General features: G+C 32.0%; 19 protein-coding genes and 2 pseudogenes across 24 annotated transcripts; 12 read left to right on the forward strand and 9 right to left on the reverse strand.

Moving 5' to 3' along the window:
• Nucleotides 1–44,638: 44,638 nt before the first annotated feature.
• On the reverse strand, nucleotides 44,639–45,157 carry LOC131852672 (uncharacterized). Its single transcript, XM_059203385.1, has one exon. The coding sequence runs from the start codon at nucleotides 45,155–45,157 to the stop codon at nucleotides 44,639–44,641; it is 519 nt and encodes a 172-aa protein (XP_059059368.1).
• A 362-nt stretch (nucleotides 45,158–45,519) lies between these two features.
• LOC131852723 (uncharacterized) lies at nucleotides 45,520–47,326 on the forward strand. The gene has a single exon (XM_059203450.1). The coding sequence runs from the start codon at nucleotides 45,647–45,649 to the stop codon at nucleotides 47,324–47,326; it is 1,680 nt and encodes a 559-aa protein (XP_059059433.1). The 5' UTR covers nucleotides 45,520–45,646.
• Nucleotides 47,327–47,614: 288 nt separating this feature from the next.
• Nucleotides 47,615–49,930, forward strand: LOC131852724 (uncharacterized protein K02A2.6-like). Its single transcript, XM_059203451.1, has one exon. The coding sequence runs from the start codon at nucleotides 47,615–47,617 to the stop codon at nucleotides 49,928–49,930; it is 2,316 nt and encodes a 771-aa protein (XP_059059434.1).
• A 10,064-nt stretch (nucleotides 49,931–59,994) lies between these two features.
• LOC131852715 (ATP-dependent RNA helicase DHX33-like) lies at nucleotides 59,995–74,767 on the reverse strand. The gene is made up of 12 exons (XM_059203441.1): nucleotides 74,393–74,767; nucleotides 73,650–73,859; nucleotides 72,936–73,158; nucleotides 72,322–72,506; nucleotides 71,187–71,262; nucleotides 70,904–71,091; nucleotides 68,577–68,750; nucleotides 65,306–65,430; nucleotides 64,885–65,009; nucleotides 64,137–64,301; nucleotides 63,613–63,741; nucleotides 59,995–63,198 (listed from the first exon to the last, which is right to left on the reverse strand). The coding sequence occupies exons 1-12, from the start codon at nucleotides 74,620–74,622 to the stop codon at nucleotides 62,929–62,931; spliced, it is 2,100 nt and encodes a 699-aa protein (XP_059059424.1). The 5' UTR covers nucleotides 74,623–74,767; the 3' UTR covers nucleotides 59,995–62,928.
• Nucleotides 74,768–75,406: 639 nt separating this feature from the next.
• On the forward strand, nucleotides 75,407–79,998 carry LOC131852716 (FAD-dependent oxidoreductase domain-containing protein 1-like). The gene is made up of 6 exons (XM_059203442.1): nucleotides 75,407–75,986; nucleotides 76,327–76,630; nucleotides 77,422–77,758; nucleotides 78,667–78,901; nucleotides 79,161–79,275; nucleotides 79,629–79,998. Exons 1-6 carry the CDS (start codon nucleotides 75,714–75,716, stop codon nucleotides 79,766–79,768), a joined length of 1,404 nt encoding a protein of 467 aa, XP_059059425.1. The 5' UTR covers nucleotides 75,407–75,713; the 3' UTR covers nucleotides 79,769–79,998.
• Nucleotides 79,999–80,029: 31 nt separating this feature from the next.
• On the reverse strand, nucleotides 80,030–82,820 carry LOC131852714 (calcium load-activated calcium channel). The gene is made up of 5 exons (XM_059203440.1): nucleotides 82,591–82,820; nucleotides 82,246–82,323; nucleotides 81,578–81,752; nucleotides 81,146–81,286; nucleotides 80,030–80,161 (listed from the first exon to the last, which is right to left on the reverse strand). The coding sequence occupies exons 1-5, from the start codon at nucleotides 82,649–82,651 to the stop codon at nucleotides 80,065–80,067; spliced, it is 552 nt and encodes a 183-aa protein (XP_059059423.1). The 5' UTR covers nucleotides 82,652–82,820; the 3' UTR covers nucleotides 80,030–80,064.
• Nucleotides 82,821–84,603: 1,783 nt separating this feature from the next.
• Nucleotides 84,604–104,924, forward strand: LOC131852600 (serine/threonine-protein phosphatase 1 regulatory subunit 10). The gene is made up of 5 exons (XM_059203285.1): nucleotides 84,604–85,061; nucleotides 90,100–90,197; nucleotides 90,802–91,076; nucleotides 91,559–92,728; nucleotides 103,290–104,924. The coding sequence occupies exons 1-5, from the start codon at nucleotides 85,059–85,061 to the stop codon at nucleotides 104,735–104,737; spliced, it is 2,994 nt and encodes a 997-aa protein (XP_059059268.1). The 5' UTR covers nucleotides 84,604–85,058; the 3' UTR covers nucleotides 104,738–104,924.
• A 2,334-nt stretch (nucleotides 104,925–107,258) lies between these two features.
• Nucleotides 107,259–113,697, forward strand: LOC131852648 (glycerophosphocholine phosphodiesterase GPCPD1-like). Its single transcript, XM_059203348.1, has 7 exons — nucleotides 107,259–108,362; nucleotides 108,573–108,798; nucleotides 110,485–110,694; nucleotides 111,179–111,301; nucleotides 111,427–111,561; nucleotides 112,355–112,501; nucleotides 113,018–113,697. Exons 1-7 carry the CDS (start codon nucleotides 107,299–107,301, stop codon nucleotides 113,396–113,398), a joined length of 2,286 nt encoding a protein of 761 aa, XP_059059331.1. The 5' UTR covers nucleotides 107,259–107,298; the 3' UTR covers nucleotides 113,399–113,697.
• A 7,008-nt stretch (nucleotides 113,698–120,705) lies between these two features.
• LOC131852589 (uncharacterized) lies at nucleotides 120,706–124,863 on the reverse strand. Of its 3 annotated transcripts, XM_059203269.1 has the most exons (5): nucleotides 124,378–124,863; nucleotides 124,104–124,219; nucleotides 123,030–123,542; nucleotides 121,132–121,390; nucleotides 120,956–121,044 (listed from the first exon to the last, which is right to left on the reverse strand). In XM_059203269.1, the coding sequence occupies exons 1-4, from the start codon at nucleotides 124,718–124,720 to the stop codon at nucleotides 121,151–121,153; spliced, it is 1,212 nt and encodes a 403-aa protein (XP_059059252.1). In that variant the 5' UTR covers nucleotides 124,721–124,863; the 3' UTR covers nucleotides 120,956–121,044; nucleotides 121,132–121,150. The 3 variants fall into 3 exon arrangements, with proteins under 3 accessions (XP_059059253.1, XP_059059250.1, XP_059059252.1); XM_059203270.1 differs by lacking the exon at nucleotides 121,132–121,390 and having other exon boundaries at nucleotides 120,706–121,044; XM_059203267.1 differs by having other exon boundaries at nucleotides 120,951–121,390.
• A 4,157-nt stretch (nucleotides 124,864–129,020) lies between these two features.
• On the forward strand, nucleotides 129,021–132,947 carry LOC131852677 (suppressor APC domain-containing protein 2-like). Its single transcript, XM_059203389.1, has 3 exons — nucleotides 129,021–130,338; nucleotides 131,084–131,290; nucleotides 132,430–132,947. Exons 1-3 carry the CDS (start codon nucleotides 129,376–129,378, stop codon nucleotides 132,541–132,543), a joined length of 1,284 nt encoding a protein of 427 aa, XP_059059372.1. The 5' UTR covers nucleotides 129,021–129,375; the 3' UTR covers nucleotides 132,544–132,947.
• On the reverse strand, nucleotides 132,943–134,350 carry LOC131852678 (small ribosomal subunit protein mS40-like). Its single transcript, XM_059203391.1, has 2 exons — nucleotides 133,935–134,350; nucleotides 132,943–133,095 (listed from the first exon to the last, which is right to left on the reverse strand). Exons 1-2 carry the CDS (start codon nucleotides 134,340–134,342, stop codon nucleotides 132,943–132,945), a joined length of 561 nt encoding a protein of 186 aa, XP_059059374.1. The 5' UTR covers nucleotides 134,343–134,350.
• Nucleotides 134,351–135,074: 724 nt separating this feature from the next.
• LOC131852614 (centrosomin-like) lies at nucleotides 135,075–158,871 on the forward strand. 3 transcript variants are annotated; one of them, XM_059203306.1, is made up of 12 exons: nucleotides 135,075–135,271; nucleotides 151,378–151,430; nucleotides 152,257–152,396; nucleotides 152,479–152,598; nucleotides 152,778–152,861; nucleotides 153,423–153,487; nucleotides 153,589–153,625; nucleotides 153,711–153,818; nucleotides 154,386–154,531; nucleotides 154,653–154,724; nucleotides 157,154–158,232; nucleotides 158,318–158,871. In XM_059203306.1, the coding sequence occupies exons 1-12, from the start codon at nucleotides 135,240–135,242 to the stop codon at nucleotides 158,509–158,511; spliced, it is 2,130 nt and encodes a 709-aa protein (XP_059059289.1). In that variant the 5' UTR covers nucleotides 135,075–135,239; the 3' UTR covers nucleotides 158,512–158,871. The 3 variants fall into 3 exon arrangements, with proteins under 3 accessions (XP_059059289.1, XP_059059288.1, XP_059059290.1); XM_059203305.1 differs by lacking the exon at nucleotides 135,075–135,271 and adding an exon at nucleotides 140,511–140,663; XM_059203307.1 differs by lacking the exon at nucleotides 135,075–135,271 and adding an exon at nucleotides 150,998–151,033.
• Nucleotides 158,872–160,191: 1,320 nt separating this feature from the next.
• LOC131852725 (uncharacterized protein C18orf63-like) lies at nucleotides 160,192–167,873 on the forward strand. Its single transcript, XM_059203452.1, has 8 exons — nucleotides 160,192–160,322; nucleotides 160,450–160,588; nucleotides 161,045–161,222; nucleotides 161,570–161,669; nucleotides 162,036–162,132; nucleotides 162,559–162,696; nucleotides 167,075–167,188; nucleotides 167,784–167,873. Exons 1-8 carry the CDS (start codon nucleotides 160,192–160,194, stop codon nucleotides 167,871–167,873), a joined length of 987 nt encoding a protein of 328 aa, XP_059059435.1.
• A 1,697-nt stretch (nucleotides 167,874–169,570) lies between these two features.
• Nucleotides 169,571–171,917, reverse strand: LOC131852654 (uncharacterized). The gene is made up of 4 exons (XM_059203355.1): nucleotides 171,624–171,917; nucleotides 171,359–171,556; nucleotides 170,427–170,557; nucleotides 169,571–169,758 (listed from the first exon to the last, which is right to left on the reverse strand). Exons 1-4 carry the CDS (start codon nucleotides 171,820–171,822, stop codon nucleotides 169,609–169,611), a joined length of 678 nt encoding a protein of 225 aa, XP_059059338.1. The 5' UTR covers nucleotides 171,823–171,917; the 3' UTR covers nucleotides 169,571–169,608.
• A 10,196-nt stretch (nucleotides 171,918–182,113) lies between these two features.
• On the forward strand, nucleotides 182,114–183,519 carry LOC131852726 (uncharacterized). Its single transcript, XM_059203453.1, has 3 exons — nucleotides 182,114–182,478; nucleotides 182,592–182,777; nucleotides 183,292–183,519. The coding sequence occupies exons 1-3, from the start codon at nucleotides 182,293–182,295 to the stop codon at nucleotides 183,517–183,519; spliced, it is 600 nt and encodes a 199-aa protein (XP_059059436.1). The 5' UTR covers nucleotides 182,114–182,292.
• Nucleotides 183,520–184,108: 589 nt separating this feature from the next.
• LOC131852690 (putative nuclease HARBI1) lies at nucleotides 184,109–185,848 on the reverse strand (annotated as a pseudogene).
• A 2,543-nt stretch (nucleotides 185,849–188,391) lies between these two features.
• On the reverse strand, nucleotides 188,392–188,967 carry LOC131852727 (uncharacterized). Its single transcript, XM_059203454.1, has one exon. It carries the CDS (start codon nucleotides 188,965–188,967, stop codon nucleotides 188,392–188,394), a length of 576 nt encoding a protein of 191 aa, XP_059059437.1.
• Nucleotides 188,968–195,367: 6,400 nt separating this feature from the next.
• LOC131852636 (U2 small nuclear ribonucleoprotein auxiliary factor 35 kDa subunit-related protein 2-like) lies at nucleotides 195,368–202,129 on the forward strand. Its single transcript, XM_059203331.1, has 8 exons — nucleotides 195,368–195,553; nucleotides 195,824–195,900; nucleotides 196,308–196,525; nucleotides 196,713–196,976; nucleotides 197,151–197,327; nucleotides 199,253–199,418; nucleotides 199,715–199,832; nucleotides 201,858–202,129. The coding sequence occupies exons 1-8, from the start codon at nucleotides 195,522–195,524 to the stop codon at nucleotides 202,045–202,047; spliced, it is 1,242 nt and encodes a 413-aa protein (XP_059059314.1). The 5' UTR covers nucleotides 195,368–195,521; the 3' UTR covers nucleotides 202,048–202,129.
• Nucleotides 202,130–205,944: 3,815 nt separating this feature from the next.
• Nucleotides 205,945–209,921, forward strand: LOC131852676 (transcription termination factor, mitochondrial-like). 2 transcript variants are annotated; one of them, XM_059203388.1, is made up of 6 exons: nucleotides 205,945–206,593; nucleotides 206,670–206,848; nucleotides 207,605–207,701; nucleotides 208,022–208,175; nucleotides 208,755–208,896; nucleotides 209,608–209,921. In XM_059203388.1, the coding sequence occupies exons 1-6, from the start codon at nucleotides 206,413–206,415 to the stop codon at nucleotides 209,836–209,838; spliced, it is 984 nt and encodes a 327-aa protein (XP_059059371.1). In that variant the 5' UTR covers nucleotides 205,945–206,412; the 3' UTR covers nucleotides 209,839–209,921. The 2 variants fall into 2 exon arrangements, with proteins under 2 accessions (XP_059059371.1, XP_059059370.1); XM_059203387.1 differs by having other exon boundaries at nucleotides 206,086–206,593; nucleotides 208,755–208,905.
• Nucleotides 209,922–210,327: 406 nt separating this feature from the next.
• Nucleotides 210,328–212,024, reverse strand: LOC131852675 (dnaJ homolog subfamily A member 2-like). The gene is made up of 2 exons (XM_059203386.1): nucleotides 211,900–212,024; nucleotides 210,328–211,756 (listed from the first exon to the last, which is right to left on the reverse strand). The coding sequence occupies exons 1-2, from the start codon at nucleotides 211,966–211,968 to the stop codon at nucleotides 210,614–210,616; spliced, it is 1,212 nt and encodes a 403-aa protein (XP_059059369.1). The 5' UTR covers nucleotides 211,969–212,024; the 3' UTR covers nucleotides 210,328–210,613.
• A 3,250-nt stretch (nucleotides 212,025–215,274) lies between these two features.
• On the forward strand, nucleotides 215,275–216,542 carry LOC131852729 (putative nuclease HARBI1; annotated as a pseudogene).
• The last annotated feature ends 12,405 nt before the right edge of the window (nucleotides 216,543–228,947 follow it).

Here is a 228,947-nt window from a genome sequence, read left to right on the forward strand (position 1 = left end):
ACATCTTATAAAGCAAGCTTATTGGCGGCCAAAATACATAATTCAGAGGTATCCACGGAATACTTTGCACATAGTCTGGTTAGGTAAAGAAGTTTTTAAATTCCAAGTAAAACAAATAGATTTATAAGTATTTTATTTGACAAGATCCTTTGACGAGATTTACTTTTCATTCAAATAAGTCTTCAATTGACAAATTAGAAATATAAATAGAATTTTTTTCTTTTTCTTTTTATGAGGTTTGGAATTCTACTGTTTTCTAGAAACGAACTTCTTCCCATTCCATGGATTAACCATGCTGATGCAGAATCCATCGTGTCGTAGAGAGTGAAACTCTGAGCAGTTACCAAGACTTGTGAACCGGGTATATGTATAGCCGCTTTGATTTAGCTACGCATTGTAGTATAGAATTTACTGCAGTTGTAGACAGGTGATGGAAATACAAAAAAATGTAATATTTGAAAGAATTTGTCCTACAGGTATGAAACTAATATGCTAAATCCTCCTCCAAGCCTCCAAGCTCCTAATTGGACAAATTATTTACTATTTAAACATAATAACGTGTTTCAAAATTCGTTTTTGTATTAAAAAGGTTGTATACTAGAAACTCATGTCTAAAAAGGACATATCAACAACTGAATTGAACGTTTCCGAACAGTTTTATTTATGTAACTTCGCATCTGCTGTTGAGTAGAACGTTGTATAATATAGGTACATCTTGAAATTAGAAATGTAAAATAATTAATCTTTTTAAAAAAGATCACACACTAAATCGATACCTATTATTTGTATATTTATTTATACATTGCGGATTTAAAAAAAAAAATTATCGTAATCGTTACTTATATAAAAAACATGATCCTAAACCATTAATTTAAAAAGTCAATGAATAAATATTCTCATACTAATTTAATTAATATTAAACAATATATTTTTAAGGATCTGTCGTTACGTATGTTATAGAAAACTTAATAAACAAATAAATCTGTCAAATGTAATTTTATCCACTAAACGGGTATAGGTATTGATAAATATATATATTATAAGATAAGTTAATAAGTACTTGATTACCACTTATCCAGTAATAACATCAAAAGTAGATGAAATGAAAACTATTATTCCTCACAAAAACCGTTGAGTCAAAAATATTCCATGCACTTTGATGCATGCATGAACTTATAAAAGAAATCTACTTTACTCTCTATAATTATTACTTTTTAATACGAAAACTTAAAAAATGCGGTATTTTTTTCGACATAGATAATTAATTAATTTAAACCAGTCTACCGTATATGCTTTAAAATATTATTTTTTATAGAATTTGTAATAAAAAAATAAACTGTGCTGACAAATTGGTATTGTTTTCAGTAAATCCGTGGCACCTGTAGGCTAATCGAAATTCACATTAATGCAAAAATAATGACGAACAAAAGAAATACGAGTGTCATGGGAGAAATTTTTCATACGAATAAACACAGCACCTGTTACCTGCTGAATTCGGAATGTGAGGAACAGAGTACCACTTGTCATTTAATTTAGGCATAACTCGTGAAGTGTTGAATCATGTGAAGATATGCGACTAAAGTAAACAAATATTACCAGGGTTTTGCTTAAATAATTAAAAGGTTATTGTAGCGAAAAATAAGTACTGTGTTAAAATAAATAATTTCTGTATAATGTAAAATTATTGAATGAATTGACATTGTATGCCTCACAGAACATTGTTTAAAACAGTCCAACATGTTATTTCAGTTACCAAATTATGAAATATGGAGTACATTTACACGGCAAATTTCAATTAAAGGGGTTTCAATTATTTTATTAAAAAATAACATTAAAGGGAAAGAACGTAAAGATATTGTAGCACTTTCAAATGAATGAATTATCATGTATAGAACTAGAGAAACACAGAATTATATATGTGTATAGGTCTCCTAACTCAGACTATGAAAAATTTGAGTCTATTTTTATTACTTAATCTAGAACATTACGGAATTAGGGAAAAGTCCTCAGAACTCATTGGATCTTATCTGCGCGATAGAATTCAAGTAGTAGACATTAAAGGAAGCAAGTCTAAGGTGTCATATATAAAAATGGGTGTACCCCAGGTTTCTGTCCTTGGCCCATTTCTTTTTCTTGTTTACATAAACGACTTACCATACCAGTTTCAAAACATATTTGACATAGTATTGTTTGCACATCACTTATTTTCAAAGTGAAAAGAAATACAAAGGATTTTAGTGCTATAAGTAATGCTCTTGAGGATGTTCTTAACTGGTTTACATCAAATAATCTAGCGCTTAATTCAATGAAAAGAAAATATGTTAAATTCTCTTTACCAAATGTAAAACAAGTAAGTAAGTAAGTGACAAATGTTAGTTTGAATAATCATGTTTTAGACTTTGTTGATGAGACTTCTTTTCTTGGTATTTTAATAGATAATAAATTGCAGTAGGGACCACATATATTCACACTGGCCAATAGACTTAGCTCGGCTGCTTTTGCTATCAAGAAAGTTAGACAGTTAACTGATACTGCAACAGCGAAACTAGTGTATTTTAGTTACTTCCATAGTATAATGTCGTATGGTATTATATTGTGGGGAAGGGCGGCTGATGTAGAATCAATTTCTATATTACAAAAAAGAGAATCAGAATTCAACCCATTCAAATATTCTAATGAAATTTTAACACATAATAGGTACAAAGTATTTATGTTTATAAATAATATCGATATAAAGTTAATTTTTCCGTTTACATTTTCATGAAAATGAAATATTTCTACTATATAAATTGAAAGGGATATTAATTATAGAAGATTTTACAATTACATATGGATATTTCTAAATTATTAAAATTTATATCAGACTGCAGAAATACTTTATTTATCAACTGATTTTAAACACACACACGATTGAATTATTACACGATATAAAATAAATTGTTTAGTAACCAAATTCTATTTAACATCCTATTCTATTAATATTAATCCAATATTCATGAATATACCTGCTTATGCCCGCATTAGTGGCTTTATTACACTAGCCTGATGCTTATAAATCACTATATAATTGCTAAACTAGGTAATAACATTGAAAGTAAAACCACTGCCATAAAATACTTGAACTTACTCGTATTTAAGATCTTACATACGTATTATGTTAGTTCGTAGTATTATGTTATTTGAGGTAGTATGTATTAGTAAGTACGTTTCCTACAAAATTCGTAATAAAATATTGCGTATAACATTATATTCTCTATTGTTTTACTTAAGAATAATTATTATTGTTGTTATTAAAAATTGCCGTTTCGTACTTTCCAAACAAATTTTTAATTAAAGGTTATAAAGTTATATTTTTTGTACGAGTTTTATTGGATTTTTAATTACCAGAGTTCCCAAAAGTTAAATCGTAACATTGTTTTAACATACTTTTTGTGTAGAGCTATTCTATAATGTTTTCCCGATTTTATCAATGAGGCCCTGAAATAACTAAAAACTCATTATGTGGCAGGTGTTTGGGCCAACGGGCAATAAAACAACTTTTATTGGTTTTCCTTTTACTGCTTTCTTATTCTATTTCTTCGGTCTTAAAATGATTTGGTTACGTATGCGTTCTATGTTTAGTGGCTCATAAAAAATATATTGATGATTAATTATATTCTTTATTTTCCAATAATATATAGAAAAGATTACAAATATTTTGAATGATCTCAAGACTACTTCTCGTTTTATTTACTTCGCAGTTATTAATTTAATATTTACCTATATATTTTTATTGAATGTTATACTGTATACTACGACTACTGTCCGATAGAGAATAATAATTTTATAAATAACAATAAAAATCTTAAAACATTAATAATAATATGATTAGTGATTAGTCACTGTAAATAAAAATTTAAAGCAATCTTTGTAACTTGTTTAGTTCGAAAACATTTTCATTTTGAAGTTTCTTTTAGATCGTTTTTGACAACGTCTGAATAAACTTTTAACAAAGATCTCTTGCTACAAAGTAGATTCAATAGATTCACGGCTTAATGGATGACAAAAGCCGCATTAGGCCTCGGCAAATCAATAAACAGCATTCGATATTAGCAGCCAGCTCCTGCGCGGCTCTGTTTCATACGCATCAGCAGCTTTATTTCATAACTGAAAAATATTTTTTATTAACTGGAATGGCAAACAAGCTGATTTTCTACGTAATGCCCATTCTGCCTCTTAGACATTGGCATTATACCTTAAATATAAACTAATCTGCATTTTTTTCTGTTGGAGTTCCAAAAAGTTTTTAAGAAACTATTGATAGAAATAATACGAATTTATATCTGATTCGTAAGAGTTAACGTGTCGTAGCTACATAATGAATAATTTTAATTTCACTGTCCTTCCAACTAAACATAGTTTACAAAGCAAGCTATTTGTAAATTAGGTTCCCTGGGTTAAATACACTTTTTGAAACCAAATTTACAATGACTACTATCGCTTACTTACTTATTACTACCTAAAATAATAAAATGTAATGTATGTAATTTGTTCTTTCTATTATAATGTTGGTTCGGCCAACTACGAGTAGAGATATGTAGTGAAAGAAATGTCCAAAATGTTCTAATTTTGAGATCTATTATAATTATCGTAGTTATAGCTCTTATGACATTATTTAGAATACATTTATAACTTAAAACATGTAAAATATAAAAACTATCAATTTATTCGTATTGTAAGATTTACAATATCATCATCTATTTGACGACCTCGGTGGTCAAGCGCACCGCTTTACATCCGCTATTCGCGGGTTCGATTCCTCACATGGCACAAACATTTGTATTCATGAGTATAATTGTTTGTATCGGTCTGGGTGTTTTCTATGTAATATATGTATGTATTAACGAAAAAAAAATTATCTGTGTACTTGTATCACTTATCTAGTACCCGTACCGTACAGTACCCGTAACATAAGCTTAACTTGGGACTAGATGGCGCTGTGTGAATTGTCCTGAGATTATTATTATTTTTATTAACTATGGAAGCCCTAAGATATACATTAGTAGAGAATTACTACTATTATTAATACTATATTTCTAGCAAAATATACTTATTTATGACATTTTTTTTATTATCAATATATGTATTTTTATCTACCAATTCATTTATATATTCTTAACACATACATTCTTGCAAAATCAACTTCATAAATATTGTCCATCCTTCTTCTACAACGTCATATTTATTATCAAAAGTCACTGTAAGTAACCACATCAAAACCTTTATCATTCCACCCTTTTCTTATAACAGTACAAATATTGTTATTAAAGTAGCCACATTGGAAACAGAGGCTGAGCCGTAGTATCGCAGGTAAGTGCTCCTCGAGCGATATGTGACGCGTCCTTGGGCAACTCTATTTGTGGTCAAATACACGCCCCGCAAATACTACGGGATTGAAGCGACATCCTCCTAAAAAAAATATATCCAAGATTATTGGCGATTAATTTTTGACCAGGATATTTTAAGTTTTTTTCTCTAACGAGATACTTTCCACAGTTTATGTATTGCAATCTAGTGTATGTAAGTATGTAATAATAAGCAATAGTATTTTGCTATGACCAAAAAATATATGTGTTTTAGTTATACTCATGAATACAAAAGTTTGTATCGTGTGAGAATTCGAACCCGTGATCAACTGGAGTAAAGCGGTGTGCTAAACCGCTAGACTACCGAGGCCGTTAAAGAATAGGGTTAAAATGAGAACTTTAGATATTTAGTCAAGAGAAGAAGATAAGGTTCAGGTTCATGCAGATGTTGCTACGGGAATTCTTTAACATTTAATTAATGTGAAACTACATGTTCATAAAATCGAATTTTGGCATGTACGATTATATTATTTATATATACATGTAAACTAATTTTGTTAGGGTCGGCACCGTTATTGATCTCTTGATAGTTGGAATATGTATACGTATATAAATTCAGTTATCGAGGTTTTTAATTAAGTTTAGGAAGGTTTATTGGATAGCTTACCAACTTAATTATAAATTGCCAATAGTTAAATGTATATAAAAAATATTTTTCGTATTATATCATCTAATTACACTTACCAATGCATTTAACATAATATTTGTTGTCATATTCATAAATCTTTCTATCTATAATTTACAATATACTGAACAACTAATTGTTGTCATCCTGTTTATCTGAAATTTTGCAATATATATATATATATATGTAGGTTCGGTACTATGTAATAGCGCAGTACCCTCTAAGTTGTACTAATTTGAATTGTTTTGATGATTAGATGACTTACAAATATTAATTACGGACTGAACCTGAAGTCATGTCATAAAAAAGGCAATACAAAGCTAGCTTGTAAAAATATTTTCAAATAATGATGTAATCTGTTTATAGAAGATACAAAAGAATACAAAAAGCATTCTTTTAAACTGAGTCAATCATTAAAAGAAACAATGTGATACATCCGTAAAAAAACAGCTCACTTGGACAATAAAGAAAATGTTTTCACTACGGCAATGTTTGTAAGCAACATATGAAAATATGTAAACGAGTTAGACGCGAAAGGGTCCATGGAATGCTGTTCATCCGGACGAACGAGTGCCACACCACGTATAAATATTTTCAAAACACATCAACAATTAGAGTGACAAAAAAATAATGCCAATCATTGTTTGTAACTCCAAGAAGCATTATCTTCCACCTATATTCATTTTATAGAAGCATATTTTTTATCCATATTATCTAAATGTAAAGATATATAAGACTGATGAATCTGTATACTTTTGTCGTCTCTTATTGTGCATTACGAGAAATATGGTAAATATGATATATAATATATACATCTATATTCTAAAACATAAATAGTTAATTCTAAAATTTCTTTTTATTAGTAAATAATAATACAAACCAACGAAATTTCATTAAAACATTTTAGCTTCAACGCGAAAAGTATGTATCGTCAGGCAACTTGAAAACAATTCAGAATGATATCGATCACATAGCAACCAGAATACCGAATCTAATCTAACTTGGATTAGTAATAACATATTCCAATAAACATAATTTATTTAAATATTTTATATTTACATATAACACCCATTAAATTATAACTAATGGAATAAATGAAAGCACGCAAGTTACTCTTAGACGTATTTCTACACCGCTATAATCATTTCTCCTTCTGGCTCCTAATTCATCCGCCTGAAAGACAATGAAAGGAATAATTTAGTCATGAATATTAATAAACTAGGATTTGCACTCACGCTTTTATTGCGTATTAATATAACTATCTATATAGAACTTTTACATAATACTGAAATTAAGATTTCGAATACCGAAATAATTAAAATCTCTTTTCTTCTATTTGATGGTTTAGCACACTATCTTACTTTCTGATGACTGCAAGTTGGAACCTTATGTAACAGAGTAACAAACAAAATTACACATATACGATACTAACAATGATTACCTTTTTTGGCTTCAAATATTAGAATAGAATAGAATAGACATCATTTATTCAAATAAACTTACATTGAAGCACTTTTGAATAGTCATCACATTTTGTTAATCTACCACTCATTCGGATAGCTGTCTCATCACAAGAAGAATGAGCAAGAAACTTGCCTGTTGCTCTTTTAAATTATTTTGTTCTTACTTTACATTTTCTAGTTCAAGTGTGTAAATACAAACTACCAATTAGCACTAATAGAAAAAATATTAAATATACAACCAACTCGTTAAACAATTAATAAGAGGAAATTAGTCATAGTGATTAGAGCAGACAAGCAGCACCCGTTCACGAGTATGACGTATGAACCAGCCATCACTATGCTCGACCATATTTTAGGGAGCCCTATGCCCCGGCCCACCACGCCGCCACAAGTCTGGACATTTTAATGAGCATGACTATTCAAGACACTAGTCCACGTCATAGCTACTTACAATTAAATAAAATACATCTCGTATTATCCTTATATTTACCAAAATATAAACTGTAAACTAATAGTAATTAAAAACTATGATTATGTATCTTTCTTTCATAATGATTTCGTATTTATTCGTTTTATTAAGCTTATTTATTTATACTTTATTATACTTAATTTGTTAATAACAAGAAAATTAGATAACCAATTGGCGAGCTTAACACAGTAAGACAATCTCATTTTTATTACCCTTTTATGAATATATTTTTATTAAACCTATTCTTATTATTATTATTTAGGAGAGTCAGACAGTGGTATACTATTTACAAATGTTTAGTAATTGGTGTGCCTAACAGGCTCACCTAATGGTAAGTGGCAACCGTCGCCTTTGAAAGTGGTAGCAACTACGAACATCGCGTAATCGTGTGACGGCTTAATACCCCTCATACGTTGCCATTCCGCCGACTTTGTCTTATTTGTTAACTAGCTGTATCCGCATGCATCCGATGTCCACGTAGAATAGTGACCTTGACCCTTGAGTATCATATTTATATATATTTAATCAACAGCCTAAGAAGTAAATTTCAAGTTTCTAGCTATAATATAAAAAAATGACGTTACTTTCATACAACTTTTCATCTCCCCTTTCAAACTCTTACAACTCAAATGTCGCATTTAAAAGTACCCTATGTCCTTTCTCGGAGTCTAGACTATCTGCGTACCAAATTTTATTTAGATTGGTTTTGTAGTTTTGGCGTGAAAGCGAGACAGACTGATTCAAATTTGCTTTATTCTTCAATGTTAGTAGAATCCATAAATTATTCCTTCATTCTCATTATAAACGTACATCGCTTTCGTGTGAAAAATTCTAATAATTTGTTTACAGCAACAAAATTCTATCTACGTAAGCTTTTCCGTGATGTAAAGGTTTAACACTTGAGTTCAAATTGCTACGATTAACTTTAAAAGGCTTTGTTAAATTATGTAATGCTTTGATTTATACGCATATTCTTAATGTATACATATACTATATACATTTATATGTGTAAAGAAATCTTATATAGAAGAACATACATTGATTGTTATATATGAACACTGGTACGCTATTTTAAAATATATAACAAACTTATCTTTTCCAAAACTTTTCAGTATTAACTTAGAACTATTTAAGAAAATTACATTGACATAATGTATGTTACAATAATAATTACAGTTTACTATTTCACAACCATAAATATTAACAAAATTGTTAAACACACCGGACAAGCAATGTGAGACAAGGTTTTTTTTTTTTAATACAAGTAACTTAATTTGTTGGGAAACGTTCAGACTTTTTATTACTATAGTTTATTATAATAGACCAGAGTCCAGTGTACTAACTATAGGTTACTATAAATTATTGCAGTACATATAGTCATTTTAACTATAAAGTAAAGAGAGATATAACAATAGTATTCTTAAATATAAGATAAGTTTTTATACTTATTGTAACGACCAAAGTTTAATTTATTAAAACTACTACTCTAAATCTTAGTATAAATTACCAACCTGTCTTTCGCCACTTTCAATTTTCGACTTTGTGCTTTTCTGTTTAAAGATAAAGTGAAATGTACAATGGTTTAGCAATGTACAAAGTAAACTAGAGTCTGAATTGCCAGCGTAGCGGTGAGTCGTAGCAAATGTTTACCGTCAACAGTGTCTACGAGGGGCTACGTTACGGAACGCTACGCTGTTACGGGCTACGGCCGGCCCGCAGCTCTGCAGATACGGAAAGTAAACGCAATTATTTGCAGCTTTAAGGCTTAAAATCCCTGGCAAATAATTCAATTATACCAATTTAATTCATTGTGATGATTCGTTTATCTTTCACAGATTTATGAACGGTAAATTTTGAGCTAGTTTTATTTCACGCCCATTCTTATATTGTTATGTTTAATATTTATATCATTTGTGATTCCATTTTCTAAATTAAATTAACATAAAAAACATAGAGTGAGAATGTCAAGAACAATTCCAAATATACCTATTTTTGTAAAAATGAAGTACTCATATATATTTAAAGTAAAAATTAATGAGGAATGAGGTAAACAGATAGGCTTTTAATAAATTCGTCGGATTGGTATCGTTTTTCCTAAGCTTTTTCTGAAGATATAGTTTCTCAGTTAAAGTGTAATTTATTCAATATATATTCTACCCCACAATAATTAAATAGTATTATCTTTACATATACTAGTACATTTTTATATTAATTTATCAGAAATAACATTAGCCTAATTATATTGTAATCTTTTGTAATTTGTTGCAGTAATTTTTATAGGAATTCCTAGTACAATTTACTATTTACTACACTACTTTTTACTATTCTTGCCTACTAATACATATTTTATGTCAATAATTACATCTATAAGCAAGATTTACTTTTTGTGTCTAATTCCTTTTCATTTGCATATAATATTAAAGACTTAAACAAATTTAGTTATAAATGAACGACCAGCGGAAACTTTTAAAATCTAATTTTACAGGAAATTCGCTCGTCTATATTCACGTATCCTATGCATCAAGTATTTACATAAATATCGTTACTTTTATGATATAAATTTATAAATAACTAGCTTCTGTCCGTGATATCGTTTACTTAAACTGGGTTGAAAAGTTTATATCCTCTCTGTCCAAACTCTTCGTATATGTCAGATTAATTAATATAAACAATAAAACTGTTTGACTGGATATTTATATAGTTTCGTAAAATATTTTATCATGGAGATTATGCTCGCGAATTCAGTAGTAGTATGAAAGTTTGATCACCCTACGATGTTCATACATATTATATATGCATGCATTTTATATATATTCAATACCAGCTTACCCGCGCAACTTCATTTGCATTACACTTACTTGACATTTACCATTATATTTGGCTCAATTTGCATAATATGTATGTGTATCTTATGGCCTGTATTATTAGGGTTTATAAAACTAAATATATTATTTACTAAAGCCATTCAGTTTTTCTTTTTGTTTAAAAGTAACAAATATCCATCCATTCATACTCACAAACTTTCATCTTCATAATATCAGTAAGATGTTATTACTACATATTATATTAAACTTCCTGACTGGATGAAGTGGCCTTTCGGTATAAAAACCTCGGTAATTAATAATTCATATTGGCTAATATTAACATATTTATATATACTAAAGGTATAAAGAAGCGTGCGAGAAATATTAGTAAACTCCTTCCTTGCTACGTTGGATATGCTCAACGAATGTGTCCAAGTTGTGCAATATGTCGGCCACAAATACTACGATAAATCGTTACTATCAAACTATGTATATCTGCATCTCGAACTGCATCGATAAATTGTAACATATTTATTAAGGCTACCACAACCAATACGGATCCAACAGTCATTATAAGGAATAATAGGTATTAGATAACAGTTAACCGTTTGTAATACATTAGAAAGTAGAACTCAGTAGAAAATGAAGCTGCTAGCAGATATTACTTTGTAATTAATTACACAACTTTAATCGAGTTTTATACAAACTAAACGAACCGCTGAATTCAAGAGAAAAGTTAATGAGATCATTCCGTTGCATGTTGGACTAACAGTTTACCGCTTTTCCATTTAATCTATTGCAGTCAGTAATGACATAAGAGTTTCATAGTTTACAACGTGATTGTAGCGAAAGGATATATTCTTTTAAGACATAGCCATGTATATCTTAAATTATTTACAATAATTATTAAAATTCTCGAGTAATCTAGGTGCTGAGGTTTAATACCAAATACTATAATATTTCTATTTGGTAATCAAAGCCCACAAAATAACTATATTAATACTGGAAGTGTTATTTATATTTTAACACAGTTTGTGTTATTACCATGAATAAGTTATAACAGGAATATTAAGTCTGAATATGGACTACAAACGTGTGAGCCAGAGTCCTACATGTGATGAAATAATAAAATAAGTTTTATAGTCTTTCTTCGTTGCTATAAATCTTCACAATGTGAACACACAGATGTGAACTGCGATAGTGTAGACATAATAGTCATCTGCAGCATATAAATTGGGGATACTTTCGCTGCCAGCAACGGTAATGGAGTTGGTCATTACCACTGATATATATACAAATGCTATTACCCCACTGAAAGTTATACTCGTATATACCTTCCGAATCCAGCTACTGTTGTCAGGATTTTTATCTAATTCGATCTAAGCATTCATTGTCCATTAGCTACTAAAAAAAGTCAAGTCAAAATTATTTAGCCAAGGTAGACTAAAAACTCGTGTGCCTGGGTCAGTCACACCTATTTCTGCCACCAAGCAGATTGCTTTATTAGCTGTGAGATAAGGCAGTGAATATAGGACAAAACACATGACATCTTAGTCTTGTTGGTCCACCAATATGACAACGTATGACGGTATCCGAACATCATAGGATAGCATGTTGTCAGTAGTCCTTTTCGTGTATATAGGCAATGGACTATAGAAATTCTTAGATCTACATCAGATATGGACGCTACTGTTGCCCCTCCAGCTGTGACATATCAACGTTCAGGTATTATGTATCCAAACTTAGAAAGCGGTATAATATATGAAGTTAAATCACCAATGCTCTTCACCGACGGCGAATTTCACTCACTTCAAATTTATCGGCAATATAAAAAATATAGAATATTACCATTATGTCAACAATTACACTGTTGTAGATCGTAATATATGGAATTGGTATATGGAAGTGGTTATGATGATAATTATGATATTATTTACATTATCGTTTAATCAGTACTTTTACAAATATAATAATTATAAATTATATGACTGAATTAATTTGGAATTTAAATGTAAAGTTACTGATTGATTTAGTTACTATTCGAATCAAAGCATCCGTACATTTAATTAAGTGAAGCAGTGACAAAATTTATGTTGTAATCTGAGATCTCATCTCGTTTTACATTAATTGGACGTCGTTTGCAAGGTTTAATGATAACTTGTAAAGTGTTAAAAACAATCTGTTCATTAAAAGGAAATCATTATTACTTATAAACTCGCTTGTATATTGTATTTATATAAGTTTTTTAAGTAGAGATGTATGTAAAACTGAAAATCCTATTTTCTGGCAAATTTATAGTGTTTTAAACTTTTAGTGGTTACTTTTTACATTAGTAAATAAAATTATATTGTAAAATTGTGACAAACTTGAAATTCAGTGTTTTAAAGTACGTAAACCGCATGGGTTTATGCAGCAAATAAATCATTCAGTCCGATAAATAAAGTTTATCTGGATGGTACCTTTGGGAGTGGGATTTATGTAGCTTTGTGAAGCTTATCACAAACTCTACATACCACTGTATTACGTTCTTTCAAAAATACGATATACGTATATATACATATAGAAGCTTTCATTTTTGTTAGAGATATGTATTCCCTATAGTTAAATTAATGATACTTTGGGATATCAATGTCTGCGAATAAAGAAGTATTGTATCAATATCTTATTTACATCTACTTTTAATCTTTGCGACTTATTAAAATACAAAGAAAATATAAAGTTATTCATTATCAATAGCACTTTGCAGCCCACTCCAGCACAAATTTAATATCTTCTGATCTTCTGAATACATACAGGTGAAGGAGTACAAAATAAAATAATTATATTTTAAATATCTTCTGTCAATATATTCAGGTGAAGGAGTAAAAAATAAAATAATCATACTTTTAAATTCGCGTTATACTTTATGTCCTTAATTGCACATTTTTTTATTTTTATTGTCGAATTTGTTTTCTTTAGCTGGTCAATGGCCTCCACCTCCACTTACACCTCTAAACCTCTTTATCCTGAGCTTAATTAAGTATGTCCATATATTTCCGCAAAGTGGTCCAACCCGCTGACTCTACTATGACATCGTTTCCTATTGCTTAGTGTGTAATAGGTGACAAGTTTGCTCCAATTTTGCAGACACATTCTTCCGAGCTAACTTCTAAAATTCAATTCTTGAATATTAACTGTCGCCTAATACAATAATATTAAAGACATCACGTTATCATGTTACCTCCGAGATACCATCCTTAAAGACCTCATCCTTGAGACCATCCTCCATTTCTGAGGACTAAATATGTCATGCCGCTTATACTATAATATCACACCTTATCTCACCCTAAACTGAAACACATCTTCCAAGCAAGCTGCTCGACAGCTGTTATAGGTGAGACATACTATATTCTATCAAAGACCATGTTTGAGTACCGTATGTACGGGCAAAATATGGATTATGTACTATAAATACGCTTAGGAAACGCGGCGATCTCCTTTCATCTTTTCCATCAAATACTAAGAACTTTTCTATGCATTTTTAATTCGCTTATATATTACATATAACAATTTCGTGCAAATATTGAAAGTCAAGAAGTACATTATATATCAATGCCATATTCACCATTTCATTTTGATTGATGCGCTTTTGATAATAAAACAATTGTATATGTGAAATAATAAAACATGCTTTTTTTCAACCATATAATTCAACATTTTTCCTGAACGCGTCGTTAGCTTTCTTTCCGGTATTCACCCCTCTTTCTTATAAAGATAGCAGATCATATGAAAGATATATACATATGTTTTAATATGAACAGAAGTGTATAAATATTCTGTCCATCATCATTATGTATAGTATAAAACAAATCGTTGTCGTTGTCTGTACCTATCTTTCAACCACTTTTGTGTGTTTTCTTATTAGATAGAGTGATTCAAGAGGAATGTTTATATATATAATATATGTACACCCGTGCGAAATCGAGGCAAGTAGCTAGTAATATTGATAAAAGTTTAAATCTGATAAAGAAGAACATGTCGCAAATAATTGCGACATATTAAATCCTATATGACATCTTAAATATCTTATATGACATTCACAATATAATATCATATATCCTATTTGTTCCTCTTTCACATAAAAAGTTGAACTCCCAACGGATTTTAATGAAACTACAATTATGGTCGTATGTATACATCAGAACAACACATAAGCTATATAAGTTATAAAAAAATATTGTGTAAATTACAATAAAATAAAATAATAAGTATCAAGAAAGTCGAGATTGTTTTTATTGGAAAGTTATATTGGCGAGCGCCGCATAAACTATTATTAGGCTTTTAACTTAAAACAGTTAAAGCCACCATAATAATACTGAACACAATACAATCTTCTTTTAACAACATTTCATACACTTGAAATTACAAAAAATCTTAAATTGACAAGTTAATCTGTGCCTACATCTATACGCCTTCGATTTAAACTTGAATCCTATTCAAAAATATATATTAATTTTATGAAAGATCCAGCAGCACTTTCGTCATGTTATTGCATTAAATATTGTGAAATATGAGCCACAAGTAACAAGCTATAGGCGAACTGGCGCCATGTTGACAATTAATTGGAGATTGCAAACACCCTACAGCTGAACATTATCACATTTCCAATAATCACGTTACGCTGTAGGTGTCCCTAGGGTATGTTAGACGATTTAAATGCATAATCATATTACCGGGTAGGACGCCATTTTGCTACCTGTTGTATGGCTGTTTTATGAACGCATTTTATATGTTTATTATTTTCTGTATTACCTACTAGCGTCTACTTTAGCTACGAGTATAATTACTGTAAGTCTTTTCTATATGTACATTATTTTTATGATAGTCTATGTAAGAGTAGGTTCACATTATATAGTAAAGACCAGAGGGACCGTGCTGACAACGCTGTTAGAGTGGAGCGTTGGTTCCTATGCCCAACCCTCTTTGAAAATACAATGATTATCATTTTATAGCTATGTACGGGCATTTAATGAACTTACTATATTTTCGTCAGTGAGTATGGCATATATATAATATAATATCTCAGAACAATTCCATCCATCTAAATACATAGAAAACACCCAGACTGACACAAACACATAATTGTTTGTATCAGTCTGGGTGTTTTCTACCATGAATATAAATGTTTGTACCTTGTGAGGAATCGAACTAGCGAACATCGTAATTAAGGCTGTGTGTGAATCCGCTACACCACCGAGACCGTTAAAAATAATACAACAAAGCACTACTCTTTACGGAACTGCCTTTTTTGTATCAAATATGCACGCAGACATCACTATTGCCTCGGCAGTGAACGAAGTATCCCTCAATTTTCTAAATGAGTAAACCTCGCCTTAGGCCGTTTCGTAGTTCGACATGCCTACAAAAGCGTTTCGTGAGGCCACACTTTAACTAACTGTTTACAATAAATGTTCGTAGCCCATCGATCTCATCAATTAATTAGCAGTTTTTTTTAGTGTAGTATGTACAAATATACATGATACGAAGATTTTTTATAGAAATTTATTATAAGTTGGAGCTAAGGCAATAATAATAGGAAGCCTTGACATTAACTTGAGCGATCTACACTGAAACTAAACCTATATATAATATAAATAAATTATAGTAATACTATAGAACATTTACATATAAAATATTACATGCAAATGTTCATATGTACATATAGATATTTTAAGAGGAACAGAAACAATAGTATTTCGTAGGATATAATATTTATATTATTTGGGAATCGAAACCGCATCAGGGAGATATTCTAAATAAATGTATGTACATAACATACGTTATTTATTATTTCGCCATTACATCCTTCAAAGCCTACCTTAACAAATTATATACCTATCTAATAATCCAGAATGATGTCTGACATTTGAATCAACTACGAAAGCGTACCTAATTAAAATAAAGAATAAATATCCAAAAATACCAAATTTTACTACTTCTAAATATTATTAAACTAATTAACTAACTATTAATAAATTAGAATGATATATTAACCATAAATACGATGATTAACCTAATAATTAACTGAGTACTGGGCTATAAACTTAAATACAGAGATTAGGTATTTTCATATGAGAAAATGTCCTTTTACTCTATTTCAATAAACCAAATGATTATATACTCAAAATCGATTTCGTATATTTATATTTTCTTATTTGTATCTTGTATTATTACAAGCCAAAAAAGAAATACGTCTCTATAGGCGCGAGACAAGTCGATTTGGTTGCTCGCAAGTGTAGTTTACAGGAATTTTATTTGCTTCAATACATCCCTTTTAGATCGCAAGAGAGGTTGGGCTAATGGAAATAACATCAAGATAAAACTGATGTCTCTCAGATGTCTATAAGCGGATATATGCAGATGTAAAGAACTTTTCGCGAATAAACTCTACCGTCTTATCTATAACATTTCATATAAATATATTCGACGTGAGAACACTATATTGAGTTGTTATCTTGTTCACTCGACAGTGAATAGAAAAGATCTTACAGATAACTTCCTTTGTTCCGGGTTATTAAATTTCATTATGAACTTACCTTCTTCAAACTCTGAATTGTTCGAATATCCATAAAATACGTAAATGGGATCTTAATTGCGAATCAAATTATATCTGGTAGAAGATGCATAGATATTTGTAGATGTATTACTAATATTTTTAATTCAATTTCGATTTTACATTATCTTTATTTATCATTAGAAGTTGACGGTCATAACTGTTTTTATTAGATATTAATTATAATCTTGAAGTAACTTTATTATACCTATTACTGGTTAACTTTTCGTAGTCAAATTACTAAAGACATATTTTTCTTGTGGATTATAATGGAATGTTGCACCCGCCTGCCCTAACGGTTTACGCTGGCAGTGCACAAGTGGAGGATGATAAGATGAACATGAGATCAGGTCAGTTAACCCATCGTGCCAATTTATCACGATCGTTTCCAGGAGGAACCACGTGGAGGTCAACCTGATATGGCACATTGATAGCAATGGGGTTATTAGTCCACATTACTAACAATCCCTTCCCCTCACTAAAGACATTTTGAAGTTCTAAGGTAAATATAATTTATATTTGTAACTTAATTACCTTGCAAAATTAGATAGAAACTTAATTAAGTGTTGATGTCAGGACAAATCCTATATTTATTTCAAAAATATGGATAAATGTTTAAGCTAATATATATTTTTGAATTCTACAAATTCCGCACAACGCATTATTACCTAATATTTTATAAATTAATGGAGTTTAACATCGCTTTAGACACTACTACCGCAAATGTTGCAGTTAGAGAACAAAATAAGTGGTTAATAGTTTGATTTCTCACAACTGAGGTAAGTGTGTTCGCACTGTGTAATTTAAGATGTAGGTATTTTTCAATATTCCTTCTATCTCTATTCAGACACCTTGCATCTCCCTTCACCTAAACGCAATAGCAATATTTTCAATTGAAATTTTGCTGTAAATATTTACATTCCGTTCAACTCGACATTACAGTAAATATAGAGGTATTCGTTGTTCTAAAAATTAATAATGTCTAAAGTCCGACGCATTTTTTCAAATTTTGTCATGAATTACTCATTGGATTGCCAATGATTAGTTTCCAATAATTAGGCAATCCAATATGTCTTTTTTTATGGCGAGTTTAACAGTAACGTGTAATTATAACCAAATTTGTAAAAGTATATAGTACTAGTAAAAGTATCTAAAATCTTTAGCAATGAAAATAAATAGCAATTATGACAATATAAAAATAATTTTGATCTCTATGATACATACCTGTTACATGTATACAAGAAAAGATACGTAGCTTTAAAATATGTAGTGTATTACTTTCAAATAAATCTCCATATTTTTCTTGTCGTCAATTTATCTTACTCACATTAGATGTCAACGTGGCTTTCTGTTAGGTAAATGCGTCATATGACTAATGTTGTAGCGTGTACCCACAAATAATCACATAGTAATTTCATAAATCCTTAACCGAAAATGTGTGTATGGAGTCGGCAACAAAAAACAGGATGAGCGACTTCCTCGCGGCAATGAAATAACGTGAAGAACGGAAGACGCATAACCCGGAATCAATCCATTCTGATATTTTCCCATTTGCTGCCATCGGCTGCGACGGAAGATGATAAAATGAGAATATTATTTGATCAATCATTGAGATACCGCATGGACCTTTAACGATTAGGAGGACATAATTACGGTGAGCCTCATGTATCTAATCTGATGCATTGATTGTTACTAAGTACATATGTATGTTATCTATAGTAAACCAAATTTAAAAGTAAAATGTGGCTCTCTGATTAAATAGATATTAGCCAGATTGCACAATTTTTGTAAACCAAAGAGAAAAGAATAAAAAGAAATGCAATTTAATTTATTATTTTTTCCTCCGCCTATCGATAATTGTACATACAATACATGCATATCTAGTATTGCCCTACTCGATTTTATTGTTTAATATCATCATGTTATATCATTTTTTTAACAGGTACAAAATAATATTATAATGAAATGATACTTAAGCTTTTAAATATTTATTTACAACTGTATGTAATTTCTATATAAATAACTAAGAAACAGCTGCGGACTCAGTCGTTCCAAGGGCGGAATATTTTGATAAAATATTCGAGAAGCGATCAAAAGGCGCGGAGCATCGGGAGCAGGCTCGGTCATTACGAGCAAATGAAGTCTATGCCTCGCAAATGATGCGATGCCCGCCCGATTATAGCCGGATACGCGGATGCGGGGCGGTACGCATGACACACCCGGCTGATTCGTTATGAAATTGCGAAGGGCACATATTTGCACAGGACTAAATTCCACGCTATTTGTCCTTGAATACCGTTCACATGACATTCGAATTCTTCACTTCTTCATATTCCAAGGGTTATTGGTACTGAGTAAATCGAAGCTTATAGGTACTTACCTAGGTATATATTCTATTAGTAGTAGGATCTTATTCTAAAATGACGATATTTACGAGTACGTGTAAAAATAATTTGTAATTTGGCTTAACAGCTTTTAGCCTGGCAACAGACATCTAGTGGTTAGACACGTTGTCTCACCGTCCAATGTTCGCAAATTCAATTTTCGTAGAAAACCTATAGTCACCATTATAAGCAGCCGGCTTTTATACCAAGACATTTATTGTAACTTATCTTTTTTTCAGCTTTGTAATGGAAGTTTTCCTAAAAAGCTTGCGATTGTTACGTTACCACAGGGACATAAAGATTTAGTTTCCTAAACTAAATTTGCGATGTACAACTTTACAAAATAATAATTAAGAACTAATAGCACTGTACCCATCTATGATACGGACAATGAAAGAAACCCAGTTTAATTAGACCTATTCCGTTTCTAATTAAAAGCCGATAGTTCATCATCAACGTTAGCGTAGCGATACATACCTACTATGAAGCTGCGATATCTACATCTGCTGAGTGATCGTTACATTTTGAACTTTATTTCAAATGCACTAGGTGTACGTTGTGGACACACAATTGCGGGCAATGGCGAACATTCATACAAACTGGCTTGCGATACTACCTATAACAATTCGTATCACGTAGAGACTATATGAGACACCGTAGTTCCACCGCAAATGAAGACGTGCCGTACGTCGATGGAACATCACTGTTTCTATTTCAGGATATTTACCGATAAGGCTAGATGGAATTGTTCATTAGTTTCCTGTTTATCTTCTCCCGTTATATTAACGAATAATACCTGACTACTCCGTATAGTACTTAAATTAATGTTATACTTTTTAATTAGATAAAATTAGTTATGATTTACTCGTACATAATCAGAGTGTCGGATTCCATAACAAGCAAAGCATGTATTTTAAATACAAGTAACTTTACGAAATAGTAATTATAATTAATTTTTTGAATAGAATAGAATAACTAAATATGCAAATTTGGGTTTCATTATAATTTTTAATTAATTACTTTTGTATAATATTTACACTTACACTTAGCACACGCCGCGAATATGTTTTATTAACAAATAATATAAATGAACAATTGTAGGAATTGAACCAAACAAACAAAATTATGAGTTATAAAAATGACAATAAAATTACAATTTAATGTTATTAATTTCATTTAGAACCTAAACTTTAATTGTAAAATTTCTTTTGCGTTGCGATGAGTTGCCTTTCTGGAGATGTAAGATGTTACTGTCCTTATCCGTTAATTTTATTGCCTAATCCATACAACCGAAACGTAAGATGTTTTCGAAGCGAGCTATGTGGCGGCATAAATTGATTACGCAGCCACGCAAAAGTCTAACATTTTATTATATAAATTGTTATTTAAATAACAATTTATATAATAAAATGGTGGTGTAAAATTAGCATATTACAAAAATGACTTAAAACACAAAGAAATTCATTCCTTTGTATTGAAGGCTATTCAAGTACAAAGTTATTATCTAAGGATTCGCCTACGCGAAATTCGTTATCTCTCGATACCAAGGTAATCTCTAAATCTTATCGGAGTTTCTAATAAGACATCTTGATCATAAAAATTTCAAATATTCATACATGTGGTATAACAGATTCTATTTTTTTATTTTATATTCACAAATTAAAATTTGTAAAGTTTCAATTTCAATTCTGTGAATAGCAAATACTAATGATAATATAGAATATAGTAAGTACCTATTTAGTCAAATAGTACATTTAGTCAAATGGTAACTAGGAATAAACATACGTATTGTTTAATTATTTTTTAATACTATCAATTTACTAATTACATCACTAAATACACTTTTCATTTTTTGTGTAATCCTAGTTTGATTTTCAACCAGAATCAGCTATGTCGTAGGTATATCGCAGGTTTATATTTTATTATTGCAAAATTGTAAAATATATAAATTTTAAGTTGCTGTTATATTCACAGCTTAACTGATATTGAATTTATGTATTGTTACATAAGTCTATTGACCCATAACCGTTTTACCGAATTACCAAATTCAAATGCATCCGATTTCTACTGCTACCACATTGCCTAACAATTGAGATCATAACGTTGTAAATGTGAAATTATTATCGGGGTGTTTGTGGGCAATAAATACCTATCTAATGCAGTGTACATTTAGTTACTGATTAAGCCATTAAATACTCGTAAGAAATGCAGATGGCTTAAGAAGTAGAACTAGACAGGGGTATGGGAATCATAAACTAAGTTTAAGCTCAGACTGATCAATTCTCAAAACACCTTCTTAAATCGTACATTCTTGACTTGTATTTTTAAACGCTAGGATAAGATTGTGTATGTGATATTCTTACAGTTTGTCCCTATCTGGTATTCTTGGCTACGTGACATTTCACAATGGTATGTGATAGATTTAAAAAGACCAGAATATTGGGTTGCTGATCGCCTCGTGGACTTTTAAATTTGGACTAACTAAACCTTAAACACAAAATTTGGACTGAACCTGATAGCACCTAAGTCTTGTTGACCATATAATTAAACAAGTTCTAATTATGAATAGAAGTATATTACTTTTAATTAACTCCTTCTTCAACCAATTTTTTATTTTTCCAATTTCAAATTCAAAAATCATTTATTCATGTAGGACCTTTTAGCCGCTTATGAACGTCAAAGTTTTTTTTTCCTACCTTCCTAGTTTAGTATATATACATCCAATTGAGAAGAACTGGCAAAAAACTTAATGGAATAGGTACTTTTTTTTGTCTAATATGTCTATGACTAATATTAAATGAAAATCCCGTGCATGAACAACTATTGCCACGCACGCTCGTCATTCAAGTAATCGTTTAGTGAGTCTAGTGAGAATCAGCTTCACTCAGTAAATATGATTTAACAGATGTTTTGAATTTATTTAAGGGTAATTCCAGTATCCTTTGGTATCTTTGGTATACCTTTTCCCATAAAAGACCTATTGACTTTTCTAAACGATACTTGGGGGCAGCAAGTTTATCTGTAAATCTAGTATTATTAATATTATAAATATTTCTGTTTTTGGGAATAAGTGAAATTTTTTGTGAACATATAGAATATTGCCCAAATAAACAGTACATTTGAATCTAACAAGGGAGGAGATCTAAGCCGCTGTGTTTTGGACTAATTTGTTTTTCTTCTTAATTTCTAATACCAAAACTTTCTGGTAATGGAAACAGCGAAAAAAAACAAATCTAAGTTGCAGTCAGAAATGTATATACATATATAAATTGACACAAAGATGACGCGACGGGCATATTCATGTAGATGTATATTAGGACTACTACCAATACCTGTAGTATTTATGAAAATTTATAATTTAGGCATTATATGTATAAACCTACCAGCGATGTCTTGTATAGAAATAAATTACGACGATTTATAGGTAAGCAATCGACCACAAATAGTATGAGTATTCCGGCGGAAAAGGTAGTCGGATGCCACATAAAGGGTTTGAGAGCGTGCTACAGTCTGTGTTTCATGCTAATTTACCACTACTTCGTGGTTTCGTCTTTAGTAGTATGATATTATAAAATATCAGTACAATATATTTACCATTTATTTTACATTTATCATTTTAGGTACATATTGATATCAGACACTTTATTTTCTATTGAACGCGAGCTCAAAATATTACATTTTTTACCACAACGTACGTGCCATCTACTAGTTTAAAATTTAAGAAGTTGCAAACTAAATAATATTCAAACTAAAAAGATTTACACAATATGTAGGCATACATATTTTCCATAGAGACATAATTATATCCCACCAGAATATTATTTACGGGTATTTTCATTCGTTGAAATATAATAGGCAAATTTTTAAAGTATTGAGAGTAACATTCACCAGAATAGTAATGTTAGCCACAAACGCTACAATCCAACTATAACCATGAATTGTAACGTATTTGTACGGAAAACCGTACAGTTTTTTCCTAGACACGTTGTTATTTACAGTTATGGTGAGAAATTTACAATGTGATAGTAGTAATAATTTATCGTAACATATAGACTATGCCAGCATAATAGTTAACAATGCATGCCTACTGAGGAGGGAGGGTACATTGATAATGCCGACGATCCACGTGGTTCCTCTGTAAACCATCACGGTTAATTCCTAGTTAATTTGTCACGATGGGCTATCTGCCCTGATATCATATCTACTTATTTTATCATCCTTCACTGGTGATCCGCCAGCCAGGTAGTTGAACGATTCAATTTTATCATCCAATAGAAGTAAATACTATTCCATGTGGAATTACCGCTACAACATTATTTTTTCGCGGTCATAAAATGCGATACTTTTTTTTTTTAAATGATATTTGCGAAAGACCAAAATCAACGAGAATGTACATACTCGAGGGTACAACATCTAGTAAGCATAATATTCGGGACGCGGAGGGTTCTCCATATCGCAGTATCGATAAGATATTTCGCGAGCGCCTGAGGCTGATTTGTGGGGTGCTAAGCGAAAAGGATCTGACGTATCTGCATGTTAACGTTCCCACACTCGTTGCTTTATACTTTCCAAAAGACAAATACTGTTAGTTATACTACTTACATTATTTTTTTTTTATTCACAATGAATTTATTTACCTCTAATGATTTTGCTACAACTTATCAATTTTATTAAAGTTTTTTTTATGATCACCAAGAAATATGTTCGATATATTATGTGTCAAGTGTTACAAAGGTTACAGGAAATGAAGAGCATTTAGAATTAGAAAAATCTTGTTTGATAATTTACAGTTGAGGTCACTATATCAATCGATGTACATCAATACCTTCCCTTCATTAAAATAATTGTACACATGTTCAAAATTCTTAAAAACTACAGTTCAGATCTAAATAAAACTAATAGACCATCTTCTCTTCTTGAAATCAGAAAACATTTCCTTTATCCGTTCTATCTTTTTTCTGACTGTAATTTATAATGTAATTAGATAAGGATATTGATTAATTTTTAATGGTTCTCTAGTGATTTAATCATGTCATATATGTATATATATATATAGAGAATTCTAACAAACGATTAAAGATTCTCATTTATTACCGTTAGTCAAAACTGTTTCGAAATTTCAATATGATTGCGAAATTAAAAATAACTATTTTATGTATATGTGTAATACTGCAATTCCCGGGATGATTTGCAAATATCTGCAAGTCGTGCCGAAATTAAAGGTGTGGGGAGAATCGCCAGTGACATAGGTCCGACAGCTGCGGAAACATTTTTGTCATTCCTCTCCTTTGCATTAGTCTCCCTGCCATGTCCAGTAGTCGCGACAGAAATAATCATTCCACATACGATCCGGAACGTTCCTTATTCATGAAATATTGTACCTACAATATACTTTTTTATAGAATACGTTCATCTGTACAAAAATATTCCCCTTTTTTCATATTACATTATAGTCGCTGTTTTCTCTGTCATTTTGAGAATTTCTTTCGAAAGATTTTTACATCTAATCCATTCTTTATACCATCACGACTGTTATCCCAGATAAGATACCCAGATGTATAGTCAAGTATCGATGTTGTGGTACACCACAACTCGTATACGCGACATTCTATTTCCGTACTTGAATACAGTCCTATTTTAGCTAATGTGATCCTTAAAAATATTACAATTTTACAATTTTATTACTATAGTATTTGTATTGTATTTTTCTTGACTATTCACATTTCATTGATAATAACATCATCTGCAATATATCAGCCCGGAAAACATCCACTACTGAACAAAGGATATTTATGTCGAAATCACTAATATGTTCTGCGATTTTGCGAGTTCTAGCAAAAACAAATATTTCTATTGCCTAGATATAAAATTTATCTAAGTTGTCAATATTTCGTCATAATATATTTTACTTTGAAGTGATAATCTATTGGTTCATCGACTTTTTCAAAGCTTTATTCAAACACGAGAACACTCAACACGCCCTCTGTTTTCCGTTCTTTGCAAATATTTGAAATACCGGAAGAAACCTATTCCAGAAATCTGAAGAGAGAACCCATCCAAACTTATTTAGAGGAAAATGTACCGTAATACAGTTAGTACAAGAAAATAGTAATAATTGAAAAATTTAACGAACTTCGCTTGTGTTGTCCGACTATAACTTTATAATAGTTCATTATATATATATATATATATATATATATATATATATATATATATATGTGTATTCTATACGAGTTTAAAATTTATCAAATGTAGGATAATTGTTACTCTATCTAAAGTTAACGATATCGAGTAGCGATAAATTTACTAAGTTTTATACAAGACAACAATTGCACTTTAGTACAATTTTCTACCAATAGATTGGAAAATAATTCCTAGATTCTTATTAGATTGTACCTAACACTGTTGTAAATATATTACGTATTCTGTGTAAGTTACCATACCAAAATAGACTAATGAAGCTATATTTCTATTTACACATAAAAATCAAAATCAAAAAGTCTACATTAAATACTTATTTCCTCCGTTGTATAGAAATTTACATATTACGGCAAGGAACTTTATGATTTTTATGTTAGTTAATTTTACATTTCATAGGCTAAAAGGTTTCTTCGCCTCTCTGTTCTTACGAGTCCATCAATATACTCACATTTTCCCAGTTTCCATCACCTCATCACTTATTCATGAAAATGCATATATCATCTCATATCGACTCTTGCGAGTACCGACTGTCTGTTAAAAAAGAACATTCATTATTCAAGAGGAATACGATATCTTAGTTTTAATATTTTCAGATCACACTTACATACAAATATATATTTTATAATGTCTTTTCTATTAATTTATCATAAAAGAATTAGAAGATTTATTAACTTTCAATTACTGCCAATCATATTTACAAATAATGTTCTTTCAAAAAACAATTAGCGATACCGTAATTATAAAGATAGTTTTACTCTTTTAGCACGTCGTGCCACCTTATTTGCAATGATTGTGATTTCGATTTCGTACAATACAAGTATTTTTTGTGTCAAATAAGTTGTGTCAAATAATTTTATAATCCAATTAGCAATTATATCAAACATGTATATAGTTTATAACTATTTAATAATTACTTTATTACTTATTTACATAACTTAATTTATTGTAAAACTAAGAACCTAAAATTGTAAAAATAATAACTAAAATATTTGTATTGATAAGTATTATTGTTTGTATTAGTCTGGGTGTTTTCAAGTATATTATTCATTAAAACATCTAAATTTGTACAAAAAGGTAAATAATTCCAACAGTTATTGGGGTCTCTAGATATTATTTTGCATAGAGTTTAATATTATTATTATTATTAATCTTAAAGCGAACGAATTTATCTGAAAATAGACATTAAATATGTCTATGTTCAGATGAAAAGTCGCTTTGACGATTGAAATAAAATAATTACAAAATGCAAGCTATGCACAAATACTGTCTACAGAAGAGTTTCAACTACACATATAGTAGTGTATATATGCACTACTTTCGTTACCCTGGTAAACAATACGTATTTGGTAAGAAGCTATCTCAGCATATGATGCCAAAGAATAAAACGTTGTCTGCTAACCGTACCCAAGGGTAATCTCGGTTTGTTTTGGCGACATCGGCAATATCAAACCCAGATGTGGTTGGATGTACAACATCCTTTACAAATCCCAAAGAATACATGGTATATGTTTATCTAATGCAATTAGAAAATCTCTATTTGTAAATAATTCCGTATTATTCAGTATTATATTATTATTCTTCTAACCAAAATACAACGAAAAACCAAATAAACCAATTACCACAAAGTAAGAGGAAGTTAGTGACGCCACACTATATACCCATCTCTCAGTAAATTAGAATAAACGATATCGGTAAAATAAATAATATGCGAGAAATATTTTTTTAAATCAGTTTATAAAGTTTTGTATTTAAAGCAGCAAATACATTTTGATAGATTTATTATGTCGTATACAACATTTTCATAGTATATATTTATTTCCCGAGAAACCCTATTAATCACAATTTTTATTCGCTTCAGTAGAATTTCCTTTTAAAAGTGAATGCTAGCAGAAAAATACATATATTATTAGTGTCATTGGTTTATTGCAAATTAAATACATCGAGATGAAACTGGGGGGAATTAATAAAGGGGGGAATTAAGGGGTGTAAAAATAATTAATTATTCGAAATTTTTACACACAATCATTTATTTCTTTTATTTTTTCATCCAATAACCAGGTTATAATATATCATAATAACCAGGTTATATCATATCAATAACCATTAATAACCTTAAAGACAAGATTTCTCACAGACCACGAGGATTATTTAATCAATCGATTGTCATGCAAACAAAAAGATCGATTAATAATTGATATTTTTATGCTCATAGGGATATCACATTCCTAGGGATGTGCATAATGACGTCAACATTATCTTCGCATTTCCACTCGTATTCGCTGGACGCGGTGCGGTGTCATGTTATCTACTAAAGGAACTACTCGATCTTGTTGTGATACAATCTTGTTGTAAATGTTATAATAACACTACTTTCTACGAAACATGTAAAATTTAGACTTAATTATATATATAATACGATATTCAACACATAATTTTGACTTCTATAATTTGTAATACTAGACATAATATCTAAAAAAATTAGTAGGTACTCTGTTTTTTAATCTCGGAGACTCGGAGAGAAAATTTGACATTTACGTATTTTTTTTACATTCGTACCCAATATTTTATATTCTGTCTTTGAATTAAATAATATAAACATATATCAATTGGTTTCCGTACAAATAGTAATGATTAGGGTATTAAAAACGAACAATATTATATTTAAAAAATCAATTTAGTAAAAATTACACTGTATTTATTAATGCCTAAATTTTATTAATTTTGTGTTGATGCGTTTAAAAAAAAACTCACTCTTTATTTCTAAGGAACCTATATAAATCGATAATTCCCGTCAATTTCCGATAATGCCAGAACGCTATTTGATAATCGCAAAAAGCTGAAAACATTGGTAACATCAAATTAGTGTCGGAGATAAAAAAAACGACTACAGTGATCTAAGACTAACTTTATAGAGCTATTCGTCCGGGAGACGCGTATCAAAGTGATTGTTGAATATCCAATATATTCACCAAAATAACAAAACCATATCGATTTTCATACTTTGGTTTTCTGAAAAATATATAGTACTTAACATTGTTATTAACCACGTTAGAACAGTCTATCTTGATTTATTAAACAAATGGAATAGAAAGTGAATTGAGTATATAAATATATTTAACACATAATAAACCGAAAGTAAGTATCTATAAACTTTTATGTGGTCATAAAAGTAGGCACGCAGGCAGAGACGTCGTCTTGGATGTCATTGTGCCTCGGTTCAAATGGTCTAGTAAATTACTGCTCTCTAATATTAACCGCACCTTGATGCGGGAAAGTAGAATTGACGACGCAACGACAAGTAACTAAAACTGAAAAGACATGATTTTTCTTAGACCTTTTTACTTATTATATCTGTAGCTAATAGTCTCATTAAACAAACTTGACTTTCTTAAAAGAGGTGTAGGTAATTTACACCAAAATATCAGATATTCTGTTTTAAGAATTGAATATAAGCTACGGAAATTTGTATGAGTTCACTCCATAGCACATTTGCAAACCTTGATTTTGTACATTTATAAACCAAGTTTGAGCAATTCAACTTAACACCAGAGGAATATATCGCACTGATATCAACGATTTTTTTATCCTTATTTATGTATACCATTGAATAGCAATTATTCTTTAATCGTGAACAAAAACGAGAGATGTTTTTCAATTCGTAATTTTGTAATTTTTCCCAAGCCTCGGGCATCAGGGGACCGATTAAAAAAAAATCAACAAAAAAGGCCGTTTTCGTTAAGATCAAAGTCAATGCCTAATGACGGAATTCATGGGAAACCTTTATAACTCAATTTTTGTATATAATATAATATATAGCAGTTATTTAATTTTCTAACAGTATCAAGAGTATAGAATGATATAACGATAATCAACACAGCTCATCGTCACAGCCCAATGTCGTCATAACAACCCATTAGGTATAGTTCCATTGCTCGGATTTAACCTTCTTCTAATCTAACATATTTTTTGATAATATATTTAGCATACAAATCTATTACAGTATTCAAGCACTATTTTTAATCCATTTAACATGTTCGCTACCGTAATTTTAATTTCATTTTGATTACATAAGCTGCAATGAAATTAAATTTTATTAAAGAAACTTCAAATAATAACAATCGTTAACTTTAAAATATTTTTATTTCTAATAACCATAGCACGGTACTACGATATTATTTACGCACAAAGCGTATTTTGTCAGTAGCAGTAGCATATAGATGCTTATAAACTGTATTATTATTATACAGAAATACATATTTTCAGTAGTAAATAAGTAATAAATGAATGCAAATAATATGTATATTGTTATTCTATAGGTGATGATGATGATTTGAAAAAGTAATAATATTACCTCATTGATAAATATATAATGATATAAAAAATATAAAAAACATTCAGTACTACTTCTACTCGTAAATCGCAGCGAAAAATATGTGCTTAACTATTCGCCAACTATGAATAAGGTATACTAATAACAGGCACTACAAATCATCGTAATATCCTAATATCCAAGAGAAAAAGAACATAATTCGTAGCTGTATTGAATAAAAAAATAGATATAAGTACACCACCCTCGGGTCCGCTGCCGGCAAATAGTAATGTTATGTTCCTATGGAGTTTCAGAACACCAGCTTCAGGATAACATTCGATCCAATATCTTTCCACTACATAAAAGAGTATCGGGAGAGTGCTAAATCTTTACGTCACCATTTATTACGGGAATGTCTGCTACGGAACTACACATTGATACATAGATTCGAATAGGGAGATAATACAGAACCATTATAGTTTCCGAAGTGCCGATATCTAATTAGTATAGATACCTATTATTAATAGACAATGAAATACCAGATTTTTACTTTCGGTTTATTTAAGGATAGATATTGATGTTTCTCAAATATATATCAATAAGTATATACAAATCTTCATCACAAAGAGGTCAATCACCATAACAAACACATTATTCGTCGTATAAAGCCAAGTTATATTAAATATAATCATAATTTAGTTGAACAATTTAGTAGTTTCGATCCAAAATAATTTGTAAATATTGAAGTGATACCCATTCGGTGATGTCAATGTTACGAAAAATATAAAATGTAAATAGATATATTTGCTACTACTCCTTTAATACATATATATTTACCAAGATTATGCAGAATCGACTACTGTTACCTACTGCCCCGTTTCCACTAATATAGAGATATAAATATAAAGTTTATTTAAACGAAAATTTAACGGAAAACATTAAATTGGTAAGCTTTTTTTGACGCCTGATTTTAGTTAGTGAAATATTTTGCACTTACGGAACAGACCCAACTACCGAACAGTCGAATAGTAGGTACTCATACATATTTTGAATAAACATAACTTTTGACTTTTATTAACATCCCAGCAATAACTAGAATATAAACTGAAGTTTTTCAAATAGCTAAACAGCCAGATTTAAAAAATATCCTATCAATAAAGAACTACAGTATAATTACAAATTTAAATGTATATTAACAAAAATATATATGGAAATATCATTAAGCACCTTTCTCTTTTCAATACTCTTTTTAAACGACGACGGTTTCCGGGAATTGCATTTTTTGACCCTGACATCCGAATCTGAATCTGAATTCTCTGAAGTGATGTAGTCAGGTCAGCCAATAATTATTAATTCGCATTTTTATTACTGGATATATTATTTATTTATTCAAATCAGGTACTACGCACTACTAATGAAATATAATACTTTGTCCGCGGCTCTAGTGATCAGTTAAGCCAGGATTTTGCAGGTCATTATAAATTAACAAATTAGGTTTTACATGTATTCTGTATTTTTATAAATTTCGAAAGTTTATGTTATTTTAATTCACTGGTAACTGTAGGTTTCTCATACTTTTTAATGGTTTTGCAATATTTTAACGTACTTCTTAACTCCATAATTGCTCGAGCGCTGCTTGATAGGAAATTTTGAGAAGATGTTTAATACAAGCTAAAAGTTTGAAAGTAGTATAATTATGTAAACCTACCCTGTAGGTTATAGGCAGTATCTTCACGTTGAATTTAAAACTTATAACTAGGCTATATTCATGATTCATTTATGTAACAATACTATTTTTAATATAGGTAATTTGAATGTACTAACGCCTACGGGAGTCCAGCTATATTAACTTTTGTCAAGTTACAGTAGGGACATTAAAATTCCATTGGTATTATTCTAATAGGTACGTAAAACATATGATTATGTTCTATTAAATACTACTTCTAATATACTCGCTTACTGACTGTTGGTGAAGATACAGTTTCGGTTTATTTTAACCTCAAGCAGGCAGATCGAATTACTATCTAAAGTCCCTTTTTGTCTTTCGTTTCCATTTTGCCGAGAGACCCTATCAGCTATCTGTATCTACATGCATATATCCATTTAGTTGTTTAGATACTATTCTTTTAACACATCTGTAATTTTTTTACCTTAAAAAACAGCATACTGTTTACATAATTTTTTAGTCATTATTAGTTAAATTAATATTGTAAATTTAATAATAATATACAATGAATCAATTTAGTTTAATGAACTGTAAAATAATAAGTAAGTATTTGAGAGTTACTACCATATAAAAAGTAGGTTGAAATAAAATCACAATAGCCAATTTAGACAAGTAATAGTAGCCGACGTAAGAAATATATATCGCTTTTTATACTTGATTATATGTATGTATTATAGGTATAAAAGTCGTAAAGATAAGACATAAATGTTTGGCCTCGATTTGAAAATATTAATAACATAAAAACAAGATATTTCATCACAAACTTCCTCGTAAAAATTGTCGTAAACAATAAACTTGGTAGTCTTAGATGGAAAAAAATTCAAACGTTAAACTACATCTAGTAATGTCTTATTGACCCTTTACAAGTAAATTTTAGATGTTTAGAAAAATACATTCAAATCCATGATTACATCTATGTATTAAATTACTTAATTCGTAATAATACATATACGATACATTTATAATAAATTTATTTACTAATTGTAAATTGGCCCTCTATATTTAACTTCTGTAATTAAACAAGTAACTAAATAGCAGTACAAGACGTATTTAATTATAACTGTACTAGCTGACCCCGCAACATTGTTGTGCTATATACAATAAAATCGCTATTAAAAAATAAGGGTTAGTGATAGAAGAATGAAAAATTTGGGGTTGTATTTGTATTTTTAATGCCACATTACAAAAAAATAAAATATCTTTATAATAAAAAAAATAACAATGTTAGGTGAACAACGCTTATCATTTAGGGGTATGAAAAATAGATAATAGCCGATTCTCGGACCTACTAAATATGTATATAAAATTCAATAAAAAACTGTTAAGACGTTTACGAGGAGTGTGGTAACTACATAACATTGTGACACGAGAATATTATATATATAAGATATATAATCTGTAGGTATTGTATATAATTATTAAAATACTATTTTTATTGTAGTTAGTAAAATATATATACGTGATGTCACCTACTTATTATGTGTTTAACCAATTCGTATATCTATCTTAATATAAATAATTCTTCTATACCTGCGTTTTTCACGTAACCTCTCCCAAACGCCTGGACCCATTTGATAGAAACATAGTGTGTATATTTCAATGGATTCCTGGATGGTTTGAAAAAACAATTGGACTAAGTGTATGTTGGTTGTGTTACTTTACTGGGCAGTACGACGTCTGCTAGGGCCGCTAATATTTACATATATACCTATATCTGACAACTAAAATAAATCACACGAGTCATTCAAAGATTATTGTAGAAATAAACTATAAATATATATTTTTTATGTTACTTTATTTATTTAGTTAGTTATTTTTTATTTTAGTATATATGTGTACCTTTAGTATGTGAATGTGTGTATGTATTTTGTATTCGTATATTTTTTAAATGGATGGTAATGGTATGGTTCACCCGCCTGCGCTACCGGTTTACGCTGGCGGGGCAGCAGTGGTTGATAGTAGATAAGGTCAGGTTAATTAGCCCATCGTGATAAATTCACCAGGAATTTATCACGGTGCCTTCCAGGGGAACCGCGTGGAGGTCAACCTGACATAGTACATTGCTAGCAATGTGGTCATCAGTGCACATTACTAACAATTCCTTTACCCTCTGTATTCGTATAAATTCTACTGCCGTTTCTGTAGTGTGCCACCTACCTTTTCTTTACTCCAAGCTTCGATCTCCCAAGCTTTTTGTTTAGCACGTTTATGTAAAGTTTTCTTTTATGTGCGGAATAAAGAGTGACAATTTAATAAAAAATATATATGTAGAATATATTATATTATTAACTAAGTACCAAATTACAATATATGAAATACCAAAATTCAAACTTACTGGATATTTAAGAATATAATTTGTATTGCATATAGTAGAATCCAACTATCTGGTATACGTAGACGTAAACTACTTGCTGTCTAAGTATTCACATTAATTACCGGCAACACCGCTTGCGTTGACGACTTAATATAATGGTATCATAAGATATCTGGCAAGGGAACGATTACGGTCTGGCGCTTCATTATCAATGGTAATGTCATTCAACAAATCGACACCCGCGAGACCAGTGCTCATCAAGATAAGAATTCTGACTGAATAACCAACTCTATAAGTATACGCAGCCACCGACACAAATCCCAAGATATGCATTAGTCATAAACTTGGAGAAATTGATTTCCACTCCGCCGAGAAGTACACAAAATGTTAACATACAACAAAAAAAAATGATATTATGAACCCTAAAAAATAAACAAAAAACCCGAAAACAAGAAACAGTATAATAAAATTAATTAGTCTCTGTGCAATCACACGCCTTTATGTTATTATATTTTCTATTTTTGAAACCATCAAAATAGAAAGTACGTACTAATTATAAAAAAATACTATTTTTTATTGATTTTTTAATAATACAGGTAACATTGAATAGCTATTAGATTGCATTGATATGTAGATACGTATACATTAGGTTTTTTTCATTTCAAAGAAAATAAGAATATCATTAATAATATTATTATTGGTAGTTTAGGAATTCTAGGATATGCTGTTTTCCTTTTTCTGCTGTAAGGGATGACTGAATCGATTTAAATTCCTTGGACTATGAAGGTAAGACTCATTATTCAACACACAGACACTGAAGGCAGTCAGCACATAGGTGTTTATCTTCTTATGAGACAAAACTCTTGATGTTCCCCAGGTGGCACCCAACGAGACAACTTTGAAACGTACATCTAACCTATAACTAAGGCATAATAACTACATATCCTCATAGATTTATAATTATTTCAATTATACACAAAAATAGCATTCAAACACAATTAGACATAGATTGAAACTATTTTTCATTAATCAAACTAACTAATGGACAACGGAAAGGATTAAAATGTTCTGTACCTAGTCCAAGATGCGAAAGACGTCCATTTCTCGGCTATAAATTAAAAATACCATCTGTTCCCCTTCACTGAATTCACTTTTAATTATTTTATGGAAAGATTCATCTCGTCCGGAAAGAGACAAAGTCCTTAAATAATCTAAACGGCGTTCGGTTGGGTCCGTGTCATATTTCTTATATTATTCCATCTTACACTTCCTCCTCTGAATATCCGGAAGTTTAAGTAAGAATTTTTGGTTATCTATACTAGATGTGTGTACTCCGTAGCTTTATCTACATGTATTAATACAAAACCAATCTAGTGTGTCAATGTGTAAATATCTAATGGTCACTAAATTTTCTTATCTAATTATATACTTAATTTAGGATTTTATTTCATTAAGTGTTGCAAAATAAATCGAAAATTGTAATGATAACGTGATCCAAGATGTATGGTATGATTTATTGATATTTTTATTCCAACTAAGCTCTTCTATCTACAATAGAAATATTACCAAAACAAAAATAAATGTACACGTAATACAATTATAACAATATATAATTTAGTTACGTAAAATCAAACTTTTCCTTTTAAGTTAGGAAACTATATAAGTGAACACAATATGATATTAGAATATTATTTTAGCTTAATATATTTAATAAATTCTTATTTTAATAAGAATGTTATGAACATTAAGAATATGTGATTCACTCAAGCGAAGATATTCAGTAATATTATGCCTATATGCAAGTATTTTATTGTAGCAGTACAAAAATGCAGAGTATCAAATGCAAGGCAACAATCCCTGATGGCCACGCGCCAACTGGCGATAGCGGTTGCATTCGGCCGAATTACGTACAATGCTCTCAACTCAATTCAATGGAGGCATGAACACACTTTGCTCTCTAGCACTTGAACGTCATAAAAAATGACTAAAAATATTATAATGTATATTTTTCAGTTTTTATTATGTTACTAGGTATCAAATATAAAAGATCAAAGTGTTCAACCAGATCACCAATTTGGAATTCGTCTAAAATACAAATAAACAGAGGGGCACACACCATCCAGCAAGCAATGGGTAAGTAAAAATATAGTTCAGCTTCTTTTCTTGATGTACAGCAATCTTTCGACCGAGTTTGGCACAAGGGCCGGCAACAACTCTTCGTTAATGCTTATGAGGTCCTATCTAGAACAGGATATTTCAAGTTCAATACGAGTGTGTTCCTCAGGGTTCCATGTTAGGTACTATTTTATAAACCATACATACTGCAGATCCACCTACCTTGGTAAATGTGCTGACTGCAATATATGCAATTGACATAGCTATATTTGCCTACTACCCACAAAGAACTGGAATTGGCTTTAGCAAGATGCTAGAACACCTAAACTAAGTACGGTTATGGCTGAAAAAATAGGGAAATAGAGTTTAAGTATCACATTATGTACTTTTATTATAAAATCCGGACACAGCCCACCATTTACACCTAACGGTTATACTCTGCGTCATACCAACATAGTTAAATACTTGGGTATGGATATTGATACACAACTTTTCTGGAGCGATCGCTTTAAGGCATAAGAAGAGCAAACAAATAAAAAACTACGAGACGTACACTAACTAATAGGCAGAAATTGAGCTCTAGCTCTAGCTTGGAAAATAGAATTTTTGTATTCAAATCCATCCATCCATTATATTTAACGCCGTAACATATGATATAGAGCTTCGGCAAGTTATTTCAATACTGAAATAATACAACGCTACCAACATAACGTGCTAGCTATAACCAATACAACTGAGTTCATTAAAAACATGCAGGTACATGATTATGTAGAAATCCTAACACTACACGGGAAAAAAAATGATTCAGTAAGGCTTCCATGCAAACACTTAAAAAAGTATATGTATACGTAAGGAGGAAGACCTCACTGGCTGTGTGTAAACTGAAAGCGACAGATAACGAAAGCAAACAAATCTGATAAAAGCTGATCGCAGATAGACAACGAAAATAAAATTAAATAATAATTAAGTATTCAAAATCTATATAATAAAACCCGCGATTTTTTTTTTTTCGTAAAATAGTGACCTTAACCAAATAATAAAATATATGTATTAATAATCTAACCCAATAAAAAAGTTTCATCGTTCTAAAAAATGAAAATTTCACATATGGCTGAGTCCTGTAGAAGGTAGGTACTAATACTTTCTCAACAGCCTTTTAAATATATAAGTTTATCAAGTTCTAGCTTTAAAAATGTCAATACTTGATACCATATTTCACCTTTTGAAATTACAACCCATTTTCGTTAATTATATTTAATCAATACGCAAAAAATAAGATTCAAGCTTCAACCTTTAAAAATGACGATACTTCTATATAACCTCCTCTTTCAATCTCTTATAACCCTTTTTCGGAATAAAAAGTAACCTATGTCCTTTCTCAGGATCTAGATTTTAAACATCATTTAAATCAGTACAGTAATTTTGGCATTTAAGTGAGACAGACAGACAGAGTTACTTTCACTATCGTAATATTAGTAAGGTATTTATTAAACTGACCAACTGACAAAAAACAATGAAAAAAGTTTTCGTTCTTTCAAATATGACGAATTTCCATAAAAACTATTATCTGCTATTTTCCTTGAATGTTGACATTTTTACAAATTTAAATGTCATATTTATTTATATTTAATGATAGTTCTAAAAATTTCTTTAACTTATTTTGGATGCCCTAATTGGTCGTCCAGCGTTGTTGAATAACATAATAAAAATTTGTTAAATCAAAATAAGCGGCGCGTGTGATATTCTAAATTGCAAACATCCCTCACTTGCGCTGAACAATACTTTGAGTTTCACTGGCCAGAAGGGAGAAACGCGTATTGGACCTGAATCGCCAGATGGAAGTAGATGTTGATATTCTTAATAGTTTTTAATGGATGACAACTTTCATTCTTAATATTATATGTTGTTTTTAATCTTCAAAAATATTAATAATATGTGATTACGATCTTGTCCAAATTTACAGGGTCATCAATATATGTAAACGCAGGATTATATTTATGTATTTATAAAATAATATTGCAAAACGATTATACATTTTTTCATAAGGAGAAACAAAAAAAAAAATAATCAGTTGCTCGCGCAACTTTTATTTCAAATGTCTTATACAAAAATGACATATTTATTTTTATTTATTCATATGATTATACAATATTGGTGTAATTCAGAAATTAAAAATTTTTTTAGACTTAATACCACAGTTATAAAGTAGATCAAAATTTCGGAATTTTGGAGGTGGGAGCTCTTTTTTTACTATGTGTGTATTAAACCGCATAAAGATAACCTTGTATTTCCATTTTCAGCTGAAATTTTATATTTATACTTAAAATATGTGTTAATAAATGATAAAAAACTATTTGCGTCTAAATTTCATTTAAATCGGTTGTAGTTTTGGAAAAAAAAATCCTAGAAAGACAGAAAACAGACAGACAGACAGACAGAGTTACTTAAGTATTCAAAATCTATATAATATTACTACTTTAAAATTTTTCTTAATTAATAAATTTTTAAATTCTTTATCGCACAAGGTTTGTGTAACGCTTTATTTTGCAGCTTACAGTTACTGTTGTTCTGTTATTTTTATTTCAGAGAAAATTTCAGTGAAACACTTTTAGAGCTTTTATCATTGTATACGAGAGAATTACAAATTCATACAATTAAAACTGTAATTTCGATTTACTATCAAAAATATATTAATGTAAGTATAATAAATACCCACACCTATTAACTATAAGCATCATAATGCTTTTAATACACTTTCGATTGACGGAACATCTCGAGCTAGTTACACGAGGAGGCATGTATTTTCTCGCATTGTTCTAGGAACAATTTCCTGATATGAAACCCTTTGTTATAGTGTGATGCAAGCAGCTGGCTTGCCGCCAGTTCTCCTACATGTTTCATATTTCACTGTATCAGTACGAGTTACTAATAGCTATATGGCTTTCCTTATAATTTTACATTTGCAATAGTTGGTGCTTATTTCTTTATTATGTTAACCGTATCACATTGATTTAAATTTATAGTCTACATACGCTCAAGTTAATAGGTAGATTATGAAACCTTAATACCTATTCCATATAATAAATTCGTATTTATCTTACTATAATGAAATCAAATATTCTAACCGAATTATGCATAAATCGAGTATTACATTTCCCACACTAGTGTATTTAAATAAAATTAATACAATTTAACAATTTTCCTACCAATCTGTTTTTCTCCTAATGCAGACTACCCACTGTGATATTACCAATTAATATCTCCAAAGAGGTGTGCTATAATAATTTTGGTATCTATAAAATATGTCCGGCATTCTTTTATATCTGTACATAATACGATAGATTATAATTTAGTTTATAGCAGAAAAAATATTTATTTATAAATTTTATTCTTATTGATATTTTTATTCTTAAATTACAAAACAATACCATCTCATTCAAAGTCAATAATTACAATACCAAGGTCTCTATTAAACCCAATATAACTATACATCTTGATTAATATATTCATTTTCGTTTTCTTTTTGTATTTTGTATTCATGCGTCTTAATTTATGTAATTATTATTTTCTTTCTGTGAGAGGAACAATAAATAGATATTCATTCATTGAAATATATTTTATTAAAAAATATTTCTTTCAGCATCTTATCAAATTATTTATCTAGAACTACTTTTATTAAATTTCGTTAATGGTTGTAAGACCTTACAGCCACTTTAATACTCGCCACCAGAGCAGTGTCATCCGCAAAGCTGCCTAACTTACATTCAGGAACAAGTCGGAAGATCCGCTGTATACATTACGCACAATAGAGAATCTTAGTAGGAGGTAATAAGTGTGTGACATATTATTCTTGATTTTGTACAGGAGTCGCTCATGGCATTCCCGTGATACGCTTGTTGTACGTCAATTCGTCACGTCATTCGATTTATTGATTTACTTAAAATTAATTTGTGTAATATATGTTTAGAATCCTATTCCAATAAATTAATGTAAGATATATAACCAATTGTGAAAAATACTTGAATTTAATATGATTATACCTAAGTATTTATATAATATAGTTAAGTTGGCGTGATATGCAAATCTAGTATTATGATGTGGGTATTTGCATGGATATGCGTATTCTATTCAATAGTTTTACCATATCTAAAATTCAATTGCTATACACACTTCATTTAATCAAGCTATTTTCAATATTATTTCTAGTGTTAGGTATAAAGTGCTAGTTCTCAACCCAATGAATTTCAAGAAACATATAATATATACTTTTTTTACACAATTTATTGTTTATTAAAAAATATATAATAACTATGACTATTACTGAAATGAAATATTTATTTAAATTAATATTTACCCAACTAAATAGTAGCAGACTTATTATAGAAGCATTTTCTGCATTCGCAATATTTCTTTAATCAGAAATTTGCTATATAACTATAGATTAAACGGGTCATTGATCCTAACTACCCCTATACGTAACACTATCAGAGCGCACCATCTCAGCTTCATGCCTTATCATTTACGTAATTATTTCTAACAGCAAGCGATTAGCCGCCGAGACTGGCAATTAAAACTATCTGTACTTTGTTACGCCATAAGGTTTAAGTACCTAAACCACTAGGAATTATATACAACTTAGGTACATAACTTACATACTTTACTAAGTCTTAAGACTTAAAATTCTTTCTTCTGTTGAAATATATGTTATAATTATGATAGTATAATTAGCTCGTAACATAATTATAAGTAGATATAATTAGAACATATATTTCAAGAGAAATATATGTAATAATTTAATTTTATTTATCTACTTTATAATTAATAGTACATTTACGGGATCAACACCAATTTTCTTTATACTATCAAAGAATAATAGTAAAATATAATCATAGACACAAAAATCTAGGTATAAAATTTAAATAAATATATCCTATACAATAATATAACAGTATTTACATAATTTTGACATTATAATTTTATTATTTTGCTGAAAATACTAAGCTCAAATATTTTTATAAAGTATAATATTATACCACAAGAACGTAAAAAAGGAGTAGGTCTGTAATAATTAAATCTATTATATTATCTTCCGAATAAACAATATAGATAAATAAATCATCAATAAATTTCAATATTTGAATAAGAATCGATGGCGTATACTTAATCAAGTATATCTTATACTTGATTAAGTATTATTAAATAATTACTTATTATAAATGTAACTTTGTCTGTCTGTCTGTCTGTCTGTCTGTCTGTCTCGCTTTCACGCCAAAACTACTGAACCAGCAAATAAAGACATAGGCTACTTTTTAGATAATAGAAATACATTATGCGGTTTAATACACACACCATGCGGTATTAAAAATTTTTAATTCAATATTGTACTAGATATGCGACATAAATAAACATATAGATAGAAGTTGCGCAAAGAATGATGGTCTCTTATGAATTTAAATGTATAATCGTTTGCTCTGCAATATTATATAATACATAAATATAATCCTGGTAGACTATAACAACCCTGCTCTGGAAATCTAATCACATATAAAATTTAAATAAATATATCCGTTCCATCTATACAATAATATAACAGTATTTACATAATTTTGACATTATAATTTTTATTATTTTGCTGAAAATACTATTTTTAGCTCAAATATAAATTTTATAAAAAAAGTAAAATAATATAGTTTTTATACCATACAAGAACGTGAAAATTCGCTTTTTTGTCAGTTGGTCTGTAATAATTAAATCTATTATATTATCTTCCGAATAAACAATATAGATAAATAAATCATCAATAAATTTCAATATTTGAATAAGAATCGTATTGATTAAATATAATTAACGTATACTTGACATCATTAGTACCTACCTTCACAGGACTCAGCCATATGTGAAATTTTCATTTTTATAGAACGATGAAACTTTTTTATTGGGTTAGATTATTAATACATATATTTTATTATTTGGTTAAGGTCACTATTTTAACATAACTATCTGTTACGTACTGAATGACTAACAAATTATCAATAAAACTGTCGGTAAAGAAAATACTATATCTGCTGCGAATATAACTATAAAGCTATTGTTTGTTACGAGAGTAGTTTCCACGCCTCAGATAAGAACAAAAAGTCTTGAGAACACTGCTCTGCAGGTTAATATTTATTGTTTGGAGGCACGAAAGCGCAATTCACACAACAGCTTCCGTAGTCCTACTCGTATAAAGGCACGATACGATGCCTGCCTTATATTAAGCAGTGTAGAGTTAATGATCTAAAAGCAACATGAGTGTAGGCTGTCTTTTGTTTTAAAACATATGCTAAAAAATTGCAATAAATTATCATACACGTCAATAATAACAGAGTCTAATAGATTTCCACTGGTTACATTGGTCTATATTTATTACAGAAAATTTAAGATAGTATTTTATAAGTAACCCTTAATATGATTTGATTGTAGGTGAGGGTATTTATAGTGCCGATAGGAGCAAACCGGAGGGTGGGGAAGCATGGGCGAGGCGAGGAGACAATCTCTGCGATGGCTCATTCACTGCTGCAACGAGCCGAGTAGAGAATTGAATTGGAAGCAAATGTGCCGTACGGATACTGGCGTCGAATATAAACTGAACCACTCCCAAGTAAGCACCCCGAAACCTCTCTGATCAAATTACGAGGGAAATAAAGAAAGCCTCTGAAATAAATTTTACATACGTTGAATGTTTTTTAAACAGACTAATATTCAAACTTTTAAGTATTTACCTCTTAAAGCAGTTTTAGAATTATTTTGTAGGTAGTAAAGCAGTTTCATTTGAAGATAGACGCAAGGGTAGACGTGACTGTGACAAGAGCCGTAAGCGTGTACAAGACAGGTACGTAATGAGAGGAGGGTGACGTAGTGAGACTGTCATTCCGACCCGTCCCTATGCCAACTCATATATCAGTTATTTTCCTATAATTTCTTGCCTACATCTTCTAATGTAGAAACTTGTATTTAATAAACTGTATTTATATTATAGAATATGAGTAATAATAAATGCGATTATATTATATATAAAACATTAAAATAGTTTACGTTGTTAAACTCAATAAGAAAAAGTAAATTTATTTTTTTATATTTTAAGGAAGGTCCTTAAAATATTGAATAAAATAATAATTGTCTTCATAAATTTTATTATTAACATAACTTACATTTATTAATTCATTGAAAATATCTATAACATTTTATATTTCGCTATTGTTGTTTTTAACCTTATGCAGTATTAACATCAGTATCGTCCCGGCTCTCCCCTTACCTCCGTTCACGCAAACATTTGTAAGTGACTGGCGATGGCAGCAATGTGATAATACAAGCTGGGGTTGCGTGTTCTGCGAGAAAGCTCCTATGGCTGCTTCATTTCCTGGCGTGCGTCGTGGCTCGGCCTCAATTTCCTCTTCGTTTATATGCCGTTTATAGCTTCTTCAGTGACCGAAGTCATCTAGTAAAACTTTTACTTAGATCCACTGAGCAAATAATTAACTGTGAATTATTCGAATGCAGTGTTTAGTTTTAAATTTAAATATAATTTTTCACGTCATCGCTGATTAATTTTAAATCATGGAATCTCGTCAAGCTTTTAGCCATTGACAATGTATCCAAGCGCCGTTCATTCAGATGAATAACCTCACATAACTTCTTAGAGAGTGAACTGACTGAAGTTTTTATTACCAAAAATAAAGAGTTCATAAAGTTGACTCCAAATGAATTCAAAGTCTAAAAATAAAAAAATAAACTACTAATCTGAAAAAAGTTTAATTTTGTTGGTAATAGAGCTGTAGTAGTATGATAGATATTCAAAGCAGACTCTTGATTATTATTTTGGGTGTGGTTAGGTTGGCGTGTTGATATACAGAAGGAGTGATATTAATAAAAGATTGAATATATGACGGTGTACATAATATCAGAATTAAAAATAAGAAATAATAATTAATTTAACAACTTATTTAAATCAGTAATTTGCAAGCGAATGAATTTGACATTTTAACAATATACTTTTTATTAAAATGTGTTTGTGTTATATGACTAGTTAATGCAAGAAGGTTGGTAGCCTACATTACTCCCCCCTCGAGACCTGGTTAAGGGTGATAAAAATCTGGAAAATGTACACGACGTCCAAAACGAGTCCTACGATTTGTAGTAATATTGGATTCCTGATTGTTACATTCATGTTGGTCACTGAGAATAAAAGCGGGTTAAAGCCTATCGATAGACACAGTATCTTCTTTACCCTTTACAAGCAATTTAAAAATTTTATCACCTCTATGTGTTACAAGATATGGACCTGTATATGCTGGCTGAAGAGAACTACGCAAAGCGTCTTCTCGGAGGAAAACGTAATTGGTAGTGGCTAAATCATTAAAAATAAATATTTTGTCACTTCTGTGACGTGAAGCAGCAATGAGTTTAATTTTCTCTGCAAATGTACATAAACGTGCAAGAAAATCTGTTACATCGGTCGATCCTTCTGAAGAACGATCGAAAAATTCACCAGGCAGTCTTATCGGCTCTCCATAAATAAGATCTGCTGGAGAAGCTTGTAAGTCTTCCTTAAAAGAACTTCGAATACCTAATAGTACCCACGGAAGTGATTCCGTCCAAGAACTTTTTGCATGGCACATCATTGAAGTTTTAAGTTGCCTGTGAAATCGTTCAACAAGACCATTACAAGCTGGATTGTAGACTGTAGTTCGTTTGTGGTGAAAACCGGTCATCTTAGACAAATGTTCGAACATTGCCGACTCAAATTGACGACCACGGTCTATAACAATTTCTTCAGGACATTGGTTGTCCTGAAGAAATTGTTACAGGCCGTGGTCGTCTAGAAATCCATCTAGAAAGTAACGTCTTAACGACAGTTTCTGCGGTAATATCCATTATAGGTATTGCTTTTGGCCATCTTGTAAATCGGTCAACAGCAGTGAGGCAGCACCGATAACCTTGAGTTGAAGACATAGGACCAATAATGTCAATGTGCACTATTTTAAATCATGCTCGAGGTAAATCGTACGTGCCTAATGGAGTGGATACATGACGACTTACTTTAGCACGTTGGTAAGCTATACATGACTGTAATGTAGGTAATTGTGATTCCTTTTTGTAACTAAATATGTAGGTAGATATTTGTGTGACGCTCTCATTAAAATAAGATATCACTGGTTACGGACGTGTTTCATTTATTACATTGGCGACGAGGATTTTTAATGCAAAAAACGGAAGAATATATAGTTAAATTGGAAGTTTGTGACGAAACACGCGTGGAATACTGTGTGCACATAATGTCGATCGGAAAAATTGTAGATTTTGACATTCAGACGGGCAACTGGACGGCTTACGTGGAGCGGTTAGAAATGTATTTTCTAGCAAATAATATAAAAGACAATGTGAAATTACCAACATTAATATCTGTAATGGGGGATAGTGCATATGAATTGTTATCGACACTTGCAAATCCAAAAAAACCATCGGAATTAACATATATCGAAGCAGTGGAGCTATTGCGTCATCACCTCCAACCGAAGCCATCACCGTTGGCAGAACGGTACAAGTTTAGACAGCGGCGACAAACAGACAACGAATCCATCAGTGATTATGTAGCAGTTTTAAAGAAGTTGTGTAAAAATTGTGATTTTGGCAGCACACTGGAGGATAATATAAGAGACCAATTGGTATGTGGTATTCGAAGTGACGTCATCAGACAACGGTTGTTTGCAGAGGAAAAATTAATTACCTACGAAAAAGCGGTGACGTTGGCAGGCTCGTTAGAAGCGGCGGAACGGGATGCGTCCCTTGTCGATTCAGGCAAATACTCATCAGAATTAACCAATAATGCAGTCGACGGGACCAGCGGGCTGCATACCATGGGATCATTCATAAGCCAGCGCGGCGGTAATAGGACACGACCGGCGACAGCAAACGCAAGGCCAGGGGGCGGCATGGTGCCCCGTATTATTGATATTTGCGGGTCATGCGGAGGACGAGATCACTTAGCAAATAACTGCAAATTTATCAGTTATGTCTGCAGTAAGTGCGGTACGACAGGCCATTTGCGTCGAGTCTGTCCCATGGAGAGGCTAACGTCTGGAAGTGGCGGAAGGGAACACCGACAACGTCAGCAACGCGGAATTACAAGAGATCGGCGTGGTTCACGATATAACAATATCGGCGCAGGTGGCGTGCGAAATACGAATTTTATTGGAAATGCCGGATCAATCGACAGCGACGAGATAGCAGATGAAGACAGCCTAGAGGAGGAGCCAGTAATGCAGATGTCGTTATCGCAATACAAACCGGTGAGCATTTATTTAACTGCAGATAATAGGGACTTATTTATGGAAATTGATACGGGTTCCGCACTTTCGTGTATAAGTAAAGAAACATATAATTGTAATTTTGGTCACCTACCATTACTAAAATGTCAAGTAATATTAACATTTTACGACGGAACTAAAGTCTGTCCTTTAGGGTATTGTGAGGTACAAGTGAAATATAAAGGTTGCTCAAAAATATTAGATTTATATGTAATGAATAATGGTACTACGACTCTGGTGGGCCGACAGTGGTTGGCAGAGTTAAATATAGAAATACCAAAGTTCAGTTCCCATACGGTACATGTACCAAAATTATTTTATTTGAATACGCCGACCGCTGTAAATAAATTATTTTCCAGCTACGCTGAGCTGTTCGACGGTGCGGTAGGCCGCTATACTGGCGGCGCGGCGCGGCTGCACGTGCGCGAGGGCGCCGCGCCCGTGTTCTGCCGCGCGCGCCCCCTGCCGTATGCGTTGCGCGAGCGCGTCGACGCGGAGCTCGATGCCATGCTGCGCGGCGGCGCGGCGGCGTCATCGAACCGGTCGACTCCTCGGACTGGGCCACGCCGTTAGTTGTTGTCAATAAGTCGGACGGAGCCATACGAATATGTGCCGATTATAAGGTAACTCTGAATCGCGTCTTATCTGTCGACAAGTATCCGTTACCGAAAATAGATGATCTGTTTTCAAATTTGGGTGGTAGCAAATATTTTAGCAAAATTGACCTATCCCAAGCGTATATTCAAATCGAGTTAGATGATACAAAAAAATACACGGTAATAAACACACATAGGGGGCTGTTTGTTTATGATAGATTTAGTTTATGGCCTTTCCTCTAGCCCGGGAATATTTCAACGTATTATGGCAAACCTATTCAAGGATATACCGGGTGTCGTAACTTTCCTGGATGATGTGTTGATAGCTACTCGAGAGGACTCAATAGAAAGGCACCTATTAACATTGCATAAAGTATTAAGTAGGTTAAAAGAGCACGGATTAAAATTAAAAAAAGAAAAGTGCTCATTTTTTGTCAACAAAGTTAAATATTTGGGATATATAATTGATAAAGACGGTATACATGCAGATCCGGACGAGGTGACCCCTATATTAAATATGGCTATCCCGAGGGATATATCGGAATTGAGATCGTTTATAGGTATGGTTAATTTTTACAGCCGTTTCATTAAGAATTTAAGTATGGACTTACATCCACTTTATTATTTGTTAAAAAAAGATATTTTATGGGAGTGGGGTAAACGGCAACAGTACGCATTCGATAAAGTAAAACGTAGACTGAGCGAAACGGCTGCGCTGTGTCACTACGAGCCGGAGGCCGCGCTCATAGTGACCTGCGACGCGAGCGCGCGTGGGCTGGGCGCGGTACTGGCGCAGCGCACTGCCGACGGCGAGCGGCCGGTCATGTTTGCGTCGCGGGCGCTCACGCCAGCCGAGCTAAACTATAGTCAGATTCAGAAAGAAGCCTTGGCCATAGTGTTCGCTGTTAAGAAATTTCATCAATATCTGTATGGTCGCCCGTTTAAATTGCGAACCGATCACAAGCCATTAGTTACTATTTTTGGACCACAGCACGGTATACCCAGCATGACTGCGAGCAGATTACAACGATGGGCGCTCATACTAACCGCTTATGATTTTGATATTGAATATGTCCGTTCTAGTGAAAATGTGGCTGATGCCTTGTCTAGAATGATAATGACCTACAAGGAAATCGGCTCAGGAGACGGGCAGGAGTGTCCAGAACAAACTTATCTACATTTCGCATCTGAGGCACTGTTGCTTGATTATAATCAATTAAAAATTGAGACGGCAAGAGACTCGACACTGAGCAGAGTCTTAAGTTACTTAAAAGACGGCTGGCCGTCTGAGGTTGAAATAAAAGAATTGAAACCCTTTTTTAATAGACGTCACGAACTTTATGAGGAACTGGGTTGTATAATGTGGGGCCACAGGGTTGTGATTCCAAAAGCGTGTACAGAAAGAGTTTTAAACGAATTGCACGATGCTCATATGGGCATAAATAAAAGTAAGCAGTTAGCTCGCAGCTATGTGTGGTGGCCCGGCGTGGACGAGGCCGTGGAGGCGGTATGCCGCGCCTGCGAGGTGTGCGCGAGCGTGGCTGATGCGCCAGAGCGGCATACACCACGCTCTTGGCCTTGGCCAGAGCGACCTTGGACTCGATTACATTTGGATTTTTTAGGCCCGCTAGAGGGAGCTACTTACCTTGTTACGGTCGATTCTTACTCTAAGTGGATAGAAATATCAAAAGTTTCCTCTACCTCAGCGAACTGTGTTATAGGCATATTAAGAACAATGTGGGCACGTTTTGGGATTCCAAAAAAAATCGTTAGCGACAATGGGCCCCCTTTTTCGAGTGCGGAATTTGCTTCATTTCTAAAGTATAATGGCGTAGAACATGTATTCTCATCACCTTACCATCCGGCATCGAATGGGGCGGCTGAGAATGCGGTGCGAATTTGTAAGAGGGTTATTAAGAAGGCAAACATACAACGCTTAGACGTCATTACCGCACTCAATAGATACTTGTTAATTTACCGTAATACTGAACATTGCACAACAGGGGAAAGTCCAGCTAAACTTCTCCAGGGGCGTTCATTGCGTACACGGCTCGATGTGTTGAAACCGGAGCGGGGTGAACGCGTACGCCGCGAGCAACTGAGGCAAGAAAGTGCCGCGGGAGGCACTATACGTAGCTTCGAACCGGGATCGTGTATATGGTATAGAAATTATAAGAAGGGAACGGCTATTTGGTTGAAGGGAAAAATAGATAAAAGATTGGGACAAACAGATTATAATATCATTACCACCGATAATTCAATTATTCATAGACACGTCGACCAGATAAGATCGCGGTCGGTTACCTTAACGGATACTAGTAGTACGTCTAAAGGAGATGCGAAGCGATCATACTTAATATACCCGGGAGATATAGTGGCGACAGCTGACGGCGAGGTAACTAGCTCCGACCGGAGCCCGCGGCATGAGCTCGGGGCGCGGGCGGGCGGCGGCGCGGACGCGGCGACCTCGCCGCAGGCGGGTCCGGCGCTGGCGTCGGACCCCTCCGTTTCGGAGATACCCAGTCGCAGGCCGCACCGTAACCGTACACCGACTCGCAGATATGGCATTGAATTCGATTAGTTATGTTTATGTCTGTTGAAGTAAATATTAAATATAAAGGTTATTTATAAGCATTACCTATAAATACATGATGTATCTTTTTGGTAAGTGTCATTATGTAAGTTGTGTACTTATGTAGATGTTATAGTATATAAGTCTAGTATGTAGTATTAAATATTGGTGGAGATGTAATGTAGGTAATTGTGATTCCTTTTTGTAACTAAATATGTAGTAGTTTGTGTGACGCTCTCATTAAAATAAGATATCACTGGTTACGGACGTGTAGCCCACAATCTGCAGTCTTTTCTGATGCCAGGCCAAAGAAAACGCTAAGCTATCAATTTAGCTGACGCGTTAGGACCAGGATGGCTCAGGGAATGCAGACTGTTAAAGATTTCTCTTCGAAAGGTCTTGAGTACGAACGGCCTAGGAGTTGCTGTACTGATGTCACAGTACAAGGAAACCCAACTTCCAAGTAACTCTCGTTTTTCAAGACACAAAGAATTAGGATTAACTAAAAATGAGATAATTCGGAATCGGTATCCTGTACTTGTGCTACAGCCACTAAACTGCTGGGTGATTGTAGCTCTTCAACACGAGATAATTTATCAGCTACCACATTATTCTTGTCCGATATATGACGGATATCAGTGGTAAACTGAGAAATATAATCAAAATGTCTATACTGCCTAAGCAAGCAGTTAACTTTCCGTTCATGAAAAGCAAAACTGATCGGTTTATGGTCAGTATAAATTGTAAAATGTCTAGCCTCAAGCATATGATGAAAATATTTTATTGCTTCATAAATTGCTAACAGCTCTCGATCATATGGTGAGTATTTTTGTTGAGATGGACTGAGTTTTTGAGAGAAGAATGCTAAAGGCTCCCAAACGCCATTTCTAAGTTGTTGTAATACTGCACCTATAGCTGTATCTGAAGCATCAGTTACTAACGCGAGATTACTTTCGCACTCAGGATGGGCTAAAAGTGTAGCATTGGAAAGGCTTTCTTTACAAGATTCAAAAGCTTTCAGAGAATCTCCAGTTAAGTTTATAGGAGTAGAACCTTTAACTGAACCTGTTAAAAGAGAATTGAGGGGTGCCTAAGTTTGAGCAGTATGTAAGAAACGCCTATAAAAGTTTATCATGCCCAAAACCGTCTAAGCTGCCTGACATCTTTTGGTGGAGGAAAGTCCTTAATAGCCTTCACCTTAGTGTCAAGTGGCTTTGTACCCTTCTCAGAAATTCGATAACCTAAAAACGTTACTTCTCATGCACCGAAAATAGATTTAGCTGTATTTATTACTATACTGTACTCTCTCATTTTAGTAAAAATTGTACGTAAATGTTGTTCATGCAAGTCCCCTAGTCACCTCTTCAACAAATCTTTGAAAAGATTTACCTACGTTACGCAATCCAAAGGTCATATGCGGAAATTCGTATAAACCAAAAGGAGTTGTAATAGCTGTCTTCGGTATGTTCTCGATATTGACAGGTATCTGTCTGTCTTGTAATAGTAGAAAACACTTTACAGCCAGAGATTGAATGAGTAAAATCATGAATGTGTCTAATCGAATACCTATCAGGAATCAACAATTAAATTATAAAATGATAAAAAATCTACACCTATAATACACTTACATCAGCAACTACAAATCGCCATGGAAATTGCCTACGTAGGCCGAGTAAAATTAATGAAAATTGGTAGATGTTTGAACAGACGTCTTTTTTTGCAGAGCGCAGTGACAGAAGTAGTATAAAATAAAAATTATATAAAGAACATCATATTTTGAATATGGATAAAAAGAATACAAAAATTGCCAGTGACTCTCATTGTAGATCTAACAGTCCGAAGTCCAGATACAAATGTGCATAGCCGTAGGTATCGATGACGCTTCCGTTGGCGGCACGCAGTTGATAATTGGTCTTGGCGCGACGTTCTCGTAGCAGTGATCGAGGAAAGACACAGAAATCGCTTCCGGTATCAACGAGAAACTGAGTCTTTGTATTCCGATCCGTAACGAAAAAGCGACTACTGGAAATTAAGCAATCGCTTGTCGCCACTGTCGACTGCCTTGTTAGTTTTCCTGACTATAGTCGCATGGTTTTACGCACTTGTACGCTTTGCTACCAAATTTATGATAATACCAACATACGGGAAACTTTTTATAATCGGTATGGGACCTTGATGACGATCGGCTACGTTGTGAATGTGAATTCCTAGACCTAGAGCGCTGACGACGATCCAATTGCATAGTGAGTGACTACACTTGTTTACGCAACTCTGCTATTTCATTCGCCATATTACTAGAACTAGGGCCTGCATCATCACAACTCATGACAGCAACTTGGGGTGAACATGGAGCGAGATCCATGATTCTATCAGCTAGATCCGCTAATACATGTAAATCAGCCGTAGGTTGTGCTATAAGGATGGTCTGAATACGTGCAGGAAGAGGGCTGGTCCAAATCGTTTGAAGAAACTCATCCAGTACCCAAGGTCCAGGTAAACTTTGCAAATATCTTAGAAACTGCGAGGGCTTACGATCTCCCAGCATTAATAATTGTTTCACCTTTTTATCCTTTGATGCAGTGAGACGCTTAACTAATTCTAATTTGAGCTTGTCATACTTTCCCTCTACAGACGGATTGATAATTACCTCTTTAGAAAATTGTTGGTCGAGTTGACCTATTACGTAATTAAATTTGATTAATTCATTGGTAATTTTTGAAATAGCGAATTTATCTTCCACCTTAGCAAACCATATTTCCGGCTCTTCGGGCCAAAAGTGCTTTTATTGCTACTTTAAAATTTTCAGATGACATACCGTCTCGTACTGTAGATGTAGTGCTGCTCTCTGTCATACATATTTTATCTTCTAAATTTTCCAAATAAAAATGTTCAATAGGGTTACCAGTGTGGTTACAATACCTTAAGTATCTATCACATTAATGTTCTTCCGTCTTGGTTCTCAACGCTCCATGCATCCTCTCCACTCATCTCATAAAGGCTGCGAATTATACTTATTCTGCACTAAAATAGGTATACTATAGATCGACCTGCTATTGCTATGTTGACTTAAGAATTTATTTTGAAACACCGTTTTCAAGGGCGTATTCTTTAATGCCCAGTTACACGCGTACTTTTAATTAGAGTTAAAGGTTTAACACCAGATTTAATGTAGTAATGAAGTGACTAATCAAAATAAATTCAGAACCTAAATTATTTTAAAACAAAAACTTTTTATTAAAATGTGTTTGTGTTATATGGCTAGATAATGCAAGGAGGTTGGTAGCCTACAAGGGTTATATTTGCTTATTGAATAAGTTAAGTCACAGATATGTAAATAGTGGATACAGGGTTACTTTGAAATATATTTCCAATCTATGAAGTAGAAAATTAATTTGGTGGGTCGGATCCACTACCCTACAATCAAATAGACGAGGGCAAGCTTCGATAGCCGCTTCATTTGTCATCCCCGTGAGCGAACACTGTTTACGCTTCCAATCTCGGCGGATTCACAATTTTAATATTAGCTGATTAAATTGAATAACTTTTATGGGATATCGAATTAAACCTACAATATTTTATCTACATTTGATATTGCTCAAACTGCAGGTCTCTTTACTTAATTCAATTCTACCTCTATTATTACCTATATATATATATACTAGTTGTCCCGGCAAACGTTGTTTAGCCTTAAAATAAAAAAAAATTAGGGGTGGACTACCCCTAAAATTTAGGGGGATGAAAAATAGATGGTGGCCGATTCTCAGACCGATTTTGTGAGCGTATTAAGTAAATACGGGACGAAAACTGTTATTTTATATATAAGATATATATTCTTCTATGATATTCATGCCACATCTACCATTTTATTGTTTTTTCTCTACCTAAAGATTGTTTAAAAAGGAAGATTGCTTGCTTGCGATAAGACCGCCTTTTGTACATCTATATCTCTTTTCTGTATAATTCTTGTGTAAAATGCTTATAAAGAGTTTATAAACAAAATAAATATTAATAAATTACTAATAATTAATAATAAATTACTAATTACTTTAATTATTATCAGGAAACTTACTAATTTATTCATAGTGGATTAGTTAAGTCAAGAAGATTCTATTTCAAATAAAGTAACACCTATCTAACCCAATAACGTGAGCACTTTAAATTGTTCGTTATATTCAAACGATACATTCGTTTACACATATTAATTTAGTTTATTGTCGTAATCATGTCATAGATGTTAAATTCTTTAAAAGCCCCATGGAATATAAAATTATAATAATAATAATAATAATAAAAACTCTTTATTGTGTACACATAAAATAATGAGAAAATACAGTAAATAGTAAAAAATAACAAAAGGCGGTCATCGCTAAATGCAATCTCTTACTGACAACCTAGAAGAGAGGACTTTTGAACATAGAATAGGGTAGGTGGCACACATAAGACACTATTTATTATACTACTAGATATACATACTTACATTAGGGATAAATATATAAACCTACATATATACATACATATATACTACATATTGGAAGAAATGAGAAAAATAAAATAAAATAAAAAAAATGTACTATGAAGAGAGATAATGAGAACTTAGTCTATTTTTAAATGATGCATGTGTTTGAGCTGATCGAATGGAGAGTGGTAGAGAGTTCCAGAGGCGAATGGCTTGGACAGTGAAGGAGTTGGAATAATATGTGGAGGAGTGGCGGATCGTCAAACATAGGCTTTGGTACTAATTTAATATAGAACTTGGAGGGGTTGGAAAAGAATTGATATGAAAATTCCTTGGGAAGCCACTTTGACTGCGAAAATTGGATACTTACGGAGACCAAAAATGAATCGTATGCACATATTTTGGATCGCTCAACATTTTTGCTCTTCATATTAGCAGGAATCCGCATAATCTAGGATTGGAAGTAATAGGGTGTGTGCGAGCGCAGTCTTGGTGTCAACTGGCAGGAAGTACCGTAACCTGTTAATGCTTCCGATAGCACCAAACATTTTCCGACTCAGCTGTGATATTTGATGCGACCAGGACAACGTCAAAATGAATCCCAATATTTTTTATCTACAGTATTCTATATATATATATATTTAGATAAATAATATGGACTTCCCGATAATCATGCACTGTGTTTTTTTTGGATTTAGGCCATATATATAGATATATGCGAGGTCAAGATTTATAAGCAAAAGCAGCATGCGAGTAAATTTGTAGGTCATCTGCATATAGGTGGTAGGATGAACGAAGAAATAGAAAAAAATGAAAACGCCCGCAGTCGTTGTGCACCAGGATGGATATCATCGATACGAATACGCTGCCGACGCCCATACAGGTAAGTTCGAAACCAATTTTCAATCACCGTTGGAGATATGTTAAGAGAACGTAGCAAACTGAGTAGATGTCGAAATCTACGGTATTGAATGCATTACTAAAATCCAATAGCGTTAGTAGTGTCAGCTGCGATTTATCCATACCAAGTCGAATGTCATCGGTGATCTTGATTAGAGCAGTAGTCGTGCTATACGCTCACAAAATTAGAAGATTATTTGTGAGGAAATTGTAAATTTGTTCATGGACAAGCCTTTCTAGGACTTTAGAGAAGTATGGGGACGAAAAACTGAATTATATGATCTTTCGAGGAAGTTTATATATAAGATATATATTCTTCTATGATATTCATGAACAATCACATCTACATTATCATTTTATTGTATTTTTCTTCTACCTAAAGATATATGTTTAAAAAGAAAGATGTGCTTGTCTTGCGTTAATAAGTCAATATCACATTTAGCCTTTTGTACATCTATATCTCTTTTCTGTATAATTCTTGTGTAAAATGCTTATAAAGAGTTTATAAACAAAATAAATATTAATAAATTACTAATAATTAATAATAAATTACTAATTACTTTAATTATTATCCGCGACAAATCGTTACGCAACTAATTTATACCAAAACTACGCCGCATTATAACTTTGTGTTTAGGTTAAGTCGGATTTTGTAGGAAAGATAAATGAGATTGTTCGCATCTGCAGGACATGACCATGCCTAGTTACAATTAAGGGAGGAGACAAACATAAGATCTAAAAGAGAAGGATTGCAGTTTATCTGTGAAGGAAGAATAAGGTTACATGAATTAGCAAGACACAAGGCGGTTGGCCCGGTGGTCGTTTTTCAGTAAACGTATTAAAATCGCCCATAAGCACTTTAAATTGTTCGTTATATTCAAACGATACATTCGTTTACACATATTAATTTAGTTTATTGTCGTAATCATGTCATAGATGTTAAATTCTTTAAAAGCCCCATGGAATATAAAATTATTCGTGCTTAATGTTAACAGTTTATTCATACAGTTTCCATCGTTGTCATTTCGGAGCAAATAAGCTTTTTGCGAGCATTTCATCTAGCTGCGACCCATTTCTCGCATCATTGCCCAAAGATCTCGTATACAAATACTCTGGAGATTTGATTAGTCTGCATTATTTTACGCGTCGAGCGCACTTCCGACAAGAAATTGTGATGAGATTACACTACGTGTGAGTTATTGGATAATGAACTTAATTAATGTATGACTTTTTTTTAGGGAAAGGCAAAAGGACTCAGCTCATACAGCCATTAATACATGACAATTTGAAGTGTTATTTTGATGAACTTTGACAAATGCCTCAAACTGTCAAACCTCCAACTCCTGACGTCTGAAATCCGGTAATCAGTCTCATAGTAGGTGATAGCTGAAGCTGAGCAAATATATGAATATGACCACAGAACAGATAAGTAATTTATTTAGATATGTATTTATGTGTGGAATCCATCAATTGCAATGCAATAAAATTTGTTACGTATTCACAATTAAATTGGAGTATAGGTACTATGAGTACTAATATGACATACCTATTTAACTACACATCTACGCCAGCATTTTACCTGGGAAATGGAAAGCTTTTAGCTTGTAAACGAATTTCTATACTATTCGGAGCAGGTCCGTTGAGCCGAACGAGACGCATCACGCGACGAAAGATTTGAAGTAGGTACCTATCTTATAAGCACGTTATAAATAAGGGTAGGTACACACAGTGTATAATATTCGAAGAATTATTTGTATCAACTGTAGCCATTTATTTTTGCTGTTATATATTTTTAAATTTGTATTAGTTTAAAAAAGATATTTATGTATATTACATAGATTCTAACACAGCGATAGTTTCTTTAGTTCACTCTATAACTCTTGATTAGGTCACTCGATGCAGTTTATATATCTCAGCTAAGCGTCCAATGTAAAAGCTTCGGAGTAGTTAGTCCTCCGCACCAAATATTTTAATAAACTGCCTATTTAAACTGTAATGTATGGTGAAATGGAAATCTAAATCCGATATACTTAATTTTGTATTCTTCATATAGAATCAATTTATATTATTACGGGACAATTACTAGATATTATATAGAAAGGTACTTATTATTTAGCCTATGTTATAACAAATACCTAACACCAAAACCAATTTCCTCATTGTTGATCGTGATTAAAAACAGGCCGATCCTTTCAGTTTATTGCTACTATTTATTGTTAGGCAACGTGGATAATGTTGATGCGATACACATAATGAGGTCCTCGCCGAATGGCAGCCTTTCCCCCGGGACTTCGGACCCTTTCGAAAGATCGCCTCTCAGGAAATATCCATACGTTCGTACTCAATTTACTCTTAGAAACCTTTTATATATATTTTCTTCTTATACGCACGAGTATCAATATCAATACAAATACCTACGTGGTCCATACACATGTCCCGTCTTCAGAGAACTTAATAATATAGAGACTAACACCTCCGAACACAAGCCGTGAATGTATAAAATAAACTATTTCCTAAATATTCAAATAGAACATAAATACAACTCGGCCTCATTATGAATTCTGTAAATTGATGACGTATCAAAAGCATGCAGTTTATTATCAAGAAAGTTGGGCAATTAGCGATAAAAACACAAAAAGCAGATGAGAGCGAACGTTATTGACGGCGTCATCCATTTCAAAGTCCCATTAACCGCAGCGAGCGAAGCCGGCCAGCTTCGAATAGGTAGATACCTACATCCGCCCCAACTTTACGGAGTGCCCACTTATTACAATTTACCTGTCTACGCAGTTACGTGCATATATAGGAAGGATACGAACGAAAACGTATCTTTTGCAAGTTTCTTTGGTTCTTCATGTTCTCACTGTTAAAACGATTGGTTATTTTAAATAGATCGGAAAAATAAAGTTTTACTTCTATTTATGAACCATTTAATAAATGTCATCCTACGATGTGTAGTGTGTATCTCCGATTGTCAAAAGCAAGGAGAATATAATGTACCAACAATAGGATATAATTAGGTACATACTTAATATCTTCTATTATCTTCACTATCTTTGTCTGATGAGAAAAAAATAAGGCACATACGTTACATCAAGTAAAAACACTATGCGTAGTCAAACTGCAATCATAATCAAGGCTAAGATGCACTATAAAAAAATCTAACTATTTTAATGTTGATTTACGTAGCTGGCCTTTACAGCTTCACGATAGGTACTTACCTACAATTGTTTTATTAACCCAATTAGGATAAAGTGAGTATGGCACATACGAGAAAGTATCATAGTTTTTTGTATATGTCACATGTCTATTGTTAAAAGAAAAACTGATCCTAAAAACTATTTAAATAATGAAATAGTCAAACATCAGATTAATAAAGTAACAATGTCACTGTAAAAAAGTTTATTTTAATCTTATTACTTAATAAGAATAAAAAAAACTTTCACGTTCATAGATTTATATTTTACCGTCGTATAGTTTATTTACTTAATGAGAGCTACCTACATATTATAAAACTAAGACATTTTAAGTTAGAATGATATTAATATTTCTGCAGTTCAAGTACAATCCTCATACAGATTAACCTAAAATTTATTTTCAGTCTTTAGAAGTTTCAAAGACGTGAAAAATTTCGGTATGATTCTATTACCGGAATATTTCATAAATCGATGGCGACAAAATATAAATAAATGAAGAGCGTAATTCATAATAACTAAAAATCTATACCTACTCATGTATTACATATACGTAGATTTGTTTTTTATCTATCTCAAGGTATTCAAAATCGCACTTTTTAAAAACATCTGAACATGGGAATGTCGTAAGATCCAAACGTAAACGACATCATTTCAAGGTCTATGTGAATGTCATAAATTCTAATGAATTATTTCGCAAAATTTGCATAATTATCGAATTAACATTGTTCCGAGCTTCCAGCAGTAATCACTTTAATGAGAGAAGTGTCATCGCCTCTCACTTTGGAGCCCATTTTTAAAGACTATGAATGATCATTAGACTTAATTATAATTAAATTTCATTATACGCCAGCCGCATTGCATAATTTACGAAAACTGGAGAATGAGACGTAACGTAGAAATTTTGACCAAGAACCTCGAGCATAGTGATCCTATAATGAAAAAAGTATGTACCTACCTACTTACTTATCCACCCATACAGGTTAAACCTCAAATGTCATTCGTCATCCTTAAAATGGATTGCATTAATAGATAGAATATCAAACCATAGATTTTTACCATTACTACTGCCAGTTTCCTTAAATGTGATTGAAATTTCTGTCTGACTACTAAAAATACAGTAGATTAGGATTAAATAGTAATTTCATTTTAGACATTTTTACATTTGTAGCAACATAATGTAATCAGAGCTACCAATGCATTGCAATCTCGCATCAGTTGCTTGTTGGCATTGTAAACAACGTTGTAACATTTTTTTAATTACGAGTTCATTGTATTCGTGTTTTTATTATTGTCAATTTTTATTGTTTATTAACTAACAGAAAATAATAAAAATGTAAGAAATCTTATGGAATGAATTTTCACTGACTAATTCACTGGATACTGAGGTATTCAGTGAATAAATATATTTCCAAAAAGTTAAATATCATCTTATAAATAATTTTAACAAATCATACTGTAATCGCATCTACACAATATTTTATTGTTATTTAAATTAAATAAAACACAAATTTTAACTGGCAATGTACACAAGATATATTTCATCAACAATAAACTGTAAAAATACTTAATACCTTTAAGTTAGATTAACACAACTATATTACCTTATTTCATGTATATTATTAACTTTAATTATATTAGATACCTATAACTATTTATACAATAATGTTAGCACCATGGTACAATTACTGAATGCTAATTATTATTAAAATAGCGTTTTTTTTTTTTATTTAAATTGGATTTTAACAACAATTCTACAATGTTTACTTGTAATTAAATTAAAAATTTATACATAAAGAGTATATCATACCTAATAAGTACCTACATGTGTAAAAATATGAAATAATATTGTTAAAATCAAATTTAAGTGTATTGTAAAAAAATATAGGTATTAATGTAATTTTTATTTACTACAGTTCATTCAATCATTCCTTTATTTTAGTTTTGTATATTAACAATTCCGTAATATTATTTTGAATCGAGCTCTTTCGAGAATGTCTACCGTTTAATATCTTGGTAATCCAAATAGGATTCGATGCTGGTCATAAACTCCTAATCACATTTCGGCGTAAAATCTTTATAATCATCTTTTTAACCGACTTTTGATGTCACAAGCATCAAATATGGCATCATAACACGGCAATGCGGTGTTTATGTATTAAACAGCTAAAGGTTAAAAGCAATATATAAATATAAATTCTGTACGTTATTTTCGCTAGAACTCAAAAACTTCTCCGATTTGACTAATGGATAGCTTTCGTGGTAGTCTCTTCAGACAAGTTACAAAACTGACTTTAATTCCTTGTTTGGATTACTTTTAATAGACGGCTCTTGTGAAGGTAGAAATATCGTAAAACTATCGAACGTGTATAAAGACATTCTGTTTACCTAAAGGAAATTTAAAACTTATCCAAACAAGAATGCGGCCTGAAGCAAAGCAGACCGATATTGAAAAGATGATACTAAACATATTAAAGGAAATATTGCTATTGCAAACATTAGCTTAGCCCTGAATGCGACTCTAATTGGGATTCCATGAACCTCATATTTTATTTTAATCATAAAGACAACCCATAAGTGCTAACAAAGCACTTTCAATGTGATCAATAATTAAGAATGTTAATTCATGAAATAAAAACAGATGAAACAAATAAAAGTATATAAAGTACTTACAAACTACCACAAAATTTTTTTTATTAAAAATGTTATAGGTCTGTCTGTTTGTTCTTCCTAATCCTTGAAACGGCTGGACTGGTAATGACCGGACTTCATTCGCAGTGATATATTTCTAATGTTATAAGGAGTCGCTTAGACATATTTTAGAATTACAATAATTCTAAAATACGTATTTATTAAAAATAAGTTACAATCCACGAGGATGAAATCGCAGGTAACAACTAATAATAGCATAAATATACAAATATATTTATCAACATTGATACACTTAAAGAATTTACACATTTCACTTCTTAATCTAATAATATTATTATATTAGGTTAACAAAATATTGTATTTTGACATTATGATCAAAGTTAGACTACTGGTGTAATATTAAAAAAACAATTACAAATAGATTAAATGATAATTATCTAACCAAAGGGTTAAATTACTTATTTAAACTTACCTTAATTAATCAAAGTATCAGACGACAAATAACGTATCTGGTTCTTAATAAACATATATAGTATAATTCGACAAATATACAAACAAACATAGTCTGCAAACTTTTAACACGCCTCCATTTGCTTGTGAAGCTTATAACCATCTTGAAAGCTCGTGAATAATAAATGGGCCACTGATGAATGTAAACGAACAGAGTACAATTACAACGTTAGCATTCCTCCATTAGAGATAGTACTATATATAACATTTAAGATGCTTTTAACTTTTTAACAAAATTGCTAAGAAATCACTTTAAGGAAAACAATAAAGTCGGTAACAACTGTGGGCGTGCCTCCCCTACAAGTAATAAACCATTAAGGGCATTAAGCAATCTACGTACCTACCGGCTCTCGATAAGGCGATCGTGGATAAATGAGCTCCATCACCAGAGTGATAATGAGAAAAGTATTTACCGATTTTCTTAAAGATGAAAATTTTAACATATTATATTTATATATGTGGAGTTTCGAAGCATAATATTCTGTAATATGGAACATGTACAGCTTTTATTTCTATTCTTTTTTTACCGTTCATAATAATTAATACTTTCTGTTGAAAATCGATTTGTCTAGTTACCTATCTATAAATTATACCATATTTTGAACGAAATTAAAATTTCATCCGATAACGTTTTTGAGTAATGCTTTCTGTTTTTATAAAAAAAATCTTACGTGCTCTTTTATGCAATATATTACAATCAGCTGTAAACACTAAATATAGGGATTTATCAGGTTGCTTTTATTTAAAAATAAAAACAGCCAGCTGTTTATACAAAAAATCATTTTGAGTTTAACACATACAAAATATTATTATTTAAATATTTTGTAACACCAAAATCTATATAAAATATGACTATACCATTACTAATATTTGTTATTAAGCAAAATATTTTGCAATACATAGATAGTAACGCTCTGATAATAACAACAACAAAAACGTTTTGAGTATATTTATATGCCACAAGTGTTTAGAACAAAAACAAAAAGGAACAATTGAATTCCTACAAATAGGAACAAGATAAAGTTTACTACATTGTTTAATTATTTGTATGTTTGAAAAAGTAGTCAGCATAATTATTTAGTCTACTAAATCTTAACTATTAAAAATATGCAATAATTTTAGGCGGAACCTATTCGTCAACATTATGCCATTAAAAATTTGTCCATTCAGAGGTAGACAAGTAAAACATGTGCTTAGAGAACTATATCACATAATATTCAGACAATGAGGATGTTCGACATAAGATGCGATACTATTTTATAGTATACTGTTATACATATTCGATTAAATTAAGGTCACCGATTGGCACGACAGCGGCGAGCATACTCGGGTGCGACCTGATACAACCACTGCGGCTGTATAGCGGAGACAGTGAGGAGGTAGGTGCGACGCGTGTGTAGCAACTCGGAGTAGAGCAGTGCGGGAGGCGACGGCCGCACCGTGTGCAGGACGCTGGACGGGTGCAGGCCGGCCGCGCCGCCCGCGCCCGTCACGTACCGCGACCCCGCACCGCCCCGCGACCACGCGCAGTTAGTGAACAAACCGCTCAGTAAGCATTTCAACACCTGAAATTACAAGTAATCCCTAATCCATTGTACCGACGAGTAATGTGGTAATCCTGAGAGTAAAATTATTTTTTTTCACAAGTTTCACTTATGTCTTTGTCCTTACTACATAAATGAGGGAAATGGGATGGGCGCATTGCTACCAATATACCTATGTCAGGTTAACCTCCGTTTGGTTCCCTTGGTAACCATCGTGAAAAGTTCCTGATGAATTTATCACGATCGGCCTACTGACCTGACCTTTCACGACTTTGTTAAGATGAGCATTCCTTGCGATGCCAACGTAATAACATATAATATGTTGACAACATATTATATGTAATTCAATTATTAGGTCAGGTAGGTATATAGGTCAATTATTATAATGTTGTCTTTGTCATTTTATAAATAGGATATTGTATAACATCACCGTACCTGGTCAGTAGATGGTCCACAGCTGGACAAAGATAAATTTAGCCGTTGACAAACGGAAAGTAGCTGTTGTCGTACTTCACACGCGTACGAGAGATTTTTATGGTTTAGGTAGTTTTCTTTACACCATTGCTAAAATAAATATCGGATACGTTAGTTATGACTTTTGTCAATACATTTCCACACAACAATTATGTATATTTATTTTAATTACAGATATTTATTTTCACAAAATATGATTAACTTAGTACAGAAAATTACAAATATGAATATTTCGATTTAAATAAATATTTCGTGGCTGATAACTGTCTACTAAGTTAACTTATAAAATCTGGGTCTGAAGACAAATAATTTAATAGTACATTGCACTAGCTGTGATCGCGAGTAAATTAATAGTGAACAGCGATTTTAATGGCAGTAACTTAATAGCTTCTTCAACCTAGACGCCGAGTGAAATATAATCTGTGTCTCCCATTAAATAATTCACGTTAAGAATTGACAAACAATTTTATAATGATTATAAGAACCTTTTTCAGTGGTGCTTTGCAAAAAGCTTTATATACGTTCAGAAGAGTGAGATGGTCTCCTAATGGTGATACAAATTTCTGTTTGACCTTAAATGCTTCTTCTCTTTTATGCATTGGCGTGTAAAATACATTTTCGCTTGACAATACTGCTACCAAACTTAAGGCCTGAAAAGAAAAGTTATCCATTACCTATAATATTATATCTCCAGTAAAATATTATTAAATAAAATTAAAGTAACCATATATACTAATCGACAATAGATAACAAAGTCGAATACAATAAAAACTAGTAAGTAATTATTGTAAGTAAATAGTTATTCTTATGAGTGTCATTATTATTCTTATGAGTCATTTTGTTTATGGAAGCAGGATTAAAATTTTATTGACCTTTACACCATAAGTCATAGAAATTCAAATTAATTTTCCTTGCATACATGCATTGACAGCAAGTGATATTTCTGATAAGTCTGAAATTGTTCCTGGGATATGTGAGTAAATCGGGTTTTGACGGGTGTAGTAGCGTGTGCATATGACGAACATGTTAAAACTACATGCAAATATTATACATATTAAAGCTTTCGGACGAAATTCTAAAAATGTATCCATTTCTGTTGGTTGGTTTAAGTGGTTGAACTAAGCAGAGAAAAAGACAGATGAAACAAGGATTTTGGTTTATACTGTTTACTACATTATTACGTGTAAAGTATGGCTATAAAATGTGTAGCATTTATAATTAATAAATTCTTACCTCCTCTAAGCAATTGTATTCAGGTGCAGTCAACAAAACTTTAGCATACTTAGGATCTATAGGAAACGAAGATATCTTTTTGCCAAGCGCCGTCAATTTAGGATTTACGTCGTTATCAATAGCGCCTGAAATGTATCGTTAAAATTATAAACATGTGCTATAAAATTAATTAATTACTATAGGTCAACGGAATGGCAAACCACCAAACAACACGTGACATTCCTATTCCAGAGGAATGTGTTATTTCTCTGTATTGTACTATATTTCGAGCTTCACAGAAAGAATAAATGAAACAGTTTGCCCAGACTAATTTGAAGATATATATATATATCCCTCTCAACAAAAAAGTAGACACTGTCACACACGCGGGCGACAGCTAAAAAAACTATATTTTGTGTTGCAGTTAGAAATTTTGCCTTACCTAATTCTTTTAATAATATTAAAGAAGATTTGACAGAATCCGGTGGAGGTGGCTCAATGAGTGGAAAATTGTTTGGTTCTAAACCAGCTGCTATCAATAATAGTATGGTTGGTGCTAAAGGACATCTGTAATTGACAAAAAAAATATTATTATAACTATATAGTGTTACTATCATTGAAGCGTAAAATACAGTCTATGAAAAAACTTAATACAACATGTACATTTATTTGACGGCCTCGGTGTCCTAGCGGTTTGCGGTAGCGACACAGCTCTTTCGGTTCAATTCCTCGCTCTGTACAAACATTTGTATTATAATTATTTGTATTGATCTGGGTGTTTTCTATATATATTATATAGGTATTACAATAAAAAAATGTTTATAAGTATTTCTATGAGTTGTCTAGTACTTACAGTGACTCATAAAAATGCCCCAATGTTTGACCATTTCGCATTCCATCACCTGTTATGACATGAGGATACAATCAATAAACCTGAACTAATAGTATGTGCTAGCCTTGCTTCTTGGCTTTCGAATAAGCCGCCAATGATCAATTACTATTGGCTGGCTATGAACCTATGCCACTGCAAATCATGAAAACTATTCGGGCATTTTTGACCATTTTGAACAATCTCGCGACATGTGTGATGTTCCGTTTAATCTACCTACCGGCTGAAAATATAAACACTCTTATAGCTACTTAGAAATTCATCTGCTTCCTCCCTCTCTCCTCCACTACTTTTCTTTGTGAGATATGATCAAACGGTAAAAATGCCCCAAAGCGTTTTTAACCTTGTAATCATTGTAATGTCATGACTAGTTTAGCAATAATCATGCAACTTGTATTGTTTAATAGCACATTGGGAGCACTATTACATACTAATGTATCAGCTGTGCGTCTATTGAATTCATTAAGTATGACCACTTTTTGTATCGAGATACACATCATTGGGGCATTTGTGTGAGTAACTTTTGTGAGTCACTGTATAACACAAGATCGCTTGTTGTTGGTAGTAGATGACATTGGGTGCATTGTACTTAGTTGTTATCATATCAATACTAGATGAAAACCCGGCTTCGCTCTGGTAGATATTTCTGTAGTCATCGGCTCTCAAAGAATATTAAAGGTAACCAAGGAGATTCGTAAATCTTCGTTCATTGTCTTTAATAAATGCTATAGTAAATAATAAGTGCAAAAGTATTTATACAAATAGTTTTTATTTTAAATCAACATTCAAAATAAATTAACAAAACATATAACTTTTAAGGTTTATTCTCTGTTAACCTCTTTGTTTTAAGCCCTCACTACTTTGCCAGATATTTAAAAGCAATTGCTTCATCCAAACATCCTTCCCATTGTTGATCGTCATTTTCATTCTTTTTTTTATTTATCCGCGCGATTCTCTGGGATTTGGCGAGTTCCTAGTTTTGTCGCTCCTTCAGTACGACGACGTGGTCCACCACCGTCCTTTTCCCCTTCTTCCTCTTTTTTCTATCCATTTCCTCTTCCATTCAACCTTCCCTCTCGCCCCGCGTTAGCCATTTGCTATGCTCCCACTCTGGGGTCAAGCCCCCATAAACATGCGGGGCTCGGAGCCACAGGGACACCAAGTACTTAGCTTAGTAATTAATTTGTAAGTGCCATACTTGGTTATAGTTTGTTTTTTAATCCGGGAGACTAAATTGACAGGTTTAAATGTCAAATTTTCAAATAATGTTACCTCCTCGGCTGTATGGGCGCAGTTCCCTTTGCCTTTCCGATTAAGGATAAACAGAACCAAAAAAAAATTACCACCTGTAGCGGGGTAGCCATACCAATTTGTTTAATCGGAAACTTTTATTCTAACAAATTAGTTTTAAAGTTTAATATGACGTTTCCATAACAGAATTTTATAATTTACGTACATATACTAATTTTTCCACTACTGTCTTTGAATACAGAATAAAAATATATTTTTGTCGTTTCCGTACAAATAGTAATTTTTACAATATTAATCTACAAACTAACATTGTTTTTCTAACAATCAGTTAAATAATATATGACACTATTAAAAGGTAATTTGTTTTATAAAAAAGGCAGACTAACTGCCTTTTTTATTATTTTAGTGAAAAATAACAAAACCTATTTTGATACAACAACCATATATTTATTAATACCTACTTATACTTTATTAATTTTGTGTTAATGCTTTTTAAATAAACACCGACGCATTATTTCCATTAACCTATAAAAATGGGTAAATACATTAATTTCCAATAGTGCCACAACCTTATTTAAAAAATGCAAATACCTGGGCATTATGTGTGTAATAATAAAACGTGAAGAAATTGTGATTGTTATTAAGTTTTTTTTATAAGTTCATCAGAACAGCGAAACAACATTTTACATTTATTATTAATTGACATGGGACATTGACTTTAATTTTTGTAATTTATATTGTAAAACTTTAAGTTGGGCTAAAAAGGACTTGTATCCAGAGCCGTGAAACTAATTAATAAAAAAAAATATCGTCAAATTTGTCTCGCAATTGGCCAATTTAAAGAAAACACACATAACTGTGTACTCTTTTATCATAAAAAAGTGTAAAAAAATATATTTTCGCGAAACGTCAACGACACATGTCGTATGTCACAGTTCTTTGTGATGGATCTTTGGCACGAACGCACGCGTAGTGTTGATTGTTTGTTAGCTAGTGAAAAGATGACGACTGCAGTTTGTTTGTCAGTGTCATTAGAATTTAACGAAATACTCCATAATCCGAATTTTGCGGATATATGTTGTCGACTCGAAATCAATATTTTTTTTTATGTTTTGTTATTGACATAAGGTTTCGTTCGAGTCTACCGTACCCCTTGACGGAATTATTAATATAGATTATAAGCACTGTATAATGTAATTAAAATACATATATTTGTTTATGATAGGTATATAGTGTTCCCATCAACCCCGGTTAAAACAATTATGAGTGATGAATTATTTATACTTAGTAATTTGCCAGGACCTCTTTACCAGGATTTACCCTCAACCAGATTAATAACTATTGGTCTCATCGCCTTCTTTCACTTGAAAAGTTTGTTTCACGTTTTCGCTGTATAGGTTAATAGATTTAAAATCGTTTTAATTTGTAAAATAATAGCGTGAAATGTTTATTCTCTTTACAGGTCGATTGTCTAAAATTCATATATTATTGGTGACGTGTTGTTATAGTTACATAAAATAATTGCTTGTAATAAATTTCAACTGTTTTGAAACTAAAATAATTGAGTATAGACCTGGAGATCTCCGGCGTCGTGTGCAGCGGGCGCGAGGCGAAGTCAGCTGCGGTGTAGAGGCGGTAGGCGGCGCCGGCGGCCGTGCGGCCCGCGCGGCCCGCACGCTGCCACCCGCCCGCCTGCGAGCACGCGCCCACGCGCAGCCGCTCCGCGCCCGACCACCCGCACCACGTCCTGACACACCGACACACTACACCATCGAGACTCGCGCATGGCCGCGTGCTCGCAGGCGGCCGTGCGGCCCGCGCGGCCCGCACGCTGCCACCCGCCCGCCTGCGAGCACGCGCCCACGCGCAGCCGCTCCGCGCCCGACCACCCGCACCACGTCCTGACACACCGACACACTACACCATCGAGACTCGCGCCTGGCCGCGTGCTCGCAGGCGGCCGTGCGGCCCGCGCGGCCCGCACGCTGCCACCCGCCCGCCTGCGAGCACGCGCCCACGCGCAGCCGCTCCGCGCCCGACCACCCGCACCACGTCCTGACACACCGACACACTACACCATCGAGACTCGCGCATGGCCGCGTGCTCGCAGGCGGCCGTGCGGCCCGCGCGGCCCGCACGCTGCCACCCGCCCGCCTGCGACCACCCGCACCACGTCCTGACACACCGACACACTACACCATCGCGACTCGCGCAGGGCCGCGTGCTCGCAGGCGGCCGTGCGGCCCGCGCGGCCCGCACGCTGCCACCCGCCCGCCTGCGAGCACGCGCCCACGCGCAGCCGCTCCGCGCCCGACCACCCGCACCACGTCCTGACACACCGACACACTACACCATCGAGACTCGCGCATGGCCGCGTGCTCGCAGGCGGCCGTGCGGCCCGCGCGGCCCGCACGCTGCCACCCGCCCGCCTGCGAGCACGCGCCCACGCGCAGCCGCTCCGCGCCCGACCACCCGCACCACGTCCTGACACACCGACACACTACACCATCGAGACTCGCGCATGGCCGCGTGCTCGCAGGCGGCCGTGCGGCCCGCGCGGCCCGCACGCTGCCACCCGCCCGCCTGCGAGCACGCGCCCACGCGCAGCCGCTCCGCGCCCGACCACCCGCACCACGTCCTGACACACCGACACACTACACCATCGAGACTCGCGCATGGCCGCGTGCTCGCAGGCGGCCGTGCGGCCCGCGCGGCCCGCACGCTGCCACCCGCCCGCCTGCGAGCACGCGCCCACGCGCAGCCGCTCCGCGCCCGACCACCCGCACCACGTCCTGACACACCGACACACTACACCATCGAGACTCGCGCATGGCCGCGTGCTCGCAGGCGGCCGTGCGGCCCGCGCGGCCCGCACGCTGCCACCCGCCCGCCTGCGAGCACGCGCCCACGCGCAGCCGCTCCGCGCCCGACCACCCGCACCACGTCCTGACACACCGACACACTACACCATCGAGACTCGCGCATGGCCGCGTGCTCGCAGGCGGCCGTGCGGCCCGCGCGGCCCGCACGCTGCCACCCGCCCGCCTGCGACCACCCGCACCACGTCCTGACACACCGACACACTACACCATCGCGCCTCGCGTACCACCACCGCACCTTGACAATTCCATCATATCTTTCTCCTTTTTTGTGCAACCCTCGCCTATATACCTAAACACAGCAACATCGCGTTATCTGATGATACAAGTAATTATCATTTTCGACTAAGAAATCTCAGGCTTCAACCGACAGATTAGATAGCACGCTGTTTAGTAGCAGAATTAAGTAACTCCCACTCAATGTTGTACGGTATTAGTGTGCACGTCCGTCCTCCACACAAATACCGCACAACATCGCGCCCAGCGCCCCACGACCGTCAATCATATCACCTTTGTACTGTGGCAACTGTTGCCTATATAGATGAATAGCACAGCAGACATCACGTTACCTGGTGATGCCCTTAGTATATTACTATTCTCGAGGACTGAAAAATCTCAAGCATCAACCGAAATGCAGCTTAGCACGTTGTTTAGCAGTAATTAAATATTCAGTACAGGTATAGTCAGAAAGGATATATTAAATTGCAAGGATTTGAAAGTATACATTGTAACGAATAATTTACAATGTACTGTACTCCATTACTCCTAATACAATAATACAGTTTTGTCAATTAACTACATTTCTTAGACTTTGGTAACTAGGTACCTTAACCGTACAAAAACATACACGATTTTTTTTTAAATCATTTCATAATGAGATTGTCAATCATTAGTCACCTCAAGAACAATATTATTCTTAAAAAGCGTTTCGTTTAGATAATCATTCACGTTGCACGGGTCAGCTAGTACCTACATAAATGTAAACAATGGTATTCTAATAATATCAAAAGATCAAGAATACCTTTCTTTGACAACGCCCGTATCAATGACGCACTTAATAGTTGGAATGGTGACAGATGCCTCGGCTATGTTAGTCGCTAAGACAATTTTCCGCATGCCCGGTGGAGTATCCTTCCATACTTGTAACTGTTTCTGGGCTGGAAGACCAGCATACAATGGACACACCCTAATAGGTGGCCCAGGTGCTTCCTGTAATTCAAAATATAAAATATATGTAGCGGTAACGGTAGCGAACATGTAGCGGTATATTTATAAAAATAGGTCATTAAAAAATATTTACTTACTTTAGCAATTTGCTTAATATTATACATGACAGTCTCAATTTCTTCTTGGCCAGTTAAAAATACAAGGAAGTCATGGCTGGAACATTATTATAATCTTAAAAAAAAGTAAATATATTATCATAGATATAAATAACATGTATCTATTTTCATTGATTACTTGAACTCAATTCCGAGCACAGCGCTCCTAAGGAGTGACAGACACTCTAGTAATAGTGTAAAGTATTACATATAACAGAGTAGTGAAGTTCTAGTTATGTAGTAACTAAAGAAAGATTGCAAATAAACATGCACAGAATTGACCAATTATTATGATTATTTATAAAACTATTCATTATCTTAATTTAAAATTTTGAATATTTTAAACACAATAGTAAATGAAATAAAATATTGCTTATTATTTTTTCTGTTCTTTAAGATTGGAAATATGTGTATATATATATATATGTTAAAAAAATTAAGTAAGTAATTCATTAAGTAAATTATTTTCCCTTTCAGTTTAAACATGGATCTACACAGAAAAGTTAATAACAAATTCTTGTCTTGTCAACATGCGATGGAAAGATGTATTTTGAACCTTAAAAGAACACAAAAAACCAGAAATACAGACATCCGAAAGAAGACCAAATTGACAGATGCTCTCCAGTTCAGTTTGAAACAAAAATGTAACTTGGTGCGATACAAAGACAGGAGACGGACTAATGTAATGACAAAATGGTTGGGTACAACAGGCAAAAGAAAAGTAGGACAGCAGTAAAAAAGATGGGCAGATGACACAAAAAACATAGCAGGAATAGACTGGATGCAAACTGCCATGGATAGAGAGAGATGGCAGAAGATGCAGGAGGCTTTTACCCGAGGGGTCTACATAATAAGAAAAAAATATAGTAAATAAACCAAAAAATAAATAACAATAATAAGTATAATGTTTGAAAAATATTATGTGGATTTTAAAGCTATAATAATAATAATAAAACAGTTTAAAGGCATATGTAACTATTACAGAAACAGTAAAATTAATGTTTATAGCCAGTATTCAGAGTCGAATATAAGAACCTATAATAAGAAGATCCTTTAATAATTTAAATAACTTATAATGAAAGTAACAATATGCTGTAAATTATATAACTGCACATACTTAGGCGGTGTTGTGGCATGGAGTTGAAATATTGTACAAACTGCAGCATATTGATAATCTTCTTGTTTCAATTTTGAATGATAAATAGTTACAGGATATGTCCTGCCTTCTAAATATATAACTGGACAATTATCATAGTATTGTCTGAATGTATCTACATCCATTGTGGCTGACATTATGATTACCTAAAAATAAATTACAGTGATAGTATCAAAGACATGATCTATATTTATATAATTAGTCTGAAAGTGCATATCACCCTCAAATCCAATTCAGTAAAATGAAGAACTTTACCATTGAATATAACAACTTCTAAATTAAAAAGCTGTAGTTACAATATTAACATAAGGGAAATATACTTAATAACAATATACAGTATACAAATGTAGAAAAATCCTATTACAATTTTAGCATAATATGATTATTTTTGACAGTTCTTAAATAAAATCTAAATCATAGACTAAAATATCAATACAACATATCAATGAAGCAAATATAGACACTGCTTAAAAATAGATCAATAATTTAGATCTTATTGTAGATAATCATTGTATTGTAGGCATAGGGCAAGATAAAGAACTGATGCCAAATTTAGTTTTGTCACTTAAACATACCTTTAGTGGATTTGATTTATTCCCATTTCTTTCTTTTTGTGCTAATTTAACTATACCAAATAGAACATCTGTACTAACAGTACGCTCATGAGCTTCATCAAGTATCACTATGGAATATCTTCGTAACAATGGATCTAGTATGGCTTCTCTAAGCAACATACCATCTGTCATGTACTTAACCTTAGTTTTTGTACTAGTAACATCCTCAAACCTTACACAGTACCTGAAAAAAATATTTATTTAATAAAATATTCTTAAATGTGCGTTTTGTGACCCAGGTACCTTGGCATCTAACTATTATACTAATATTATAAATGTGTATGTGTATGAGTATAGATGGATGGTTGTTACATTTTCATGCAACAAACTTCTAAATGGATTTTAATGAGAGCATCAGAATAACACATAATAGGCTATAAATTTCATATGTAAAACTATGCCAGCAGTTTTACATACATAAAATTATACAATACTATGGATGCAAGATTGTGAAATGAACTATAATCCTATACTTATAAGAATTATGGTGTGATGCCTCCATATACTGCACTTTCACTGATTTATCTCACTCTTCAAACTAAAACTCAGCAAGCTCTTTAACAATAAAAAATAGGTGAAACAAAGGTACACAGGGTTATTTTGTATTATGCCTACCTTGGTCATATAATTATAAAATACATCATTTTAAATATCTAAAACAAACAGTAGACTTACCCAACTATAGCACCTATTTCAGTGTTCATCTCAGATGCAACACGAAGAGCTATTGTGATAGCTGCTACCCTTCGTGGTTGGGTTACTGCTATAATTCCATTACCCTCAAGCCTGTGTTCATGTAGCAATTGAGGAATCTGGGTTGTTTTACCACTACCTGTTTCACCAATCAAAATCATTGTTTGGTGTTTCTTTATCTCCTCTATTAATCTGTAATTTTATGTGAAAACATAAAATTGTTTAAAATAAAAAGAAAGTGCTATATGATATATAATTTCTATAGAAATTAAAAATATGTTTTAATCCAAAAACATGTGTATATTGATGATGAGGAAAACATATTTTTTAGAATTTCTATACAGTCTGTTCAGAATGGATCTATTAAATATAGTTCAAGGTCTTCACTCATTAGTATATATAGATGTTCTAAAAATATTGTTAGTCAAATTATGAGTAGTAATGAGGACTTAATTATGTAACCATATTAGGAAGAGCTCCATATGGTCATCTCTAAAAACCATCATTGTTAATTCCTGGTGAATTATATATATATACCCATCCTATCCTCCTTCGCTAGTGCCTTGCCTGTGTACGTGTATTAGCCCCAAATTGCGATTTGTACTCAAATATTTATATCTACTAAGAAAAGTTTAAGAAACAACAAGTAGTTATTAGTATATAAAACGTGGATTAAAACATTATTACAAAAAAGGCATGTAATGAACTCTCTATTTAATACTAACCTGCCACGGACAGAATAAACAGGTAAGTTTCTTCTTGCTTCTTGTAAATTCTCGGTAGGGATTGTCTTTGGTAAGGTTTTTGCAATTTGCACATTAACTTTACCCTTTTCAACCACATGTGAATTTTCTCTAAACAGTTTCAACTTTTTGACTGATAGGTTATCAACAATAGTAGCTTTCCTTTTGAGTCCATTATCGCCTCCAATAATTGTTGTATACTTAGAATCCATGGCAAATATATTTATACATTAATATAGACTAATCACTATAATTAATAGGTTAATAAAAATAATTATTTTTATTGTGGTTTTAACTTCAGTATTTACAGTTTTTATAAAAGTACTCTGTGTTTGTGTCCCGTCGCAGAACAATAACAGAAGCAATAGAAATCGCAATGCGACAGCAACAAACGCAATATGATTATGACACTTATGAGAAGTTAGAATTTATGTATAAATACTTAGAGATAGTTCGTAATTTCGAAAGTTTATACTAATTAGGTATGTTGTTGTTTTTAGGTACTTGTATTAGTTTTTATTTATAGACGCGTTATAATGTGATACAGTGCAACCAACCAACAAAATTACTTGTACGAGAATTCTTTCGTCTTTGGGACGTTCTACAAAGACTATCATATGAGATTTAAATGTGTGGGAATAATTTGTTTCGAACGAAGTATAATTTTGGGTACATAATGGACTTGCATACTGAATAAATTCTGTTATAATATTTATCTATGAATAGAAATATTAAGAATCTTACTGTAAAAAGTGATGACGATCTAACAAAACTGTTCCTAAGTGACAATCTTCGAATACATTTACTCGATCTTTTTTGACATATTAGTAACTTCATAATCACAATATTGCTGAAATAGCTGCTATTTGAATTTGGATTCTTCATTCTAATATAGGTCTCCTTCTTGGGCACGAACAACATGACAGAGGTCATCCCAGACTGTCAATGTGCCATATTGACAACTGACAGAGAAAAGACGAATGTATGATGCATTAATGAAAAGATTTGGCGATATCGCCTTGAAGAATTTTTGAATTTCATGGAAATACTACTGAAGATTAGGCTGTATGGTCTCGTACCTTTGCCTATCCACTTGTGGATAAAATATACCACTACTACTACTGTATATATGAGTTTGAGTTGAGTCTGTTTCTATTATTCAATTATCATGAAATGTGCTTAAAATACAAAATCAATATATTGTTATCTGTTTTGTAAATACTCCTTATTAAAGACTTATTCTGCACTAAAATATTATAAAAACTACCTATACAAAGAGTTAGCGAAATTAAGAAATTTCGTCATGATATTTATGAAACTTTTCAGTCATATTGTAAATAAAAATATATCTAACCTCCGGCACTACAGAAAAGATAATCCTTTTGTCAAAACATGGAAAGTAATTGCGAAGGATGCGCCTGAGTTTCTGGGTATTAATAAAAAAAAGCCTGTTTATCCTGAACATGTAGACATTGTTATTATTGGAGGTGGTTTCATTGGGTCGGCAACAGCGTATTGGTTAAAAAGAAGAGCCGCAGATGGATTATCTATAGTTGTATTAGAAAAAGATATTACTGTAAGTATATTAGTCCGTGGTCAAATTACGATATCTAGTTTTTTTTTAATGCAATGATGCAATCACCTCGATGGATATTTTTTTTTATGATAATGGAATGGTGCATCCAAAAAAAAAACGGTTTACACGGTGGGGGGTGAGGGACGATAAGATGAGCATGAGCTCTGATCAGTTAGCCCATGTGCTTTAAAGTATAATTATTTAAGTTTTAATTGATTAGACATGAGTGTCCACTTGAAACTTATTTATTCTACATGTTGAATTTTTCATTAATTTCTTTGACCTATCATCAGTAAGTCTGACATTTGCATAATTTTTCAACATATGCCTTTTATTTCAGTATAAAAATATACAAAACAATATTTCACTTGGAACACTTACTCAACATTTTTCTTTGCCTGAAAATGTTTTTTTATCTCAGTATGGTACAGAATTTATAAGGAAAGCTAAAGAAAATTTAGGTGATGATGTGGATGTTCAATATAATCCAAGTGGATATTTGGTGTTAGCTAGTGAAAAATATGCTGATAAGTTAGAAACAACTGTGACTATACAAAAAGAATATGGTCTTAAAAATGAATTACTGACACCAGATGAAATTAATTCAAGATACCCATGGATTAACACCAAAGATGTACAACTTGGTAAGATGGTTAATTATATGTTTTTCTAGTAAAAAAGAAAAGAAACAAACAGAACTTAATGGACAAAACATTACAGTGGAAATTTCAGAATTACTGTGGTAATATTAATTGCCTCTCTAATGTTTTGCCATTTTTGTGAAAAACATGTCAAATGCCCTTTACTATTGTTTCATGTGCGTTAAGGGATTGCATTTACAAATCTACTTAATGATGCTTTAGTACAATTTTGAAATAATTTTTCTGCAGTACTAAAAATTATATGTATCTATAATAATAATCTAGGCAATTCACACCACCATTTAGGTAAGTTTAACAGAGCTGCATTAGACAACTGATAGAAATATGTAAATACATACATTTTTTCTATATATTTAATACATCATGTATAGTGTGACAATCTAAAATAATGAAATGGTGCACACATCTGCTCTAGTGGTATACTATGGCAGGGCACCAGTGGAGGATGATAAAATGTTCAACCTACCATATGAGGTTAGGTCAATTAGCCCACCATGACAAATTCACCTGGAATTAGCCACCATGGTTTACAGGGGAACCATGTGGAAGTGAACCTGACATGGTACATAGATAAACTAAGGTGGAGCATTAAAAATGCTAATAAACATCCCATGATTAATGGACTGCGCTTAAGGTTGTGTGATGTGTGATAAACAGCTTGGTCATGTGAACAATGGATCACTATCATTTGATTATCCAATAAAATATGTAGTCTTAAGAGTTTATTTTACATTGTTTGTGTACATTTAAAAACATGAACTATTTTGTTTCAGGGTGTATAGGATTAGAATCAGAAGGTGTAGTTAATTCTTGGGCATTATTGAAAGGCCTTGTACAAAAAGCACAACAACTTGGAACTATTTATGTAAATGCTGAAGTAGTGGGATTTGAAATGGAAAAACAACGTGATGTTTTGATGGAAGGTGTGTCTCCTGGTACATATGAAAAAATAAACAAAGTTGTATATAGAACACCTGATAATGAAGAATATGCTATCAAGTTTGCTGCTTGTATATTGGCAGCTGGGCATGAGTCAGGAGAAATAGCAAAATTGGCCAAAGTGGGACAAAGTGAAGGACTTCTTTCTATACCTTTACCCATAGAATCAAGGTGCAATATTGTAACATGACCATTACACTACTAAAATTCTTGAATTAAGCATCCTCGAAAATGAATTTATTAACATTTATCATCATTAAATTTTATTAGTACTTGGTCTTAATAAAACCAAGTGATGAATCATATTACTCTATCTCATAGTTTTTGTATTGTCATGTAATATTAAAATTTAGTAGATAGGCTATTTTATTTTATGTGTGCAATATATACAACTGAATGGGCTTTCTCCGTGCACATCACCTCAAATTCATATATATTCATTTAAATTTTGTTTGTGTGTATTTTTGTATAAGCATTATGCTATACTAGAGTACTTATCGATTTGTCTCTTCATAGACTTTATAAATGTTTTCAGGATACCAAGTAGCTTGCTTTGTAGGTTTGATTTGAAGCATGTGATATGGCAATGAACAACAGATGTCATGTGTTATGTGTATGGATCACATACCTTAGTCCTCATGAATGGCAATACATGAAGGCCATGGGCATCACATGACAAGGTGATATGTATATAAGCGACAGTTGTTAAATTAGGCTTCCCGCCAATGGCAGACAGTATGCCAGTTTCATAGAAAAGGGTGCAAATCGCAAGTTATTGTATACCGTCATATTACAGATCATCACAAATAATCGTAGTTAAAGTATTAGTTCATATTATAAGTAAAACTTGATCAATATTTAAATACTATATGTAAAAAAGTAAACAATATAATTGTTCACTCCCAGAGGGACAGCAGAGGAGATGGCTACGACGAACATGAGGTTAGAGAACCCATCGTAGCATCGTGAATTAACCCCAATAGTTTCTGACGTTGTGAAGTTGAGCCATCATGTACCATGTCGGGTCGATTATTATTATTATAAGCTGCTTAATAATATATTATTTTTATTTTTTATAGACAATATGAGATATATTCTATAGAAAATGAAGCTAAGAAAACTGGACTTAATACTCCCATTGTAATGGATACTAGTGGTTTGTGGTTAAGGAGAAATTGTTTGGAAGACAACTTGTTGTGTGGATTAGTTCCGTTAATTAGAGACGACAGCAAAACATTATCTAAAGAAGATTATTACAAAAATATTATAGAGCCAACATTGATCAACAGATTCCCAAACACGACTGGAGCCCAGGTACACTTGGCCATTCATAAATATGAATACCAGTAATGATATATCAGGGGATATTTAATTATTAATTAATTTGCACACAATGAATTTCTTTGTTTATACCCAACGTCGAAAAAAATAATTTACGCTTTTATAATTTTTGTTTGCCTATGCGTTTGTACACGCTAATATAAGTTACGGCTTAACCGACTTGAATTAATGAAACTTTCATTGAGTATTGTAGCAAAGTCGTTTTTGTTTAATTCAATTCGAATTATTATAGGTACTAAAAATTTCTAGTGAATTACAAGACTGCAACACATACGATGATACTGGTATTTTGGGCCCTCATCCATATCACAACAATTTGTACATAGCAGCAGGATTTGGCAAGTATGGTAAGTATATGTAATCCAGCTGGATGCGTAATTGCGCGTACACACAGTAATAAAACAAAACTCATGCTAACTGATTTGAGGATTTCCTTTTGAATATAATTTTATGTAATTGGTATAATACTGCTATTTTTGCTATTCCAAGAACTGAGATATATATTATGATAAATTTAGACCTCTTAAGGCTTTCGAAACACACACGATATTTGATTCTTTAAAACATTGACGTAATAACTCGTTTGAACTCATACCATAAATAGATTTCAACTTTGTACAAAGTAGACCTTGGTATTTCAGTAATGCTTGTTTTCATGGACTAAGATTAAATAATTTATTTACAATAATCTTTCTTTCAGGTTTACACCATGCTCCAGGAATCGGTAGAGCTATTTCAGAATTAATAATTGATAGTCACTATTCTACAATAGATCTAACAAGATTGGGATTTGATAGGCTACTTATTAATGAGCCATTAGTAGAATTTAATATATATTAATTTAGGTAACTAAGATACATGTTTTGTATACAAAGTATGGGTTGTTTTAAAGAATTTGATGTGTAACAACAACTCAGGAAAAAAATACAATTCCATGTAATGCTGAAAAATGTTAACTTAAAGGAATATAATTTAAATTATGATCCTTTAAGTTAACTTTTTTTTAAAATTAGGGATAATATTATAAATTTGGTTATTCAATAAACCAGTACTAGTGAATGTAAATAATACAATGGTTAAATTACAATATTTAATTATTTGAAATAAATTATTCTATAATTTACATTATGCAATTATTACTTGAACTGTGCTGGTGGCGGTACAAACAGTGCACCTCCTTGTTTAGATGCGGCACGAGAAGGCGCAAATCCTAAAAGCTTTTGAATGTTTTGTCTGCAAGAAAAAATACATGTTAGAAACAAAATATAGTTACAATAACAAAAGATAATATTTTTTATCTTTATGTGAAATTCCTCACTAGGTACAATTTCTTCAATGATCTACATACATCTACAGGGTAGCATATAATAACTTATAGTGGAGATGAGTACATTTCTTTAACTTTTAGGATTCCAAACTAAAAAGATAAAATGGATATCCTTGAGATGTGGAAAAGTAAAAAGATAAAATGGGGTATCAGTATTTAACAAACAACCTTTTTTAATTTTCGAAAACTAATATTAAAGCCTAATAAACAAACCAAAGCTGATTTCTTAAGTTGGCCCAAGGCAAAAATAAATGTATGTCTAAGTGTCCTATTATGACTAGGATGATGCACGGGAATTAATTTTAAAATTAATTATGAAAGATCATGTCAGCACAATGTAGATGTGATAAACACCGTATTTGGGACATTTATATCTATATAATAAAAAAAAACTGTTTATGTAATTATATTAGCAAACTAGCTAATAGCCAACCTGATGGTCAGCAGTAACTGTCGCCTAAATATATACATAAACAGCATCATGAACATCACAATCATGTGACATTCATTATACCACTGATATATTGATATGCATCATAGAGTAGACTAAGCTTCTCATCACTTACAGTTCACTAGTAAATATTCAAGGCATTTGTATTGTAACACTATGAAACAATTTATTGAGAGAACACAACCTGTTAACCGGGAATTTCTTTTTTAATTACGCAGCATATAACGGGCATTGCCCCTTACTAATATGTGTTAGTATGTCAGCACAATATAATTTAATGTATATATTTTTTGTATGGAATATTCCACCCTCTCCAGGTTTCAGGGTGTTGCAGAAATTTTAAAAATCTAGGTATACATATGTCCTACATGTACACAAAAGTATGATGTTTCACATATTTAGACATCCCGCTCGGTTAACAGGTTAACATAATTCTTACCTTATACTCATTGTGCACAGAATGTATAAGAATATGAAGGAACAATCTGTATAGTCATCTCCTGATAAGTTCCTGTGGCTTAAACCCTGAATCCAAGAAATTGGATAGAATGGAAGCTTAGCTACAACTCTACCATCAAATCTGAAAAATAACTTTTATAATTAAACATTGTAAGTGTTAGTGTGTTCATTTAAATAGTATTTTAAACATGTTATTACATATTTAATTATTAATAATCCTAAGTATAAATACCTTAAATTACTATTTGTATGGAAATATTAAGTACTAACAATAATTTAATTAATGATTTTCATCCCAATTTAGGTAAGGTCTGACTAATTTGGGAAAGTATAGGCGCCTCTATTTGTGGGTATATAGTGTGGCAGTTTTTATACATAATATTAAGTTAATTGAGAAGAGTGTCTTACTTACATACTATTGAACATGCTAAGTAAAGCTGTAAAGGCAAAACCAATAGCAAACATTGATTTCATCTTGACCAAGGACAGATCCCTATTATTATTCTTTAATCTTTCCTCCTCTCTTTCAATTTTCTTCTTATGTTGTTTGTCCAAAGAATCACCATGAGCTTCTTTTCGTTTCTCCACTGAAAATAATTTGAAAGACAAACATTTTGCAGCTACTGTGTGTGTTTAGTACACCGCTATACTCCCTATGGTTGCAACTATTACAATCATATTATGGTAATAGTTGCATCATTTCTCTTTATTATGTATTTACAAATGCAAATGCAACTGACTGTAACTTCAATTTATATCAAATCTTGTATTTAAATATTTAACTGCTTTCTGTACATATAATACACCTTTTTAGTATCCACACTTTCAGTTCCCAAGATTGAACAGGTCTGACCATGATTGAAGATTACAGATAACACAAAGTAAGTTCCAATGTAGTAATTAATCAAAAACTATAAGTAATCCATTTATGAAGTAGAAATAAATTGTCAATTGTCTAGTACCCATAACACAAGCTCTTGATTAGTTTAGGACTAGATAGTGCTGTGTGAAATATCCCGTTATACTATTATTATTATACTGATCAAAACCAAAAATAAACAAAATAATATCAGAACATACATTTCTTACTCTGTCTCTCTACTTCAACTTTTAGTTTTTGAAATTTTTCTGTTCTATAAACTAGTATCCAAGTGAGACCTGTAACACAATAATTATTTTAATTAAATCCATCAAATATGATAAATGTTAATTGGCTGATAGCAAATATACAAGGAATAAAAAAAAAATCAAACAAGTAAAATCCATTAGTTATGCAGAGTTTTATAGTTGCAATTATGATAAATATAAGAGCCATGCCCAATTTCTTTTCAATCAAAAACAATTTATCTGATCATAAACCACAGTTACTCGAATTATGTCTGTAAATAGCGTTACCGTCTATAAATATATTTTATAAACAATTACCTTCTCCTAAAAATGCCGTGCAAATAGATATAAAAACGATTAATAAAGAATCACTCCACATTATTAATTTTGTTTTATAAATTAAAATTCTCAAACGAAATCCTCATATAAAAATTACAATTACTTAATAAAGTAAGTACACTTCTCGTACTCTGAATAAAATCAAATTAAGGAGGTTGATTTCATTGGAGTTGATAGATATTCTTTTTTTTAACACGAAGAGTAAATGTCAAGTTTTCAATTAATGTTACCAGCTGCAATGTCTGTAATGGTGTAGTTCAGTACCGATATGTTGAATCGTAACTTTTAATTTTTGATAGTTAGTTTCATAGCGTTCTCGGAATGTATCACTTAGCATTTCAATTATTCTAAAAAACGCCATTTCTTTCATAGAAAACAGGTATAACTTACAGTTGTAGTGATGACCCTAAATTTAATATTTATATCATATCAATTTTCTTTTACGCGCTTTAATAAAATACCTACAGATTATACACATTCAATCAGTGTAATAAAACTTTTATAAGAAACGATAATTAACATTAATTTTAGGTATCATCATTGAAGACAAACTAAATAGAGAATAAATATTGGATCGAAGATAAACCTTTCCTCGAAGCTCTAAAAATAAAAATAAACACCAATTTACACTAAAAACAGAAATTAAACACTTGATTCAATGCAACGAAAAGACCTATTTAACTTATTTTTTTTTTCTTTATTAATAGATTCTATGTTGTTATTTTATTACATTTACGTATCCATTTGATGTCACACCTTCAGTGTTTTTTGAAAGAATTATATAAAAACCGGACTTGTAATTAATCTATGCCCACAACTAGGGCATATAATAGAGCGTGCAAGTTCAATTAATCGCAAAAAAGTATTAGACCCTAACCAATATTAAAGAAAAGTTTAGAAAGGAACTAATTGAGTCTACCGGTACTTTGGGCCAAAATAAATGTAATGCAACGCTATGAATGATTTCAAATTCTCTATGCTCAGATGAAATCATTTCCTTTTCCGTCCTGACGAAATCATCTCATTCGTTCAATTTACCCCATCAACTGCAAGATTCTCCTATAATTTGGAGAAAAATTTACCTATTTTTAATAGGAGGAACTGAATTTTCATGTACATATTTATAAATAAGAAATGTGTTATTATAATTACATTATTGTAAATACTAGTTACTATAATTACTAATTGCTGCATGTTATTAAGTAATTATTATTTTTAGTATTAAGAACACAAACTATGTGGACATTTAAAAAATACTTCCCTAACTCTGAACTTCAACTAAACCTTGTGGGTATTATTCAGTGTATGCCTCTTCTTTTGAGATTGCGCTGTTTGTGGGAGCTGATAAAAATAATTTTAAGATCTGTTATAATTAGGTTCGATATAACGGCGTGCGGGGTTGACATGTTTAGCGGCTATGTTGGGGCCGCTAAATTGGTGACGACGACGTGATTGAGGGTGCGTTGTACGATGTTGGGGAAGTATTTATACTATGTAGTATATATTACAAAATTACCATCCATTTAGATAATAAAACAAAATCAAACCTTGTACTTTGATCACAGTTTTATTACTGAAGTTCTAATAGACTATAAAAGTTTATTTTACTTTTGCATTTTACAAATAACTACTCGTCACTGTTTTAATTTGCACAATTACAATTACGGTAAAATTTATTTTTACTAAATTTATTGTAATTCAATTCGATTTTTGTGAATAGAATTCGATGTCATTGTAATTATTATTACGTAATCGAAACTGATTATTTATTGCTTCCTTTGGGTCTATTGGTTATTTTGGTGGTCCAGTCTAATTTAGTAGGAGAGGCATTTGTGGTGTAATGGGCATGATGTCTTTTGTAATATACGTGGACAAAAATATTGAAATAATTTAGGGGAAAAACTTTCTAAAGCTGGCAACTTTGAAATGTAAATTTTTTCTAGAATATCACTATCATTCGTTTCATTCGTTTCCTTTCATTCTGCAGCCACATTCTTCGTTGTACGGCTGTGTTCTTGAATTGAACGGCGTAGCTGTCCCTGGCCTGGAATTCTGCCAACTCATTGATTTGCTAAGTGTAATAATTATTGAAATATACATCGCAAAACCTAAGTCTAAAATCCACGTCTCTGTCAGAATTACACTATTATAGTAAAAGTAAACAATTTCCAAATTGAATTAACACTTATTATTAAGTGTATATATATTACCCATATATGTAGTATATATACACATTTAGTTTTAATCGTGATATAAGACGATTATATTTTTTTATATTGTGTAAAGTAATCTATCTGAACTGATATAACTTATAACTAATAGTGATTGTAGACGTGCTTGTAACCAAGTACGACGCATTATGTACCGCCATGTTGCGTCGCAATAGGGTGTGGCGTTTCTTTGTGCAGTTTTCTATCGTGTCATATGTCGCAACTTTATGAATAAAAATGGTAAGTTTTTCAGTATTGATTATTGTAATGATTTAATTTTTATGTTGTATGTATAATACATTAGGAAATTATTTCGCATAGTATTCCTATCATATCGTGTACGAATCCTTGGAGGGAATATATAAAACATTAAAACGAAAAAGAAACACGGAAATTAAAACTTCTACCACGATCATAAAATAGATACATATGACACATCGAACTAGCGGATGTAATAGACATGGACTTTGTACTCGCCGCCATTTTATAGAGCGAACACATGACGTACAGTGTTAATCCGTGTCATACAAAAAAAATTCTTGTCACTCATCAATCGGTCACCATACCATTTCTAAATGTATATGAATTAATGATAAAATATCTATGTAAATCTATAGACATTTTATCATTAATTCCTTATTAAGTTTTTATATATTGCTAGGGATTTATTTTCTGTATGAAAATATATTCTTTTTAACAAAATATTTTACTTAAAATATTCGCCCATAGTGGCGGGAGGGGGAGGGGTAGGGATGACTGCTTTACTCTATGAGGTCACCTCGTGGTGTTATTTGTTTCATTATGCGTGTTTTTTTAGGCCGTGAATGCTTGGTATATAATTGATCGGCCACTCGGGCGTACAAAAAATCCAAGAAAAGTAACAGTTTATCATTTTTTCTTTTATTTTTAGGATTCTGGACTTTAAAAATTCATAGTGTATTTCGTTGTAATTTTAAAATTGCAATAATATACATACTAATAGTTTTGGCAATAATTTTTCATCATACAATACAATAAAATATTAAACCAAATACTCTTTGATACTATATAATCATACGATCTTGTATCCTGTTGCAATATGTAAGTAATTACATCTTGTAATGTAATCGAGGTCTGAAAATTATTTTTTGCTTGCGCGATGTAATATATCAATGGTTCCTTATCTATTGATATATTACATCACACGTTAAGGGGGGACAAAGTGTGACATTGTAGGTGTAGGAGGAGTGACAAAGTACGTGTGACCCTTTCCACCTTCCTATGCTGTTAGACTTGTGAGTAATTTATTTTTACTTACATCACATTTTAATTTTAGATATAAAACACGATTTTTTTTCTTTTATTATGTGACAGGGGTTAAAAATGACTGAAATTGGTGTGACTTAATTTGTGGAGGACTCCTAATCTAATCAACGGCTAAACGGATTTGAATGCTTTCACTGTTTTCACTGAAGTGTTTCACCAAAGTTCCCGTAACATATTCCAAAATGTTTTAAAACATATGACCTTTAAATACTATTTGTTGAAAGTCGCGGGCACGAGCAAGTTCCAATGAAATTACTATTAATAACAATAAACCAGGACAATTTAAAAATCGCCTTCTAGTCCCAAGCTAAGCAGATTTTCTTACGCGTACGCAGATAAAATAAAATACATTCATTAATAGCTTTCGGTCTCAAGCACGTCATAATTTTTTTTATCAAAATAACTACTGTCTAGATTGGACAGCTAACTATACAATGAATCAAAATTCTTGACTAGATTTTTTTATAATGTACATAGAAAACACCCAGATGGATATAAACAATCATACTTCTCAATACAAATGTTTGCATCTTGCGACTACTCGAACCTACGAACGTAAAGTACGTAGGAAGTCGAGCAGTGTGGAACCGCTAGACCACCAAGGGCCTCAAATTGAAACTGAATGGACAGAAATAATTAGTTTGAACTTACATATTAATCTTATAATAATTTTAAACTTTAATTGTAGTTAAATATTATAAAGTTTATGAATTTTGACTGTATGTATGTGAAGGCTAATCTTCAGAACTAACATTTCTTTTATGAATCGTTCGGTTTAACCACGTTTGATTATTTGAAGAGTTCACCACGCAAAGACAAATTGTCTTTACCTTCTTTTTAGGTCGTTTATTTTCGTTGTACTACATAACACTACCAAAATCTCGTTCGAAAGTCACGTAAAGAGTTCACGCTCGCTACGTCACTACAACGTTTTTCTGTTTTTATTAATATATCGTTTCACAATAATTGGATGACGATTATTATATAATAATTTCATAGTGTGAACCTGTTTTCCTGGTTGAAGTTAATCCATTTTAATATAAATATTTCGTGTCACGTTATTTGTTTACGATACAACTGAACCGATTTTACTGAAATTTTATACGTATACTCGGTAGCTCAGAGAATAGAAAATTATCCAAGGTTATGATTATAACAAAAAAAAAATATATATAATATAATAATTGATTTATTTGGTATGGGCCACCTACCAGAAAAATCATAACTTTTAGAAATATTATTTTTATTCGGCATTAAAAATACATACAAACCTAAATTTTCACTCTTCTACCTTAAACCCCTATTTTAATAGCCATATTAGTTAATTTGACAAACTAAAGTTTGCCGTGTCTGCTAGTACTCTTAAAGTCGTATTAAAGATGCGTTCCTCTACTAAAATTTAAGGACTGGACTATATGATCATTCAATACCCCAAACAATGGTAAGTAAGGTCAAAAATTAGAAGTCAATTATCATATTTTTTTTTTCATAATTAGATTACCATATAGAAAATATTTTTGAAATTTTCAATCCTAAGCCAGCAAAGGCCTTAGATCTATACTTAAAAAATTGGACTATTATCAAAATATATAAAGAAATATTTCGTGTTTTATAAATTAAGAAATTAATTTGTTATTTTCTTAGAATATTATGATTTAATTTCACTTTTCGATAATAAACAACGAAATTTTATAATTCTACACCCAAGGTATTTATGAAATAACGACATTTAGATCTTTACTTCCTTAAATTGTACATCATTTGGAAACCAGGATAAATGTGTTGAAATTCCACCTCTGAAGGAATAAGATACGTTATAAATTTGATTTATTTTTAAATTGAAATCCATAAAATCAAATCGGGGTAGCAAACTACAATAGGAAAAACAGTATTTTATCCCTTTATGAATTATTATATTGTTGTTGGCCCCAGTTTCACCAGTAGAAAAATAAGAACCTCTCGACGGCGTTTAGAAATACGACCATGCCCCGTCAGTTGGAGTGCATCGTAAATTCATTAAAAAATTATGCACTGTCTGTAAAATATGTAACTAAGCAGTGCCCGCGCCTTTGTGTTATAGTAACTTTGACCAATTAATGAAAAATATTTAACAATTTAATAAAAAAAAAAACAAAGTTTTCATAGCATATACGACTATTTTCTATACAAACTTTAAATCTCTATTTTATTTTAACCCCTTACAACAGTTTTATCGCATTAAAAAGTAGTCTGTATGTACTTTCTCGTTGTCTAGACTTTATGTATCAAATTTCATTTAAATTGGTCCAGCAGTTTTGGCGTGAAAGGAAGACGGACACACAGAGCATCTTTCGCATTTGTAATATTACTAAAAATTAGTACAGATAATACAAAACCGTCGCGGCGCTTATTTAATTAACAATTACTAATACTACCTTAATAGAATAAAACAAATTATTCTCCATTTATTGATTGCCTGATTTAAATTTTCGTTATAAAATATATTAAATTTTCTCCGATATTGTATCCTCAATGTAGAAACCTTAGAGAAAATGGCTTGTGTATCAGTACATAAGCCATTTTCTCTCAGTCAACCATAGGGCAAACAGAGATTTTACATTCCGTTCGTCTATTACAAGGCCATATTTAATAATAATTTAAACGGTCCGGTCCTATCAGTTGAAGTGGGTTAATATATATAGAAGGCGTTTATATATACTAGTATATTTTTTTATTTTTATTGATAAAAACATACATGAATTTACAGAAAAAATTAAAGACACTTAGATATCCTACACAAATAGACTACATTCAATTACTTAAACCAAAAAGTCCTAATACCATTAATGTGTCGAGTTTATTTCTTGAATATTTATCAATTTATATAAATAATATATATGTAATAAAAAATAATAACCTATTTACTTATTTGTTAGAGACTATGTAAGGAATTATCATAAATTTTGTACCACTCAGTGTAAATGAAAGGTATTATTATTTAGTAAAGTTATTATTTATTTATCTATTATATGTGTATGTATTATGTTGTGACTACCAATAGCGGGGAACGGAGAAAGAAAACATACTGGTACATTGGCATTAACAACAGGAGTGTCAGTACAGCAACATCGGTTCAAAAGAAAAAATATCAATTTTACTCACATTTAATTATTATTTCGTAGCTGTGCTCGCGGTTTCACTTTCATTAAATTTTAATAAAAGCTATATTACTGTAAAGTTTCATCAAAATCCGTTCTGAAGTGTTTGCGTGAAAGAGTATCAAATATCCATACCTACAAACTTTCGCGTTTATAATATCTTATATGTATATCGTGTCACAATGTTAGTTACCATACTCCTCCGAAACGAAACGAGATAACGACTTGAGCGATATTTATAAAATTTTATATACATATTCAGTAGGTCTGAGAATCGGCAACAATCTATTTTTCATACCCTTAAGTGATAAGGGTTGACCCTAACATTTTTTTATAAAGTGGTATTTAATAATACATACAACCCTAAATTTTCATCCTACCACCAGTCCCTATTTTTTAATAGCGATTTTAGTACTTAAATTTATATGGCAAAACAACGTTTGCCGAAACAGCTAGTTAGTTTTATAATATTATTAAGATATTCCTAACAGACCAAATTATTTGTTCTGTTAGAAATATAAATAATAAAAAAATAATTTTATATTATATAGACCCCCATATAAACTAACCTTTTACCTATCGATTGGTAATATTATGAATAAAGTTACTATATTTACATCACAATTAAAAATATTCATTCATTTAAATCTGTTTGTCATAATAATAAAAGTGCCGCAGGTCGACGGTTTATTTTAAAATTTATAGACTCAAAAGTAGTGAGATTGCAGCTGAAAGTTAGTATTAAAATGTTCAATGATGGTGATGTTTGTGATCTCATCATATATAAATAAATATATAATTACAAAACATTAACTTTCCTTTTTTTTTTGTTTCAGCCACGCATTGATCCAATTAAATTGCTGGAATGCCTCAGTATACTTCTTTCACCCACTGGTGGAATCAAAAGCAGAGGTGAAGTTGAGAGACTAGCAAAGTAAGATTTCAATGTAACCATAATAATGTTAATTGTTTAAATTATTTTATATTCATTCTCTTAATTTCTAATTAGGTATTGTTGTGACTATTTTTCAATGACATTACATCAACATCTTGAAGTGAATAATAGAGTATTCAGTGGTATGCAAATAAGAAGAGGGTATGGGCAATATAGAATGAAGTTTGCGCATTTGCGCAATTCAACTAACACCAAATAACTGTTTTATGATCGAAATGCCTGATTTAAACACCGATAACAAACCAAATCAATTGGAGAGAAAAGCGGTAGACTCACTCCTTCACGTTAAATTCGAATATATATAGTGAAAGTGAAATGTGGATATACCAAGTGTTAGATTTACCATACGTCGACAGTTAAATTGCCTGTAACTACCCCCACTTTGGATAATACTCATCATATATTATTATAACATTTTCCGCAATATATAACTACTATTTAAATGTTTTGTATTACTACTAAACGAACATCCACTGCATTGTAGAGGCTAGAACATTTTACTACAATGCAGCGGACATTCGCCGTACTGGAAAGGTAACTTGTTTTCAAAAATTACTTATATTTTATGTATTTTTTTTTACAGCTTGATGACCAAATTCTCTAAGAAGTTGGTATCAAAATGTATATACATACAAATTTTAAAATGTACTGATATTGAAATACTACGTATGTTCATGGGCTCTGGTGGTTGGCTGTTAGTACACATGTGGTTAACCGAAGGCATAGTAGCTAAAAATTGGCCACTTGTTAGAGAATTACTGGAACTGTTATTATTATGCCCAGTAGACATAGAGCGGTTGAAAACTAATAATTGCCCAAAACTAGTAAAGGAGTTGTCAAAGGATGGTAATCATTTTGGTAAGTTATGTTTCAATTATATATATGTTTTATTACAATGTACACAATACAATGTTAATACCAAATTAAATTTTCTTTGAATATAAGAACAAACAGAAGAGGAAAACATTATTATAGAAGTCGTTATGTTAACTTTAATTTGTTACGACTGTTTTGATATATTTCTAGCTTTAGCTGTTTTATCTCAATAATATTTATTTATATTTGACTGGAATGTTGAATAGGCTATTGGCATTGGCCCACGTGATGATAGGTGGTAACCGCCGCCTATATCTATACAATATGCAGCATCAACGACATCGTCATCAGTATGACTTAAAGTGTCAGGCCTCCATACCATGTATTTTACTAATAGCTCAACATACTTTTGTCTATTAATATGTTATATATTATTTGCTACAAAATATATCATTCAAATTAGTTTCGCCCACGTCTTGGTTTTTCATAATACTATATAATTTGAATAATTATTTCCGTTTTAGCTATTAGAGCCCTCGCTTCTAAATTGGTTGAACAGTGGCTCAAAACTGTGAAGGGAGAACAAGTAGAACCTATTTTACTGTCCGACATTGCTAAAATTATATCTGAATCGGAATTTGCAAATAACTCTGTTTCTATAAAAAATGAGGATAATTCCGAAATTAAGATTAAAGCTATATCCGACGCTGAAAATACCGTACTTCCAGCAGATAATGAAATACTTATAGCTGCCAAATCTGATGTAACCACGAATACTAATGCAATTAAAAGAGAGAAAGATATTAAAAATAAAGACGAAGAAGCGGAAGATCAAAATTTACCCGTTTTAAAGATTTCTTTAAAAGAAGGCAAGCAAGTTATATCACAGGTGGATGATGCTGGGAGTAGACTATCTGATGGATCCTCCGATACAGAAAAATCAAAAGACAAAAGTAAAACTAGAAGTAAAGAAAGATCTTCTAGCAGAAGCAGCAGCAGTAGTTCTAAATCTAATTCATCAAAACATTCTAGTAAATCGCGTTCATCGTCGAGTGATAAACATAAGAGTAGTAGTAATCATAAAAGCAGTAGTTCAAGCAGGCATAGTAGTAAAGATAGATCGAAGGACAAGGAAAAAGACAAACATAAAAATTCCTCTCATAGTTCGAAATCTAAAAGTGATAGTATTGGTAAGAAAACTAATGATAAATCTAGTTCTTCTGTTAAGTCTAAAGATGACAAGAACGGTAAAATAGTACTCAATAGCGATATAAACAAGGTGAAACTTGAAAAGGAAAAAGAGGTACCAAAATTATCTACGGAAAAGACTGAAGACAAACCTTTATCTCCATCTATACAAAAATTAGGAAAAATACCAAAATTGAGTGATGTAAAAAAGGAAAAACCATCAATATCAATTGAAGTTAGAAAACCAGATGACCCTAAACCTAAAACAGTAAAAACTTTTCATTCCAAATTTAGGAGACATGGATTGGAAGAAGAGGTTAAACCTCCTCCATCACGCGCAGCCCTATTAAATAAAAAGGTCACACCTGTTCTACCACCCACAATACAAATACCTAAAAGACCATCACCTGTACATAATGAAAATCCACCAGAAAAGAAGCCTAAGACTGTCGAAACAATTGAATCGAAACCTGGTTCTATAAAACTAATACCTCCTAAACCAAAACGTAAGTATAATTTAATCAGATTTGTGCTTGATTTTTTATTAATATATTTAATTTTTACAGGTATCTATGCCAGTTGTGCCTTTCTGTATTCTATGGCATCCAGTTAAAGCTATAGTTTACGTTGCAATTTCAATTTTGGTAAGTCTAAAATGTATAACATAACGGTTCAAAAGTGTCTATCACCTGTAAAGTATTTCTTGCAAATAAATGCTGAATACATTCAATACAAATCTTTCGTTCAATACTGACCTGAATCTGTTCAAAGACTGAAGCATGAGGTGATGACAGTACTGGCGCACCTTCTGCGGATTCATCTAAGGACGCACACTCACAACAGGGCTGTTGGAATCTACCGGCGCTCCAGATGTGGACCTTCGTCATTCATGACGGGAGATCCGAAGTAAAAAATATAAAGCCTTACAATAATCACAATAATTGTTGCCATAGGAGAAAATATATCTTCTCTAGGTGCTCATTTATATATATATGGTAACTGCATTTTTATTTATAAAATGAAAACATGAGTTCTTATCTTAACTAGTTTCGATTTCAAGAATTCCAATAATAATATTGTGTAGCTTTCTCACTCCAAACGGTAAAAAATTAAAATAGAGAACTGTCCAGACGTGTATGTAAATAATAATATACATTTAGGCCTAATATGAATCAATAAATAATTATTATAGGCTTAACAATTAGACATAGTTTATGTGTCCATGAAGGTCTTTAAGTGACATGTATGTTGATAAAATAAAACAATGCTTAATTATTTGAAATCGCACAGTAACTTATCCAAAAATATGCTATCTAGATTTAGTCAGTAATTTTCTCCGTGACCCATAATATTAAGTAGTGCTAGTTGCGAAATTAAAAAAATTCAATCAAATCATTCCAACAGAACCGTCTAAATGAAAAGCTTAATAGAATGGTTTATATAAATGCTTTAATGAATATAGCTAAACCAACTTAGTTACATACTTGTAACTAAATATTTTGTATTTCGCGACCAGAACATAATTAAGTATAAATTTTCAAGTTCTACTATAAAGGTTCGACTCGCATTATTTGTACCATATCAAGAAAACTAAGGGTAAAGGGTAACTAGTGTGATACTTCTAAATACGACAATACATTATTCTTTATCATATCGGTCTGCCAGTTCAAATTAAATTCCCTTACTGTCAGGTACGTGCTAGGAATGTGTCTTATGGTTTGATCATACTTCATTATTTGGAACAAATAATTTATAGAAAACTGAATTACCAAGCTCGTCACCTTTGTGTTTGTGTATATGCAATTACGAGTACTTCTGTGTGCGATGTAATTTAGGATTGATCACGCAATATTCTGTACGGTCCAGACCATGCATGGCACACCACAGTTATTGTGAATTTTGCATATCAGAAGTAGCACTGTCTGATTATCTTGACTATAATAATCCAGAATTCCTGCTTCAAGACAGAAATAAGCATGGTAAGTATTATTCTTTCCCAATTGCACCCAGACACTGATCACGCGAAAGTAAAAACGAGAATTATTTTGAACGTAAAAGATTTTCGGCTGCAAGTTTCGTAGCATTGCGATTGGAACGTATTTGTACAGACAGCCGTATTGCATATTTAGTAAATGATTTTGCTCTTTAAATCTTATTAGAATCAAGAATGATTTACATTAAATTTTGATTCGCTAAAATTGAAAGGTTAAATAAGTTTAAATTAATTACTATTCTTGTTACAATTTTTTTGTAAATCAGTAATTCGTTGTTATTCCTAATGAAATTTGTAGAAAATATGTAATGAATAATTCAATGAACCCAATGGCGTACTGTTTTAAAATTTGTCAATGAACTTGATCCCTCTAATATATGAAGTCGCTTAGAAAGACTCGGTTATTTACGTGGATCGAAGCCTAGACATGGGTATAAATATATATAAATTATGCACTACAATTTCACACGTGTGTAAGCATAGCAATTAAATAAAATTCTCTAACAGTTTAGAAACTGAGAACTAAATTCTTCCACAGGTCAAAGTTGCAAATAACTGTCGTTTTGTGTAATTTCCAAAATTATTTACTAAATATGCTAAGTATTGCAGTATAAATATTGAATCTATCCAATAGTTGTTGCATGTTCACAATTTAAAAGATTTTGTTAAAACTGGAAACTTTTAAAAAAAGAAGTTCCTAATAATAATGCTGTGATCATACCTTTAGATACTGTGCACTATTTATATGAATACTTCTATATACAAAATTTATTGCCATGACATGCTCGAATACGGTCTTTGTTACTATTTAGATTAAAAATGTTTAATTAAAAATATTTACATACATTATACATTTTGTCTATATACAAAATTTATTGCCATGACATGCTCGAATACGGTCTTTGTTATTCTGGTGTCTTATAAGCAGTAGCAATTGTTCAGATTAAAAACGTGCGGTTTAATTAAAAATATTTACATACATTATACATTTTGTCTATTACGAAAAACTGAAAAATACTTATCCGATTTTGAAAAGTCACGTATAGAATTAACGAATAACATAGACTGTATGTTCTATATTCTCTGCACCGTAGAATGCCGGTAGTATGTGATGGTAAGGGACATTACCCATGACCGAATCGTGAACTTAAGTCCTTTTAATGCTTAGTTTTTTAGAAGTTAGATTTAAAGATATAGAAGTCATTTGTAAAATATATTAGGTAAGAAATACTAATATACACTAATTATCTAAACCTCTATAATTAATAACAGTAGTTTACACTACTGTAAAGATCTGTATGAAAGTCTGTTTGTTTTCATTTCATGAGTCTTATTACAATGTTAATAAGTACTACATGGCGCTTCAGAATCGACTCGCATGTAGTTCGATTAAGAGTTTGATCAGTTTGTGTAGTAGAATATTGGCTAACAAATCGTAGTGGTTTATAAAATACTATCGAACACTCATATAACCTCATAATTTTCTATTTTTTCTTGTGAAAGACGTATAAAAGATAAAGAATTATTTTGTTATCGTATTGATAGCAATTATCACACTACCTAAAACATTGTATTCTACATCAAAGTATACCTTATATTTATGTGACACATATATGAATTGCTATACTGACTACTAAGTGGGATCAATATTAAAGTTAGCATAACTAACCCAGAAACAGCTAGAGGTATCTCGCAGGCCTACCGTATTAATATACATATATTTTCTAACAATTAGAAGGACAAGATTATACGACTAGGGCATCTAGTACAAGACTAAGTAGCTTTTACGGGTCATTCATAAATTACATTACTCATTGAGGGGGAAGGAGATCGTCAGTGTAACAAGGGGCGGGAGCTATCTAAGATGTAGTGACGTCACGTTGTAAAATTATATATATATATATATATATACACCTATATCATAAGTATTAAAATATTAATTGAACTACCTATTAAAGAAACCCCCAATATATTTCCGTATCTATATAAACATAACGTTTAAATTATTTCGGCCAGTTTACACTACTAAAAATGTAGTCGCCTCATATTACACTGGAACCTGGTTTATCAGTATATATGTGTCGTCATACTAGAGGGGAGTCTTACATTGACCAGCTGTGACAATGTCATGGCAGGAGTTAATGAATCGTGAAATTCTAGTGACGTAATTTATGGATGGTGCCTTATTATGCACAATTGATAATAAATATACTCTAAACTAATAACTAACAATTTCTTGAGCTAAAATATATAATGGAGATTTTTTTTGTTTGTACATGCAATTCCATTTTTAATTGTAAAAGTAAAAAGGAATTTAGCGATTTATATTTTTTTCTCGGTTTGCCATTTTGAATCTTTTATGATTCTTTTTTCTATTCAGAAATTAAAACTTGAGCCACATAAATGGCTTAAGTTATGAAAGGCATGAAATTAAATAGATATATTAAATAAAAATGCTGCGTTTCGCTTAGGTTTTTATGAGATACCTGTTTCTCGATTACTTTTAATAACAGTAACCTATTCGTATACTTTCCGGAAATTTCTTGAGGCAATCTATTTTCATGTCAAATTTCATTAAGATCACCCGTTTATTTGTGAACGTTTCGTAAAAGGTTACAAATAGCTGAGATCGCCGCATTTATTATATTAGTAGGAATGTTTAATATATCCATACGTACTGTTGTCTTATTCCCAATAACGGCATGCAAAGATAAATTCATAAAATATTTTTCTAGTTTTCATATGTTGACTATCGTTACTACTACCCGTTAAATATATATTTTTTTATTTATGATACATAGCTGTGTCTTATGACTTCCAGAAGAAACATATTCAAGTGTTGTTTTAGAATTTAAAATTAGATAAGATATTCAAAATTTTATTCAGATAGTCATCATATTTTTTATCGACCCTATATCTGATAAAAATCGAGATTTCGGTTACAATAATCCTTGTTTCAAAAACGTATATTATTGGGTGGCGGTTCATATTAATTATGTTGTTATATGTAAGGAACTGGTATAGCAAATTTTATACCCTACTCATAATTTTCTTAGTAGAGAAAATATAGCAATACATTTTCATATACATCTATTTATGCATGTATATAATATGTAATATTAAATCGTATTGTCATATGCACAAGGAAGCAATATTTTTGCGACCAAACTAATGCTTCAATTACTACGGAATAATATAGCTTTATAAATTTCTGATAATTTGTCATTCATACCAATGCCATATTGCTACAAGAATAACTATTATTTAACAATATTTTAATTTATAAAACTGTTATATATGTACACAATGAGTTGTTAATTTTTATATTCATTTTTCACCTATTCCTTTTATTACCAATCACTAGATATTATTTATTTAGGTATCTTGGAAACATAATGATTTCCGATAACCCGCGTCCATTGTGGCATGTAATATGACTAAATGGATAAACTTAAAGATTAATGAATTTGCGTCAATATTTTTTCATAAATTTCATCCAAATCTGTCTTACTGCAATCTCGCAAATACGTGCATTAACTGGAAATCCAGTTTTAGAGGAAATTTTTTGGATCTGTATTGACGAGACAGTTTTAATCGGCCATTGGTATAATGGTACAAAATGTGGGTCGGTCCTGTTTAGTATAGTAGAACCACAGTGTGAACATATGAGTAAATTATTAATTGAATCTGGTACAATACTTAGGTTACCGTGTTGTTACATCACATTTGCAAAGTTCTGAGGTTTGATATACCGACAAGAACACGAAGATATGTCTTACGTTTCGATGACTAAGCGGGGGTGTATCTTTGTAGGATTTGTATACTACGGAGACAAATTAAAGAAATACTATTTTATAATCGATCCGGTAATAAAAATAGTTTTGTCCTGCATAAACTCAGAAATTACTTAACTATTTTTAATGAAATTCACTCATGGTGTATGAACTGTCCAACTTATTACGATAAGGATTAGACTAACTTAGTTTTATATCTCGCGGTATCTATCTATGAAAGTTTCTAAACCATTTTATTGCTAACAGTAACTGTCGCTGTCTGTGTGACCGAGGTATCTTTTTCAATTGCGATAAATAGTCTAGTTTCGTAACGATTAATCATACAGTGACTGCACCATAACGTAGTACCTAAATCTACAGGATTTCATTTATAAGTTTCCATTGCGATGTGTATCGACACAAATTAGCGGAAAACTATCGCTATAGATAGTCCTGTTATCACATATAAATTCTTCAAGTGTTGGTACTAAAAGCAAAGTTAATTATTAAATGTATTTTATAGGCACTTACTGAAATTTATATTTTGGTGAAAAAGGTAGTAAAAAATAAACACCATTCCATGATGTAAATTTATAATTATTAGTGTCGAAATTGGCTCTTTATTTGTTGCAAGTTAAATTGCATTTGGTCACTGTAATTGATTCGTCATAAAAAATAGATTAACGTTAGTAATTGATTGAAATAACACATAGACTAACCTTCTATACTTTTTAATTTTTTTATAATAATTAGTTTAAAGGGACGAAAGTATAACAAATAATTTAGATTTATTTATATATATATATATATATATATAACTTCTGTGCACGTAATATAAAGGTAAAAAAAAACATGGCGGACTTAACACCTTGTATCTTTTACTACTAGTGAATCTTTTTAACTCATTCTTATATTAACTGAGATAGCAAATTAATCGTGACTGCGACGTCTAAATAACGCGTGTCGGAACTCTGTTCTAATAATTACATAGGTAGAAATTGGTACTTTCATTGCGATTGAATGTCGCAACTGATGTGAACCTTTTGTTTCTTTCATATGACTTAAATATGTACCTACTTAAAATGTTTATAATACCGCAAGGTTACTAGTTGATTACCGTGATCTGCTTTATCTCGCACGTGGCATCTTTAGATCCCATGGGCGTTAATGAAAGCCCTTTGTAGTGCGTAGGTAAGTAGCTACCTAGAACCGAGTATCATTCTATGATATTCACATTTTTTGTAACTTTTCGCTATTGTTTCGTAGTAGGTAGGCTATAGCTAAATAGTAATACTTAGCTCCAACCTGCGGCTAATACAAAGGGTCACATAAAATAAAAAAAAGCAATTACACCGAAATGTACATTGCATTCCGAAATTTAAATTTAATCAGGTTTTTAAGTTACTTAATTGACAAAGTAAGGTCGGATCGTATAAACTGTCTATGCCGGGTAAATAAAATAGTTTGAATTATCATTGTTAATTTTAAATGATTCGTAGTGAACCACCAAGTATGTTTTCGTTTTATTTTAATTAATGAATTACACAATTGATGTTAATCATAGCACCGCGTCTTAATGTTTCTCCTTTAATAACTCGTTCCGTAAATATAAATATCGTGAGTTCCGTACTTACGCAACTAGTTGACGTCAAAACAAAAACAAATATCTAGTCATAAAATACGTACTATGTTATTAAACAGCGCTTTCACTGATGGAAGTATTTTATATCTTTCCTAAATTTCAAGTTATGATTACGGACATTTTTATCGAAATCGGCTTGAGAAGCCACAAAGAAATTGCGTCATAGCTATAAATACGACGGCCTCAATGGTCTAGTGGTTAAACACACCGACCGATTTACTTCCGATGGTCGCGGGTTCGATTCCTCGCATGGTGCATCTTCACCACCAACCGGACCGATACAATCACATTTGTATTGTATCGGTCTTGGTGATTTCTATATGTATGCATTTACAAAAAAAATGTATATCTAAGTATTTATATCAGTTGCCTAGTACCCATAACACAAGCTATGCTTACCGTGGGACTGGATGGCGCTGTGTTAATTGTCTAAGGAAAAATAAATAAAAACTAAAAATAATATATATACATAACAGACGGACGTAAAAAAATTCATTGTTATTAGTTTCTGTGGTTGTATTTGTTCAAATTAATTATATTAATTATCATGACTGTAGGTATCCAGTAGATACCTATGGCTAATTAGTAATCGGAAGTGTAGTGTAGTAGAATTTTATTAAAATACTTACTATAAAAATATTTATTGTGACTACAATGTTAAGCACAAGTATGTCGTTGTCGTGGAACTGGGTAATAGAAAATTGTTCACAATGAAAAATAATTTATATATAGATTTATGAAATTATTTCAATACGCATAATTTTTCGGACTAGAATCCTTCCCCTTCACGCAGATGATATTTTAAATTTGATATATAAGTACATACTTATACGCAGTAGTATAGTAGGCATCTATTTGTATACTACTTACCGGAAATAGAAAGAGAAAGGTTTCAAGTAAAATTGTATAAATTAATGATTTTACCGAGGTAAATAGAAACGTATATATGTTTCTTACTTAGTCACAGTCAGTACCTAACATTTAGTGATATTTGAAACAACATATCAATAGCGGATATTGCTTCTTAATTTTATTGTGAGAAAAAAATACGTCACATTATATACGTTGCGTTCATAGTATACATCTACCTAGTAGCTAAGTTGGATATAATTTGGTACAGGTTAATGTATATTTTTTGTAGTAATTTTTGTGTAAATTAATGATTTTACCGAGGTAAATAGAAACGTATATATGTTTCTTACTTAGTCACAGTTAGTACCTAACAGTTAGTGATATTTAAACAACATATCAATAGCGGATATTGCTTTTTAATTTTATTGTAAGAAAAAAAATACGTCACATTATATACGTTACGTTCATAGTATATATCTACATAGTAGCTAAGTTGGATATAATTTGGTACAGGTTAATGTATATTTTTTGTAGTAATTTTCCAGAAATAACAATAATCTCAATATATATTCACACAGGTCATCTAATCTGAAACGACAGTACAAGTTCTATGAAGAATAGAAGTATTCGGTACATTATTTTTTACATCTACATTATATACAAACATCCATACCCTTATAATGCAATTTTAGATTATGTTAGGATCGAACCCACGACCTTCGGAACGTGAAGTAGTGTACTAAGCAACTACACCACCACCGTGATCGTATGGAAAAGTGCAAAATGTGTTTTAATTACACTATACTACCTAAATGTACAAATATAGTGTGAATATGTATATACTTACACTTATAATTTATTATTATTACAGGATTTATTTTGTTAATGTTAATGAAACGTTGTTTTTCTGGCTAACTTTTTGAGAAATATACGGGTCCTTTCCGTCTGATGTATGTGTAGGCAATTATGGGCAATCATATTGGATCTATTCTAAGAAAAATATTTCTATTAATTCTAAATACACAAGGTAGGTCGTAAAGAATATATACAAAGTCAACAGCCAAGTGATAGCATTCATGACACAAATTTCCTTAAAAACGAAAATTGAAAATATTTTTTAATATCTTCATACAAACAATCCATTCACATAATGAGTTAAGTTAAAAAACTATATTTTTAGAATTACACTTTATTTAACGTTACTCAGTTTCATGAGTACTCTACTACTGGCGTGAGATACGAACGAAATATACCCTTTTCCTGTATGACTAGCTTGTACTTAAATAAATTACTGTGTAAAGAAAATAACCAGTTTAGATACAATATTTACTTTAATATGATGTACTCTTACTCATATTTTATTTGTTGTCTTAGCCAATAATTGCAAAGTTCAACACATTGATTCAAGTTTATCACAACGATATATGCTTAGTCAATAGTTTCTGTTGAAATTATCATTATAATTATAGAGGAGTTACGACATTTTTTATCACGTTGGATATGTAATGCTATAATGTAAAGTGAACGCTATTTGATAATTGTTTATTAAAATCTTGACAAGAAAATTTTATATACGTCATTTTTTTCCACCGCTTATTAAATAAAAAATATTTTATGATAAATAGAAAATAAAATTCTTAATTGTACATTTATCAGAACAGAAAAAGATAAGTATTTTACTCATTTAAGGTAACTTTGGTACAGCCACGGGCAGCCTCTTGCCCTAGTCAAATCCCGAATGAGTGAGCGCGCGCGGTCGAACTACTCCCGAATTGAACAGTTTTTCATACAAATTTATTATCTTAATATATTTTTGCCTTTATAAGAGGTCGTAATGGTGAGACAGTTATTTAAAAAAAAAACTATAATTAGTTATAAAAAGTAAGGTATGGAATTCCTAATATGCATATAGTTTGATAATACTAGGTAGGTACCTATTTCTACCTATACACGAGAACATGTCAAACTCAGTAGATACACAGCATAGAGAAATAAGTTTTCTGTAAAAATATCGGACTTCTTAACTAATCTTTTTCATATTCATATGCACTGTTGAACTTTGCCGCGTCTCACTAAAAATAGAGAAATAGCTTCATCTAATTCACGTAGCCAATGTTTATTTATATGGTAAATGTTTAACTTCAATTTAAATAAAATATATATAAGTTTTCTAATAGTATGTGCCTACTAAATCTTCCGTTTAGGTATATTTGAAAACAACTTAACGGAGATAGGAACACAGATGCAACTTCCACTACTTATTAGAATTACGTTGTAAACTAAGTTCTTACGAATATATCTTTCTTCTTAATTGATGAATTTGAGGTGAATAAATATAATAAGTTAACTTTTTAATTAACAAGATTCTTACAAGTATGTACATTACTTACTATATTATATTTTCAACCACCCTAAGTTTGAGTCCGACTTGTAAATTTTAGGTAATTTTATTTTATATCAGTATATTTATTCCGACTTTCCATCATATTCTTGATTAAAACGTTAGACAGGCATGCAAGATGATGCATAATAATTTGTAATTTACTTAAACTTTTTAAATATAAATAGTGAAGCGAAAGCCGTTAGAATTATCACTACTAAGGGACGTTATTTTATTCGGTCTTACAGCTAGAGATATAATTTTATACCAATTAGTATTACTTAGCAATTTCATATAACCGTTATGTTATGCACTTTAGATTTCATTGGTACCTATATTTTTTCAGTCTATAATTATTTAATTATGTAGGTACTTATTATTTGTATGTAACAAATTTGTATTATATTATTTCATTTGTTTGTTACAGCAATGATGTTACTAGAAAGTGACATGTTCATGGATGCACTAAATGCTTCAGCAACAAACAAAAAGGAACCCAAAAAAAGGAAAAGACGCACAAGTGGATCCAAAGACGGAAATGCTGCTAGTGATGGATCTCCGCCTCATACTCCCACGTCGATAACCAGTCCGAATAGTGATGGTAAATCTGTACCGCCTCGGTTTTATCAAGATACTTTAGATACGGAAGAAACTAAAGAAAAATCTGATCATAATGAAAATAATGAAAGTGACGATATCGTGACGAAAAATGAAAAGGAAGACGAAGAAATGGATACTTCAGAACCTCATACTATGATAATTAATGGGTTAAAGGGTGTTTTATGCTATCATAAAAGAAAAGGCCCTAAGAAAAGCATTAAATGGAAACCCGATTCTGAATTGGAGGAAATTCAATATTTTGAACTCGATGAAACAGAAAGAGTTAATGTAACCAAACCTTTCACAGACATGAAATACTTGGAAAGAATTCACGAAAGAGAAGCTTTCCAAAAAGGCAGAAATCTTAGTAATGATGATGTAATGGAAGAAAAAACTATTTGGAGGCCACTAATCCCTATTGATACTGAGGGACAAATTCAAGTAGAATATGGCAAAAATAGCAAGGAGAAAGATATTCAAGCCATTCGGCAAAAAGGAACACTACAGCCACTTTATTTCCATAAATCAATGATTCCCGATTCTCCATTTGAACCAGAACCTGAAACTCACCCCTATTCTGAACCTACAATAATTCCTTTAGAAGATGTAACTGGTAATCAAGATAATGTGAGTGACTTTCGTAACATGCCATGGCCTGAGCCAAAAGGTAATGTTCCTCCAGCATCAACGACCACAACCGTCCAGTCTATGTTCCCAACAAATATGGGCCAATTTCCCGCTAATTTTCCAAATGGACAATTTCCTGTTCCTGGATTTCAAGGACCCAACCTGGGACCAGGTGAGTGGCCAAATGGGATTCCGCCTCATAATATGTTACCACCAATGCCAACGTCACTGCCTCCTGTAATGCCGCCTGCAAATCTACCGCCTGGTATGATAATTCCTCCTGAAAATATGATGATGGGACCTGAAATGTTCGGTGGCCCTAATCCAATGTTTCCTGTTCCACCTGATCAATTTAATATTCAACAGAATATGTTTCCAGTCGATTTTAACATGCCAGGACCACAAGGTCCTCCCGGTCCAGATGGATTTTCGAGTCCCGGAAATTTCAGGGGCGCGATGCGTGGACGTGTTTCGGGTGGACACTGGCGCGGGAAAAATTCAGGAAATTGGGAAGGTCCACAAAGAGGTCGTGGGGCCCACTCCAGAGGAGGACGAAAAGCTGTTTGTATATACTTTCAAAGAAAAGGTTCCTGTCGCCAAGGCGACAACTGTACATTCTTACACCCCGGTGTCAATTGTCCGTTTTAATGACGTTTATTTGGCAACTTAAAATATGCTTGCAGTTTTGTACGTTTATCATATTTTTTAAGGATTTATGCTTTAAAAGTTAATAATTATTGTTTAGAGTTAGATACTCAAAAGACTGTTAAATGTAAATAAATTTATAAAAATGTAAATATTGTACAAAATATATGTAAAAAAGAAACAAAAGTGGTTAAATATAAAAATATGAATTCAGTTTTGTTTTACTCCTTGGTTTTCTGTTCGGTTTTAACTCGAAAGTCGTATTTTCAATAAATTATTTGTTTTATTATTAAATGTAATTATTTTATTATATATTATTCTTCTATACTGCTGGAACGTTTTGAATACATTTGGATGTATATTCAATGGTTTCCTGGATTGTTTGAAAATATAATTGAACCAGGTTGTTATCCCGGAATGGGGTAGACAGGCAATTGTCTACGTCGTGGTAAGCGCCATACTTGGCATGACCACATTTCATTTCGTGGCAAAGAAACAGCCGAAAGTTTGTTATTGTTGTTTTCTTCACTGGGGAATCAACCTGTAATATGAATTGATAAACTAGGTTCTTTTTGATGTCAATCAGATAACAGATTTGAACTCGCGTAAGTTGGGATAGGTAATAAACCTCTAAGCCACGTCGAAAGACGCAAGTTTAGGTACATTCAATGAAAACTTAATAGATTATAAATTAAGTATGCACCATTCCACAATCATCCATTAAAAGTACATGTTCTACTTAGTTTAAGACTAATTGGCGTAATGTGTTATACTACGCCAAGTATATATATATGTATATATAGCAGTATATTATGTATTAGTACCTATAGTTAAGTACCGTCAATTCCCCTAAATTCGCCTTTGTTACTATGATGTATATATACGCTTGGCATAACATCAAGTCATAATTAAAAAAAACATTGTTATTTAAAATAAAAAAAAGTACTTAACGGGAATAATTCTATGGTAAATAAAATATATAATATAAAGGTTTTTACCTTTTTCGTCGTTTCGTTTAGGTTGCACGAGTTGGATGGAGTAAAGTTGGTACTACCTTCATTTACTTTTAGTTAAAACTATTAAATAATGTTTTTCCTTCCTTTGTGTATATTTTTTGGTATTTGTAGAATTCCATTGTGTTAAATTTAAGGGTAACATCTTTACAAACTTTGAATATCATATTTATTAGTATTTAATGAACAGTCTCAAAAATCACTCAAATCAGTCTAGCTTCAAAAATCATCATTCTCATCATCATCATTTTTATCCCCCTTGTAACCCCTTCCAACCCTTATTTCTCGTTAAAAAGTAGCTTATGTCCTTTCTCAGGATCTAGACTATCTGTGTACCAAATTTCAATCAGTTCAGTAGTTTTGACGTCAAAGCGAGTCAGACAAAGTTACTTTCGCTTTTATAATATTAGGAAGTAAGGATATATAAAGGGTGTCTTGTAATGAATGGATAACCTTAAAACGTCCTATAGTTCAACTTATGGCTGTCCTAAAAAAATACGAAACAAAATATATCATAAGTAGTACCTTTGTTATCTTTATTTTAAACAAAGTAAAATTTTTAGTAACTTACTGTTAATCTTATTTTAGTGTCCCGATCACTATGACCAGTAATGAATTCATTCTATTGGTTTTTTGTTGTTTTATTATTATACTCTAAATGTGCTGATAGAAAGTGAATAGTATGACTAGCTATTGCAGTTTTTTTAAATACGCAAACTAATTTTTAAAAAATATACGATACCTGTATATTACGCTGTACGACATATATAAAGGACAAATCAAATTTTAAGATGTGCCATTGCTATACTTCATAGGTACGATTGAAATAAAAAAGTTCATTCATCATATATATAAATTACACTTTTCGAACAACAAAACTAGTTAATAGGATATTTCTTCACACAATAATAGCAGCCTAACTATATTATTTTACAGTATCCTATTATTTTAATCTTTTAAACATCAAAATGAAATATACTTAAATAGCTTTGTTATGTTTTTTTTTCAATAACAAATATATAATAATATACTACCTAATACCTTTGCTGACTCTGTTTATATATTGCCAATCAGTTGTTGCAATAAGTCTCAATGAACTTTTATTCAATTATAGTACCTACCACTCGAATCAGAATAATATTTATTTAATTAACAAGATATATTGTATAACATATGATACATTTAATAAAAAGTTTTTTCTGAAATAATAAAAGACACTCTATAAAAATATTTTTTGTTTTCTTTTAATAACTTAACACAACAACTCGAGTTGGAGCTGTTGAAAAGGTGTTACCCTTTTCTCCAACTCGAGTTAATAAGAATTCAAATAGTATTAACTCGAATTTAGCACAAATCGAGTTAGTGACTCTATCAAAGTCTTTGCCAAAAGGAAAAAAAAACTATTAAAACTGTCAAAAACAAAAACGCTGTAAAATCTTCAAAAATAGTGCGATGTCCTTAATTTGTTCCATTTTCACCTCTTTGGAGTATTATATTCCTTGATCGGTGGTAAACAAAGAATACTTTATAGGTGGTGAATGAAAGCAAGTTATGCAACGCTGGTTTTACCTAGAGGAACATAAAAAACAAAAAATAATCCCTTCAAAAAAAATGTCTCTGCAACAATCCTTCAAAGTTCGTGAAGTTACATTACGAGATTGGATTTTTTCTGTTTCTGCTCCTGATGTAAGACCCGGAGAGAAAGTGTTTCTAACAGGAAGCACTGTTGAGCTTGGTGAATGGGATTTTAATAAGTTGGTATCTTTGGAGCAACTGTCAGCATCTGACTTATGGACTAAAACTATAAAAATACCCAATATTGGTGATGTGTTATATCGCTATGTCATATGTGTGATCACTGAGGAGAACACAGTAAATATACGATATTGGGAAACAAACATTCATCCTCGTCTCATTAAAGAGTCAGCATTGCATCCAGGTGAGGATAAATTTGGTGAATATGATGATAAACGTAACATTAGTACAGGTTGGCTTACAACTCAAACATTGGTTCAATTTAAATTTGCTAACAACCCATTGAAGTTGAAGAGTCGGTTAAATACAAGATTAATGAATATTAAAGTCACTCCAGTAAAGTTGTCTTTTGGAATGGAATCACATTTGGATGACTCATCACTGAGCACAGATACAATGGATGTTGAAGTACCAGCTGGTGTGTTTGTTGAAGTGTCTACATTAGGTAATGATACCTCAGTGTGCCGTCTGAAGGTCCAAGAGCAGTTTGGAAGAGAATACAGGCCTAATGACATATTACTTGTTAATGTTACAACTCCTAATCATTTGGGTCTTGCATATCTGGTAGATTTCTATTCATATAGTAGTCGGGCATCTACTGAAGACCCGCCTTGTCATATAGGATACACTTACATCCTACCAAATATGTTTAAATTGTCTGAAGGGACACTAGAATTACCTGTGACATGCAATGTTAAGCATAGGCCATTGGGTACTGTCAATTTTGATTATCTGATTATTCACCCACTTCCTGAGAAGTTGTGTGATCTCCAGGTATCATTTGCTAAACACTGGGACCCAACATGGACCGGCTTAGAGGTGGGACACCGTGGTCTTGGAGCCAGCTTCAAAACAAAAGAGTAAGTGCTTAATTTAGTGACCTAAGCATATATCTAGGTATATTTATATTAAGTATAATTTGTATAAGTATTATAATGTGTATATTAGTATGGTAGTAAAAAATAATATTAAAGAAATTTTAATTATGATTACTTTGTGGACAGATTTTTAGATATATGCTTTCGCTTTTGCCTTGTACTTTCCTTGGGATAAATTGTAATCATTTTCAGAGGAAATTCTATTCGTGAAAATACAATAGCATCACTTAAAAAAGCAGCTGCCAGTGGTGCAGATTTGCTTGAATTTGATGTTCAACTGAGCAAAGATATGATACCAGTAATATATCATGATTACCATGTATGTATTTCTATGAAAAGAAAGAAGGAGGTAGAACATACTGAAATGTTAGAATTACCAGTGAAGGACTTGACCTTGGAACACCTACAGAAACTGAAGGTATATGACTGGTTAAAAATTATTAAGTCCACAAGGCAAAGAATTAAATTTTAACAAAGTATCATTATGAAGCTTTATTATATTTTTTAATCCATTATGATTATCCTGATATAGTATTATCAGCTTGTATAGTTTGATATGTGATTGTGATATTCATGGAGTACTTTTTAATTTTCAATGTTACAGAATCATAATGTTGTTGAAATTTATTTGTTGTGGTAACTGTATGTACTTATATATTTATTCTTTCATATGACCATACAAAAGCTCAAATGAGATTATTCTAATTCTTTTTCAGTCCCTGGTAACCACCCACAACACACTAGTAGTGAAATCATAATTCCAGCATCACCACCAAAAATTAATTCCAGTCCTTTAAGAATAGAACATAATATATTTTACTCTGAAAATACAAGTTATATATAATTACTGCTTCACTATACATATGTATAAAATCCAATAAATCCTCATAGGTCTATAGGGATAGCGACCCTACATAAGCTATTAATGAATCTTAAGAGGAATGCATTGTTTTGTATGTTAATGAAACGGTAAACAATTTGATACCCACCTGATGGTATATAGTACCCATCACTTATATTTATTAATATAATAGTACTACAAATATCACATTACCATGTGATATCTGTGATATAACTCATGTGAAGGTGCCATTTCACATGCCTAAGATGTCATCTTAACTTGTAATTACACTGCAGTTTAGAAAACAAACTGCATGGTGGCGGAAATTGGCATGACTGAGTTACATATGCAGAATTTTATAGTCTACATCAGTCTATTTCTGTGCCTTGCATTGTGTAATCTCCATATTTGTATTGGATACATATCATATGGTTGTAGTCAACTGTTTATACTCACTTGTAATCACATAACAAACATAGAAATATGTAATGAAATTAAATTAAATGAATTAATTTATTTGCGAAATATTGGTACAGTATTATAATTAATATGATGTTACATGAAATTGATTGATCAGCAATATTTACCATACAGACATGCAAATTACGTGAAGGTGTTTGTGTTACTTAAATATTCTTGGACACTGTAAAAATTACCAAGTGGCAGCCAATTCTTTAGTTTGCGTTTGAATAACGTATGAGACCACAGTTCTTTAATCTCTCTTGGAAGATTGTTTTACACTTTGATTGCCATACAGTATACATTTCTCTTATGTAAGTCTAATCGACACATTGGTGTGTATAGTCTATCATTAGGTCTCGTTAATCACAGTGTTGTGTCTATAAATTTCTTAAAATAGTCAGGATGTTCCCTTAAAAATATACAAATGTCTTTAATATACATACATGGCAATGGAAGGATGTTTAATTTTTTAAAAAGAGATCGACAACTTTCTCTTTCTCTGGCATCACACACCGCTCTTATACATACATCGTGCAAAAGAAATCTTTTGCACGATAAATGCCCTAGTAGCATCTACAGAGTTTCCCCATATTATTAATCCATAGGATGGCTTGGAAGAAACATATCCATGATATGCGTTCAATGCAGCCTGTTTGGAAACTGATAAACGCAGTTTTCTTATTGCATGTACGTCAACGTTGCCATGTAACTGGCCAGAATAAATATTTTTTTAACATCATAGCCTTAGTAAGTAAAGTGTGGATATATTTTGATTAATAGATTTTAATGCATTATTTATAGGTCTATCATTTAGTAGAAGGCCGTAACCATGAAATTCTTTTTTTTGATGAAGATCTAGAAGAACATCAGCCATTTCCTACCTTGGAAGATGTTTTGAGGAATATTGATTTACATGTAGGATTCAATATAGAACTGAAATGGACTATGGAAATGGGCGATGGTACTTTTGAGTTGAATAATCCATTTGATATGAACACTTATGTGGATAAGGTAATGTATACTTCATTTCTTCTAATCTAAAGTTATTTGACTGGGAGGTCAGATAGCTTCAAATTATTATGCTCAAAATTGAAACTGCTGATATTAGTAACTTCATCCCGGATTCAATTTGCTAATATCTTTCATTTTAACATTTTCATTAAAAAATCTGATTATATATAAGGATTATTTGACATAAGAGACTCACGATAATTTGCGTATTTAGGAGCCTTCACGCACATTTTTTAACTTTTAAATTATTTTATAATTTGTGTTTGGAATAAGTGTAATCGTAATAAAATTAATTGACATTCACAGTTCCATGACAAAAGCCTAACTAAAAAATCTTACCCTGTTAAGGGTAATCCATATATTACGACAAAGGTTAAAGAGTGATGCATAAATGAAATCTACTGTTATTTGAAATTTAGTTTTAACATTTGTGCCATGTAACTGGGTCCTATTAGCATTAAGTAATTTTAATTATTTTCTGTAGATTCTAGAAGTTGTGTTGAAACATGCAGGAGAACGACGTATTGTATTTTCTGGCTTTAATCCAGATATTTGCACTATGGTACGGCAGAAACAGAACAAATATCCAGTGATGTTTTTAACTATTGTAAGTATAATGACGATTTATGTATTTTAAATATATTTCATTAGATCATGCAAGCATATAATATTAGTTTACAGATATCTGTGCACATAATTTTAAACCAAAAAGTAATGAGTATTCTTTTTTAGGGTATTACCAATAAATACCCTGCGTACCGGGATCCCAGATGTTTGTCTATACCAGCTGCTGTACAGCATGCGGTTAGTTCTGATATATTGGGTGTTGTGGTACACACAGAAGATCTTTTACGAGATCCGACTCAGGTAATTAAACAATTTTCTTCTAATTATATTTGTAGTTCCCCGATAGCCAAAATGTTAAATAATATATTGGTAGAAATTTTACATTACTACACATTATATAGAACAAGACTGCAACCTCTGGCTTCTAATTATGGATATATTCGTTCACTGATTATTAACAACCATCGCCTGAAATTTATATTTCAGGTCGTTCGATGGTGCGAGTGATTACCAAATTCAAATTATAACTTCCGCTGTTTACTATATTTTACAAAGGATAATGTAATTGTGAAAAAATATTTATCATGTTTAATAAATTATGGTCAGCAATCCTGACATCACGCTCTTCTTATCTTCTTCCACTGGTGTCCCGCTAGCATAAAACGATAGCATAATTTCATTGTCACCCATTTAAAAAATTGATAGAATTACTTGAATATACCTATAATATATATTTTGTGAATTGACATTGGACTCGGACCAATACAATCAATTATATTCAGGAATACAAATCTTTGTACCGAGCGAGAAACCAGGAGGACCATCGGAAGTAAGGTGTGTTAAAAAGACTGACCATTGACGCCGTCTCAGCAATGGCCTCTAAGTAAATGTCTGCTTACTGAGTATATTACGAAGCAGCTTGCTCTTAAGCAATGTATAAGTATGGGCTTCACATATGGACGATGTTATATTAATGTTAAAGCGGCGGTTTTATACTTATCATTAGGTGGACCTTCAGTTTGATTGCCATTTTAGTTACATAAAAATATTTACTACTTCAAAACATATTTAAAATATATTATATCATTTTCAGGTGAAACTAGCTACTGATGCGGGTTTAGTTATATTCTGCTGGGGCGATGATAATAATGATAAAAACACAATTAAACGGCTTAAGGAAATGGGGCTACATGCTGTGATATATGATAAACTTGATCAATACACTACGAAAGAAATTAAGGTAAATATATTAGACGTTGAAATTAAATGCTTTACCAAACGATTTAGTTTTAGAAAATGGTGTTATAGTCGTATATATACGACTATATAACACCATTTTCTAAAATTAAGATAGAAACATAATATTATTATAAGGAAAATAAATTTAATTGCAAAAATTGCAGATTATATACTGATCTAATCTATATTTTTTAAGTACCATTATTCTTATAATTTTTTTATGGAAATTTATACTTTATATTACTTCTCGAGAAGGTTATAAAGTAATGGACGTTGCTGTAATACTTAATTTTAATCTAGTCCTATGATACAATTTTCAACTCCATTTTGTAATATTAATTCGTAATTTTGTTCAGATAATTATTTGCCATTTAATAATATCTGAATATAACAAATAACGCGCTCGTGCGCATTTTATCTTATATGAAATGGTTTTTAATACATAATATAATTAATGATACCTCGCGGTGTAATATAATAAATTACGGATGATGATTATAACTCTGGCGGTGAACAGGAGAGCATATTTCTGGTGGAGGCACGTGATTCGCAGCGCGAGCTTATGCGGCTGGCCGCATTAGACGTACTACCTACTACAGAGAGCTCGACTACGGTTCACACTCTCCCCGAGTCGACGAATCGACCTTTTCTTGATCTCTCGCTACGCAACAAAATACAGGAGGGCTCCACTGCCACATCGCTCGAGTCACTGGCCTCCTCTGTTAACCCTAGAAGTGAGGGTATAGATAAAAATTTGAAACGTAACAGAAATTTAGTTACAAATACTGATAAAGATTATCAAGTGAAGGAGCAGCGAAACTATTTTCGTGACTTATTTACGGCAGGCGATAACAGCAAAGAATTGCCCAAAAAATCTCGTCAAAATAATAAAGAATAGATTTTATCACTAGTTGTATAACCCGTAATAGAACCAACGCAATCGCATAATTCATCCATATTATATATTCAAGTTATTTATGCTATTTTAGAAATTAAATTTTGTAATAAATTAGCAATCTATTTTCTTTGTTCGGCGTATGGTAAAAATATTTTATCTGCATTATTACTTATTTATACTTCATTGTCTGGATAAGTATATGGCAGTGAAAGTAACTGGGTACAGAGACATCATCATGACAACCTCGCCTTAATATAACTTATCCAGACGTAAGTTGCTTGGCGGAAAATATAGAATATTTAATAATAAAATTTATTTCTAACTACTGGTTATGGTACGGTAATACACCGAATTTATATTAGAAAATAACACAGTAAATTTACAAAACAAACGTCACATAAACCAAACAGTTCAAAAACTATTCTGTTCTTTGACGTTTTAATAATAACGCGTAGACTGTTAAAAGTAGCTGATTTGCGAATTTCGGCGATTGTGTCGATTCATATACGTATTGTATAGCTTAGTGTGAAATTATCTTGCTCAATTATGTTTATGTTTAACGTTTTATTTTTTATGTAGTAAAAATATCTTAAACACTTACCTGCGTACAGTACCTACCTGCTAATTATAATTTTACAGTATTATTCTCAAGGATTCGAACCTATTAAAAGCTCTTTACAGTGTTAATTGTTGATTTACATAGTGCATATAAAAATAATTATTTATTTATAACCGCATTATAATGTTATTATTTATAACTGCTGAATGGTTTTGACACATATTTTTTATAAATTGGTTCACTATGAAATTGTATTTAAAACAAAAAAATATTATTCGTATGTAATTTTTCTACATGCACAAGGGTCATTTTATTTTGTAGTGTACACAGATGGCATTTTCTTTTATTAAAGCTGTAGTAAAGTAATCAGATTGATGTTCACCTATTGAAATTCTTCATTTTTACTAAACTGTGCCTATTAATTTCTCACCATAAGAATAATTACAATGAGTTTCTTAAGTAAATATAAAAACAAGGACTCTCTATATAAAAACTTCTATCTCTTATTTCACTTTCCTTGAAGTTCTATTTTAGTGGCAATCATTACGTATTATTATTGTTGTAGTCTTATCCAATTGGTTTATTGGTAAAAGCATAACAAACAGTTACTATTGAACCCTATTAATAAAAATGCGGAAGTTTGTAAGAATAGATGGCTATTTGTAACAGATTAACACAAAAACTAAAGCTTTATAAGCTCACTAATGAGATTTTATATATTACATACTAGCTGCTCCCGCGACTTCGTCCGAGTGGAATATAACTTTAATTTTCTAAAATAAAAATAGCGTAAGTTACTCCTTATTACATCAGCTATTTCAGAGATTAGCCGGAACAAACAGACAGACAGACAAAAATTGTTAAACAAATTATTTTGGTGTATATACCGTATTTATATTCGTATGCATGTTGTAAAAAACGGTTATTTTAATATTACAAACAGACACTCCAATTTTATATGTATAGATAAGACTGTAAAATATGTATATAGGTACTGTACACGCCTAAGGTTGCTACTCACTTGAGGAACCATGAGAAACAGTAATAACTATATATTTAACGGTAGAGTTTTCAATTATATCATATTTCATATTGAAAAATTTAAAAATAAAAAAATCATTCCAATATTTAAAATTATTAATGATCTTAAATTTTTTCTAATGTTATATAATGTATAGATTTTTATAGCTCAGATTATTCTGAATTACAAAAATATGTTCAATGTTTTTAGCTATTTATTGTCTAAGTACATATTATACATTTGGGGTCGATCAATAAATAATTATATTGGTCATTGTAAAAGTCGTTCCTATAAATATTTCAATCATGTAAAATAATTGTCTGAACACTAAGTTCAAAAACTATAGTTTTTCTTCTAGTGAAGGTACATCTAAATCAAAGTATATTCTAGAATTCTAGTCACCTTAGCACCCAATTATGAACATACTCAAAATTAAACATGGATATTATACGTAATGTAAAATGTTTTAAAATTTAACTAGTTCCTATTGATTGTTTCAAATAATAACTACAGTATTTTTGGATAGATGTGTCTAATTCTTCGCGAGAACAAATTGTTACATTATTTTTTTTATTATTTGTGCCAATTTGGTACTTTACAAAAAATATTCAAATTTTCTAAATAAGTTATAATTATTTAGCATGAATTACCTGTATCTGTACCTAACTATAACCTGATTATTTCTGTTAAGAGATAGTAACATAACATTAAATAAATTTCAGTATTTTATGCAGTGATATAATAAAATTATATTTATTTTTGAGAATATTTAGTCTGTGATATTTAAATGTATAATAAATACCATACGACATATATAGATTTTTAAATTGTATACATATAATTTGATATCATAAATTTTATATAATCCACATTTTATTTTCTACAATAAAATATCATAGATAATCAGAGTTTTATTAAGAGCATTCTTACCTTTGTTTATGTTAACCAATCATATTTAGTGGGTAAATATGTACATACTCAAAATATGTAGTACCATTTCATCAAAATTTTTATACGTCAGGATTTGTCTAGCAGAGTTGAGCATAAGACCCACTTAGTCCTAGTTTAGTCACAACCAATCTACAAAAAATTGCAATTGATTTAGATTTTTTTAAAATATAATGTGAAAAATGAAATTGTCATTTTAGGGCAGATTTCTTAAATTGCTGTGGTAGTCAACATGTTAATCTGTTTCCTCAGGTGTATTGTACTAAGTCTAAAATCACTTATTAACTGATACAGTTGAATAGATTCAGTGTCCTAATGCTCGTAGTAATTTGACTTATTTTCTGTCTGGGTAAGTATTTAAATATTATTTAAACATTTTAACATGTCTGTACATCAAGGACCTACCAGGAACTTCACTCGAGGTTTGTATTAATAAAGAATAATTATTTGTATTATATTTTATATAAAACCGTGGCAGATAGGAGCCAATTTATAATATTTTTTTATTATTTCGTATATATGTTAGTAAGGTATTTATATATATAGGATATTTATATATACTTGGATTTTGTTATGCCTTTGTCAAAAGTTAAATAATGAAACATTTTAAATGTTACGCTGCCTAGTGATGGATGAAGATTGGTGTAAACGGGAGACAACAATATTTAGCATATTGGTAAACTAAGCTCTGGCGCTTTCTTTAGCTTAGCATAGATTTACATATTATGTCACGCCTCTATCTCTCTTTGGGGTGCCTGCCTAACTATGACATGTTAGCACATATATGTATTAGATCAGTGTTTTTCAATTAGTGGTACGCGTACCTCCAGGGGTACATGAAGTTGCACCAAGGGGTACGTGCCGGCTATCAGTAAAAGAAACATATACACACTCACAAACTTTCACATTTATAATATTAGTGTGATTGCTACAATAAGGGGTACGCAAGGTTTGACGTCCTTTTTGAAGTGGTACGCAGCAAAAACTAAATGGAAATCACTGTATTAGATAATGCAAAGTAATATCGTCTTAATTAAAATATCGTATCATGTCTCAATCGTTTTGAACATTAAGCAGTCTACTTGTAAAACCAGAGCGCGGGTTCCTAGGGGGAGTGCTAGTAATAAGGTTTCATTATCTCTAACCACAATCAATGTCAAAGACATTGCACCGTTAAGCACACTTTATTTTTTTTTTCACACCTGCACTTCGGCTCTGAATTTGCTTAAAACTGCACTTTGTAAAACGAATGGAGTATAACAATATCTGTTTTATAACTATAAGTGGGGAAGTGTCCTGTAAAACATTAAATAATAAATTACAAATTAAAATATAAGTATAATATGTATATTCAACAAAACTTACATAATAGAAAGAATGTAAGACATTAAATATTACTTACAGAACTATTAAGTACACAATTGATTACTTAGGGACGGAATGTATTTTATATAATCACAATACTGGAATTTCTATCAGTTTTATTTTACTTTACATTACCTAGGTATGTTTAATTTTGTTGTACAGGTGAATTATTATAGTAATAAATTAATAATTATACTCAGCGCGCTATAACGTAATGCGGTGAAAGCTGATATTTTGGCACTCTCTGGTATAATTGTATTTATTCAAATTTTTAAACTTAAAATACAATATTAGAATTAGTATTTCATTTTACATATATATATATATATATATATATTTTAATTATCTGCGTATACTTTGTATCCATGTATATATTTGATCCGCACCATGCTCGAACGCGTAAAGTATAGTTACCCTGATATGTCGCAGACGCGCAAAATAAATAGCTACATCGTGTCAAGTGTTACAAATGGTCTCATAAATTGTAATTTTTATTACCTGTCAGTCCAATATACTTATATAGTACGTATATTATGTACTAATTAAAAAATCATATCGAAAATATGTATTTAATATTTTCAATAAAGAAGATGAATAGTTTTTTTTTGTTTTATAAATTATTTCCTTTACATACTAATTACATTTCATAAACTAATTACTTATACAAGCTTCTACCAACAGAAGGAGATTCTCAATTTGAGACATCTATGTTATGTTATATCTTTGCCAAAACTGGATGATTTATTATCATTATTTTGCAATTGTAGTTTAAGTTAGTCTCACATCAGTTTTTTTCTGAAAAATTATAAAACAGCTAGTATACTATATATATATATATATATATATATATATTTTAGACTTCTTTCGGTAAATAAATTATATACATCATTTATTTATAAATTGTGAATCTTAAACTGCAATTCTCTAATGGTTTACTATAATTTAAGAAGACAATTTGTTTAAATCGTAATAGAATTCATATAATGTAATATTACCAGCTGACAAAAAAATAATTACTAAAACACGGAATCTCCTTTTTATATTATTATTATATTCTGTTAAAATTTATATAATTTATGACCTTTGGTTTATCATTAAAATATTTAAAAATAATAAAAAATATAAAGATTTATAATATGAATAATAAATATTTATAACCAAATATTTCTTTCTGACTAGTTATCTAATAGTGTGATTTAAGAATTGGAATAGGTAATGTACATTAGAAATTCCGTACATGTAAGTTATCCACAACCATTCATGGAACGTACTGTAGATGAAATTATACCTAATCGAATGACAACTATACCCTACATAATTATGTACACGAAATCACTGCATGCAAGTATCATTTCCATTTCATTAAAATCTTATAAATTTCTGTATACCAGCTATTGCATATTATTACGTATTTACAGGTATTACATAATCTTTTATGAAAATCATAAAATTAATGAAATTGATAATTTTTTTTTATCTGGAGTAATAAAGCGTGTAAATAGAATTAATATATTAAACATTAAGAAGGGCGTTAAAATATGTAAACATATATATAATTACGTCTTTTTTCGCTTATTTTACTTTCGCTTTACGATTTTATATCAACTCCAAATGCAACGTCGCAATCATTTGGTACAATGTGGTTAATTTGCACTAAATACTTTAAAACTATTCAAGATATGTCCTGCTATATACCTGACAATTGATGTTGAATAATTTTTAATAATGATATCATATTTTTTTAACATCACGAGTTTACCTTGATGGACAGAGAACATATTTTTTGTATTTGGTCAGGCATATTACATACTGTTCTTTACATCAAATTAAAATTTATTTCAACCTTAGGTTGTGTTACATTGTTAAGGGATTATAACTGTGAAAATACATTCTTCAAACATTTGGGCATACTTGAGACACCTGCACTAGTATAGAATTATACTGTATCTTAGGTGTCACGCCTTCCCAGAGTGCATTATTATAATAAAAGAAATTAAAAAATATGATATTAAAATGTATATAAACAAATCATAATCTATGTAACCAATACAATAACAAGATCACAACATTTGAAAAGTTTACGACGGAATTAGGGCAGTTTTTTATATTAAATACAATAGTAATCAATAGGCAGTTAAAGTGGTTTAGTTACATCGTGCATCATATAGTTGTACCCGAAACTACACGTGTTGTTTCTAGAATTTGCTTATTTATTCAATTTTGTTTTTGTTTGTAAACAGATTTTAATAAAATAAGTCTTAAATGTTACAGTTTGCAATGCTTCAATGAAAACCATGCCATGTTTAAGATTATCGTGCACAAATGCACTGACAAATAGATAACACTTTTGAAACTATTTTTCCTAAGTTATATAAGTACGTGTACATTTTTTAAATATGTAAGGTAAAGACTCATTTACATTACATTTTATTATATGTGTACATGAATATACCTTATATTAAATATTATTCACATAAGTGTCTATACATAGAAGTATTAACTAATGATATTGCTTGTTTTGGCAACGAGTGCTTAACCATGCGTGTATATAATAATTTTAATATATTATTACTCTTATTAAAGTAGTTATATGAACTTAGAAGATTAAATATAGTTTAAAGTGATTAATAACATAAGTACAACTATAATAATTAATTATTGCTGTAGAAGATTATATTCCTATAGATTCAATCAGCAACACTGGCTAGATAACGCCTCATAAACAAAATTAATACTTAAATATGGCATCGTCCAATAATATTAAAACAATACGACCTAATTATACAAAACAAGAAGATTTAGAACGGCAATACTTTCTATGTTACAAAAAATCTTAATTGCAAATGATACAGCAAAGTTCTATTTATTTGCCGACCGAAACTAACTTTTTTTTGTATTGTTTAATTAATGGTTCTTTATTGACAATGAAATCTTGTTCATTATAGATCTATCTACGTAATTGGTTTTAAGCCATTACAACTCTACATCTAATGTAGACATCGTCTATATTTGTAATAATATCGGCCGGAAATTGCATCTAAACTAGTTGAACACTAATAATATACACCCACTGGTAATTCATTAATCACTATGGCGTATTTGATGCTTTGAGTTCCCATCTAGTTGTATTGCTGATCGAAGCTGTATGGCCATATTTCACATAAATTGATTAGCATTGATAGCATTAGAAAAATTATACAATAAATGGAAACATAGTTTAGTGCATTGAACGGGGTACAGAGATGTGTTTATAACTCTATTATAAAATAAAATAGAAAGTATAATTACAGTAATAATTGTTAGAATGTGCATTCTATATTTTAATACTATTTATTATATAAAATAAAATAGAAAGTATAATTACAGTAACATATTAGAGTACTTATACCCAATTAATACGTCAATATAGCCATACATATAACCATCGTTAACTAGTTAATACTATATATATATATATATATATATATATAAATATAAGGAAAGTATACAATACAAAATGGACGGACTTGAAATAGAATATCCTCAACTCAATGAAAGGCATTAATACAATTGCATATTTTGATTGGGTAATGTAAAAAATTTTGAAATACCCGCAGGTGGTTTAGTTTGCAGGTGCTCTTCTATAAATTGACAAGGGCAGACATACTTCTCTCCATGACGCCCAGGTGCTGTAACACTAAGATTCAGTCTGTTTTTTAAAGCATATTTCCCCCACCGACTTACATACCGCAAATATAGAAGTGCACCTCTCTCCTGAAAAAATAATCACCATCAATTATCTAAATTTAAAGTGCAGCAAATAGGATTTATTTGTCCATATAACAAAAATGTCAAACTTGCCAAACGTTAAGCAGTTTGTTCAATCGAGACCACGGCGTCTTAACCAATCGTTGCAGAGTGGACAACAAGCACGTGTATCTCTCGGTTCTTTGTTCCGCAAAATTTCTTCAACATACTGACAAGCGCAGAGCGCTTGTGGCAAATGACGTGGCGCTGCGGGGTTACCGCCATCCTCGTCTAAAGTCCAGTCGAGACGGCGTCGTAGGAAGTCTTTGCCCCACCGCTGCAGATACCGGAGGTACACTTGCTCTGCCATACCCTGCACATTCATATGCCTTTTGCTTACCCATTATAGCTACCAATGCCCTATAGACCATTACAACATCATATTATTCGACAGATAGATGACATGCATGACCCATATTACCAGAATTGCAAACTACAATATAAAAAGTAAAAGAAATGAGGTAATGTTATTTAAAGGTGTTATCTTTGTTCTAAATTGAATAATATTAATATACTAATTAGCTTGCAGGAGCTTCTTTAAAAAAATATATTTTTATGAATTGTTTATTATCTATATCAAATTAATAATGTGATAAATTAAGAACACAATAATTAAACATTTAATCAATTTCCATGGCACATTTCCTTTAAATCTTATTAATAATAAATTATTTAAATTTAGAAGCATACAATAATCACCAGAAATGTTAAATCATCAGTGTGCTATGAGTTAAAGGAGTTTCAAGCAATCCCTATTCAATTAATATCATGAAAAAGTATATTGAATTTAGGATATACTTTCTTAAACTACTTATGCAATTAAAAATGTTCTTTCACCACTTTTAGCATGGATTTTCAGGTTAAGTGGCTATGTTGTATATTTGATAAGAGGGCATCTACGGGCACAGTTAGTGTTATTGTTAATATAGGTCATATCAGTATGTATATAAAACTGTATTTAATGTAATTTTTTCATTAGACTAAAAATATTATAAAGAATATAACAAAATTAGTACAGATATGATTTTATGTACCTGTTTCTTTGGTTCCAATAGATAAAATTCTAAATACTTTAGTTTTTTTTTAAATTGTATGTTATCAGCAAGTGTCAATGGGCTGTATTAGCTGGGATTTTTCTTATATAATATTGAAATAAACATTAAAATTAATAAATATGTGAGAAAAGGAAGTGACATGACATGATATGAGGCAAAATATCTGTCCTCTGGAATGGCAAAGTTTGAGTGTCATCATAAGACCCACATATATACACTGATATTATAGTGCTGGTCATTTATATATATTTATATGACCACTTACCACCAGGTTGGTCATCAGCTTGTATTCCATTTCAGTTACATAAAAAAAAAACAAGCCAAATAGCAATATAGTATTAATGATGCTCAATTATACATGGTTTGTTGAAGAAAAAGTATGTACACAGATTTTCATTACATTTTAATGATAACACAATAATAATTTATTCAGTTTTTATGTTTACTAAATATGGGTCTGGAAAATAATTAGTAATTAGAAATTTGTTAGTATATGGAAGGTATAAGATAAACATGATAAAGATATATTTACCTTGTCCATTAATCCCGTCACCATATCATTATACCATGACACAAAGCATATTAGAATTAGTAATAGTAGTAATTTTTACATGTAACCCATAACAAGAATGAGTACTTAGAATACGAGAATATGCTAGCACAAGAATGTTAAGGATATGGCTTTTTAACAAATAGATTTTTAAACATTATGATGAACTAATAAGAGTTCATACAGTTTAGTGTACCCCCAAATCAACAACAATTGCTTTTTAAAAAATAATATCTGCTGCTCTGCTAGTCCAAAATTATAATGTATAGATAGCTTATAAAGATGTATATCCATTTATTTAATAACATTATACTGGAACACAAAATGTGTCATAAAATATATCATACCTGTTTTCGTGATAGCCTAGTTGATTGACTTCCTTGAATTACAATGTCATTGGTTGATACATCTAGTCTTTGTTCCCAACCTTGCATTATAGATTTTCCTTCTTCACTGTCAATGAACTGCTGTATGTGGGAAATGCAAGGTCCCGAATCAAAATATATAAAACATAAGTTGACTTTATGACATGATATCTTCCCTCTGTCATCTAAAGCCAATACCAATTTGTGTTTATTGAGCAATTTATTCACACTTGCCAAGCACTGTTCGAGTCCTTTTGATAGTTTTAATTTTATCCACATACATAAAAAGATTGCAGCAGCATTGAGTATAAGCCATAGGATTCCAAGTGAGAACAAAAAGAGTCCTGTTAAACCAGAAAACAATAGAGCTAGTAATACAAGAAATGCAAGGCTTATCCAACATACTAGAACTCTCTTGTAACAAATATTGTAGAGTGTAAAACGTGCATCATTTACAAGTAGTTCCATTGCATGAACATATTCTTCAACAGTGAGCTGTAACAAACATTGAAGTTTTATTATTATAACAAATTATACTATAAAAAAGACAAGAAATACTTTCCATGTTTTTTATTTTTACCTTAAATTTTGTAAGTAATACTGTTCTCAAAAGATAAACCAAGATTTATGAAGTAGATTGTAGACAGTTTCCTAATCTATAACATACTACTACTATATTATTGAAAATTATATTAAACTAGCTTTTGCCCGTGGCTTCACTCGCGTTAATTTATCCCCTTAGGGGTGGAATTTATCAAAATCCTTTCTTAGGGGATGCCTACGTCATAGTAGATTTATGCATGCAAAGTCTCAGCTCGATCGGTTTAAAATTGACAAAGTTTCATACAAACTTTCATCCCCTTGGGGGTAGAATTAATCAAAATCCTTAATTAAATATCTTAGCGGATGCCTAGATCATAACATCTACCTGCATGCCAAATTTCAGCCCAATACGTCTAGTGGTTTGGGATGTGCCTTGATAGATCACTATGTCAGTCACCTTTGAGTTATATATATATAGATTATATATTGGGTTCCTACATTTGGAAAACTTACAGTAAGTCCTTGTGCCATTAGCTCTTCTGGCACTAGTTCTGGTCGAAAATGTGCTGCAGTTACCCATGGCCATTTGGTGTTAACAGGCAATAATGTCACTATTATTTCACCATTTGCTGAAATTATTAAAAACATAATATATTATAACAAATATTAGCAATCTTCTAAAATCCATATTTGAATATATACTATTAAATCTTGTAATTGATAAAGCAAACAAGCCCATTTTAATACAGCAACACTATTTTTATCCAAGTAATTATGAAGTACTCACAAAATCCTTGACGTACGTTGACAAATTCTACATTCTTGTTTAGAGTACTGTGAGTCACAGGGTCCGTATTTCGATCTCCGCGTTCGAGATTTACATGCACCGTCTCAGTTTTTAATACGGCTGCTGGTTCTGTTCTGGCTGGTAGAGGTGAGAACTCTGATGTACTTGCCACTGAAGTAGCTGCCACTCCAGTAATTACCTTGGTTTCTAAAGGGATATTTAGGTTTGTTTGTCCACTATCGTCATCAAACTTAACCCATTCTTTTCTTGACGAGTCTTGATTAGCACCACCATTTGAAGGATTGATTTCTAGATGTTTATTATTTAATTCGACATCACTCATTGTACAAAAATAATAAAAATAATTTAGACTGTTTACTACTATCAAAACTTATTTAAAAGTCATCAAAACGATTCATGACATTAATACTGGTCTATCTGTACGAATGAGTAGGAAATAGTAGAATGGACCTAACTAACAGACAGCTCTGGCTGGATTGACTTGGCTGATCAAAGCAGTGTTGCCAATTTTTGGAAAAAATATGCCCCAAATAGTTCTTAAACAATTACAAAAGATTAAAAAATGTGTGTATTGTGGTATTTTTTATGTAATTGGAATGACAAACGGCTGACGGCCCCCTGATGATGGTAAGCGGTAACTGTTGTCTACAACATACACACAAACAACTCTAGGAACATCACGTTATCATCATAGTGAACATCAGGCATAATGAGTGTCAACCACTAGAAAAAGAACATAATTTTCCAAAAATCATAATTGTGTAATTGACATGTATCTTACAAAACTTTTTATTATGGCGCTGAAATATTCTAAAATAATAATCAGTTTTACTTTAACTGTATTAAATAGAAATAGATACTATACAATAAATATTCCACAAGTACCTGTACCTACATTTTTTATGCTTATGAAGGTAATTATCAGTATCCAACATTTTATTATAAAATATTATCAGTAATTCTTTGATGACTTTTATGTATTTCTAATCATTTAAAAAATATATCTGATGCTATTTTATTCGTTTAATATATATATATATATATATATATATATATATATATATATATATATATAATCCTTGTACAATTTTTAAAAAGTTCTGTTAATGTGCCTACAATAATTTATTATTTCTGTATGGTCTCTTTGTTTACATTTTTGGTCTCAAATTCTATATCTGCCCGTGTCCTCCGTGCAGCCAGTAGACAATATAATTATTTTTAACAGATTACATCTTGCTTTCTCTTTAAATTTTTCACTAAACTCAACTAATTTTAGGCAGTTAAAGAATTAATACATTTGCACGTTTTGAAAAAATATTTCCCTAATAAGAATTGTGTTAGTTACTACTGCAATCAATGTATAAATGTTTCGATTCGCCGATATATTATTTCATATATTTGATGGCCACGTTAGTGTAGCAGTTATACACACCGCCTAACTCCCAATGGTCCCGAGTTGACACTTCGCACGGTACGAACGTTTGTATTCATGAGTATGATTGTTTCAATCGACCTGCGTATTTTCTGTGTATTTTGTATATATTTACTGTATGGCGTATATATAAAGGCGTGATACTAATGTATCACGCCTTCATATCAGTTGTCTAGTACCCGTAACAAGCTCTACTTGGTTTGGGACTATATGACGCTGTGTGAATTGTCTTGCGATATTATATGCTCTTCGCTGCGCCAAAACATTGCGTGTTATTATATTTAATGATGAATATTTAAAAATTCATCACCCGCGTAGCGTATATATTTAAAATTGCAATAAACAATTTTGTTTGACAAGTATACCATCATGAATAATTTAGGTAACAATACTTGGGAGAGTTCTGTTACTTCTGTTTAATTTTCCTCCATAGTTGGGAAGATTCTTCCAAACAGGCATCATTAGTCATAATCGATATAAAAATTCATGAATAAATTCATAAATTCGATATAAACTTTGATTTATTGAGAATATATCACTCACAAAAGATATAAGAATTTCCTCCTCAACTCAAATATCATCACCGGCATTCACCGGTACCACAAGACGTCAGTATCTATTCTAAGGACCTCGGTGGTCTAGCGGTTTAGCCAACACTTTGATAGTCGTGGGTTCGACTCCCACATTTGTATTCAACATTTCTATCGGTTTCGGTGTTTGTAGGTGAATGAAGATTTTGTACTTTGGGCTTTATCTGGATTATTATATTATCTCGTTAGCCATGGTATCTTGCGATGATCCTGGAACTGAAGCGGCTGATAGTTGCGGTGTGGCTGGAGCGATATCCTGGATGCGGTCTGCCAGGTCTGAAAGTATCTTCAGTGACGCTGTGGGTTGAGCAGTTATCACCGGAGTGAGTAGATGGTTCGGTAGCTAGTGTTTTTCCAAAGACATGATGTTCATATATATCAGTAAAATTGTGTTTTATATGTAATTTTGTTCTTTAAAAATATGAATTATATATCCTTACGGTTCTGTCCAAGAGCGGGGTCACCAGTTATGGGCTTTATCTGAATTGTATTTATGTATATTTAACTAAAATTATAAAGCAAACGTTTATCTAATTTAATTTTATATGAGACAAGAAAGTGACATATTTAAGTTGCGCGCGCAGCCTCGCTTGCGTGCTGCCTATACAATATATTTATGTACGTATACAGCCATACTTGCTTTAAAAAATATATTTAAGTATTTCTATATGTTGTCTACACACGCTCTGTTTAACCAAACACAGTTTAGTTTGGGACTAGATGGAACTGTGTGACTTGTCCTGGGTTTTTATTATTAGATTTATTATTGTCTGATAAACCTATCTACTTTTTTGTAAGAAACTATGTTTGACTGCAATCGAAGCGGATAATAAATTTAAAAATAATATCAATTATGTCAATATTACGTAGTATATTATATAGTAATGGGTCTGACTGTTTTTTAATTCATTTTAATGAAACTAACGGAATACATTGAATCAATGAAAATCCTCAGTTACTGCAATCTATGGTTTTGAAAGAGACTAGTTACCATTACTAACAAATCCCATGTAGCTCTCCTAGATACCATTAACCTCGTGGTGAATCATGTTCGGCGAGTCTGACTGACTTTATGCTCATTCTATCATCTTCAACTAGTGCCCAGCCAGCCTGTACCGTTAGTGTAGGTTTACACACCATATCATTATCAGCCGCTAAAAAGCCCTTCTCCATCTTTTTCTATTTGTTTTATTTTCACACCTGAACATATACTAGTTAAAGACATGAAAGAAGGTAGTATGTAGGTATATATGGTGTATGTAGCCTGATGAAATTACTATACCTCAATAAAAACAGAAGTTGCGGGCAACAGCTAATATACCTACTCATATATAGGTAGGTATGATAGTATCGGATGCCGCATTATACACATAAAAAATATAGTAGGTATGTATATATATATATATTTATTTATATTTTATAATTATTGCATATAATAATATTGGTATGAAAAGTATTTGAAACTACAATATGCATAGTCAGAGGTAATAGTATAACTACCACTTCATTAGTTTAAAAAAATGTAGTAAAATTTAAAAGCATAGTAGAGATTTTTTAGACTGTTTTTTAAATAGTTAATGATGGAACAGATCTCTCGCTGCGTTAACGGTTTACGCTGGGGGAGAGGTGTGGAGAGAAGGTAAGATGAGTTTTTTTTTTTTTTTTTGGGGATGATAATGGAATGGTGCACTCGCCTGCGCTAACGGTTTACGCTGGCGGGGCACCAGTGGAGGATGATAAGATGAGCATGAGGTCAGGTCAGTTAGCCCATCGTGACAAATTCACCAGGAATTTATCACGATGGTTTCCAGGGGGAACCGCGTGGAGGTCGACCTGACATGATACATTGCTAGCAATGGGGTTATCAATCCACATTACTAACAATCCCCTTCCCCCCAGGTAAGATGAGTATGAGTTCACGTTAGGTAGCCCATCATCATTATTGTATCACCATGAATTTATAATGATGGTTTCCAGAGGGGACTGTTCCAGGGTAGACGGCATACTTACTTGTAGGTGGCTACATCACCAGTAATGGGGCAAATAAAGAAGTAAGATTTATTATTTTTTACGTTTATGATAAACATAAAAATGTACTTACAAATGTATTGGTTTAAAAAATACTTTGTTCTAAAGAAATGAACATTATCAGAGATTAAAGTTACAGCTAGTATAAGTTTCAACTAAGTATAATTAATTTTAAAAATCTTAATATTCAGTAAACTAATTACTACAATACTCTTTGATTTTAAGGTGTTTTTCTTTACAAGTTTCACCTAAGTCGTATCTAAATTTTGCGGTTGCAGAAAATATGAAAAGCAGTTTTGGAATGTATATACTTGTATGTATATGAACCAGTGCTTACCTTCATATATTGCATATCATATATGGTCATATAAATATAATTAGTTGACTTAAAAGTCTCCTTCTTAACATTAGTTGAAAATATAAATTAATTTAGTATGTAAAAACAATAAAAATTAGAGGCCGCTGATATGGTGATCTGCGGCTAGACGGCCACTTCTACCTGCTCAGAGCCTGAAATGTTGTTTGACCGGTTCTCTTGCTCGCACTCGTATGCGCTATACTTGCAAATTCACTCCCACCCGGCGGGTCGGCTCGCCTACTGCCATCACACCATACGTACCGTTCAACAAACGGTCACATTTTTATTCGTATACATACACATACTGTGATAGTGGATTGTGGTCAGTTAACAAAACGACCGTTGGTGTTGGTGTGTTGTGTATAATATAAAGGTTCATATAGTAACAGACAATTCAACAATGGTTGTATAATTTACAATACGATTATTATAATAAGTGACTGACCTAACTAAAAATTTACAACCTTGAATATACTATCTAAACCTAGTCATTGATGGGTGTCCAATCGTAGTGTTTATTATGTTGTGTAGGTTGTACCTAACGCATTCAGGAAAATTGCACAATCAATATGACCCAAGTAAACCCAAGGAATGTAGATTCTTTACCCAAGCAGTTTATATCCGCAATGAGAACATTATTCAATATTATGGATGACAAACATACTGGGTATGTAAAACTTACAGATATAGAAAACCGTTGGCGTGACGACCGAACCAAAGGTTTACCCCGTGGCGTCATAGAAAGCCTTCAAAAGGTCGCCTCCCACGATGGTTTACTAACTTTTGAACGATTCTGTACAGGTCTAAAAATATGCCTTCTTCGTAACCAAGTTGAAAATGTCTCAAATACTACGGACCGAATAAATGACAACGTAGAAACTACGACTATCCATGCACAAGCACACCGACCACCTTCAGCGCCTTTACTGGATGTAAACGATGTTCAAAACAGAGATAGAAACTGGAATGTTATGAAGTCTGAAAATTCGGCGCAACAACGAACTATCAGTATGCCACAACTAATAGAACGAACAGATTTAGCAACAGAGGAATCACTACATCACACCTCAATTATTAATATACCTAAACACGAGCAATCTAGACCTTACGGACCACCCAAACCTCCAAGATTAGAAAAAAAATCTTTAGAAAGGCAAGAAAGTTCTAGACCTAATTATAAATCCGAAGAAACGGTCTTTGATAACGAAGAGATAAGTGACACAAAACTTAATTTTGAAGACATAACTCGAGTTTTAGAAGAACAGAGTAGAGGTCTTGGAGATGGACGGTCAGCGAATGAAACACAGTCACAAACTGTTCGTCGTACATCTCGTCGACGTGAGCCTCGGCGGCATACTTTACATAATGGAGTTGACTATAATCTTTTGAAGAGAATGAAACAAATAGAACAAGAAAAGGATGTTCTGTTACAAGGTTTAACAGCTGTAGAGGAAGCACGGGAATGGTACCTAAAACAATTAGGAGAAGTTCAAGAAAAAATGCGATATGCAGGAAGGATGGGCGTTTATGTGGTAAGTCAAAACTTTTTTTAAATTACATATCGCCAGTTTGGATTAGGTGGTTGAGTGCACTGAAAGGGTGATTACTTATGAGGTACTCAGTTTGCGACACTGCGACGTTTCGTATTTATCATAGTGTAAACGATTAGATTTATAGAAAAACAACACCGAATGAGTATGTTTATAATGTATAACTTGTTATGTTCGGAAATTTAATGAAATGAATACTACATATCTACTCATTAAATATCCGTACATAGTCATAAAAATACAAATGTAAAGTGAACATAAGTATTAAAAATACTTGTCTGTGCCTATAATAGATAAGCAGTTGTTACTCGCTATTATTATGTCCGTGTTCCAGCTTCTTATTTTTAGCACGTAAATAGATTTCTTATGCCGTAGGTAAGTTATTTACAAGATTTTCTGAATATCTTGATATTTTCTAAAATTTATTTCTAAAGTGTATACCTACATACTATCCATGGATATTATTAGAAATATAAAAAGAATTTTAATGATTTATAATTATATCGTAAAAATAAATAAGAACAAAAATATATATTGAACATAATTATAAGAATGATTAATTTCTCCAAAGAATTTAAGGAACTTTCTTGAAGTGTAGACTTTATTCTACAGTTAAGCAGTACAAAACAAAAATATATATATTATATGTTAAAAATGTTAAATATATATATTTATTTATTTATTTATTTACATATATAGGTGTTATATGTACAAATTCTCTGTATAGGAGCCTTGGAGTGAAGCCCACCAGGAACGTTTAGAATTATTGCGAGCTCGTGTGTTAGAGCTCAATCGTCAACTTGGAACTTTGGCGGCTGGATGGAGAAATGGACATATTCTACATATGAACTTGGCCTTACCGGTGTCACAGGTGTCAACATCTACTGCCCCTAATGCTTCTGTATTGCAGTCACAAAATCGTATGCTAGCTGAGGTCTGTCACACAAAATAATAAATATTGTGATTCAGGATAATTCATACAGCGCCATCTACTCCCACTAAGCAGTACCTACTATGGGTACTAAATAACTGATAGAAATATTTTTTGTTCAGGATCAATACTAATAATTACATTATTCATTAATACAAATGTTTGTACTTGTATAATATTCTAGAATAGAATCTGCGACCATCGGAGGTAGCTGAGGTACATTATGAGTTGCTGTACTAAACCAGTAATACTGATTTCGGCTTAAACATCTCTAATTCACATCTCTTACATAATACAAATTTAATAGAATAGAATTGTAATTGCATGATAGTTATTTACCATAAATAAACTATTTACGTACACTAGACGGTCGCAATAAGCCATATGTATATATCGTCTGACCTTGTATAAATAGAAAATAAACGACGCTATCACTTTAGACAGGACGCTATCATTCTATTTTCATTTCTTGATTCGTTTTTGATTGAAATTGAACTAACTATCGCTGTTGTATGTGTGCTAGACATAAAGAGTATAGTTAAATTTATTTATTCGTTTTATTACTATGTGTAGTAAATTTTTTTAGTTATTACAAAGTCTCTCCATGTTCACCTTCAGTGTGGGGCTGGGCAGACATCTACTACGGAACCCATTTACGATCAGACGACATGTATGCTTTTTGGACATATTTGTATGAAATATAAAATATAAATAACAGGACATTTACAAACTATAACTGTTATTTTACTAACTGGAGATAGAGTGAAATAAAATTATAGGCATCCCACATGTAAACCCAGGGCAGAGGCATTCTAAATATTTGAAATTTATACACAGGAGGCTTTTATATAACATAATTAAGCATTAAGTAAATATTTTCCATCAATTTGGAGGACATCTGCCCTCGCCTTGTTATTTATTATAGCTCATATCTATACATACTATATGTATAATAATTAATAAATAACTTGGCGAAGGCGGGCATAAACGAAAACAGCTATCTATTACCTGTACTGGGTGTGTTCATACGATTGTATTGAAATTGAATTATTCCAGACAGATCATTAATTAATTGCAACATTTCCTTGTTAAATTGATGTAAAAATATTATAACGAGTTTCCAATAATAAATTTTGTTTCAGGAGGTAAATCGAAAAAACGAAAGAATATCAGTTCTAGAAAGAGAAAAATCAGCACTCATCAGGGAATTGTTAGTTCAAAGAAATAGAACAAAATTAATGGACACTTTCACATAATGTGAGCTTGGTATACTGCAAGACCAGACTTTAGAAATCTAGTATTATTATAACCTACTAGAGGACCTGGTAGTGCCTGGAAAGCAATGCCTACCATGTGCAATTTTGTTTTCAAACCAATCAGGATATCATTGAAATATACACACAAAATTTTATGCAACTCAATCCAGTAATTTAGGAGTTAGGTGCAAAACACATCTCCTCTCATCCTAAATATGTAAATTAAAATAGTGACTTATAGTGATATACTAGTCTTAAAGTGTATATAATAATGTTCAACTTTGTGTGCCATAAAAAATTAGGCTTCCTAATGATAATTAATAAACATTGTGCAATGAAAGAAGTAACAACTTTTGGAAAGTATATTTTATTCAACTACAATAATTATATTTTATATTACTAACTATTTGCTGTTTTATTGTACAAAGAATAATCATATTTCCTGAATGGAACATCATATGTAAGGAGTCCTTGGTCCCATGCCCTTTCAATAGCTACAAGTAATTCTTTATGCTTCTTTTGACAAAGACCAGTTTTGTAGGCATCCAGTATCTATAAATAAAAAAATATTTAAACTATTTATTATGTTATTGCTATAACACATTGTTATGGATATATGCTAAATATAGATTGTTAGTCATTTCAACTAATAATTCCATTGCTCCATCCAGAAGCACCATGGATCATAATAAATTCCTAGCGATTTTGTCATAATGGGATGAAATGAGCTGACATGTGTGTGTGAGAAAATATAAATTAGGCTATTTATGTATCTCATAAATAATCATAAACATCCTAAGGTCTGCCACCTCATTATATGCCTCTGTATTTGTCATATTGATTATCAAGTATAATTAGGTAAAATAAATAGACCAGATTTCAAATATTTAAATATATGAACATATTATATGTTCTACTACATCTTAAATTCTATATAAAGTTACAATGACAAACAGTGATTATTTATATTGACTTTTCTAAAGTAAATTTACTAATTACTCCATCCAGACATTTATAAGCGGCCAACAGTCTTATTACATAAATAAACATAAGATAAGCAATTTTTTATTTACTACTCCTCAAATAGAATGCAGCCTCACAAACAAAATTGTAAGAAACTTACATGTTGCCTTTAAATAATTATTACATTTTTAATCTTTTTCCTGAAAATATAATACCAAATAGTATAAATAATAAAACATTATAATTAATATTTATGCTCAGCACAACCTGGCATTGTGACTTTGTCCTGTAAGTATGATGTGGAGTACAGAATATTTACTAAAACAGTTCATTATCCACTAACAGCGCTAAAATATCAACTGTATCATGCTACTTGGTTTAAATATAATTCTAATCTTCAGACACACAAGTAAATAAACTAATAGTACCTGGCCAGTGTATTCAGATATAAACTGCTCCAATAGTTTTGTATTCCTATGATCCAGCACTAAGTATTCATCCCTACAAATAGGACAAGGGTTTCCTGTAGATATCACACCGTTTCTGACACATGACCGTCTGGTCTTCCTCGGTGCAAATACGCCTTTATGGTTTCGTCGATATAACGTCCAAACTGGGCTGTCTCCGTAAGTTTGTTTGTACGCATTACTTTTTAAATATCTCATACTTGTTTCTAATGGGATAGTCTTGGTCCTATCTTTTGTTGGATCTACAGGTTGTTCTTCATTAGGATTATCAATTTGATCAGTGAAAAATCGCACACTCGTTCTGACATCTAACATAACAATTCTTTGTACTAATGAGCGTATGTTACTATAGACTGCCATTGTAGACATGGTACAAAGATTTAGACAAGATTTAATATTAATAAACTGAACCTAATATGAACTAAATGACTTCATTCAAATTATGTGAAAAAACAAATAGGTTACCTTTTAGAAAGATAAAAGTACGTACAACGAGAAAAATTTCTTTGGTGTTTATTGTCTGTTGGTTAAATTGTATTAATTTTAATTTGATATATTTAAAAAATAAAACTAATAGATGAGTTTTAAATAAGTATCTATAGATATATTATTTTTACCAGAGACCAGACAGACTTTTTTTTATTATGGATATTTTTTAAAATAGACAGATCATTGATTTTTATTCTTTTCGTAGACCAAATTGACAGCAGTAAATGTCATATTTTCAAATAGTATTACCAGTTGTAGTAAAGTAGTGCTTACAAAGTAATGCTTTGAATTGAATATCACAAAAATACATTTATATGATTTTCGTACATATCTTTAGAGTATCTAAATATTTTAAATAGGTATATTTTTATGAAATATGACAAACGAAAATCATTTGTTATATAAAAAAGGAAGTTAGCCTTTTTTAGTGAAATATATGTCAATGAAAAAATCTGGATACAATATACTATTTTTTTTCATAAGTTGGGTCATATTATCAAAATATTTTTAGAACTTCAAATTCTTGGAAATATTTTATGTATAATATTAGTACACATTGTTCAGTTATTAAGGTTGGCAACACCACGACAGTTATTCTTGAATCTAGTTAGTTTATGGCATTTTATGGTGCTTTTGTGGTTTTATCCGTTACTTGAATTCTCTTATTAAAATTTTGAATTTATGTCATCTACAAAGCTAAATATTATATTTTTATTTGTTGTTTTACATATTCTCCAAATATCGATTTGATTCTGTGTTTCTGTACTACTTCAAAACATGTCCGAGTTGATGGCAGATGCTGTGTGTGTGTGAGTATTTAAAAATTTTAAATTATATATATAGAGTACTTTGAGTAGTTATTTTAAATAACCACCCTTTAAAATATAAAAAATATTTATTTAAAAAATAATTTAGATCTGCTTTTTCGATTATAAAGAATAATTTTATATCTTTATAATCGAAAAAGCAGATCTAGAATTCTAATTCTATATTTTAAGATAGTCTAAGCTGTTGTCCGTGAGTTCAACATTTAATGATAACTGCTGTATGTATGTGTATATTATGTATAATAATAGCTGTTATGTTTTGAGTCGGTCCTTGCAAACTATTATTAATTTGTTATGGATGTGTGTAAAACTTTAAGAAATGTTGGTACATGGGATTTACACATATAGAGCTGGGAAATATAGTCTTTTATTTTTTTATTATTTAATAGCATTACACATTTATTCCATTTTACAGTAGGTATATAATTATAATTTATTAAATGCATCTGTCAACTCAGATAGCTTAATGAAAGGTATTAATAACAAAAATATCTGAGGACAATTCACAATCTGGTCCCCAAGCTAAGCAGAGCTAATGCAAGCCCATACTAAAATTGCTGTGTATGTAGTGAAGTACATAACCAATATACACACTTTATTTTATCTATTGGTAATTTAACTAATTGGTGGCGTCTTTCAAAATGAAGAAGAAAAATAACTTAATCTAAACAAAACAGTAGTGAAATAATTTTAACCATAGTATAAATTCAGTGCAGTGATGCTGGTCACTTGATTGTCTAAGTTACTAGTAATTTTTTCTATGTTGTTGAGTGCTATCAAACCCACAGAATGATATGTCTGAAACTATAATACAAAAACTGATATTTTCACACTACACTTATATGGGTACAGACATACAGATAATAGAATATATAGACATACAGATAATAGAATATAATAACATGGTATGGCTGGTTCATCTGACACCTCAGCTCTATTTAGGGTTCACAATAATTTTGGGTTGAAATTAAAAACAATAATTGACATTGACAACTTAAGAAAGTGGCAGGACAATTTAATTACACAACTATGAAAAGAGAAAAGTTCAACAGACCTTGAATCAAGATTCCATAAACTATGTAGGTGCACAGCTAAGTAGACCTGGTTTGGGAACCAGTAAGAAAAGGGAAGGCACAGACTAAGTAAAATCCATTCTATAATGCAAAGAAAATGACTGCTATATATAAATGCATGCAATTTAGCATTGTGTGGTTAAGCGTAGGTGATTTCTGCATTCCATTAACTCTGAGTGTCTAAAGTGTCTACCTTGCTATATGATTAGTCTCCTGCCTTATTACACTTTGATATGAATGTCTTCCAAATGACAGACCAGAACTACTTAACAAGATGGGGAAAACCTTCAAAAAAAAGTTTTTATACTTGTGGAGAGGCAATATGTAAAGCAAAACACTTATAAGTTGGATGTAAGTTGCTCCTTGATTGAGGATGTCGCCATGACAGAATACTTTTGCTCATATGTGATGAGGTAAGTTTCTCCATAGTTGTAGCCAAAATTGGATTGAAATGAAGCACAAACGAAAGATAAATATATTTTTAAGGGCCACATCTAAATAGTAAATATGACATGATTTTATCATGCTATATTTGATCTAGGTAACAAACAAATACATATACCGAGTAGGTATATAATTATCTAACACCTTATGAATAGATTAAAAAAATGTATCAACTGACAGTTATGTATGAACCAAAGAAATGAACCCAAAATAAAGAAAACAGACTGACTAAAAACTCAGCATTTATTCTTTGCAAATGACCATGATAACACAGATACAGAATACAGATTCATGTTAAAATTAAATTGGGGAGTATATACCACAAGCATATGCTACTGGATTTTTATCGAAAATAAATAACTGATCAGGATACCATACCATAATCCTAACACCCACAAGCAACACTTCATACTGATGATAGATAGTGACGAGTATCCAAAGCGGCTTAATCAGGTTCATATTAAATGTGATTTGATTGGGGAGAGTGATACGAGTAATATAAGCGCAGCGAATATAAGATAAACGCTCCTTTTTTAACCCTTCGCCCGTGTCACAAATTTCGGGATCTCTTTCTCTCCTTGCCCCATGATGAATTCAGCACCCACAGTGGTGGCGATGGTCACAAGTTTCTCTATTATGTGTTCTTAGCATGTTATTTTAGTCCTATAATTGTTTCTTTAAAAGTTTTCCTTGACTAATGTATAATTAAATTACAGATGTATTTTTCTGTTTTCTAAATCACGATCACAAGAAAACGTTGCAAAACCGCTGCCTTGTTGCTGTTTTCCGTAAATAGCTTTGTGAAGCTTCAAGTTCACAGCCATAAAAGAGGAACCCATATAGAAAGGGTACAAGTTTGTTCACCTGTCCATATACATGTCCTTAAAATAGACGCGGACGAAGTCGCGGGAATAGCTAGTATTATATAAAAGTCATATTCCATCGATATAGATTGAGAATATATTTAGCTACTACAAATAGAAATTAAAATTAATCAACTAAATGTAAAAGATTCGATCTTTCTGATTAAAAAATATTAAATAATTATAATTTATAAAATCATGTATTTATTTATACATGATTTTATCAATTATAATACCTAACACATCTTTATGTATTACAGGAAAAAATGTAAGAATATTTCAAACTACTACGGATATGCCTAATTTCACAATAATTCTTCATTATAATTATAATTCTTCATCCCTGCTCACTCCTCCACATATTATTCCAACTCCTTCACTGTCCAAGCCATTCGCCTCTGGAACTCTCTACCACTCTCCATTCGATCAGCTCAAACACATGCATCATTTAAAAATAGACTAAGATCTCATTATCTCTCTTCATAGTACATGTTTTTATTTTTTTTTTTCTCATTTCTTCCAATATGTAGTATATATGTATGTATATATGTATATCCCTAATGTAAGTATGTATATCAAGTAGTATAATAAATAGTGTCTTATGTGTGCCACCTACCCTATTCTATGTACATAAGTCCTCTCTTCTAGGTTGTCAGTAAGAGATTGCATTTAGCGATAAGACCGCCTTTTGTTATTTTTTTTTACTATTTACTGTATTTTCCCATTATTTTATGTGTACACAATAAAGAGTTTTATTATTATTATTATTATTATTTGTCGTTCCACACACTTGCTAGCAACAAATTATCACAAGTTCAAACGCGGACTTTACAGATATCTTACCAATTTTTATCTTCTATACCGGACTATTTTGTTTACAGTGCGGAAAGAATTAGACATAATTTATCGATCCAATGATTCAAAACTTCCAAGATGATTAATATAGCTGTTATGAAGCTGGTTAAAGTCCGATCCGAGGGTCAATTGCTCTCTTGCAAACATGTAAAAAAATCTGTCATTTTCCCCGGTTTAATTTGCGAACAAGTCATAATTAAACCTATATGTATACTGAAAAAAATATAAATTAAAAAAAATCTGGTTGTAGCGTGAAGAACATCAACAGTGACATGGACTTTAAACTTACCTGTCTAATAATATCATAGGCCAAATTGTATTTATTATAATTAAATATCTTCAGCGTATAATGTAACATCTAACAAATTTGAGAGAGAGAGGAAATCATAATTTTTTTTCGGAAGGAATTCGGAAGGAAATTAAAAATAAGTTTTTGCACGTTTGCGAGGATGCTTCTCCTCAAACAATCCTCGGAATCGCAGCTTACTTTCACTAAGCCTTATAACACAACTATCTTAACCATCTTATTGTTAGAAGTTTTGGAGACCAAAAACTCGATGAAATAGAATGGCCGAAAACTTCTGACCTGCGCAACTTCGTCTGAGTTTAATTTCCCCACCTTTTGTAATATTTTTCATTGCAGCTCTGCTCCAATTAGTCGTAGCGTAATGTTTTATAGCTTAAACCTTCCTCGTGAAATGGACTATCCAATACAAAAAGAATTTTTCAATTCGAATCGTTAGTTCTTGAGATTAGCGCGTACGAACAGACAAACTCTTCAGCTTTATAATATTAGTATAGAAATATAGATAAGTCCTTCACTTCAGAACGACTGCGCATTTATTTCCTAAATATTTATGTATTATTATCTTTGTAATTATCAGCACAAGAGTTGTACGAAAAAAAAATGACTGAAATATCGCATGGAAAATTAAAAATGTTATTGTGGACTAAATATATTCTTCCAGAAAATACTGAAATGTTTACGGAATTATTAGATTATTGTCATTTTATTCTATTACATAGTGGTTGTACTATATAAGCAAGATTTGGTCTGATTTTTTCCATTACCATTCGCACCGTTGTGAACAAACACTGTACGTACGTACTACGTACTATGTACTAGCTAATAATACATTTTTTTTATGTATGTTAATGAAATGATACACCCGCCTGCGCTAACGGTTTACGCTGGCGGGGCACCAGTGGAGGATGATAAGATGAGCATGAGGTCAGTTAGCCCATCGTGACAAATCATGATAAATTTATCAAGAATTTATCACGATGATTCCCAGGATATGATACATTGCTAGCAATAGGAGTTACTAGTTCCCATTGCTAACAATCCCCTTCCCCCCGTTAATAATACATTAGCTATGTACATAGTTGAATGCTATTCCTAATTTTAAAATTGGCATTTTATATTGCAGTAATATTAATTATATGGATATGGATAATGTCACTTTCCGTTCCATCCCTATTAGTTAACGCTTATACAGGAAGTAAGGCATAAATTGAAAATATAGAGCGCGCCGAAGATGCTAATGGCGCCGCCGTCTATTTTTGTTTGTTGTGCAGTGAGCAGCATCCGTCCCAAGGCACAGTCTTTGCATCCCATTCTAACGAATCTAGTTATCTCTCTCGGTTCTCTATTCCCGCCGCCATGCTGTTCTATATTGTATACCAATTGCTCTTTATCCCCTTACGTTATACACGACCGCTCCCGAATCTGTCCCGAAGTCTCATCCTAAATCCACACGAACTCTCGTCGAAAAAATCTAACGCGTAGTCATTTGTAAATCACCAGTTCATTATAATTTATTTTTTACAATGAAAACTTATACCAGTGTTTATTCTAATTAACTAATACGCAGTGATATGTAATTGAAGTAAAAATACATTAGTCTTATCTACAATACGTACGTAGTCACCGAGAAGTTCAAAGTGAAGTCAGTCGTGCTTCTGTAATCGTGTTGGCGTATTACATACACACATAAATAAGAGTGCAGTTTTTGTTTTATCATGTGTATCTAAATATTGCACCGTGCTCTAAATAAATAGCAACATTGCAATTGAAATGGCAACGTTACCAAGAATGCATAGTTCAAAGCATGGGAACAGCATATCAACTCCGTTTAGGTAAGTTAGCTATTTTTTTTCCTTCTAATGATTATAGATATAAATATGTTGACATTTTATACTTTTAGTACATAATACTTATTACATTAGACAATAATAATTATAGATATGTATATAAATTACGAAATATATTGCATAAAGCTAGGTTATTTGTTATATTTTTATAAGTTGTTTATTATAGTATCTATTTATTAATTTTGTATCACTTTTTGAAATAATTTGTAATATGCATGTGTTAACTATCGTGTGACGCACCATTAATTAAAAATGGTAAAGTCAATAATCATGTAACCTGAAACGGAACGTCAGAGGCCAGAGCCAAAGTAATCTATGTGACATTGACAAGTGGATGACGGATGATTGAACGGAGGCAGCGGGAGTTTTGGAGCGAAAGTGTTTATATTGTTATAAAAACAAATAAGAAATAGGTAATTGTGAATATTGTAGGCATTGAGGTGTTTCTCTCCCTGACTAACCGGCATTACGCCTAAGTCGTCAGGATACTAGTGATTTTAAAAGTTCAGAAGCGGTACCAATCCCGCCTACAAATTCCACCGTAAGGTAATTCTGACTAGAAGTTGTGGTAAGTGAATTTACGTTAATAACACGCATACCATTAAACGCAGTATCTCACTTGTTTTATTAAACTTTTGGATGAATTGCTTTCTACATATTAAATAGATTTAGTATGTACGATAACTTGCGAGAGTAATGACATGACATGTAGCACGATATTGAGGTATACAATATACCTAAGAAAGAAGTATTATGAATACATTAAGTATGAAACAACATGGATATCTAATTAGTTTAAAATACAGAGTAACTATTGTTATGTTATTAATGCCTATGATAGAGTATGATAGGATATCAACAGATTAGAAACAGTTACTTTAAACAGTTAGTTATTAACTATGTTGACATACAGGTTGAACATGAGAACACATACCATGTTATACATATAAACAGTGAAATGGTATTGCTGAGTTTGTTGCTAATTCACAGTAAATTAGTCAAACTTACTGTTCAGTTTTGTGTGTTTGTTCTACGTGAATTGAATTGAAGAATTGTTATTATTTCTTTACATAGGTATACATATATGTTTGATGATCCCATTTCAGATAAATGACAATCACAGGCATAGTCCAGGTATATGTCTTGATTGTGGTTATATTCCCAAATTGAGATACTGTCATATATATATTATATTGGTTGATGCTTTGATATGTGTTTATTAATGAATTAATAAAGCATATCAATATAGATAGACATAGTATATTGTTGACATAAACTGATACAAGCTACATAACATGTTATATTTCATAATATTACATATTAAAGACATTTTAGATGCTATCTCATGATTAGCTGTGAAGCTCTCAGTGAAAATAGTACTTAACTCTGATAGTACAATTATTATATTTATTTCTTGCTGTGTTTTGAATTTTATAAATGTATATATATATAGCAATGGCTAACAATTGGTAGTAAACTCCAATGTTAAAAACCGAATAACTGTAAACTATTATTATTAATAGTTCCTTATTTAATTATTAATTAGTATAAAATCCAATTGAGATCTATTAGGATCCTCAAGGTTATAATAATCATATAATATTGATTATTAATGTGTTGAAAAAGCACCTAGAGATGATATCCAATTCCTCAAAGGTGTCATATTATGCTGGAATTATATATTATATGTATGCTCATATTGAATGTATTATATGTTTGAGCAATTGGTTCACTTCTTTGATGCTTCTCTTGAAATTCATTAGAATGGCCCTTAGCAGCCATTGTTGATCAATAAAGGTACTTAAAGGTCCTGTGCAGGTACCTGTAGCTATGTACATTTGTCATTTGAGACAATGTTTAGTAAGTGATTGTTGGAATTTATAAGCACCCAATTAATATGTGACATGTTAGAAAGTGATAGATTACAGGTAAGACTATTCTTACATGGTTCAGTTTTGTAAACTATGAAGTTGTCTTTTAACCTAAAGAAAGACTTGGTAAAGCCAGAAATGGATGTTGTTGGGTCTTGATTGTACAAAAGACCTGTTGACTTTAGTTTAGTTTTATAATTTATGAAGTTGTCTTTTAACCTAAAGAAAAGCTTTTGGTAAAGCCAGAAATTAATGTTGTTGGCTCTTGATTCTATTATTGATTGTACAAGAAACCTGTTGAATTTTCTAAACAATACTTGAGCAACAAGTTTGTCTTTAAATTTACTATTAGTGTTATGAATATGAATAAAAGTTTTTGGAAATAAGTTAATATTTGTGTACATACAGAATGTTTGGATATATATATTGAGTCGCAACAGTGAGAGTATTTGCCTTTTGATGAGTTATAACTCTCCATACAGTAAATTGCACAAAATGTCATGATTTTATAATATGAATATGTACAACATAAGACAATTGTTATCACAATAATGAAAATAGACTATTGTAATATATTGCAATGTATTGCTATATTGTCCAATCTTGTGTACTGCATAAGCTAATGAACTGAAGAAGTTATCCATTGAGTCTTATTATTTAGTGTCATTTGTAGAATGACAGTACTAAGAAACTATAAAGTGGACAGATTCATTGTTAAATCTATATTGGAATTGAAATGTCAACCAAGGAGGAAATCATAATTGTTTAAATTCAAATTGTATTATATATTTGTGAAGTACAGATAATAAAAAAAAAAAATAGAATATATAGAATATATTATTGAATATTAATATAAATAAATGTATATCAGAAGATGATAATAACTGATTTAAAGCATTCATGAGTTAATAATGAACTCATCTTGAAGTTAGCACATGGATTGTGTCAAACAGTGTGGTCTAGAATTGTGAAATTTGGATAATAAACTTTATAATTCAGATATTATGGCAGGAAAATGGAAATAAATGAGTGCATAGCACTCTTTTGTTGTATATAGGTATGGACAGATGGGAGAGAATTAAGTGAATACATGTAAACTGTGATATGGTGAAATAGAGGAGAAAGAAAAAATTGGATACTATTTTTAAATGGTTTATGTAACTTACCTTTTATGTATTTGTATACTACAGGATTATAAAATATTTTATGATTTGACTAATGAAGTTTCTGTATATTAATTAGTTATTATTAAATAGTCTCTGTGGGAGGCAATGTTAAGATATTCAAAGTACATAAGCTTTAAAATTATTATAGAGGAAAATTATGAGACACAGACAGACAAGATTGTTAGGAAAGTAAAGAGATATGGATATTCTAGAAAACTTTGCTGATGACCTTGGTAATGTGGTTATTAATAGGCTGCATAACTTTCCATGCATGGAAATTCGTTCCCATTCTATACAACCATTATATATTTATGAGAATTCCTGATTGTTGGTGTTTTATGCTATGCCTTTATAAGCATGTGGTTTGTTTTATTTAATATAACTTTGTTACCAAAGAGGATGAGACTGAAGTTAGTCAGTTTTATGAAGATAGCACTCCTATACTGTGCCACACTTCCAATTATCTTCTGTGAGTCTACTGTACTGTAGAGGACAGTGCATGGTGATTTCGGTATAGCTATGACAGGAATATATAAGTAAAAAAAAAAAAAAGAAGAATAGGAAAAATCCTCATTATCTTGTGAACACAAGTTAATCACTGCAAATGTAACTTAGATTGAAAGTGAGATGTTGGTATCCATTGGGATGAACAGTGATTCACAAACACAGTATCAGTATAATTTATAGAAAAAAAAAAATATATAAATAGCAATGATTCAAAAGAAGATTGTATCATATGTACAGGTATAAATACATATAGTAATGCCTATTTAACATTTAAATAGTATTGTGATTGATTGGATTGTATGACGCCATATAATGAAATGAAAAATTTATAAGCCAAGAGACCCGTGATAGCCAAAGAATATATATAAGAAAATGGCAGAGACGACAGACAAAAGAAAAGTAGGACAGCAGAAAAAAAGATAAGCAGATGACATAAGAAAAAAAAAAGGAAACAGCAGGAAAAGACTGGATGCAAACTTCCATAGGGAGAGACGTGGATAGTCAGTATGGACGAGCTGGTTTATGAATATGGATACTGGCGTAATTTATGAGATTTTTATATGGTTTACTGATGGATAATAAACTACTTTATGAATAGCATATATGTAGAATGAAAAATAAATAAGTTGTAAATTTTACATGTTATAGAGAATTATTTGTTGAGAAAATGTTTGCGAGCTGAGCCATTGTTCTTTAATTATAATGGTATTATAGTGAATACAAATGTAAGAAGCACAGGTAGTTAAAAGAAAAAAAAACAAAAGGACAATTGATTGTTGTTAAATGTATGAGCATTAAAGTTTTGAAAAGTGTACATGGGTATACTAGATTTAAGTTGAAAGGATCCTATTGAACCTATAACTGTTTTAAGAGACCTTTATATCCAATGCAAATAAAATGAGAGAGAATATAAGTTGTGGAAGTAAGGCTATATCTGTCAATTTAATCCCAGGAATATATAAGAAAAGTTACTAGAGGACATAAATGAAAGTTAAGATATAAGAAAGTTAAATATTGTTAAGGATTACAGTTTACAGTTATAAATTACTGTTGTAGATGGTTTTGCCAATTTTATTAATTTCTAGTTAACCTTTGTTAAATCTTGAGATATTGTATCTATTAAGATTTTAATTGATTAAAAAAAAAAAAAGAGAATAATCGAAGCATATAATGCTAAATTAACGAGCATGTAAGAATTGTTGGTATACATGTTGACTCAATTGACTTGAATATGAGATTGGATGTGTTGTATTTAGACCATTGTAACTTTTGACATAATTGTTGAGTTGTAGTAAAATAAAAGTGTTAACTAAGGCTTTAAATAGTGAACTCATCAACATATAAGAATTGATGTTGTCACTTGCATAGCATACGAGAACGGATGTATTAAATAAGTGAGGGTGTTTTAATGTTGAATTGTACAAAATTACAGGTGTAGAGATATTGGAAGTTTATAATAATAACGGTGATGTTGTTTTCAAATATTTGGTTAAGTTAAAATTTTTATAAGTAATGATCAACGCAATCAAATGCTGGGCATTTGATTCCATAGATTAGTCTGAGCACCTATATGCACTTGTATGTGTGGCTGAACGCTCTTTGGAGAAATCGGATTGACTATTGTACTAACTAAATAGTTTAAATTGAAATTAATCCTTTCAGAACTGATTTTATGTGTCTGGAATTTAAATATAACTAATGGCTTGATAACATGGTCTGCTAGTAAGCAGAAAGTTACAGCCGAATACGCAGAATATTTTAGAAAATGTGTTGTAATTAATGGGAAATTAGAAGAGGTGCTAATTTATAGAACCCAGACACCGTATACAGACACTTTAGAAATATTATGAATAAAGCGCTCGAGGTGTACAAGATAGTTACACTGCAAGATTGTAGTAAGGACGATCACAAGGTAAAATTTGATACACCTCGATGGAAAATAGTCGGTAAATATACGCGGTGAAGAGTTGTACATGAACGAATAGATCTGAAAGATTAAGGAATGCTAGTGATAATGAGTGAGTGACAATGATGAGTTACAATCGATGACAAGCTGAATTATGAGCAAAATGGCTAATAGAACGGGCGGTTGATATGACAATGAAAAATGATTTGCAATACTTTGATGAAATTATGAGATTAATATAATAATAATATGACTATGAATACGATTTATGGATTTTAAGGTAAATGATGGTGATTTAGATTTGATGATATACTGATGAGATGATTGCGCTGAGATCGCGGCTAATGGTTCCGTATACGTTAGTTCACGGAGAAAATGGGGATCCGCGTGTGCTCAATGCGACGTACAACGAACGACTCGCTTTTTGTTGATGCTACTCAAGATTTGGTAGATAATAATAGGAGTAGGGTATGTGGTAGTAATATATTGCAAGTTCGTTCAGAAATTGATAGATTTATATCAACCAGATATATAATTCGAATTTGGTACATAATTAAATTGAATTAACTTATGATTAAATATTATAAAGTCCTTTAAAGCGTTGGAGAAATAGTAAAATGGAACCAGGAAATCCAGTTCTTAAAAAATGTAATAGAATAAAAAGTAAAATTTGATGGGAGTGCATATAACCCATAGTTGAGTTGCAATGTAGATCACTTGAGGCTGAAGTAAAAATAGCATAGTACCATAAAGAATATGGCTAGTTGGAGGCCGTAACTCCTTGCGTGCGCAAGCGGTGAATGCCTCATCGAGAAAATGACCAGTTGTTAAATATTTGATGTGTTTCAGTTGGAGGCCGTAGTTCCTTGTGGCGGCAAGCGGTGGCTGAGTCTAATGAGAATCTGACCAGTTTGAGGCCGTAGCTCCTTGTGTGGGCAAGCGGTGGCTGAGTTTAATGAGAATCTGACCAGTTTGAGGCCGTAGCTCCTTGTGTGGGCAAGCGGTGGCTGAGTCTAATAAAATCCAGATCTATTGAGACCGTAGCTCATAGTGGGCAAGCGGTGGCATTTTTTTAATGTTTTGTTTTAACAGGTATTTCACTAATTAGCTAGGCAGCCGTGTTTGCAGAGATGCTGACTAGTACCTGGTGTGAAAAATTAAGTGATACACCTTAAGGCGGAAAAATATAACAAAGACTGAATTCATGATGTTGAAATGTAATGTGTAGTTGTCAGTGGCAACTTTCATATTTTAAGTATGTAAATTATCTCAAACTAAATTTTATATGATTTTAATTTTATTATATTACCCGATGTTAACTGTTATGATAATATCGAATGAGGCCCTTCGATAACGTTGGATGGCCGAAGTGGCTACGAATACCATCGATTAAATATAAAGTGAATAGTAGGCTTACGAACGTGAGTTTTCACGTTCGTTTGACGAAAGTTAGTAATTCGTTTTATGGAAATTGCGCAAGGTTTTACAACAAACTCCCAGAGTCTGTACTCAATTTGCCAGAAAAAGAAATCAAATGTGTCATAAAATATTTTCTTTGTAAAAAAAAGCTTATTATAAAATCGAAGAATTTATAAATGTCATCATTTATAAATCAATGTTTTTTAGAAAATATCTAACTTGAAATTCATAGCGCTGTCAATGTTGTCTGATTGAACGGAGATTAAGTGCGTAGCAGTTTTTATGTTGATTGCCGCATGCCTAATCCTTGTTGTTAATTAAATATAAGTAAATCAATATTTATTTAAAAGAGCAACACACAGGTTTCTTGTTTGTTCTTCTTGTGATGAATCTGCGTTCCGAATGAGCGATAGATTGAAGAAAGACTTGACTACTCAAGGGTGCTTATATTAAGTTTATTTGAATAAAGATTATTTCTATTTCACATTAATCTGGAACAGTGGGTTTTGGTTTATGTTAAACTGGTGTTGTAAAGAAAATTGAGATCAGTATCTACAATCATTTATAGTCCCCTAAATGTACAGGGTTCAAAGGATGCAATAGATTACTTGACCAGTGAGCTGATGGTATTATTAAGTAAATCATAACTGAAATTCAATGAATTATGTTATATTAAAATAATTCTCTGGTAAATCAAGAGTATCGTCGAAGTAAAATAGTAGTAGTAGTATTGAGGGTATTAGAACCACTTGAATAATATTGACCTGTTATTTTCTATTGGTTAGGTGAAGGCAGGCAGCGATTTTGTTCTAATTTTATGTCACGAGAATATTACTTTCTCTTTATATTTTTTTTCTATATATGTAGGTAATTAAGTTTTACCTTTTGTAATGTGATATGTTAAATTTATCCGTTAAAATATTCATGATGAGAAATGTCAAGTTCTATTTTGGAGGTATAAAAAAAAAAAAATGCAATGTTCATAAGATCGGAAACTTACATTATATGTTACAGTCTGACTCATAGAAGTCAATCACCGCCAAATAATTGTTTGTTACTCTAAAAGGTTGTTCGTGTTTTTGGGTGATTTGGATTATGTAAATTAATATATGTTATGTTATATTTTGTGCATTTCTGAATGCATGCCGAAACTTAGCTCTGTTAGTATTGATTTTAGATTGTAAACCTTTGATAGTATACTAAGATAGTCAATGTTATGAAAGTAATGTGTATCTTTAATTTATTTAGTTTAGTATTTGTTATATGATCCTGTAGACACTATATCCTTTGATAAGCATGACTACGCTCATCAGTTACCTATGTGTCTGGGCCAGACACTATTGCAGGATGGCCGACTGTTAACTATCGTGTGACGCACCATTAATTAAAAATGGTAAAGTCAATAATCATGTAACCTGAAACGGAACGTCAGAGGCCAGAGCCAAAGTAATCTATGTGACATTGACAAGTGGATGACGGATGATTGAACGGAGGCAGCGGGAGTTTTGGAGCGAAAGTGTTTATATTGTTATAAAAACAAATAAGAAATAGGTAATTGTGAATATTGTAGGCATTGAGGTGTTTCTCTCCTGACTAACCGGCATTACGCCTAAGTCGTCAGGATACTAGTGATTTTAAAACATGTAAAAATTATAATGTTATACCTAACATCTCATCAGATCTAATAATTCTGTAAATTATTACCCCATTATCAATACATATATAATAATTGATGTATTTGTTTACAATACATTAATGTGGAGCAGTAGATGTTTATATTCAACTTACGTATTCTTATTCATATTATATATTAGTAACTAGATATTTATTAAGGATTATATTTGGTTAGGTATGCTATATTATATGCAACTGTATATAATGGAGGTCAATGTGTATTGCATGATTTCTACGATAATGATAAACAGGTCACTATTTTTAAGATTGATTTTTTTAAAGGTTCTTAGTGGAATAGTTCTAATGCTTTTACGGTTTATTCTGGATCAGGGGAGGAGGGGGCACCAGTGAGGGATGATAAGATAAGATGAGCGTGAAGGATTATAATATGAGCATGATGTCAACTTTGCTAGATACATTAAGTCAAGTAATTTCATATGTCTACTAACGACCTCCTCCCCTAAGTTGGGAATAGTTCGACTCAATTATATTTTTTTGTTGATATGAGTACCTACTCATCGTTTATTATACGATCGTTTATTAAGTACATTCGTCAATCGACAAACATATTTTTTTAAAATAGCTGGCTACTATTGAATTTATAATTTTTAGGTACGCGGTATACGTACACATTTATAGATTCCCATCTATTGATCATTTATTGTTGACTAGCTGTTCCCGAGACTTCGTTCGCGTGGAATTTAACTTTATTTTTCTAAAATAAAAGTAACTTAAGTTACTCCTTATTAAATCAGCTACCTGCCAATAAAGGTCCCGTCAAAATCGGCATCCAATCATCCAAAGCAATCCAGCCATTTCAGAGTTTAGCCGGAACAAACAGATAGACAGACAAAAATTGTAAAAGATGATATTTTGGTGTATGTACTGCATTTATATTCATATGCATGTAGTAAAAAATGGTTATTTCAATATTACAAACAGCACTCCAATTTTATTTATATGTAAAGATGTGATTATACGTCATATTTAATTAAAGAAAATAATTAAATTGTGGATAGCGTATTGAAAAATTTCATGAAATTATAAAGATGGTGAAGTTATAAAAGATAAATTTTACAATTAATTTTATTGAAATAGGACATTTTAATGGAAAAAGAAAAGAATCTTAGAAACTTAGATAAATCTTATTTATTATCGGTGTTTCCATCACCGGCGAGTCAGTTACAAAGTTGTTTTTGTTAGCCAGTTTCGAATTCATGACTCCTGTAGTTCGTCGGGGTAGTAAACTACAAATCCACGTAGCTCGAAAAAATCCCGATAATACCGATGCGACCGAGTACTTAAATATAAGTTACGAAAAGTCAACTAGTACTATGCCACACTTAAATCGTTAAGCTGATTGGTTTAGCATTTCATCATATCATGTACAAAAAAATCACTTACATATATTAATTAGACCATAAACATTGTTACACCAAGGAGTAGGTACCATAAGTTTTCAAAATCTAAAAGAACACGGACCGGAACATTTTTTGGAGATCCCGACCAAAAATGGAACTAGTTACGTCATTACGCACATTATAGTCACTTTAATAAAGCAAACGATAACATTATCCAAATGTCGATAAATGTTTAGCCCAATTTTGTTCTAAGGTAAAAAAATTACAGGACATGATGGTGTCCACCTTAATTCCTTATGACTTCTTTATACACGAAAAACATTATATTATATAATTACCACATAATGGGAGAGAACTACTAAACAAAAATAAATTGCTAATGGATAGGGCCAAATAGTGGTAATTATAAATAATACCCTTGGACAATTCACACAACGTCATCTAGCCCAAGGTAAGTAGAGATTGTGTTAAGAGTACTAGACAACTAACATAAATACTTAGATATTTTTTTGTATTCGATCCGATTCAAACAATCATACTCGTAAATACAAATGTTTGCAACGTGCGAGGAATCGAACCTGCGCCCATCGGAAGTAAAAAGTTGTGTTAAGCCGCTAGACCACTGAGGTTAAATTGACCATGTACACAGACGCACACACTAAAACTATTGATGTGTGGCAGTTCTATTTTTTCAACGATATTATAAAGATACAATCTACATAAACGAGTTTATAGCGTCAGTTCACTAGGTCCATATTGTCTTTAGAGAAATTCATTATAATTTGTTTCTTACAGCACGAGCCCTAGGAAGCTTCAGGAAATGTCACTTCCTACTCCCGACGGACATGGTAAATATTAAAAAAAAAACGTCACCACAGTTGAAAAAGTTGTTACAATTAATTTAGCCTCAGTATAATTTATTATTACATAGTTAATTATAAATATTTATAGATTAAAAGTAAGCTGGCTTGCAGACTTAATACTTTAAGACGTAAGATGACATATTCTAACAACATATTTTTACCAATTGATTATTATTTACTAATATATTTAATAATTTCTAGATGAGCCCGCGAAATCGTACCCGTGTTTGTAAACAAATTGTAATAAAATCTATCTGCACTAAAATTTAAGAAAAGCGTGAGTCCCCAATAGTAGTTTAAAGTATTACCATATTGGGGAACTTATAGGTTATTTTGTCATATAAATTAATACCGCTATTAAAAAATAGTGGTTAATAAAAATATACAAGATAAAAATAAAACATGATGTCTACAAAATGAAGATTATTTTGCTGTCGGCCATCCTTATAAGTTATAAAAAATCGATAACAACCTATTCGCACCTACCTAGTACTCGTATAAAATTTAATCAAAATCGGTTCAGTAAGTTAGGGTTCCAATGCGGCGAACGTAACACGAAATTTTTAAAGATTGAAATCTACAACTACAAAATAATAGAAATTACATTATTATAGGCATAATGAAAATATTTCTAATTTGTTTTACTAAAATATTCTAATTGTAGAATACAACAACTAACTCCATTTAGTTATTTTGAAAATTGTACATACTATACGTAGTACTTACGCTTCAAATGGTAATTATTTGTTCTACAATATTTTTAATCTGTATATGGCCATAATGATCTTGTCTAAAGAATCTTAAATTTCAGATGTCACATCTGTAAGCGGCGTAAGTATGAAACAGTATGAAGAACAGCTCAATGGCCTAAGAAAAGAGAATTTTCATTTGAAACTGAGAATATATTTTCTAGAAGAAAAATTAGGAAGTGGTTCACCACCGGCTGTGCAAGTAAGTATTAGAAGCCTCGATTAAAATTTAATTCACATTGTCGAATTTTTATAAGACATTCAACAACAATTCATTTATTTAGGGTCTATTGGAGCATAACGTAAGATTACAAGTAGAAGTAGAGGAACTGAGAAGACAGCTTTCTGACAAACAAGAGCTTCTTGCTGCTGCTGCGGAAGCAATTGATGTGTTAGAACAACAGGTATCTATTATATAACCGACATAGTACTCAGGCAATTCAGTAAATGTAAAGTCTCGGAAAACAAAGAAACTATTCTTTTTTGCGCATTTTAGATACAAAACACAAAGCTTTCTTAAAATTTGTGGGTTTGTTGATTGGTTAACACTGGTACTTTATTATTTTATTATATTTTATTTTAGGGTTCCATATCAAATGATAGTGTGGAGGTATCAATTAATAACAATGATGTTTCTATAAAAGATAACACAAACCTACCAGAACAAGTAAGTATATTGCTAAAGCCAAGAACTTTATTTCCAAAATATTAACAGATTGCGTTTGAAGCAATTCTTTTCTATAATAGGACCGTTTTCCACCCCGATTATTCCAGGTCTTGCCGAGGCTTGACCTTTCGGAGATTACCTACCTTATCTAGCTATATACATGTACGTCTAGTATTATATTTATTGGTGTTAAATAAAGCAATATTTTATTTACCAGATTTACCAGATCCATGTTATTTTAAGATTATAATACTTGCAAGTACATAAATAATGTATTTATTTGTAACATTAAAAAATCACTCATCTAAAAAGACGGAATTAAAAAAATCGTTTTTTAAGAAAGTCCAATATAATGTTTTTTTTTTTTTTTTTATCTTTTATTTCGTTACTATTGTAGGAAAGGATTTCAATTTATCTTTGCATAATAAATACTTATACACTTTTAGAATATGTTTCCTCAAGATGCAAAAAGTAAATCTATAAATAATTAAATCCTTATTATTATCCTTACACCAATACATTTAAAATGTGATTAATGTTTTTCGTTATATTTATTTTTAGGCATCGGAAGGAAAAGATCAAGTTTTAATGGCCAATGACACATGCCTCGAATCTGAATCTGCTGGGTAAGTTAAAATTTATTATTTGTAATTCCTAAAATATATTTATTCAAATTTAATAATATGAGATTACATTATTAAATATCTATTTTTAATTTTCTTTGCAGTGATTATCTTGCTGTAACGGTTAATAATGAAGATATGGTAAATTACTTTTATTGTTAATACCAAGGCGTTTATTTACTAATACTACCATAATATTATGTAAAATATATTATTTTCTTTTTAGGATGAACTTGTTAAGTTGCGAAGGGAAAACCACAAAGCTTTGCAAATGATAAAAGGTTGTATGAAGAAGATCCAACAACAAGATAAAGAAATTAAAAAACTTAAACTGGTACAACTTTCACATATCGCTTTTTTCTTTTATTATTACTAGTCAATTTTATGTATAACCTTCCTAGTTTGTGATCGCGTGTACGCGGACTGATGGAAGACAAAAGTAAAGGTTCATTCAGGTGAATAAGTTTTTGCCTGCAGACTACAAAATATTTTTCTTAGTTCGCGTACTTACAGTGTTCGTTACAGTACTTACAGTGAACGTCTTAAGATCTGCACTTAATGAAGACATATGCGGGGTGAGAACGTCCGCGTGTGCGCGCTACCTTATTATACAAAATGCTTTTTTATCTTCATACCTTGTCCATAGGACGCAATGCAAAACTGTTTCTTTATTTATTTATCTGTTTCTGGTATATACCATACCATACTATCTTCATATATATTTTAAAACTCTATATTAATATCAAAGAAACAGTTTTGCATTGCGGACAAGGTATGAAGACATATTTAAAAAAAGCGTGATCCGGTGGAAATTCATGAAAATATAGTCAAAAGAAATATCTGGTTATTAACTTATATTTTTTGGGTATATTTGTAATATGAAATATATGATTAATTCTAGAATAAAGAACTGGCGTACGCACATGTTAGTGACTCTCAGCTGGAAAAATATGAAGAAATATTGAAGTGTAAAGATGAACATATCAAGGATTTGGAAAACAAAATAAGAGAACTCCAAAAAAACGTACAGAATGACGATATCACCGGGTACTTTATTTTTTTATTACTTGCAGTGGTCATATAATCATTAGTCTGTTTTAGTTTAATCTACTATCATAATATACTCTGTATACTTTACAGACATTTAATGTGATTATTTATATTTCAGAAATCTTCAACAATTACTAACAAGACGTTTGCAAGGATTGGCTTATTTTTTAGATAAATTGTTATCACATAAGTAAGTATAATCCATAACATTTAATACACATAGTCTTTGGTTATTAATTTGACAAATTACAATACATATATATATATATATATATGAAAAATAATATAGGTATTATTGTTTGAAAAGAATGAATGCAATCAGAATAAAAAAACAGCAAGGTAAAAAATTATAATAGTGTTACTCTTTTTATTTTTCCCTATTAATTTATTCAGTTATTATACTATCGTATTACATCCTCCCGCTACACATGGTATATTTTATAGAATAAAACTAGCTGTAAAATAGTGACCTTGACCAAAATATTTAATGACCTAACCGTAAAAGCCATATGAAAAAGTTTTAGCTTCAAAAACGACGACACTTCCGTACAATCTTTCATTACTCTATCAACCCCCTATTAATATATATTTAATAAATACGCTAAAAATTAAACTTCAAGCTTATAGCTTTAAAAATGACAATATTTCCATATAAACATTTAACTTTTCTTTAAATTCCCTACAACCCATTTTATTTATTTATATTTAATCAACAGCCTAAAATCAGTTTCAGGGTTTGGAAAATGGCGATATATCCATACAATCTTGCACCTACCCTTTCAATCCCCTTATAACCCTTTTCCACATTAAAAAGTACCCTATATCCATTCTCAGGGTCTAGATTATGTGTTCCAAATTTCATTAAACTCGGTTCATCATTCTAACTTAAAAAATCATGAATTTACATAAAAACTTTGATCCCCTATTTTATTTTACACCTTTAAGGGTAAAATTATTACAAACTTTGAATGTCATATTTATTCGTATTTATTCCCTAACCTAGAATATAAGTTTCTAGCTTATAGCTTTAAAAATTACGTACAACCTTGCATGTATCCTTTCAACCCTTTAATGCATATATATATTATATGCATTCAGTAGCCTATGTCCTTTCTCAGGGTCTGGACTAACTGTGTACCAAATTTCATTTAAATCGGTTCAGTAATTTTGGCGTGTAAGCGAGACAGACAAAGTTACTTTCACAGTTATAATATTAGTGGGGTATTTTATAAACTAACCTAAAAAAGCCAATGGAAAATTTTCCTAGATCTAGCTTCAAAAATGGCGAATTTACCTAAAAACTTTCATCCCCTATTTTATTTTACCCTCTTAGTGGTAAAATTTTAAAAAATTTTGAATATCATATTTATTCATATTTAATTTTACCCTATTTTATTTTACCCCACTAAGGGTATTTTTTTTACAAACTTAGAATGTCATGTTTATTTATATTTAATCATCAGCCTCAAAAATATGTTTCAAGCTTCTAGCTTCAAAAATGACGAATTTACATAAAAACTTTCATCCCCTATTTTATTTTACCACAACGTTTTTGCAGACTTTGAAAGTCATGTTTATTTATATTTAATCATCAGCCTCAAAAATAAGTTCAAGCTTCTAGCTTCAACAATGACGAATTTACATAAAAAAAATTATATCCTAATTTATTTAACCCCCTTAAGGGTAAAATTTTTAAATACTTTAAATGTCATATTTACTCATATTTGATTAGGAGCCTCAAAAATAAGTTTCAAGCTTCTAGCTTCAAAAATGACGATTCTTCCATACAATCTTTCATCCCCAATTTCAACCCGTTACAACCCTTTTTTCGCATTAAAAAGTAGCCTATGTCCTTTCTCAGGGTCTAGACTATCTGTGTACCAAATTTCATTTAAATCGGTTCAGTAGTTTTGGCGTGAAAGCGAGACAGACAGACAGACAGAGTTACTTTCGCATTTATAATATTAGTAAGGAAGTAAGGATAACTTAATGTATAAAATTACATTTACTATGATTAACTTAGCGGTATATAAAATTTTAGATACCGCTAAGTTATTTAGACCGCTAACTACTACATAATTGATAGACATAATATACGTATCATAAAAAGCCTCGATAAATAAATGAAAACGGATATACACCAAGATCGGATAGTACAGCTGTGTGCTATAAAGGATGTGAATAGGTATATTAAAATTCAGACTTATAACGAATATGAAATTTTAAAAATCAAACCAGATTATCTTTACATATTATAAATGATGACGATGATTGTCGTTATCCATTTATTGAGCATTAGTTTAGTTGGATTTTTTATACGTAATAGATTTTCAACTCCTAAATGAAGAAATAATCAGGTAATTAGAAATAATAATCTACGCGTTATTACTCGGAGCCTGCATTTTTAATTTATAATGACTTTAACATGACCGACTTCAATAGGTCACAAATTTATACAAACTTGATTAGGATCTTTCTCTTTTCTACAAATGTCCAAAAATGTTCGTACCGCGGGCGCTCGTATAGTTGGCGTCCCTGATGGATACTAAAACTCTCTTGGATTTATAACGAGTCAGACTAATTGATAATTAATAATTAGTTATGTTTATTTCTATACAGATGCGTACTTGGAGAAGACAAGAAAAAATTAGCTGAAAGCATATTAGAACAAAGTTTAGCCTTACCTGTTGGTTTGAAATTAGATGAATCAATGGCTCCTGAAGAATTCACAATGGATGAAAGCAATCTTGATATATCGCAATCATTGAGGATTGAGGACTTAACAATGTTGTTTGGACATCATGTCGCATGCAGTGACGAAAATAGGTACTCTGCTCGAAAGCCTTTAAAACATTTTCCACAGGCTGATATTATTTCTGAATCAGAGTGCTGGTCGGAACCAGATAGAAATGTATCGCTCGCTAGAGTAGGTCTCTGTGACACCGGAGTAGCCATTAGAGAATCTATGTCAGAAAACAGTCGGTTCAGATCAAGGCGTTCTAAAGTTTCCTATGGATCACGTTCTGATGATAACAAAACTACTAATGAATCGGCATTACTCGAGGAAATAAACCAAATAACTCAGCGAAGTGAATTATTAGAAGAGGAAAATAACGATCTAAACAACAAATTAGAATTCGCAAAAACACAAATTAGTGAACTTATAATTGAGAGAGATGAACTAAAAGGAAGTTTAGATAGTGCGCGTACAAATATTGTGGAGTTAAATAAACAAATTGAAATGACCAGCAATTCTTTAATTTGCATGGAATTAAAGATTAAAGACATAGAGCAGCAGTATACTGGTGCTGTACAATTAAGTGAAAAATTGAGAGAGGAGAGACAGCAATTAGAATCTACCTATCTAGAAACAGAAAGGGCATTAAGACGTGCTGCTGATGAAGCGACAGTACAAGCTTCTCAAGCAGCTTTAGAGAGAGCACGCGCTCAACACGATAGATTACGTATTGAAAGAGAATTAGAAGAGACACGTGATAAGTTAGCTAATGCTTTAGAAGTTAATGCTCAATTAGAAATAGAGGCAACGCGTAAGATAGCTCTAGAAGCTGACAATAAAATTGCGATTGTACATGAAGTTCTACAATCAGAAGATGACCGTCCCACTTCGCCTGATTTAGGAATCGATAGTGATAGATTATCAAGCCTCGAACATAATGATGCTGTTACATTATCACCACGTACGTGTTTTTAATTTCATCACTTTGGTCTTTTTGTTAATTTTAAATAACAATTTTCATTGATAAATCAATATTTTTCTTTCAGGATCTTTGTATGAGGAAAATCAGACATTAAAACAGAAACTGGCAAGAACTAAAGCAACACTAGCAGAAACTTTAGCACAGTTAAATGCTGCTAATTTGAGAAAAAGAAGTGTTCAACGAGCGATTTGTAGAGAAATACATAAAACCCAAGGTGTGTTACGAAAAGCACGAGATCAGTTTGAAAACCAAAATTAAATTATGTACTTAATCATTAATTTGACTTGTATAGGTAAATTTAAAAAAGAATTTACTATATACATACATGTATATACGATACTTTGTACGATTTTACATGTTCTGTGATTTTAATTGTTTTATCTGTATTAAGTTAGAATTTTATTTTAAACAGTATGTATAATTTACTAACTTATTTTATTTTTCGAATACATTAAGTGATAATTATATGTATGTATATTAAATTATATGGCTCAACCAACAAACCATTTACAAAAACAAAAACAGAAAAGTTCGCGTATATACGTAGCATTTTGGACTAACTGCAGTGAAGTTTGCACAGCATACTTTTTTGCAGATATTGTACGGTGTTCATTTAATTATGTGTTAAAAATTCTCATTTGTAATGTTTTAATCATTTAAATATTTCCGAACTGATACACTATTGAAACAAGAAAATAATTTATTCCTTCTAAAAGCCTGGCAACGCACTTTCTATTCAATTTCTATTCCCCGGGCGCTCATGTAAATCAAATATAGGCAAAAAAAATAGAAAAACGCATGAGCTAGTACTATCTGTAGCATAATATGATGACCATAGTGCTGTTCATCTAAATTGGCGATGGGTACCACTTACAATCAGGTATGTCGTCACCTTACTATTCCAAATAAATGAAAAACATGTTAAACACGCTCACTTATTATAATTTATATGAGTTAATAAGCCCATAATATAATTTGTCTTAATCTGTATTATGGTATTTGTTATACCTATTTAACATAAGAAAAGCTAAGGTAGTATTACAGGTATTGTTTAGTTTATTTGGTTACATTGCTCTATGGAATATCCTGTATTTTAGATAATAAATATTATTAAACATTAACTTTGTGTATTTACTATATCAACAATTACTATGAATTCTTATTCCCATACCAAATGTATGGCAGATGAGATGAGAGAGATGTTCAGATTTTTTTTATATTATATTTTCAATTAAAATATTTTGATGAATTTACACAGTAGTACGCCTGCGTTGGGCCTGTTACTATGAAAATTAATGAATTTGAACCAAGATTTAGAATAAGACAAGTATTGTATATTTTTAACCTCAATGTTGATTTCTGTCTTTAGCCTGAATGTCTACAATGCAAGCTTTATTTTATTAGAAATGCCGGAGAAAATTCGGCCCGACATCGAAGACTTGTTTAATAATTTGAAATACACTATATGAACTTTAAATTCTTGATGAGCTAGTATTAGAATATGGACCAGAAAGTAATAATCATCGTTTCAAAAACTAAAACAAGATTTGATAGTACTACTAAAATCATCATCATCATCATCATCGCAGCCCGGAAGACGTCCACTACTGGACATAGGCCTCCCCCAAAGATCTCCACGACGATCGGTCCTGCGCTTCTCGCATCCAATGCCTTCCAGCTTGACCAGATCGTCGGTCCACCTTGCTGGAGGCCTTCCCACGTTGCGTCTAAATATAAAACACAAGAATTATCCAAGTCTCAAGAATAAGAAAAACTAAATCATATTAGGCTGTACCGTCAGGCGACCATTGCGTACCTCATATTTAAAAAAAGAAGAAGACGAAGCTTTGTAGTTTACTTGGCGCGAAATGTAAAAACAGACCTACACTTTTGATTTACTTTGTAATATTATTATTTTTTTATAAAATCAATTCTAAAATGACTTTTCATTGGAATGTTGCTAATCCAAATTTTGATACTCTAGGCTATATAACAGCCGTTGCGAATATCAAAGATAAACACGATAAGTCAGCTCCCTCTGATTATCACTGGAAAATTCTTAAATGTAGGTAAGTAATATTTTTACTTGCATTTTCTGTTTCGCTAGAAATTATAACATAATTATGTTGAAAACAGTCGGGAAATTATACTTTTTTTTTTTTTGCTAGTATAAATTATTTTTTTTTTGTTACACAGAATTATTATATTTTCAAATTCGTCTATATTAGCCAGTCCCGATAAGAAAAATTTGAAACAAATTCACATTATCTTCAATAAAACGGGCGACGACTATGATAAAATTAATTCATTGTTCTTGAAATTCTCTCTTATACAGGTAATTAAACTCAAAAATTATTAGAAAATGTGAAAATTAATTTTCTTGATTGTTTTTATGGCACTACCTATGTAAAGCGAAGCAAACCTTTCTTTAATACTTAATTGCTTGATAAGTTACAAAAATGTTAATCAAAAACGAAGCATAATCGCGAGTTGCATAATCGCGTGCTCCTCTACATAGATACCTGATTAGGTATTTACTCTTTCAATCATAACAGTGGAAGGGCAAACTGAAATATGGGTCAGATCTTGAATAAGGTTCCATGTAGGTATGGGTTAGTTAGTGTATAAAAGGCTACTAAGAACAAAAATATGTGTACCTACTTCAAAAATGGCTGAGAAAAAAAAAGTACCTAGTCGTAACTATCTACGTTCCTATTTTATTTTCTAAGTTTGTATGTGACTATTTGAACTGGAGTGGTTTTTATTTAATATACATTTTTTTTAATAAAAGGATGGCTCTATAAAAAAGACTACGGCCGATATATTCGAAATGTGTTTTGTGTATACAATGACAGCTAAAATTGCACCATTATGGAATACAATCGGCACTAATTATCTCATTAATAATAGAGATTTTCTTACAACCAAAGGACCCCAAGATGGACTACAATATCATATAGCAAGTAATGGTAAGTACTTATCTTAGTATACGTAACTTAGGTAGACTACGTAAATAGTCGTCTGTGTGAGTAACTCAATCTCACCTATTTCAGGCAGCGTGCTTTATTTTTGTTGATGGTTATTAGTAAGTAGACATACTTCAATATGTGGACTAAGATCAATTAAGTGTACCTATGTAGCAATTTCTAGAAATAATTTTTCCTTGTCCTAAGATAACTATTACTACTACTAAGATAACTTATTATCCTAGGATCACCTTGCTCCTGATAAAAAGGCACTAATAATATTGCTTCTACATAGGTATTACAATTACACAACAGAACAATTAATATTAATACAAATGTATTTTTGTTAGAAAGTTCTACTTACATTGAAGTCAAGCCTGTAAAAATAGTTATTATTATGGAATTGGAAGGTGACTTTGCTCCTGGAGAATATGTCAGGGTATTACCAAGGTAGATATGCCCAAGTATTATGTATATTACTAGTTTTACAGCGGAATGTGGTGATGACCAGAATGCAGATAGTCTCCAAGACCGCTAAAGGACTTACGGAGCGGCTGAAGACTAACTCCCGCCTGACGGACACGAGTTTAGTCTGCTGGCACCGCTAGGGGTTCGAACTTTGGCTCAAGCCAATTCGGAGGATGGATCGGACAAGTCTTACGTACACCACAACATTGACAGCCCGATTGCCCCATCTGGGTTGACAATCATGAGGAAGTGTAATGTTTTTAGTTTATTATACCTATCCATAATATTAGACATAATTTTCAGTTTATACCTACTGGAGTTCAAATATCACCCACTTTCTTATTTTAGCTTAAATAAAGCTATAGTGGAGGAGCATCACAATTCGTTTCCAGAAATGTGCGCTTTCAAATTTTACAAGGATTTACGTCGCCACTGGAAAAATATTGTAAGTGTTTATTCTAAAACAATATAGGTACTTGACAGTAAATGGAAAAAAAAGAAAGTACCTACGGAAGTAATTGCTACTACCTAATTGAAAGATAAAAAATATAATAAATAAATCGATAAATTAAAGTCTCGTTATCTTTTCAAGGCAATTCGAGGAGATCTCAGGTGATATCCGTACCCTATAAGTACCCTTATTTTCTCTGTCATATCGTTGTCTGTGTTATCTGTCTCATTTAAGTTTAAATGAGACAACTGACAGACAACTTTGTGCAAAGCTTACCTACCTCTGGAAATATGATTGATTATCATCGCATTCGCAAACGCTTATTGTTTCAGGAAAAATAGTAAATACTCTGTAATTTGCCATACGGCATAGGTATTCGTGGTATTTCTTTCTGTAATACAAAGTTATCTATGTCAACAGCATGGCTATAGATTGCCTGAACAAGACTGTTCATCATATTATGTAATAAGATTTTGGCGAGGAGAGCCCTTAACCTATCCAAGTATATGTGTGACCAGGAATTTACCCGTCATTATACCAATGCGAAAATATGTTGAGGTAAGATATAAAATACATACAGTGAAATAAAGCATTAAAATATATTTGTTTTATACATACGTAATATTCATAAAAAAAGGCCCAGAGCGATACAAATAATCATATTCATAAGTTTGTACCGTGCGATAAGAACCCGCGACCGTCAGAAGTAAAGCGGTGTCCTAAACCGCTAGACCTCCGAGGTCGTTATATTGCCATTATGTTACTTACTGATTATGCTTATCTGTGCTATAACCACAGATAATATAATATTACATACAGATACCCCATCCCATACAAGAAAATGGTTCCTTCCTAACTCGGGCTATTCTTCGGGCTATTTTATTTCGCCGCCGTAGGCGCTAGATGTCGCTATATCTGAAGCAGTTTGGATTACTAGTGGGTGATTAGTAATAAAGCATGAAAATAGATGGCAGAGAATTCGGTCTACATGACATCTGTTTTGCAAAGATACGTACATAATAGATATATAACTGTATCGAACTCCTGATTGGGTACAATCGAAAATTCAATGTAGGTATAATATTGTTCGCTGACAGTCTACAGACACGGCTAATGTACCTATGTATCTATGTACTATGTTACAGTTACTTTTTTACATGCCTACTTTTTTTCTCCCGACGAAGATATGTCGTAACGCGTCTGCACTAAAATCGGGCTATCGGTTAAGGAGCAATAGCTCCTTAACGAATAGCCCGATTTTAATACGGTTTTTTTTATTTAAATTGTTATGTGATAGTGATAGATTTTAGCTATAATCAATTGATGTGCATATGGGTACCTCATATAATTTTCAGTGTATAATTATTTCTCAATATGTAGTTAATTATGGTAAACTGGCAATTTGTAAAACTGAAAATAATATCTGCACAACCTCAATCTGTTATATGTAGGTTCTTTCAGGGATACTACATCGGTGCTAATGACATGTAGGTACTTATTTTGATGTTATACCTATTTGTAGAACCTTCGATATCTACAAACTACGCCTTTACTGCTAGTTTTTTGGTATTTATGTAAGTTGTTATTCAGTTGAAATTAAGCTGCGAAATTACAGGATATTTGGACATAACATCTATGTTCTCCGGAATGATAACGTATGCGGGATATAGCGGGCACGACATGATGACGTAATGCTGTTTAATAATATGTGTGTATGTATGTACGTCGGATAGCGTCGTGGTTGGCTGGATCGTCAGCTTATTTACCATTTCAGTTAATAATAGTAGGTAGTAACTTTTGACAATATGGATGAAGGAGGGTAACGGTGATGATGATGAGATCAATAATGACTGTTGACGATAGTGACGGTGGTATTTATTTATGACCACCATAAAATTAATCATTGGCAGCATTCTCAACATTATCATCATTGTTCATCATGATGATTGAGATCAAATTAATTAATTGATTAAAAAAGTAGCAAGTATTAGGTAGGTACAAGGTTCTGGGATGCTGTGATATACTACAGTCTCTAGATTTTGTTTCTTATTAGTATTCCACGACCAAAGTCTATAGACAGAGAAATATAGATTTACACAAAGTTTCTTGATGTAAATGGGAATTATTATACAAATTGCATTAAAAAATATATATTATTACCATCTAATACAAAATCATTATGTAGTAAATAATTCCTGACATTTTAAATCGAATGAGGTGAAACTAACATTGCATGAACACAACACTTGAAGATCATAACATTTTCATTTCAGGTAATAAAACACTTTTAAATAATTTATTAATCACATAATAAACAATTGTTAATAATTTACAATAATATTTCTTTCACTGCTTGTCTGTTATACCACTAAAACTTCAAACAATTCTGTTATTTTTATATTATATTCCAAATAAATCAATATCAAGACATAATATTTCATCAAAATCATTTCATAATTAATTCCTGGTACACAAAATATTCCTGGATTTGTTGATGAAGCAATATAATAATAATCATGAGCTTAAATCATAAACTTATTTGCAGTCGGTTACACATAATATAATTACTTGGAATTTCTTCTCATCACAAGTCCGTTGCTTTCTTACTTATTTAATTATATTATTAATTGCATTGTGATTAATAATTTACAGATTTTTCTTCTGCTTTTTTCTCTTATTTTTACTTGCATTATTATTTTATACAGTAAAATGTTCATATATATATATATATATATATTTCTTATTCTTTTGAACTCCTGTTCTTTACAGTAAAAATGTTATTTATCTTCATCTGAATGACTAGGAGATTTAGAATATCATCTCTTATTTGTTTAAACTTTGTTCAGTATTAAGTTGTTGATGTCAGGAAAATCTGAAAACAATATCATATACCATGTTACATTTTCATGAACTTACATGAATGAATTTACATGAAAGTAACTAAACTGTAACCTTATTAGTACAATAAACATATTATTCATACATCATATTCATTCAGTTCTAATAAAATATAAAAATAATACTACTGTTTAGTACTTTATTTTGATTAATAATTTTCAGTATTTTCTCAATCAATCAAAAATTATAAAATCAGTGTTAGTTTTTTGAAGTTACATTAATAACAATAATAAAAACATAATAATACCACATTAAAGCGGTCACCAAGTACCTATGTTTATTATATTTTAATATGAAAGATACACACGCATACATATGCAAGTTTTTAACAACTTATAGTTATACCTGGTATGAGATAATCCTCAAAGACACGATAGTTTACTAAATATTTGTAGTAGTCCTTAGACACATTTAAATTATTGAGTTTGACAAAAAAATAAGAAGTTCAATGAACTCTGAACAGGGACAATTCAAAAGTTGAAGTACCTACTTAACTTAAATGATGAAAAAAGAGAAAAAATCCAATGCTAGTGAAAATATGTTTTAAGCATTTGACTTAAAGTCGTTTATCCTATTCTTTTATTCCTATATTTTATATTTTTAACATTTCATTTATGTTGCCAGTACTCGTTGTCATTTCGATATAATAAAAAAATATGGACCAACCTACGATTTTAAATCGATATTTTTATTTGTGATGAAATCTAATAATATAAATTATTAATAACCTACCCTTGAATGGAGATATTAAAAAACTAATTATCATGAATAGTAGGTACTAGGATCAGTAATATATCATAGTATTATGAATGATTATCGTTTCAAAACCTTGTACAATTTAGTAAGGTTGAAAATATTCTTCTACAAAAGCAAAATTCGAGTATTTGTAAAGTTTCTTATGAGTATTTTTAAAAATTCGAGGATCCTCATATTTAGCTATCAATGTCAGTAATTTAGATACCATATAACACTTGTTTATTGAGGTTTCATAAAGGTATAGCTGACCTTATATACTCTATACCACATTCAATTCTCATTCATTAAATTACAATAAGTAGGTATTTATTTTTTTAATAGAAGAACTATGTCACTAATGTCATTAATTGCTATAATTACCAGGGTGACCGCGTGGAGGTTGATATAATAGAGTACACTTGTATCAGATCAATCTAATTAATATTTCCCTCTTCAAGTTTCGAAGTTATGAGCGAACAGATAAATATATAGTACTTGCATACCTGTCAAAATCTCTCTATTTTGCCGTCGTCAAGTAAAAATTATGCATTGCAATTCGTTCCAAATAAGAGTATAATACAAAATGATGAAATTTTACTGTTTGCAAAGACTAATTAAAAGCACCATCGAATAATGCGTTGTAATATCCTGTTATCGATTATTCGAAAAAATCGATAAATCTATGCATTTATTTTTAATATGGCAACACTTTCTAAATAAGTATTACTGGAATAATATGGTTTTCTTGTTTAGCTGTTTTATATTTACTTAAACTTTTTTATGTTTAATTTATCATAATAATATAGTAAGTACTTATTATTTGAAAATATAAAATAAACATTTAAAATATGGTGATACAAATGAAAACAGCGCCATCTATGAAAGTATTTTGGAAACAATAAGCCCCAATTAGCAATGATTAAATTGTAAACAAATACAGGGCAACAACAAAATGAGTAAATATATGAAAATTACTTTTCAAAACGCATTATTTCATTTTAACATCTATATATGACTTTTTAAAAATAGATACCTTTTTAAAAACATAGTGTTGGGTTTTAAACGATTACAAAACTATGTTGAATTCCATTCGATACCAATGACGCCATCTAAATCCGTTTTTCGAACTAAAAATGGCTACTATGCCATTGATCCCCACTGGCTATAACATACACTAGGTCGGTAGGTAGGTTTTCTCATTTTGTTCACTGATCTTTGCTGTTTTTATATATATCTACTAGTTGAGGAATAAAAGTAAGTACTAATATATGGTGGTAATAATATATTTTATTGTAATTTGCAGGAAACCGTGATATTCAAATTCATCAGAGATCTGAGGAGTAAAATGTCTGGTATTCTTGGGATGCCATTAATTATTCAAGAAAACAGGAATTATGCTCCCAGTACATCACGACAAGTAAATTATTATTATTATTATTTATTCAATTATGTTGTGAATTTTCAGAGATTTGCCCATGCATTTTGCCTACGTTCTTTGGGGTCTGTTTATGACAATGGAATGGTGATCACTCCTGGGCTAATGGTACAGCTTTCCAGAAAGAGATTAGTTACTTTTTCTTTCGGACTACACTAATGCTGTTGGCCGCAACTGGTCTTTATCTTCACTGGACGATAGGGGGCGAGTGCAAATGGCATTACAAAACCGCGGAAGGACTTATGGAGCGGCTGATGGCCAAGTTCCGCCTGACGGATACGACTGCTTCGAACCTTAGCTCAGACCGTCATAATTTCGATCTCAGTTTGAATTGGAAAGGGGCGATCGATCGGAGGTTGGGTATTACTGTTAAAAAATCAGTGTACTAACTCTTGGATACAGAATGCTATTATTTTATTTTACCTATATTGTATACTATTCACAATTGTATGCGTTATGATCACAGTACCTAAAATTTTAAAAAGTAGTAGGATACAGCTAGTGTACGATTAAATGAAAAATCTTTCTTTACTTTTATATCTAATTAGAGTTTCTAAAATTTTTATATACTTTTAAGGAGAACAATGAGAGCCTTGTGGAAACTCAAGAAGTAAGTTTATGCACTCCAACACAAGCGTGTCCATGGAGTACTTATAATAAATACTAATTAACTTTTGATAGTATTTTTGAATAGTTAGTTTAATTGAAACGCAGTTGTACATTTAATTAATTTATTATTTTTCATTTTATTGTCTTGAACACTGAGCACTGCAATTATATGAGAACAATATTCGTTATAGTAATTAACATGTCAATATTGTAAGTACCTATAATTAAAAATAAACTTATAATACATTGTCAATATTATTTTTTTGCTAGGAATGTAGATTACAGAAGTAGGACAAAATAATGTACAGTTTTACGAATATAATGCGGCTTAGTGCACATTCACAAAGTGGTCGTTATAATTATCGCTATGAAGAATAGGTATAATGTATAATATATCTATGTAATGATTTCTTAATTATGAGTCAAATTTAAAATGTGTGTGTAAATAGGATATATGAACTCTAGATGTGATTTCATACGGTACCTATTTAATTAAATTGTGTCATAATTAGATATATTAGTTTCATAAAATATTTTTGTTTTACCACAAACTTGTACCATATTCTAGTAAATTCTATTAATTAGAACATAGACTTTGCAAATGTGTAATACAATAAAGTCTTACTAATGTAATCTATTTACCTATCGTAACCCGTTAGTGTAGTCTAATATCCACCCACCACCTGTTGTCAATATCGGTAGGTACAACCTAATCGTCTTATGTGTAAAAATAACGTTAAAAACGTAAGAAAACATTTTAACAAATTTACTTTTTTGTGTCACTTATCACTATGAAAACAATAGCTTGAATTAAAGTAAAAATTGGACGATAGCTAAATGAACTGTAACTAGACACACGTCAATGCTAAATAATTATGAAGGTAGCGACTGTTAGTAATATGAAAACAGTTGACACTGTTCCTACAGTTACATTTTATTTTCTATAACAATCTACATAAAAATAAATATATTTCGTTAAGATATTTTGTATAGGCATAGAGGTAGGTATAATGATGAAGTTTCAAATAAATCTATGTTTACATACAATTAGTTTTAAAAAAGACATTAATGTCTTTTTTAAAACTGATGGCTCGTCTTATGTAGTGTAAAGAGCTAATGAGACATAAACAGTACGTACGACGGACATCACTAAAATGAGCAGGCTCTGATACTCGTCAAACCCATTCAAGTTGAATTTCCGAATAATTTTTTTGCGTTACGAAAAAGACATTGTTTCTATGAAATATCTTAGTCCTAAATAACAATATCGTAATTCACACTAACCAAATAATATTTAAATAAAAGTTCTACTTTGTACAAAGTTTGCTTCTGGCGTCAAGTATGTAGGATGATAAGAAGATTTTGAAGAAATACAGAGTAGAATTGAAAATAATACCACTGCCTTATGTTTAAGATGTATGTATGAATATATTTATATCTTCACAACGATGAATTTGTGTATAAAAAGCTTCGTAAGAGACATAGATCTCGTTATAATCCTATATATTTGGTAGAGTAATATTGTTATAGTTCATAAAAACATTAACAATTGGAGTTTGGAGAATCGAATAGATGAAATATTTACAGTTTTAGGATTCTATCACAAATTAATAATGTGTACTTACTACTATGTTTGTCATAATAATTTTATTTACCTAATTATACTATTCCAGTTTTTAATATAATTTTCTCAAATAGAAACTAAATAGCTAGATATATAAAATTAGATTTTTTCATGTATATAATTTTCTATAGCTATTTTACAAAGGGATCTTGCAATTAATTTATGTTTATCATTCGACAGTTGGCGAAGAAGTAACTAAGTTATTTCTTGGTGGAGTCAATGATGTTTGTGCTGCTGTTTGATGAAAAAATCTAGCAACAGATGGCGATAAATTGCTAACTTGTTGCGATTGCTGTAAAGCTATTAAATTTCCTGTATCCTGAAATGAATAATAGATAGATATATGTTTTGTTATATATTTAGAACTTATACCATATATACAACCAAAAAGAATAATCACATCGTACGTAGGTAAAATAAGGTTTAAAGAGAAATTTTTAAATTCTACATATGTACTTATATTTTATAAAGATTAGTGTGAAATTAACTAAGAAAAATCACAAATACCAAGTTATTAAGAATATAATTAATAATAAAATAAATCAGTTGTAGGAACTAGATCAGACGAGACCCTACAAACTGCAATAATTCACGAATATGACGACTATAATTGTGTAGAAACATATTTAAGAAAGCGCAATATAACACTCTTTCATGCATCCATGTAAAATGGTTGCATGTGGACCTTATCCATACACTTCGGTGAACATCATCATATATAGGTATTATAATATTATTTCTATAGCTCTATTTATAATCCTCGACTACAACTACTTAACATTATTTATTGCTACTAGCTTTTATCCATAAGCTTATTGGGATAAAGGATAGTCTATATTCGTAATAATAATAATAATAATGCAGCATATTTTCCTGTCTTTCTTTAAGTAAGATCCCTTCTAGTTGGTTAAATAGGTAACAAACAGAAAGACATACCTACATTCTTTCACTTTAATAATATTAGTTTTTATATAAATGTAAATTTACCGGTCTACTCTGCCTTGAAATTCTTGGTGAGGTTACTGGTGTGCGCACGTTTAGATAATTATTTGTAAATGGCGCAGTATTTAATAGACACTGAAGTTTGTATCCTTTTGCCAAATCTTCAACAGTTTTACCTATAAAAATAAAAATGTGAAAAATATAGGTATATTAGGCCTAAATATTTCGGTTTTACGCAACATTAGACGAAACCTAAATACCGTACACTTTTTTTATGAATAGCCGTAAAGAACAGCTGTGACAAAGACAAAAGACCAATATTCTGGAATGGTGATCCCACAGTAAGTATAGTTTGGGGACATATAGTCAGATTAGTCAGTGTATCATCTGTTGTTAATCGTGGTGAATTTACCACAATCTACGGAGAACCGCGTGGAGGTCAACCTGACATGTAGTTTTGTAGTACAGGTTTGTAATCTTACTTCAGCATCAAATGTCAACTGTCAAAAAATGATTTATTTTTTTATATAATTGAAGTAGACTATAAAAAGTAGTTTGTATGGATACCTTAGTCTAGCCTATTTTATAAATATATAAGACAATGAAATTTTAGGATATTAGTCATGACATTATAGTTTTCCAGAATGGTTATATATGAGTGGTATATCACAATCGTCACATGATAACATAATGTCCGTTTGCCTATGCTATTCATGGCAATAGTTACGCCAGCTTGTTTGCTATTCCATTTCCTTTTAAAATATAATTGAGGTATTAAATTACTTATAATATTCTAACGTACCTACAAATGTACCCACTTGTATATAGATGAGGTGTACCTACCAAACGGTGCCATTTCTGGCATTCAAGTAAGTATACTTATACAAAATACTTTGGTAAACCTTTAACTATCAATACCGTTTAATACATGATGAAATTAAGTCAAGTTTTATATAACAATATTAGAACTGAATTACCTGTTAAAGTTGTAGGTATATTAGTATTACATCGACCAGTTTCTAATATTTTCTTGAGTGCTGTTACATTTTGAAAAATTATTGCTACAGCGGCACCATCTGCCAACTGAGAAGAATCACAACAAGACAATAAAAAAGACCAACTATCGCTTTCCCATTCGTGACTAGAGTATACAGCCAATTGCAATGTTGATGCACCTAAAAATTACATAATAATTTTAATAGATTGTAGTAATAAAACAAAGACTGATATTAAGAAACTCACCAGAAGCACTTAATAAGTGAGGGTTTGCTCCATGCTGTAGTAGTAGTTTAACAATGGAATATCGTCCATGACGTGCGGCTAATCTAATTGGCCAACCACCTTCTAAATTTGGGTCAAATCCACAATTGAGTATTTCAATGATTTCACTTTCATTATTATTAATAATACAATTTCTAAATACATAATTACTTCTTTCCATAATAATAAAATATATCAAATAATAATAAAAACTGTAACTAAGTGTTAGCTATATGTTGAGCGCCACCCCAATAGAAGTACGTAACTAACACAAATAAATTTATATACTTACCTACATAAACTTTACTATACTTTAAAATATATGAAGGTAGAATTTAAAGTATAGTAAAATTTATGTAGGTAAGTATATAAATTTATGAAGATAAATCAATAAATGTACCTTGTAGATATAATAAAATTCTTTGTCTACTTGTGTTATTTTCGAACACTTAAGTAGACATAGAATTTTATTATATCTACAAGGTACATTTTTTGATTTATCTTACAATTATATTAAATAAATCAATAATTACTTCTGGAGAATTCACGGATTGGAAATTGTGAAGAAGTATACATACTTCTTAGCGAGTTGTTACTTAGCAACAAACATTATAAATACTCATTATTCTATGTATAAAAATTATCTCAATGAAAAATAGTGTCTTTTAAGCTTTTTAATATATTTTTTATAAATAACAAAACATTCCACTGCGCTCAATCCTGATTTACTTAATATTGTAGCAGAGCGATAAACAGTAACGATTTTATGAGAATTTATGAGACTATAATTATTATGTTAATTATGATGTTATACAGTCTGTCGTCAGAATATGACAATTTCAGAGTCGCTATCGAATCACGCGATATACTTCCAAAGCCTGATGTACTTAAAACGAAAATAGTAGAAGAATGTGAAGCACGTCACCATCAAATTACAAATAATAATGAACCTGAATGTTCTTTTAATGAACAAGCATATTATGTTTCCTGTAATATTTTTAAACGAAAGGGGAACATTTTTAAACGCAAACGTCACAAAATTTATACAAATTGCTGGAAGAAAAATAATGAGAGTAAGCTCAATAAACTTAATAATAGTTATCAAAAAACAAACTATGCTATGCAGTGCCTTCTTGCATAATAAGAAGCCTGAAGACAGCATATGGGTTTTAGACAGTGGCTGTTCATCTCATATTACTTATCAACGTGATCTTTTTAAGATTTTAGAAAAAGCCTCCAAGAAATTAAACTTTGCGACAGCAGAACTCACTGCTGATATTAAAGGAAAAGGCACAGTAACCTTTTTATCTAAGAATGGTAAGAATTATGCAGTTACTAACTTGCAAAACACGCTGTATGTACCAAGCCTGTGTACTAATTTAATGCCAGTTAGCAAGATGACAGATGCTTGTTGCTCTGTTGTATTTAATAAGAATATATATTAATTATGAAACTTCAGCAAACAATAGTGTGTACTGATTCCAGAAGTGCACTGTTAGCTCTTCAAAAATTTCCATTTAAATCAAATATTAATTATCCTATTATCATAGAAATCAGAAAATTGCTGCAGTTATGTAACTCGCGGGGGTTCTCTGTCTCGCTTACGTGGATTCCAGGACATACTGGCATACATGGGAATGAGATAGCAGATCGCTTAGCGAACGAGGCAATTGGATGCGGTGATATTGTTCCATATAAAAATTATTGTCATGATCTGGCTGCTCTCCCAGGATTATATCTACATAATGCTTGGAGTGAATTTTGGCCTAATAGCTGCCAGAATAAGGCACGATATTATTTTAACATTCAACCAACTATTCAGTTTAAACCTTGGTTCTTCAAAATTAATTTGAACAAAAGCGAGACTACGTCAATAATTAGGATGAGATTGGGGCATGTATGCTCTCCTGCACATCTAGCTAAGCTAAAAATTGTAGATAATGATATATGTAGCTGTGGTACAGAAGTGGGTGACTTGAACCATATCATTTTCAGTTGTCCTCTGTATGATCATTCCTACCTTTTTAATAATCTCCTATCTCACCGAATTCCTTTACCTACATCAATTCCAATTTTATTATATCTTAATGATATTGATGTGTATAAAAGTATTTCGATTTTTCTAAGTAGTAATAATATAAAATTGTAAATATAAAACTGACTGCCTCTATATAAATATATCATATGTAAATAGTTGTCTGTTAATATATTAAGGTCTTATATAAGTATAATGACATATTGTATATAATTAATATGTATAGTGTAGTACCTTAGTCTAATCCTTATAATTAATCCTATTGTCAACTTACCTGATCCTTTAAACCTATCGTCCAAAATTTCCTTTACCTGAACTACTGTTTCCCAAATTTTGTATATTGGCAAATGCACAGACGTGCCAAGCCATAAAGAAGAAAAAAAAAAAAAAGCAACAGTTAATAATCCTAAAGATGGAATAACTATCACGGCATTCAAACATGAAGATGGTCTGAATGATGGTTCTGTCGAAAGGTACAAAACCTATTAATCAAGATCGCAACAATCTGGTCGATGATAATGATGACAATGTTTCAAGCAATACTAAAAAGGAAACATCATCAAAAATCTGTGAGTGGCACAGAAAACTTGGCCACATGAATGCCAAGGATCTTAAATTTGCACTTACAAATAAAAGTTAATAGGCTTAAACTTCGATACTTCTGAAATGCTGAATGATTGTGAAACTTGCATCCAAGCAAAACTTCATCGAGTACCTGCTCCTCGTGAGAAAACGACATTACATATTACAAAACGTCTGGAAATCGTTCACAGCGATGTATGCGGTCCAATAAGGATCCCTACAGTAAGTGGAAAGAAGTACTTTGTTACGTTTATTGACGACTACAGTAGATATAGTAGAGTCCACATAATTAAAAACAAGAGCGAAGTCTTTGAAAAGTTTAAAGAGTATAAAGAATTAGCAGAAACACACACTGGAAATAAAATCAAGTTCTTACAGTCCGATAATGGCACTGAATATGTAAATAAAGAGATTGATACTTTTCTAAAACGATGTGGTATACAACGAAGGCTGACGGCACCTTATACTCCAAACCAAAACGGTGTAGCTGAAAGGAAAAATTGTACACTTGTGGAAAAAGCAAGAGCAATGATGATTGATGGAAATACACCTTTAAATCTTTGGGGTGAAGCTCTAGTTACAGCAAACTATCTATCTAATAGGAGTATTAATAGCGCTATTGAGAACTGTTGCGGGTAAATTATAAGATGTTGCTGGTCGAGACGATGTATATTACAGATGATGATAAACTGACAATGTGTACATAGAAATAATGATCTTATATACTAAATAAAAGTAGGAAAATGTAAGGTGGGGTGACACAGTTTAGATACAGCAGTGCCTAGTAGACAATATTGAATTTGTCTTACTAGACATTATTAAATGCAATTATTATTTTGATGTATCTAGGTGACTGTGTCCCATAAGAACCAAACTCCATTTGAACGGTGGGTTGGAAGAATACCATGCATTAATCATTTGTACGTGTTCGGCTGCAAGATTTTTGTTCTTCTCAAAGGTATTAATGGTCACAAATTTGCACCCAAAGCAATACCTGGTATGTTCGCAGAATACTCTGAAACATGCAAAGCATTTAGAATATTCATACTTTCGAAAAACAAAATACTTACTTCAAAAGATATTAAAGTCATGAAGATCATGTTCTATGATAAATCAAATAATAAAGAAGTCCTTGGTATTAATGGTATTAACAAACCTGAATTGAAAAATGAACACCGTCAACAAACTTCATTTCAAGAAACACCTCGTAAACAAATTAGTATTAAACTTGATGGAGTTGACGAGGTAGAATTTCAACAATCAGAAACGGTTGATGGGGACGATAATGAATTGTTGCAAGAAAATTTAATTAATAGTACTAATAGTAATGATAACTATCAATTACTGGAATATGAAATTAATGAAGGTAAGATATATCTACTAATAATTCATTTGATGAAGATGAATCAGAATTGTCAGAAAACGTTATACAAACAAGATCTTTACGAGACAGATCAAATATACCTAAATCTTCCTAAGCGTTATAATAATTTCATTATGGCCGCAGTTGAAGATATTGAAAACAAACCCAAAGAACCTGTAACATTTAAAGAAGCAATTCAGTCATCAGATAGGGAAAAACGGCAAGAAGCTATGTTGAGTGAAATAATGTCACTTGAACAGAATGAAACCTGAGATTTGGTGGATCTACCTAAAGGTCGAAAAGCCTTACCCTGCAAATGGGTTTACAAAATAAAAATGAACGCTGCTGGTTCTGTCGAAAGGTACAAAGCCAGAATGGTGATCTATTCCCTGGAAACCTGGTCTAGATTATGGCAAAATATTTAGTAGTAGTAGTTCGTCTGAGCACAGTCAGAAAACTTTTAGCCATAGCTGCTCAGGAAAATCTGAAACTATATCAGTTTGATGTATTTACTGCCTTTTTAAACGGTACAGTAAGCGAACAGCTATATATGAAACAGCCAGAAGGCACGAAGAGAAGACACCAAGATGGTACAAAGAGAGTCTGTAAACTAAAGCGCAGCCTCTATGGGTTAAAACAAGATCTATGTCAAAATGCGTATTTAAAGAAAGTTTTGTACTCTCTTTTTTGTCTTTTTTCTTGTTTTGACATTATTTATCTCTAATTTTCTTGAAACTAGCCCAATTGCATACGCTATATCAGGGCGTGTGCCTGTCATTAGATATGCAAGTGCACCTACAGCTTCTCGATATGGGAACTTTTTCTCTTCAGGATCTCCAACTTTCCCTGTTTCAGAAGTCCTATCGATAGGTGTTGAGATTGGGTTGCATTCAGACATCCAGAACCTATCTAAAGTCTTCTTAGCATAACATTCCTGATTGATGAATACTGAACCATCTTTCAACCTTCAATTTCCAAACCCAGATAGTAGCTTGCTGTTTTGCTTGTTATTTTTAGCGTCTGCCCTAATTCTTTAAGGAATTGGTCCGCCAAGGCTTTGTCTGTAATGGCGACAAGGCCGTCGTTCACATACAAAGTTATTAATATTTTCTTGTCTTTCACTTTCTTTGTGAAAAGACAACAATCGGCACTATTCTGTATGAAACCCTTCTCTATTAGAACCTCTTCAAAGCAAGAGTTCCAACAGCGCGGTGCTTGTTTAAGGCCGTAGAGACTTCTATTTAAACGACATACTTTTGAAGTGCCGTCACTGAATCCATCTGGCTGCTTTATATAGATCTCTTCTTTGAGCTTGCCATTCAGAAATGCAGTCGCTACGTCAAATTGTGTTAAATATAAGTTAGCACTAACACTTAACAAAGCTCTTATTGTGGCCATGCGAGAAACGGGACCTTTCGTTGCTTGAATCCTTTAACTACAAGCCTAGCTTTGTATTTGTTAATAGTTCCGTTTGGGTTACGCTTTATATTGAAAACCCATTTACACGGAAGTGGTTTTCTGTTGGATGGTAAATCACACAATGTCCATACATCATTCTCTTTAACGGACTGAAGTTCGCTTGCCATAGCCTTCTTCCATTCAGCACTATCCTCTCTCTCAACAGCTTCTTTAAGTGTACCAGGAAAACTCTCTGTACCTATATGGCACACATAGTCTTGATACCTTTTGGGATGAGGTATGGTCGCTCTCTCTCTTAGATTGTACCTAGGCTCCATGTCACTTAATGGTTCGACTACTTGTAGTGGTTCATCAACATCATCCATACAGTTGTCATCATTATCCTCATTATTAGGGATAATAGGATCGCTGTTCTCATGGATTACGGATTCTTGAACATGGTCATCCATCACCACTGTTCTCCCTCTAGAACATGTTCAAAATTGTCATTCTCATTTCTAGGCTCTTGCTCGATAAAGTGACTCCTATCTCATAGTACTCCCTCTGAAGAATTAGGCATGCAGGTGGAAATCCTGAATTCAACATCGCTCTCAAAAGTAATGTCTCTTAACCTTATTATCTTCTTTCCATCATAGACACGATATCCGTCATCATTTTCGTAGCCTATAAGAATGCCATTAATAGTTTTCTTATTTTTCGTGCGATTTTGTTTTGGAATTTGCGCATAACAATCGCTACCAATTATTTTTAGGGGAGTTATCTTGGGCTTTTTTCCATGCCATAGCTCATAAGGTACTTTGCCTTCCACTCTAGTGGGACCTGTCCTATTGAGTACATAGGTAGCGGTGTTGATTAACTCAGCCCATAGTATTTGCGGCATTTGTTTTCTAGTATACATCATTGATCTCGCAACTTCTACTAGAGTACGATTCTCTCGCTCACTACAGCCGCTTTGCTCCGGTGTGTAAGGCATAGTCAGCCGCTGTTGTACGCCGTATCTCTGTAATATCTTTCGCATATCTTCATTATCAAATTCTCCGCCATTGTCACTTAGTAAAGTCTTAATAGTATGCCCAGCATTTCTACTTTCTTCAAGCATTTGCAAAAGCTTTCCTTTACTTCTGACTTCTCTTTGATAAAATATACAAAACGATATCTTGAATAATCATCTTTAAATAATACAATGTACTTATATTTTGAGATACTTTCGGTTGTAAATGGACCGCAAATGTCAGTGTGTATAAGTTCACCAACTGTTGTTGCTCTTTCCCTTGTTCCAAACTGTTTCCGATGTGACTTCCCATAAATGCATCCTTCACACTTAACTTTATCCGGACTCAAGTGTATGCCTAACTCATGCTTTAATACGCGCATGACATGTCTCTTATCCTGGTGAGCAAAGCGTTCATGGTACAATTGTAGCATATTGGAGTCAGTTACAGCATTTATCTCTATTGTCGAATTATACTTTGTCGGCATGATGGTCTTCATGTCCAACTTGTATAAACCGCCATATGGAACTCTACGTCCTACAACTCTAGTTATGCCTTCAATATCTAAGTTGCATTCCTTAGTTGTTGACGTGAATGTACTATTCTGCATCCAATCTTGTGCTGCTACAGTTGAAAATAAATTCTTTGTCAGTGATGGTACTAACCACACATCATTCAGAGTTATTTGCCGTATTGTTCCGTTAACATTTGACTCTACCTCAACAGTACCCATTCCCAATGCAGGTATGGTAGTGTCATCTGCCGTTGATATTGTGTGGTCTGAATCAAAGTTTTGAAAACTAGTGTAAATATCTTTCTTCACTGCAATGTGTTGTAGAAATATGTAATAAAACTATTAATGACTGAAAAATTTATTTTAATGTTATGGTAGATAGAGAAGGTGACAATATAATTTTGTTTGTATATTTTTGATTATAGTATAGACAAAACCTTTAAATATATTAATATCAAAAGAGTTTTCTCAACATATCCTCCCGTAATCAAAACATATATAACAAAACAAAACGTAACAAAAACAACAGTATCAAAAATACAACGTAGTAAAATATATACACGGTTCCTTTTCAACCTCCGTGTACTCCACTCCAACGGCTAGACCTTTTCTGAGTAAGTCCATACCTAATCGACAATATTTCTTCAGCCATTCACCATGTGAAGTCATATATACTGATGTTCCATAAATAGATTATCCATTTGTCACAATTTCTGGTTTCCAAACTAGATACAACTACAGGACTAAGGTAATCCGTTGTATCTTTAATATCCTGTTCTATTTTGGATACATTTCCCTTCTTGTCCCTTTTATGTGGACAATCAGGACTATGTTCATACATTTAAAACATATAGGCCTCTACTTTTTCTCTTTTAATTGCGAAGTATGAAATTCAGCACCGTCGTTCTGAGCAACTTTTGACATTTTACTCAACAACTTGCTTTTCACCATTTCCAAAGTCACTTGAACTAGAGTTTTCTAAAGCCATTACTAATAGTACAAAACGTGATGTCAAACCTCCCAACAGTATCGCAGCTAGAGAACTGTTATCGACTTATCGCATGTCAAGACTGCATTAAAGTACGACTCGACATGAGAAAAATCAGATAAAGTGTACCCCTGTACAGCCGTCTCTCCATTACCAATTTTCGACCTAGACTCAGATCTTCATATGCCTTATTCAAAGGCATACCAGGCCTCTTTTGCTGACGTTGCTGTCCTCACATGCGTCATTGCGGCACCGTCCACACAAAGACAAACTTTTGATAATGCCTTCTTACGTTTCCGCACATGCATAGGTGTATCATCACTGGATTCATAACCATCTACTACATTTCACAGCTCTTCATGTTCCAACAGCATCTTCATTTTGAACTTCTATGCCGTATATTCTTCACGACTCATCAATATCTTAATTCCATTAAAATTATTTCCAGCCATTATAAATGAGCTAAATCGTCTTCTAAATTGATTTATTCTTCGTGCTGATAACGAATGTTGTATAAATATGTAATAAAACTATTTATGACTGAAAAATGTAGTTTAATGTTAAGATGGTAGATAGTGAAGTGACATGATATAATTTTGTTATATATATGTTTTGATTATAGAATAATAAAAAAGAAAAACCTTTAAATATATTAATATCAAAAGAGTTTTCTAAACACAATGTGTGTTGTAGCTCCACTGTCAATATACCAGCCATTTCGGTCTTGAAACTGACTTTTTGAGCAGGCATCTACCATTAGCGAAATATGTTGTACTTGCTTAGACTTGGAACCAGATGCTGACGCGCTTGAAGTTGGTTTTGGTGGCCTTCCATCCTTAATCCACTTCTTACACTTGCGCACTCTATGTCCTTTCCCAGAACAATAGTTGCAGATCAGCTGTTCGTCTGTCTTTTGTTTAAATTTTCGCTCAACAGGCGTAGTCACTAGTGCCTCTTGACGTGAGCTGTCTTGACTGCGTAAATCTGTTTCAAAGGAGCAGAGATTACTCTTTCTATTGTCTTTGCAGACTGTTTCAGTATTAGCCAACTTGACTTAAAGTTAAAATACCGTTCATCGAGCGTATTTAAAACTTTAAAAATCAAGAACAATTCAGGGAGTTTGGCAGTTGCGTCAATTTTTGAAATTTCGACTTTTAAGTCATTCCATATGTTTTTTAATTTTGCAATTAGAGTAGGTATATCATCCTCCTTACTGCGACTAAATCCAAAAAACTTGAGACACAAATTGTATGCCCTGTCCTCAGTTTGTCCATCAAAGCGTCTATGTAGCTCTTGCCAAACTTCGTGTACAGTTCTATAACGCATAATCTTTTTTAATGTACCTTCGTTCATGTTTGTAGTGAGCATTAGCAGAGCGCCGCTCTGAGTCCTCCTATACAAAGCCATAGCATCATTATAGGCGCTCGTTGTAGCATCACCTGCTTCTGCAGCTAGAACTGGTTTTTGGAGTTTTCCTTCTACTGCATCTAAGGCACCTACCGTACCTTCTAGCATAATAGAAATTTGATATTTCCATGTAGACCAGTTTTCCTTACCCACAAGTTTCGCGATATCTATTTTTGTAGAGATTCCATGGTATAAACCTTTCTTTTCTTCCAGTGGGGCCCATAATCTAATATAACTAGAGTGGCTTACCAAATATCCAAATATCGTAAGCGGTGGAGACGGAAGCAGATACGGGTATTACACACTGGAAGGGATCAGGCGAGTAGGTACACAACACGACACGAACACTTTAGACACTATTATTTACAATTTATGGAATACGTATATGACGTACACTTTTTCAGTTTTTTTTAGAGTGACCATAAACAAGGAGGGTACCCCTAGTAACCACTCTAGTTATAGACTTTACACTAGCGCTATTCAACCTTAACACATATAATACGCAGTAGGTGTCGCGTCCAGAAACTTTGAAACACCTACTAATAACGATGTAATGTTGATAAAGCGCATTTTTCGTTATTTAAAAGGTACACAAGAAAAAGAACTCAGATTTGAGTCACTATCGTCACCTAAACGTTTAATCTGTTACAGTGATGCAGATCATGCAGGAGATCAGACTACTGGTAGAATGACATCTGGAATGGTTTGCTTACTTTCTAGAATTGTTATTAGTTGGAGAAGCCAAAAACAACCAACGGTATCTATTTCCTCATCTGAAGTGGGGATTATAGCAGCAAGTGAATCAACACAAGAGATTTTATGGTTAAAGAGTCTGCTCAATAGTCTGTAGGTCTACCACGAAAGTTACTGCCGATTATCGCGTAACGAAACGAAAGACGACCGAAATACTAGTTTAAAGGAACCATGAAGTTTCTTCGGAATAAGATATTTCGGACGGGTACCATAGACTATGATCGTGAACGAATGAAAGATGAGAAGTCTTTTATTATACACTCTTAAATTAGGAAAAAAATAAAGTGGTATACTCCGGATAAAATAAGATGTACAGTCGTTGAAATTATAAACTTCTAAAATTAGTAGTATTTTATGTCAAAAGGAAACGTCAAACCTCTATTTATATTTGAAAATAACGTTACTGCGTATTACAAATATTTTTGTTTTTATTTTTTTATATATAAACTTAAGAATTATCATCACAAGTGTTTTTAAATAATTTTTTATTGCTAAATTTGTTCGTTAAACATCAATGAAAATGAACATGTAATAACTTTGATTTTATTTATTAGTTTCTATTTATGACAAGCGCTAACAAATGTATTTATGCATTTAGATGAGTAATCCCACTGTGGAACAAGTGCATACACTCCTAACATTCCTAGCAGAGCACCAGGAGTTAGCTCGTGGCCACTGTAGAAATGCAGAAGGGCGAACAAGATCCACCCAATTATGGGTTCGTCTCACAGACGAACTCAATGCATTGGGTGGATGCACTAAAACTGTAAAGCAGTGGCAGAAGGTAAGCACTTTTCTTGATATTTTAGTACGTGATATGCATTTAAAATGTTAAATAATTTTGTTATTAAATAAAATTTTCCAATACTGATACTTTATAAATTTTATAAATTTTAGGTATGGGCTGACAAAAAATATCTAACTAAAAAAGCTGCTACTGCTGCTCGAAGGTCTGCCACAGCCACTGGGGTAGGGCAATCATCTGCTGTTCCTTTAAACCCAATACAGTGCAGAATATTGGGTATTATGGGAGAGGGCTTTGGAGAACCTCAGTCGGATGCACATGTTCCTGCATTTCCAGAGGTATGTTGTAAAACCATTACTAAAATAGTGCTAACTGTTATCTCTAGACATATATAACATAATGGATGTCATCAAAATACATGGTGACTTCCATAGTATTCCTCATGCATTACCATTCCTTTTATTTCTGTATATAAGGTACCTAAATAGCCTTTTCCCACCTTTCAAACTGAAATACAGCTATGCAAGAACAGCTGCTTCATAGCAGAAATATGAGTTGAGACAGAGTTGGTACCTTTTTATATATACACAGTTTTTCAATGTTAACTAAGAAGTAAAGATAAGACAGTACTAATAAATAACACCTACTTATACCTTATTATTGATTAAAAAATTTATATCATAATAAATTATTGTTATATGAAAATATTTCTTTAAATATTAAGATTATTAGTAATGGGGGCTTATAGTCCTAATCACTAGTATATTCCTAGACATCAAGTCTGGTATTAGTACCAATCATGCATACCGAAAACAATAATGATAATAATTATTTAAAAAAAAACTTTTTCAGAACTTCAACGGCTACTACACGTCGTCAGAGCGACGACGCCGTCGAGCCGCCATTGGACCTCGCAGTATACGCAGGCGTTTGTTCGAAATGGAGGAGCGGCGAATCGCAGCGGAGGATCGACGGGTGGTAGAGTCAGGGTTGATTCGCCAATCACTCCAGGAATTAAATGTATTAATAAGGGATCGATTGGATGGTCTACAAATAGAATTAAGACGACTGAATAGCTGAAATTTTGTTTTTTTTTTAAATTTGACATGATTAATGTAGATTTGTGTTAGTTTGTTGATTTGTTAAATAATGAGTATAAAAAAAGTTACTTAGCTTTAGATATATCATTGTTGATTTGTTGAATTACGTTAGTTTGTTGATTTGTTAAATAATGAGTATAAAAAAGTTAGTTAGCTTTAGATATATCATTGTTGATTTGTTGAATTCTGTTAGTTTGTTGATTTGTTAAATAATGAGTATAAAAAAGTTACTTAGCTTTATATATATCATTGTTGATTTGTTGAATTATGTTAGTTTGTTGATTTGTTAAATAATGAGTATAAAAATGTTACTTAGCTTTATATAAGTATTAACAAAGACACAAAGTACTAAACTACAGTTTTTTACTGGTCATTAATTTAATGCGCCTTGAACTACACTACTTAGTTTGCATATACTTATACAACATTTTTCTGAATGAATGTTTAATCATTTATAATTAGTGTTATTTTAAAAAATGTTTAATATACAATTTTGATTTTACTTTTATCTATATATAAATAGCTACATATATGTGATTATAAAATAAAAATATTTTATTGTAAAAAGTTTTTAATTTTGTAAATAAGTAATGCCTTAACTTCTAATAGAATAGAATAGAAAATCATTTATTCAAATAAACTTATTATATTGCTGTCATCTATGAATTCATCTATCCTATAATAGGCTTTTTTACATAACATTTGTTTAATATCAATTTTAACAGCATTTAGGTAAAATTAGTATATTTTTATTGCATAAGTTTCTACTTGTACAGTCTTTAAGTTTCTTGAAACTATCTAAGTTTTTCCTTGTATACATAATATTTCATAAATGTACTGTGAGGCAACGGTGAGGATATTTGATTCTTTAAAGCCTTGATATAATGACTATCTCGAACCCATACCATAAATAGAACGTATGGCTCTCTTCTAATCTTTATATACCTGAAAGAAAAGAAAACATACTTAACTGTGAGACTTGGAATTTGATAAATGCACTTGATAGCTTATAGACTATTCAATATAATATCAGCTAATAATATTTAACATAAAAAATACTGAAATACAATCTATAATCATCTTTTATGACATCCTAATAATGAAAAGGAATGACAAAACATTGTATTCTTGTTTGTTCACCAATTTTATATGTAGTACAACTACAAAGTTAACAATTACGATTTATTTACCCAGCAAATAAGTTGTTTCTCCTTGAAGACTCTCCAAATGATCTTTGATCTCGTTATGCTCCCAAATGAATGCATCATGAGTGGCACCACCATAAGAGGCGTCAATATTCATAATTTTTAAATTACTGTCAGCAATCTAAAAAATAGGACAAACATTATAAAGATATTTGCAGATAGTGACAAATAAGAATAACTTGAGAATTATTTATACACTATGCAAATTTTACATAAAATACTGTACTTACAACTTGAACATTTAAAGAGTGGTAATGTTTTCTATTGAAAAATCTCTCTTCATTGACTGTTGGCCGAATTATAGCTACATGGGTGCTGTCGATACATCCTATAACACCAGGGATACCATACTGTGTAGCAAAACTGAAAAAGAAATATAAACTACTGATTATTTAAACATCAATTAACTTATGCTGATTCCTGAAATTAACAACAATATCATTTATAAATTTACAGCTACAAATAGTTGACTGAACTAAATTAATAGTATATGTATTATAAATCGACAAAGAGCATAAAATTCTATAAAGTTAAATCTTAATCATATTTAATATACATAAACTTACTTTCTCTTCAATATGTTCCTGTCTTCCCTGGACTGAGGAAATCTTATACATTTCCTTAGTATATAGGGTGTATTTAGGGCATCTGTTACATCCCTGATGCAGTTTGAGACAGACTGCTGAGCCATAGTGGTGTCTAAATTTTGTCCGACTGCACCCTGGTAGCTACCACTGGCATAAAAATTTAATGCAGTGAGAATCTGAAAAAAAAATAGATATGGGAATACTAAATAATAGGTAAATACTAAATTTTTTCATCTACAAAATGTACATAAGATCTTACTTTGGTTATTGGATCGATTGCTCAACTATTTTTAGGCAGGGGTAATAATCGTACCACATACTGACAAAGATTCTCGAAGACTTCCCGACTGAGTCTGTATTTAGATACAAACTCGAAGTCGGGAATGGATCTTTGGAGGTACCTAGTACGCATTTTTCTTTTAAACCTGCGTCTTTCAATTTCTTCTTCATTGAGGGCTTCTAAAATTCCAGCCAATCTTGGCATAATGAAACTAAATCAAAATAAAGTAATGCTAAGTTGTAGGTTACATTGAACACAATAATATTTAAAAACACTAATTAGTTTAACTTTTATCACATTATTCACTGTAACACATTAACTGAATTATTAATTAATCACTTTTTTATATATTACAGCACTTATATACGTAAAATCCATACTTACGAAAGTAAAAAGTTAACTAGGGTACTGGCACCAGTAGTCAGCCTTTTAGTGGTAAGTCTGGGTTCAAACTTATATAAGAAAATATTAGAAAGAGTAAATTGAAAGTCTTTTGTATAATTTAACTTACTCATTTTTTAAACTTTATTACAAAATTAATAAAAATTACAAATTTATCCTTTAATAAAGTGAAAAATACTTTTTAACAAAATAAGGCACTTTTCACCAGTGCTCAGCCGCCAAAAACTAGTACTCAGCCATATTGCCACCAGTGGTCAGCCTCTCTTAAGATCAATAGTTTCAAGCTTAAAGATTAAGAACATTAATAAACAATTAGTCCGGTCATAGAACCTAAAAGGACTTAACTGTGCCCTAACAATCAAATACCTATCTAACTTATATTTAAATCAGTTAGAAACTTCTTTAGTAACATCAGTATTTAAAAAGATTTCAAGTTCTTCTTCTTCTTTCTAAAAGTCGCCGATTAACAATTTTTTTAGGAGCTTACCTTCCTTACAGGTTTCTGTGTCAGGAGTTTCAGGATATAGAAGTATATTACTGAGAATTTTAATTTTATTTTGTTTTGATTTCCACTAAATCACAGCCTGTCTTTGTGCATTTTACGCTCAATTCCTTATTATAATCATAATTTTTCTTCTTTGTAGTCTCCTTCACTTTACTTTTGGTAGAATCTAGAGCTGCTTTTTTTCTTTTTTTGTATAAAAAACTATATAAAAAACAATTTAAATATGGACGGTTGAACACTGGGTCTACTGTCACCAGTACTCAGCCATGTAACAAACTCTAACTATTTAAGTGGCCGACTATTAGGTTTTTGACAAACAGCGTTAAAACCAGTAGTCAGCCAGGGGTGGTTGAGTACTAGATAATGTATATAAAAACGGGACCCTGTAGTCGGCCACTTCATTATTTAATAATTCTTAAGAAAAACATGATACTTTTCATTGATTACAATGCCAAAAGTCTTAATTAATGTAAATTTTAATACGAAGTGGCCTAAAATTAACAAAATAATCAAATAAATTACCATTTCTGTGAACGCTTCTCACTAATAAAAAAAATGGCGCCCACGCCGCATGTCGCATCGTCAGCCGATGACGTCGAAATAGATTCATATTTAATGTACTTCGCAGCCACGTAGCTATTATGTTTGGATTTAATTCTAGCAATGAGAAGTCATAGAAGCTATTTAAAATAATTTGATTAGGTATTTTCTGTTATAGCGCTATTCCTAGTGGTTTTAAACCGAAAAAGGCTGAGTACTGGTGCGGGGCCGACTACTAGTGCCAGTACCCTATTTAGGTTTCGTCTACTTCGCACTTTAAATCACGATAAACGTGCTGTCAAAACGTCATAATCACGTACGAACGGATACTTCATGGTACGATTTGGGACGATCGAAACGATATTCTCCGTTTTCGGGCACGATTTCGGAATGAACGTTTTTCATGGTACGAATCACACGAAATATCGATCCGAAATTTCGGAATTGCACTTCGTGGTAGACCTACTGATTACAACTGAAAAAACTTTGTTGTATCTAAATAATGAATCAGCTGTGAAACTTGCACAGCACCCAAAAGACGAATATCACAAGCACGCTAATCACATTAAGCTAAAACATTTCTTTGTAAGAGAATGTGTTAGCAATGGAGATTTCGATGTGAAGCAAGTTTCATCAGAAGAACAGCTAGCCGATATGTTAACGAAACCCTTGTTCGGTCCCAGGCTAGAAAATCTAAGTTACAAAATAGGATTAAAGCATTTAACTTTAAATACTTAAAACTTCCGAGGATGTGAAGAAGTATACATACTTCTTAGCGAGCTGTTACTTAGCAACAAACATTATAAATACTATCATTATTCTATGTATAAAAATTATCTCAATAAAAAATAGTGTCTTTTAAGCTTTTTAATGTATTTTTTATAAATAACAAAACATTCCACTGCGCTCAATCCTGATTTACTTAATAGAAATCATAGAAGATTGTCTAGCCACAGAAGTGTTTTACGAGGAAAATTGGAATAAAAGAATTTTAATTCTTTACAGAACAACTATTATATTTAGACAGCTTTTGTGACATCCTTTTAAAAAACAAAAAACAAATTAATTTCTTCTTTTTTAGACTCTCTTCTAATTTTCACACGCGTGAGAATTATTTCTATAACTACAGTACATGATAAAATTAATAATATACGAAACTAACTTAACAAGTACTTCGCCTCAACAGAGAGAATTTATGTTTATCAAACTTTATTTTATTTAAGGCTTTTGTAAATATATCTATGCTATTTGTAGTTCTGTTGGACAATAATCAATGATAAATTCATTATTTATATACAATTCATGGATATAGTGGTAACGAACATCTATGTGCTTAGACCTTTTTATTAAATACGCCCGTCTTAATCAAAGCAATAGCACTTTGGTTATCTATTTTAAATAACACGTCTTCTGGTTTAGCGTTTAGTTCGCCTAAAAGCGTCTTGATATACATAGTATGTTTGCAGCACTCTGCTGCCGCAATGAACTCCGCTTCTGTAGAAGACAATGCTACTATAGGTTGCCTTCTTGAGCACCAGGCAATTGGTCCATCACCAAGTTTAATAACATATCCTATAGTACTTTTCCGAGTTTCTAAGTCACCCGCATAGTCAGAGTCACAAAATGATGTTAACTTAAGATTGGAATCGAACCTGTAACACAAACCATCCTCTATGGTACCGGAAAGGTATCTAAAGATTCTTTTAACTGCTACTATGTCCCTTTTCTGAGGATTCTCCATATTTCTACTAGCTTTAATGACAGCAAACGCTATATCCGGTCTAGTTCTTGTTGACAAATATAGGAGACTGTCTACAGCTTCACTATAAGGGTACATCAACTTTTCCTCTTTGTCACACTCTACTTCTCCCTCTCCTGCGGGTGTCTGGGCATGTTTGCACTTATCCATATTAAACTTCTTTAAAAGTGATTTGGTGTATTCAGTTTGTGTTAGATGCCATCCTACATTCTGTTCCTACAAAATCACCTACATATTGTGATACCATAGTCGCATCTTTTTTAGCTATACCAACATCAATAGATTTGGATTTAATATTTGAGAGTAAAGTTTTATCGTTGACCATATGTACGGTACAACCAGAATCAAGAACAAAATTTGTTCTCTCACTTATAACATTGTTACTTGCGGCTAAGAGCGCAACTTTATTTTCGTTTTTATTTTTCCGAAAAAAACAATCTTTTTCTTTATGATTTGATTTCTTACAAATTTTACAAAATAAAAAATTCCTGCAAAATTTTGCTATATGACCAGTCTTATTACATTTAAAACACACATTAGTAGAATACGAGCTAGATGCCTGACCGTTACCTGTATTTTTACGCATTCTACCTTTATTTTCAGCAGCTAGGACCACTGATTGTATATTCTCATTTTTTCTTTCTTCTTCTTTTACCAGTCTTATTCTTAAGTTCTTTAGCGTTCTTTCTTCTTTAGGAGTACTTTCCCAAGCTGTTTGTTGGTACGAAAGATTGGGAGTTATCTATATTTGAAAGAATGTTTAGTATTTTAGATTCTATCATTGCATCATCAAATGGCATTTTTAATTGTGTCAGTCTATGTATTAAATTTTCAAGCTTTATAAAATTTTCATCCATGGATATGTCATTTTCAAATTTATAGTTGTAAAAATCTTGAAGCAAATTCAAATTTTTTCGTTCCTCTGTGCCTTCAAAAACATCACATAGTACCGTAAACATTTCGTATGCAGTTGTGCATTGGAACAATTGAGTTTTATGCTTTTTTGATACACTTTGCAGAATAATATGTTTTGTCATAGCGTCTTTACCTGTTTGTATTTTTTTTCTCAGTATTGTCTGCATTATCTATTAGTTTATACCATCTAGAATAGATACGTGAAGTTATGGTACCTTACTGGCCATTTAAATTTGTTAATATAAAAAAGGAATGTACCTATGATTTTTAATGTCACTCAATAATAAAATACGATTATATCTGTTTGCATATTTAAATGATCTTTCCTAAACTCTTTATTTACGGACTATATTTATCTTAAAATTTATTAATATCGTATCTTAATTAGTATCGTGTATAATTGCAAAATCGCACGTAACGGTCGATTGCAATTTTTTTTTTAAGAGTTATTAACACCAAATTATTTTCGTATACGTGGATAAAAGATTAAACTATAGTTATGACCATGGAAGGAAATACAAAGTTTCAAGTCTTGCCACTAAACGAACACAACTGGGTTACATGGAAATTTCAAATAAGACTAGCTCTAAAAGGTCATGGCCTCCTACACGTTGTTGAGAAAGACTTCGTAGAAAAGGATAGAGCTACGACTGCTGAACTTAAAAAATATGCCAAAGAAGATAGTACAGCATTTCTTATTATAACGACTAATTTGACACAAGAGAATATCATGAAGGTAATGCGTTTTGAAACAGCAAGAGAGGCTTGGCTAGAGTTGCACCGCATTTACGAAGGAGATATAGAAGATCGAGCATTTGATTTAATTATGACATTCTTTAAATTTGTAAAGGAACTTGCTGATAATATTGGCACGTATTTATCCAAACTAAGGAATGTATGGCGAGATCTCTCCTTGAAATGGAGAAAGAAGGAGTCAAAGAACTACCAGAAATCTTTCTTATGGGTAAAGCTTTAGAAAGCTGTCCGGATGAATATTTCCAGTTTATCTCAAGTTGGAAGCTGTTAGCAAAAAAGGATCGTAGTATAGAGAAATTAACTGTTGATCTATGTTCTTACGAACGAGCATTACAATCTCAAGGGTCCCGAGCTGAAATGGAAGAAGCACTCGCGCTTACCGGAGGTAAAAGCAAGTCTAAATTTCATAAAAAGGTAACTGTCAAAGACAAGTCAAAGAAATGTAGTTATTGTGGTCTGAACAATCATTTTGTTAAAGATTGTCGGAAATGGATTGCTGATGGATGTCCATTAACATTAGAAAAACCATCAACGTCAAAACAAGGTAATACTTCCTACAATAATAAATGCAAAGCTAACATGATGCTAATGAGTGTTGAAGTAAACTACACGGGAAACATTGATAAACATCAATGGTATGTCGACAATGGTGCAACTAGCCATGTCACAAACAGGTCAGATGTATTTGAAAATTTTGAACGATTTCAAAACAAGTCACATATAGTAACAACTGCCAATGGACATGCTATTGCTGCTACTGGTAAAGGATCCATAATAGTGGAAGCAGATATTTATGGTAGAAAGCAACTGATAACTTTAAATGATGTTTGGCTTGTTCCAGAAATTTCAAAAAATCTTTTTTCTGTCTTAGCTGCTCAAGATTGGTTGAACGATAGCACATTCATATCAAAAACAAACAACTGCCAATTGATTTTAGATGGAGAACCTGTCCTACTCGGTGAAAGAGAAAAATATGGAGGTCTCTATAAACTAAGATTGCGAAACAAACCATTGAATCCAATTGAAGTAAATATTAATGCAGTTGATACAACAGATATGCTATAGCTCTACCATGAAAGGTTTGTACATCAGAGCAAAGATCATGCAAGAAAAATTGTTGAACGAGAACTGGGCATAAAAATTGTACGTCCTACTCACAGAACCCTATGTGAAGGATGCATCTATGGAAAAGCTCATCGTTTGAAATTTGGAACGCGAGAAGGAGCATCAAAGCCAGGCGAACGCATTTATGGTGATGTCTGTGGACCATTTATACTCTCCTATGCCAAATATCGTTACTTCCTATTACTAAAGGATGACTTCTCAAAATATCGCTATCTATTTTTAATTAGAAAGAAAAGTGAAGTGTGAGTACAACAAACAACAAGAAAAGTGAAGTCCAAGAGAAGCTGATACAATTTATAGCTCAAGTAAAAACTACAGGGCACATTATTAAAGAATTCTTCACTGACAATGGAGGTGAATTCGTAAATGATGATGTGAAACGGATTCTACAAAAGGAAGGCATTACGCATAGATGTACTATGCCTCACACACCACAACAGAATGCAACTGAATGTGATAATAGAACAGTTGTTGAGGCTGTCAGAGCTATAATGCATACTCCTACAAGGGAACTACATGAAAACTTATGGGCTGAAATAACAAGTACTGTTGTTTATGTACTTAACCGTACTGGTCCTACTCATTTGGAGAAAACTCCTTACGAGTTATGGCATGGGAAAAAGCCAAGGATTAAACATTTACGAATTATTGGAAGTCATTGTTATGCACATGTACCAAAGGCATCACGCAAAAAGCTGGACAAAAAAGCGAAAAAAGGTATTCTTATAGGTTACAATGAGGAGGAAGGGTATCGCATTTGGATAGAAAACACTCTGACAGTAATGAACTCCAGAGATGTAATCTTTGAAGAAAAGACATTAAATCCTATAGATGAAAATATAATCCCTACCGAAAGTAATCATGAAGAGAAGACTGCTAAATCAGTGATCATTCCACTTCAAGTCTGTAATGATCCAACTGACTTAAGTCAAGAGCATGACGAGTCGAATGTATCGATTGATTTAACTAACGACTATACACATTCAGATACTACCGAATGCGAACATGATATTGTATTCAATGCAAACATTTTGCCACACATTGATACGAATGAACAATATACATACGAAGATGATTTATTAAGAGAAGATACCTTATCTCAGGAAGAAATTCGTAATGAAAATCCTCGAGAGGAAAAGAGAATAATTTTAAGAGATCGATTTAAAATGAAAGCTCCTGCGAGATTTGACGAATTTGTTTTACATTGTGTAGAAAGAGTCTATAATCATGAAGAAGAACCAAAGACATTTAAAGATGCGATGAAATCTGCTGACAAAGACAAATGGCGAAAGGCTATGGATGATGAAATTAAATCCCTGAAAGAGAATCAAACATGGGACTTAGTGCCATTACCAAATGGACGTAAAGCTATATCCAGTAAATGGGTTTATAAAATCAAGCGAAACTCTGATGGGTCAACTGACAAATATAAAGCTAGACTTGTTGCTGTTGGGTACTCTCAAAAGAAAGGGGTCGATTATGAAAAAACATTTAGTCCCGTCGCAAAAATGAGCACTATCAGAACACTATTAAGCATTGCTGCTCGTGATAATATGATACTCACCCAATTTGACGTCTCTACAGCATTTCTTTATGGAAGCCTAAAAGAAGAAATTTATGTCAAGCAACCTGAAGGGTATGATAATGGAACTAATAACGTATGCAAATTGAAACGTAGCCTATACGGACTGAAACAAGCTCCATTGTGCTGGAACAACTGTATTAAAGACTTCCTTATAGAACAAGGGTATGTACCTGGAGAAGATCCTTGTTTCTTCTCTATGAAGAGGGGAGAAGGTAGGCTACTATTAGCCCTTTATGTTGACGATGGCTTGATAGCTAGTACATCACAAGAGCTGACTAATGAGTTCCTTGAGGTGATAAAGAAACGGTTTAAGATAAAAATCCAAACTAACAAAAATTCTTATTATTTTCTAGGGCTTGAAATAGAAAAGGAGTTTAACTGTATTAAAGTACATCAAGGTGCATATACCAAGAAGGTATTAGAAAGATTTGGTATGTAGAACAGTAAAACTGTTGCTACACCAATAGTGAAAGAGTCTGAATTAAGAGAAGAAGATGGGGATAACACATTTCCTTACAGAGAAGCCCTTGCATATCTTATGGTAGGAACAAGACTTGACATTTCTTATGCGATAGGTGTTGTATCCAGACACTTAGAAGCTCCTACAAAAGCAGACATTACAAGACTGAAATATTTCGTTATTTAAATGGTACAAGGGATTACTATATCACATACAGCCAAGATACGCAGAAAGAATTAATCTGCTATAGCGATGCTGATCATGGTGGAGATCCTAATTCTGGAAGATCGACTTCAGGCCTGGTATGTATTTACGGAGGTCCAATATCATGGAGAAGTCAACTACAGTCGTCGGTGTCAATCTCTAGCACTGAAGCTGAAATAATAGCCGCAAGTGAAGCTGCAAGAGAAATAATATGGCTTAAACGATTTATTGAAAATATAGAGCAATCATCAAAGATTCCTGTTCTATACTTAGACAATGAATCAGCCATAAAACTTGCATTAAATCCACCCTATGAGTTCCATAACAGAACCAAGCATATTAAGCTAAGACATTTCTTCATACGAGAAGCCATAACTGAAGGAGTTATGAAAATTGCTAAAGTTGGTACTGAATTCCAAATTGCAGATATGTTCACCAAGGCTTTATACAAACCAAGATTGGCAATGCTATGCCGGCTGATTGGTGTACATGCATAGATTCAAGATTTCTCTTCACAGGAAAGGAACCATCACTTCAAGAGAAGATATTAGTTTATACCATCTAGAATAGATACGTGAAGTTATGGTACCTTACTGGCCATTTAAATTTGTTAATATAAAAAAGGAATGTACCTATGATTTTTAATGTCACTCAATAATAAAATACGATTATATCTGTTTGCATATTTAAATGATCTTTCCTAAACTCTTTATTTACGGACTATATTTATCTTAAAATTATCAATATATTGTAATAGACCTTTTGCTTCGAGATGAATTTTTATTTCAAATTTCCATAGCTGAAAGGAAGTGACATCGTCCAAAAGACAAATTCGGTGAACTTCTTCAGCCGTTGCGACTGCCATTTTAATATTTTTACTGTTGTTCTACACTATTTTTATTTCTATATTATTTATTTTTACGTATTATTTGCTCTGATAGGCTGAAGGGTTTTACGAGGAAAATTGGAATAAAAGAATTTTACGTCTTTACAGAACAACTATTATATTTAGACAGCTTTTGTGACATCCTTTTAAAAAACAAAAAAACAAATTAATTTCTTCTTTTTTACAGCCACAAACTAAGTAGATTTTAGAAGGAAGCGGAATATTTTTACTTATCTACTAATAACACAGATAAGATAATATTACAAACTAATAATAAATTACTGTATTGCTAAAGTGCTTGACTGTTAGACCTCCACGTGGTCTCCCCTGGAAACCTTCATAATTATAATCGTTATTATACTTTGTGCTCGTGGTCTAAAAAACAATTACTAAAAGTGGCTAGTAAAATATAAAAACATAGTACAAGAGAACAGTAATGAAGTAGAAATGAATGACACTTGTTATACATATTTATTGATTGAGGGATAATTCTCAAATTTAAGGGCCAAAAGTTGGAGGAAAGCTAGATGGTCTGACAACACTTAGAAATGAAATTGTATCTGAATTTAGCTTGAAAATCAGCGAAAATAATTCATATAGATTGGCAACACTGAAATATTAAAAAATAAAAATGTCATGTTCCAATTTTTAATTATTATTTACGAATACTTTAGATTTTAAATAGTATTTTACCACTCTTTAGGGCATAATGTTATTATGTTGTTTTACTAAATAATAAACATTTGTACTTCTACGATTAAAACTGGAATTTTATGTTAATAATGACAGTATTAACGATGGGAAGGTATTTTAAACTTTATGAATTATTTTGTTTTCATAATTGACAAAGGCGGGTTATAGCGAATTTATTGTTTCCCAAAATATCCTTTTTTCTATTCTACACTATGTTATAAAGTAGTAAACAAAACAAAAACAGTAAATGTTATAAAGCAATTTTTTAGTTTTAGCGAGACTAACAAATAGCAATTTATTTTTACAAAGATTGTTTAATGTTTTGATGTTTATAAGAACACCAATCGGAAAATGTAATAATAATAATAATATTTATTTCCAGACACAAAGAATGGAGAAAAATTGTGAAAAGGGAGAGAAGACGGAAACTCCGAATTTATAATGCCAAACAAAGAGACTGTATGAATTTACTATTTTCCTCTTTTTTTGATAAAAAATAAAACATCCTACACACTGTTAACATGTGTTATCAAATAGCGGATCTAGATCAAAAGCAAAGGATAGATTAAAATTTAAAACATATTCACATTAATTTAACATTTCTGTTACAAATATGTATGTTAATCTTTACTTAAATATTGTATGATTATCAGAAATTTAGACACTAAATAATAAATAAATAATATTAATTAACACTATGGCTATAGCTGTTTATATTTTTTGTTACTGAGGTGAATTTGTCTTCATATGTGTTTTTGCATTACTTATTTATATTTTATCAAGTTTATATATCTTTTCTTGACCTTTGTATTTATGTACTTGCATAATTACATATATAATAATTGATGTGAAAATTATCCATATAGATATAGAAAAACAATCTTCTAATGAATATATTAACTGGCTAAAAGAACAAGAAGCAATGGATCTATTTGAATATGAACAAATTGAAAAGAGAAATGCTGAAGAGAATCAAAAGTGGATAGAAGCAGAGAAAAAAGGTCTAGAAAAGTGGAAACAATTGCAAGAAAAAAAAGAAATTATGCTGCAAAAACAATTAGAAGTTGAAATGAAACTAAAATTGGTGAGGTTCTTGCGAAAATGATTATAAAACTCATTCTCTTGTACACTCAGCATTACATAACTATATATCTGCTATTATTTTTTTTTCACTTATATTAATTCTATTCTGGAAATTCTGTAGTAGGGACATTCTAATCTACTTCATTATCATGCATTAGTATTTTTTTATTTAACTAATTTATTTTTAGGAAATGCAATTAGAACAAGAAAAAAAGAAACAGGAGATGGAGCAATTAAGACAGTTAGAAGAGGCAAACAAAAGGAAACAAGAGATTTTCATGAATCACCTTCAAGAGTTTTTGTCTGGCCATGCCAATGAACCTCCAACAGAGTTATTAGTATCACATGAATCTAGACCAAATACTGAGTTTTGTCCCTTCTTCACTAAAACAGCTTCTTGTCGTTTTGGGGATCAGTGCTCTAGAAATCATTGTTATCCTGGTATTAGTAAGGTAAACCATAATAATCTCCATCATAACCCCTGGACAATTTACACTGTGCCATCTAGCCCCAAGCTAGCAAGTTCTGAAAAGTGTTTGTCTGTAAAAATAATTTTATATTTTCTAAACTTAATTATATAACTACTTGATTTTATTGTTTATATGTAATTATAATTATTATTTTAGGTGCTCCTGGCGCCCAACTTTTATGTTCACTTTGGGTTAAACAATGCCAATTACAATGAGTATGATACAGATGTAATGCTAGAATATGAAGATAATGACACATACAAAGAATTCAAAGACTTTTTTCTGGATGTGTTACCAGAATTTGAAAAATTTGGTAGAGTTGTACAGTTCAAGGTAAATAATAAAGAAATTGTAAACAACAGGTATCCTTTAAAATGAACAAGATTGATCATTTATATTAAATATAGAGTAAATGAAATGGAACATTTCAACCTTAGACTCCTCAAATGTAGATTACCTACAATGGCGCGAAAGTAATTGATAACTATGAATATAAATGCGGTGACTACAAAATAAAGTTGTTTTACCTATAGTTAGGTTAAAACAATGCGGGAGTATTACAACAAATCGTAAATACCTACTATTACTTAGGATGCTAAATTGAGTTGACACTGAATTTGATATGAATCTATCAGGTAGTTGTACCTACATGTACCTACGAGATTCTAGAAATATCGATATAACGAAATAAAGAAAATGAGGTAGTAAAATACTAATTAATTGTATGCGTTTGTACAAAATATACCTAGAAATAAAATATCTAGTCCGGTTTAACCAAATAATTACAATATTCGGCTCGAAATGGACCACAAAATATTTTATTTCTAGGTATATTTTGAACAAACTATTACTAATAATAATTATATAATAATAAACAAAAATGTAATGTTCTATGGCGCAACCAATATCATTCAGCATGTGATATTTATAAGGTAATATTTTTGTTCATAACTTTGCCATTTTATTTACTATATCAAAATAATTTGTCTACTTGTGAAAACTATTGGGAAATAAAATAATACTATAAGTAGATGTACATATTATGTACATAAGTTACACTAAAATGTTTGAAGTTCTCTTACATATACTCCATATATATAAAAAATATACAGAAAAGTATAACTCCTTATAATAGCAGTATGATTATAATTTTATTAAGCACCAAGGATGAGGCTATTGCTTTTTTATTTTGAATTTAAAGTTATATGACTACAATCTAGCAAACAGCATAAACTTATAACAATTTTAGAGATTACACACATACAAAGACTACACAATTTTCTACAAGGAGCAATGTGTAAAATAAAATATTCAAAATATTCATCGAACATTTCCTGTATATTACATTGAAAATACAAAATCTATTTTCAATATTCCATTTCACTTGAATATGTGAAGGTGTTTCAGTTTCATGAATATCCCTGGCGTTCATTAGACCTTTACAACTAACCCTGTATTATAGATTATATATTTACAGTAGTTTCATCTAATTAAGAAAATAATTATACTTATAAATATAAATCAGAAATAATGTTAAAAGGATATTCACAATCTGAGTCTGTCATAAAGCAAAAGGTTTGTATTAATCATTGACTTCATTAAATAGTTACATTAAAAGTTTTACCAATAATTTTCATAATGATTATCTATTTGGGGAGAAGTTCTACATTTCATGACGCCACATTTCAAAATCTAATGGTACATTAGCATTCATTCATAATTTAAAAGCTATGTTTTTGCCACTTTCCACTATCTTCTATCATGCTCTTTGAATGTCAACATCAACATGTTGATACCACACTCGACTCCCATTTTGTCTTTAATTTGCTTGATGTAGCTGTGCCTTGGGCTTGGTCATTAGTAAAAGTGTTTTAATTTAATAATTCATAGGTGTAAAAGTTGTAAAGTCAGACTAGAGTGATGACAAGGCTCGCAAATGTGACCTGTTGCAAAGACAGGAGAGGGTTTAAAAATTTACAAAATTTGTACTTTTCTTTTATTATTGTCAACTGTAGGCGTCATTGTAAATTTGATTCACCACTGCAGAGAGCTAGTCTACCGCGGTTTTTCTATTACTTTTATTTGTTATCAGTGTTCATGGGTGTCATCAGTTAGAAATAACACACAAAAAATAAAAAGTATTACTAAAGTTTTGACATAATTTTGGGTTATGAGCACAGCGCCTAAAATGTATAATGTCTAGTAACAATATGGGGTTATTATAAGTTTCAACGTCCTTGTAAGTATTTTTATTACAGGTTTGCAACAATTATGAGAAGCATCTTCGTGGGAACACATATATAGAATTTGAAGAACTGCGATGTGCTGTAGCAGCATACCAGTCTTTACACACACGTTGGTATGGCGGCAGACAGCTCTCATTACAGTTTTGCACTATTGACTCATGGAAGAATGCCATATGTGGTAAGGATATGTTATATGTATTTATATAAAGCAATTTCTTGAACTAAGCACTACTTGAGTCATCTATATTAGGATAAAAATTATCCTATGTGTTCATCAAAGATATGACCTGAAGGTAATAGGAATGTTCACTCATATTCATTCAGATGTGTTTTCTTATACACCAAGTAGGTAGCAAACAAGCATACGCCCCATCCGATGGTAAACGGTTACCATTGTGTGTAACTTCTATTTCCAACTTTGTGTAAAAAATAACACAAATACAACATAGATCATTTGTTATTTTAAAATTGCAGGTCTGCAGTCCAAAAGACGTTGTCCTAAAGGGCGTGCTTGCAATTTTTTGCATGTGTTTCGCAATCCAAATAATCTATTTAGCAGTTATAATAATGAATCAAAACATAACAGTCATCGGTATGTATTTCATCATGTTTCTTGATATTGATTAGTTGTACACTGTTATTTTAGTTTATCTCACATTATTACTACTATACATATAGATAACATTTAATATCTTGACGCTGTTCAGAATTACCATAAATAATTTTTCTTAAAGAATATCCCAAGATCCATAAGTTATGATAATAATCACAGGATAATTCACACAGCGCCATCTAGACCCAAGTTAAGCTAGCTAAAGCTTGTGTTGTGGGTAGTAGATAACTGATATAAATACATAGAAAAGAAAAGAAAGGAATCAAAAATAACTAAAATTGGTGTGACGTAATTTCTTAATGGCCACATACATACATTTGTGTTTTATGCATCTATAAATTTAATTCAAAGTTCCACCAAAAGTCAGCAATTTCGTTATGAACATGTTTATAGGCTAAACTCAATCTCTAGCACAAAATTTTTATACATATTACATAGTGAGTGTATTATAATGTATAAATAAAATAATTCAACTTGATCAAAGTGTATTATATCCTTTATAGAATAAAATAACTATTTTATTGGCCACGGAGATTCATGAAGCAAATCATTGAGATCGAGTTTCGTTGGATTGGTTATTTGTTTTCCTAAATTTTCACAGACAAATTAAAAGGGTATCATTTAAGCTATCGCCAATTTATTTAGTTTTATGTTTCTTAAATAATAACGTTTGCCCGCAAAATAGTAAATTTTTCACCAAAATGTAGTCACCAAACTATATAAAATCAATTCCACGATAAATCACCTAAAATCATGGAGATAGAGGGTCTAGTAGCAAATAAATGTCTTTGTATGTATTATAATAGGTTTGTCCTAATACATATTTAAGCAAACTAATTTAAAGAGATCGCCAATAAATCATATGATGTCACTAGAAAATTTCATAAAGTTCCTACTACTACTTAACTAGAGATATGCCTCCCAAGAATCTTCATTTTCACAGGTTGTATAAATATATTTTAATAAAATTTCTAGCATTACTATTCGTAAATAAAACATTTAATTAAAGTAAATAATCAATCTTTATTGTTAAAAATAATAATTACTGAATAATCAGCGCTAGTTTGGATTTTAAAGGGCGCCCCCTTTTTCTTTTCTGGGCGATAAGCACATTTTTGATGCTGGTTAGCCTGGTTGTTTCCATTGTTGAGACCGGATTGGTAAATGTTTAAGAGCGCGCCAATTTGTCTTCGCCTCATTGAATATATTTTCATTAAAATTATAAATTGATGTATTGAATTGGTACCGAATACTATTATTTTAATAACTGAACGAAATAAAATGTAACTACTGTATTGGGACAAAATAACAAATAAAAAGGAGTCACAGTCAGGGATCGATAATCGATGTATTTGGTGACAGAACTACCATTCTGAGCACAAAACTATTATTTAAGTAATAAAACTGTAAGAATTTTATATTCGTTTATATATGTAACGAAGTTGTCTACTGCACTACAATTTTTTTGGTAATCTATCTCTTATTTTACACATATATTAACATTAATTTGATAATTCATATCTGGGAACACTTTTGGTTTGTCTGAGAACGAAAATATTTCGTGGTGATAGATCTATTTATTAGGTGACACCACTTGATGACAAATATAAATTTTGGTGACAAGAAATATAACCCCCAAATTAAAACAACGTAACATCTATGTAAACATAAAAGATCATCGTAACATGTTTACGATTTTCATAATAACCCTAGATAATTCACACAGCGCCATCTAGTCCTAAGCTAAGAACTTGTGTTATGGTTACCAGACAACTGATAGAATATGTTTTTTTGTTTATAATATACATAGAAAACATGTTACTCGATACAAACAAACTCCTACTATGTATATGTTTGCATACTAATATGGTTTTACCGTGCGAGGAATCAAACCCACGATGATCGAAAGAAGGCCGAATATTCGCCTAGTCAATTCCTGATTAGGATTATTATAATCTTACATTTATTAATTACCATAATCACTTTTGTATAAAAATATTTCAGTATACATCGGTCACCACGTCGTTCATGGAGATGGTCTGAATCGCCGGAAGTCGATATATCAAGAAGGGAAATTGATAAAAAGAATAACACAAAAATTACTGAAACAGAAAAACATGGCGATTTCAAATACCACAAAAAAAAATACAGACGGAAAGATAGAGATAGACGTAGTAGGCGACAAAAAGATTAAATGCAACTTTTCGATATTTTCATTACTCAACCTACTATTTCATTTAATTAATTAAATAATTGATAGCTGTATTGTATTGATATACTGATTTTTATTTATTGTTGACGTATCATTATCGATGACCTATTCTACTAATTTTTTTTATTTATAAACGAGCATGCGGCTCACTGATGGTAAGTGATTACCGCCGCCCATGAGCACCCGCAACACCAGGGGAATTGCAAGTACGTTGTCGGCCTTTTAAAAAGGAATAAGCTCTTTTCTTGAAGGTTTCAATATCGTATCGGTTCGGAAATACCATTGCTGGAAGGTGATTAAAATGTGGTTGAGCGAGACAAAAAGTTTTTAGAAAACCGTACTGTGGAAGACCGCCATTCATCCAGATGATCAGGATGGTATTTCAGTTTCTGGCGGGTGGTACGGTGGTGAAACTCAGCAGCTAGTATTAATCCGAACAATTCCTCAGAACACTCCCCGTGATATATGCGGTAGAAAATGTACAGGATGCAATATCTCGCCGCAAAGCCAATGGGTCGAGTCTGTCACATAGACGTTGATTACCAATGATTCTGGCTGCTCGGTTCTGAATGCGGTCAAATGGAAGTAGCTGGTACTATGGTGCTCCCGCCCAAAGATGAAAACAGTATTCCATATGCGGCCGGATCTGCGCCTTGTATAATTGCAAGCGATGGACCGCCGTGAAATACCGTCTCACTCTACTGAGCACACCAAGCTTTTTTGAGGTTATTTTAGCCTTGTCCTCCAAATGACCGCAAAACTGAACGTCACTGGATATATCAACGCCAAGGACCTCGAGATTTGGCTTCACATCAAGGAGAGTGTCTTGAAACTGAGGAGATACGATAAATGGAATCTTTTTAGCGGTAAACGCGCAAACTTCTGCCTTCTTGGGGTTGAATTGAACACAATTTTTCAGACCCCAAACCGAAACTTGATGGAGTGAAGTTTCGATTTCAGAAACAAGTTTGTTCCGGTACTCTATAACTTTTGCCTGCGACATATACTTACTCTCAATAGCCTCTGCCCATCGATGTGTCAAATACGCTAGAAGATCACCAGCCGACCGACCCTGGCGAAAGCCATACTGACGATCAGAAATCAACTGGTTCACTTCTAGGTATCGTAGGAGTTGACGGTTGACAATCGACTCCATGATCTTTGAGAATAAGGAGGTGATTGATGGCTATGGGCCTATAGTTAGCTGGATCTGAGCGTTCTCCCTTCTTAGGGATCGGATGAACCAAAGCCGTCTTCCAAAGTTTCGGGACTACACCTGTAGAGTAGCAGTACCGGAAAAGACGCGTTAGTACCGGAGCCAACTCAGCTGCACACGTCCTGAGCACAATAGCAGGAATACCGTCAGACCCACTCGACTTGTGGATATCTAGGGAGAAAAGAGACTTACGTACCAGCTTTTGGGTAAATTTTACCTCTGGCATAGAAGTCTCACACCGCGAGATGACCGGCGGTGATTGCTCCCTATCGTCCAGTGTCGAGTTGGATGCAAAAAGAGACCCAAGGAGATCGGCCTTCTCTTTAGCATGTTGGGCCAACGAGTTATCCTCTCTGCGCAGTGGTGGAAAAGATGGCTGACAGAAATTTCCCTGAGCAGCTTTGGCAAGAGACCAAAAAGCCCGGGATCCAGATGGAAGACTGTTCAGTCTCTTACCAATTCTGCTGATGTGCTCCGACTTTGCTGTGGCTATAACTCTTTTGAAGGACCTGGAAGCGGAGTTATACTTCCTTTTATGGGCACTGGTATCTGGATCACTCGACTTCACAGCTGCAATCCAGGCACGGAAGCATTCCTGCTTATGGCGCGACGCCGATCTACAGGATCCGCCATACCAGGACTGAGATCTACCACCGACAGGTACCTGGGAATTTGGAATAAACTCCATTCCCTGAAGTACTACATAGGTGACAGATTCAGCTATTACACCAGGATCGTCCAGTGCGAAGCAAACTCGCCCCCATGGGTAAGATGCAAAAAAACTTCGCATCTCATCCCAATCTGCCGACTTAAAATGCCAAACACGACGTCGACCAATAGATCGCGGCAAAGAAGGACGCGTGAGAGGCACTTCGCTCCGTATCAGACAATGATCAGAGGATCCCAGTGGAGCTTCCACAGAGATCTGATATCCGTCCGGATGAGAAGTCAGCAGAAGGTCCAACAGTGAAGGTATATGGTCAACAACATCAGGAATTCGCGTAGGCGAGGATACCAATTGCGTCAAACCATACGCCAAAGCAAAGCCATAAACAGATCTCCCGCATAGTCGGTGGTACGTGAACCGAGCCATTCAAAGCGTGATGGGCGTTGAAGTCACCTAGAATCACGTCCTCATCGGAGGGAATCTGTTGGAGCAAAAAATCTGTAGCCATTTGGACGTGTTCAATGAGTCGGTCAGTTTCGGTGTTACCGCTATGGGACCTGTATAAGCATGCATAGATGCGGGGGTGGTCATCGCAATCTACACGCAACCATAAAATGGACAGGTCAATACCTTCAAGTGTACCAAGACGGCTACAGCAAATATCCTCTCTGACATAAGCGCACACACCGGCCCGTGGAATAAAATGGTGTTCCAATTTATATCCAGGGTAGGTCAGGTACGAAATTTCGTCGGGACAGGATATTTGCGTCTCCGTAAGGAAGAGCAAAGCCGGCCTCGCCGTCTCTAGGTGGTGGTGAACGGCGTTGAGATTGGAATGAATTCCTCTGATGTTGCAAAAACTGACTATGAGCAAGGGAAACGCCAATGGAGATTTGCTCGGTTTCCTTTTGGCCAAATTAAGCGGAGTATTGCCCACCCCAGAATACGCAGGGCAGCCTGAGTGTGATATCTCAGGGGTGGATTCTCCAGTAACATGGTTACTGGTACCAGCCTGGGGTAAAAATCTCTTGTAATCCGCTGCCATAGTATGTAAGAAAGGGGTGGGTAGGGGAAGGAAGTAGGAAAGGGATAGGGGGAGGGGGAGAGGCGTCCAGAACCTACAGCTCACCATGCGAAACGCGATATCGCTTAACGCCGGTTTTCTGCCGAGGTGTGGTATTTCCCGGTTCGAGCGGCCCAATCGAGCTGAACAACCACGTGTGGTCGTACAGCTTGCTCTACCACTTACAAAATGGACCCACGCCCGAAATCTTAGGCACAACTAGTTATATAAAATTATCTAACCATCCTTTACCCATTAATTAACCCTAAAGAATGCTAATGCGCCAGCCCTCGCACTAAACTAGCAAACCGCATTGGAGATCCGCTCTTGCCCTTACAGTACTCTTGTAGAGACACGTACGGAACGAACGCGCTTTTGCGTGGTTGGTAGTCTCGGAGATCTAGTCTGCAGTTCTCACAAAAGAATCGCGTAATCCGGTATTGGATCCCAGAACTGGGAAGAGTTAATCAGGGCAACCGGCGCTGGATTTGCAATAGAATACTCAATATTTTTCATTTTACGATTACCATTTTCCAAATTTAGTATTAAAGGGCTAGAGGCAAATAGCAAGGACAATTGGTAAAAGGCAAGGGCAAAGAACAAATGACAAGGGTCAGGGGTAGGCCCAATGGTAATGAGCAGTGGGTCAAATAGCAGGAAGCAATGGTAAGAGATAAACGGCACACGGCAAACACTAAAATATGAGGGAAGTTTCAAATATTGAACATGCTTCATCTGCCATACCAGCCAGTCTAGACATCGATTGAAAAATTGACAAACTTCGTTCTAACAGAAAATTCTCAAAATAGATTTTAATTTTATATAATAATAATATAATTTAAAATTTATTTAATTGTAAAATAAATCGTCGTCTGATTGTTTGTTAGTGGCATAATGGAACACATTAGCCTCGTGCTAAAAAAGACTGAAGAACTTTTATCCATGGTCATGAATAAAGAATTGTTAAAATAAAAGCTAAAAAGGAGATTTGTTTAATAGTTGCCAGTGCCGTCACGATTGTTTAATAAATTAAAAAGCTTATTTTCAAAACAATCAACAAATATTTTTTGAGTATGTTACTGCTAAATATTCATTGAATATTATTTTCTGTCAGTGCTGTTTTTTTGTTACTAGTTACTACTAAGTATTAAAATTCTAAAATATTTACCATTTACTCCAAAATATTTGGACATGAAAACACTGATGTTATGATTGTCACATTTACAATACAAATCATATGGTTCAAATTCTATGTATTTTTACTCTTTACGTGCTATGATTAATTTAATTGCCATAAAGTAGAATAAATGATTTAAGTCAACTTTAGTAATAAATAGTAAAATTATTATAAAATCTTTAATTATGGTTAAAGTTTAATAGGGAAGTTATAGCGGATAAATTATGATATATAGACATTTAATAATGAATGTTATCAAGAGTTTTACACCAAACAGTATATTAATAAGTAAAAAAACACTTTTAATACCTGTACCATGTTTTTGTAATATTAACATATTGTACTCTAGTTCTAAAATACGAGTATCACAAAAAAGAAAAGAATCTATTAGAAATGGTGATAATGGTAAGTATAATAAAATATTCACATAAAAATATGATGAATAATAATATCATAATCAATATTATAACATATTTTTCAGGTCTACACATAAAAAAAGAGAAAATAATTTCACTATTGAACTTTCAAACAAAAGATGATGCCTCACCTTTTTATAAACTGCCAATAAAGACTTTACTCCATGTATACAAAACTACTAAAATAGATGACGCAAATTTATATTGTAAAAATAGATTGTATTATATTTCTTCTCAACTGAATGTAAGTATTATTATTTTATTTATATCAGTAGTGTCTGAGTTTAGGTTTTATAGCCAATAAAAATTTTCAAATTCACTTTGCACATAGGAGCTTCTCAAATCAAGACATCTTCAATTTTTTTAATTTCTATATATATTTATATAAATTTAGTATATCACATATATCAATATTAGTATATTTAAAAGCCCTTATTACAGGTTACTCAAATAAATACTCTAATAGACTGATGTTATTAAATAAAAGAAATATATATAAATATACATATATATGTATCATAACTAGTACCCTCCTTGGACACTGCAGATTGAATAACCACATGACAAATTTAGGCATGTGCTTAACAAAATTTTCCAAATTTTGTCATAATGAATTTACACATCTTAGGTGGTTGTAGTCCTCTCACACATGAATAAAATATCATTGGGAAAATACACACTCTGACCTGAAGAGATAAAAACCATTTCTCCTAAGAATATACTTTAATTCATATACCTACATGTTTAGGTAGCAAACTGGGAAACAGTAATAAAAGTGCCTCAATATCAATCTGCATCATGAGATGGCCACCCTTATCACTTATTAAGAAAATAAATTACATAATTTTCCCAGGCCTGCACAAAAATATTTATAAGAATCAGTCTAGTCATTAGGAGTTATGTTACAATCACACAGTACATACAGTATTATACATATAATAACTGTACACATTACATGACAATTATTTGAAGATATTTAAAATTTTTTCTCTATTTTCAGTACCCATCATCACTTCTAAGTACACAACTTGCTCGTCGAACATTTATTTATAGTTTGTCCTTTAGCTGGCTCAAAAATTCATTAGAGGTATTACTAGGTAAGATATATATGTATAATTAAAAATATACCACCCTGACTTAACCCATGTGTAGTTATTACTACTAATGGGGTAAGTCAGGATGATATATGGGACTACCTATTGGTAGTCAGAGCCATTGTTAATTGTTGCATTGTGGCAAGGTGATCTCTCTCTAGGAACTGTCTCTCTATTTAATTTTTGTTTGACTTACTGTCTTGTGATGAAAACTTCGATAACAGAAGTTTTCTTCACATGTCAGTAATATAAATTGAAATAGGTATATGTCTCAGTTTTTGTATACCATCAGTGTACATTTATTTACCTACTTATGTTTACAGACATGGGAGTAGAAACAGATCGCATTGTGAGAGATCTATGGGTACTCAAATATCATAGTGAAACAATACGGGAACGGTTACAAAATGTTAAAGACAGGGGTATTGACGTTCTTTATCCATGGATGGTTAGGTGTTCTGAGGACATTTTAAACAGGTTGGTAGGTACTTCAATGTTATTGATTTATTTACTGATGTAACTTTATAAAAACTTGGGTAACTAAGTGCAGGACAATAAGCATGTCATCTTAGTTATCTGGAGTGGCAAAGCATGAGCGGTATCCTTATTTATAATGTGATATTGTATAATATATATAGAAATGACAAGAGATGGAAGCGCCACCTAGGCAGCTCAGTACAGACTACTGCCAATAGTTTCCCTTGTCGGGCCTGTGGTAGGCTATGCCATTCTCGTATCGGTTGTTAAAAAAGCTGTTCATGGACCATTATGCCATAAATCGTCTATAATAGACGCATAGGCCATTATATATATATTATTATATAGAAATAGATAAATAGGATAAGAATGAAGTCAAGTCAGCCTTTTATGGTGATTTCACCATAAATTAACTACAGTGGTTTCAAAAGAAAGGTATACAGATGACATTTTCGGATAGTTATTTTCAATGAGGGATTTTATATGAATTTTAAGTATTCTAGTGCTTCATCCACCTGTCGGACTAGTGTCATATATCATCACAATATTATCAGTATCGTCACATATATTTTTTTTCAGATATGTGCATATGTCGCTGGAAACAAAGAACATACTGGGAGAAACTAAAACTACTCAGATATATTTAGCGAATCGACTAAATATATCATCAAGGGATGTTGACACAATGTGTAGGACAATACCAGCCCTAAAGACTATACGAGTAACCAAGGTTTTTTACATTTCATGTTAATATATAAGGAGCCAGTATAATTCATATATCTATTACAATTACGTAAATTAATATAATTTTTAGATAAGAATTACTATCGGATTGAGTTCATTTCAAAATTGATTTAAACAACAATATAGTTTTCCACTTAAGAAAAAAGTAAATGATAGGCCTTTATTATTAACTCTCAAAAATTTTAAATAAACACAAGCATGTGTGAATATTAAAAGAAAAAATTGAGCTTAATATCTAGTTTTATACTCCACACACATAGGTGGTCCAATTATTTCGACATTAAACAAATACATAATAATAACAATGGTCTGTACCTTGATGATCACTTTCGGTTTTATTCTATAACCTATTGATGTCAGTAATATATGTGCACTATGAGACATTAGCTTTTACTAGATTTAATCTGCTTTTTTTAAAATAATAGAGCGTAATTTCGTCCTCGTAATACAGTCTATCTTCATGTTATCAAAATTATTTTCGTCGCTTTGACATGAAAAAATAACAAACAGACACTCTTTGAAATTTATAATATTAGTATTGATTAGTCATCATGATGAATGTTTCATCTTGTAGAACCGTGAGGGTGTTTCCGTAAGCTCAGTTTATGAAAGAATTCCTTTTTTTAAAATATTTGCATTTGCATTGCATTGCTTTCAAGACTAATCGTTTTCTCCCCATTTGTTTTAGGTTAAATATTTTCTGGATTTTCTGGAAGAAGAAGGCTTTCAATTGGAAGATATTGCATCAAAACCTAGAATATTGTCTGCTTCTCCAAAAACAGTAAAAAAGCGATTACTACAACTACGTAATTTAGGAATTAGACAAATTAACTTAAATATATTATGTAGAAGCAAAAAAAATTACAAAAAGTATTATGAGTCCATAGCTTCAATTACCAAAAAGAATGAGCAAGAGTAATTAGTCAAGTAACACCATCACTGTTTCTGAGATGTGATTTTTGTAAAGTTTGTTAATTAAATTTTGAACCATATATTTTGCATTTCATTTCGATTTTAACACTTCTTGTCTGGCAGAATACTGTTTGAAATTAAATATAAATTGATTATCAGATGGCATTAATAATAATAACAAAGTCCTACAATATTTATTTAATTGGGGTTGCATTGTAAGTGACAATAATGATTCAGTGTACAATTTGTTAGATGTATGTATCTCTATTTAAACTAAAATCAATGTCGCAATTACCTGTTTATTTATCAGAACATAATACACATATAATTTAATTCATATACATTATACACCTTTGAGACACAAATTACCAAAACCCATGTTTACAACCCTAATACATATAATTGCATATTTTATGACAGTTTTTACAGATGAGAATGTTACTGATATGAAATAAAACAAAATTACATTAAAATCAAGTGATTATTGCCTCTGCCATACAAAATGTCATTGGAATGAATAGCATGATGTAAAAAAACACTACTATTTTAAACAAATATTAAAGATAAATGTCTACACTTGATTGTCTTGTGGCCTTTGATCACAAATTACATTGCAATTGGGGGTCACAATTTTTTTTCATATTTGTAGGCAGTTGTTAAATAACAACAGCTTGTAAAATATGTAAGGTGTAGTAGGTAATAATATTATTTATATTAAACTACCTATATAAAATTATATAGTGTGAGGTTTGAGTAGGAATCCATAGAGGATGTAAATTGAACTACTGATGAGCACACTGTACATTAGGGCCAGCATGCATATGCTCATCATCGTCACTGGCATAAGCTTCCTCACGGCCTCTGCCTCGCTCACTGGCTGTGTAATCCATCAAATTGACTTCCTCAACATCATCACCAGTAGGCATAACAAAGGCTGGACGTGGTGGCAAAATACATTCAATTTTTTTCAACTTATCTTCAGAGGCAAAATTATTTTCTGGGAAAACAACATCAAATTTTATGTACAAATTGCCCTTCTCGAATGGGTTCTTATACTGAGGCATACCTTCACCTTGTATCCCTTTTAAATCTCCAGGTTTTATGACTTCACCGGCTGTATGTTTAATTAGCAAGTCCCGACCATCTAAGTGTTTGACAACAAACTGAAAACCACACAATGCTTCTGTCAATGTAATTTCATGTTTCATGACCAGGTCATCACCAGTCCTTTGGAACACATCGTGAGGTTTCTGTTGAAGCACAATAATGACATCTCCAGGTTGAGTATCAGGTTGCTGATCACCTTCCCCTCTGAAGTAAATCTTCTGATTTTCCCGCATGCCCTTGTCAACATGTACCTCCAATATTTTAGTCTCATTCAAAACTTTTTTACCTTTGCATTTTGGGCACTTGTCCTTGTCATTGATTGTTTCACCTTGTCCATGGCATGTTGGACAGCGTGTTTGGAATTGGCGAGTCATATGGGCGGCGATCTGTTGATAAGACACTTTTATACCCTGTCCATGACAATCCTTACAAGATACAACTGCTCCTGGTTTTCCGCCAATACCCTTACAAGGACCGCAAATTACGTTTTTACTTAATTGCAACTTTGCAGTTTTTCCGACATACATATCCTCTAAAGTTACTTTGAGAGGGTGGATTGTATCTTCTCCACGAGCAGGACCCCTGTCTCTACTGCCACCCATTCCAAATATGTCACCAAAGAAGTGACCAAGAAACTCCTCAGGTGGGAAACCTCCATGGCCACCACCCTCCTGTAATCCCTTCAATCCATATTTATCATAGGTTTGTCGTTTTTTAGGATCCGACAAAACTTCATAAGCGTAACTAATTTCTTTAAACTTATCACCTGCAGCGGGGTTTTTATCTGGATGAAATTCCTTGGCCAATTTATGATAGTTCTGTAAAAAAATTCGATAAAAATCATTAATCGATTGAGACAATGGAATTTATAGTAGCATGCATCAAAGTCGAAATGACATGTGTTTTTTTTCTAGCAACGTTTAAATAAACTGTATCCATCTAAACTATTACTCTTACTTACCCTTTTTATTTCGGAATCACTTGCATTTCTAGAAACTCCTAAGATTTCATATAATTTATTATCAGCCATTTTTCCACAAGGTATAAAATGGAAAGAAAGATTATGGAAGTAAACAATGTTACCAGATTTAAATTTATATTACTACTATATGTTGTAAATACTCTGATAAAAAATTGCTAAATGTTGTTAATATTCCTGATAAAATACTAAATTTATTTTTACCTACGAAATTAAGTTCTATTTTTTATAGAAATGATAAACATTATCTAGTACTAGTTAGATGTCGTAACTGATACTGAATATGCAATATCCATCTTATTACTTAGTAGGAAAAAAATGAGATATTTTTTATTTTACCTTACTTGAATCATTAAATATATTATTAGTAAATATTTATTAATAGTATTTCCATTTCTACTACGTTAACTGGTCTAGAGAGTAGATTCTAATTAGTAGTATTTATTCTATGTTGTTGTTTGTGTCAATTATATAATTTCGTTGCTAGGGACGTACAAATGGATATGAAATTTAAAAATAGCTTGCCAATGATCGTATTACAACTACACTTATTAAATTAAGACGTACTCTGATTATTTATACACAATAACAACAATTTATTAAAAAAAAATCAATTTGTGGTGATAATGTGATCGAACTGTACTGCAAACTAAATGGGCAACCCAACCGACGAAAAGGCGGGAAACGTTAAACTTGGCGGGCGCGTTTTTTCTTTTGATTTAAATTGTACACTTATTTTTCATTATTTAGTGATTGTGATACTGTATTTAGTTCTTTAATATCTATTATTTAGTTTGTATATATAGTTAGCTGTTTTATTGGTAAGTTTTTCGTTTTTTCATTTCTATGGACGATTCCCCCGACCCGGGGGGATTCGTCCCTCCGGCTTCTAACTATGTTACAATTTCATGCGAATCGAGTATGGAAACCGATACGTCTTGTTCAAACTGATCAATAAAACAGTCGGTTACAAAGATTTTATAAAAGTTGTAATAAACGGAGAAGAAAAAATTCTTCAAATAAAATTACAGATTGCCACTGTACAGATGACATAAATAATGGTATTGAAATACAAAAACCTCTCACGGAAGTGATTACCACTCCACAATCTGTAAATTTAGATCCCCCTCATCCATCCACATCTAAAGAAACAAATGAAATTAATAATATTTCTGAACCAGTAGGAAGGAAAATGTATGAACCCACAGACCATCCTCCATACTTAGTTCATGTAGTAAGATAAGAAAAGTCTCCAAATGACGGTACTACACTTCACCCTGTGACATTTGGTAAATTCCTCAAAAAACAGTATTTTAAAAACATTATTAATGGAAGTGTAAAACGCATTGGACAAAATAAAATGGCGTTGTCTTTCTCAGTTTACCATGATGCTAATACATTCATTAATCATAACAGTTTAAATGATTACAAATTACAGGCTTTTATACCAACATTTAATATAACACGTATGGGTCTGGTACGAGGTGTTCCGAGTATTTCTGTTTCTATCGGTTGTGGCAATATACTTAAAGTATGACGGCTAAATTACAAAGTTGTAGTTGATGGCTCTCCCACCTGGAAACCTTCTCAGACAGTAGTAGTCACATTTGATGGTCAGGTACTACCAAAAAGAATATTCGTTACCAGTGGAATTATACACTTATCCAACTATACAATGTTTTAATTGCTGTCGTTATGGTCACACTAAAATTCAATGCAAAAAAAAAGGTAAAAGCCACGTTGTTTTAAAAGTGGTCAAAATCATACAGGAAAAACATGTGATGTTGAAGATGCTTTTTGCTGTTTATGTTCAGGAAATCATTTTTCTACTAGCAAATCTTGTCCAGAATTCAATAGACAAAAACAAATAAAGTTATATATGGCTGAAAATTGTATCTCATATGCTGAGGCCTCAAAATTGCACCCTGCTATTACAAAGCGTTTTGCTGAAGTCCTTTCCACGCCATCAGCACATGGAACATCATTTAGTACTTTAAAAAATATATCTGAATCAAAAACTTATAATGATACTGCTTTTAAGCAGTCTTATAAAAAAACCGTATTCCTAAAACCTAAATCTCCTCGTCCATCCTATGTTGGGTATGATAAAGTTGCCCATGAGAATATTATAAAAGATTTTAATATACCCTCCCCTTCTAATTATCAGAATACTCTTGTATTCGAGATGATAGGCCAGATGGGTATGGTGGGGCTCACTCATCAATAAAGCTACTCATTTTTCTTCTATTTCTTTACCTCTTTTTGACAAAAACAATATTTCTATGGTTGCTGCTGTTGTCAGCGACATTTGTTTAGTCTCCCGTTATATACCTCGTCCTTCCTCTTCAATTATTGCATATTTAAATGAGTTATTTTCAATTCTTCCTAAACCTTTTTAATTATGGGTGATTTCAATTGCCATCATCAAGCTTGGGGCAGCTCCTATTCTAATTACCATGGTGAGCAATTGTTAGGCCTTCTTGATTCCCATAATCTGTGTGTTTTAAATGACCCAGTACCTACTCGTATTACTGCTCCCACTGAAAGAAATAGTGCTGTAGATCTCTCTATTTGTTCTTCCAATTTATCTTCCTCTCTATCATGGTCTATCCTTTCATCTGGATATAGGAGTGACCATTTTCCTATTATCATTTCATTACCAATTCATAAAAAACATCCTCGAAAAAGAAATTCCTTTTACAAACATAAGTTAAATAATAACAATAAATGGGATAAATTCCAAATTGGTGTACAAAATAAATTATCATCCCTCCCTCCTATTACTTCTGGTAATGAATCGGACTGTTCTGAAGCCCTCAGAAAAATTTTGATTCAAGTCGCTGATGAAGTTTTTCCTGTAAACAAACATAATAATAGTAAAATTCCTTCTCCACTTTGGTGGGACCATGAATGTACTGTACTACAGCTATTAAATCCAGGAAACAGGCAGAAAGATTATATTGTAATGATATGACTTCAGAAAACCAATCTATCTGCCCTACTCCCACCTCCAGCCTCCACCCGGAAACTTTTAAAGAAAAAGAAGTCAGAAGGATGGAAACGTTTCTGTTCTTCTATTTCGCCTCATACTCATCCTTCCCTTGTATGGCGTAATATAAAAAGATAGTAGGTCTACCACGAAGTGCAATTCCGAAATTTCGGATCGATATTTCGTGTGATTCGTACCATGAAAAACGTTCATTCCGAAATCGTGCCCGAAAACGGAGAATATCGTTTCGATCGTCCCAAATCGTACCATGAAGTATCCGTTCGTACGTTATTATGACGTTTTGACAGCACGTTTATCGTGATTTAAAGTGCGAACTAGACGAAACCTAAATAATTAACTTTTTACTTTCGTAAGTATGGATTTTACGTATATAAGTGCTGTAATATATAAAAAAGTGATTAATTAATAATTCAGTTAATGTGTTACAGTGAATAATGTGATAAAAGTTAAACTAATTAGTGTTTTTAAATATTATTGTGTTCAATATAACCTACAACTTAGCATTACTTTATTTTGATTTAGTTTCATTATGCCAAGATTGGCTGGAATTTTAGAAGCCCTCAATGAAGAAGAAATTGAAAGACGCAGGTTTAAAAGAAAAATGCGTACTAGGTACCTCTAAAGATCCATTCCCGACTTCGAGTTTGTATCTAAATACAGACTCAGTCAATCTTCGAGAATCTTTGTCAGTATGTGGTACGATTATTATGCCTAAAAATAGTTGAGCAATCGATCCAATAACCAAAGTAAGATCTTATGTACATTTTGTAGATGAAAAAATTTAGTATTTACCTATTATTTAGTATTCCCATATCTATTTTTTTTTCAGATTCTCACTGCATTAAATTTTTATGCCAGTGGTAGCTACCAGGGTGCAGTCGGACAAAATTTAGACACCACTATGGCTCAGCAGTCTGTCTCAAACTGCATCAGGGATGTAACAGATGCCCTAAATACACCCTATATACTAAGGAAATATATAAGATTTCCTCAGTCCAGGGAAGACAGGAACATATTGAAGAGAAAGTAAGTTTATGTATATTAAATATGATTAAGATTTAACTTTATAGAATTTTATGCTCTTTGTCGATTTATAATACATATACTATTAATTTAGTTCAGTCAACTATTTGTAGCTGTAAATTTATAAATGATATTGTTGTTAATTTCAGGAATCAGCATAAGTTAATTGATGTTTAAATAATCAGTAGTTTATATTTCTTTTTCAGTTTTGCTACACAGTATGGTATCCCTGGTGTTATAGGATGTATCGACAGCACCCATGTAGCTATAATTCGGCCAACAGTCAATGAAGAGAGATTTTTCAATAGAAAACATTACCACTCTTTAAATGTTCAAGTTGTAAGTACAGTATTTTATGTAAAATTTGCATAGTGTATAAATAATTCTCAAGTTATTCATATTTGTCACTATCTGCAAATATCTTTATAATGTTTGTCCTATTTTTTAGATTGCTGACAGTAATTTAAAAATTATGAATATTGACGCCTCTTATGGTGGTGCCACTCATGATGTATTCATTTGGGAGCATAACGAGATCAAAGATCATTTGGAGAGTCTTCAAGGAGAAACAACTTATTTGCTGGGTAAATAAATCGTAATTGTTAACTTTGTAGTTGTACTACATATAAAATTTGAACAAACAAGAATACAATGTTTTGTCATTCCTTTTCATTATTAGGATGTCATAAAAGATGATTATAGATTGTATTTCAGTATTTTTTATGTTAAATATTATTAGCTGATATTATATTGAATAGTCTATAAGCTATCAAGTGCATTTATCAAATTCCAAGTCTCACAGTTAAGTATGTTTTCTTTTCTTTCAGGTATATAAAGATATACATTCTATTTATGGTATGGGTTCGAGATAGTCATTATATCAAGGCTTTAAAGAATCAAATATCCTCACCGTTGCCTCACAGTACATTTATGAAATATTATGTATACAAGGAAAAACTTAGATAGTTTCAAGAAACTTAAAGACTGTACAAGTAGAAACTTATGCAATAAAAATATACTAATTTTACCTAAATGCTGTTAAAATTGATATTAAACAAATGTTATGTAAAAAAGCCTATTATAGGATAGATGAATTCATAGATGACAGCAATATAATAAGTTTATTTGAATAAATGATTTTCTATTCTATTCTATTAGAAGTTAAGGCATTACTTATTTACAAAATTAAAAACTTTTTACAATAAAATATTTTTATTTTATAATCACATATATGTAGGTATATATATATATATAGATAAAAGTAAAATCAAAATTGTATATTAAACATTTTTAAAATAACACTAATTATAAATGATTAAACATTCATTCAGAAAAATGTTGTATAAGTATATGCAAACTAAGTAGTGTAGTTCAAGGCGCATTAAATTAATGACCAGTAAAAAACTGTAGTTTAGTGTGTCTTTGTTAATACTTATATAAAGCTAAGTAACATTTTTATACTCATTATTTAACAAATCAACAAACTAACATAATTCAACAAATCAACAATGATATATATAAAGCTAAGTAACTTTTTTATACTCATTATTTAACAAATCAACAAACTAACAGAATTCAACAAATCAACAATGATATATCTAAAGCTAACTAACTTTTTTATACTCATTATTTAACAAATCAACAAACTAACGTAATTCAACAAATCAACAATGATATATCTAAAGCTAAGTAACTTTTTTTATCTCATTATTTCAAATCAACAAACTAACACAAATCTACATTAATCATGTCAAATATAAAAAAAAAACAAAATTTCATCTATTCCTCTTAATTCTATTTGTAGACCATCCTCGATCCCTTATTAATACATTTAATTCCTGGAGTGATTGGCGAATCAGCCCTGACTCTACCACCCGTCGATCCTCCGCTGCGATTCGCCGCTCCTTTTCGAACAAACGCCTGCGTACACTGCGAGGTCCAATGGCGTCTGCTCGACGGCGTCGTCGCTCTGGACGTGTAGTAGCCGTTGAAGTTCTAAAAAAGTTTTTTTTAAAATAATTATTATCATTATTGTTTTCGGTATGCATGATTGGTACTAATACCAGACTTGATGTCTAGGAATATACTAGTGATTAGGACTATAAGCCCCCATTACTAATAATCTTAATATTTACAGAAATATTTTCATATAACAATAATTTATTATGATACATTTTTTAATCAATAATAAGGTATTAGTGTTATTTATTAGTACTGTCTTATCTTTACTTCTTAGTTAACATTGAAAAACTGTGTATATATAAAAGGTACCAACTCTGTCTCAACTCATATTTCTGCTATGAAAGCTGTTCTTGCATAGCTGTATTTCAAAATGGGAAAAGGCTATTTAGGTACCTTATATACAGAAATAAAAGGAATGGTAATGCCTATGGAAGTCACCATGTATTTTGATGACATCCATTATGTTATATATGTCTAGAGATAACAGTTAGCACTATTTTAGTAATGGTTTTACAACATACCTCTGGAAATGCAGGAACATGTGCATCCGACTGAGGTTCTCCAAAGCCCTCTCCCATAATACCCAATATTCTGCACTGTATTGGGTTTAAAGGATCAGCAGATGATGGCCCTACCCCAGTGGCTGTGGCAGACCTTCGAGCAGCAGTAGCAGCTTTTTTAGTTAGATATTTTTTGTCAGCCCATACCTAAAATTTATAAAATTTATAAAGTATCAGTATTGGAAAATTTTATTTAATAACAAAATTATTTAACATTTTAAATGCATATCACGTACTAAAATATCAAGAAAAGTGCTTACCTTCTGCCACTGCTTTACAGGTGCATCCACCATGCATTGAGTTCGTCTGTGAGACGAACCCATAATTGGGTGGATCTCGCCCTTCTGCATTTCTACATCCAGGAACTCCTGGTGCTCTGCTAGGAAAGATTATATTGTTCCACAGTGGGATTACTGATCTAAATGCATAAATACATTTGTTAGCGCTTGTCATAAATAGAAACTAATAAATAAAATCAAAGTTATTACATGTTCATTTTCATTGATGTTTAACGAACAAATTTAGCAATAAAAAATTATTTAAAAACACTTGTGATGATAATTCTTAAGTTTATATATAAAAAAATAAAAACAAAAATATTTGTAATACGCAGCAACGTTATTTTCAAATATAAATAGAGGTTTGACGTTTCCTTATGACATAAAATATTACTAATTTTAGAAGTTTGTAATTTCAATACATTTAAATATAAACGACTGTACATTTTATTTTATGGAAACTTTATTTTTTTCCTAATTTAAGAGTGTATAATAAAAGACCTCTCATCTTTCATTCGTTCACGATCATAGTCTATGGTACCCGTCCGAAATATCTTATTCCGAAGAAACTTCATGGTTCCTTTAAACTAGTATTTCGGTCGTCTTTCGTTTCGTTACGCGATAATCGGCAGTAACTTTCGTGGTAGACCTACAGATCTGCTTTCCAAGATTCTCCTTTTTTTTACATTATCAAAGACTACAGCTAACGAGTTTCTAGATCGTTTACACACCATCCTACGTATCTCATATGGATCCCATAACGCGGCCACTTTCCACCAATAAAAGTATAAACACTTCAGCTCTTGACTGTCCTTTTACATTTACGGAACTTAAAACCGTTCTGTCTCATACGAAAGATTCATCTCCAGGAAATGACCACATTCCATATTCATTTTTAGCAAATATTAGTGATGAATGTATGTTGTATTACCATAATCTCATAAATTCAGTAATGTTAACTGGGAATATTCCGTCGTCATGGAAACATCACACGGTATTGCCAGTTAAAAAACCCAACAAACCTTCCGATGACAGTAGTTCATATTGTCCTATAGCTCTTTCCTCAGTTCTTTTAAAAATTGCTGAAAATTTAGTAAAAACCCGTTTAGAGTGGTATGTCGAAAGTAAAAAACTATTAGCTGAAAGTCAGTATGGGTTTAGAAGGGGTAAAAGTACATTAGATGGAATCAGTGTGTTCGTTTCAAATAATCATTCCCTAATAATCAGTCGGTAGTTTCAGTTTTCTTAGATGTTAACTCTGCGTATCACAATGTCAATATTAACATATTATGGAAAAAGCTTTGCGATTTGAATGTTCCTCCCATACTTTCCAACTTTATTATTAATATTTTGACGGAAAGATCCATTAGCGTTATATTGTCTGATTCTAATATTTTGTCTCGAGTTGTATGGAAGGGTCTCCCGCAGGGATCACCACTCAGTCCTCTTTTATATAACATCTATACATACGACTTAGAGTCATATGTAAAACAAAACAGTGAGAAAGTCGTTGTACTTCAATATGCGGATGATTTATTAATGTATTTTATTGATCATTCAGTTCAAAAATCGTGTTCTTTAATTTCCACTTCTTTAGAAAAATTAAAATATTGGATGGATTGTCACGGTCTTGAACTGTCTGCGGCTAAGAGTGCAGTTGTTCTATTTTCTAGAATGCGAGTTCCACCCCCTTTAAATATTTGTTACAATAATCAGTGTATCCCAGTAAAGACAAAAATAAAATTTTTAGGCACAATTCTCGATTCTAAATTATCTGGTTTACCACATTGTGAATACGTTTCAGCTAAATGTGAACGACTTCTTAATATTCTAAGATGCCTTACGGGTGTGTGGTGGGGATCCCGTCCTTTTCAATTAAAACTAATATATAATGCTCTCATAAGGAGTGTTATGGATTATGGTACATTTACTTTGGAACCTACTAATGCTACAGCCCTAAAAAAAATTGGATAATATTCAAGCTTATTATTTAAGCTTAGAATTATATTGGGCGCCATGATATCTAGTCCCATTAATGCGATGCAAGTAGAATGTTGTGATCTTCCATTGTATTTAAGGCAGTATTTATCTGATAAATTTTTATATCGTATTTCACAGTTTTCTAATCATCCTCTGATCCCTAAACTGCAATCGCTCTCTGATCTTGTTTTTTTCATCTTCCTATTGGTCTCATAAATCTCTACCTTGCTTAGTAAAAAGTTACAGAACTTTTACTGCCCTCCGAGCTCCCACTCATCGATCTCCCTGTCTTCCATTATTTAGTTCAGTATATGAATCTTTAACTTTTACCCCTGACGTTCATTTTGATATTAACATAGAAAAAGAACATCCTAATGTAAATGCAATGTTTAATCAAGTAGTAAACTCTAAATAGGAAAGCCATCATCAAATTTATTGTGACGCATCGAAACACTCACATACAGGAAATGTTGGTGTAGGAATTTACCACTCACAATTTCATATGATTCAGAAAATTAAATATCCACCAGAGACCTCTGTTTTTACTGGTGAATGCTATGGAATTTTTAAAGCAGTAGAATATATTAAAATTTTTAATCTTAAGCAAACTGTTATATTTACGTCTCTAAAAGTGCTCTTCAAGCTCTAATTAGGTAAATGTCCATTCAAATCATCTAAACAGTAGCCTCTAATTTTTGATATCCGAGATATGTTGAATAGCATTCGTCTCAAAGGACATATTGTATCTTTCGTTTGGATTCCGGGTCACTGTGGCATTCGGGGCAACGAAAAAGCAGATTTGCTTACGAATGAAGCTATATTATCTGGAGATCTTTTTCCTTATAAAAACTTTTGCCATGATCTGACTGCCTTGTCTAAGTCTTGTCTTCATGACTCATGGAGTCAAGATTGGACAATAAGTAGCAAAATGAAAGGGAAACAGTACTGTTTAGTCCAACCGTTTATACCTCTTAAACCGTGGTTTTTCAAATTACATCTTGATAAAAGATCAACTAGTGTTTTGATTCGTATGCGAATTGGTCATGTTTGCAGCCCTGAATATTTAACAAAGCTAGGTATAAAAGACAATAATATCTGTGAATGTGGAGAAGATGTGGGTGATCTAAATCATATTGTGTTTTCCTGCTCCTATTACGATCGTTCTTCATTTATGGAGACACTCATCTCATTAGAAATTCCTTTTCCTTCATCCATTGTATGCCTATTAGCTCATCCTAGCCCTATAATTTATAAATCTCTTGCGTCTTTTATTTCCCATAATAACATTAAACTTTAAAACCCATGATCACTAATTCAGAGTATATTCAAATTTAACCCGTTCCTTTCCATTATCCCGTTTCGTTTCCTGTTTTTAGTGGCATAATAGGCAACACTAGCCTCTTGCCAAAGAAAAAAAAACCCGACCGACAATTGAACTTGACGAATCGAAGTCGACTTATCGAAATACGATAAATGTCGACATTTTCTCTTTCTTTCCCCTCCGATCGATCCCTTGTCCAATTCAAACGGAGATCGAAATTACGACGGCCTGAGCCAAGGTTCGAACCCCTAGTGATGCCCTCAGACTAAAGTCGTACCTATCCGTCAGGCAGGAGTTGGCCTTCAGCCGCTCCATATGTCCTTCCGCGGATTTGGAAAGCCATCTGCACTCGCCTCCTATCGTCCGGTAAAGCTGTAAAGGCCAGCTGCGGCCAACAGCATTAGACTAGTCCGAAAAAAAAATTTGTCCATTTAATATCATGTCATTTTACATTTCAAATGACCTGTGATACTATCGTCGACTTAACATCGACGTATATTAGAACACTTGTCAACTATGTAAAATGATCCATATTTTGAAATAAATATGGGTGTTTCAGACGCCGCTGTAAATTGTCCTCCTCTTATTGATCCTCCGTCCAATTCAAACGGCGATCGAAATTACGACGGCCTGGAGGCGAGGTTTGAATCGCTAGCCCTCAGAAAGACGAAAGTTATATCCGTCTTACACTGCAAAGTCATTACGCGGGTTTAGAGTGCCATCTGCACTCGCTCGCTATCGTTTGTAGCTGTAAAGGCCAGCATCGTTAGAATAATTAAAAACGACATCTACTGATGGTCATTGTTATCCACGAATGGTACGGAACACCCCAATTTTGACCGGTAAGTTGGTTTATTAGGTACATAGAAGTTACTGTTGTATAATATTTAAAACCATAACACACCTATTGCAAATTTCTAGAGCCACACGGATCCAACTCATTTTAAACGTTTGTTTTGTCGTATAGCGATTAACACTCGACGCCGCACTGTGCATATTTATGACAGCACTGTGAAAGTTTGCCCCAAGCGTCTCAGGCTGCCCATGTGGTTACAACGCGCTCAGAGGAAGTACGACCTTTTCTGTGTATTGGTTTTGTGACAAGGTTTTCGTAATCAACATTGTTTATGGGCTTGCAATCTCTCATTCTTGGGATACGCAGATGTATCCCAATTACATTATATTGACATACCACGAAAGTTGTACGAAAGTATGTTGTAGGTCTGTACTTACATATTTATAATATAATTGTGTACGATAGGATTGTGTATGATAGGATTGCGATCCTGCTAGCGATAACATTTTTAAGTAATTCTCTTGTGAATTCACATAGAGGATACACGTATAAAGTTTATTATATGCAGAAATTTATTACATCAGATGGGATTTTGTTTACAGTGATACATGTCACTTTTTTCTCAATAATGAAATAAGCAGCAATGAGAATATGCGCTGATCACCAGTAGTACCGATGGAAATTAATAGGATGTTGATAGTCAGATCAAATTCATAGGAAATGAACTTCAATGGCTTCCAAGGGCGACAATATTAAATTGGAAGTGATATTGTAACGAGCTAGTAGTACCGCTTACGGGTACTAACTTCAGTTGATTACGAATATTTTTTGTAATATTCGAGTAACCCACTAAATCAAAGATAACCTATGAAAATTCGCGAGCGTGGGTACTTCAATGTAATTAATTTACCACCACCAAGCGGCTTGCTTTGTAAGCTATATTTCAAGGAGGTGAAATACAAAAGTACCTTGTTATTTATATGTAAAAACTCATCAAACTCACAAGAACTATAGGTGTTGTTTTAAGTATCCTGCAGCAAATATTTGGAACGACTTGCTCACGCCAATTCGTTCATCACTGATTTTATCCTTACCAATATTTAGGCAAAAAGAAAAAAATGTAAAAAATGTTATTATGGTGTATCGCATTTATATTCATGTGGTAAGAAACGATTATCTAAATATTACAAACAGACATTCCAATTTTATTTGTATGTATAGATGGGCAGCAATTGTATTAGTTTTTGTTTGAGACAAATAAAGATGATTATTATTGTTAATAATAGTTAGTGAGGGTGCGATTACTCAGTGATATGGTATAAAAGCATCTTAGTGCGCTGGAATGGTAGGGCATGCGTGGTATCAGGAGTGTTACAAGTTAACGTGATGTTCTCAGTGTTGTTTATGTATACAGTGACGGTTACCACTCACCCCAGACCTTCAGCGGTACAACCAATAACATTAAAATAAACCTGACCTATATACAATTAAGGATCTCTATTATTTAAATAATATATAACCAACGTTACTCTTTGATGATCAGAGAGTAACGACTGGCTGCAGTTACTATATTAGTTTTATTATTTAGAACTAATATGACAATAGTAATATTTGAATTACCTAATCGTATATAACTACCGAAAATACTTATAAATTCTAAGACATGGGTGGTAGCTAACTAAAGGTTGTAGGTTGTAATAGACATGTATTTCATAATTAAATAGGCGGCACGCTCACCCATAGATACTTAGACTCAGTTAAGATTCATATCACGAAACCATTTTAAAATATGACTTATGCAATGATGAAAGTTTCATATACTTAGGTACCTAATTCTACTTTCTTGTTGGTTAATTAATAGTGTCGGTTTGTACTGAAATCTTTTTAATACGTAACATAACCGATGGACTTCAATTCGTTGGTCCTTAAGCTAAAATATTTAAATATGAAAATTTTGTTTTCTGCTGTAATTGGAAAGCAATAAATACTAACAGCAACGCAATGCAAAAAAATCTAAATTTAGATTTTTTTGCAGTCATAATAACTTATAATAGGTAATAATATATAAGAGAAAATTTGAGTCTGAAATCAGTCCCCTTTTCTTATACCTTGTAAATCTATGTTCTATAAGACAATACTTTGAAATTTTCTTCTCCGCTACAAAAGTTAATCAATCATGTAACGAGAACAGAGTATCCGATTTCAAAGATGTGAAATGTGAAGATCTATCTAAATATCAGCCCCGAATGATTTGTAATTGCTGAGAAAAATTGCGATTTCTAACGTCAATATTTGCGATACGTATGCGTCTTAATATGATTATTTTTAAAAATTATTTTATATTAATTTGATTAAAATTTTTATTATCTAAGACTTAAATTACATAATATATTTAAAACGTGTCATAATCTATATTTTGTTTTTATTTAAAACGAGCTGACCCCGCGAACTCCGTTCCGCCTCGGAATTAAATAATTTGTCAAAGTTCAATAACTGTTTGACAGGTACGAACAGTTTGTATGGGAAATTAAAATTGTTCTTTTACTACTTTCTATACTTACAATTTTTTCATATCTTCTCACCACTTAAACCTTATTTGGAGTTCTACAAATATTTCAAAACCAAAATTAGCCAAATAGGTGCAGCCGTTATCAAATTTTAGCTAGAGTAACACACGTCATTTCCTTTTTATATAATATATGTATATATAAGAAGATTATGATTATTAAACTATATATTCTTAAATCTTTTTTAACTACATTCACTATAGTCTAACAAATGGCTGCGAAAATTGCATGAGCATTGCAATTCACAGCGGCCAGAGGTCGGCGCCTGTAATATTACTAGCCTCTGTAGTATTGGAGACAGCCATGGAAAGTGGTGACAAACATTAATAATAATAATAATATTTTATATTATATATTTATGTAAGCTGTGAATTGAAATTCAAATTCAAATTCAAAAATCATTTATTCATGTAGGACATTTTAGCCGCTTATGAACGTCAAATTTTTACATTATAATTTTATTTTTTCCCTACCGTCCAGTTCGGTATATATGTAGATCCAATTGAGAAGAACTGGCAAGAAACTCAATTGAATTACTTTTTTTTTTAAAGCCAGTTTATTTACAATGTATATTTATATAGGTGTCTATGTCTAACATTAAATGAAAATTCAGTGCATGAACAACTATTGCCATGCACGCTCGTCATTCAAGTAACCGTTTAGTGAGTAATAGGCTTTGCTCAGTAAATATGATTTAACAGATGTTTTGAATTTATTTAAGGGTAATTCCAACATATCCTTTGGTATCTTATTGTAAATTTTTATACCTATTCCCATAAAAGACCTATTAACTTTTTCTAAACGATACTTGGGGACAGCAAGTTTGTCTTTAAATCTCGTATTAATATTATGAATATTGCTGTTTTTTGGAAATAAGTCAAGATTTTTATGAACATATAGGATATTTGAATATATAAATTGAGAAGCAACGGTGAGAATATTTGCCTCTTTGAATTTCTCTCTTAATGAGTCACGACTCTTCATATAGTAGATTGCTCAAACGGCACGTTTTTGTAATATGAATATATTTTTAATATCTGCCGCTTTTCCCCATAGTAATATTCCATAAGAGAGTAAACTATGAAAATAACTAAAATAGACTAATCTAGCAGTGTCAGTATCAGTGTACTGTCTAACCTTACGCACGGCAAAAGCTGCTGAACTTAGTTTCGCTGCAAGGCTTTGAATTTGTGCACCCCATTGTGTTTTATTATCTAGTGTGATTCCTAGAAAGACAGTAGATTCTATAAATTCGAGAGATTCGTCATTTAATTTAATATTGCAATTAGTATTAAAACTTTTAGACAGAGAGAAATTAACACATTTTGTTTTTTTAGCGTTTAACATAAGATTGTTAGTTGTAAACCAGTGCAGGAGACGCCGCAAAGCACTATTTACATCGTCATAATTATTAGTCATTCTATTAACTTTAAAAATCAATGAAGTATCGTCTGCAAATAATACTATGCCGCATCTATCCTGCATGGCATATGGGAGATCATTAATGTAAACTAGGAATAAAAAAGGACCGAGAATAGATCCTTGAGGTACACCCATTTGCACAAGTGACCCGTCAGACGTAGCGTTGCTAACCTTCACTTTCTGTATTCTATCAGATAGATAAGATTTTATTAAATTTAAAGCATGGTCTTTGACGACATAAAAAGCAAGTTTTTTTAGCAATGTATTATGATCAACGCAATCAAAAGCCTTAGAAAGGTCACAAAAAACACCTATCGCATCCATTTTAGTTTCCCATGCAGCAAATACGTGTCTAAGCAACTCTATTATATATATATATAGTTGAACGACCTTTGGAAAAACCGAATTGACTATTGTGGATTAAATTATTTAAATTGAAATAACTGACAAGCTGCATAAGGATTATTTTTTCAAAAATTTTACTGAGTGCTGGGAGTATAGATATAGGTCTATAATTTATTGGGTCACTCCTATCTCCAGATTTAAAAAGCGGTATGATTTTACTAAATTTCATTATGTTAGGAAATTTACCTTCATCTATACATTTATTGAAAATAAAAGCAAGAGAGGGCGCAATAATTTCCATTATACTATCTAGTATTTTAACAGATATACCCCATAGATCCTCTGTTTTTTTATTATTAAGCTGTTTGAATATTTTCATTATTTCTACTGATGATGTATGTCTAAAGTTAAATACAGCTGATGACTTGCTAACATTGTCTGTTAGTAAAGTTTCAGCAGCAGACGGGGAAGATTTTAGAGCCTGTGTCGTAATTAATGGAATATTAGTGAAATAAGATTCGAATGTATCCGCGACCTCTGTGTCGGAATTTACCAATATGTTATTAATATTTAAAGCTATTTTACTATTTTGAAAATTAACTTTTCCAGTTTCGCTATTTATTACTTTCCAAGTGGCTTTTATTTTATCTTTAGATTTAGTTATTATTTTACCTAAATAGAGAGACTTAGCTGTATGACAAACCTTTTTAAATATTTTCGAATAAGATTTTACATGTTCATGAAATAAGGGATCGGATATATAGCTTCGTTTTTCGTAAAGTTCGTAAAGATTAGCCCTAGACTTATAAATACCAAACGTGGCCCAGTCACAAAACTTTGATTTTACACTAGTTGAAAAGGTTTTTGTTTTAAATTCACTGCTAGCTTCATGTTCAATTAAATTAAAAATATGTTCACATACAATGTCCGGGTCATATTGAGGTACTATGACACTAGATATTTTATGTTCAATTTTATTTTTAAAACGTGCCAAATTCTTTTGTGTTATTTGTCTGCATGTAATTGTTTGAGTCCCTTTGGATCCCTTAGTTTCAATTATAACTTTTTGTCCATATGATCAGATCCAAGACAGTCGAAATTCATTTTCACCTTTACTTCACAATTACAAAAAACATTATCTATACAAGTGGCAGAATTTCCTGCGACCCTAGTGGGTTCTAAAAAAAGATTGTGCAAATTAAATGATTTAAATAAGTTAATCAATCTTAAGCTTATTGAGCATTCCGATAATAAATCAACATTAAAATCGCCACATACAAATAATGTTTTATTCCTCCGTGCGACTCGTCTCAATGCTTCCTCCATAGCCAGTTCAAAAGAATCAAAACAAGCCGATGGCGGACGATAAACGCAAATTATTATACAAGTAACTAATTCTACGCAAGATAGTTCAATTGTTTGCTCAATAGAAATACTTACAATGTCTTGGCGGTTTTTATATTCTACATCATTTTTTAAAATAATAATTGACCCGCCATGAATGGCATTGTTCCTAGCAAAAAAACTAGCTATATTATAATGTTCAAAAGGACAAATTATTTCATATTGTAAACAATATGAAACTTAAAAGCCAATGTTCTGTCAGACATAACACCCGTACATTGTTAGATTCTAAGAATAGACTTAATTCTAATTCTTTGCTGGAGAAGCCACGAATATTTTGATGAATAATGACCATATCCTGTGGCTTAACCAATGTCGTAGATGTTAGTTTAAATTAACACATGTCACATTATTAGTATTAT

The sequence above is a fragment of the Achroia grisella genome, unplaced genomic scaffold (assembly GCF_030625045.1).
Source record: "Achroia grisella isolate CSIRO2021 unplaced genomic scaffold, CSIRO_AGI_Agris_v1 utg856, whole genome shotgun sequence".
NCBI classification, from domain to species: domain Eukaryota; kingdom Metazoa; phylum Arthropoda; class Insecta; order Lepidoptera; family Pyralidae; genus Achroia; species Achroia grisella.

What these genes read in the sequence shown, in the direction of transcription:
- LOC131852648 (XM_059203348.1), top strand. Translation starts at nt 107,299, where the DNA reads ATGCAACGCTGGTTTTACCTAGAGGAACATAAAAAACAAAAAATAATC. An exon ending in AACACCTACAGAAACTGAAG is followed by an intron (nt 108,799 to 110,484) that starts GTATATGACTGG and finishes CATTATTTATAG; the next exon opens with GTCTATCATTTAGTAGAAGG. An exon ending in CAGTGATGTTTTTAACTATT is followed by an intron (nt 111,302 to 111,426) that starts GTAAGTATAATG and finishes ATTCTTTTTTAG; the next exon opens with GGTATTACCAATAAATACCC.
- LOC131852654 (XM_059203355.1), bottom strand. Translation starts at nt 171,822, where the DNA reads ATGGAAAGAAGTAATTATGTATTTAGAAATTGTATTATTAATAATAAT. An exon ending in TCACTTATTAAGTGCTTCTG is followed by an intron (nt 171,557 to 171,623) that starts GTGAGTTTCTTA and finishes TGTAATTTTTAG; the next exon opens with GTGCATCAACATTGCAATTG. An exon ending in TTTCAAGGCAGAGTAGACCG is followed by an intron (nt 169,759 to 170,426) that starts GTAAATTTACAT and finishes TATTCATTTCAG; the next exon opens with GATACAGGAAATTTAATAGC.
- LOC131852675 (XM_059203386.1), bottom strand. Translation starts at nt 211,968, where the DNA reads ATGGCTGATAATAAATTATATGAAATCTTAGGAGTTTCTAGAAATGCA. An exon ending in GTGATTCCGAAATAAAAAGG is followed by an intron (nt 211,757 to 211,899) that starts GTAAGTAAGAGT and finishes ATTTTTTTACAG; the next exon opens with AACTATCATAAATTGGCCAA.
- LOC131852678 (XM_059203391.1), bottom strand. Translation starts at nt 134,342, where the DNA reads ATGTCTACAATGGCAGTCTATAGTAACATACGCTCATTAGTACAAAGA. An exon ending in TATCTGAATACACTGGCCAG is followed by an intron (nt 133,096 to 133,934) that starts GTACTATTAGTT and finishes TTTTATTTATAG; the next exon opens with ATACTGGATGCCTACAAAAC.
- LOC131852724 (XM_059203451.1), top strand. Translation starts at nt 47,615, where the DNA reads ATGGCAAACCTATTCAAGGATATACCGGGTGTCGTAACTTTCCTGGAT.
- LOC131852715 (XM_059203441.1), bottom strand. Translation starts at nt 74,622, where the DNA reads ATGGATTCTAAGTATACAACAATTATTGGAGGCGATAATGGACTCAAA. An exon ending in ATAAATCAAATCCACTAAAG is followed by an intron (nt 72,507 to 72,935) that starts GTATGTTTAAGT and finishes ATTTATTTTTAG; the next exon opens with GTAATCATAATGTCAGCCAC. An exon ending in ACGGGCGTTGTCAAAGAAAG is followed by an intron (nt 68,751 to 70,903) that starts GTATTCTTGATC and finishes TCGGTGTGTCAG; the next exon opens with GACGTGGTGCGGGTGGTCGG.
- LOC131852676 (XM_059203387.1), top strand. Translation starts at nt 206,413, where the DNA reads ATGATATATAGACATTTAATAATGAATGTTATCAAGAGTTTTACACCA. An exon ending in TATTAGAAATGGTGATAATG is followed by an intron (nt 206,594 to 206,669) that starts GTAAGTATAATA and finishes CATATTTTTCAG; the next exon opens with GTCTACACATAAAAAAAGAG. An exon ending in TCTGAGGACATTTTAAACAG is followed by an intron (nt 208,176 to 208,754) that starts GTTGGTAGGTAC and finishes ATTTTTTTTCAG; the next exon opens with ATATGTGCATATGTCGCTGG.
- LOC131852716 (XM_059203442.1), top strand. Translation starts at nt 75,714, where the DNA reads ATGATATTTATGAAACTTTTCAGTCATATTGTAAATAAAAATATATCT. An exon ending in TATTAGAAAAAGATATTACT is followed by an intron (nt 75,987 to 76,326) that starts GTAAGTATATTA and finishes CTTTTATTTCAG; the next exon opens with TATAAAAATATACAAAACAA. An exon ending in AGCAGGATTTGGCAAGTATG is followed by an intron (nt 79,276 to 79,628) that starts GTAAGTATATGT and finishes TCTTTCTTTCAG; the next exon opens with GTTTACACCATGCTCCAGGA.
- LOC131852677 (XM_059203389.1), top strand. Translation starts at nt 129,376, where the DNA reads ATGACCCAAGTAAACCCAAGGAATGTAGATTCTTTACCCAAGCAGTTT. An exon ending in GAAGGATGGGCGTTTATGTG is followed by an intron (nt 130,339 to 131,083) that starts GTAAGTCAAAAC and finishes TTCTCTGTATAG; the next exon opens with GAGCCTTGGAGTGAAGCCCA. An exon ending in AAAATCGTATGCTAGCTGAG is followed by an intron (nt 131,291 to 132,429) that starts GTCTGTCACACA and finishes ATTTTGTTTCAG; the next exon opens with GAGGTAAATCGAAAAAACGA.
- LOC131852600 (XM_059203285.1), top strand. An exon ending in GAAGTTGAGAGACTAGCAAA is followed by an intron (nt 90,198 to 90,801) that starts GTAAGATTTCAA and finishes TTTTTTTTACAG; the next exon opens with CTTGATGACCAAATTCTCTA. An exon ending in AAAGGATGGTAATCATTTTG is followed by an intron (nt 91,077 to 91,558) that starts GTAAGTTATGTT and finishes TTTCCGTTTTAG; the next exon opens with CTATTAGAGCCCTCGCTTCT.
- LOC131852725 (XM_059203452.1), top strand. Translation starts at nt 160,192, where the DNA reads ATGACTTTTCATTGGAATGTTGCTAATCCAAATTTTGATACTCTAGGC. An exon ending in GTCGCCACTGGAAAAATATT is followed by an intron (nt 162,133 to 162,558) that starts GTAAGTGTTTAT and finishes CTATGTCAACAG; the next exon opens with CATGGCTATAGATTGCCTGA. An exon ending in CTCCCAGTACATCACGACAA is followed by an intron (nt 167,189 to 167,783) that starts GTAAATTATTAT and finishes TATACTTTTAAG; the next exon opens with GAGAACAATGAGAGCCTTGT.
- LOC131852714 (XM_059203440.1), bottom strand. Translation starts at nt 82,651, where the DNA reads ATGTGGAGTGATTCTTTATTAATCGTTTTTATATCTATTTGCACGGCA. An exon ending in CACGGCATTTTTAGGAGAAG is followed by an intron (nt 82,324 to 82,590) that starts GTAATTGTTTAT and finishes ATTGTGTTACAG; the next exon opens with GTCTCACTTGGATACTAGTT. An exon ending in CTTAGCATGTTCAATAGTAT is followed by an intron (nt 81,287 to 81,577) that starts GTAAGTAAGACA and finishes GTTATTTTTCAG; the next exon opens with ATTTGATGGTAGAGTTGTAG.
- LOC131852589 (XM_059203267.1), bottom strand. Translation starts at nt 124,720, where the DNA reads ATGAGTGATGTCGAATTAAATAATAAACATCTAGAAATCAATCCTTCA. An exon ending in TAATGGCACAAGGACTTACT is followed by an intron (nt 123,543 to 124,103) that starts GTAAGTTTTCCA and finishes TGTTTGTTACAG; the next exon opens with CTCACTGTTGAAGAATATGT. An exon ending in CTAGGCTATCACGAAAACAG is followed by an intron (nt 121,391 to 123,029) that starts GTATGATATATT and finishes ATGAATGTGCAG; the next exon opens with GGTATGGCAGAGCAAGTGTA.
- LOC131852727 (XM_059203454.1), bottom strand. Translation starts at nt 188,967, where the DNA reads ATGGATAAGTGCAAACATGCCCAGACACCCGCAGGAGAGGGAGAAGTA.
- LOC131852614 (XM_059203305.1), top strand. Translation starts at nt 140,602, where the DNA reads ATGGCAACGTTACCAAGAATGCATAGTTCAAAGCATGGGAACAGCATA. An exon ending in TTGATGTGTTAGAACAACAG is followed by an intron (nt 152,599 to 152,777) that starts GTATCTATTATA and finishes ATTTTATTTTAG; the next exon opens with GGTTCCATATCAAATGATAG. An exon ending in AAATTAAAAAACTTAAACTG is followed by an intron (nt 153,819 to 154,385) that starts GTACAACTTTCA and finishes GATTAATTCTAG; the next exon opens with AATAAAGAACTGGCGTACGC.
- LOC131852636 (XM_059203331.1), top strand. Translation starts at nt 195,522, where the DNA reads ATGTTAATAATGACAGTATTAACGATGGGAAG. An exon ending in TTGAAATGAAACTAAAATTG is followed by an intron (nt 196,526 to 196,712) that starts GTGAGGTTCTTG and finishes ATTTATTTTTAG; the next exon opens with GAAATGCAATTAGAACAAGA. An exon ending in ATGGAAGAATGCCATATGTG is followed by an intron (nt 199,419 to 199,714) that starts GTAAGGATATGT and finishes TTAAAATTGCAG; the next exon opens with GTCTGCAGTCCAAAAGACGT.
- LOC131852723 (XM_059203450.1), top strand. Translation starts at nt 45,647, where the DNA reads ATGCAAAAAACGGAAGAATATATAGTTAAATTGGAAGTTTGTGACGAA.
- LOC131852672 (XM_059203385.1), bottom strand. Translation starts at nt 45,157, where the DNA reads ATGACCGGTTTTCACCACAAACGAACTACAGTCTACAATCCAGCTTGT.
- LOC131852726 (XM_059203453.1), top strand. Translation starts at nt 182,293, where the DNA reads ATGAGTAATCCCACTGTGGAACAAGTGCATACACTCCTAACATTCCTA. An exon ending in CTGTAAAGCAGTGGCAGAAG is followed by an intron (nt 182,479 to 182,591) that starts GTAAGCACTTTT and finishes TATAAATTTTAG; the next exon opens with GTATGGGCTGACAAAAAATA. An exon ending in ATGTTCCTGCATTTCCAGAG is followed by an intron (nt 182,778 to 183,291) that starts GTATGTTGTAAA and finishes AAACTTTTTCAG; the next exon opens with AACTTCAACGGCTACTACAC.